Below are 288,358 nucleotides of genomic sequence, written 5' to 3'. Positions count from 1 at the left end.
TATGTGAATCTTTGAATAGTGTGGGCCAGTAGTAACCTGCGCATAAGATTTTATGAGCAGTAGCGTCTCCAGCGTAGTGTCCGCCTACTAGCCCATCATGGAGTTCCTGCAAGACTTTTTCAGCTTCAGATTTTTCAAGACATCTAAGGAGAACATAATCAGAAATTATTCTAAAAAGAACATCATTCACAAGCTAATATTATTTGGCTTTCAACCTTAAAGCTCTTTTCTTTGTATGATCGAGGTTTGAAGGAGCATATCCATTCTTTAGATAATAAATGATATCAGCGTATAATGACTCAACATCGTTTAGGCTTACCTCGTACATTTGTATCTCTGCAGATGGAATTTCGAACATCAGCGATGCTCCGGCCAGCATTTTGCAAAAGCCTTGACCTTTTACAATACTTGCTGGTTTGATTTCTACGTCATATTCCTATAAGGCAGTAACCCAATTGGCTCTTTTCTCTCCCACATCCTTCTGTATTAGAATATTTCTTACCGCTGGAAATGGTACTATGATTTTTGTATGTGTTTTGAGTAGAAAAGGTTTGAAATATTTAATTGCTTTGAAAACAGCATAAGCTTGTTTCTCCACATCTGAATAATTTAACTCAGCCCCTTGTAAATTGGAGCTGAAAAAAGCAATTGAGGCTTCTGCCTTTTCTTGATTTACTTGAGTATCGCAGCATATGACCTATCAGAGGAAAATGTATATAAAATAAAAGGATCGGAAAAATTTGGAGTTGCTAAAGATGGAGCATTAATGATTGCTTGTTTGATCAGATTGAATGCCTCATGTTCATCTTGGCCCCATTTAAAGTTTGAGTTCTTTTTAATCATTGCTTGTAAATGAGACACAATTCTTGAAAAATCTATAACAAATCTCTTTACAAAATTAATCTGGCCAAAAAAAGATTGCATGGCTTTCTTGTTGTGAGGTAGGGGTACAGTAGAAATCTCTTTGATTCTGTCAGAATCAATGTGAATTCCAAATTTTGACACTATGAATCCGAGAAGTTTTCCTTCACTTAATGCGAAAAAAGATTTTTTCGGGTTAAGTGAAATTCCATACCTTTGACAACGTTGGAAGATTTGTTTTAAATCTCTAAGATGATTGTTTCGTTTCTTGGAATATACAGTTATATCATCCAAATAGATTACCACTGATTTATTAACTAACCCTTTGAATGCGATGTCCATGGCTCTCTGAAATGTGGCACTAGCATTAATCAGACCAAATGGCATCTTTTGATATGCGTATGTGCCCCATTTAGTTCTGAATGTGTTTTTTAATTGATCATCGGGATGTACCAACACTTGATTGTATCTTGAGAATCCATCCAAGAAGGACATCAATTCTGAGCTCGCGACCGCCTGCAGTATTTGTTCCATGGGAGGCAAAGGAAAATTGTCCTTTTGGCAGGCTTTGTTAAGATTTCGAAATTCAATGCAAATTCTAATGTCTCCGTTTTTCTTTCTAACAGGGACCATATTGGAAACCCATTTGGAATGTCGAACGGGAAAAAATAGCTTGGCTTTCAATAAATTATTGAGTTCAGATTTGATCTGGTTTTCTAGATTGGGATGGATTTTTCTCAACTTTTGTTGGATAGGTTTTTCATTGCTATCATTGGAATAGTATGTTGGATGATATATGTGTCATACGTTTTGAGTTCATCGTAATTCCAAGCAAAGACACTTTTGTATTGTCTCAAGAGACGAATATACGCTAATTTTTCTTCAGGAGCTAGACCAAGGCCTAGATTGATATTCTGTGGTTTGGTATCAGTTCCTAGATTTACTAATTCATAATTCAAGGTTGAACTTTGGAGTATTGAATTAGTAGATCTTTTAAACCGATCTTTCAAATCATAAAGATCTTCTAATTTGACTACTGACTTAGGTATGGCATTGTTAATGCTATCCTGTTGCAGTTGTTAGTCATGTTGGTCTTCGTCAATTATTTGATTGGTGTAGGATCCTTCAGATGTGAGGAAACTCACAATATCAGGATCGTCATTGAAAATCCTCCAATTGGTAATGTTATCAGGAATAGATGTTCTAAAAATTAATTAAATTGAAAATCGATCAGGGCTAAAATCTTCTGAAGGAATGAGCTTGGAAGCTACATTAGCTAGGAGGTCTGCACTAGCATTCTGGAGTCTGGGAATTGATGAGATATTAAATGCTATAAAGTGTTCAGTCAGATCTTGGACTAAAGATTGGTAATGTTTTAAATGACCTGATAAACAATGTATAGTATTACGTACCTGTCTTATTACAATTTCAGAATCTCTGAAAACTTGAAGATATTGGACGTCTAATCCAATTGCTTTGTACAACCCTTGGACTAAAGCCTCGTATTCTGCTGCATTGTTGGTGCAATCAAATTCGAGTCTGCAAGGTAGCATAGTCTTATCTCCCTCTGGACTTATTAACACGCATCCTGCTCCTACTCCTTCGTTAGACTTAGAACTGTCAAAAAATAATTTCCAAACTAAAGATTTATTTACAAGATTATCTAAAAAATTAATACATTTAGAACTATCTGTTTGAGAGAAATTTTCTATTTGAGATAAAACAAAATGTTCTAAGTAAGGTGAGGTATGAGCATTAAAATTTCCTAGGAAAGAATCTACTGAATAGTTGTTCATATTGCATTTTTTTAGTTAATGAATTTAATTAAAAGGGCAAAAAATGACATAATTACTTTGAAAAGAAATTTTAGCCTTTAGTTTGTGTATACTTCTAAGAATATTCTAGAATATTCTATGGAGGATAAATTCTCACCATTCACCTAATACTTATTGATAATTAAATTAAAATTGTGGAAGCCTTTGTTAGAGGCATAATAAAATTTGGCATATAATTAGTATAGTTATATAAATTAAATGGTTGGTAAAAGCCTATAGACATCAATTCATGATAAACATCAAGACACTTACCTCATTATATAGGATTTAAAAGATCATAAAAATTAACTAAATTATACTATTATTTTAAATTATTATAATATTATTTACAAAAGAACTAAGAATTTTAAATTATTATTACTATACTTTAATTATTTATTTTAGTTCATGAAATGAATAGTGGTTTGTTGAAACAAATGGATTTATCACATTTTTAGGATTACCTTAAAAAATAAATGGAAAAATTGATGGATCAAAGGATAGATTCCATGAAGAAAGTTCATGAATCAAAATATGGATAAATGATGCAACAATTACAAAATTCCATCATACATACCCTAGATGAGAGATTCCTTACCAAACATATCAAGACCTAAGGAAAGCATGAAGATGTGGAGGAAATAAAGATTGACTCATAGAATCATGATTATTCATTCCTCCAAGATTAAGATTATAAGGGCTTCCAGTTAGCACCAAGGAACTACTTCACTCTGAAGATTGATATGAGGAAGTTTGATAGTAAATGTCATATAATATGGATATCCAGAGTGAATCAACACTTTGATTTACAATAAGTGTCAACCATTCAAAAGGTAACTATTCCATTTTTGTATTTAGAAAAATGATCATTTTGTATTGTATCAATGGTTGTGAAGGATATAAATATTATATTGACTCTTGATCTATTTTTATGGATGAATGGTGCATTATGGGGATATTAAAAGCAATACATTCTTTAGTCAATTTATAAATCTTCAACAAAAAAGTCCAATTGTAGAGCAAATTCAATAATTCCAAAAATTGGGTCTAGGGATAAACGACATCCAAAAGATAAACTATTGGATCTTTTTTTGGGAACTTTAAAGAAAGGAATCCAACATGAAGTGCATCTCTTTAAACCCAAATCCATAGAACATGCTTTTAGCCTAGCAAGGAAAGTTGAAAGTAAAAATATGGCTACTAAAAGAGTCATCACTTGCAAATATAAAGATAATCATTCTCCCTGTCCTAACATCACTCAACCAACAAGGTTGACACCTCGTCAAATGGATAAAAGAATAGAAAATGATCCGGACTTAAACAGGAACGCAACAAATTACAGAGATAACCATAAACACTTATATGTAGTGGAAATAATACTTCATTTCGTTAATGTAAAATACTGAAATATGCTTACAAACAGTAATGGAAATAAACCAGCTAGGGCGATGGTAGCTTATCTCTGAGAAGAGATGTGTGGTGGCTACATGCCTCTGAACTATGTTACAATGAGGCTCAAAGGCCTATTTATTGTTGAGAAACAATGGAAAACCCTTAACATTCCAAAACCTAACCTGAGAAGATGAAACGCCAAACTGTGGGCCCCGTTTGGGTAAATCGGTACATCAACTTCCTGGGGTCATAACTTTGGCATACGATCTCTATTTGATGCGTACAATAGCTCGTTAGAAAGATCTATCCGAGCACTACCACTTTGGGGAGGGAAATATCATTCTAAGGACCCATGTTGCCCCATATTTCCCAAAAAACGTCGTTTAGGGCCTCAAAACGGCTCTGGAAGTCCAGGACCCGAAAAAAATAAAAATAAAAAATAAAAATAAAAAAAATAAAAAATAAAAAATAAAAAATAAAACAAAACAAAAAATAAAAAATAAAAAATAAAAAATAAAACAAAACAAAAAACAAAAAACAAAAACAAAAACAAACAAACAAACAAACAAAACAACAAAACAAAACAAGACAAAAAAAAAAAAACAAAACAAAACAAAACAAAATAAAACAACAAACACAAACAAACAAAACAAAACAAAACAAAACAAAACAAAAAAACAAAAAAAAAAAACAAAAAAACAAAAAAAACAAAAACAAAAACAAAAAACAAAAACAAAAACAAAAAACAAAAAACAAAAAACAAAAAACAAAACAAAACAAAAAAACAAAATACAAAACCAAAAAAAAAAAAAAAAAAAAAAAACAACAACAACAACAACAACAAAAACAAACAAACAAAAAACAAAAACAAAAACAAAAAAAAAAACTGCTAAAACTAGTAAGTTGTGCGACAATTAAGGAAACTGAAAATGCTAAGAGAAACAATGGTGGGGGTCCAGGTGGACTTGGCAGGTTGCCACCAATATCCACCTGGATCATTCCTCCCCCCTTCGGAAGCAATGGTCCCCATTGTGTTGAGTTCCTCCATGAGATGAGGAAACTTTTGCTGAACTTGGTCCCTGGTGAGCCACTTGCTCTGGTGAAGGAGTTGGCCTGCTTTGACAACTCTATACAGTTGGATATTTTGTTGGCGAGTGTTCTTGATTTGTGTGTCCATGATCCGATCAGTTGCAGCTTGTTCCATGCTATCTGGATTTAATTCTGTGGGTGTGAGCTATTCTGCAATGTCGGATGTGTCTAGCAATGGTGGAAAGTATGGCCGAAGGCGGTCCACATTGAACACTGGGTGCAGGCAAAGGAATGGAGGAATGCTGAGCTCAAATGCATTGTCTCCCATAGCCTTAGTAATGGTGTAAGGACCATACCAGATTGGTCTCAGTTTCCGATAGGCTCCAGTAAGGCATTCCTTTTGTAAATGCAACCAGACTTTGTCGCCCACCTGAAACTTGTGTGGCACCCGATGTTGATCATGTCACTGCTTGTACTTGGCATTTGATTTCTCCAAAATGTCATGGACCTGCCGGCGAATATGCTGGATGTGCTCAATGAAGCTGGTTGCCTTGTCTGTTTCGGACTGGACATGAGCCGAATCTGTGTGAGTAGCTGCAAGTGGCATGGCCCCGTCAATGGGGCATAGTGGTTGGAATCCCAAGCCCACCTGAAAAGGGCTGTGGCCAGTCGAGCTATGAAGAGATCGGTTGTAGCTGTGCTGAACATAGGGGAGGCTCTCGTCCCATGTGCGTGGATGCTTTGAGTTGTACATGCGCAGAATGTGTACAATCATCCTATTGACAACCTCTGTCTGGCCATCAGTTTGAGGATGGAAAGTTGTGGACTTAGTGAGTTTGGTGTCCAGCATTGACCAGAGACTGGACCAAAATGTACTGAGGAACCAACTATCCCGATCTGAGATGATAGACTATGGGATCCCAAAGTGCACCCACACTAGTTCAAAGAAGAGTTTAACGGTGGCCTCTATTGTGATATTCTTCTTGCAGGCCGCCATAATGGCCATCTTCGAGAACCTGTTGACGACCACAAAAACATAGTCATTTCCATGCTTAGTGGAAGGAAGGCCTGACATCTAATCCATGGAGATGGATTCCCAAGGTCGACTAGGGGTAGGCAGCGGGGTATAGAGGCCTTGCTTCTTGATGGTCGGTTTGGCAATAGCATAGGCAGTACATGATCTAATGTACTTCCCGACATCCTGTCGAAGATTCAGCCAATAGAAATATTTTTGCAGTACTGCCACCATTTTCTCAACCCCGAAATGCCCAGCAGCCCAACTGTAGTGTGCTTCCCAAATCATCTTGGCACGCTCGCTTGAAGGAACACAAAGGTGACCCAGGTGGCATAACAGGGCATCCTGGAGGTGAAAATCTAGAACATACCGACCCTCTAAGAGTGTCTGGTATGTGTGGCTGAATTCTAGGTCGCTTTTGTAGAGAAGTGGCCAATCAGAAGTCTCGTGCCCACAAGAGTTGAGCACGGTGGTTAACGCCATGATCGGTGGTCGACTGAGGCAATTTGCAACATTATTGGTGCTACTCTTGTTATACTTGATATTCAAATGGAACTGTTGCAGGTATGTAGACCACTTTTGATGGCAATCATTCTACAATTTCCCTTGGGTCTGTATGAACTACAGGGGTCGGTGGTCTGTGTGGATGACCGTTTCCTTCCCCAAAATATAATGCTTCCATTGTTGGCAAGCCTGCACAATGGAATACATCTCTTTATCATAAGTGGGATACTTCCGGACTGTGTCTGAAAGTGTTTCACTGTGATATGCCACTGGATGCCCGTGTTGAGTAAGGACTGCCCCAATAGCATAGTCAGAGGCGTCTGTCTTGACCTCAAATGGTTGTTGTAAATCTGGTAACGCGAGCACTGGTGCTGTGCAGAGGCGATCTTTCAACTCTATGAATTCCTTCTGTTGAGATTTAGACCAAAAGAATTTTTCTTTCGCTCCTCCCTCGGTGACTTGACTCAAGGGCCAAGTGATATGAGAAAACCCCAACATGAACCTGCGGTAGAAGTTGGCAAGACCTAGAAAGCTGTGGAGCTCTGTTAGAGTGGTTGGAGATGGCCAATCCCGAATGACTTGGATCTTGGCTGGATCTACATGCACCCCCTGTTCATCAATAATGTATCCCAGATACTGAACCTGGGTCATGCCAAAAGTGCATTTCTCCAAATTAGCACATAGCTTGTGTTGTTGCAGTGTTTGGAGAACCTGTCGGATGTGGTGGAGGTGCTCTTCCCAACTTTGGCTAAAGATCAAAATGTCATCCAAGTATACCACTACAAATGAGTTGGTGAATGGCCGCAAGATGTCATTCATTAGCCTCATGAAGGTTGCAGGAGCATTCTTCAATCGGAAATGCATAACCAACCATTCGAAAAGGCCCTCCTTGGCTTTGAAGGCAGTCTTCCACACATCAGAGGGTTCGATTGGTACCTGGTGATATCCTGACTTCAGATCGATCTTGCTGAAATATTTTTTCCCCTTTAATTGGTCCAGGAGGTCATCAATCCGCAGGATCGGGTACCTATTATGGACAGTGATCTTGTTCAGTGCCCGATAGTCAATACAGAGTCTCCAAGTCCCATCCTTCTTCTGTACCAACACGATCAGGCTCCCACAAGGCGAAGAACTTGGACGGATGTGACCTTTCTATAGCAGCTCTTGAATCTGCCTCTTGATTCATTCTCCAGAATGGAGCGCCGATAAATTGGTCCATTGGCTAGCGGCGCACCTGGGGTTAGATCGATGGAGTGCTTAACCTGATAGTGTAGAGGAACCCCTGCAGGGGAGGTGAAGATGTCCTCGTACTCCTCCACGACCTTGTCCATCTATAGTTGTCGTGCGGAGGGGCCCTGTCTGGAGGCTATGGCCACCATCTTCTTCTTTCCTTGAGGGCGTATCATCAAGAAAACAAATTTCCCAGTTTTGGAAATGATCTTACTGCATTGTTTTGCAGTAATCAAAGAGATGGCAGTAGGTGGTGCTACCTCTGGTATCCTATACAACTTATTTCCCAATGTAATAATAACAGCACGGCGCCTTCATTCATACACAGCATGTCACTTCCACAAGTATGGTTGTCCTAATAATACATCACAAACTTCAAGGGGAGCAATGTCACACAATACCTCATCCGTGAAGGGCTTGATGTTGTATGGAAGGTGACACTGCTGTCTCACACGAAGATCCCGTCCTTGGTGAAGCCACCCGATAGTGTATGGTTGTGGATGTGTTGTGGTCGGTAAGCCCAACCGCTTCACGACCTCTGCCGAAATCAGGTTCTTTTGGCTCCCGCTATCGATAATGAACTGTAGTGGGGAGCCCTTTACCCACATTTGGGAGTGCAAGAGACGCTCCTCCTCCTCTAGATCTTCAGGTTCATTTTTCTGGATCTTGGCAGTAGCAACAATGGTGTTGGGATCCGCATCAATGATCTGCTTCTCTTTGTCATTCCCCTTGTCGGGTTCTAACTCATAGTCGAAACATGCATCTGATTCTGAAACCTTTAGCTCAGCCACCAGTGACTTCTTGGCCCAACACTCACTTGTGTTGTGAGTGGAGCTCTTATGGAACTCACACCATTTTCCCATGTCCTTTTTCTGCTTCGCAGCGTTGTTCTTTGCTTGCAACTTTGGCGGGTTGTCTTGGGCTGCCCCGCCTTGGCTTTGTCCTTTGTTCTGTGGTTTAGGGGCACCTTTCCCTTACTTCAGATTCACAGATCCAAAGTCTCGCTTCTTTTGTTTAAACTTCTGCTCGACCTTGACAGCATATCGGTATGTTGTGTCGAGCGAGGAGATGTTCAGGAATTTTATTTCTTCCTAGATGTACTTGTGCAGGCAGCCGCAGTATTTGAGTATCAAATGTTGTTCTGAATCCTTGATACCCAACTTTGTGCGAAGGGTATGGAAAAGATTGGTGAACTCCGGAACGTCTTGGTCCCTTCCCTGCTGCAGCATGGTCCACTTTATGTATTCATCCTCATAGCTTCCGACAGGGTAGTACTGCTCCTTGATGGCATCTTAGAATGAATTCTAGGTGGGTGCGGCTGAAAATAGTGAGCCAGTATTTTCATCCTTCTGCTCGCAGTAGGTTTCCCACCAGTCCTTGACGTGGGGGGCTGCTTTGAGAAGAGCGAAAACAATCTTTTCCCGATTCAAAAATTCATGAACAGAAAAATAACCCTCTAGCAAATTTAACCATTTATCTACGGCATCTGCATTTCTCTGACCCTCGAATGTGGGGATTGCAAAATTAACTTGTACCTTAAAGGGCGTGGCGTTTCTAGAGTAGTTGCTGGAAGCCGATGCATCGCTTCTGGGTAGCCGCTAAAGGATCTGGGCAAAGTTGTCCATCATCACATTTCGTTGTCGCTCAAGGGCTTCTTCGAGCAAGATTTTGATAGGATCTCCTACCCCCTCATCTTTCTTCTCATCCGCCATGGGAGGCCGTCGGGATTTTTGAGGCTGGTCTTGCAAAGGTTCGACCAGTTCAAGCCCTAACTCCTTATATCCCGACCTCGTTGGGGACATGCAAAGAAAAACAGAGAAAAAGCAGACCGCTCTGATACCACTGATCCGGACTTAAACAGGGACGCAACAAATTACAGAGATAACCATAAACACATATATGTAGCAGAAATAATACTTCATTTCATTAATGTAAAATACTGAAATATGCTTACAAACAGTAATGGAAATAAACCAGCTAGGGCGATGGTAGCTTATCTCTGAGAAGAGATGTGTGGTGGCTACATGCCTCTAAACTATGTTACAATGAGGCTCGAAGCCCTATTTATTGTTGAGAAACAATGGAAAACCCTTAACATTCCAAAACCTAACCCTAGAAGATGAAACGCCAAACTGTGGGCCCTGTTTGGGTAAATTGGTACATCAACTTCCCGGGGTCGTAACTTTGGCATACGATCTTCGTTTGACGTGTACAATAGCTCGTTAAAAAGATCTATTCGAGCACTACCACTTTGGGAAGGGCAACATAGGCCATGGACCCCAATTTCTCAAAAAACGTCGTTTAGGGCCTCAAAACGGCTCCGGAAGTTCAGGACCTAAAAAAAAAAACAACAACAACAACTGTAAATTGTACTACAATTAAGGAAACTAAAAATGCTGAGAGAAACAATGGTGGGGGTCCAGGTGGCCACGAATATCCACCTGGATCAGAAAATGACTATGTTTCAATTGTGACAAGTACAATAAGGTGCATAAATGTTGTGAGTAGAAAATTATTCTACACAGATTTTCAGGAGAAAGAAAATTACAATTTGGAACCATCACAATATCTATAGATAAAAGAGACTACTCCAAAAATATCTTCTCATGCATTGACTGACATCAATACTCGACTAAACCTTAGGATAAAATGGTATATCTAAAATGAGAACGTAACAATTTTGATTGATTCAGGTAGTACCCATAACTTCATCAATTACAAATTAGAAAAACTTCTCAATTGCTTTGTAATTCTAGCACCAATGACTTAAGTAATGATTGTATATGGAGGTACCATTAATTATTTGGGAAATTACCATAGTATTAAACTCAATATGGGGGAATATTTATTGGATATTCCCATGATTGCAATACAAATGGGTAGTGATTATGTTGTATCAGGGGTCCAAAGGTTACACTCATTGTAAATAGTGGCCCTTAATATTCACGCTTTTTAGATGAGATTTCCCATGAACAAAATTGAGATTAGAGATATCTAATGGAAACCCTCTAAAGTGATAATATCTAAAGACATTGAAAAAAAATACTCAAAAAGGAACACCATGGCATAATTGCATAATTGTGCTTACTAGATGTCAAAGCATCTATATCCTTTGCTTGTATGGATATCCGAAAACTTATCAAAATCATTTCAGGACATTTGGAGACACGCCTAAGGGTATTCCACATGTCTATGTTATTTAAGTGCAACCAAGAAGTATACTACCTAAAACTAGGCCTTACAGGTATCCATATGCATAATATTATGAGATTAAGTGTTTGATTCAAGAAATGTTAGAGGCTGACATCATTCAACCTAGCCAAAGTTATTTCACTTCACCAATAGTGATGGATACAAAAAATGATGATTCATGGCATATGTGTTTATATTTATGACAAATCAACAAAATGAAAATCAAAGATAAGTTTCATATCCGTATCATTAATGAATTATTAGATGAATCACATGGAACAACTTTCTTTTCTAAGTTAGGTCTCCATTTCAGATATCATCAAATCAGAAGGACACAAAATACATTCCCAAAACATCCTTTAGGACACATGAAGATCATTATGAGTTTCTATTTATGCCATTTGGACTAACTAAATCACTTTCAACATTTCAAAGCTTAATGAATTATATTTTCAAATCCTTTCTCAGAAAATGTGTGTTAGTATTTTTTGATAGAATTATCTTCAAAAGGGTGTGTACAACATGTTGCCAAGATCTTAAAACTATTGGAAGAGAAACAACTATATGAAAAACCTTCCAAGTATGTTTTTTGGTTCAGGAAGTGGAATATTTGGGTCATGGTATGATGGAATGGTCATCCCTAAAACTTTGAACAAACTTACAGGATTTTTAGGGTTAACAAGATAGTACCACAAGTGTGTCAAGAATTATGGTCATATAGAAACACCTCTAACAACATTATTAAAGAATGCAACATTGTCTTGGTATCAAGAAGCAACCAAATCCTTGAAAATTTTAAGGAGACTATGTCTACGACCCTTGTCCTAGCCACATCTAACTTCACAAAAAGATTTATTATGGAGTGTGATGCCTCAAGCCATGGCATTGATGCGGTTTTAATGCAAGAAGGAAGGTACCTTGTCTTTGAAAGAAATCAACATAAAGGAAATAACTTACTCAAACCTATGTATGAAAAAGAAGTATGGGTCATACTACATCCAATTAAAAAATGATTCCCTTACCTTATAGGATGAAACTTCAAAGTAAAATCAAATCATGGTAATTTGAAGTACTTCTTGGATCAATGATTATCTTTGGAAGAACAACAAAAATGTTAGGTTATGACTTTGAAATTATATACCAAAAAGGAAAGCATAATATTGTGGAAGATGCACTTTCAAGGAAAGAATAAGAAATAGAGGGTTTACTTTGTGCTATTTTTGTTTCGCAAATTGATTTGATGGAAGAAAGGTAAAGTGGAAGTAGGTTTAGAAAGTATCCAAGACCATTCAACAAATATAAGAGGACCCAAGTGCTATAGATAAATTTATGTGGAAGAATGATATATTGTGGTTTAAATATCATCTATATTTATGTAAGAATGACCAAATCAAACAAAAGGTACTTTTGGAATTGCACACTTCCTCTATAGGAGGAAATTTAGGATTTTTGAAAATTACTACGGGAGCAAGAATGAATTTTTTGGAGAAGGCCTTAAAACTGATATTGAAAATTTTATGGCTGAATATGTGGTCTTCCAATAGAATAAGAGAGAGACAATCAAGATGATAGGCCTCCTACAACCACTAGTTATACTAATTCAATGTTGTGAAGAAGTTTCAGTGGAATTTATTAAAAGTTTATTCAAATATGAAGGAAATAATGACATCTAGATAATTGTAGATTCACTGATAATGTACGTCCATTTTTGTTATATTTCTCATCCTTTTAAAGAAATTACATTAACAATAGCATTCATTTGGAAATCAAAAGTTATATGAAATTCCCAAGATTATTGTAAGATAACAAAGATCCATATTCATTGGAAATTTTTGGTCCGAATTATTTTATTATTCAAATACTCAATTGGCTCACAACTCATCTTACCATCCTCAATATTATGGGAAAATTGGGATTGTGAATAAATGCTTAGAAGGATATCTTTGTTGCTTTAGATATGATTAAAAAACAATGAGTCAAGTGGTTTCCCCTAACAGGATGGTGGTAAAACATGTCGTTCCATACTTCATAAAAAATGTACCCATTTATTACACTATGGATATCATCCTCCATCCATCACGTCACCCATTAGGGGAATTTTGAAGTCGAAAATAGGCTACAAAATGAAAAATGTTTAACAAAATTAACTTTAAAAGAATCAATAAGATTCATGATGATGATCTCATCTTTGGGGGTAATTATTTTTGGAGGGAAAAGAAGAAAACTATTTTTTTAATTGTATCTTTGACTTAGCTCCATATAGGTTTACTCAAATTTCAAGTATGGGCACTCGTTGAACGCAAAATTAAACTCTACATACTTTCTCAACCTTCTTGCTTCTATTAGACAATTTATTTCTATTTGTGAGGTATTTTTTAGTTCTTCTTTTACTATTGCAAGTGTGTCCTCATCTTTCTATTCTTTTATACCAACAATTATAAGATTCAAGGCTCTTGTATTATGCTTATGATCCAACTCAATTAGCTAGTTCATTTCCTCCTTGATGGGTTTGATGTCTAATTTAAGTTCCATACTACTAAGGGCCAAATTGTTATTTAAATTTTCTTTTAACTTTTTAATCTCATCTCTTGAGGTGCAATGATTGTTTCTAATTTTCCATTTCTTGTAGTTTATATTCCATAAAGACTTTTTTGGGTGAATTCACTTGGCCTTCTCTTGCTAGGTTGAGGTTTTGGCATATGTTGTGAAGTATTCATAATTAAAAAAATAAAAAAGAATAAACAAAATAAATAAACAAAACTTATGCACTTAGGTTATGAGTGGCCAAGTATATTATCGTAGAATATATTCCCAAAAAGTTATTGTAGGTATACTGTTGCAAAGTTAATTATGGTGTAATGCTATAGACCATGAAGTATATACCTGACTAGATAAATGTTCATGACACCGCAATATTCGCCGTAGATAAAATAATTCATGGAGAGATCCTATGTAGAATGTATGCTAGGAGAATCAACACAATTGTTCGCCACATATAAAATCAATTCATCGTAGGATGTATGCCTAAAAATATTCACAAATATATGTTTGTGTGTGTGTGTGTGTGCACTTTGAGGAAAATATCCATAAATATTTACTACAAATAAAATTAATAAAATATTATAATTCATGCACCCTTCACATATTGTAAAGTAATCTCCTCCCACAAATTTGATGTTGTCATTATTTACATTTAATTTCATTTTATTTTACATTTTTGTAGATTGTTGTCTTGTTGGCAATTCTTTTGTTTAACATTATCAATACAATGAAATATTGATATGCATTCGTGTAAATCTACATCAAGATACTCAAAATTTAAAATCAACAATTTTTTCTAAAATCAACTTATTTATTTATCTATTTCACCAAGTAACAAAATCAATATACGCAAACATTTAATATTCCTTTGATCTTTCCATATTATTTTTGAGTGAAAATATTTGTTTTCAAAGGAAAAATGTAATTTTATCCAACCTGAGAACAATGAACAAAATTACATTATGCATATGCTGATAAGAATTCGGTCATGCTAGCCTATGATTGATGCACAAATAAGAGGAACAAACTATTAAAAAAAACTATGGCTAAGTGTGATAAAAGGCACTTGCCTACCTATTTCTACCTTTCCTTTTCTCAACTTTTCACCAAACTCCTTGGATGGAAGCGAAAGTTACAATTGCCAAATGATTGTCATCTGCCTTCATGGGGACTTCTTTATCTGAGTCTGAGCTCTCAGATACATAGGATCTTTTTACACCTTCCACCTTTGTTTTAGTGGGTGTTTCCTCTTTCTCTTGCACTGCAATCTCTTCTTTTTTAGTACTTCTTTGGCTTTGAACCATTGTTCCTGCCTTCTCTTCCCCTCTTTCCATGATGTGCCTTGTTGTTTTTTAACCTCTATGTTTATATGATTCTTCTTTGTTTCATCGTCCTCTTCTTCTGGGAGGTGTACATATGAACTCTACCATCACTTTGGCTTTTAAGGCTATCTTTTTCCTTTATGGAGCTTTATTTGCTTGTGGACACGTGTTTTGTAAATGTCATGATTGAAAACAAATACGACTCATGGATGTTGTGTTCTCAAAATCTCATGGTTGGGTCCAATAAGAACTATTATGAATGAGGTGAATATGATCAGGTAAACCTTTGCTAAGATAGGCCTCTACATAGATTTTGGCAAAGGTGAAAATTCATTTTTAAGGTCTTTCCAGATCCATCTTTATGAATATTTCCAATGCATTTTCAATTCCCTATAATACTTGGTGGTGCCAAAAAGGAAGAGAGAGGTTATGCAACCTCACCCAAATCAACATTTTGGAGATCACCATTGTGTTGGCATCGAAGCTTGGAAACCATGGAGTTATAAAAAGACATGCTCTGCCCCAAAACCATGGCCCCTCATTTAAAGCGAAATCAAAGGCCTTCTTTGTATCAAATTGTGCAATAAAAAATCCCTTCGGGCATAAATGAATATTGTAGTTGGTAGTCCAAGTGGAGAATACCCACTGATGTAGATCCTCCAATTGGGCCAGGACCCATTGAATCTAAAAATAAAATCTCAATATTGGAGGACCTTGAATAGTTCATTAACCTTTGATAGATTGACTGCCATAGTTGGAACATGTTCCATCTATTCAACAATATAAGTGCTTGGGATATTTTGGATTCACATAGATGAACTATGTATCTTCCCATTCGCTGTGTCATGGTAAGATCGAATTCCATTGGGGATTTTTTATTAAATTGCCTCCTTATATGATGCTAATCCACTGGGGTTTCTGAAACTTTGCACTCCACCTCGCAGTGTCAGATTTAAAATATATCTTCGATAGGTAATTAATTTAATTATGAACAAATTTCGAATTGGTATTATTATGTTTCCTTTTATGAATCTTTCCTTGTGCGGAGCTTTTATTGTGTGGAGGATGAGCAATGTGTGTGAGAATGGGGGTGAAAAGGGAAAATTAGATTTAATTGTGCGGAATGAAGATTGTGCACAAAATGAGATATGTGCGAGAGAATGAAGGTGAAAAGGTGTTAATTTTTCTTAGGGTAATATTGTTATTTGATTTAGGTAATTTCATTTCATAAGTTTATTCATTTAATTCACCCTATAGCATCATAACATTATTCAGCAACATATGAAACTATACAAAAAGAACAATATCATCATGAATGTAGCATAACATAAAGGAACAATAGAAGAAAATCATTCACACATAGAGATTCCATGATTGGTCGGAGACCAGGGAAAAACCCCACAAGGGGGAAAACTCTTTCAAATTCTTCTTCTTATTAGATTATCATAAAATGTTCAAAAAAGAGATAGTACAATGATCCATATATTGAACTACAAAAATTATCCAACAAAATTAACTAAACAATATCCAAGAGATGAACCCAGCAATACTAACAATCAAAACCCTGATTTAGAAGCTTGTGGTCAACTTTCAATATTTGCAGTCAACTATCGAACTTTGTGTTCAACTGATAAAATGAAACCCTATTTTCCAACCGCATGGAGAAAGTGTACGTGCGTGCGACTGAAACCCTTCAATCGCATGGATAAGTTTGTGTTCCTGTGGTTGCAACCAAAAATTCCTTATGGAAACCCTACGACTGCAAATCAAAACCCCAGATCACATGTGCGAGCTTCAGACCCTGCAATTTCAGACCTATACGAACCAATCTTAGCGAACCAAACCTATGTGAGCCAAAACATAGAAATAAGAATGATTGATGATATCCAAATGAGGGTCACTTGAATAGTATTTACAGCCATCCAAGAGTGTCCAATTTCCTTTCGAGTTGACCTGTCCTTTTTGTGCACATGGGGGCTTTCCATATTAAAATATATTTTTCCTAAATTCTTCCAAGGGATAGTAGAGGTCTTCCTTGATTAAGAATATTGTCCAAACGAGGAATTTGTCCCTGAGCTACCAAAATTAAGAAGAGGTTTTGCGAGAGTGCAAAAAAATCATTGTTCTTTGCACTTTTGCATGTCTTCGTAAAGATAGGTAATAACACAGTAGCGGGGACCGACATTTTTTATAGGTGTGAAAATGAAAAAAAGTATTTTCGTAATTTTTGTGATTAAAAAACTTGTTTATGATTATTGTGCGAAAAATTTGTCATTGTGCGGAGTGCGGAGGTCCACATAATGAAAGCTTGAAAGTTTCCTCCACACAATGGACTTCCTATTTACACAAAGATAACCATAAACAAATCTTTCATTGTGCACATAACACAACCTTTAATCAATTGATTAAAAAAGTCTTTAGCGTAGAAGAAGTTGATTCTGCTAGAGTGCATAAAAATCACTATTCTCCACACTTTCGCATTCGATTTCCAATAGGTGAGAGTTTCTTACAGAATTATTTCATTGTGGGAGAGATTTCATTATACATATTTCCTGTATTATCACTTTGTTGTTTCACAATAACCATTAGCGTGCGTTGTTAAAAATTCTGGTGTGTTGATATTGTCAAAAATCCATAGAAACAGAACATATGTATGGATTTTACGTGACATTTCTTCGGTTAGTGCTCTCATCGTGAGATCAAGATAGTAGGTGTTGGTGCAATTATTTTGTATAGTTTGATTTTGAGCTCTTTTCCATTGAAAACTTTTGCAAATGAAACATTACTATTTCATTTTAAATAACATAGAAACTATTAATCACCAATAAGTTTCAATTTCATAAAACTTACTTGCATTCAATTAATACGATGAATCATTGACCAAATTTTTCATCTTTTCAATTATAATATTATGTGCCGAAAATATGGGCATATGGTATCATCATTAACAAGTTGATAAAAGTGTTCATTTTGTTGTTGAACAAGATTTCTGGTGAATTCGCAATGCATCATTTGCCCATATTGTCAACGCAGAAAATTATGATCGAATAGGACCTCCTGATAATCACAGAGCTTCTCTTCAAAGCCATCTGGTCTGATTGGATCATAACCACTCCTTTAAATTGTGTCTGTATTCGTAGCGTTGATCTATCTAGATGATCATTACATTGGCTTTATTATTAGTACTTGTAGATCCAAATCGATACACGTGTGGAAAGTGTGTGAAATATGTTTCAATTCAATTCGAAAATGATAGAATACATGTGTCACCTCTGAAATTGATACCAATTCCTGCTAGCACAACGCTTTTTCAGTCATATCATCTCGATACCCAATGACTCGAAATGGATGTTCGCATGTTTTTTTGTTGTTGTTGGCATGTGATTCAGGAATAATGTTGGTTGCTTTCTTTCAATTCAATTGTCATTAATAAAAAAAATTGTGGTAATTCCTTTGTGCTCGAACACAGTTTTGCCTATGCTTTTAACCAAATAAAATTTATTTACGTCATCAATATTGCATCGAAATAAATGGGACGATTAAAAATATGGATAACAACCTATCTAGATAACAATCTATCTAGGGACATGTTGTAAATTTGTCATTGTGTTCTCTTTCCTATTAACATATTGATTCATTTGTTTTGTAGTATCGACACTTCAGTTATCCTTTTTTCTTATGCTAGACTGTGCAAATGAAAAATAAATGTATTAGCAATATGTGTCCCTTCTGCACCTACGTTCTCCCACACATACTCCATCTTTGGCACATTCTTCATTACGCATAATAAAAAAAAATCTTAGCTCTGTATTAGTTGAGAGCGCAACCTTTGGTTAATTAATTAGTTATGTGCAATTGTTCTTCCGTGTAGCTATATCTACAAAAAGTTATAAATGGAAAAGAGTTTAAAAATTAAATAAAGAAATGATTTCCCTAGTGTGTAAAGGTCCTATGTCTCCGTACAATGATTAACAAATGCTTGTGCATACAACTTTCACTTTGTCAGAGAAAAAACTGTGGTCGTTTGTAGGGAAAAATTTAGGGGCTAATATTTGCAAGTGGGCTAATTTTCCATGCTTTTTCCAAAAAAAAGATTCGTTAATTTTCATTTTTTCTAAAAATTATTCGCCCAAATTTTATAGTATAAAATTGTTTTACCTTAAAAATCGCCAAAATTTTATATAGAGACTATATAAAATTATTAGAAATTTGAATACTTTTACAAAAACATTGACAAACATTTTACAAATTGCATATTATGTACTAGTGAGATTCGCCAAGGTTTCTAAACTTTAAAATAAATTTCCATCCTTAAAATTTTCCTTGGTCGTTTGAATGTTGGTTGTTTTTCAGATTCATGATTTATTGGAAAATACATCCTTGATTTTCAATTGAGCTTAAACGCCATATCCAATATGTATTATCTTTCGTTGTTTTATGTTCAACATTTAGTGATTTTCATACGATATTTAGAGATGCCATCCAAACCCAACTGAAAGTTTAAGGCGTGTTCATCTATGTGTTGGCGTCCTGCACAGAGGAACACCAACTTTGGAGATAAAAGCTCATGTAAAGAAATAGAATCTCAAAGTAAAATTCTGTAATGAATAGAATATATATAAATAATGTAAAATAATGTAAATGATAATAAGCATAAATAATTATTAGTTAATTAGTAATTAGGTTGAAGAGGCATGTATAAATGAGACATGACTCTTCGTGAAGAGACACTTCCCTAATATAAAAGCAAGCCTCTCGTTCTCATTGTAATTGATCATCATTCTTATTCTTATTCTTATTCACACATTTAATATAATATTTGTATCCTCATGGATATCTTTATATTCCAAGTCTTCTAGAGTAATTAATTTGTATAAGGAACTTTGTTCGCTTCATTTGGTATCAGAGTTGTTCGATCCTCTGGCAAGCTCAACCGCTGCACAAGAGCCTCGTTCTCCGATCCAGGCCTTTGGCCATCAACATTCCGTCAACCTTGTTGCCGTATGATTGAAGCATTTCACTCAAAAATTGGGAGTTTCTCCTCTTTTAGCTATCAGGCCTTTGGCCATAAAAAAATAGTCCAAAGAAAATAGATTATACATTCGAAAACAAATTATAAAAAATAAAAAAAAAAATAAATATTATTAAAATATTATATAAAAACATATTATATTAAGAAAATATTTTTAAAAAATAAAAAGAATATATATATATAGAGAGAGAGAGAGAGGAGGAGGAAGTAAAATTATAAAAGAAACAAAAACAACAAGCAAAAAAAAAACTTACCTATGACTGCCTCTGAGTGTAGCTCGTTGAGTCGTCGCTTCCGTCAATTGCCATTGCCACATTTTCATAGCTGCCAACAACTCAGACTAGTCGCTTTCTCCACCGCTATCTTGTCGACTTCTCGTCCACGGCAGAGCCCCATAGTCAACGGACCAATTGCAGTCCAGGCACCATCGTCCAGTTGTACAGTTCCATTCAGTCCACGACCATACTCCGCTGCTAATCCATTCCACTTCCATGTTGCCGTCCCACACCCTTGGCTACCCCGTATTACCGCGACATCTGCTCTCGTGCTCGACAACCCAACGCCATCTACACCGGGCTTCTTACTCGGCAAGAAGTCGCAGCTCTCAATAACCCAACCCCACACCGCACACTCTCGATGCTCCCTTCCACCCGCTGCTTCCCCTTCTCCCCATGCTACTACCTTTGCTCCTCTATTCCATGACATCTAATTCCAATAGTGCATCTTAACCCCGTGGCCTTCTTACAGTCATTCGTCACGTCCTTCCATTAATCGTACGATTTCTTAAATTAATGTATGTAATTTAAAATATATATATAATTATATTATATAGTTATATATATAAATATAAATATATTATATAGATTTTATATAATTATAGTTTTATAATATATATAAATTATAATTATATATTAAAAAATTATTATTAAAAAAAAATTAAGTCATATATATATAAGGGGGAAATATTTGGAAAAATATATATATACAAAAGGTATTTATTTAAAAAAAAAAAAAAAAAAAAAAAAAAATGATTTAAAAAGTATTTAATATTTAAGAAGAAAAATGGAGACTAGTAATGAAAGGTTTCTTGAAACCTTTGGTAAATGTGTTGATACATTATTTAAAATCAAAGGATCGCTCGCAGGAAGAGATATCATAATCTCTATCAGTGTTGCTGAAACAAGTAATTATATTAGTCCTAAATGTGCTAACCAATTGGTGATTCCTGAATCAAATATAGTTGAAACAAATATTTTTGGCACATGTAACAAACAATACGACATAAGCAATTTACACCTAGGTATTGGAGATTATACTTTTACCTCACAATTCACCGTGAAAACATTATGTTTTAACGATAGTGACATTGTTTTGGGATCACCATGGATGGAAACTCTAGGTTCCTTTATTCTAAATACTAAGAAAAAGTTTTTAACATTTACTTACAAGAAGAAGAAAACAACGCTCCAAGATGTTACAATGAAACCTAATTCAGTAGCACCAGAAGATATCTCAGATATTTCAAAAGTAATGTCTCAAGAAGGTAAAAAGGTATTACAAAATATGCAAAAAGAAATTGACAAAATCAATGTTGACAAAATGAAGAAGTTTCTCGATTTAAAAACCATAGCGAAAAATTATTGTCGCAAATTAAGAAACTTAAGAAGGATAAGAAGTCATTAGAAAACAAGGTAAAACAACTTATCAAGAAAGAAGCATCAAATGTAGAAATTCAATATTGAAAACTAGGAAAGTGTGTTTATGCATTTATTTATATTCAATATTTCCTAGTTTTCATGAGATATTTAGAGATGTCATTAAAGCACAGTTGAAAGTCAAAGATGTGCTTTTATGGGATGCTAAATTTGGAGATAAAATCTCGCGTAAAGAAATAAAATCTCAAATAATACTTGCATCTTTTAAATGCATTGTGCAAAGAGTAATTTTCTAGCCATTTATGTTATGTACTTAAAATTACTCGCTTATCAACGATGTTCTCAATGTTGTTTAACTCTATATTTCTCTCTTTCGTGTATAATTACCATGTGTAACTATTTTTCATGCGACACATGTTAGACAAGATATATCATGTAAACATATCTATGTTGAATCACAAAAACGTAGGAAATTAAATAAATATGAAACTGTGTGATACATTGTATGGAGTGATTGATATTGCGTAGCTTTGATTGTTTAAAAATCAGTATAATGCAGAAGGAAAGTGTGTCGAAGAACTGTGCGGGGGCGGGGGGGAGTGAATGCAAAGGTGTGTAACTTTTCCACACAAATATTGTGTTTATTATTGTGCATACTCATTATCCAATGCAAATCATAAATCTAAAGTTCTAAGTTATATGAAGCTTTTATGATCATGCATGTTTTTTGGCATGCATATTGGAATAGGTCATAGTTCTCAAGGGGCTCGTTATGAATGTTTTTTCTCATAGTTGTCGGAATCGATAGTCTATTCTGAGAACCATGTGTTTTTTCATTAGTGTACGAATCATAGATCAAAAGGACTAAATTTTATAAATCTCTTGTGACGTAATTTAATAAGAAACGTGTCGGTATTTTCATTGGCTAGGTGTTGATCATGCATTCTTTTTGGCATGCATATTTCCAATGCATATTGGTATAGTTAATAGTTCTAAGCGGGGGCTCATTACGAATGGTTTTTCCCATAGTTGTTGGAATCAAACTCTCTTCTGAGAACTGTGTATTTTGCTTGTTAGCATAAGAATTATGCATAATATTTGTTTTTGAAAACAGATACAGATTTTACGATATCCATATCAGGTACATTGTTGTTAATTTTTTTTGTGATTCTATGTCTCGTTCATACACAAGAGTTTTACGCAAATTGGTTGTATCTATATCATTTTTCTCGTTTTCCTGTACATTGTTTACGTTGTTCTTATCGTTGAGTAATAGCTCATAGTGAATTTAATTTTTTTTTAAGCATGATTGTTAAAGCATTAATGAACAAGTGTGTTTGAAGCGTGATTGCTAAAGAACCAATGGAGAATAATTTGTTTACTATAAAAAGAAATGGTACATATGAAATACTAAGGCAATATAATCTATTTTGTTTAAACAATTTTGCATATGTTGTGGGATATTGCTTGTTCAATACTATGCGAACTCTATTGCTTTTTAGATACACATCAAGAGAGTTGCATGAAGGAACAAAAGAACATTTCAGGAATTGTTTACATGAACGGAAGGTCGAAGCCATATTATCTTGTGAATGTGATTTAAATATAGATGCATTAATGCAAATGCATGGTATAAATAACCCAAATGTTTACTTGAAAAGAATAACAAAATCAGCTTCAAATATTATCGTTGAGGAAGAACGAAGACTTTTGGGAGACATATTTGATATACATTGGTTATCGAACTGGCCAAAAATTCCCATAAGGCTTTGGTCAAAGAAAATAATGAAAAATTATTTGCATTTTAATTCAAATTTGTGTGAAGAAAGTTATGACATATTGTTCCATGATGAAAATTCAATTATTGTACATTTCGAACAACTTTTGTGCAAGAAAAAAAGTTCAATAGGAATTGATCATGAACCTATAATAAATATAACAACATATGAACAAATAGAACATGGATGGATGTAGATAGAAAAAAGAATAGGTAGACATATGTTTAAGAGATTTTACGGGTTCAATAGTATATACGGTAAAATTTGTTTTGAAACAATATGTCAATTGATGGAGAATGAATATGATGTTCCCTAATTACGATGCGTAATTGCATAGAATTTTTGCAATGCAATCATGCATAATGATTCATTTACATTAGAATGCATATAAAAATACATGAATGAACATGCAATTAAGAAAACTCTTGGAATAGTAGATTGGTAAGGATACATTATACAATTAGCAATACCATCTGAAAAAGGGAAAATAGATGGCAACATTTTTCTTTATGATTGGATACAGTATATCTTGAACATAACGATATAATGCATATGGTCCGCTGAGACTCTAACTATTGTGTCTAAATTTAGTGGGTGCAGGAAAGAGACAATGATATTCCATGTTAACCAATTTACTACAAGTATAGGTCACTTGCATTTTGTACCTATCAAAGAGACAGTACAACCAAAAAAACATTTCACATCCTATTGTAACAATTAACGAAGAGAAATGTATATAAGAATTGAATAAAAAACATAGTAGCGTTAATACAAATGAATTCGAAAACATGAACGAGAATGAAAATGGCATAGAAATTAACATAGATTTTATTCATGCGAACAAGAGATCACGTCTATCAATGCATTGAGTCCAAAAAGACATAAGAAACAAGGACGTTTTCGAAGAAAGTGTTCTTAGAAAACTATGAAAGCCATTAAATTGTAGCTCTAAGAACATAGACATTGATGAAGATACTATGAAACTTAATGAAAATCTTGTTAATGTAAGCAAGAGGCAATGTTCTTTGTTGCATGAACTCAAAAAATACAAAAGAATTTTTTTTTTATTGAAACAAGTCAAGTTAAAAGACGATTCAAACGGTGAAATTCAATATAGAATAGCATATCTACTAATGAACATAAAAAATCGTTACAGATGTTTGATTATACATATGGAACAACGGTTGAACAACAGTATTTTAAGAAAATACAAGATGTTCCAATTTATGACCATGCAATATGCATTCAAACTTGGTTTAAAATAGATGTTGTCATAGAAAAAAAAATCAACAACGCGTCCAAAATTAAGTGCATAAGAAAAAAATGCAGAAAGGCATTAGACAATGATAAAGTTATCAAATTTGCAGTTGTAGAGTGAATTAGTCGTAATAGAAAAATTTCCATAGTGAAATAAATTTATGAATTGAAGGAGAGACTAATATCATTACGATTACCATTTTTGCAAATACGGAAACTTGGACAACGTTTTAGAAAACCACAATTGGCATTGACTGGTGGACTAATCAATGTACCTACTGAAATATCTTGAATTCAAATTGCACTGCATCATGACATAATTAATCCAGTACTATGGTCATGGCGATTAAAATACGTTTAGTGTTTAAAAGCATATTTGTTGTTGGGCAAATACGTGTTCATAAAGTCATGAAGGCATTGAGATGATTGTGTAAAAATCCACTCTATATACTAGAGAATGTCAGGATAATGAAAATTGGAAACAAGTATTTGATCAAAACAAAGATGCATGTGCATGTGAGACAGAGACAATACATAAATCAATGATGAAAATGATTATTGTGATCAAGAGTCGATAACAAAAACACTATTATGTGGATTTAACGATTCATACAGTATTTATGATCTTCGTAATAATAAAATAAACATTTCTCCAGGTGAACATTATAGGCCTTTGGCATATTCAGAGATAATTATTTGGAATGGATGAGATTTCCCACTATGTTTTACAGAAAAAACGATTAACCAATGTTATGAGAAACTTTACATATCACGATATTGTTCGGTGGGAAGTTTTGCACCAAGATCATGATTTTTCATATCATATAACGAATTTGTTTTGCAAAATAGTGTGAATTATCCTCAAGCAAGTATGAAATTGTATTTGGATTCGTATAAGGACAGCTAAAAGGAAAAAAAAACGCATAGCTAAATACGTTTAAAAAAAGGCAAATTTGAAATGCATTCTTGCATCAAACATTACCTGTATGATCTTAGACGAATACAGACATTGCTGGACTATTTTTCACATTGTTAAAATGCATTGAGTACCCATTCAAAGTTGGTTTTCCCATTTAGGTTTCTAGGGTAAACATGTTTCCTTACGTGATGGAATATTTTGAATGTCATTGTGTTAATGGTTGCACTTGAGTAATTGGTAACCCATCTATGTTAAAATTATGTGTGTGGAATGTTATATTATTTTGGTCAATTGGATGTGATGGTGTGTGTGTGTTAATGGTGGAAATTGAGAAAAACCAATTATATTTCTATTAATTGGTTCAAAATAAAATAGTTTTCCATTATTAGTTGGTGAATTCCAACAATGTTGAGGTACCTTACCATCTAATTTACCTTAAGATGTGAGATCTATGGTTGCCATTAAGTGAATCTCACAATGTAATAATTGTGGTTCTATATTAAATTTCATGAATAGGAAATAATACATCATCAAAGGGATTCCAAAATGTTTTCACTTTAAGGCATACCTCCTGATTGATAATGCCCATCTATTGTTTTTCTTGTTGATTGAAGCTAGAACACAAAATATATATGGTTGACACTAAGGACTCTTTACAAAGGCCTTGTTTTTAACAAGTGGATTTTTTGATTGTTTTCTCTTAGGCTAATGAGCATATTCCTTTAGCTGAAGTGTCAAAATTTTTGGCTTCAATTCCATAATGAACAAAAGATGTGTGGAATTCTTTGTATAATAAGTGGGGAAGTTTTGCTACCTGACATGAATTCTCGAAGGCCATGAAACCAACTAACATAGGATCCTCTCACATGTAGGTTTTAACCCCGTACAGAAATTACCTGCATACGAATTATAAAACACAGAAAATAAACAATGTGAGAGCATAACACATAAAACACATATACACAAAGATTTTCCCCTGGATCCCAAAACCGGGACTACCAGCTTGATTTTTCATTATATTCCTTTCAATGTTACAATACATATTTATACATGCCGAAGCATCCAATACCATGGACCGAAAAACCATCGCGTCCAATACCATGGACCGAGAAACCATCGCGTCCAATATCATGGACCGAAAACCATCGCGTCCAAAAAACATGTGCGAAAATCATGCACAAAACCATAGGTGGGTCCGCCCAACCTAACATAGGGTCCAAAACCAAAAATTTCCAGGGCGCTGCCCCAGACCCCATAAAGTGGGTTACGGGTACCCTTCAAACCCCCTGTGACCTCCCCCCCTCTAACCCTTGGTTAACTACGTGGGCTAGTCATGGAAAGAATATAACACAACCCAACATTCTCCCACTTGTTGTTTTCTTTCCACAGGGGGCCACAAGAGAGTTTAGTCATTTTTCCAACCCTGAAACACCCATTGTTTCTCTACACCAAGAGAACTTCTCAAAGCTCACAGATTTTGTCAATGCATCTGCAGTATTATTCAAAGTGTCCACCTTTACCAGCAACACCTTTTTGTCTTCTATCATATCCCTCACAAAGTGATACTGAACATCAATGTGCTTTGTCATTGAATGATATGCAGGGTTCTTTGCCAAGAAAATTGCACTTTGGTTGTCACAGTCTATCCTTATAGCTTCCTGTACTAACCCCATACTTGAACACAATCTCTGCAACCAAACTGCTTCCTTGCTTGCATGAGTGGCTACCATGTATTCTGCCTCTATAGTTGATAATGCCACTGCAAATTGTTTCTTACTCATCCAACTGACTGCACCTCCAAATAGGGTAAACACATACCCACTTGTAGATCTTCTCTGATCCAGATCTCCAGCCCAGTCTGCATCAAAAAAGCCATGAATATCCAACACTCTATCCAATCATGGTCTTCCTTGGTAGCACAAACCATAATCACTAGTGCCACACAAATACCTAAAAACCCGCTTCACTGTTGTCCAGTGCTCCTTCCCTGGTTTTTACATAAACCTACTCAATACTCCCACTGCATGTGCAATGTCTAGTCTAGTACAGACCATTGCATACATCAGGCTACCGGCTGCACTTGCATATGGAACACGATACATGTCCTCTTCCTCTTCTTGTGTCTTGGGACACTGTTCAGTGGATAACCTCACACCTACAAGAATAGGAACCTTCACCGGTTTACTATCCTGCATATTAAACCTCTGCAGTATTGTCTCGACATACTTCCTCTAGTTTAACCAGAGCTTCCTCTTTGTACGATCTCTTTTAATTTCCATGCCCAAAATATAGTTTGCAGCACCAAGATTTTTCATGTCGAATTTGGGGGACAATTGGGTCTTCAAATCCTGGATAATTTCTTTGTCATTTCCAACTAGCAACATATCATCCACATACAAGACCAAATAAATAACACGGTCACCAATTAATTTAAAATACACATAGTGATCTGCTTTGCTTTTGGTGAAGCCAAGTCCCTGTATAAATGTATCAAATTTATGATACCACATCCTTGGTGATTGTTTTAACCCATACAAAGACTTCTTTAACTTGCATACCAGTTCTTTCTTACCCTTCACCGCAAAGCCTTCAGGTTGCTTCATGTAGATCTCCTCTTCTAGATCCCCGTGAAGAAATGTTGTCTTCACATCCATCTATTCTACCTCAAAATCAAAAGCAGCAGCAACAGATAAAAGTAATCTAATAGAATTTACCTTGGCAACAGGAGAAAAAAATATCACCAAAATCAATTCCCGGCACCTAGGAATAACCTTTTGCTACCAACCAAGCTTTGTATTTCTCCACTTTTCCTTTTGCATTTGCCTTCTTTTTGAACACCCATTTGCTGCCAATGGTTTTCCTTCCAGCTGATAACTCCATCAGATCCCAAGCCTCATTTTTGTGCAAAGATGCCATTTCATCAACCATGGTCTCTTTCCAGAGTTTTCCATCCTCTGAATCCACTGCTTCCTTCACAATTCTGGGATCATCATCAGTAACAAACAAAGCAAAATTTGAACAGAAAGCAGATGGACTATACCTTTCTGACTGCCTTCTTTCTCGAATTGATCTTCTCACAGCGGGAGTTTGTGGCTCTTCATCTTCTGATTCCTCCTCTGCTGTAGATTCTGATTCTTCCTCCTTTAGCTCAAACTCTATCTTCTTAGGTTCCTTTGGTTGGACTTCATGTTTAATAACATCTTTCACTCTCTGAACACCACATCTTGGTTGTACACAACCTTCCTTGTTACTGGGTTCCAAAGCTTATAACCCTTTAAACCATCCTTATACCCAATAAAGATACACTTTTCAGATTTACTATCCAACTTGGTTCGTTTCTCCTTTGGAACATGTACATATGCATCACATCCAAATACCCTTAGATGTGAAAGAAAGGTTTCTTACCAGTCCATACCTCTTGTGGAGTCTTATCCTCCAACGCTGATGAAGGTGCCTTGTTGACCAGTAACATGCAGTATCCACCGCCTCTGCCTAGAATTCTTGTCCTAACCTGGCACCACTGAGCATGCTTCTTTCCCTTTCCATCAACATCTTGTTCATTCTTTCTGCAACTCCATTTTGCTAAGGTGTATATGGAGTAGTCTTCTGTCGTGTTGTACCACACTTCTTGCAGAATTCTTCAAATTCCTTACTACAAAACTCTCCACGATTTTCTGTCCTCAGCACCTTTATCTTCTTCTTTGTCTGGTTTTCCACTAGAGCCTTAAATTCTTTAAACCTATCAAAGACTTTAGATTTCTTCTTAAGGAAATATATCCATGTATTCATTGATAAGTCATCTATTGATACATAGTACACAGACTTACCCAGTGATGGAACCTTCACAAGTCCAAACACATCACTGTGCACAAGCTATAGTATATGTTTCGCCCTCTTACCACCAGAGGGGAAACTCACCCGATTCTGCTTCCCGTATACACAATTTTCACAGAAATCAAAATCTAGAGAGCTATTACTCATACCTTCTACCATACCTTTACCATGAAGTATTCGAAGGCCCTTCTCTCCAATATGTCCAAGCCTTTGATGCCACAACATGGTCTTCTCTCCAAAGACCACTAGATTTTCTGCTCCACTTTTAGGAACCACAGAACTGTTGCATCCATCAATAACAGTGCTACCTTGCAGCTTTTACAGAGTTCCAATCCAAATTCCCTGCATCAATACCAGTGCTCCCCAAACCATTTTGTAGGTATCCTTCTTGAACACTGTTTTTACACCTGCATCATCCAGCTTGCTTACAAAAATCAAATTTCTGGCCAATGCAGGAATATGCAGGAAGTGTTCTAACCCTTCCACCTTGCAACTTCAACTTTACTTTTCTGCGACCAATGATTCTAGCCTTCCTATCATTCCCTAAGAAGACATCACCACCATCATATTTCTCATACTCGCAGAACCACTCTCTATGGGGAGTGAAGTGAAAGGATGCACCTGAGTCAATCAACCATGCCTCATGATCTACATGTGTACTTGAATAAGCCAAGTACACATCCCCACCTTCATCTGAGGTGGTTTTTGCTTCTGCAAAAGGAGCATCATCAAATCCCTTTCCTTTATCAGGAGCTTTAGATTTACAGTCCCTTTTGTAGTGCCCTTCCTTTTCGCATTTCCAGCACACCACCTTTACATGTTTTCCTGGAGATTTAGATCTCCCTCTAGATTTAGATCTCCCACTCAATGACTTATTTTTGTTTCTGTTCTGGGACCATCCTTGTACAGACAAGGCATCACCATTTTGGCTCTCCAGATTTTTCTGTCTCATCTCCTCCATCCGCAAGGATGAGACTATTTCATCAAACTGCAAGGCAATTGCATTGCTACCTATTGCAATAACCAGACTATCCCACGAATCTAGTAGAGAACACAACAAACTAATGCACTTATCTTCATTTGAAATTTTAATATCAACAGATGCTAACTGACTTACCACAGTATTAAATGCATTCAGATGCTTTGTCACTGAGTCTTCATCTTTCATCCTCAAGTTATATAGTTTTTTTCGAAGGAACAGTTTATTCACCAAAGACTTAGATTGGTACAAAGTCCCTAACTTGTCCCACAAAGCCTTCGTCATAGCTTCCCCTGATACATTCAGCAATATTGAATCTGAGACACACAATTGTATTGTGCTCTTTGCCTTCCGATCCAACTTCTTCCATTTTTCATCAGACACTCCCGTTGGTTTAGTACCCGGATCTACCGCAATCCACTGATATTTATCCACCAACAGATCCTCCATCTTGAGTTTCCACAACTCAAAACTCTGACCATTAAATTTCTCGATCTCTATCTTTCCACCGCTCACCATCTTCTTTCACCACCAGAATCGATCTCACAGATCTCCCACTGAACAGGGTCTACCACAGGCCCGAGCGAAACCCCTAAGCAACAAAGGCGTCCCCTTGAAGCCAAAACTGCTCTGATACCAAATGTAGGTTTTAACCCCGTATAGAAATTACCTGCATACGAATTCTAAAAGACAGAAAATAAACAATGCGAGAGCATAAAACATAAAACACATATACACAGAGATTTTTCCCTGGATCCCAAAACCAGGACTACCAGCTTGATTTTTCATTATATTCCTTTCAATGTTACAATACATATTTATACATGTTGAAGCATCCAATACCATGGACCGAAAAACCATCACGTCTAATACCATGGACCGAAAACTATCACGTCCAAAAAACATGTGTGAAAATCATGCACAAAACCATAAGTGGGTTCGCCCAACCTAACATAGGGTCCAAAACCAAAATTTTCTGGGGCGCTGCCCCGAACCCCATAAAGTGGGGTTACGAGTACCCCTCAAACCCCCTGTGACCTCCCCCCCTCTAACTCCCAGTTAACTACGTGGGCTAGTCATGGAAACAATATAACACAACCCAACATCACACCTAGTGAAGGATAGTGAACTAAGAGGTTTGTATAGGAGCTTGTATTCCAACTTTTATCAAGGATAGAGGTCTAGTAGCTTTTGGAAAATAAAGTTATATATATAAGATCGAGAGATAAATTTTCTAAATGATATTTGTTGGTGAAGCAAGTTGGCTATAATTCCCTCCTTTACATTTGTATAGGCATACCTACCCTAGCATTGAAATCTCATTGGAATAGTAGAATCGTTGATCTCAATTTCATTTGAAAGAATATATCCCTTTTTTAATTAGACCCATTTCCAATTTAGGGATGTTTTTTTGGTCTATATAAGTGTGGGTAAAGGTCAATGCAACCATAATATTTTTAACTGGGTTAGCCTAAGTTATTGCTTCACAATGCTGATAGTTATGGACTAAAAGGTCCAATCTATTGAACTAGGAAACATCTCTAAAAGAAAATAATTTTAAAAGCATATAGTCTCATGAGGGCTACCTTGATAGCTCACAACACTAGCATTTTTGGAACTTAGGTTTTTGCTAGTCCTCTTCTATTTCATTTGCTATTTAGAGACTTTTAATTTCATAAACATAATATGTATCACAAAGCAATATGTTTGAAGGGACATTCCAAACAATTTTGATCACCTCACTTTGCTTGTTTGATTAATTTGCACATGTGAGTTTGAGTTTCATCTTTCAGATCCATCACATTAAGAATTTTGTTGGCACAACAAAATTCTTAATGTGATGGATCTGAAAGATGAAACTCAAATTATTTCTCATCAGAGAATCCTTAGTTCTGAAATTAATTTATAGTTGATATATATATATATATATATATATATATATATATATATATATATATATATATATATATATATATATATATATATATATATATATATATATATATATATATATATATATACGTGATGTGCGCCAATAGGCCCAATTTGTTGCATAAACACATTAAGACCATGTTATTGAGGCAATTACACAATGGCTAGAATGTAGGAGATAAATTCATAAAATCTCTTAAGGAAATTCAATTTGCAACAATTGTGGTCACCACCAAATTTACGCTATAGTCTAAACAGATTGCTTTTTTGCCCTAAAAATTATTGAAAATTCCAGCAATGTTTTGATCAATTCCGACAGGGATTTTTGTAAATCTGGGTTAAAGTTATTAAACTTCAAGATTTAGGGTGCCCCAGAGGTTTTTGATGGTGTTGAATCCATTGCCACCTTCAAAAAGATTTAAACACTACTTCTGCAAGATTTGTTGAAATTTTTTGCCCAAATTCTGGCCAAAAGTGGTCGTCTGGGCAATTCCTCCTCCTTGGTAGACTTGTCCCAAATTTACATGCAGTGTTCTGTAAGCAAATTTGTTATTGATTTGTTGGGGAAATCCTATATCTTTGTCTCGAAAAGAAGAGAGGGTTTTCTCTAGTATACATTATTACTCCCACACAATGTCATATCCTATGCATAGGAATTGAACATCATTTTTTAGTCTCGTGTGAATGTAATGTTCAATATCGGGACTAAAAAAGGAGACAACGATTGTACATATCCCCACTTCTCAATCTAAAACTTACCATCCAATTCTAACATATATGTGCCTATCAATGTAAATGTAAATACATAGTCAAAGACTATCGGGTCATTGAACAAGGCATTGTTAGCAATGTGAAACTATTAATGATAATCAAAAGAAGCTAGGTATTAAATCAAAGAAAGTTGATAAACACTGTTAATAATAATAAGAAAAAGCTAGGTATAAAATCAAAGAAAGTTGATAAACACATAACTACATTAGTGATGATTAAATGTAAATTTTCTCATAAATTATTTATTTAAATTAATAACAAACATTTTTAAATAAATATTTATTAATATTTACATCATTTTTTTTATATATCTAAATAAATGAATAACATTTTTAAGGAGAGGATAATTAGTATTTAGCGATTAAAAATTAATGTTAATATCAACTATCATGTTACCATTAATATGATTTTAATAATATGATATTGGTTTAAATTACTAAAAAATTATTTTTAGAAAAATTATTAATATTAATATAAATATGAAAATAATAAATAAAAATTCTAAAATTCTAAATAAAATTATCTCTTCGACTCGTAAAAAAAATAATGTATCATAATTTAAATTTTTTATTTATATATAAATAAAAATTAAAAAATCATGAAAGTTTTTAATTAAGTTATTTAAATATTGTGATTTAATTTTTAAAATAAAATATGGATTTTTTAAATATCAAATAATTGTGTTTATAATAAAAAATTATGTATTTAATTTTGATGTTATAGTTAGTTAAAAAATGTTTCTTCCCATGTAAGAAAATAAGTTAATAATTTGATTTTTGATAAGAGAAAAAGTTTATTGTAATATGTTAATGATTTAAGATTTAGAAATATTTGGTACTATTCAAAGTGTACTGAAATAACACGCCTAAGTATTTTGTAGGAGTTAAGTTCTATCTTTTCATGTGATTTTTTTAAATGATGATAAATCAATCGACATTCATAAATAACAGTTAATAATAAATATATTTTATACCAATTAATCACTCAATTATAATAATTTTTACAATTTCTATATACATTTTTACATTTCTCTCTTTATATAATTAGTATTTTATAATGTCAAAGCATAGGTATCAATTTCTAATTGAATAGATATTCATGATTAATTGATATTGTTTTTTTTTTGGGATTGCACGAGGTGAAATTAAAATTCTATTGATATATGAAGTTACATGTCTAAATAGTCATTACATGTCTTCATGTGCCATTAGGGAAACTAGACTAGTGGTAGTGCATCAAGCTCTTAATTTTCAGAGTTTAAGAACTAAAATTAAAATCAAAATATGCAAAGGTTTGTTCCCAAAAATAATAACTTCTAACAAACTAGCATGTCTAGGATGATAAGGCTGAGATAGGAGAAAAACTACTAAAATAGGAGAACAACAAGAAAAACAGAGATTGTATTGGTTCCACCTCAATCGAATGTTTTCCTTCTTGAGTGAATCTCCATGGATGTGGTGGGGACCCAAAAATGCCTCAATTCTTTCCATTTTATGGTCCATGTCTTTCATTTGAAGTTGTAACTCATCCAATTGGAGTAAGATCTCGTTTTTTGCATCATGGCAATCAAAGAAAGAAAGAAAGAAATTATTTTAACGTCCACGAGGCTAAAGATAGCCTATGGGACAGATTGCTTCTTCATATGCTTGATGTATTCGGCCCTTTTCTGTGAAGCTTCAAAATAAATGCTCCCAGCTTCTCGACAAACCCCTCGCTAAATAGATTATCCCGAGAGCTAGCTGGCAACATATTTGCCTAACTTTCCATGTTGTCTTTGAAGGCCTCACATTCTAAAATGAAATTTTTTTAAGTTTCCACTTTTCCAAAAGAACAAGAAATGCACACTCTTTCCTCCCACACTTCCTTTGGCCTTTACCAGCACCCTGTTTCACAACGGAGTTGATGAGAATTAGTCCTTAACTGAGCAATAAGAATGTTGGCTCTCCAAGAGATATTGGCCTCTATGTATGCTTTTGGTTGATGGCTATGAGTGGGATTAAACACTTCAATATAGTAATTTTTCTTCTTCCTGGCTCCTTATGCCAAGTACGCTTGTGGAACTTTTCCATAACAAAAGCTTTTATCTCTTTGATGTTTATGGGACACGCGTTTAAGCAAATACCCCATTTACTAAACCATTTGTTATTTTGTTGCATCCAATTTTTTTGCTCTTGCACAATCTATCATTAAATACAACCTTAGACCATCTACCCTCTTCCATTTTCTCAAAAAAAATTAAATACCTTATGACTCGCACCATAGAAATTGCTTCAATAGGAGGAGTCCTTGTTTCTAAGTAAAGACTTCATTTTCCAATATGGATCTATCATGTTTGATTTTTCCTCCCATAAGTATTTTCAGTGTCTTTGATCCTCATAGAGACTTCAACTATGATTTTAGTTTTGAAAGAAACCCTCATTCTCTAAGAAATTCTTATATGACCTCCTCCAATTTGCATTGGATATTGGGCAGAGTGTGTTCATGAAGTTGGTACACAAATGATTTTGCCCAAAAGCAAGCCCTCAAGCCTCATAATAGGTTGTACCATGTTTGCAATGAACGTGTTGACCAATCATTACTACATTTGGTGGTGTAGACTGGAGATTGAACTGAATAGAACTAGCGAGGGTGGGTTGCGCAGTGGCTCTAGGAACTAGTAGAGAACAATTAAACTTCATCCACTTCCCAACCCCCGTCAGGAGATTTTCACATTAATATCATCAAGCCACTGGCGAGGCAAGAAAGACATAAACAATAGCTTTTCTCATTGACAAAGGGAACGTCTGGGAAGGAAACAACTTGACAAGTTTGCAAAGCAATGAATTTCTACCAAAGACTTCCCCATGGTAACCCATCTCTTTGAGCAGCTCCAAAAGCAAGAGGCATGTCTCCATTAAAACGACAATCAAACTTAAATTTGACAGCATCATTCTTCCATGCGGGATCAGACTCCCACATTCTGAAATCATACAATGCAGTCGAACAGGGTGGTGTCGCAGCTTAATGGAGTTATGAGCCATCATTATATGCATTTGAGATTTAATACATGCCTTCACTACTCAAAAAAGGAAACAGCATGGTGTGTCCCTTCCTATAATTACTCATTGAGATGGTTAAAATGCCCCTCCCACTTCATGTTAATGTTTATTCATATTGTTAATATTTTATAATATGATATCAAAGCATGATATATATTTAAATGAAAAACATCATAGTTGCATTTTAACAAGTTTGGTTATTAAAAAATTGATTTAATATTATTAAATTTTAACTTAAAAAAAATGATTTTATATTAAACAAAATCTTTCGATAGAAATCACATAATAAAAATTTTGACCAACCATTTTGTACCAACCAGTATAATTATCAAAACCAGATTTGACATTATTAAAAGTTTAAATTATTTTATAAAATTGAAAATTCAAACATAAGTTGAAAAAAAAAACAAACGAAACAAAACACATAGTTTTTGAAAAGAGCCCACAAAGGATATAATCTAGGCCCATTTGACGAATGCATGAATACAAAACGCATTCCGCAGAAGACCGATAGAGGTATTTCTTGTTCCATAATTTTGAAATTGAGGTCCGGTTACTGTGTTATCATGCCAATTCTGAAATCCACTTTAATAATGCATTAAAACTAAATTATTTCAATAAAAAAATTAATAATTATTTGAATAAAGGGTTAATAATTAAGAGTGGGGTTATTGATTAAATTAAGAGGTAACTCATTTACCTGGTTAATAAGAGATCTTATTCATTTTACCTATTAATGTTCAAATTTATATATCACTCTTTTATATTATATTTAAAGGGTATGTTTCCATATTTTTCATTTATTTTTATTTTCTTTTAACTGTGTTCAGAACATTGAGCAAGGTTATTTTACTGAATTGGAAATGAATTAGTATATATATATATATATATATATATTTTTTTTTGTTATATATATATATATTATTATTAATATTTTTTAAAATGTTATATCAAATTCAGTTTAAATATTGAAAGAATTACAAATCTTTTTCATACCTTGAATTAGAAAGCGCTTCTAAAAATTATGTCAGACTTTTTCTCTGTAGATATTTGATGTTAAAATCTTTAATTCAACATGCATGCTGAAATATTTGATGTATAATCCATATTAAACTTTTATTTATTATTAGTGTTTTTTTTAACCTATAAACTTCCTTTTAAGATTGAAATAAATTACATATCTCATTAGTAATGAGAAGTGAAAATATAAGAAATTTTTTAAAATTTTTTAATGATGAAAATATTTTAATTTTTATTTTAAAATAGATATTGAAATATTTTGCTTATAATTGATAGTAAAATATTTTTTGTTATTAAAAATATTTTTGTCTTAATTTTTACATGTAAACTGAACATAAAATGAATGAATTAAACATGTTGTAATATCAATAATATTATTTTCTATCAACTCTATATTTGGTAGTGAATAAAGTACATAACTCTCATACTAAAAAAATTATTTTATTTATTTATTTAGACTTTTAATTACCTTATTTCTTTATGTAAAGTTGATGCAAAATTGAAGTGGAAATCAAAATTTCCATATTAATTTTTGGGTTATTACTATTTTTAATTTTTTAATTTAAATATTATTTTATTGTTTTTAAATATAACGATATGTAACAACATCTCTCGGGAGAGGAAGTGAGTTCCTCTTTTTTCTCCGGCAGTTTTCTTTTCAAAGCTTCAATTATTGTAAAAAGAACCCTTATCTTATCCTTATGTGGTTATAAAAAAAAAATCAGGTTTTTTATTTGACATTAATATAATTTATGGATTTTCTACACATACTAATATAGATTTTTTAGATTTAAGTTAACCTAATATAAATATTCCCTTGTGTAACTCACCAAAAGAGGTCTTACAAGTTAATACAAAACATTGCAATATTGTCTTCTTCTATGTGGTGTTTATGTATAATTAAAATGTAATAATATAAGCATAATTATTAAATATTGATATAAATTGAGATTATAGAAAGAAAGAAAAAAGGTACAATAATAAAATGTCTACATCATCCATATAATGAAAACAAAATGTATCGAGGAAAACTCAATATGGGACAGCTCAACTATAACATATAACATGAGGACTGCCTTCTTCTTTATTTTTTTCAAATACAAAATAAAAATTCAAAGAATGATCTATTACCCCTTAAGGGGTAATTACCTTAGAGGCACCCTCACTTGGGTGTATTTTTGTTGTTCCATGAGCCCTCTTTTTCACTCCCAAAACTTCGACAATTCTCTTATTTTTTTCCTTTAGAGACAATATTTTGCTAGCTTAGTTGTGGTATATTAGATACTCCACCCTCACCCCTCAAATTCGTAGATGGACTTATGGATGGTACAACTTAGTTACAACATATTTTATTTCGATATTCCATGTTTTCTCAGACTCTCCAAACCTAGACAAATTTCTCATTTTCTCCTTCAAATATAGTGTTGTGCTACCTCAATTGTGGTATATCAAATACTCCACCCTCGCCCCTTAGATTTATAAATGCACTTATGGATGGTACAACTTAGTTACAACATATTATATTTTGATATTCCATGTATTAATGTTCTTAGTTGGATGTGGTGATATAACTTCTTAATCTTGTTGTGAAAATGGTAAACTATAATGAAATATAATAACACTTCAATTATAGTTTTATTCTTTGCCTCATCGTACCATGGGAGGTACATGGTTTTTCTTATTTCTTGTGTCACCTTGTATTATGAAGAAACTAGTTAACATAGAATCTTACACATCCCAACCATGCTTAACACCTTCCACTATACTCCTTCACTACATTCTATCCATAAAAAGACTTTCCCTCTTTCATGTTGACTTGTCAAATATCATTAAAAAGGTCTAAATGAAGAAAATCCTAAGTCATTAAAGCTAAAAAGACTAAAAATATGGAGAGAAAATAAAGTTAAAAACTAGTAAAATGTAAAGCTTGAGTGAATGGCACCTTTATTATGGGATTGTTCCCCCTAGTCCTATGGTTATTTATGAATATCTAAAGAACAAGGGACTTGTTCAATGAAAATAACATTTAAAGAGAAAATCAAAAGGAAGATTAAGAAACAATGTGCAGGAAAGGGAGCTCAATGCTAAACTCCCTCTTTAAAGGCTTATGTGTACAAAACTCCTAGCTCTTGAAATCTAGATGATCAAATATAAGACCTACACATCATTACATGGCTTTGAAAGGTCATGACATAAAGTTTTCTATTTCCCTTTCATAATTCTCCATAGTATCATTGACCTTATACTTATAGACCTAGAAATACACTCTGTTTTGGGATTTGACACATGTATAAGGGTTAATTGTTGTTAACCCATGGTAAAACTTAAATAAATTTAAAAATTAACTTTTGTTACATTGTGTTTGAAGATATCACTAAGGGGTATACTACCTAATGGCACATAGAGAAGTTGGACCTACCACAAATAGATGTATTTCATTGGGATTCAAATATCATGCATTGGGATCTATGACATTGCATTGGGATTTGTGTGCCTATATTTATCCATATCCATAAATATTGAGATTTGTGCCATTTTTCTTTTGATTTGTGTACCTCATTGAGATATGTGTCACTGCAATGGCATCCATGAAATTCATTAGTAGATGATGGGGACACCACTTCATAACAGATGTCACATGGACCATTTAGATATGGACCATCATAACAGATGTCGCATGCCACATGCATGATTATTCCCTCCTTGGACCACGCATGAGAGTTTGTTGAGGCATTTGAGGACTCTAAGGAGGTGGTTGCATAAGTTCATAGGTTGTTATGATGGTTATAGATAAAATGGTAGTTAATAATCCTCTTTTGACTAAGGAGCACCCTAGTTGAGAAGCCACACATGCCATCTCAGATTGGAATTTTCCTTTAATGTCTCACACATGTTGAGTTGACATCATGCATTTAGAAGCGGTTATTTCTTATTTTTTCCTTTTCTTCATTGTTGGGAGTTGGTTGGATGGGTGCCCTATTCTTTGGCCTCTTGGTTGACCATGTCTTCACTTATTTTAAGGGACCTCGGCCACTTTTGAGGGAGACAAACTTAATTTAGCCTCTCTAGGCTCATATGTGTGAGTTTTTGTTACATATTTAACAATACTTGTCGAGTTCTCATGTGCTGGAGGTTGATGAGGGTCATTTGTTCCCACTTGATGTATTTTTTCCATTGTTTTGACTTGGGCCAATGGTTTTTTCCCACAATTTGAGTTAAGAACATCGCATTACACCATCTATTGTGAAGGAGAAAAAGTTGTAGGATGAAATATTTTCTTAAAGTGCCAAAACTTCGGCAAATATTAGTAGTGTTTAATGTGCAAATTGTAAACTTTTGCTGATATTTTTATAAAGACATTCAAACTTCTAATGATTTGATATTAATCTCTTTAAAGTTTTGGCAATTTTTAAGATATAGTTATTTCATCCTAAGTATAGCTTGAGTGGGCCGTATGGTTAAGAGCATCTTCTTCCTCATAAGATGTCATTGATTCAAAACTAGAGAGGGGTAGAGTTTGTACATGTTGATAAATTAATAATGGCCCCTTGTGATACAATTGGAGCGATAGGTGTCCCCATTGAGTGGTACCTAGTGTTTATGAACATCTTGGCCCTTGCCAAGTCACAAGTTACTGGTAATACTAGCTTGCGAGTTGTGGGTACTAGCTCTGCCCAATTTTTGTTCTAAAATAAATGAATAAATTATCCTAAAATTTTTGGGTGAATTGTTTTTAGAGAAAATGGAATTTAGAAACTCTTTTTTTTTTATAAAAACATGGAAAATTAATCCTCAATGATTCAGACTTCAACTCCCTGGTCAGAGGTCGTTGGGTTAATATGGAGCTTCCCAATTTTGATTCTCATATGGATTCCTTTGCTTTCAATCTAAACTCACTTAAGAAGTGTGTAATTAAATGGAAAAAGGACTGAAAAAGAAAATTGAATTTTTAGCTTTCTGAGATTGAACAGGAATATGACTTTTCTAGCCATTCTTTCCTCAGTAATTGTTTTCCCAAGGAGATCAAAGCCCATCTATGCAATTTCCAATCAAATAAGCTTGCTATCTTAAAGTTGAATGAAGAATCCTGGAGAATTAAGATTAGGGCCAATTGTATTGCCTAAAGCGACGACAATACTAAATTCTTTCACAAATACGCTTCCATTAGGAAAGTAAATAACTCTATCTAGGAGTTGAAGAGGTCAGATTGGATTCTAAACTTTGTTGATGGTTCTCTTTCGATTGTTCGTTCTCTTGTCTAGAGACGCCCTATGTCATCCTTTCCCTGGTTATTTGAGTGGTTAGCTTGGAGGGTAGGCAATGGTCATGAGATTTGTTTGGGTAAGGATATGTTTTTGGGTGGTGATGCTCATTGCTTTTTGTCTACTCCTTGTTGTTCGTTCTGGCCCAAGCCTTTAGTTCTTTCCCCTTTGAAGTGTCCAGGGGCCATTGGATCTCTTCGACCGATCTTCAGCTTCAAGGTCCCTTCGCTTATGAGTGGGACAACTTTCTAAACATGATGTCCAATAGTGGTATTGGTCTTTCAAATGTTGAAGATCAATTGTTGTGGACATGAGACAATAAATTTGGTAAGGTGGAACCTAAAGTAGCCTATATGGTTATCTCTACATTATCATATGTTGAAGGAGCATGTCAGTGGCCCTCAATAATCTGGCATTAGGTGCTTCCAACCAAGCTTAAAACTTTTTCTTGGCTAGCCCTGGAAAATAAATTGTTAACACAAGAGAATCTACAAAAAAGAGGTTTTCAAGGGCCTAGCTTGTGTGTTTTATGTGGGGAAGAAATTGAAACTTCACTCCATTTGTTCCTCAAATGTAGTTTTGCTAGAGACCTCTAGATAGATGTCCTTGAAGTTTTTGGTGTTAATGTTTCTTTTTCTTTGATTCCTTTGAGGAATGTCTTTGGTACTAGTATAACAGATGCAGGAGGCTTCATACTCTTCCCATCTATATATTGTGGTCCTTATGGGGCCTTAGGAACAAAAATATATTTGAAAAATCGTATCAAATTTTGTCTCGAGCTACTTCCAAGGTGGTTTCTTACTTCCGGGAATTCCCTCCCAAAGTCAAAAGCCATAGAACTAGAAAAGTAATCTATCCACACCTAAAAGAGGATTTCCCAACAGTTTTTTGATGGAGCTTGTTAGTTGGGTAATTGTGGGGGAGGTTTTATTCTTATGTCAAATCATAATCACTTTCTGAAATTTGGTTTGGGTGTTGGGAAGGCCTTGAATACAAAGGCTCAATTGTTGGTTGTGTGGGTTGTTCTTCTTGTTGTCAGGTCTCTAAATATCTCGAATTTGGTGGTTGGTGGGGATTCCAAGTGTGTTATTGATTGGCTTAACAAAAAGGCAGATTTACAGGTTTTGAATTTAAGTTATTGGAAGGCTAAGGTTGAGGGCCTTCTCAAGGAATTTCAATCCCTCTCCTTTTCTCATGTGCACAAGGAATTTAACCATCAGGTGGATGTCATGTCTAAAAAAGGTTTATTGTTACTCGCAGGTTCTCTTCAGCTTCAAGAATGGAAAGAGGGTCAATTCCTATATTTAGGTGCTATCCAAATTTTCTGAGCTTCTCAATAAGTTGCTCTTGGGGGTCCTTTTGCTTAGTTATCACAGTTGTTTTGAAGTTTATGTATCTTATGTTCATCTGTTATTTTTCTGTTTTTCTCCTCATCCATGTCGGTCTGACGTAAAGGACTACTCCTTTGAAGGTATGACTATGTATTTCATGTATCCAGTCATTCCAAAGTTGGTTTTGAATCCTTTGTTTTTTAGTGTCAACTGTAAATCTGGACTTTGTAAGTATCTTTGATTTCAATTTGGAATATCAAGATACCATTTTGAAGAAAAAAAAAGGAAGAGACTGCTCTCACTTTTATTTGTTGGAGACTAATGAGAAAACTTGCTTAAAGAAATCTTGTGTATCTATCATTCTCGAAGTGATGATTAGATATTTTTCAAAGGTTAGGCTAGAAGAATTTCCAAGTTTGTTGGAGAACAAAACTACAACAAGGTCAAAGAATGACAGCTTGCTCCACTTGGAAGGGTAACTCAAGGTATAGTTAACTTGGCTCCCCCCTTTGACCATTGAAGAATCATTTCATTACATTGAGGTATGATGTCTTAGGGCTTTTCCATTTTTCTTTAGCCAACTTTTGAGATCACCTTTCGTGTGCTTGGAGAGGATTCCGAGAGGGCCAATCCATGCATCCTTGAAGAAAACCTAATGGCCCTAGACAATGCCTGAGAAATAGTCCTTCTTGTTGCACTCAACATTGCCTTTTCTTGAACCCTAAATCTCATTGTGTAATGACCCCATAACCCTCTCTAGGCACTAGTCTATTATCTTCTTCAATTAAAATAACTGCCCAAAACTCTGTATCTTTCATATTATTTTTGCTTTGTTTTACATTCTAATTTATTTTTTATTCTATCACATTAACTATATCTCTACTTGACTTGGATCCAACCTATACTAACTATATAATTTTCTTGATTAGTATAAGCTAAGGCATAGAATGTATTTATTTTGCTAATTTTTTAAAATCTATTCTAAATAACAATATATTTTCTCTTTGATTGATCTAAATTAAGACACGGATTTTATTTTACTAAATTGTTTAGAACCTACCCTAAATAGCCAATAACTTAAGCATTTGATTTCATAATATTTTTAAAAATTTATGCTCAGAAAACCTATGAGAAAATGGTGATCTTGCTCTCATTTAACGTCCATCTACAATTATTTATGCCCAAGTTGAGATGCCTTCATGATCTACACTAGCAAGGATGGCTGATGTATCATATTGTGATCATATTACGATATTGTGATAGTGCCTTTTCCATTGTTTTCCACAAATTTTCCCAAAGTAGCTACTTTGTTTACTCAAGATCTAAAACTATTGATCGATGACCCATTATACATGTCTAAAACACTCATAACATTAATATTAGTCTAGAGCTTCATCAAAATATGATCTTTTCACATTCATTTTTACCTCACTTTATTCTCCAAGACTAAGTCCCACTTAACCCTTTTATTATTTTCTCTAACATATTCATCCACCAAATTTGGGCCAATATTGTTAACTTTCCATGAAACTAACCCTACTTATCCTGCGACAATCTTAACTCAAATAATCTTGCTTTATATGACCTAATCATCTTAGCTCTTCTCACTAAGATGATTTTGACTCTAATGTATTCATCCACCAAAATTGGGCTAACATTGTTAACCTTCCATGAAATGGTACTTTCTCATCCAACAACGGTCTTATCTCAAATTGGCTTGCTTGATATGACCCAATCATCTCAGTTCTTCTTATTAAGATGATATGGAAAACTTGCACCAATTCTCATGGAAGCCTTAATTGTCTACCACATGTGGTACCACGGCATCAGGTATAACAATCTTCTCTAACCAATTTCTTAATAACTCAAAGCATATTTTTGTCAAGACAATTCAATGGCACAATTCTAACAAAACTCTTTGCATGCACAAAATATGCTATGTTGAAGTCATTTCTAGAAAAAGGTTAGGTTGTGAACAAAAGGGATGCTCATCAATATTCCCAATAGACTTTTTACATTTATAGCCATATGACAACACTTGTTCCATTGTGGAAATAATTCCATGACTTGTGTTATAGTGCTTCCTAATGTTGGATTTTAAGCACAATTAGAGGATCTAAGTGTAAAAAATATACTAGACTAGCTACTTGCAAGAAGTAAGAAGAGAGAATAAAGTTGATGAGAATTTGACTAATGAACCAAGGAGACAATTCGAATAACACATAAAATCCAAGGATGTGTTATTGTTGAACATGAATACAAGTCTATATATACTCTCCAAGAATACAACCAATTTGAATTAGGTTGAGGTCCCATGTGCATCCCCTTAGTATAACTCAAAAGCACTTTCCCTAGTTGGCAAATAAGTCAAAATTAGAGTGGGAGACGTAAAATTAGCAAAATATCCTAAAATTGAGTGAACTAACTAGTTAAAACTACAAAATAGGACTAAAAGTCAACTATGAAGGGGAGGAGAGAGAAAAATGGTGGTTAGCTTCTACAAAGTAGGGAGGAAGTGTGTACTCACTCTAGGAAGGCATATGCATGAGGTAGTATGAAATAATGAAGTGGAATTATTTATCAACATTCAACTAGAGTCTAATCAGTGCCACGTGTTATCCTAAGTGGCACCCTCTACTAAAAATAGGCCTATGAAAAATAGAAAACCCTAAAAATAGAAAAAAATTCAAATGATAGGGAATTCCTAGTAGTGAATGACAAGTGGTCATATGTGCCCCTAGTAATGTATGTAATAGGGTCTAATTATGTCCAAGGTGTAGGTATTGATGAACTATTGTGTATAATGTGCCCCAACACCCCTCCACCAACTTGAAAGCCCATAGGGAGTATGCTAGTGAATGATTCCCAAATTCTCAGCGATGTTGGGTACTCACTCATGTATAACAAAAAACAATCAACGAGTCCCAAAAAAAATCAGTCATGTTAGGAACTCATGAAACAACTTATGCAAGTGACAATATGAGAAGAGTGAGGCAAAGAGGGAAAAACCAATGGAAATAAAACCCCCCTACAAAATACAATTCATATTATGTCAACTAAGCAGTTGTTATGAAGAAGGATGGTGTTTCTGATCAACACCATCATGAATATTTCTTTGGATCTACCAAATACCATCATATGAGAATCCTTTTGATGTTGGTTGAGCCTTGTACTTGTTAGCAATAGTAATGAGAGCTCGTGGATACCAAACACTTGAAAACTAGTTCCTTGTGACTTGGTAGTTTCACCCACTAGTTGACTAGATGACTATGATTAGTTTATAAGTCAATGGAAGTATATCGCTTCATTTAAGGAACACGTTGGAAAAGATATAAAATCCAAGGTTGAAGCATTGTAGTAAAGGATTTTCTTTCCCATAGGCCCCCTTTCCCATTCACAGTTATGTTGGACCATGACATATTATACTCCCATCATTAATTTTTCAATAACCCGAGTTCATTATGGCAAGTTTGTCAAATGATCCATAAAAATATATTTGTACGATCTATTGGTCTATCCATTCACCAATCACACCTTGATCTTGAACTCCACACTAGCATATTTCCATCATTTACATATGAGATCATTGACTTAATCTCAAGTGACTTGATTCTAATTGTTATAACTACACATTTATAGTTTATGTATAATCTGATTTAATACATTCCAAGCATTAAGACATAGTGGTTGATGATGAGGTCTTTTATTAGAGAGTACTATGGTCTAATAATGTTAGAGCATGATGGGACTATTAACTGTAAATGCATACGCATTTTCAAGAAATCTGGCCAGCCTTTTCACTGTGGATAATACAATTTGTGGAGCAGTATTCAATACATAATTAGGTTAGGGAGAGCACACTCCGCCAACTTTTTTATTTCTTTCTGCTATTGCAATAAGTATAGGGTGGTTGAGCGGAGAGACTCATTCTACAGCCCAGTATGATGTGTAACGTTGTTGTTCGTCCCCCAAAATAAAAATTATAAAAAATCTAAATAAATAAACAATAATAATAATAACTAAACAAAACATTTAATTTATATTGGCTCATAAAAAATTTACACCCGAAGAAATTAGATCTCTCAACTCATATTAAATCTATATTTAAAAAAAAAAAATCCTGATTTTACGTCAGAATTAAAAAAAGTTGATGTGGCAGGATTCTCTCCTATGCCCTGCAACAATTTGAGTTAGGTATCAGTCTGTAGGCCGTCAATGGATTCATTTTGAACATATTCGAGTCATTTAAATTCAGTTTGCAGCCTGTGTTAGCAAATTTTACCCCCACCGTTGACATAATTGTGCTACACATCCAGTAGTACTGTAGTTCTCGTCCAGTCTTCTATTTCGGGGCCAGAAAAGAGTTGTCTGACCTCTCATTGAGCACTCGAACTATGCCTTAAAATTGCATCAGCCATGAATACATTGAAGAATAAGACCATATTGTTGGCAATTGATATAATACTCCAGCGGATGTTACAGGATGTAAGGGGTGCTTCACGACTGTGGGAACACTCTAGCTTCAGAGCAGAGAGGGTTGATGTCAGAAAAATGATGGGAGGCACAGAGACTAGATACCTTCCAAATAAAGAATAACTTTGCACAGGCAGACCAATATAAACAATTGGAGCCGACCTTAAGATCTTCAAGGTCCTTTTTATGTGAAATTCTCAAACCGAGTTTCACTTATAGTCAACCTTTGTGAGTTTCAATTATAATTTGTGAACTTACTTCAAGTATTGTAAGGGCCAAGACCACCACGCTTTGTTCGAGTTATCTGTGTGGCTTGTGAAAGGAGGTGGCTCACAAAATTTCCTTGCCGTGTAGAATGGTATGTCCACATTTCAAGCACCTTGAAGACTTGGCAGAGTGTATTGGGCTGACCTTTGTCGCGGGGGCTAAGTTCCCATTGGGAGATATTTTGTGTTTTTTTTTATCAGAATCGCATGTAGGTAGTCTCAACAGGTGTACATAGAGACCCTGGAAATGGACCCGAGGACTTGCAGGGAACTTTGGATTATCTTGTGTTATTGTGGGGTAATGTGGAAGAGTTCGATGTTTTTATGAGCATTTCTTTTTATTTTAAAAATATTTTACTTAGGTTTATGTGATTACATTCAATTGGGTTGGGTTATTTTATTAAGGAGAATTATCATAGAGAATGAGTATTTACTTTGAAATCTTTACTTAGAGTATTTAGCATTTATTTTCGTAGTTTTCATATTTGCTTTGAAAGGGTATTATCTTGTGGTTGTTATTGAAGATTTATTTTTTGAAGGTCCACATGGTTATATGTGGAGGGCACCTACAATTTAGTTTGTATGACTTGTGGAATAAGTGACCTTCAAAAGGCCTTTGGAGGTTAGGTGATATATTATAACACTCCTTGTCCCCTCATTTGTGAAGATTGGTCGCTCTTTGAGGGATTAACCACTGGACTGGTGGGCAATTAACTTCACACATAGCCATTGGACCATCTTGTGTTATTGTGGGGTAATGTGGAAGAGTTTGGTGCTTTTACGAGCATTTCCTTTGATTTTAAAAATCTTTTATGTAGGTTTATGTGATTACATTGGGAGGAAGAATTGGGCTATTTGATTAAGGATAATTACCATGGAGAATGAATATCTATTTTGAAATCCTTACGTAGAGTACTTAGCATTTATTTTCATAGTTTTAATATTTGCTTTGAAAGGGTATTATCTTGTGGTTTTTATTGAAGATTTACGTGTTGAAGGTCCACATGGCTATGGGTGGAGGGCACCTTCAATTTAGTTTGCATGACTTGTGGAATAGTTGATATTCAAAAGGCCTTTGGAGTTTAGGTGTTATATTATAACACCCCTTGTCCCCTCATTTGCGGATATTGGTTGCTCTTTGAGGGATTGTGCACCCTTTCTTTGGGGTGGTTTTGACCTAGGTTTTGTAAATGTGGTATGAAAAAGCACACATTTGATGTAATTTGGATTAATTAATTAGTGAAGAAGGCATTTTTTCCTGAAGCATTAAAAATACTAGCTTGTTGGCTTGAATGTAAAAATACATAAGAGGTGTGTATATATATATATACAAGTGATCTGAATGTTACAATGAGGCCATGCTTTTATACCTCGGCAGGTGACCTTTCATGATTAGGCATATCTTTTAGACATGCCTTTTCACTTAACAAATGACTATTTTAGATAATCATTATTATTTACATTTATTTATATTTATTTTATTTTATGTAATTTATATTCGTAACATTGCCTCTTTCTTCAAAAGCTTTGTCCTCAAAGCTTGTTGATTAAAAGACTTGATCTCTTATCAACTTCATCGAAATCATTATCTTGATCTAGATCGTCCTCATTCACATCAAGATCAGATTTATCTAAATCCTCATCTTGATCTGTATAAGCTTCATTGGAATCATCATCTAGATCATTTTCCTTGTTATCGATTTCCTTTCAACATGCTTTAACTTATGCACGTGATTTTTATAATCACTGAAATACTTCTTAAATTTTATTAAACTGCTCAACGTAATTAGGATGTGAACGTAACGGCACATTATGTGGCGAAAAACGTTCAAAGACCCACATGATTATATTGTGTGACATGACTCTGATACCACTGAAGCATAGAAAATGCTAGCTTGTTGGTTTGAATGTAAAAATACACAAGCGGTATATATATATATATATATATATATATATATATATATATATATATATATATACAAGTGATCTGAATGTTACAATGAGGCCCTGCTTTTATACCTCAGCAGGTGACCTTTCATGATTAGGCATGTCTTTTAGACATGCCTTTTCACTTAACTAATGACTATTTTAGATAATCATTATTATTTACATTTATTTACATTTATTTTATTTTATGTAATTTATATTCATAACATTCCCCTCCATAGACTATATTAGGGAATTCCAATCTAGAAAATTAATATTTTATTATGAGGAAAGTTGAGCACCTCCTATATAAACATAGGTGCATTTCCTCTCATTTTGGCATGATTGGATTTGGGGTTCAAACCCCTTAGGAGGTTTGAAATTTCTACAATTTTTTTGTCTTATAGGCTATGAATGTATAAGTTGAGTTACTTTTCTTGGCTAGAATTGTGATGTCAGGAGGTTTGAAATTTCTGCAATTTTTTTGTCTTATAATTTGCTATGATTGTATAAGTTGAGTTACTTTTCTTGGCTAGAATTGTGATGTCATGTGATCTATTTCCATGGATGCTAATGGTGGGTCTTGGATGATGCATGGTGAAATAAGTTAGTTTATTTGTTTTATCTTGATATTATGTTCCATATGATCAATGCTTATGTGCTAAGTTAGTTTCATAAGATAAATGTTTATTTGTTTAATTGTTCCTTGTTGAAGTAAACTTTTTTCCCATTTTTTATTTCCCTTAATCATCCAAGAAAATTGAGACCGTAGATCTCAAACTCTAGGATAAGCTAGACCCTAGATCTTAAGCCCTAAGATAAGTTAGTTTATTTTCTCTAGATTGTTTGAATCGAATTGTCATTACAAATAAACGTTAGAATTATTTGATTCCTTAAGTCCATATATATATATATATATATATATATATATATATATATATATATATATCCTAATTTTCTTTAAAGATCTTGAAGTTGTTTTGTTAGGGTTCCTTTCCATGGCCATCCAATAATCACTTGATTGTATGTTTGGGAGCCTATTTTAGCTTCTATTGGTTGATCCAACCATTTGTATTGAGTCATAGGAAACTTTGAACTCAAATCTTGGAATTACCAATCCCTAAGAATAATATACCAAGTAGAACCCCCTTTGAGTCGAAGGAGTGACTAGCCATAAGTGAGAAGTGGGTTGGTGAGGTGACAATGCCCCCTTTAAGTTGCAGTGGTTTTCAACTTGAGCTTTCGAACTTTATCTCGAGAAGTGATTGATTTTGTTATAACACCCATTAAGAGAAGAATGTTCAATATGGAAACATGGACAGTTCCACTTTTTAAAGAACACCATACTTCGGAGAAATGTTGGAGAAGCACATCGAACCCTAAATAGCATGGGATAGCTTTGATTTATGCATAGAGGTTTGGAGTTGACTCAAGGGTGCCTTGAGTACAACAGTGTTCTTGCAAGAACCACTAGCCTACTAGACTACATGGCTTAGAATGAGTGATGGAGTTTGTGTAGGTTTGGGATGGAGAGGTGTGAATACTCCAGAAGCGAGGAAACCATCTTGGATCTCATATTGTGCACGACATCACCTTGGAGAATGACATGTGTACCCTTGAAGTGGAGCACTTCAGTTATGTAGGCATGCATTAACTTATTATCAATGGCTTGTAGGGGCTTGAGCCAACATTGTATCATTGGCCTTGTTTGTTGTTGAAATTGTCCTATTTTAACCCCAAATTACCTTACCCTAGCCATTGTTTTACAACCTGGATAAGGCCTCTCTACATGCATTTTTGGTTTCTCTTAATGATTTTTGGGAAAATGGATATGTATGCTTATCTTAATTAAAAGGTTAAATAGGTATGTGTCTTTTCCATGTAACTTATTGTTACATTACCTTATGGCTTGACAATGTATGATCACTAATTCGATGTCAAAATTGGTTGTTGTACAGGATCCTGATATTCCTGCACTAGATATGGATGGAAGATTGATTTGAGAATATTAACTTATATTCCATCGTAGCTATTAGAGGAAATGGCGCGTACCTACTTCAAAATACTTGTTCTCATTTCCCTGTAGAGGATTTGGAGCGTTCAAGGGTTCCTAAAGATAGGGATCGGTTACCAACAATTGCATCTTTTTTTGTTATTTTCTCAACACAGGGGAGATTCGATGTGATTTGTATAAATCAAAGCTCGATTAGAATGTAGGGTAGCGATACTGTGGCGAACTTTTGGCCTTTGTATTTTGAGAACTTGTATTGTCACAATCCCTCTGGGAGTTGGATCTATTGCTATATATCATGTACTGAACATATACTTTTATCATTTTAATAAAGGAGGGAAAATGTCAGGTTCATGCATCTATTTTGTCTATTTCTTGTGATGTTAACCTTGCTCTCATAGATTAATCGTTTTCCTTAAAAAAGGAAACAATGGGCCCAACCAACCCAACCCGTTCTCACATTGCTATTATATTGTGTGTTAAGTACAAGAAGTGATTGGTGTGAAGGTTGCTTATGAATGATGTGTGTGAATGATTGAATGATCTCTTGTGTATTTCTTTTCCTTTGCAGCAGTGTTCTCAGATCTGAGGTTTTGTGTGCTAAAGTGTGTTTCTTTATTTTACATTGAAAGCATTTCTTTATGTTCATTTTTTTAAGCACAACAAGAATTTTGGTTTGGGAAGTTTTCCTTTAAATCACCTTTCAGTTAAGGATAAGGGTTTACAAGATTTCATTTGTTTTGACCTTGATTAATTAGCATAGATCTCGTTTGAAATTCATTTATTTGCAATAAGCGGGGAAGAACCCCTCATTCTGATTAACGCATATTGTAACTGTGTAAGGAAGTTGATTTCTTTGTAGAAATTGTTAGATTTAAAACATATTCCTGGTCTCGTTAATCATTTGTTTATTTAAAGTCTCTAAGTATAGGAACCGAATATCGTTATCATTCAGATCGAAGATCACAAGTTGACCTTTCTGTCTGAATCAATTTCCTTTGCAAACATAGGAGTTTACTTGAGACACAATGTCAAATAGCTGAGAGGAGGATATAAGTAAACTATATTTGTAAGGTGATTTCTTTATTCAAGCACGGGAGTTTAATATTCTCATTGAGTTTGATAAAATTTCCATTTGACTTCGCAATTTATATTTTGAACAAGCATGTGACGGTTAGGGAAGTTTTATCTTGACTTGAATTAAAGCTTCCTTTTCGTACCTTTTGATTTCGGGCTTGATATCACAATATTTTTGTTGGTTAAGGAATAGAAGATTGTCGAGTGCAGAAATAGATTCATTCTAGTACAGGAACAGAGTTATTATAATACAGAAATGAATTTGATCTATTTTCCTAGTACAGGAATTGAAGTACAGGAATAGATTTACTTTAAGAATCTTTCAAGTTTTGCAATTGATTTGTTTTGAGTTGATTGAGTGGCATGAATTTTGAGTTCATTGATTTTTGAAGAATTTTTCCAGCAAAGTCTTTGATTGCTATTTTCTGAGTGAGAGTCCAGTTTCCAGAGTGGTGTGGTGTCATTGTGTTTACAAGTGTAGGAAAAGGATTAGAAGGCTTTCTTTAAAGTTTGTTCCTTCAAAACCTGAATGGTTTAATTGCAGGGATAGAAGTAGGGCTTACAGAAGTAAACCTAGAATATTTGGCATTACCTGTGCTATGCCTCGAAGCTTACATAGCCCTAGTTTGACAATTAAGTGTTGAGGAATTGAATTTCAATTCTGGCACCCAACATTTTGGCATCGTTGTCATGGAGGCATTGAAAATAATTCCGGTAAAACTTTGTTATTATTTTTTCTACAGTAGAGGTAAGTCTGCTTTATTTTTTCAAGTGCAGTTTGCTTCTATTGCTTGAAGGAATTTCGTTGGAATTGATTTGTGTGTTGTAGACATATTTTTTTAACTAGCTACAACATTTGATTTGATTTGTTCCAGTAAGATTTTTTCCAGTTCTGTCAATTATTTCTGGTTTGATTTCTTTTAAAATGTATGACTAGGAGAGGTAAGGGTCTGAAGCCCAAGAAGGGAAGAGAAAATATTGATAAATCAGAAAAGAAAAAAAAATTCTCATGCTGGGCCTTCTGTTGGGGGTAGGAATTCTAAGCAGACACAAACCCATCACACAAGTACCATTCATCTGGAATCTGGGGACAGTAGTTCAAGAATCTCACAATTGTTTGAAGGGAAGAAGGAGACTATTTGGGCTAAAAGGATAAACTTGAACCACAATCAACCTTCACAGTCTGTGGAAAGTGGTATGTTTAAAGGAGAAGAAATGGAAGATAATGAAGATGTGCATGCTGAAGGGATGGGTGAGAACCAGCCTACGAAGGAGCATTCTAATTTTAGGTTTCTGATTGTGAATCCACATGTAGTGGTTCAAATGAAGAACATCCCACCATTTGTTCTTCCACATTTTCATGGTAAAGTGCATGAAGATGTTGATTCCTTTCTTTTTGAATTTGATACATTGTGTAGGAGCTATGATTACCCTTCGGATGCCCAGGAGCTAAAACTTTTCCCTACAACTCTCAAGGATTTAGCTTTGCACTTGTTCATGGGGCTGGGGGGGAATATTATAGCCTCTTGGGAACAAATGAAGAGGGTGTTCTTAAATAAATATCAGGAATATTGGAAGACAAGAGAAATGTAGGGAAGGTGAGACCTTAGAGGATTATTTGGTGAGATTCTTATATATCCTTGAAAGGTCGAAACATAAATTTGATCTAGATTCTAAACACTATTAGAACCTCGTTTCTGTGAGGGCTTACAGATGATTCTAGAAATCATTTGAATTTGTTAGGACAAGGAGATATTGCTCAAAAAACTTTTGATCAAATTTTTGACCTATGCAGGAAGTTCTCACGAAACCAATCTAGATCTAGTAAGGGAATCAGGAGAAATTCTAGAAATAGCAGATTTGGATCTACATATGCTATGATAATTGGTATGGAAAATAAAATGGATAATATGAAAACTGAAATTATGAATGTTTTTAGTAAACATATATATTCTTTAACATTTCAGCAGAAATTAGTCGAAGAACAAGAAACATTATCATTTATTATCAATCCCAAAGGGTTAGCTAAGTTGGTGGAGTTCCCATTGCGAAGTACCTTTCCAGTTGGAAGGTCACGGGGTCAAATCTCCTCAATGCCCTTGGGGTTAGTCCCTGCTTACTTGGCTGATGGGTAGATCCCTTCGGGTTGATTTGCCTAGATTTTTCCCATGGATGTAGTGGCCACCCAGTGTTTGTGAACCACCCTCAAAAAAATTTATCCATTTATTATCCAAAATGTAGAAAAAAAACATCTTTTACTTGAGTGTCCTTTAGATGTTAAAATTCCTAATAGTTGTGTAATATGTGTAGGGAAACATCCTACCGAAGAATGCCCATCCATACCAAAATTAAAAGCAGCATTTGAGGGACAGAATTCGGTACTTGAGTCATTGCACACTATGGGAGCACTGAAATCATAGCCATAGGTAAGTACAAGTATGATTTCTGAACCTGCATCATATTTTTATGGTTATAAACACATTATTCTTATCAAAACACGAACTACCCTTAGTCTTGGCAGCATGGGTATCATTCTCAGTATGGGAAGTCTCCTCCTCCTTGGAAACAGGGATGGAGGGGATCACTACATTCTCATTATTCCTATCACATGATTACACAGTCATATCCCATGTCATATGAACCTTATCCTATGGCATAACCCACATTACCAGCGGCATTGCCTCAGCAGACTTAGTCTATGCCACCACTGCCATTACCACTGCCTTTTCGAACACCTCGATTTCCCGCACATCTAGTGCCTAACCCAAACAATAAAGCAATGCAAATGATTCATTCTATCGAACCACTTCCTTTCCCTATTTATGAAACCATGTCAGTTGGTGTCAATGACCTCCAGCTGAGATCGAGAAGGGAAATAAACTCAAAAAACAAAAACAACCTACGGTGACCATTGAGGAGGAAACTCCTAATCTTTCAAACAACGATGTCATTGTTCAGTCTATTCCCACACACTCATAACCTATACCTTCTTCTTTAAACCAACCTCCCTTTCCAAAGGAATTGGTTATGGAGAAAATTGACCCCACTCCTGAGTATAACCTGGCTTCCGAGTGGAGGAATCTTTGTATAAAGGTCCCTCTCTTGCAAGTTATAAAAGAGATTCCTATATGTACTAAGATTGTTAAGGAAATCTATCTTAAAGAATCAAAGAGGAAGAGAGCGTAACCTCACACTATCCAATTTGTTGGAAGAGAAATTGAGTTAATGACAAGATGTGCTCAAGTGGAGAAATATATTGATCCTGGAAACCCAGTGGTCTCTATTTAGATAGGTGATATCCTTGTTCCCAATGTGTTAATAAATATTGGAGCAACTATCAATGTCATGACTAAGCAAACCATGGAACAACTTCAATTGACTCACATTCATCCTACCCCCATTGTGCTCGAACTTATTGATAGATCTAAAATCAAGCCATAGGTTGTGTTAGATGATGTAGTTGTCTCGATCGATTCATGGGAGTACCCCGAAAATTTTATTATGTTACAACCAAAGAATGCTGTTGGGGGGCACCCTTTGATCTTGGGACCACCATGGCTTTCCACAACACATGCCTATATAGGATGTCGCTCAAGTGACATGTATATTTCCCATGGGGATGCTAGGAAAAAGGTCACCTTGTACCCACATGTTAGATCTATTAAAGAGATTTGAGATACCTTGTGGTTGGATTATGATAGTAGTGATGAGGAGACTCGTTCCCTTTGTTTGATTCATCAATATACCAAGTCGACTAAGGACGGTGTGATCCGAGATTTTCTGGACAACTTAGACATTATGCAAAATTTTGAATCACTTCATCATACATTTAGTGCAAGTTTCCAAGAAAATTGTGATCCCCAATCCTCACCTTCAGCATTACAGATCCTAGTAGCCACCACAAGTGTTCTCGAGCCTGACATCATTCTTGTTGATATTAGCCCAGAAAAATTTGTAGACATTAGTTCAGACTTGGACCCATCGCAGCAAGAGCATATTATGAGCTTGTTACGAGATCATCTTGATGCCTTTCCATGGAGTTACGAAGACATGAAGGATATTCCCCCTTAAACCTGTACTCATAATATCTATATTCAGGAGGGTGCCCAACTTGTCCGACAACCCCAAAGGCGTATAAACACTGCACTAAGATAAATTGTTAAAGAAGAATTGCAAAAACTCTCAGATGTTGACAGTTAGTGGGTCTCTCCATTGGTAATAGTATCAAAAAAGGATGGGAGATGGTGTATTTTTATTGACTATATAGAATTAAATAAATCCACTTTCAAGGATTACTTTCTACTTCCCTTCAATGATCAAGTGCTAGATACCCTTGCAGGTAAAAAGTAATTTTCATTTTTAGATGTCTTTAGTGGGTATAACCAAATACAAATCTTACCTGAGGATAAGGACATTCGTTTATCGAGTGCTTCCTTTTGGAATTTGTAATGCTCCTTCCACCTTTCAAAGGGAAATCTTGGCTATTTTTTTCACCTCGAGTGTGTAGAATTTTACATGGATGATTTTTGAGTATTTGGTAATTCTTTCCCAGAAACCCTTCAAAATTTAAATAAATTGCTCAATAGGTGTCAAGAGGCCTACCTCGCTTTGAGTGATAATAAATTTAGATTGATGTAAAATTCAGGGGTGGTCCTTGGCCATCTTATTTCTGATAAGTGTATCCAGGTAGATCCATCTAAATAGAAGTTATTACACACCTTCCTGCACCAAAAACACAAATGGAAGTGAGAGGATTCCTTCGGTGTTCAGGTTATTAACGAAGATTCATTGAATTTTTTTCTAGGATAACTGCCCCTCTTTTTCAATTATTAGCTAAGGATAGTGATTTCTCTTGGATTGAGGCTTTCCATTGAGAATTTGGAGGAAAAATTAGTACAGGCACCAGTCTTGAGGGGACCTAATTGGTCCCTTCCATTCCATATTTCCTCATATGCCTCAGATATTTCCATTGGTGCAGCTTTAGGATAGGAAGAAAATCAGCAATCCTATGTTATTTACTTCATTAGTAAAAACTTGTCATCTATTGAACTTAACTATATAGTAACTGAGAAAGAGTTTCTAGCTGTAATTTTTGCTATTAATAAATTTATACACTATATTACAAGTTATAAAGTATTTATACATACAGATCATTATGCCATAAAATATTTGATGAATAAACCCTTAACTAGCGGTAGGATAACTAGGTGGTTGCTTTTACTACAGGAATTCAATGTTACTATAATCGATAGGCCAGGAAAATCAAATGTAGTAGTTGATTACCTTTCTAGATTAGATAATCTTGGCCAAGCAGTTCCTGTAGATGACTCATTTCCCAATGAACATATTTTTTCTATTTCAACAAACTCTCCATGGTTTGTTGACATAGCTAATTATCTTGTCACATGAAAAAAAACACCATGCCTATCCGCTCGAGAGAGGCGGAAGATCATTCAAAAACGTGCTTCATATTTCTGGATCCAAGGAAACCTCTTCTATATTGTACCTAACCTCATTATCTGTAGATGTGTAAGAGAAGAGGAAGTGTTTGATATCTTGAGAGTTTCCCATGATGAGACTTGTGGAGGCCATTTTGCTGATAAGAGAACAACATATAAAATTCTCCACATTGGCTACTTTTGGCCTTCCTTGTTTAGGGATGCCAAACAGTATGTTAAGCATTGTGATAGTTGTCAATGAATAGGCCAACCTAGTCAAGTCGATGAGATGCCTTTGTGTCCTCAAGTCATGTTAGAGCCCTTTGAAAAATGAGCCATTGACTTTTTAGGAACCATAGCCCCAACATCCTTAAACAAAAGACATATCTTGGTTTGCACAGGTTTTGTAACAAAATGGGTAGAAGCTAGAGTTGTTCTTTTTTCTATTGAAAAGGTTGTTGTTTATTTTTGATTTAATGAAATTTTTACTCGAATTGTTGCTCCAAGAGAAATTGTTATTGGTAATGGACCTCAGTTTTTTTCTAATCTAGTAAAAGGAATTATAGGTCAATACAGGGTTCTGCAAAGGAAATCGACACCATATCATCCGCACACAAACGGCCAGGTAGAATCTACAAACAAGGTGATCGAGTCCATTCTTACCAAAACAATGAATCTTCATAAACACGATTGGGCAAATAGATTACCGAAAGCATTATGGGCTTACAAAACTACCTGGAGGAATAGCACGGGTCATACACCTTATGAGCTGGTGTATGGGAAGCAGGTCTTGTTGCCAATCGAGTTCCAGATTAAAACCTTTAGAACTGTAGTCCAGCTGGGTTTGGATCTCTCAAAAGCACAACAACAACGTCTTTTGCAATTGAATGAACTTGATGAAATAAGAAGAGATGTTGTTCAACAAACTATCTTGATGCAGCAACAATGTAGCAAATGGCATGATAGGTTAATCAAGAAGAAGCAACTCCAGCCAGGTAACTGGGTACTCCTTTATGATTCAAAGTTTAAAAATTTTAAGGGGAAACTTTGTACATGTTGGTTGGGGCCATATGAAGTAGTTAAAGTTTTCGAGAATGGAGCGGTGGAAATTAAGACCATTGATGGACGGGAAGTTGTTTTCTTGGTGAATGGGCATAGACTCAAAATATATTTTCATCCCACCACTAAAGAGGATTTCATACAAGTAAAGAAAAAATCAGATTTTAAGATGGTAGGTGGGGATACCAACCTACAATGAGTCATTTTTTATTTACTCTTTTTCTAATAAAAAAAACATAAATTAATTAATTAATTGAAAAAAGGTAAAGGTAAAAATAGATGACTATGAAAATCATCTTGTTGGTGCAATCATGTAAGGGTCTGGTCGAAAACCAGCTTGTTGGCAGGCAGATTCTTTTTGGAAATAAAAGGGGAGGCTACTTGGATTTTGATATGGCTAACTTGTCTCTAAGAAGAAGTAGGTTTCTATAGGGACTTCTGGTGGCAATATAAAGACAAGAAGAAGCTCAACCCTTACCAAGTTTAGGGAAAATAGCATGACAAATTTTATGCAAGTAGCATAAGACTTCCACTGCAGTTAATTCATCCAAGTCACAGCATTATTTGACGAAGACATTTACTATCTAAGGTGAATACTTTGTCCTTCCTCTTGTCCCTTTTTTGAATTTTCCCACTATTTCATATTTTTTTCCTTAGGTTGAATGCCCCTCCTATTCTTAACAGAATTTCTTATCCCAATTTATATTTTTCCCTCTTACCCCTAAAAATTGTTTCCCTCATCCCTTTTTCCTATATCCCTCTATGGATCAACCCACCTTATTCTAAGTGTCCCTTGCGATTTTCCTTCCCTTTCTTTATAATATCCCTGTCTCGCTTCTCTTTTTCCCTCATATTTTGCAAGTTCTGATGGTTTTTGAAAAGCCTTATTCAAGACTGAAAACATGGTGACACCTGAACCTGGCAATCGATTTGTATGCAATCTAGCCTAGTCTTTTTAAGAGGCAATGTGATTGGTTACTTCAGAACAGGAATCCCTTTTGTACAGTACGGGAACCCTCTTGTACAGTACAGGAACCCTCTTGTACAGTGCAGGAACCCTCTTGTATAATGTAAGAATCCCTTTGTTACAGTACAAGAATCCCTTTGTTTCATTGCAGGAATCTTGTTACAGTGCGGAAATTTTTTTATCATAATTTTATTACAAGCACAGGAATTTGTTGTAAATTGATTTCAAATTTTTTGTTTGATTCTTTTAAAGAAGTATAATAGTCGTGTATAAAAACAATGGCCTTTGTACCTATATTTGCATAAGTGACATTATTGTTAAGCCTAAAAGGAAATGATTGATTAAAGTGTAGGAATTAATGTAGATCTAGGCGGCCTTATCATAACAAGCAACTACCATTCCCATAAAATGTCATGATGAGGGTCGAATGTGTGCATGAAGGTCATTTCATTCCTTATCATTATATCTGAATCTATGCCATCAGTAAGTTGGTTTCTCCTCTTCCACGTGTCATCTGACCACTTTCTACCATCCATTCCTTAAAATTGTAACCGATATAAATCGACACTCCCAATCATCATTGCCTTACCTGTTTTAAAAAATCATGCCAAATCTATTGTCCTCTTAACTGAATTTTGTACTCAAAGGGCAGCAGTTTCTTTGATGGGAAATGAAAGTTAAAATGAGATGATGTCAGTCTGTGAAGTGGATGGTGAATCGGCACACATTTTAAATGAACATCCAATATAGGAATCGTGTGTGGCATTAAAAAAAAAAACATTCCTACACTTCCCAAGTTTTGAATGTTGATATCATGAGAATTCACGGATGATGATTCTTTAAAAAAAAATTGAAGTTTTGAACAGGTTGGAGGACTGTAGGTTGCGACAATATCTTAGATGTTATGGCATAGGTTTGAATTGAACCATGGTATGTCAAAGAGATGGAGAGAACGATGGAGAATGAAGGTAGTTTACCTATTTTGCAAGAGGTCAGTTTTATCTACTTTCTGTATAAGTTCGATGGCTATGATTCTGCCATCGCCCAGGACTTTGCACGAAGTTTTGATGGGCAAACAACCATTGTAGGCCTGTTGAAATTTGAAGTGACAGAACAACTTATTTCAAAGGCCATCAAGATGCCTGTTGTTGGAAAATGTAACTAGGTTTAGTCTTCATTAAATGTATTTGAGTCATCTTGTAATGTACTTGTCAAAAGAAAAAGAAAACTATTATTATTATTATTATGACTTATTAAATCATGGGATTTATGCTTGGGTCATCATGGTTTAGGTCAAAGTCCCCATTGAGAACTTCTAGGATTTATTCTAAGTCAATAGAGTCATTGTACTTTTAAATAGAACCTTCTTGGACTTTTCAATCATGTAAAAAGGTTAAGTATTGAGTCAAATATAACTTATGTATCCTCCACATCAAGTCGGCCTAGAAGAGATCAAGTTGGCCTAAGGATATCAATTCGACCTCCCTTGAAGCCTATAAATAGAATCAAGTTGAATTCATTTGGAGAAAATTCATCTCAAGAAAGTTAGATATCTCTAAGGAAGCCGGGAAGTGAGAAGTATGAAGCCCGAAAGCCAAAGGAAGTGCAAGTTGAGTGGAGTCTAAGGAGAAGAAGAAAAATGAAATTATGGTGCCTCTCTCTCTATATTTCGTGCCCTAGATTGGGAGATCAAAGTCTTCCAAGTTTTTTTGATGTTGGAAGTTGCCTGATGCCGGAAGCTGACACATAGTCGAAGTTGTTGGAAAAGAGGTCGAACATCTAGAAGGCTGACTTGGTGTGGAGGGAAGGTTTGGTCTTTGTCTAGGGTGAAGATTCTCAAAGAATACTATTGAAAGGAAGAGAATTTTGATTGGGTTTTCCCCTCGAGGGGGGTTTTCCACTGGCATAGTGCCTACATCTAGTGTCCATTATTTTATGTTTATTTCTTTGGTAATTTATTGATGAACTAAAAGAAAGAAGATATAAAGAATCGTACTAAAAAATCAAGAAGATCACAAGTAATTATCAAGAATAATAAAAATGTTCTGCGTTTCTGATTTTCTAACATGGTATCAGAGCTTTGGTGAAGAAAGAAAAAAAAGGTAGTCTCAAGCACTTGATTAGGGAACTATTCAAAAGGATTATCTAAGGGAAGGAGTCTACTATATTTAATGAAGATGTCTATCACAATCAAGGGAGAGAACAAACTTGAAAGAGCCTCAAACTATAGGTCCTGGAAGAAGAGGATTGACCTCAGCCTTGAAAAGAACAAGGTACTAGACTTGGTCAAAGAAAAATTAAAGAAGCCTACAAAAGACTCCAATGATGTTGACAAAGTGAAATTCAAGGAACTAGAATCGGTGGCCATGACTCTAATGGTAGAAGAAATAAAGGACAACCTTGTCCTATTCATAGCTAACATCAATCATGCTCAAGAAATGTACGAAGCCTTGTCAAAGTTATTCGCTATTCAGAACATTGGTCAAGTAACAAGTTTGAAGAATGAGCTAAGGACCACAAATATGACTAAAGAGGACACAGCGGCCTCCTTCTTTGTGAAGATAGCGAGAATCAGGGATGACCTTTTGGCCATTGATGAAATTATTCCAGACAAAGAACTTGTGATCACTACTCTATTAGGATTTCCACCTACTTGGGGTGCATTTGCTACAGGTCTTTACAGTTGGAAGGAAGCTCCCACGCTTGAAGAACTATGCACTGCCTTCAGTCAAGAATAATTGAGGATCTCTCTACTTACCAATCTTGAAGGAGTATCAAATTCCTACATTTCTCAACATAAAGGAAAGAAATTGAAAGGACCAAGGAAGAAAGTTGACATGTCCAAGGTAGAATTTTATCAATGTCATAAGAAGGGTCACTAAGAGAGTGATTGTCCCAAAAATCCAAGAAACAAGAAGAGAGAAATAGATAAAGCCAACATTTTTGAAGAAGGAGACCCAAAGAAAGTGAAACTCGAAGAATCTGATATAAGGGACTTACATTATTAAGTCCTTTTCTTTTAGTCTTAGATATTCTATTTTTTGTATTTTTGATATTTAGAATTTATAAGTTTTAACATGTTTTTGGAAAAGACATTTTCTTGTGTAAGTTTATAGGTATCCCTCAAGCTGTGGAGGGAGCCCCCAACAACTCCCAAAGATAAGTATCTCATTTCCTTCCAGTTTTTGGTTTCATGTACTCATTTAGTTTTGATTATATTAAATATTAATCACCATTCTCTCTCTATTGTCTTTATTAGGTAGACAGTTGTTATATCCTCAAGGAGTATAGAAGAAAGCCACTCAAGATAAGGTTTGTCAAGAAACAAAGGTATGCCTTAAACTACAAAAACATTGACTTGTTTAGTAAATGTTTATTCATTTGACAATCTGTTACTAACATTGTTGTGTCTAGCTATTATATTGAATCGTATGTATTATTATTTTTGGGTGATTCATCACTTGATAAATCTACCCCACTCCTATTCTTAACTGAATTTGTAGAACCTTAGACAAATTCTCTATAAAACACTAACCTAAGGGTATGCTAATGTGAATGTCTGAAACCATAAACTACTTAGGGATATTATGAAATGTTGTTTGAAGTTCTTGTTGATGATTGGGATTTCGGTATGATCATGAAATCTTAACTTGTTAGGTTTGAATGATGTTTTGTCTGAGATCTTGAACAGTTGAAGTTTTTAGAATAGTAGGGTTTTCTCTATTAATGAAACCCTATATCTTTAGGGTTTGGTTGGGCCTATAAGCTAAAACCTTTATTATGAATGCAAGATCCTAGGAATGAAACCCTAGGTATGTATAGATATGTCCTTTTGGTTGAAACCCTAGTTTGGTCTAGGTCAGCCTAATGTATTAATGGTGTTTGACATATGATATGCTTATGCATGATCATAAATTCATAGATACATGTTTTGACCTAGTTATTGATGGTCATAATTCTTAGGATTTAATATAAGTCCTTGTCTAAAATTCTAGGATGTTATTTGGAAATCTAGGGTGTTGCAGTGAAACCCTAGTAGTAGTTAAATTCTCTAGTATGTGTGATATAACAATCTGAGATCTATTTATATAATGATTGTTGAGATTCTAAAAATGAAATTCTAGGGTTTTGGAGTTAAACCTTAGTAGAAATGAAAATCTCTGATGTATAATGACAATATGATGATTTGAGATTTGTGTAAGATTTTTTAAATCTGAGTTTTGGTTGGGATTGATATTTGATTGAAAATATAGGGTTTTCAACTAACCCTGGTAGAAGCTGGTCATGTTGATGACTAAGTTGTGATTGGTTACTCTTGTATGAAATCTAGGATTTGTATGAAATCTAGGATTTGTATGAAACCCTAGTGAAAAGTCTAACATATGAATTCTAAAAGTTTTAAGATGCCTTGTAGATCTATATTTGTTTGAATTGTTTCTAGAGTTTGCTATATGTTGCAGTAGGGTATGTTACACATTTGAAAGAAACATTGAAACCCTAAATATAATGAAAGGTGTTATGAAGTAGTCTAGGGTTTATGACAAAGTCCCTAGCAAGATGTTGAAGAGTATATGTCTCTTGTTTGTAATTAAGCTTGGGCATCTAATATGTATAAGGTTGAAATGCTTCCGTAATTTTGATATGACTAACTTCATGCTTCTGTAGTTTTGGTTGTACTTTCTATCTAAGTTGTGCAGGTACACAAACTTCAAATATGGTGAAGATGTTCGTTGATGTGATAAGCATGAAGGGGATGATGATAACTCTAATGAAATGGTTGGAAGCCACGAAATATTCTCCGGTGATGAAAAGAAGAAGTTGATCTCCCTAAGGAAGCTTGAATAAAAGATATCTCCCTAAGATTAAGAGGGAGTCTTGATAAATAGATGCTCCCTAGTTGAGAGAGAGGACATAGCTTGGTTTTTATTGAAGAATGACTTACGGAGGATATGTTGTTGCATGGGAAGTAGGAAAGGGAAATGTATGATTGAGGAATCTTCTGTCAAAGATTCGGTTGATAGTTTTACTATGAAAAGTTGAGAAGTAGCATCAAGTTGTCTGGAAGACCCCGAAGGTTTGTATTTGATTATGTACATATAAAAGTATAATATTGATTAGGGTTGTGCTTATACAGGTGAATCTCTCAAAGTTTTGATAGCATGTTGGTTACCAATCAGTTTGATTGGGAGAGATTAATCACCCTTGATCTGTTGGATCAAGGAGTGTTGAGGCTTTGTGAGTGAATCATTTCTTGGGAGGACATCTGGCTGGCACTTTGTGTTGATGTCTAGGTCCCGAAGTTGGAAAAGGTGGTGTTGATTATAGAGATTTGTATTGGATACACACCTGGATCTTTGGGTTGGTGGTTAGAAAGTAACCCTGAGGGTACTTAGAGGGGCTGAAAACTTGAGTCCACCTTATTCCCACTTGGATAGATTGCCTTGGTTAGGAATCTAGTCTGCGGCATTGCGGTGGCTAAATTGTTGAGATATCAATGGATAGATTGCCCTAGTTAGGAATCTAGTCCATGACATTGCGATGCCTAAAGTTCTTCATGGTTCATATAGTTGAGAACTTCCTTGTACTTGTATATCATGAATACCTCCCTAGTTAAGAGGAAGTGTTGGAAAATGTAACTAGGTTTGGTCTTTATTAAATGTATTTGAGTCATCTTGTAATGTACTTGTCAAAAGAATAAAGAAAAGAATTGTTGTTATTGTTATTATGACTTATTAAAGCATGGGTTTCATGCTTGGGTCATCATGTTTTAGGTCAAAGTCGTCATTAAGGACTTCTAGGATTTATTCTAAGTCAATGGAGTCATTGTACTTTTAAAGAGACCCTTCAGGGGCTTTTGAATCATGTAAAAAGGTTAAGTATTGAGTCAATATAATTTAGGTATCCTCCACATCAAATCGTCCTAAGGACACCAATTCAACCTCCCTTGAATCCTATCAATAGAAGCAATTCGAATTAATTTGGAGCAACTTCATCTCAAGCAAGTTAGATATCTCTAAGGAAGCTAGGAAGTGTGAAGTATGAAGTCGGGAAGCCAAAGGAAGTGCAAGTTGGGTGGAGTCTAAGGAAAAGAAGAAAAAGAAAATTTTGGTGCCTCTCTCTGTTTCGTGCCATATATTGGGAGATCGAAGTCTTCCAAGTTTTTTTGATGTTGGAAGCTGCTTGATGTCAAAAACTGCTACATAGTCAAAGTTGTTGGAAAAGAGGTTGAAGATTGGAAGGCTTACTTAGTGTGGAGGGAAGGTTTGGTCTTTGTCTAGGGTGAAGAGTCTCAAAGAATACTATTGAAAAAAAGAGAATTTTGACTGGGTTTTCCCCTCGAGGGGGGTTTTTCCCTGGGATAGTGCCTACATCTAGTGTCCATTGGTTTATGTGCTATTGATTTGGTAATTGCTTGATGAACTAAAATAAATAAGATATAAAAAATTGGAATAAAAAATCAAGAAGATCACAAGTAGTTATCAAGAATAAAAAAATATTTTTTCCTTTCCGATTTTCTAAGACTGTGTCAGTTCGAATTGAACCTTGGTTTCTTTGATGGGCAATGTAAAGTTCAAATTAGATGATGTCAATCTGTGAACTGGTGGTGAATCGACACATATTTTGAATGAATACCCAGTATAGGAATCGTGTGGAATTAAAAAAGAATCATTCCTGCACTTCCCAAGTTTCGAATGTTGATATCATGAGAGTCACGGATGATGATTCTTTAACAAGCAAACAAAAAAATGAAGTTTTGAACAGGTTGGAGGATTGTAGGTTGTGACAATATCTTAGATGTTATGGTGCCAATTCGAATTGAACCTTGGTATGTCAAAGAGACAAAGGGAACGGTGGAATATGAAGGTAGTTTACCTATTTTGTAGGAAGTTGGTTTTCTTTGCTTTCTGTATAATTTTGATGGCTATGATTCCGCCATCGCCTAGGACTTTGCATGAAGTTTTGATGGAAAAATAGCCATTGTAGGCCCGTTGAAATTTGAAGTGACAGAACATCTTATTTCGTACGCCACCAAGATGCTTTCTATTGGGGAGCAATGGTTCATGAAAGGCAATAAGGAGAAAGGTGCATGGCGTAAGTTCCTGATGAAGCATGATTGTCTAGTTGATTGGAAGATAGGTGTGTAGAGAAGCGAGATCATTGAGAAGTGGCAACACCTGCTATACATCCTATAGAAGTTCCTTAATTGTGAAGATATTCCTTAACCTACATGTACCACATTCAACTTTTGATGCACTTCGAATTTGGAAAGTTAATTAATTTTCCCTATTTCCTATTAAAAAGTTTAGATAAAATGTCTAGAAGTGTGCAGAAGAGCTGAGAGGATCAAGTGAGTTTTAAACTCTTCCATTATGGATTGATAAAAATCATGGTTAATAAAGAGCTAGAAAACATGGAATCTACTTGGGAGGAGTTTTTGAAGTCATACCAGAGTGGAAGTGCTATGAAGACTACTCATAGTAAGAACTAGCAAGGGAAGAAGCATAAGAAAAATACAAAATCCAAAGATGTCTAGTATCTGAAAAGGAAACAACGACAAGGATGTGATCGTGATAAGAAACTCAAGACTACTAAACCCCAGTCAACAGAGCAAAAGGTAAAGAAGAGTGTGAAGGTTAAGGTTGTGGTGCCAGAAACACCCCGAAGATTCACACGAGGATTATTGAAAGGTTATCGTGCTTCTTCTAGCAAGAAGATATCTAAACTAGCTACTTTATCTGAGGCTGAGGTCATTTTGTTGAATTGTGTAGCTTGGAAGGTACTCCAAGCCCGAATGTTCAGCGTTTGGAGGGAAAAGCACCACAAGGGAAGCTTGTGGGCTTGGAACCCAAGTATGGGGTTTTGGCACCCATCGATATTTGGGACAAAACATTGATGTATTTACAACGTGTGATGGATGAGGATGATAGTGCTTGGAAAGCAGATTCCAACGCAATGAAAATTGTCTGAATTTGAGTTGTCGTTAGAGAGATATGCATTTTTGAAGTTGACAAATTAATTTGGTTGTCAAGTACGCTGACTTGATGTAAACACAATCCAAAAGAAGTGTCACTTCAAATGTGACGTTTTGGAGCCCTTGTATTTGGCATAAATATAAGGTGATGTGAGTGTTATTTCACTCCTCCAAAAGAGAAATACAAGGCAACGTGGAAGGAGATAATTCTCTGATTTGGTCGCAACAAGGAAAGGGACAAACCAGCGAAGGAAAAGACTATTTTACAGTCATCATGTGGAGGCCAAGTTGTTATTTGGAGGGTCAAGGAACCTCCCTAGAGGGCCGAGAAAGAAGAGGTATGTCCTGGGATGTTTGTGAAGGTTTTGGTGGCTGGAATTACCTCTATTTGAGCAGTCTAAGCTACAGGTTTATTTGCAGGAAGGCCTAGCCCTAAACAGAGGGTTGTTGGGTGAGTATTGGGATGGTTTTAGCCCTATAATCTGGTGTTTGACAGTAGCAAGGAAGGGAGACTATGTTGTTGTTGTAGGAGGCTTGTTGAGGGTAATTAATGCGCTAACAAGTGGTCGTTGGAAGCCCTAACCAGGCAGTCTCATCATAGCAGTTCACTAGTGTTTGGAACAACAATCAAAAGGTGTGTTTAACTGAGTGTTGCCTTGTATTAGATCCTAGTATTGGATCAATTTGGATGGGATACTTGTTGCGGCCTATTGGAGCCGATTGGAGGACATTTTGAGGTGGTGTAATGTCTTCCTAAGAGTAGATTTAGCAGTGAAGTATTGGGTATCATAGAGCTGGTTGGAGGGCAGTGCGTTGATAACCAAAGGTAGCCCTATACGAGTTATCTTGAAGGACGAAGAGGAGTTGAAGGTTGGGTGAAGATAGGTGTCGAAGTGCAACACTTTGATGGACGAAAGTTGTTGCTAGCATGGCAAATTAGGGCTCGGGAATTGGCAAACCCAGAGAGAAGTTGATGATCCTGTGTTCATTGTAGAAAATGTGACTTGTAGCATTGATAGGAGGCAATCCTCTTGGAGTCTTGATGTGTAGATGCCTTGATGGACTAAGGCACTACTGGTGAGCAGTATAGGTGCGACAGACCGACAGGACAAGATATGACATAGAAGTGTTGCAACCAAGTTTTTCATTGTATCTTGTAACCATAGACTGTTGTATTTATCAGATTTGGATTAATATAACAAAGATTGGTGATTGTACATTATTGTACAATTTTGTTCAAAACCGTGTATCATTGTGCGTATTGATTTACTACTTTATATTTCTGTTGTGCAAAGTAATTTATTGCTGAGATTCTTGGTTTGGTAGCATCAGTTATTTTAAGACTCTAACCTAGACCGAAGGTCATGGAAACTCAACATGGTATCGGAGCGTGTCTGAGCTACTTTGAAAGTGAGTAAATCAGAGTTTTGCCCAGCGAGGTACAATGTGAGAGGGAGTTAGTCACATTGTGAGTGAAGGGTTCACTACAATGTCGAAGTTGCAAGCAGGTATTTGATATGAGGACAGATTGGACGGGTTGTCCAACTATAATACATGGAAGGAAAGGATCAAGTTGATCTTGCAAGTCAACAGGATCTGGGATTTTGCTGAGAAGGAGATCAAGAAGCCAACCTGACCCTAAGGATCTCGAAATATGGGAAGATTTGGATGCGAGGATGACATTGATCATCCTAGATGGTGTGAGGGATGCCCTAATACCTCATTTGTCAGGGAAGAACACTGCACATAATATCTCGGTGTCTCTTCAGAATTTGTTCCAGAATAAGAACAAGAACTGGGTATTGGTATTGGAGGATAAGTTGAAGTCCACCAAGATGTTAAAGGGTGAAAGTGTGACCTCGTATCTAACGAGATTGTCCTAGGTCAAGGATAAGCTTGTTGCCATCTGTGTGACTACCTCATATGGAGATATGGTAAGGATTTCCTTGAAAGGGTTCACCGGAGAAGGGAAGCCCTTCATCAAAGGGATCGTTGCCAAGGAGAAGTTGTCAGACTGGGATAGGCTATGGGATGACTTCATTCAGGAAGATTTTTGAGACAAGGATCTTCAGCCGAAGCATAAAGCTTCAGATGATGACGTGGCACTTGCATCATGAATGAAGGGTAAGCACAAGAAGGACTTGAGTAAAGTCAAGTGTTTCAACTGTGGTGAGATGGGTAACTTTTTGTCAAGATGTCTGACGAAGAAGAAGGGAAATTATGAGAAGAAGAAAGGAAAGCAAGCCTCTAGTGTTGTCGTTTCAGCAGAGATGGATGATCTCTCCAAGAGATTGGAGGAGGGGGACTTTTCTATGATATCTCATTTCTCACAGAGTACTACCACTGAGGATGGATGGTACGTGCACAGTGGTGCGACAAAGCATATGACAGGGTCATATGATGTTTTTGAGACTCTAGCTGGATGGGACTCGAAGTTGCACATGACGTTAGGTGATAAGAGTCAGTTGGAGATCTGACGATCGGGTGTTGTGCCATTCAGGATGGAGATAGGGCGTATGATGCAGGTCCAGGATGTATTGTTTGTACCAGGACTTAGATATAGTGTGATTTCCATCTCGACGATCGAGAGGAAAGGGTTTGAGTTCTTGTTCCAGGATGGGAAGGCAAGACTCGGGCTCAAAGGTTCTAAGTCCAATGGGATTGTACTTGAAGTTAGAGAGCATGGTCTCTACAGGTTGGCGGGCAACCCTATGGATCATGGAAAGAAGCGGGTGGAGCAGGTGCAGGTTCCAGAGAAGCAGGTGCAGGTGCAGGCTTCAAAGGAGAAGGCACAGATTCCCGAAAAGAAGGTACACTTTTCCGAGAAGGTCCAAATTCCAGAGATTCAGAAGGAGTCTAGTTCAAAAGGGAGCTTGCAGATTCAAAGGGAGACTCTGCAACCCAAGAAGAGTGCGTGGTTAGTGGTGAGAAAGGGTGCTCTTACAACTACCAAGAAGGAATCATGGAAAGAGTGGAAGACATTACACGATAAGAAGAAGAAGCAGGTTGCTTCCAACAGTGGCAATGACACTTCCGAGGAGGGCATAGTTCACTGTACAGGGATTGTTGCGATTGTGAGTGCTAGGAGTTCGGCAAGTGTTGTAAGAAGTGATGATGATGATGAGATACTTCCTAGTCTTGGAAGTACCTCCCTCGCTAAGAGGGAATGTTGAATTGTGTATCTTGGGAGGTACTCCAAGCTCGAGGGTTCAAGGTTTGGAGGGAAAAGCACCACAATGGCAGCTTGTGGGCTTCGAACCCAAGTATGAGGTTTTGGCACCCATCGAGTTTGGGACAAAACATTGATAGATTGAAGACATGTGATGGATGAGGATGATAGTGCTTGGAAAGACGATTCCAACGCAATGAAAATCATCTGAATTTGAGTTGTCGTTGGAGAGATAAATTTTTGAAGTTGACAAATTAATTTGGTTGTCAAGTAGGCCGACTTCATGTAAACACAATCCAAAAGAAGTGTCACTTCAAATGTGACGTTTTGGAGCCCTTGTATTTGGTATAAATATAAGGTGATGTGAGTTTTATTTCACTCATCCAAAAGAGAAATACAAGGCAATGTAGAAGGAGATAACTCTCTGATTTGGCCGCAGCAAGGAAAGGGACAGACCAGCAAAGGAAAGGATTGTTTTATGGTCATCATGTGGAGGCCAAGTTGTTGTTTTGAGGGCCAAGGAGCCTCCCTAGAGAGCCAAGGAAGAGGAGGTATGTTTTGGGCTGCTTGTGAAGGTTTTGGTGGCTGGAATTACCTCTGTTTGGGTAGCGTAAGCTACAAGTCTGTGTGCAGGAAGGCCTAGCCCTAAACAGAGTGTTGTTGGGTGAGTATTGGGTTGGTTTTAGCCCTATAATCTAGTGTTTGACAGCAACAAGGAAGGGAGACTATGTCGCAGTTGTAGGAGGCTTGTTGAGGGTGATTTAGTGGGCTGACAAGTGGTTGTTGGAAGCCCTAACCAGGCAGCCTCATCACAACAGTTCACTAGTGTTTGGAACAACAGTCAAAAGGTGTGTTTGACTAAGTTTTTCCTTGTATTGGATCCTAGTATTGGATCAGTTTGGATGGGATACTTTTTGCAACCTATTGGAGCCAATTGGAGGACATTCTGAGGTGGTGTAATGTCTTCCCAGGAGCGGATTCAGCGGTGAAGTATTGGATGTCATAGAGATGGTTAGAGGGCAGCGTGTTGATAACACAAAGTAGCCCTACACGAGCTATCTTGAAGGACGAAGACCAACTGAAGGTTGGGTGAAGATAGGTGCCGAAGTGCAACACTTTGATGGACGAAAGTTGTTGCTAGCATGGCAAATTGGAGCTCGGGAATTGACCAACCCAAAGAGCAGTTAATGAGCATGTGTTCATTATAGCAAACGTGACTTGACGTAGTGATAGGAGGCAACCCTCTTGGAGTCTTGATGTGTAGATGCCTTGATGGACTAAGGCACTACTAGTGAGCAGTATGGGTGTGATGGACCAGCAGAACAAGATACAACATAGAAGTGTTGCAACGAAGTTTGTCAGTGTATCTTGTAACCATAGATTGTTGTATTTATTAGATTTGGATTAATATACTGAAAATTGGTGATTGTACATTATTGTACAATTTTGTTTATAACTATGTACCATTGTGCGTATTGATTTACTGCTTTATATCTCCGTTGTGCAAAGTAGTTTATGGTTGAGATTCTGGGTTTGGCGGTGTCAGTGATTTTAAGACTCTAACCTAGACCCAAGGTCGTGGAAATTTAACACATTGAAGACTCGGAGTCTTCTCAAAGAGACTGTGCTTTCATTGAAAACCATCCATTCGACATCCCTGTGGAAAATATGTATGTCGAAGATATTTTTTCTCTTCTGGAAGGAATAGCAGCAATGGGCACCTTAGTTACAATTCGAGAATATAAGTAAGACGAAGATGATGTTCCTCGAGAATCCTTGATAAAGAGGGCTAAGAAACAGAAGGTGACCCACGGGCAAGAGGTTGAACAAGAAGGAACTCAAGAGCAAAAGAAGGAAGAAAGGCATGAGGATGATGTTCCTCTTACATTTGTGATAGAAGAAGTGAAGATGCAAGAAAAAGAAAAAGGAAAGGAGGAATTAAAAGACTCTACCCCTGAGAGGAAGGTGAGTAAGATTCGAAAGTTGAAACAACAGGTTTATGAGCTTGAAGTTTTGAATGGGTGTATAAAAGATCAAAACACGGTGTTAAAGACTAGGAATGGAGAGTTGTTAGCAACAATGTTTGAATTGAAGAGACAGGTGAGGAAGTGGAGGTTCCACGCAACTCACTTAAGAGTTCATGTTAAGAAGTTGGTAAAGCGCATGAAAAAGGCTCGAGTGAAGAAAGTCAAAGCAAAAGGTTCAAGGATTAATATTCAAATTCAAAAATGAGGAGGAATATTTTCACTTTTTGTTTTTTTGTAGAGGTTAGTGGTTGTGTGAGGACACACAACAAGATGAGGTTGGGGGATGTTGGTTGTTGAAATTGTCCTATTTTTACCCCAAATTACCTTACCCCAGCCACTATTTTACAACCTAGATAAGGCCTCTCTACATGCATTCTTGGTTTCCCTTAATGACTTTTTGGGAAAATGGATATTTATGCTCATCTTAATTAAAAGGTTAAATAGGTCTATGTTTTTTTCCATGTAACTTATCGTTACATTACCTTATGGCTTGGCAATGTATGATCACTAATTTGAAGTCAAAAGTGGTTGTGGTACAGGATCCTGATATTCCTGCACTTACTTTGGTTCCTGCACTAGATATGGATGGTTGATTGATTCGAGAAGATTAACTTAGAGTCCATCGTAGTTGTTAGAGGAAATGGCATGCACCTACTTCAGAAGACTTGTTCTCATTTTCCTATAGAGGGTTTGGAGCGGTCAAGGGTTATTGAAGATAGGGATCAGTTACTAACAGTTGCATATTTTTTTGTTATTTACTCGACAAGACCGAGAGCCGATGTGATATGTATAAATTAAAGTTTGATCGGAAGGTAGGGTAGCAACACTGTGGGAAACTTTTGGCTTTTGTATTTTGAGAACTTGCATTGCCACAATCCCTCTGGGAGTTGGATCTGTCGCTATATATCATGTACTGAACAAAGACTTTTATCATTTTAATAAAGGAGGGCAAAGGTCATGTTTGTGCATCTATTTTGTCTATTTCCTGTGATGTTAACTCTGCTCTCATAGATTAAATGTTTTCCTTAAAAAGGGAAACGCGTTGGTTGGCTAGGGCCTCGCCAACCCAACTCATTCTCCCATTGCTATTATATTGTGTTAAGTACAGGAAGTGATTGGTGTGGAGGTTGCTTATGAATGATGTGTGCAAGTGATTGAATGAGCTCTTGTGTATTTTTTTGCCTTTGCAACAGCGTTCCCAGATTTAAGGTTTTGTGTATTGAAGTGTGTTTCTTTTTTTTTCATTGAAAGCATTTTTTTATGTTCATTTTTTTAAGCACAATAAGCATTTTGGTCTGGAAAGTTTTCCTTTAAATCCCCTTTCAGTTAGGGATAAAGGTTTGCAGGATTTCATCTATTTTGACCTTGCTTAATGATTAGCATAGATCTTGTTTAAAAAATCATTTATTTGTCGTACGCAAGGAAGAAACCCTTGTTCTTATGAATGCATATTGTAATTGTGTAAGGAAGTTGATTTCTTTGTGCAAATTGTCAAATCTAAATCGTATTCCTAGTCTCATTAATCATTTGTTTATTTAAAATCTCAGAGTACAAGAACTGAATATCGTTATCATTCAGGTCAAAGATCTCAAGTTGAACGTTTCTGTCTAAATCAATTTCCTTTGCAAACATAAGAGTTTACTTGAGACACAATGTCAAATAGTTCAGAAGGGGAATATAACTAAAATATATTTGTAAGGTGATTTCTTTATTCAAGCACAGGAGTTTAATATTCGCATTGAGGTTTGATAAAATTTCCATTTGACTTCGCAATCTATATTTTGAAGAAGCATGTGATGGTTTGGGAATTTTTATCTTGACTTGAATTAAAGCTTCCTTTTAGCACCTCTTGATTTTGGGCTTGATATCATAATATTTTTGTTGCTCAAGGAATAGAAGATTGTCGAGTGCAAAAATAGATTCGTTTCAGTACAGGAAAAAGGTCATTCTAGTGCAAGAACAAAATCATTCTAGTACAAGAACAGAGTTGTTTTAGTATAGGAAGAGAGTTGTTCTAGTACATGAACAGATTTATTATAATACAAAAATGAATTTACTCTGTTTTCCTAGTACAGAAATAGATTTACTTTAAAAATCTTGAGTTTTGCAATTGATTCTTTTACTTGATTGAGTGGCATGAATTTTGAGTTCATTGATTTTTGAAGTAATTTTCCAACAAAGTCATTGATTGTTATTTTTTGAGTGAGAGTCAAGTTTCCAAAGTGGTGTGGTGTCATTGTGTTTACAAGTGCAGGAAAAGGATTAGAAGGTTTTCTTTAAAGTTTGTTCCTTCAAAATATGAATGGTTTAATCACAGGGATAGAAGTAGGGAAGCATCAAAGAGTCAAAGTCAAAAAGTGCCGACTCAAATTGATTCTAAATGTTTGAATAAATAACTATTCAATCACCTTCTTAATCTAAAATATGAATGTTAGATGGGTTTAGCTTGGGTGATTTGGACAAATGTTGTTATCCTCCCCACTCGTGATCAATTCATACATATGACATGTTGAGCTCATAATGAGTATTTCTTACAATGGATTTGGACCTTCGTGTTTCAGCAATCCCTCGAGGACCAAAACATGTATATTCCTTAGATGGAAATTAATGATACTTTATCATGGAAAAACCTACAAAACACACTGAGCAGGCAATATCATTAAATTTTAACATAATCATGCAAATAATGTCATTAAGTTTTAACATAATCACCAAAACAAGAAGTATGAGTAAGAAAAATTGATATAGAAATAATCTGTTGTCTTATAGATCCTTCATGAACTGTATTGCAAAAGGTAAATGGTTACACTTAAATTTCCTAAAACTAAACTGCATTTTGCTCATGTCAAAAGACCAATAATCAAATGTCACTTGGCTATGTTTTAAATTGCTCAAACTTCTCTGAAACTAACAAGAATAAACATTGCAAATATACAATATAGTATAGCCTGTTATCCTTACAACCAACAATAAATCTTTATGATATATTCTAAATTTTTAAATATTTTTTTATATTTATTATTATTGTTACTACCACCATCCCCAACATTTCCTAAAAAATTTGGGAATATGTTCTAACCATCACAAAAAAACATTGCCCATCCCATCTATCCATATCCTGAAAACTAGTACAACATAGGTTTTCAATCAATCTGCTCAACACTAGTGGAAAAAGAGGCATCATCTAATGCAGAGCAGTTAGCATAACCCTCAATATATGAGTACTGAGCTTCCATGACTAGTCTCACTCATATTTTAACAAGGTCACTGCATATATAGTTTATCCCTGTCAAGTGAGTTAGACATGTAAAGTCAAATTGATCAACATTGACTATACAGCTCAAGGATGTCTAGCTTCTTGTGAAAACCCTCTGATCAACATTGACTATACAGCTTAAGGATGTCTAGCTTCTTGTGAAAACCCTCGGGTCAACCAAAGGAGATAGAAAAGAATATCAAATATCACTAGGTTCCTCTTCATTTGGAATGAAATAGAAGCCACACATCCTCAATATATAAAATGTGAATTACTAGTCCCTGTCTCACCAGGGTCTATAGCACTTGCCTCGCGATCAAATTCCCTCAACTCTCGATTAGTTTGCTGAGTTTTTGTGACCTTTTTTATAAGCAATGTTGACCTGAAAATTCATCAATGTATAAGCCAAAAACATATTATGTATTACTTAAAATAATATGTTTCCCGTTTCTAAAGACTTCGAATATAATCGTTTTTTCATAGCATACGCATATAAAAGCATTTGTTTAAACTCTCCTTCAGTCAATTTAGCGAAAGGGTTTTTGTCAAACTTAATTTTAAAAAGTTTGTTAGACGTTACTGACAAAATTAACAGAAAAAAGTAGGCTAGCAGTAGAGAAAAATCAAAATCGAAATTTACAAGGATAACTCAAAATGAATTTCCACTTCTACATGAGATGGGCATGCTACATATAATCATTAATGTTGTTACATATCTATAATAAAATAAAAAGTAGGCACAAGAATCATTCAAAAGGCTAAGAAAACTTCTTAAAATAAAGACCAAATGATATGAAATGAAATGCCAAATTATATGAAATGAAATGCCCTTTGTGAAGAGAATAGAGAAATATGGATTTCAAAATTGTTGCAGTATCAACAGTTTACTATCTAGACAATGGTAATCTCCAAATCAACATCTTGACTATAATATACTCTTTAGAACTTTCTGCTTGAATTTTTCAACTGCTGACAACAAAAAAAAAATAACGTCCCTAGAATGATAACCTCAACCTTCAATATTCTTGGCCTGAATTACAAAGAAATAACAATCTGTATACTAAACTATGCTTCAACTTTTCAGGACATTAATATCTGAATCAGGAGCTATCTTGTTCAGACAGTTGTCTGACAATCAGTGCAGAGTCGGAGTGCTCTCGAAAAGTAAGAACTTACGGAATTGTTCTATTTCACCTTACTAACATCAAGCATCAACTCTAAAATCGTGGCGCTGGCAAATAACAAAGGAAAACAACTTAGAACCCATATTGATGACCACTTCTTATATAATAATATACTTCTTATATAATAATATATCAAATACACAATAAAAGACGGCACTCTATTCAAGAAAAAATTAAATTCAAAAAGTTTGAGCAGATTCACACCGCCTCCAATGGTTGCTTCTGGCAAACGTTCAATAGAGTACTTGTGTTGGGTAATGTACATAATAGGTACACCAGGAATCTGCTCCAAAACACATGCATTAACTTTAATATATCATGCACTACGTGGATATATACAAGTAACTTGTCTTCTCTAAGTTCGAAAAGTTACCTTCCTAATTCGACGCTTTAAATCCCGATCACATGTAGCTACAATATAGCATTTATGCTTTTGCAAAAGAAAAACAGAAGTCATGAGTGCAATTAGCTGACATAATGATTAATTATAAAATTACCAATAAGCCTACTTCACTGACAAGAGCGTAAAATCAGCAGAAGCAAGAAAACTGGCAAGTACTTTAAAAAGAATTTCACCTGCGTAACACGTTCTACAATGCAGTCATCTGCATAAGTGCCTCCATGTGTGCAAGGCAATCTTTCAAACCGAGGATCCTTCGCAATTCTTTATCATTCAACATTTAGTAGCTATTATAGTTTTAAATATCTATCATATTTGATATGTAAATTTGTACCTTAAAGCGAAGCTGGCAAAATGTATAAGAAAGTTCTTTTAATATAACTGTCATTTCAAAACAGATATATTGGTCTAAACGGGAAAAATTAAAGGATAAGGTTGTTGACTATATTGGGAAAGTGCATGTGCTCTGCAAGGTAACCTAATCATAGTAGCCAATATCATGCTAGATCGTAGAGTACACGATGGTTGACAAGTACAAACCTTTAAATAGGGAAATATGTAGATCCTGTCTATGTAAACAGATTAAGATATACCTTAAAGCAACACGATACTTCTGTCCCAGCTTTTCAAGTTCAGCCATCACACAGTCTGTGATACAGGGAGTACCTAATTATACAAGATAGCAGTATCTTAGGCAACATGTTTCAAACAGCATCATCAGCAACATGCTTCAAAAAGCACAAATCACTTCTTTATCTGTGCATCTGTGATACAAGTACCTAATTATATAAAAAGGCAGTATCTTAAGCAACATGTTTGCAACAGTATCATCAGCAACAAGCTTCAAACACACAAAGCACCTCCCTAACTGTGCACCAGTTTATCAAATCAAAGTATACAAGGCTGACAACACCCTTAATGCAGCAACCAAGTTTTCCAAAACGTCCAACAACAAAATTAACAATTGAAATAAGTGAAACATGAAAATATGAGCACTCTTGCAGAATATTACATGCATAACTTCACAGATAAGTGCTAGTCCAGTAAACATATCTCCAATATAGTCTCGTAGCCCAATCAAACATGAGACAGTATAGTGAACTCACATTTTGCATATAGGCAGTCCATCATTGCTTTCTCCAAGTCGAGCTTCATATCAGAAGTACCACAAATCACACAACATCCCAGAAAATTAATGTCACTTTCAAAAAGTAATTCACACAAATCAAGCATGCAAATAACCGGAGACATTTTTAAGTAAGAAAGCAAAAGGGCATATTTAAAGAAAGCAAAAAATATTCAAGATTATATTACAAAAGCGCCAGCTGCAAATAACATTTTGTTTCCATAGTGACTTCATATACTACTTAGTAAGTAGTATACTGCTCAGTAGTTTTTGTTTCCTTACTTAAAAAGGAAGCCCGTCAATCCTACATACCTGATTTTATCTTCAAAAATCAAACTAGTATAATAATCTTGGAGCACAGAATAAAAAGAAAAATATTCCTGATGATAAATAGCTTTCAAATATGCTGCTTAACTTTTGGCAAGATAAATAAAGACTCTTAAGAGATTTAAGAGCCAATGGAAACCCCAAGGCAGGAGGCAAGAATTTAAACATTGACAGAGCCTCTAACAATAAACTAGATAAATGGATGTGGCAGTCATAAAAACTTTGTTGAAATTGGCAACTAGGGGCAAACATCACTTGGACAGCTCTTATGAGACAGCTGATATTTTTCTTGGATTCCTCTTTCCAAGACATGTAGGATTGATCTAAAAATCATCCCATTCTGACATGTACAAATGAAGTTCTGAATTTATTTTGATTATGGACAAATTGTCAAGGTCGGTCAGCCATCAGATTAGCCTCCTCCAGCCTTCAACGTCGCATATAAATACAAGGTGCCTCCTCCTCATTTTGGTATCTCATTTCATTCATCTTTCTCTCTCTCATCTTGATTGGGTATGGATTTCTGGGCCTCTCCCTCTCCACATGTGCGAAAGGAAGACTCTCTTTTCTAGCTGCTGCATTGACCAGATTTGACTGAAATTTCAAGAGGCCGAAATTTCAGGAAGCTGACTTTGACCAGCGTTGACCCTGTATGACTTTGGTTTTGTGAGGGAGACTTCTGTTTGGGCAGGCCATTGTTCTGGGCACAATTTTGACCCCTGTGTTGACCAGCATTGACTGCCCTAATTCAGGTTGTTGCGTTGGCTTTTGTTGACCAGATTTGACTAGTTATTTTCGGACTGTTTTGAGCTGCATTATCTTGCTATTGGAGGCTGAGTTGACCAAGGTTGACCAATCTATTTTGGAGGCCAATTTCAGCCCTGTTGACCAACGTTGACTTTCTGGTTAGGGCTTTCTGTTTCTGCTGTTTTGACTTATGAGTTTGGGCAAGTGAATATGTAAATTGTACTCTCTCTCTCTGCTGAACTTTTGAAGAATTATAAGAATAATTGATCAAGGGTTTCCCCACATTGAGGTTTGTCCTTGGCTGGTGCCATATCTTGTGTCCTCTTGTGTTGGTTTGTCTTCTACTATTATTGTTTATGTTCTATCTGTGTTTTACTATCATGTTGATGTAATTGCATCATTGCTATACTGGATACCATATTGGGCTAATAAAGAAAATTGAAGTAAAATTGCTCTAAGCATAGAACATACCATTGTTATCCTAAAATTAACATGGTATCATAGCTGAGGTGAAGACAAAGCCCAAGCAAGAGTGAAGAGCAATCACTAAGAGGAGAAATCATTGATCAAGAACAAGTCTCAATGGCCTCCACATCCTAATTCAAGTCTGCGGATAAGCTTCATGATAAGTCTAATTATCATGCATGGAAGATGTCTCTTGATTTGACTTTAGAAGAGCAAGATGTCATGGATTATGTGCAGGGAAAGATTCCGGAACCTCCTTCAAATGCACCGACTGCTGATAAGACAAAGTACAAGAAGGGTGAAGTCAAAGCCAAGAAGATCATCAGGGACTCTATTCATAAGCACTTAGTTGCTTACATCTCGACGATGGAAGACAAAGGATTCAAGGTGGTATTCATCAATGGAAAGGTGCATGTGTGGAAAAGAAATTTCAAAGAAGCATTTACTCTTGGATTCAGGGTTGACAGTTTATATCAAGTTGGAGGAAGTCCACTAGGAGCCATGTCTTGCGACACATCTCTTCAATCCGAACTATGGCACTGGAGGTTTGCTCATCTTCACTATAAGGCTCTACCCGATGCAAGGAAGATGGTTACAGGTATGCCCGAATTCAAAATAGAGCATGAAGGTGTATGTCAAGGATGTGTCGAGGGAAAACATACAAGGGGACCATTCCCCTCAAGTGATAGCAAGACCACAGACATTTTGCAATTGGTTCATTCTGATCTATCTGGTATGTTTCCTGTGACATCATTAGGAGGATATTTATATTATGTTGTCTTTGTGGATGACTTCTCTCACAAAACTTGGATATATTTCTTGAAGAAGAAGGACGAAATATTCTCATGGTTTCGTGCCTTCAAAGCCTTGGTGGAAAATCAAACAGGGAAGAAGATCAAGATATTGAGGACCGATAATGGAACCGAGTATGAGTCAAATGAATTCAATGACTATTGCAGGGAAGTTGGCATTAAGAGGGAGACTACTACTGCATATACTCCTGAGCAAAATGGTGTTGCTGAAAGGAAGAATTGTTCCATTATAGAAGCCACTCGTGCCATGCTTCATGATCAAGGACTTCCAAAGATCCTATGGGGAGAAGCTGCCAATACTACTATGTACGTTCAAAATCGATGCTCTCATCAAGCATTGGACTCCAAAACTCTCGAAGAAGTTTTCACCGGTAAAAAACCTGATGCTTCTCATTTTAAAATTTTGGTAGCCTCGTATACTTTCATGTGCCGAAAGAAAAGAGAATTAAATTGGAGGCATCTGAGAAGAAAGGAACTTTTGTGGGCTACAGTGAAACTTCTAAGGCATATTGAATCTATGTGCTTGGTCAAAGAGAAGTAGAGTTGAGTCATGATGTCACCTTCGATGAGGATGCTGCCCTAAGGAAGATTAGCAGCATTCCTATTCCAAGGAAGGACAAAGACGCAGATGCAGGAGATCATGGAGATTCGCAGGATGAGCCGATGCCCGATGTTGAAGAACCGATGGATCCCATTGATCCTCCTCCTCATGAGCACTCCTTCCTTCAAAAGGAGACCCTCGTGGCTGAGGGAAACTCTCGAAGATGCCGAGAGACATGTTGCACCAAGGGGGACATTTCATGAAAGCAAGAAGCCTAATAGGTACCAAGGGTACTTAACTGCTATGAGCACCATTATTCAGTCCAAACCATGTTCATTCGAAGAAGTTGTGAAACAAGAAGTATGGAAGGATGCTATGAACGAAGAGTACGAGTCAATTATGAAGAATGATGTATGGGATGTGGTCCCTAGACCCTAGGACAAATCTGTTGTCACCTCTAAATGGCTCTACAAGATCAAACATGGTGTTGATCGAAGTACTGAGAAGTTCAAGGCCAAATTTGTTGCTCGAGGCTTCTCTCAAAAGGAAGGTGTAGATTATGATGAGATATTTGCACCCATTGCTCGCTACACCACCATCCATTCGATTATAGCCCTTGTTGCCTCGCAAGGATGGAATCTACACCAGATGTCAAGACTGCCTTCTTGCATGGTTCACTTAAGGAGGAACTCTATGTGGCATAACCTGAGGAGTTTGAAGTTCAAGATCGTCAGACACATGTATGCAGGTTGAAGAAAGCCCTCTATTGGTTGAAGTAAGAACCCTGGGCTTGGTATGAGAGGATCGATACCTATCTGATGAAGTCGAGATTTACAAGAAGTGAAGCTGATCTGAACCTTTACTTTAAGGTTGAGAATTATAGACCTCTCATCTTGGTACTCTATGTGGACGATCTCTTTCTGACAGGTGCAAACCCTCTTATTCATCAATGTAAGAGAGAGTTGGCTTCCAAATTTGATATGAAGGACCTAGGACTGATGCATTACTTCCTAGGGTTGGAGGTGTGGCAAAAGCCAGAGGAGATTTTCCTTTCTCAAGGAAAATATGTTGTGAAGCTACTTGAAAGATTTGGGATGGTGGACTGCAAGTCCGTGACTACTCCGATGGAACTTAACTTCAAGAAGTTATGCGGAAGTGCTGTCGGGCCCAATTTGGGAAATCCTTCTTAGTATCGTCAACTCATAGGGGCCACTCATAGGGGCCTTGATGTTCTTGGTGAACTCTCGTCTAGGCATATGTTTTGCAGTGAACACATTGAGTCAATTTATGGTCGTCAAGCCTCGTCACATACATTGGATTGCTGCCAAGAATCTCTTGAGATATCTCCGAGCACAATCACTTATGGATTGAGATACACTGCCCGGGAATGTGAGGCTCCATCGTTACTCTGATGCAGACTAGGTTGGCAGCGTGGTGGATCGCAAAAGCACATCAAGATGTTGCTTCTCTCTAGGTTTTGTTTCAATATCATGGATGAGCAGGAAGCAGAAGTCAGTTGCTTTAAGCACCATTGAGGCTAAATACATTGCTGCTAGTTTGGCCTCCTGTGAAGCTGTCTGGTTGAGGAAGCTCTTTAGTGAGCTATTTGGACATGCGTTGGATACTACTATGATCTTTTGTGACAACCGAAGTGGGATTACTCTTTCTAAGAATCATGTGTTTCATGATCGCTCCAAGCATATTGAAATCAGGTACCACTTTATCTGGGATATGGTACAGCGGGGAGCAATAAGGCTCCATCATATTGGGATTGATGAGAAGGTCGCTGATATTCTTACGAAGCCCCTCAAGAAGGTCAAATTCTTAACCTTCCGTGAACGACTTGGAGTCGTGGAGAGACCCTCTTATGAGGGTCTTGTATGAGATGGATAGTGAGCTCTGGGAGCTTCGGGGGGCTTGAGCTACTTCTTGGAGCGATGAGCGGCCATAGAGTGACTCACCCTCCCCTAGTGGTGTGTTGTGTACAATGTGAATGGTTCACCTTCTCCTGTCATACCCCATGGTGGCATATGCATAGGCAGAGTGGTTCACCCTCCCCCATGGCATATGAGCAGGATGAATGGCTCACCTTCTCTTGTCAGTACATCCTACCCATGCAGTTTGGGACACATGGGAAGTACCCCTCATCTGGCCAATGAGTAGGGAAATGAGGATAGGGACAATAGTACTACCGATGGGTGCATCATGTACTACCGTACTCCCTATGCTAGGATGTTGATATTGGTATGGGATCAATGGAAACTGACTCTGGGTCAGTTAAGAGTGGTATGACACACTCTGTTGTTGGAGACTGACTTCGGGTCAGTGGAGAATAGTATGATACATTCTCGATCATTTCTTCTTCCTTCATGGTTCAGCAAAGCAGAGCAGTGCAGTGATAGGGATGGTACGGATTGTCAGACAGTTTGGCAAGTGATGTTCTCCCTAGTTGAGAGGGAGTGTTAAAATTGGCAACTAGGGCCAAACATCGCTTTGGACAGCTCTTATGAGGAAGTTGATATTTTTCTTGGATTCCTCTTTCTGAGAGGTGTAGGATTGATCTAAAGATCATCCCATTCTGACATGTACAAATGAAGTTATGAATTTATTTTGGTTATGGACAAATTGTCAAGGTCAGCCAGCAATCAAATTAGCCTCCTCTAGCCTTCAACGTTGCATATAAATACAATGTGCCTCCTCCTCATTTTGGTATCTCATCTCATTCATCTTTCTCTCTCTCATCTTGATTGGGTACAGATTTTTGAGCCTCTCTCTCTCCACACGAGCAAAAGGAAGATTGTCTTTTCTAGCTGCTGCGTTGACCAGATTTGACCGAAATTTCAAGACACTGACTTTGACCAGTGTTGACCCTGCTTGACTTTGGTTTCATGAAGGAGACTTCTGTTTGGGCAGGCCGTTGTTCTAGGCACAAGTTTGACACGTGTTGATCAGCGTTGACTGCCCTAATTCAGGTTGCTGCGTTGACTTTTGTTGACCAAATTTGACTAGTTATTTTCGGACTGTTTTGGGCTGCATTATCTTGCTATTGGAGGCCAATTTCAGCCCTGTTGACCAGCATTGACTTTCTGGTTAGGGCTTTCTGTTTCTGGCATCTGCTGTTTTCACTGATCAGTTTGGGCAAGTGAGTATTGTAAATTGTACTCTCTCTGTCTGCTGAACTTTTGAAGAATTATAAGAATTGATCAAAGGTTTCCCCACATTGGGGTTTGTCCCTGGCTGGTGCCATATCTTGTGTCCTCTTATGTTGGCTTGTCTTCTACTATTATTGTTTATGTTCTATCTGCATTTTACTATCATGTTGATGTGATTGGTATACTGGATATCATATTGGGTTAATAAAGAAAATTGAAGTAAAATTGCTCTAAGCATAGAACATACCATTGTTATCCTAAAATTAACAAACTTGGAAGTTACTGAAATGCTCTATTAACCTGGCTGAGGTGGAAGGGATCCTGATGGAAGCAGAATGATTGTGACACTCAACCAAGACTCGCAAACCTTGCCAAGTTTGGCCAAGTCGTTTCTGAAATGAGTACTCAGCTAAAACTCTTCCTGAAACTTGCCAGAAATAAACAACTCTGGAAACTTAATACGATTGGATAAAACTCACCCAAAACTTGGCAAAACTTGGGCAACACTGTCATTATTATTTTTTGTTCACAAAATTTCCTGTGTTTTGAGTTTTTTAATTGCTGAGTTTTCATAGCCTTGAACTGAGTTTTGTGAAGTCATTAGGTTTTTCCAAGCCCTGTCGAATTTCTGCCACATCCAAATCTAGCATCTTTGGGAATTAGGATAGCAGTTGATCAAGGCCTTCAAAGACTGGAGATCAAGGGACTCACAGTTAATTATGGATCAGATGGCACAAGATAGAAAGGAGCCTGAGAACTGGGATCTAAAACCCAGAATTCAGGAGAAAGGAAGTAATAAAAATAATTCAGAGAATATATTGCAACCATTCCTTAAGAAAAGAAATAAAATGGAAAACGGACATAAGATTAGCAATAAGCCTGTCCTTAGGTCTAGAGAAATGTAATCAGATAGATCTTATTGCAGAAAATAATGCCATGGAAATGCTACTTCGGAACTTCCAACTCATAATAATTGAAAACTTAAACCTTCCAAAATAGTAAATAATAGAGAAGAAACTAGTTCCACTCAAGATGGATTTGCCACTGTCACTGGTGGCATTGATGAAATAATAATTCATGCATAAGCACTGAGCAGACAAGAGGCACAAGGTGGAAGAGATGAGGTAAGCACAGGGAAATTAAATTGAGGGCAGCTTGAAGAAAGCATGGTGAGTAATCCAAGATGAAAAGAAAGCAGTGACAGTATGAGATTATAGAAATAGTGGAGAAGGATGAGATTAGGCTCCGAAGGGCAACTAGATAGTCGAGAAAAGAAGACAATAGTGGAAGAAAGGAACAAGAAGCAAAACTCAAGGAGGATAGTTTGGAGGGAAGTGCATCAGACAGGAGGAAGACACAAAGTAGTGCCAGAACAAGATTACAGTAATGGTAAATAGGGCATGAGACTGGCTGCAAAGGGCATCTAAATAGGCGAGAAATGAAGATGATAGGGGAAGAAAGGAACAGCAAGCACAACTCAAGGAGAGTAGTTAGGAGGTAAGTGCATCAGACAGGAAGAAGTCACTATTCTGTTGAGAGCAGCTAGAAGGAAGGCAATGAGAGTAAGAGAAGCAGTTTCTGACGGAGGCAACAACAAAATACTTTGAAAATGGACTAAGAAAGGAGGGGAGACTGTGAAGATGGGAGAGGAAAAAGAGCATTAAACCAAAAACTGGCTACAGGACCCCAGAGAAACAAGAGGAAGAAGGAACATCTACATCTTGGCTACAAAGATCACTTACATTCACATTATTCTGTTGAAAACGCTTTTCATATGTATATTTAGTACCGAAACTGCCTTGGAGAGAAATGCAATAGTATGAAGATAGATGTTAGGCTATTCCAGTTAACTGTATAGATGTAGATAATAATGTTTAACGAAATAAGTTGTAAAAGTCATGCAGTACATGTGACTGGGACTTATCCCTATGGAATTTTTTTAACAACAGCAAGGTAGAGTTAATTGTCAGTGAAATTTTCAGCCTCGGCCTCATTTAACAAAACCCTTTTAAACTACCCATAAGAAAGAAATAGAAAAATACAACTATGTAGAGTCAAAATAATAACTTACTGACAGTAATTACTAATTACAATTATCTTTTCTCATTCCGTTTACAATAGTACTATTGCTACCATCTCATATTGATTGTCTCAAGTTTGATTTGAAGGAAAAACTGTTGGATTATTAACACTACAATACTATAGCTTAACATAATAACCTAACAATACAACAAAGTGACTTTTATAAAAAGATATTAATCATAATATACCATCAGTTGAGAATAGTTAGGTGAGGAAGGTACGATAAACCACCTCATGAATGAAAACATGAGAGGATCTTCAGCATTGTACGCAATGACTCCTTTCAATAGAATATGATATATTTTACAACCTCCCATGTATTCTGTATTCATTTTTTAATCCCTGCAGTTTATCGTTAAAACTCCAGCATGGTATCTTTGCACAACCTATGAAACTGTAAAGAGATAAGTTCGTACATTGTGAGGAGATCAATTTATGTATGTGGAAAAAGGTTGGAAATGTGGAATAAAAAAATTGCAAAGGAAAATAAATATTTTTGAATATTTATAAAGTTGAGACTTCATAAATGGTTTTGATGTTTTATAAAAAAAGCAAGCATGATATGAGTAGTTTCAAAGAAAAACTAAAAAAGACTCAGACAAAAGAATCGTCTACAGGGCATGCTTAAACAGCCAAAAGAATACCTAGGCCATCAATTGCAGTTGAAAAGCCAACCATCACAAAAGATTGGGCCAATGTCCACACATGAGAAGAACAAAGGTGCAAATGTCATTCCTTGAGTGTGTGACAAATACCATCATTGTCGAACAGCAGAATATCGGTTTTTATCAGAAAGGAAGACATGTTAATGTGAAGTTGTTAAGTAGGGTTTCAAACCAAGCCATCTGCTGATAAGTTTTTCTGTGCATACTGAATTTACGTGCTATCCCTTTTGACTTTAAACAGTTTCTGTGAGTGAAAACATTGGTTTGGCTAAGTCATGAACTGAGCATGTAAATTCCTTTTAGTGGTGAAAAATAGTTACTTACTTCCATCTTCTCCACATTCTGAATTCCCCAGTGAAATGTGGAATGCAAGATTTTCACCTCATCTTCTCATTCCGCACACAATGTGAAATGTAGGAGTCTTTCCCTGATTTCCCATTTCGCGTCTCACCAGTGAAATGTGGAATGTGAGAGTCTCACCTCATCTTCTCATTCTGCACACAATGTGAAATGTAGGTCTTTCCCCGATTTCCCATTTTGTGTCTCGTTCCTCATCTTACCACATTCTGCAGGAAGTCATATCACTCCACACCTTCCTACACCCCCCCCCAATCCTCTATCCCCTCATCACCTTTCCAATGTGAGATGCAGAGACTTTGTATCTCCCCATTTCAATCTTCCACCTTGCACATTCCACATGCCTCATATCACCATTTGCCTCCAAACTTGCCGCCACCTTGCAATGTGCCCATGCATTTAACCCTCGCTCATGTCGTAGTAAACCCCACCAATATATGGCACATCCTATTCAATATTGATGCCATCCACAGAAGATCGCCCTTTATGATCATCATGAGTGTACTTCAAAGGTTATCAAGAGTCATCCAAAACTCAACCATGCCTTGTCAATATTCTATTCAGAGATTGTGCACGAGGAAGGGCAAGAGATTAAGATGGCACCCAAGAAGAAGTTTGAGCGTTATTGTGGGGATCCTCTCAACCCTTTAGCACTGGTCTGTGTTAGTTTTGTAGCATCGGATGTGTTCTAGCCATGAAAGTTGGTGGAGAGGCTAGAATACATGAGATCTCCAAGACCCAGAAATCTTTTCTAGAAATTCTACCTAGAAGTGACTTAATTAGATTATTAACCAAATTTTTAATGTTTCCTAAGTATAAACTTAGGAAAATTGGTTAATTAATCAGTATTAATTAAGTCAAGGTGAGAATCATGTAGAAACTCACACGGATTGATTCCAAGATGATCCTAGCTATCGATTAAGTTTCAATCTTGGTCGTTGGTGCTCCAACAGTGGATTATAAGAGTAAGTCGATGGGCACTTGGAGAACACACTTGAGATCACCAGAAATTTGATTTCCTTGGCAAATCGATTTCCAGAGTAGCAGTAGTCAGCTGTTGGAGAGCCAAAGATCAAAGCAGTGAGTGAGGGGCAGGGACAGTGAGTCCAGAGGAAGTTTTCCAAATTCGGAGAGGCAGCAGCAAGAGGGCCGAGTTATTTCCAGTGAAATGGTGCAAAGGACTGCGAATTGCTTCAGATTGGTAGTTCGATTTACTGGAGAGAAATTCGTTCTCAACTCCAGATATCGGGCAGAGGTTCCAAAGTGTCGGAGAGGCGATTTCCTCAGCAAAGGCAGGCAAAACGACTTCATCGAAGACTAGTTGGAGGCTTGACGTCAAAGAGACTGCGCAAAGCAGCACAGAGGCTTCAAGAGACCGAGTTTTCTAAAGGCAGGTTGTGTCAAGATTGCTTGTGGAGGAAGGGTAATTCCCTTCAATAATTTTTGCCCAGATATTCTTGTTGTTTGGATTGCTAGTTGGGCATCCATAGATGTACTCAAATTTTCACTACTACATAATAAAATAAAACCCTCATTTGTTGCACCAGTTTTCCCACATTGGGTTTTTCCAGGGACTTTTGTCCAAAAACAACGGTGTTATTTTTGTGTGTGCTAGTATTTTCTCAGTTCCAACGCTATTTATCTTCCGCAATTTTATTTGTGAAGGTTGCAGTGTGTTTATTTCGATGTTGTTGTAGCAATAAACTAAATAATTAATTTATGAGTTAGGAGAAATAATACTAGTTGCTGCAATAGGATTCCGTATTGGAATTTTCACAGTCTGCAACTTACAAATAGCATGTTGAAAATGAAAAGTAGAAGATAAATAATATTTAGACATCAGAGTTGGCCAAAGCATGATGCCAGAATGCATCCTGGAAGTATTTGATATACAAAAAATTACTCAGTTGTATTCTAGGCAATTTGACTTGAAGAAAGGGCTAATAAATTTGAAGTAAATCAACAGTGCCCAAGTATCTTGAGGCTGATGCCTTTCTGGATATTTATAAGGACGGCGTCCCTATTTAGAAGACATGATTGGTACACCCAACTGACAAGAAAGGTACCACATACCACAATGAAATTGAGGAGCTCTTAGAACCATGCCAAGACTTTGAATGGTTGTTTGCTCATGTGGTCGACCAAGAAATGACCTCACAGGGGCCACATATGTTTTGCATGGCATATACTAGCAATTGCCCTTAAAGGTACAAAGGTAAACCGAAGGAATAAAAGAACTGGGAAAATCATTCGGTCGCGTACAAAGCCTATCAAGCACTGAATATTACAGACAACCAACTATTTGGAAGCCTTCCTCCAGATCTTTGCAAGAACAAAAAGCTTCAGATCATCAACATTTTCAACAAGTATCTCACCGGAAAATTACCTTAAAGCCTAGGAACTTGCATGAGTTTAAACAGAGTTAGGCTGGAAGGCATTAAATTTAATGGCTCGGTGTCGAGTTTGTTCTAGGGACTTCCTCTTGTCTCACTGCTAGAGCTAATGAACAATAATTTTGAAGGACTTATCGCTCCCGACATCACCAATGTCAAAAATCTCTCACAACTCATCATAAACGACAATAAATGTACGGGAAGCCTCCCTACAAAAATCGGCAAACTTCAAAGCCTTGGCCAGATAATCGGCAGCAATAATATTAAAAATGTTTTTTTATACCTTTTACTTAGAAAAATGAAGTAGATATTTGAAAGGGCAAACTTCAAAGCCTCGGCCAAACGACAACAATAATATTAAAAATATTTTTGTTTTACTTTTTACTTTAAAAAATGAAGTAGATATTTGAAAGGAACTTACTCAAAAGATACATCATAACAGATTAAAAAATAATACACTTAAAATATAAATTGTTAAAAGTAGATTCAACATCAAAGTTCACCTTTCAAAAATAATTTAAAAAAATAAATCCAAGTAAATACATTAAATTATGATTCAAATCAATCAATATAAATTCAACGCACAATATGAATTAGCAGTTTAAACAAGCAATGATTTCACTCGGAGAAGAATGCTTTTCCTGTTGGTGAATTTTTTTGGAAATCCAGGGTACAGCTGTCATGTTTCAAAATTTTAGGTGTTCCATGGTTTTTGAGGGTGTTAAATCCATTTCCACCATTAAAAAAATGATTCAAACACTCTCAATTTCAGATTTCTTGAAAAAAAAATTGCCAAATTACCAAGAGAAAATCAATGTGCGCAATCGCCTACTTAGACAAGTCCATATGAATTATTATCGTTATTTCTTTTTATATCTAAATATTTTAAATTTTAATATCTTCTATAACTTTTAAATTGATTTTTATTGACTTTTTTTTGTAAGCTTGGTAGGACTACATCATCATGTCCATCTTCTCACCCCGATCAGGGGGGTAGCAAAAAATTTCCAAGACTTCCAGTTCAATGAGACTTCATTTCCACGGCCATTGCCAATTGAGCTACCCCAAGCAAACAACTTTTAAATTGATTTATCTTAATAAAAAAATACATTTTTATTTAAATATTTAAATTATATTTTTTACTTGTATTTTATAAAATTAGGAAAAACACAATTTCCTATAACTTATTTCAAGGAAGACAATAATATAATTATTGTTTTATTTGTAATTTTTAGAAAATGTGATTTTTGTAACTGATATCAAGAAGGGTATACAATTAATTTAGGAAAATGGGAATGAAAGATGTTAAAATGATTTCAAGAAAGGTAAAAAATTATTTGACCACAATAGGAACGGAAAATGTTAAAACGATTTCAAGAGAGGTAAACAAGTCATTTTACCAAAGTAGGAACGAAAACTGTTAAAACGAAAATATCTCTGCCAACCATGTTGTAAAATGTAACTAGGTTCAGTCTTCATAATGTCAAGTAATTATGATCTTTGTAATTGATGAAAAGAAGAGAATAAAATTATTTTTGTAATGCCTTGCTTCATGGGTTTCATGAGCAAGAGATTTTATTTGTTAGTGGCTCCCATTGAGAGCCTTAGGATTTATCTTTGAGTCAAAGAGTCAATGTCATGTATAAAGAAGCCTTTCTTGGACATGTGTCAATTGTATATAAGTCTATATAGCCCTCCAACGACAAGCACATAGTACCCTCTTCCTATGTCGGCCTCAAGATGTATAAAGGAACTCATGTCGCCTCACATTAACGAGACACACCCATTTGAATGTTCATGTCGGCTAAATTATATGGACGAACTACTATATATATGAGGCTAGGCTCTTCGAATTAGTACAGTTCAGACTTTGCATATCTCTGAGATTTTCGGTGGAGAAGGCAAAAAGAAGTTCGGATAGGATTTGGATGGGTACAATAAATAGTTTGGATATAATCACAATCAAGGGAATTCAGATACCTTTGTATTTCGAATGGATGAGCACAATAACAAGTTCGGATCTCCTTGATCAACAGCCCGGATGGAATGCAGAAGACTGTCTCAGTAAAAGGATTTGATGTTAGGTTATGGTTTGTTCTATGCTTATAATAGTTTACTTATCATTCTTATTATTATCCACAGATTAGCAATCACATGTACATAAAGTAAAGTGCAGGTAAAACATTAAACGATCAACAGAAAACAAGCCAAGACAAGAGACACAAGATGTGGCGGCTAGCCAGGTGTTAAAATTGGCAACCAGGGCAAAACTTCATGTGGGTCATCTTGTTCATGGCTAATAATATTTTTATTAGATTCCTCTCGTCGAGAGGTGTAGGATTGATATAAAGATCATCCAATTCTGATAAGTATTCATGGAGATATGAATTTATTTTGATTATGGAATTATTATCAAGCCGACCTACAACTCATGTAGGCTCAGAAGCCCAACAGTCGCATCTATTCACCCACCAACGTTGTGTATAAATATAAGAGGACTTTTCCTCATTTGGACTCACTCATCTCATCACATCTCTCTCTCTCTACTGCGCAGATATGAGTCTCTTCTCTACTGCGCTGAAATGGGTCTCTCTCTCACACATGTGAAGCCGGAAGCTGTTCAATTTGAAGCTGCAACTGCAAAAGTAAAGATTGACTTGCGTGGCCTAGAAGATCTCCTCTTTGGAACTGCGTTGTAGGTTCATCTAAACCTCCTTTGAAAGCCGCAACTTTTAGTGGTGGAATGAAGTCAATCCGACGAACGGTTTGCAAGATATCGACTACCCTAGTTTGAAGCCGGAAACTGCTGAAACTGAAGCTGCAACTGCAGAAGTAAAGATTGACTTGCGTGGCCTAGAATATCTCCTCATCTGAATTGCGCTGTAGGTTTATCTGAACCTCCTCTGGAAGCCGAAACTTTTGGTGGTGGAATGAAATCAATCTGACGGTCGGTTTGTGAGATATGATCTGCCCTAGTTTGATAATGAAGCCGCTAATGTTGATGCTATTGATCTAGGGTTTGCTACTGCTGATACGAATCAGATTTATTGTACTATTTCTCTCTGCTGAATTATTGAAGATAAAAGAAGATTTGATCAAAGGGTTTCCCCACACATTGTGGGGTTTGTCCCTGGCTAGCCGCCACATCTTGTGTCTCTTGTCTTGGCTTGTTTTCTGTCGATCGTTTAATGTTCTATCTGCACTTTACTTTATGTATATGTGATTGCTAATCTGTGGAACATAATAAGAAAAAGAAGTAAACTGTTATAAGCATAGAACATACCATAACTTAACACTGGGGACAAACCCCAAAGTGGGGAAAACCTTTGATCAAATCTTCATTTATCTTCAATAATCCAGCAAAGAGAAATAGTACATAAATCAGATTTACATTAGCAGCAGCAAACCCTAGATCAGTCCCAAACTAGGGCAAACAATATCTCGCAAACCGACCGTCGGATCGGCTTGATTCCACCACCAAAAAATGTGGCCTTCAGAGGAGATCCAGATGGACCTACAGCGCAGTTCTGAGGAGGGAGTCTTCTGGTCAACGCTGGTCAAACTTTGGTTCTGCAGTTGCTGCCCCAAAACTGCGTCCTTCCTTCCACATGTGTGAGAGAGAGTCTCTTTTCTGCGCAGTAGAGAAGAGCCTCTTTTCTGCGCAGGAGAGAGAGAGATGTGATGAGATGAGTGAGTGCAAATGAGGAAAAGTCCTCCTGTATTTATACACAACTGTTGATGTTTGAATAGATGCGACTGTTGGGCTTCTGAGCCTACATGAGTTGTAGCTCGTCTTGATAATTATTCCATAATCAAATAAATTCATATCTCCATAAATACTTATCGGAATCGGATGATCTTTAGATCAATCCTACACCTCTCGACGAGAGGAATCTAATAAAAATATTATCAGCCATGAATAAGATGACCCACATGGAGTTTGGCCCTAGTTGCCAATTTTAACACTCCCTCTCAACTAGGGAGAACTCCATCTGCAATCTGTCTGTCGGTCGCTACTATTCATCCATCAAATGCACTGCCCTATACAGCTTGACCCCTGCTCTGCTCTGCTCTATCTTGCCTGCTCTGCTCTACTCTATCCTGCCTACTCTGCTCTGCTCTATCCTGCCTGCTCTGCTCTGTTCTGTTCTGCCCTGTTCTGATCTGCTCTGCTCTGCTCTGTTCTGCTCTGCTCTGCTTTGTCCGAATTATGAAGAGGAAGAAATGATCGAGGATGTATCATACTGACTCAAAGTCAGTCTCAGAGTATGTACCACTGGTCCCAGACCAATCTCAACCGACTCAAAGTCAGCGTCATAGTGGGTACAACTCCTACCACTGGTCCCAGACCAGTATCATCCTCCACTGACTCAAAGTCAGTCTCAGAGTGCATACCACTGGTCCCAGACTAGTCTCAACCGACCCGAAGTCAGCATCATAGTATGTACCACTCCTACCACTGGTCCCAGACCAGTCCTTCACTAACCCAAAGTCAGTCTCAGAGTATGTACCACTGGTCCCAGACTAGTATCATTGATCCCAGATCAATGAAGGTCATCCTAGCATAGGGAGTACGGTAGATACAGTGATGCGTCCATCGGTACTATTATGGTCCCCATCCTCATTTCCCTGCTCATTGATCAGATGAGAGGTACTTCCCATGAGTCCCAGACTGCATGGGTAGGATGCCTTGACAGGAGAACTTAATCAATCTTGTCCTCACAGGAGAACTAATCATCCTGCTACATAAACGCCATGGAAAACACATCATCCAGGCCTCACAGGAGAACTAATCATCTTGCTACATCGTTGTCATGGAGAACACATCATCCAGACCTCACAGGAGAACCAATCATCCTGCTACATAGTCGCCACGGGGTGTACATGTATACCACCAAGGGATGGTGAATCACCCTGTGGTCATATGCCGCTCCAAGAAGTACCCTGCACCCCCCGAAGCTCCCAGAGCTCAATGCATCATACAGGACCCTCATCGGAGGGTCTTTGAACGACACCAAGTCGTTCTCGGAAAGTCAAAAATTTGACCTTTCCTAGGGGCTTTGTCAGAATGTCGGCGACCTGTTCATTTGTACCAATATGTTGGAGCCTTATAGCTCCCTACTGCACCATATCTCGAATATAGTGATACTTGATATTGATATGCTTGGAGCGATCATGAAATACAGGATTCTCTGATAAACGAATCCCACTCTGGTTATCACATAGGATCACGGTGGTATCCAATGTAAATCCAAATAGCTCACTGAAGAGCTTTCGCAACCAGACTGCCTCACAGGAGGCCATGCTAGCAGCAATATACTCTGCTTCGGCGGTGCTCAAAGCCACCGACTTCTGCTTCCTGCTCATCCAGGATATCGAAGCAAATCCCAAGGAGAAACAACACTCGAAAGTGCTCTTACGGTCCTCCACATTGCCTACCCAATCAGCATCAGTGTATCCAAGTAGTCTCACATCTCCGACAGTGTATTTTAACCCATATGTAATTGTGCCACGAAGATATCTTAACAGATTCTTGGCACCAATCCAATGTATGTGGTGAGGTTCAACCATATGTTGACTCAACGTGTTCACTGCGAAGCATATATCTGGACAGGAGTTCACTAAGAACATTAATGCTCCGACGAGTTGCCGATACTTGGTAGCATTTCGTAAAACAGGTCCAACAGCACTACCGCTTAACTTCTTGAAATCAAGCTCCATCAGGGTAGTTACAGGCTTGCAGTTTACCATACCAAATCTTTCCAATATCTTCACCACATATTTTCCTTGAGATAGGAAAATTTCGCTTGGCTTTTGCCAAACTTCAAGTCCTAGGAAATAGTGCATCAGTCCTAGATCCTTCATTTCAAATTCAGAAGCCAACTCCCTCTTACATTAGTGAATAAGAGGGTCTGCACCTGTTAGGAAGAGGTCATCCACATACAACACTAGTATGAGATGTTTGTCATCTTCAACCTTAAAGTAAAGGTTAGGATTGGCTTCACTCCTAGTGAATCCCAACTTCATCAAGTAGCTATCAATCCTCTCATACCATGCTCGAGCTGCTTGCTTCAGCCCGTAGAAAGCTTTCTTCAACCTGCAAATATGAGATTTTTGATCATAAATCTCAAATCCTTCGGGTTGCTCCACGTAGACCTCTTCTTTGATTGAACCATGCAAGAATGCGGTCTTGACATCCATCTGATGTAGGTTCCATCTTTGTGAAGCCACAAGGGCTATGATTGAGCGGATGGTCGTATATCTGGCAACAGGTGCAAATATCTCATCATAGTCTATACCTTCCCTCTGGGAGAAACCACGAGCAACAAAACGAGCCTTATACTTTTCCGTACTTCCATCTGCTGCATGATTTATCTTGTAAAGCCATTTAGAAGTGACAACTGTCTTGTCCTGGGGTCTGGAAACTACTTTCCAGACATCATTCTTCATAATAGACTCATTATCTTTGGTCATAGCATCCTTCCATACTTGATGCTTAAAGACATCTGAGAATGATGAAGGCTCATTTTGTATGATGGTGCTCATGATGGTCAGGTATCCTTGATACCTGTTAGGTTTCTTACTTTCACGAAAGGTTCCTTGGGGTGCAGCGTGTCCTTCAGCATCATCAAGTAGCCTCTTCCTAGAAGAGGAAGGCTCAGGTGGATAAATAGGATCCATGGGTTCCTCCACATCAGGCATTGTTACATCATTTTCCCATAGAGACTTCAGAAGCCTTTGATCATGGAGCATGGCACAGACAGCTTCCACAATTGTACGGTTCTTCCTTTCTGCCACACCATTCTGCTCAGGAGTATGTGATGTAGTAGTCTCCCTCTTAATACCAGCCTCAAATATGCCTGAGTGAACCAACTGTAATATATCGGAGGTCTTGCTTTGGCTTGAGGGGAATGGTCCCCTTTTGAGCTTTCCTTTGGCACATCCTGGACATACACCTTCTTTCTCTACTCGGAATTCGGGCATCCCTGTCACCATTTGTCTTACATTGGGTAGAGCTTTATAATGAAGGTGGGCAAACCTCCGATGCCAAAGTTCAGACTGAAGAGATGTGTCACAAGACATGACACCCAGCGGACTTCCACCGACCTAATATAATGAATAAACTCGAAACCCAAGAGTAAAGGCATTTTTTACATTTCTTTTCATACACGTACCTTGCCATTGCTAAAGGTTAACTTGTAGCCTTTGTCTTCCATTGCCGAGATGGACACCAGGTTCTTTTCGAGGTCAGGTACATATAATACATCCTGTAAGTGGATTGTATTACCTTGATTCAACTTGAGAGAGACATTGCCTACACCTTTCACAAGATATTTCATATTATCTCCAAGGACAATTTCCAGGTTAGTTTCTTTCTCTATCAGATTATGGAGAACATCTTTGTAACCAGTGAAGTGCCTTGAGGCACCACTATCAATGAGCCAAATTCCCATTGAGTCCGAAGGAGCAGAGGTAGATAAAGCAGCTGGTAGATAATATTCATCCTGCTTATTTTCAACAATGTTGGATTCATACCTGGAATTTCTAGCTTTCTTGAATGATTGTTCGTTTCCTTGACTTCCAACACTCCTTTTACCTTTGTTATTGAATTTGCCATTCCTTTGATTGCTATGAGAGAGATTTTGATCATCGTCTCGGTGTGAGTCCTTTCTATCAGGGCACTCCCTTACATAGTGACCTACTTAATCACAAATGTAACATCGTCCTTTTCTTCCAACCTTAGGTCCAACCTTTCTTTTTTATTTAGTCCCGGAAGTATTTCTTTTCTTAGCATGAGAAGAAAAGGCAGCAGGAAGACCTTTAGGCATGGTCATTTCTTGCTCTTCTACCCTTGTTTCTTCTTGGATGCATCTAGCCATTAATTCCTCAAAACCAGGAATTACATTATTGTTCAGAAGAGTAGTCCTGAACACGTACCATTCGGATGGTAATCCTCCAAGAGTCGTGAGTGCCATTTCCCTATCAGTAATAGTCTCCCCAATAGATAGGAGATCGTTCCTAATCTCGATGATTCTTAAGAAGTATGCTTGCATACTCTCATGTTTACCCTTCTTAATTTCCTTCAGCTTATTTCTAAGAAACAAAACTTCATTTGCATCATTAACTTTAAATAAACTCACCAGTCTATCGTATATTTCCTTGGAGGTGTTCAGGTCAGAGATGTAGGCCACCAAGTGCTTGTCAATAGAGTCCCAGATGATCTTCTTTGCTTTGACTTCTCCGGTTTTCCATTTGTTCCTGGCAGTAGCGGATGCATTTGATGGAGGCTCAACAATATTGCCACTCACATGATCCAACACTCTTGATCTTCTAGGGTTAGATCGATAGAAATCTTCCATCCGTGATAGTCAGCTTTCTCACGGAGCTTGTCCTCGGCAGGAAAGAGTGATGAGGACCCCATAGTTCTTTTAGGATAGCCTTGCCAATCTTCTCTTCGGTGATTGCTCTTGCTCTTGCTCGGGCTTTGTCTTCACCTCAGCTCTGATACCATGTTAGATTATGGTATGTTCTTTCTTATTATTATCCACAGATTAGCAATCACATGTACATAGAGTAAAGCGCAGATAGAACATTAAACAATCGACAGAAAACAAGCCAAGACAAGAGACACAAGATGTGGCGGCTAGCCAGGGACAAACCCCAATGTGGGGAAACCCTTTGATCAAATCTTCCTTTATCTTCAATAATCCAGCAGAGAGAAATAGTACATAAATCAGATTTACATTAGCAGCAACAAACCCTAGATCAGTCCCAAACTAGGGCAAACAATATCTCGCAAACCGACCGTCGGATCGGCTTGATTCCACCATCAAAAAATGTGGCCTTCATAGGAGATCCAGATGGACCTATAGCGCAATTCTGAGGGAGCCTTCTGGTCAACGCTGGTCAAACTTTGGTTCTGTAGTTGCTGCCCCAAAACTGCATCCTTCCTTCCACATGTGTGAGAGAGAGTCTCTTTTCTACGCAGTAGAGAAGAGCCTCTTTTCTGCGCAGGAGAGAGAGAGAGAGATGTGATGAGATGAGTGAGTGCAAATGAGGAAAAGTCCTCCTGTATTTATACACAACTGTTGATGTTTGAATAGATGCGACTGTTGGGCTTCTGAGCCTACATGAGTTGTAGGTCGGCTTGATAATTATTCCATAATCAAAATAAATTCATATCTCAATAAATACTCATCGGAACCGGATGATCTTTAAATCAACCCTACACCTCTCGATGAGATGAATCTAAAAAAATATTATCAGCCATGAATAAGATGACCCACATGGAGTTTGGCCCTAGTTGCCAATTTTAACATTTGATCAAAGGTACAAGATAACAGAAACAAGCCTACCTTACAGTGAAGTGTACCTCTGTCTCAGTGTCACATCAAAGTGCAGTAAGGCATCATTGATGACATAATAGTTCATTGTAACTACAGTTTGTTGATGATACTATTGTCGTAAGGTATCATCTCTATGATAAGGGCTCGTGAAGGAAGCAGTGTTGTCAAGGCAGTGATGAAGATCTCAATATCAAGGCAATAATGAAGATCTCGGTGGAAGAGGAGTCAAGAAGAGGATTGACTAGAGAACTTGTGTCTTGGTCTTGGTATTCGTCAATTGGAACCTCTATAAGAAGAATTTGCGCGGTTTTTCCTCTCAAGGAGTGAGAGCTTTTGGCCCTGGCTCATAGCCTACATGTTGTGTCTCTTGTCTATTTATGTTCATGCATTGGTTACTGTTTGATAAGAAAGAACACTAATAATCTAACAAGAAGAAGATCCTAATCTAAAGAAGTAAAAAGCATTCACAAGCAGTCACTAATAGAAGAGAAATCACCTAATGCTAATGCCCTAGATTTCTCAACACACCATACCAGTAATTAATTACTCAAATAAGAATCTTGCGATAATTGAAAAAATTTTAAAACGCTTTTAATTTATCTTTGCATTTTATCCAAAACAGAGTCAGCATCATAGGAAGAGAATTGAAAATTTGTCATCATTTTTATATTTGTCGATAATCAGATGGAAGCTCTGGAACTCGTATTCGTGACCATACATGTTAGCAGCCACCGAAGCATACGATTTCAAAATGTTTCTCGCCCTGGACCCTAGTCTTGTTTGAAGTTGGTTGACATTCAGGACCACCCTTTCGCTGCTCCCAAACCCTAGTGAGAAAAGATTAATTATAATTCTCTGAGCAATCATAACCCCATGGTCTACGATTCCAATTATTGGTTCTACCCCATGACCCCAAGCGTTAAATCTCGACTTCTTTTTTAAATGTTGAAAATTAATCGTTGTTCTTGGCTTCTCTGAACCGAATGCAGTGGTTGTCTTTTGACCATAGAAATGGACAGACCCTTAGGAAAATCAGTGGAGATTTATTAAATAATAATTAAATATCAGTTTGAATAAACATCTAGAATTGGCGTGAGAGAAAGTGAACGTATAATGTATTTGTATTTAATTTGTAGAAATTTGGTGAAATATAAGTTATAATTTTGTTCACAAAACTTTATAAATGTTAGAGCTTTTGTTATCATATCGATGGTAATTTTAATCAGAAACGAATTAAGGTATGATATCTGGTAATTTTGTAAAACTTATTCAGGTTCAAAAAATTGTAAAAATTGTATGATAGATAAATAGAATAGTGCACGAGGAGGTCCCTTGTTTTTTTTTGCCCAAAAACAAGCAATTTCTTATGAAAATTCAAATGTGTCGCGTCTCTAACAACCTTTGTGTGACAGAGTTAATGCGTCATTGAGCTTGTGTAGTGTGGCACATATACCTGCATGGTTTACAGGTGGCTCTTACAAAATGCTATGGATGGTTCGACTAGATGGAAACTAGGGCACAACAATCTCTTAGTTCAGTCCTAACCCATGGTGGATGGCAGCCCAAATCCAACAAACATGTTCAACAGAGCTTTGTTCCATAAGCACGACCTTCATAGTATGATTGTTATTCTATCTAGTTCCTGTTACCCACCACCAGTGGGTGACACCCATAGGAAAAAATTTCTCCTATATCATCTTCAGCTGGTAGCCCCTTGCAGCCCCCAGATAGCTCAATGTGCCACCATCTCTGCCACATATTGCAGCCTCACAACACCCATCTAGGCCCCGTCTCTGATGAAGTGGTACCTGATCTCTACGTGTTTGGACCTAACATGGAACACTAGTATCCTCTCGAAGATACTTGAGCACATGCCTTGTTGCCACCCAATGAACCCTCCATGGATCCACCATTAACTGACTGAGTGTGTTCTTGGCAAAACATATATTTGGCCTCGTGTTGATTAGATACAACAAGGACCCTATCAACTGCTTGTACAATGTTCAGCTGTGTTGAGAAATAAAGGGCAATTTAGATATTTGATTTCTCTTATCTGTGATAACTGCTTGTGATACTATTTCTTTAGATTCTGCTTCTTATTGATTACACGAATTATTATCATCAACCAGCTACCAAAACAAGAAGATCAAAATGCACAAGTACACAAGATATTGGCACCAAGCCAGGGCAAAAACCTCTCCTAAACTTGAGAGGAAAAACCCTTTGAACTCTTTCTTATAGAATCTTTATTGAGAAATTACATGACCCAAACATTGACTCAGAAATGCCTTCAACATCAAATGACAATACCTCAAACATGTACCCAAACAGTTTGTCTCTTTCTGCAGTTCTGGACAATATGCTAGGTCTGTAACAAAAATATGACAGTCAGCAAATATAGTCTAGGACAGGCTCATCTAGCCTTCTCTTATCCTCGCACTTCATGTAAACCCTTCATCATCATGTCTGCAGCAATCTGATCTGGTCTATGGCTTCATGTTTTATGAGTATATCACTGGCTTGTAGGTCCATTCTAGCCGCAGTTGGAAGGTAGAAGCCATTGCCAAAAAGATCAAAGGAAACTTTATGCTGCCCATTGTCATCAATTCCCGTTGCACAATATCTTAATATGTATATCTGGAGCTTCTTCTACAATCATTTTTCATTTTGCTTAGTTTTAAAATAGGAGGTATTAGTCAGGAAAAATATTAGCTAAAATTTTCTGTTTTCTGATATTTGTATATTTGTACTTAAACCAGGTGTTCACAGGTCACTCAGGGTTTAGTGTCAGAAGCTGTGGTGCTTTGTGTGGTGTTTGAAGGTCTTTTGGGTCCTTTTCTAGAGCATCTCGGGTGTGTCCCAGGAAAGTAACCACATTTGTGCACAGGAAGCTCAGTTGCTCACACCCAGCCAAACATGTGTGAACCAAAATAATGAGACTGTTCCTGTTGAATTTCTTTTACCTATGCTACATTTTTATCTCCTGTATAGAAATAACAGGAAGTGTATTCTAAGCCTGCTTAAACACAGGTGGTTCAGCTAGAAGGTCCAGATCAATGCTGAAATTCAGAACGTTGAACAGATTTACTAATACTGACAGTTCATAAATCTAATAAAAATCATTACAAATTCCTGAAATTTGTTTCAAAGAATAAAGAGTGCAATTTAAATAGTCAGATATCTGGCAACTACAAAAGGGTATAAGTGTCTACATTAATCTACAAGAGTTGATTTCGTGCACCTTATTTTGGATCGAGAAGTTGATGAAATTGGTATCAACCAAAACAAGATACGGCGGCCCCAATGCGGTGTTGTATTTGAAGAAGAGTGCTGAAGAAACATTGGGTCTGGACCAAAAAAAATATGCAATTTCAATACACCATAAAGACAAGTCAAAGTTGTAACATACAAGCAAAACAATCATCTACAAAAGTACTATCTAGATTCTAAAGTAAAATTCATTCTACATGTCACAAAATTCAAGCATCAAATAAGATGCACGTATGAATGTCAGAAACATTTGGTCAGATATATTTTTCATTTAACTGGATTGTTTATGGTGCTACGTATGTTGGATAAAGAGTTTTCACTTGCCATTGATGTCATATACCTAGAAACCCTAACCCTTACCCTTAATCCTAAAACCTAACCCGTGTTCTATCCTAATCCCTACCCTTGTTAAGAAACCTTAACCCTTTTCCTAATTTGAAGAAACCCTAACCCCTTGGGAACAATTTCCTAACTCAGATTATTAATCCATTAATCCTAAGATTCCTAAATTCCATTATTCCCTAATTTATTCATTACAACCTATTCCTATTCCTGATGAAAAAACCTAATCCCTGTTTCTATTCATATTACCCTATCCCTATTTACTCAATACAACCCTAATCCTATCCTATCCAAAACACTCTTATTAATTAAACCTAACTATTCCCTAGTTCCTATATAAAATTTTAACTCACCTCTCCTCCTCGTTGACAGCCAAAAACATGATAATATATGAAAATTCCTCATTGAATAGGTCAGCTTCAAACTATAGGTCGGGTCTCCTACAACTTGTGACGTCTTTTCCTCATCAAATCATATAAAAAGAAAGAGATTCATTTCAGTTTGGGACAGATCTCAGTGATTAATCAATAGAAGGAGAAACAAAAGAAGTTCACAGCTCGTGAACTTAAAAAGATAGAGATCGGAAGGAAGGAGGAGTTAAAAACGCTATTGTGGAGAAATTCAGACTGATTCGTGAGATTGCAGTGAACTAAGAAAGCAGATTTAAAGATTGATATTTCGTGAAGACTTTCACTGAAGCTTTGAAGACTCTGCAGACTCCTGTTGCGGACAGGTTGTCAACTTCTCTTACAGACTATTACGAACTGCTGTGAACCTTCTTTATCGACTTTTCTTAAGGATTGTTGCGAATTCTTTCTTGCACTGTTATCCATTGCGAAAGGAACTAAGTTATGCCTGAGTAAGGGGTTAATTTGACAGTCACATTCATCATTCTTCACTTTTGGGCAGTGTGCTAGCTGGTCAATTAAATTGGGTATCATTTTAGTGCTGGGTGCTTGTTTATAACTTTATATACATATCAGCATTATTGGGAGAAGCTACTGTCACTTCATTATTGATCTTCTACTGTTCTAAGTATTCTATTTTGGGATCGGTGAAGACTTATGATGCAGCCACATTATAAGAATTAGTTTAGTTGAAGAATTGTTCTATTTAGGAAGTCGTAGGGTTGGAGCCCTGAAATTTCTTTTTGGTTTTGGGATTGGTGTCCTTAGGGTTGGAGCCCTAAAACAATTTTTACAAGTGTAGAAATGATTTTCTTCAGCATGGTGTAAATTTGCGTTGAAGATATACAATCATTGTGGTAAAAATGAAATGATTTTGTTGTTTACTTTTCAACTTTAGGAATAGATGATGTGGGAGCATTAAATCCATTAATGATCAGTAAATAGCAAATATAATTGTAATTAAACACAATGACAACTTCCCAAAAAAATTGTGGCACACAGATTCTAGGTTCCTATTTTTTCCTATTGTAAAATAAGATATTGAAGAGTCCAATAACATTTATAATATATATTATGCCCATGGCACGTAGAATAGTAGAATAGTCAGTGATGGAGTGTACTGTTAAGGCACTCCCTTGTGTGAAGGTTGCCAGTTCAAAACCCCCTGGCTCTAGCTAACAAAAATGTTAGCATTCAAACCTGACTGGAAACCTTGATGTACAGACCTCTTCAATGCAAAGCTTAAAGATGGTACTTGAGAAAATCAGGAAGCCTGAGGACTATCCATATGCAAGAGATACAAATCACTAATAGTCACAACCAATGTTGCACGAAGCGGGAGCGAAGCGGAAGCGTTTTTTGGAAGCGGGGACGCCGAAGCGTCATTTTCCAAAAATCTAGGAAGCGAAGCGTCCGCGGAAGCGTCTGCTATATATATATATATATATATATTTTTATATTTTTTGCATTTATACTCGAAACAAACATCCCAAATACCAAATTAATTGTAGAAGACATGAAAACATGCATATTTTTGCATAAATCAAGATAGATATGGCATCCATGATTCCATTGTAGTTACTAGTATGTACAACAATCATCTATATTCTAGCTATTACAAACATACATCAAATTTTTAAGCATATTATAAAACATAAAACATTTAAGCATATTATAAAACATAAAACATAGAGCATATTATGATTTATCTAGCAAGTGAGCAACTGTCAACATTTGTCATGTCCAAAATTCAAATAATAATGTTTACAAAATATGTCACTTGGTCACCGCCAAGCCAAAAAGGTTCAAAATTCAAATTCACAAGTCTACAAGTCTAATGAGTAATCTATGACAAAAAGTAGTAGATTGTGAATATATCTACTAATCTCTCCTCCTTCCACCACGAATAGAACGTGGTGGCGGGCCTCCACGTGGTGGCAATGAAGAAGATGGTGCCTGTGGAAGTCGTGGCACTGAAACTGATGAAGAAGAACCCCCTGCTGTTGGTGTTGAACCATGGAACCTAGGAACCAAGGGACCAGATGGGGGTGGGGGTGGGCGTGGGGGTGGTGGCATATCAACACGGTCATCATCATCCTAGAATCGCTCAAAAAATTCATGCAAAAAAAAACACTAGTTAACAAAAAAATTAAAAAACATGAATTAGAGAAATGCTTTATAAGGGAAAATTGGAAAATTCATACCACAATGGACATACCTGGATAAGAGCATCCTCTAACTGCTCTAGTCGCAACACTCCATCCTCCAAATTGGGCTCCTCTGGATTCTTGTCCCAAATCAACAAGTCTTTATTAGACTTCGCATCTTCACAGTAATGGGACAACAATCGCAAGTTGTAATGAACATAAACCAAGCTCTCTGCCCGGTCTAAACTCAACCTGTTCCTTTTAACACTGTGGATGAAAGAATAAGAGCTCCAACACCTCTCTGCAAAAGAAGTGTTTACCACCTGTGATAGCACCCGCAATGCCAAACTCTGTAGAAGTGGAGTACCCCCTCCATGCATGTTCCACCACTCAAGAGCAGAAAAAGTCTCTCGATCTTTAATTGCATGCATGCTCCCAAATGGACCAGTGTTGAGCGTATAGTTGCTCACCTGTCTCCGTTCCAATGCAGCCTCCTCCTCATCAGGGATTAATTTACTCAATGCAGCCATATATTTTTGGTGAACCTCTTGATCTTGGTGTGGTTTTCTCCTGCTTCCCCCCCCAGGTGCTGGTGTTGAAAGCCATGATGGATGATAGTATTTAGGTGTCAAAACATATGCTAATGCATGCAATGGAATATTTAGCATTTCCCATCGGTTTTGCACCTCTACACGAATATAATTGTACAAGTTGATATCTCTAGGCTCAACAATGTCTTTAATCTGCCCCAACATGCTATCCATTTGCTCATACACCTCCCCAATTACTGGTCGATCTGAATCTGCAAACTTGATCATGTAATAAATTGGTTTGGTGAATTGCAAAACATATTTAACCTGTCCCCAAAAGTAACTGTCAAGAACAGTGTCCTTGACTGCATTAGCACCATCTATGTCAGTGTTAATTTCATCCCATGTTTCAGCACACACCAGATTAGTTAAAGCTTGTCTCACCTTCACTAGCCGCCTAAAGGTGAGGTAATAACTAGCAAATCTTGTCTTTGCAATTTTAAGCAATTGCAACTTGGAGTAAGTGCCATAGAAGTAGTTTACCCTTGTATGCCCTGTGATGAATTTAATGAGCTGCTTCCCTCTCCTGTAAACCTCAGCAATCCACCCACATTCTTTGTGTTTCACAATATCATGCATCAAAAGGTTCAATGTGTGAACCAGGCACCCAGACCAAAAGATGTGTGGATGAGTACGCTCAATAATTTTTCCTGCTGCCTTACAATTTGCTGCATTATCTGTGATCACTTGAACCACATTATTCGGACCAACATCTTTGATTGATTTCAATAGGAGATCTGCAATGTTTTGTGCAGATGCAGTGATGGAGGAGGAGTCATGACATGCAATAAATACTGCACCACTAGAAGAAACACCAAGAACATTTATCAAATGTTGGTTTCTAATATTTGTCCACCCATCTGATACAATGGATACCCCAGAATCTACCCACTCATTTGTAAAACGTGTCAAAGCTCTTTGAACCTTAGCTTTTTCTCTTTCTAATAACACTGTTCTAGCTTTCTCATAGTTGGGGCGCCTTGTATCCTTTTGGGGCTTCATTGATGGCCTTTACCATTTCATGCCAATAGGGAGAGCGAAGCACATTGAATGGTACACCGCAAGCACAAAGAAAACGGACTATCTTTCCATCCACATCATCCCTCCCAGCATTACTGTCAAGACAAGTATGGCAAAGAATATCCTTTCAGTAGCAAGAGGTAATAATGGAAGAATAACACATCAGACTGACAACTATAACACGGCACAAAAATACGACAAATGAAATTGTTCATCACAAAAGATATAGAAAAAATATACTTTTCAACTTTAGCGACAGATGACGTGGGAGTATTAAACACATTACAATTGAAAGATCAGCAAATAGCAAATTTAATTGTAATTCTGCATAATGACAACTTTCCAAAAAAATTGTGGGAAAGCAGATTCTGTGTTCCTATTTTTTGTTATTGCAAATGAAGATATTGAAGAGTCAATATTTATATTATTACCAATTAAGGCAAATTTCAGAGGTTGCAAACCCGACTGAAAACTTTGATGGAGAGCCCTCTTCAGTGCAAAGCTTGAAGAGAGTACTCGAGAAAATCGGGAAGCTTGAGGACCATTCATATTTCAAGAGATACAAATGACTGATGGTCACAACTTTAATTTATCGAAGGGTAAGGGTGACTGTCAAGACAACTATGGAAAAGCACATTCTTCCAGTAGCAAGAGGTGACTATGAAGAAAAACACATAGGACCGACAACTGTAACATGGCACAAAAATAGGATAAATGAAACTGTTCATCAGAGAAGACAACAAAAAATATATAAAAAAAGGTAGAAGCAGCCTTTGATTATCAATGAAAACATATGATGGAATCATGCAACAACTCAAACAAGTCATAAACACAAACAAGGAAACAAAGCATTATAAGCACACCAATGCCACCAAACCACTAAATATCATGGAACAACTGAGGAAACCTCTTCACTGCAGATTCAAAAAGCACTATGATTTCACTTGATCCAACATTATCTTCTCCAGATTGTCTGAAAGTCCATAAAAATTGGATAACTTCATCACATAAGAGCCATTTCAGACAGAGATTTAGAGCCTAAGAATTGACACAATCAACCTAAGAATCATTTTACTGAAGAGGACCAGATATGTGTTAAGTATTGTCTTACCATCAAAGGGTTTTAAGCACTCTTTTGTAAACCATTTGCTGCTTTATCTTACTGACTAGGATTTGTCATTGTGCATGTTATACCATTAAAAGCCACTCGAAATCAGCCTGCTCCCGGCCGACCACTCTGGAAGTCTTTTTCTCAAGATTGATTTTGACAGAGCATCTGATAGGATTGCTTGATCTTTTACTACAGAACTATTTCCATGCCTTGGGTTTGGTGTTAAGAGTGCTCCATGGTTATTACACTGTTCTCTCATGCTTCTTCCTTTGTCTTGGTTAATGGATTGCTAAGAGATGGGTGTCCTTTAGACCATTACTTGTAAGTATTGCTCGCTGATGCTTTGGGGTACTTACGGGAGGCTGCTAGGATTCAGGGGAATTGCTCTGCCAGGTAGGTCAAAGATCGTGAATAATCACTTTGCTATCGATTTCCTTATCTCAGTCCCGGCTGACCAGGTTTTGGTGGACTCAGCTAGAGAATATCTTGATGTGTTTTGTGCAGCTTCACTTGCATTAGTGAGTAAACAGAAGACTGATTGATGACTTATTGTTTTAGACAACCCCCCAGCTTGGATTCCAGGTGCTTGGAATTTTATTTGTCCTTGGGTTTCTATCCATTATCTGAGGATTCTTTCACCAGTTGCTATGTGGGGCTGGTGTCTTCAGAAGTTACAGGTTAAGATCCAATATTGGCAATTTAAGGATCTTCCTTTTACAGGTAAGCTAACAGTCACCTCTAGGATTTTAAAACCCTCACTTAGTAATTACGTTTCCAGTTGGCTCTCTAGTCGGGCTCAGCTCCGTAAATTGCAAAATATTTTGAGGCCACGAGGGTCGACAATGGTTCCACAGGAAATTTGTTTTGCCTACAGTGATTATTTGTGGGGTCAGACAACAAAATCCTAAAGCAAAGTGCAATGTGAGATGTTTGGAGAGTTCATCTCCTTGGTGGAGATTTTACTGAGGTAGAGGATTTTCCCAGCTCAGCATATATATTGGGATCATGGCTGTTTTGTTTATGTGACACTGTTTCCTTTCCCCACTTGTCTCAAATTTAAGGCTCCTCCTAAAATGTATGTAGTCAGAGAAATCTGTTGCTTTATATGTGATTTGGAACTTCTCAGGCAGTAGATGTAGTTGGGACTTGGCTCTGCACCCAATTTGGAGCTGGGAGAATCATGGTCAATGTATAGCTGAAATCCCTAATTATCAAACCCACGGGTTAATCAAGAAAGGCAATTTTTTGGAAGGACATACAAGATTCTATCAATAAGTCATGGGTGGATTAGAGGTTGAAACTTGATAGCCCATCAGAAGGCTCTTCTTACTTCAGACAGAGTGGCTACTCAAGGAATTCAGAGATTGATCCCTTAGAAGAATTTATTTAAAGATGAACATCCTAATGCCAAATGTTCAATTTGGAGGATACAAGATATCATCATTTTGTTTATCTTATAAATTACAAGATTTTGCATGTTCATCATTTATCAAGGCCTTCCAACAAAATCTCGTTTGGAATAAAGGAGCCTCATGGATGACAGATGTCCGATCTGTGGTAAAAGAGTCTCTTAAGCATATATTATGGGAATGTTTGATAGCTAGAAACTTAGAAAGCGCTGGCAGAAGGTGCAGACGCAATTTATCGCTATCTTTCAGGAGGTTAATCATTGGAGGGTTGCTCTGTTGGGCAACTCTCAGCAATTAATTCTCTTAGCATTCATGAGCCTTTTGAATTGTCTCAGAGCCACTTCCTTGTTCTCTATTAGGAAATTAAGCTGTAAGTCTATCTTTAATAATGAGCTTAATTTTGTCTCGTCATTCATAGAGTTTGAGAGAAGAAGTTGGCTCTCAGATTCAGGCCAAGCAGCCACTCCTCACCAAGGATGCCAAGGATATTGATGTTTTTGCTTATTGTGATTTGATTATAGCTTTAGTAGTGCTGATGAAGAGGTTTTGATTTGGTTCTTTGCTCCTTGTGTATTCTTTTCATCTCTGTATATATTCTTTTATCTCTGTCAATACTTTTCTTTGTGTATTCTTTTGCTCTCTGTAAATATTCTTTTTCCAATATTCTGTATATATTCTATGTTAATATGAAAAGTATTTATCACAAAAAATAGCCACTCAATCTTGCCTTGTACAACATATCATTCAATTTTTACCATATTTTCAACTCTTCACCTATAACTTCGCTTTATTATCTGTTCTCGAAGATGTCTTCCTACCTAAAGCACTTTTTGAAGCTGCGTGAGGACCTTATCATCCACCCCCCCTATACACGCAAACATTGGATGCACTCGCTCAGGAACCCTTTAGGACAACTCCGAGTAGGCTCCCATCAACTCCGAATGCAAACAGATCACCATATACCACAATCTGATAGGATCTGCCATGTGTGCCACCTTCAAGAGCTGGAAATGGGGATGCACCTCTTTTTTCGGTGTACCTTGTGCTATGAGATCAATGGACACTATCACTACCACTATAGGCACAGGGGGCTCCCACTCTACTTTCTTCCAGTACCAAGAACAAAGATGCTTAGCTCTCTTCATTGAGGGAGATCTTCAGCCAAAGATCTCAGCTCCTGCATGCCATGTCCCGCCCTGGGATGATTAGACCAATTACCTCATACTTCCCTGTTGATCCATTAGATAGAAGCAACAAAAGTCAAGCAGAGTTCCAAAGTACACCAGACAGAAGGATGGTGAGACCTCAGGTTTCCCCTCAGCCTCCCTCTCTAGGAGTCCACCTGATCTAATCAAGAGCAGTTCAAAGTTTAGTGCATTGTATTCATACTAGCTGTACTCTTCAGTCTCATTGACCTACTTTTGTGGTCACATGTTGGACATTAATAAAATTATCTTATCTTATCTCATTATCAAGGCCATAATATCCAGTTACTTCCAGCCCCATATATGCTTAAGCATCACATCCTTCACTTGCAATAGTCATATGAATAAAGTGTGACCAAAAAAGGCCCTATTCTTCCATGGATCTAATAAAAGTTATTGCAATACAACAACTTGTCGAATCTGTTAAACACACATGGGCAACAACAGAATCTGAAGGATTAACATGGGCAGCAACAGAGTCTGAAGGATAAAACATGAGAGTATGATTTTATTAACAAAACATATACATTTATAGTACATGGTTTGACCGTTGGGTTTCACATCCCAAGGTCTCTTGGACTTCCTTTTGTCTATTCGGCTTCCACACTAACCCATTGAGGATTAGGTGTCCAACATTCCCCCTTAATCCGAAGGGTTATGTATGAGTCCAAAAAGAGAGTTGTGATACAAAATGTGAAAAAAATGCATGGCAGCACTAGGCTGAATGTGCTCTCTGAAATGTTGGGTTAAAGGGCGGTGGTTTAAGGATGACCACCAACACTGGAATGCTTGGTGCAATTCCTAGAACTCTTCCAAAACTAGCGAGAAGCTGAAGTCTTCTGCTAGAGGAAGTGCTCCTATTGTTTTGAAGAGGGAAACCTTCAACCATGAAAGGGAGGTCTCACCCCGCATAAAAGGGAGAACTTCAACCTGAAAAGGGAAGTCTCAACCTGTGATGGTTTAAGGATGACCAACAACTCTAGAATGCTTAATGCAATTCCTGGAACTCTTCCAAAACTGGCAAGAAGCTGAAGTCTTCTGCTAGAGGAAGTGTTCCCAATTCTATTTCTGGAATTCTTCCGAAACTGGCAAGAAGGTGAAGTCTTCTGCTAGAGGAAGTGTCCCAGATTACCAACCGAAGGCATGCTCAGGGGCATCTTTGTCTCTGGTTACAACTCTGAAACTAGTGTGACAGGTTGTGGCTCAGGCTCGCTTGATGTGGCTTTGAAGCTTGTAGATGACCATCATTTCCCCCCCTGTCAGATACAAGGTGAGATGATGGAGAAAACTCAACTGCAAGACTGTTCAATACTCTAGAACAAGTCCTGACATGTGATTGGAATATCTTCTTGGCTATTGATGCCCATTGCGAAGAAGTGATCCATCCAAGATGAATCTTTGTTCTTGCAGGATGTTTGTTTCTGAAGCATCTGTGTGAAGAATGGGCAGTTTTATGACAGTTCTTACATGGATGAAGATCAAAACAATGATCTTTCAGATGGCCAACTCGGTCACAGTGTTGGCATTTCACAATCTGTTGTTGTTGTTGTGGAAGAGGAGCAGAATCTGGAACAGCTGGATGTGAACTGTCATGAAGGAATCCAGCACTCTGAAATTGAATGGGCTTTGAATAGTCTGGAATATGAAAGGACACATCCTTGTCATATCCAAGACCAGTTCTGTGTTTGTTATGGACAAGCTCTTCCCAAGGTCTGATGATGGGCTTGGGAAGTGCAAGTTGAGTTTCTGCATTTGCATGTACAACTGCTACTGGATCTGAATGAACTTCAACAATATTGTCTTGCTGTTTATGGGAGTTTGTTTCATTGTTCTAAACAGAAACAGGTTCAGAATGACTCCTCTGTTTTAATTCTTCTTGATGTAGCTGAGATTTGAGCTACAAAAAATCAATTTTCTCTTGTGCATTTTGTAAACAAACCTAAATGTCTATGAGAGAAACTTTGTTGACTTTTAATGTATCATGAGTAGTAGACAATATCAGAGTTTTGAGGAACTCTAATACTTCATTGATTCTAGCCATTTTCTCCAATTTTACACTTTAAACCAACTATGAACCAATATCACTACAAGGTATTCTCAAAATTTGTTCTCCCAGAAAACTACAACAATCAAGTGATATTATTCCTTGAGGAATGAACCAAAAGCAAGATTTTAACTCTACAATTATTCTCCAAATCCACACACAATGATGGTTGGTTGCACTCATATACAAGGAAAGTATATTGTGCATTCCCAAACAATGAGATTCAAATGCTATGTCAGGCCAGGCAGTAACTCTCCAAAGGCAGAAAAAACTTATTCGTATTTTGTTCCATAGGTAACCCATTGTTATATACAATAAGGAGTGATTGTTCAGTTCATCTCCCGATGACTGTTCACCTTCCCAATTTATTTATTTACATAAAATTCCCAATCATGAAGATTAGGTGTCAACATGCCCCCCCTTAATCTGAAGGGATGTTGGTGAGTCCAAGCATCATTCTGAATCGTTCAAGCTTTTCCCTTCCAAGTGCTTTGGTGAAGATGTCTGCAATTTGCTCATTTGTGGAACAATGACGAAGATGGATTGTTTTGGCCTCAACATGATGTCGAATCAGATGATATTTAGTATTGATATGCTTTGTTCGATCATGGAACTTTGGGTTCTTGGCCAACTTTATTGCAGAGGTGTTATCAATCATGAGTGGAGTTGATTGTACTTGTTTTACCTGCAAATCTTCAAGAATTTTCCTGAGCCACACAATTTCTTTCGTTGCTTCAACTGTTGCCACGTATTCTGCTTCTGTTGTGGAATCTGCTGGAACTAATTGTTTGCGTGATCTCCAGGAGACAGCTCCTGATCCAAGACTCATAGCATATCCTGAAGTAGATACCCCAGTTTCTTTGTCTCCATCGAAGTCTGAATCAGAGTATCCAATCAAGCTGAAGTCGTCCACCTGTGTATACTTGATTCCAAGGTCTTGAGTTCCCTTCAGTACCTTAGAACTCTTTTTGCAGCAGACCAATGTCCCTCACAAGGCTTTTGCATGAACCTGGAGAGGATTCCAACAGTAAATGAAATGTCTGGTCTGGTAGTAGTGAGGTAGATGAGACTTCCTACAAGCTGTCTATACTTTGTTGCATCCTCAAATTCCTTTCCTTCAATAGATGTGAGCTTTAAGTTTTGTTCCATTGGAGTAGAAAGAGGATTGCATTCTGTCATGCCAAATCTGTTTAACAAATCTCCAATGTATTTCTTTTGAGAAAGTAATATGGCTTTTGGATGTTGGGTTACTTCAATGCCAAGATAATAATGAACATAGCCCAAATCAGTCATTTCAAAACTTTTCCCCAATTCCTTCTTTATGGATGCAATGTAGCTTTCATTGTTCCCTGTCATTAAAAGATCATCTACATATACCACAAGATACACAATTGTTTTGCCAACTTTCTTGACAAACAAAGTTGCATCATCAAGATCAAAATGATTGAAGTTGAGTTTCAGAAGATGCTCAGTTAGTTTTTCATACCAGGCTCGCGGTGCTTGTTTGAGGCCATACAAGGACTTCACAAGTTTGCATACTTTATGTTCATGTCCTTTCACAGCAAATCCTTCAGGCTGGGACATAAAAACATTCTCTTTTAGATCTCCATTCAAGAATGCAGTTTTTACATCCATTTGATGGACTTTCCAACCGTTCTGAGCTGCTAGTGCAAAGAGTGTCCAGATGGTGGCCCATTTTGCTATGGGGGCAAAAGTTTCCTCATAATCGACCCCTTCCTTCTGTGCAAAACCTTTTGCCACAAGCCTAGCTTTGTGCTTGTCAAGTGAGCCATCAGCTTTGTACTTGTTCTTGTAGACCCACTTGCAGCCAATTGGTTTGGTTCCAAATGGAGGATCAACCAGCTTCCAAGTGCCATTCTTTATGAGGGCATCATACTCCTTTTGCATCGCTTCTTTCCATGCATCATGAGAAGCAGCTTCTTTGAAGGAAGTTGGTTCAAAATCTGTAGACAAGTTCAATTCACAATCATAAGTAACATCCATATCAACAGGTGAATTAGAGTCATCTACATCACCTCCATTTTGTCGGTTTGAATTTCTGGTTCCTGTTTTTCCAATTTCATCAGGATGAACACTTTCAAGTGTCTTTGTCAGCCACTTTGGGGGACCTTTCTGAGATGGTCCAGGCTGCTCTGTTGATTGAGTTGGGACTGAATCAAGATTGAGTCTCCCAATTCTATCAATTACATCACTTAAAGCATCATCCATTGTTGGAGTTTCATGCAGGGGAGATTGTTCTTCAGAAGAAGATTCCACATGTTGATCTAGTATAGGAATCCCCCCTTCAAGATGTGGAATCTGATTATCAAATTCTTGAAATGATTTCGTTTTTGCGAATCTATCCAAGCGATCAAGTTGCCGCTCAACAACATTGTCAGATTTGGATGATTCAAGAAAAATGACATCTCTAGATACAACAAACTTTTTATTTACTTCATCATAAAGGCGGTATGCTTTAGATGTGTTTGAATACCCCAGGAAGATACACTTACGACTTCTAGCACCAAGTTTGTTTCTATGTACCTTTGGTATCAAAGCATAACAGGTGGAACCAAAGATCCTAAGATGTTTTACCGAAGGAACATGTCCATACCACAATTCACAAGGAGTCTTGTTTCTGATAGCATTAGATGGACATCTATTCTTTATATATGCAGCACATAGAACAGCATCAGCCCAAAACATTATCTTTACATTTTTTAAGAAAAGCATGGATCGTACCATATTCAAGATTGTTCTATTCATTCTTTCAGCTACACCATTCTGTTGGGGATTATAAGGCACAGTTGTTTGATGTTTGATCCCATGTTGGCGAAGATAGTGTTCAAATTCATTTGATGTATATTCTTTTCCATTATCAGTGCGAATAGACCCAATATGAGATTGTGCATCATTTTCAATCCATTTATGAAAATTCTTGAATGTTTGAAAAGCATCAGATTTGTTCTTCAATAAATAAACCCAACACATTCTGGTGTAATCATCAATAAATGTCATGATATATTTATTTCCATTTGCAGAAGGAACAGGCATTGGACCACATAAATCTGAATGAATGAGTTCAAGCTTCCTATGTGCTCTTGAATGTGAATCATGAAAAGACTGTTTGCTATGTTTTCCTAGAATGCAAGCATCACATTGCTTATGTTTCCTAGGAATTGTAGGCAAACCAGCAACACCATTTTTCTTCAATAAGTGGAGACTATCATAGTTTAAATGTCCAAATCTAGCATGCCATAATAAACTTGATGGAAGTGTACCTTCTTCATGATGAGAAATATATGAGAAATGTTGTGCATGAGCAGAGGTTCCTTGCAGTTTGAGAAGTCTTTCTTCTTCTATTCCCCTCATGACAAGTGAGTGGTCAGATGCTTTTCTTACCTCAAGCTTGCCATCAAACATATGAATGGAGTGACCTTGCTGGCGGATGTGGACCAAGGACAGCAAGTTTCTCTTGAGTTGTGGGAGATATAGAACATGATCCAGAAGAAAGTCTGGAAGACCAGGCAGTTTAAGCCTGATTGTGCCAAGCCCTGATGGCTTGATTTTTTACTGATCTGCAAAGTATACTGCTCCATCAACATTGTCAGTGAAATCTTCAAAAAAATCTTTTCTATGAGTCATATGACAGGTTGCTCCTGAATCAAGAAACCAATCATTTTCCGAAGAAGCAAGTGAAGCATTAAACAAATCTTCATTTACTCCAATGTTACATTGTGCCTCAATATAGTGAGCGGATTCAGGTGCTTTACCTTTGTCTGTATCATCAGTTTTACCTTTCTGTTGGTTTCTTTTCTGCTCAATTTTGTCCCATGGTAGCTTGCATGTAGAAGCATCATGTGATCCATTTCGTTTGCAGCAAATGCAATGCAGATCTGCCTTTTCTCCTTGAGAATGTCTGCCCCCCCTGCCTCTGAAGTATCTTCCTCTTCCTCTTCGTCCACCTCTTCCTCTTGTAGAATCTTGAGCAGGATGCTTTTCTTTATGAGCAAGGCACACAGTCTCTTCAGAAGATTCAGGAGCTGTCTTCTTTCCAAAGGCTTTCTCTCTTTCAGCAAACTTTTTCACAAGAGAGTCAAAGGTTATATCTTTAAGATTTCCATTTGCTTGTAAAGACTCAAGATAATTGGAGTAGGTAGGATAGAGTGCCTTGAGAAAAGCAATAAGAGGGATATCCAGCTCAACCTTAGTGGATTTAATATCATGCATTATAGACTTTACTTCAGATGCAAGAGCAAGAGGATCATTATTTTTCAGTTCAAGAGTGAAGAGTTTAATCATGAGCTGAACAACTTCAAGTGCAGAATGTGAGTCATAGAGTTCTTTCAGCTTTTGTAAAGCTTCAAAGGCAGTTGAATATGATGAAATATGGCGACTTACTTCTTCATTTACAGATGCTGCGATTAATGCATAGGCTTTGTTGTTCTTGTTTTCCCAAATGACGAGCTCTTTGTCTGATGTAGGCTGCACTGGGTCATTGTCTCCTCTGACACACACTCCTTTCCACAACTCATTGAAGATGAGGGTGCGTTTTATCATCCGGGACCATTTAGGATAGTTCTCCTTGCCAGTGAGAACTATTCCTACCATAGAGATGATTGAATGCATTCTGTAAAAAATACTTCTGCTGATAAAAAAAAATACTTCTGCTGATATACAGTGAAATTGTATTCAAAAGGGCAAAAAGATTTCAAATACTTTTATGTATTGTTTCTTCAAATCCCTCCAAGGATCCTCATATAATATATCCACCATATTCCATATCTACAAACTATTCAATATATATATATGCTGGTCAATATATATATCATTCAAGCCACAGTTCAATGGGACAGCGTTAATATTCAAACAGCGTCCAAAACGCATTCAAAACTCAAACGCTGGTCAATATATATATCATTCAAGCCAGCAGTGGAGCCCCAGCCTCGGCCATTCAAAGGTAAAAGAAGTTTTCTGCAAAAGCTGATAGTGTTACTTCTTAAAGAATTTTACAGTCTTCGCATTAATTCCAATCGCCACAAGAATACAGACGGTTACTTTCAGTTATTTCACAAAGCAACACTCTGTACAGACATTCTTAGAAACGAAAAAATGTACAGGAGCCCCAGCCTCGGCCCCGCTTATTCAAGAGGCGCAGAAAATCGTTTACTATATATGCAGCTGATAGTAAAAACTTCCTTTTACAATTTTGAAAAAAAAAAACCAAAATCGATGTTGCAATTATCGACTGCAGCTCCTAGAGAGTTTATGTCCAGAATAACCAAGATGGAGCGGCCTTGAAACTCTTTAGAAAAATGCAAAGGACGGACATGAAACCAAACCAGTATACCTTTGCCAGTATATTAAGTGCATGTGCGTCAATAGCAACTCTGGAAGAAGGCCGGCAAACGCATGCAAATGTCATCAAGACGGGATATGAAGGGTATAACTCTGTGCTGTCTGGCCTTGTTAACATGTATGGAAAATGCAGGAACATAGAGAATGCACAGAAAGTATTTGAGAAAATGAGCGAGCATTGTTTAGTCTCCTGGACTGCTATGATCACAGGCTATGAACAAAATGATTACGGCGAGGACGCCTTCAGGCCACGGTTTATGCACAATATACAGTCCACAGTTTATGGTTTATGCACATTAATACATCTAATACAGTCCTGCGTGGAGGCACCATTTATGCACATTGAAATACCATCGGCTTCAAATCTTCAAAGGACCATGCATCAGTGCAATTAAATATCGGGCACCTGGACGAGAACGGGATATACACGGGCCAGTTCACGACCTTTGCTCTCTCCGGCTTTGTACGAGCACTGGGGGAATCCTCATTCAGAGTGGCGAAAACAAAAAAATGTTTGTCACAACAGTGAGGTATTTTGCAAAGAAACTGAAGCTCACGGCCCTCTTACCATTACAGGCACCAATGCATACCATGTCAGGCCATGGACAGAGGCAGAGCAGCGCTATGTCTGGTCAGGCAATGGACAGAGGCAGAGCAGCGCTCAGGACAGAGGCAGTGGCAAACTATTTCAGGACAGAGGCAGTGGCAGAGATGAAGAGAGTTACAACTATTTTTAGAACTGGCTCTGATACCATGTCAGGCCAGGCAGTAACTCTCCAAAGGCAGAAAAAACTGATTCGTATTTTATTCCATAGGTAACCCATTGTTATATACAATAGGGAGTGATTGTTCAGTTCATCTCTTGATGACTGCTCACCTTCCCAATTTATTTATTTACATAAAATTCCCAATCATGAAGATTAGGTGTCAACATGCTACAACAAATAAAATACTTGTTTCTCCATTATGAATACTCAGAAATATATATCAGCAAGGATGCAAACTTTACACAGTCATCTATTCAAGAAATACAGTGCACAAATTGAAAAGGAACCTGACCCAGCCACTTGTATAACAAATTCAACTTCTAGAGAGTCTGCTACAGCCCTAGGATTGCCTGCTATGCCAAGGGAATGATAGTAAACTTCATAAAATTGTCCACTGTTAAATCTGCACCAGAACTTGATAAATTTCGTCCCACTGATATAATAGCAATCAGCAGCCCATTTATCTAAGAATTATCTTCATGAAAAATTATCCCCGCATTAGAGTTGAACTCGCCCCCCCCCCCCCCTTTTTTAAGAATACAATCTAGGTGCAAGAGGAAGTAAGACCCTGCTATTCTTTTCACAGCCGCCAAAGTTCCAGCTCGAGGGGACTTTTCTGGAATCGCAGCTATGGCAACTTCTCTGGAATCACAACTTAAAGCTATTGCCTCCACCCATGTGCAAGTTGAGGATTTGAAAAAGAGGCCTTTCACGCGGCCATCAATTCTTTTCGATCCCACTGAAGCAGCAGACGTTCGTTTGGAAAGCGTTTATGATATTGCTCTCAGAGGGCTTGATGAACTCTCCACAATTGAGATCCTTTGCTACATTTAAGAAGACTTTGTTCAATTCAAAAAGCCTACAGATAGACCAGGAGCTTCAGAATAGAGAATACAATGCAAAACTAGATAAATCTATTGCCACATTCTTGCATTTACTATCTGGATATCTGCTTCTTGCACATTCTCACAAGACGTTGGAGTACTTGATTCGGCGATACAAGATATATGCATACAATGTAGATGATGTGATACTGATGAAACAAGCTTATTTGTATCAATTTAGGGTTTTTGCATTGTTGAAGCTAGTCTGAAAATGCCTGGTCCAGACTTCAAAGCCGACAAAGAGTTCTGCAAAGACTTCTTGAAGAATTTTGTAGCGGAGAATGGAGTTACGAAGTACATGGATCTGCTGCAAGATGTTGCAAATAGGAAAATCCATTCTGTTGATATTGAACTCGATGACATCAGCAGCTACAAGGGGTTGGATGAGGAGTTCTTGGATAGAGTAAGAACAAATACTCATCGGTACGTCGGCATTTTTGCGGAAGCAATAGATGAATTGTTGCCCGAACCCACTGAAGTTATTGCAAGGGACGACGATTATGATATTCTAATGAGACAGAGATTGTAAGAAGCGGGTGAAAATGCAGACAATGTAGACCCTTTTCAAAAGATGCCACCAGAGATCAAGTGTTTCTTTGAAGTTCATATTAACGGCTTTGCAAAACAGAAGGCTTTCACACTGAGGGAAGTGAAGGCCTGCCACATCGGACAACTTGTCAAAGTTGTTGGTATTGTTACTCGTTGTTCAGATGTCAAGCCATTGATGCAGGTCGCTGTCTACACTTGTGAGGAATGCGGATTTGAAATATATCAACAAGTCACATCTCGTAGTTTCATGCCACTTTTTGAATGCCCATCAAATCGTTGTAGGACAAATAATGCAAAGGGCAACCTCATTCTACAACTGAGAGCCTCGAAGTTCTTGAAGTTTCAAGAGGCTAAAATTCAGGAGCTGTCAGAGCATGTGCCCAAAGGGCATATACCTAGATCAATGACAGTACACATAAGAGGAGAACTTACGAGGAAGGTTGGGCCGGGTGACCTAGTGCAAATCTCTAGAATATTTCTTCCTATTCCTTATACAGGATTTCGAGTGATGCGAGCAGGATTGGTGGACTTGGTAGCAATGTTCCATTGCTCTCTCTGTTTGCAGCAAGCTCCATACGCTGCTCTCTGCTGTCCAGTTTTGAATGCCCGGAGAATAGCAAGACAATCCAGTCTTCAACGCTAATTCCAATGCACCAACTGAGCTATGAAATGTTGTCAGCATATGAACGAATGCAGGTTGAAGCTGGTCTGAAAATGCCTGGTCCACTTGCCATGGCGGATAGGAACGTTATATCAGGCTATAATAAAGTGCAGCGTCAAGTGAAGGATTAATAGCTGTCAGGATTCACTCTCAGGTAAATGTAACGTTTTTGCAGGAAGGACACTGTAGAAGGCAGGCTATAATAAGGTGCAGCCACAGGTGAATGATTAATAGCTGTCAGGATTAGTTCTCAAGTAAATGTAACGTTTTTGCAAGAAGATTGTATGGAGAGAGCCCAACTCAAAAATAGATGACAAAGCATCCAGAATGTCAGATCAACAGGACAGTGCAGCGTTCAGCATGGTATGCACACAGTGTGAGAATTATGTTATTCACCAGTCAACCGGAGAAATCACAAAACTCAGTTCAAGATGCTCGCTCGCTCAGAAACGCTTTTCCAAATATGCATAGAGAGACCACAAAACAAGTGGCTCAAATATGAGATTGAGCAGGTTAGGAAGGTACCCGCTCTGATACCATGTTAAACACACATGGGCAGCAACAGAATCTGAAGGATAAAACATGAGAGTACGATTTTATTAACAAAACATATACATTTATAGTACATGGTTTGACCGTTGGGTTTCACATCCCAAGGTCTCTTGGACTTCCTTTTGTCTATTCGGCTTCCACACTAACACATTGAGGATTAGGTGTCCAACAGAATCTATATATGTTATATGTATATCATGGGAATTAAATATCATGTTGAAAACCCAATTTTTGTATCGCTCCACCGCCAAAATTTTGTGTTATCCTTGAATTTCAACCTGATAAGATAATCATTTCCACTATTTGTCAGGATAAACATAGTTACCAAATTCTCCTTAAGGCTCCCCACATCCGCATCAGACTCCTCAAAGAATCTCAGATCCATATCAGATTCTTGGGGTTTTTTGTGTATATTTTAGATCAGATCTGTTTCTTATTAATTTTTCAGTGTTCTATGCTTAGCACCATCACTTAAAAATTCTTCTTCAATTAGCAATTATTTCATTCAATATATTCAATCTTCCAGTGATAGTAAGCAATTGTAGATAGAACAATAATCCAATTACACAATAGAAGACAGCCAAGAACAAGCAAGAGAGACACAAGATTTGGTCAAAGACCAAGGGAAAACCCCACAAGGGAACAAAACCTTTCCAAATTCTTCTTTTATTAGATTGTTATCAAATGTTCAGCAGAGAGACAATGTTTCAATTCATTAACAATGAGTCAAAGTCAAACCTTTGACTATCCAAAAATCAACCAACCAATATCCAATCAAAGATGAGCCCAAAAGTCAAATCTGGTCAACAAACCAAATTTGCAATTCCGGTCGAAGTCAACAGCAGGAGCAGCAGTCCTAACCAGTCAACAGTCAACAGTCAAACCACCTCCAAATCAGCTTGGTCAACAGTCAAAAGATGTGGCCTTATTTTCTGGTCAAAGTTTGGTCAAAACAGTCAACAAAAACCCCCCAGAAATCGGTCAAAATCAACTTATTGACCTGCAGAAACCCTAGGTGCAGACCTACAGTCAAAGTGCCCAGAAAAATTCAGTCAAACTGTCCCTGAATTCAGCCGCCCAAAACAGATCAGCAATTCGATCAAACAGGTTCAAAATCTCCATGGTCAACGCTGGTCAAACAGTCCCCAAACAGAAGTCAACACACCAAAACAGAAAAAGCTTCCTTCACTTTGCACATGTGAAGTCAACCCTGTAATTTCAGATGTAGTACAAACCAATCAAGAGAAGAGAGGTGTGTGAAGATACTCCAAAGTGATGTGACATGAGGTCTATTCATAAGTGACTCAAGGGGTCGAATTAGCTTGCCCAGGGCGACTTGTACTTTTGTGCTAATGTGGTTTTCACCTTAAAAATAATATTTTTCCTTGACCAAATTAAATTCCTCCAAGGACTAGTAGGGGCTTCTCTAGATGAGGAAAGCTTCCCAATTGAGAGAATTTGTCCCTGAGCTGCCAAATTAACATTTCTGGTATAAAAGGATACAGATCCCAGTGACAGAATCATGGCAGATTTACCGCTCTAGCTGCATGTTTTGAACAATTTTAATCTTTTACCATCATTGTCTCCAGGAACATTCAGCACACACTTTACATAAAAAATTAATAATTATTTGCTAACTTGGTCAAAATTTGAGTGCGTTTTTACCAAAAGCCCAACTCAAGCACTTTAAAGTTGGCATTAAATTAGTTGTGATCATCATGTTTATATCAATGTTGTATTTTAAAAAAATTTACAGTGATTTGCAGCTCTCATCTAAAACGTTAAGTTCATGCAATGTGTCTCTATGTATTCAATAGCTCTCTCTTTGTATTTAGCTATTGTTACTCATGACTTTTGACAGTTTTTTAATCTAAATTAGAAGTGTTCACACTGCAGAGTTTTCCACTGTTAGTAGGTTTTGACTCTCAGAATTGCTTTTACTTCCTCTCACTTTCCTCCATCTTGGCTCATACTATTTTGGTGTTATAGCCTGGATATTTGATAATGTTGTATGCTTAGCAATTGCAGCCATTAAATCTTCAGCAAATTTGGTGGTTTTGTCTCATTCTGAAATTGGCAATACAGGTATGAAAGCTAACCAGTTAATATGCTTTAATTCATATTTCATCCTTTTTTAAAATAAAAGTTAAATTGTATATATATTAGGTTTAGGGTTCTGATTCCCTGATCCCTAATTTCCAGACAAATGCTTTGCCCACACCGGATTATTTTTTGTTGATTCCAACTGCACCCATGGTTCATGTAACTTTAAAAATAAACAATAGTTTTTGCATCTACAAAGCCCACTATAATGATACACTTGAGCGTAAGACATTACCCACTACAGCCAACAAAACATTTGCTGAAGCCTGATGAGATCCCTGTTTGCCATAATTTATTCAACAAAAGAATCTCATTTTCCAAGGCTTTTGACATTAAAGGCATGACCTGTAACAGTGTCTTGAACAACATATAGTTGCATTTGCCACAAAAAATGCTTAATGAGAAAAAGTTACTGCCATTACCTTAAACGGTATTGTTAGCTTAAAAATAGCCTAAAGTGTTCCGAAGTACAAGAGCTGTAAATGACAATAAAATAGTGAAAAGAACAAGAGCTCAATAATCCCTAAGAGGCCTCAGGACCTGTGTCAACAACAGCACCAATAGTAAAAATAAATGCAGAGGGGGAGGAGGAGGATGGAGACGAAAGGTCCTTCTCCTTATCAAACACTGTGAAAATGCTAACCTTGATGATGTTGTCTGGACATTGGAGAGTGCCCAAGGCTGAGTGGGGCCAGCTATACAATCATAGGAGAAGCTATGGAGCAATAGGACATGTCTCTCCTAACATCTAAGGCTGAGGGGATGAATCTTATCATGGAGATCTAGCTTCCCTGGCTGCTCAAGTTGACCCAAAAGGTCATACTCCATAGTGAATGGGTCCTGCTATGAGATCTCATAGAGGTGATGTATCTACTAGCTATGCAAGAGTAGGCCCACGGTTTTACAAACTGACCACCATCCAACTCAAGTTGTATATGGGAATCAGCGTCCTAATTAGTGCTTTCACAAGTGGAGATAAGCTGAAAAAAAGAAGTAATGAGCCTAATAGAACCAGCCTGCAAAGACCCCGCAAAAGGTCACAAGGGAACCAATCAAGTCCCAAAATCTCATAATATCTCTGGCAAATTGAAGATAAAGTGGTCCTCACATTATGGCACAGTCACCAAGAATGTGGTATCAAAAATTTGACATATTTATATGGGGACTTGGCTTCACCAGAAGCAACGCAGATCACTGTGTGTATTTTAAATTAATTGGTGACCGTGTTATTTATCTGGTCTTGTATGTGGATGATATGTTGCTAGTTGGAAATGATCAAGAAATTATCTATGATTTGAAGACCCATTTGTCCTCCAAATTCGACATAAAAGATCTTGGTGTTGCAAACTATATTTTGGGCATGAAAATTAAAAAAAATCGGAAAAAGAAGAAGATCTGGTTAAACCAGAGGAAGTATGTCAAAACAATATTGCAGAGGTTTAATATGCAGGATAGTAAATCGGTGAAGGTTCCTATCCCTGTAGGTGTAAAGTTATCTGTTGAACAGTGTTCCAAGACACAAGAAGAGGAAGAGGACATGTCTCATGTTCCATATGCAAGTGCAGTCGGTAGCCTGATGTATGCGATGGTCTGTACTTAGACCAGAGATTGCACATGCAGTGGAAGTATTGAGCAGGTTTATGGCAAAACAAGGAAGGAGCACTAGACAACAGTGAAGCAGGTTCCAGGTATTTGCCTAGCACTAGTGATTGTAGTTTGTGCTACCAAGGAAGACTAGGATTGGACAGAGTGTGCATATTCGTGGCTTTGTTGATGCAGACTGGGCTGAAAATCTGAATCAGAGAAGATCTACAAGTGGGTATGTGTTTAACCTATTTGGAGGTGCAGTTAGTTGGATGAATAAGAAACAATCTGTAGTGGCACTATCAACTATAGAGGCAGAATACATGGCAGCCACTCAAAACTTGAGATGTGGTGGCATCTCAATTGTAGGTAATGTCAGCAAACACACGACTAGATAAGCAAGATCCTAAGGCCATCAACACAATGGCACCAAATGTAATAGAGACAAACAATAACACCACCCAATAGCTGCAAGAAATGCTCATGATAAAAGGCCATCTTGAACCTGGAATCTAAAGAAAGAAGACCCAAGTGCCCTGTTACCCACCACATGTGGACAGTATGCATAGGAGAAAAAATTTCTCCTAGATAACTTGATGTGCCATTATCTCCACCACCTAAGCCAGCCATGCGGTCCCTTGCCCATTTGTTATGATTGTATGTTTGAAGGTGGGCCTCCCAACCCTGAACGTATGGGTTTTCATTGGTATAGTTGAGTATTTCTCCTTACTTTTCATGGACACTTTTGGGCATGGATTGGTGGGGGGATTCAGCAGAAAGAGTGGGCTAGGTCTATACTCTTGTCTCCTCAGCTCGATTTGGTGGTTACCCTTGTAGCATAGTCCCGTGGGATCTCCTTTATTGGCCATTAGCTTTAGGGTTGACACTACTTGTGAAATCCTTATTTTGGTTGCATGGTCCTGCTTCCCGACACCATATACATCACTCCCTTCTGCTCATTCTAACCCCCTTTGTCATTTTTCCCATCTGGGTCCACATCTGTCCACTGGATCCACATAGGGTTAGCCTCCCCTTCCCCTTGTCCACATCTGGGGTCGAACCCAGAATGATGCCCTGGAGGTTGATGCAGCGAAAAAGAAAAGAAAAAACATCATTTGGCACTCTCAACAAGAAATGTACCACAAAACGCAAAAGATGGTTGGGACATACAAATTTAGCACGTGGGCAAAAGCTAAACATGAACTCTACACCTTATTTATGGCCATCACCATGGTTCCTATGGGCCCTAAATGAGACCCCTCCATCATTAAGGAACCCATGATTGTCCCAACCCCTGGTGGGCAAAGAAATGCCCCACCTCAAAAAGGGGTGCCTACTGCTACATCCTACACATCATGCTCTCATACCCTAGAGGCTTGAGCAGTTATGAAGAAAAATCAATCAAGGTAAAAGGCATATGAAGAAAAGGTGGTAAAACAAAGGTCGGGGTGACTCATGAACCATGATTTGCTCTCTCCTACACTCATATACCCAAGTGTTGGCTTCCTTTATTCTAGCTACCCTTGTACCATGGCATGTGGCTATGGAGCTTGGAGACACTTGTACATGCCAAAGCCCACTATGGAAGAGCATGCCACCATGAAGTGCCCCATTGATTCCATGACTTGTAAGCTCTTTTACTTGATTATACTAATAATTTGTTGTATTGGAGGGCAAGGGGATGCATTGGATCTTATGCAATATTACAGATGGGTCTCCATTTGGGGCTTGGTCTCCCTATATGGGGTCCTAGCCCTCCAGAGGGCCACATTGGCACTTGTAGGGTAAGCGTTGAGAGCAATGGACCTCCACCATAGCAAATAGTACTTCATGGATCACCAACACCACTCATTGATTGCTCGTGTTCCACCTTTTGGACGAGGATGATGCACTTGGTTCACCATGCCCAGTCGGCTCCACACTTGCACCATACACTTGGCAGATGTTCCAAGGTCCAGATGAGGATGTGTCTCACTGCAGGAGATAAAGGGAGGGCTTATGCCATTATCCTAGCCCTTACAGATAGTTTACTGGCATTTTCGATCCACTTGGAGACCCATGAGGTTGTCGTTGTGCCCCCACACCCACTTGGGAGCACCACAATGACTTGTTTCGAAAACAAGGGGCCAACCCCTTGTCCACTATGTTTAGAGTCCATTCTTTCACCATGGTACACTTTGGACTTCATTAGGCCTTCTCAATGGCCCAACGACTCATTAGTTTGATTATTCTTCCCTCTTGGGAGACTTGTTTTTGTGTTACTGAGCTATCTTAGTGGGCTTGTCAACTAAGGGATGTTATTATTGCACATTATTTTACTATTTGGGGCTTAATTAGGCCAAATAGGCAAATCAAACTCATTAGAGATGGTATAAATTGATAAGAGGTGATTCATTTCTTTCATCATCACTTGGATTTGGGTTTAGTAGCTACTTGGAGAATTTCTCATTCCCTTTTTTGAGGACGAGTTTGGTTTCATGGATGAATTTTGATGTTTTGACTCTATCTTCTTGGTCTTGGAGCTTCATTATTGGCATAATTTGATGATTAGATTTACTCAGTGTACATGTAAGTGATATTTTTCATGTTTATTCTTGTTATTTACTATCACCTAAATGTTACTGGGATTTTCGCTATATAGGTCTGAAATTCACTGCTACTCTATGTGAAATGGTGGAAATTTCGGTATTTTGAAATGTTGCATAAATTGCATGTGTCATGTATGCTTAGTCACCAGATTCGACGAATTTCAACGATTAAATTCGAAATTCGGCGAATTTTAATGAGAAACGAATATATTCGTTCGAGTTCGCCGAATTTTATGGCGAACTCGAATTTCAAGCCGAATTCGAATTTTTCTCGAACAAAATCGTTTGACGTTCGATTAAATTCGCCTGACGTTCGATTAAATTCGTTTTTTTTTGCGCGCGTTTTAGGCTTTAGGCTGCGGGTTTTATTGCTCGCCGGTTTCATTGTTGCATTGTTTGGTTGTGCGAAGGGCGAAGGGTTTCATTTCATTGCGCGATCCAGACTCCATACTCACCAGTCACAGCAAACGACTCTACACTCTACAGCTGCAGCCTGCTCCGGTTTCATAACTTTCATTTCAGTGACCAGTCCACTACCAGTCTGCCCGACGCGTCTCGACTCTCAGCTGCCGACGCGTATCACTGTGAAGTTCACAAGGCCTCAGCGTTCACGGTTCAGGTAGGAGTTCAAACTTTATGGCGAACTGTACACTGAAGTCTGACTGTGTATATATATTAATATAAATAAACCGAGACAGAGTATACTGTATGACTGAGGTTCACCGTTCTTCGTATCCGAAGTCCTTTTTCCCACAAAAAATCACAGAGAAACCCGAGATTATGTGTCAGTGTCACTGTGCAGCGTGCTTGCCCGAGATTTCAGAGATCTTAAGCGACGATGTTAGTCTAGAAGAATGTCTCTGGCCTTCTTCCCTTTGCTCAGTGCTAGTATCTCAGCCATTAAGTCTGAAACTTGACCTCTGCTTGGGCAAAACAAACACTGAGGAATAACGAGAATTTGTGGCACCTGGAAGATAATTTCGGATCTGAGATCAATGCTGGGATATCAGTCCTTAAGACAGTGAATTTCGGCCCTCTAAATGTGATGAATTTGACCTCCTTATTTCTAATCAAAATCAACCCCAACTGCTGAAGGAAATCGACCTACACTTTGGCACAAAAATTTCTGGAAATGCTCCAATAATTCAGTCTCCCTTTCTTTGGTTGAATCATGTTACTGTGCTGACTCATCATGTCGAATGTAGGGGGCTTAAACTTTTAGTTTTAACTTATGGTTTGTGCTATAATGCTATTTGTCTTCCACATCATGATTTAGTTACAAACTTACATGGTGAAGGCAATTGATCTCCTGAAAATGCCAGGATATAAGTTCAGACTGTGGAGAAGCTTTCATTATATTTCTTCAACACCTCCGCATTCTGGCATGTCCCTACTTTACACAGTAAAAGTTTCTTTCTTCCACACCTTAGAGCGAAATTGATTATGGCCCAACCAGTTACTAACTTACTGCATGATGCATCCAAATTCCAATTGCCAGTAAAACTGTAAATTAAAAGAATATTTATGTATAAATGTAATAAAATTATAAAACAACAGTTTGAACCATTATTGCGTTAGTGACATGTTAAAACCAATTGTTAGATCATATAACTTATAAGTTATAATGTGCATGAACTGCACTTCAAAAATCAGCCATATAGTGGGCCGTGGCTTGGTCCAAAAAACCTGTCTGGAAAAAATGACTGTTAAGTCCTGTGAGCAACCATTCATAACTGTTCAAAAAATAAAATACATCCGAATAAAACTGGTATATATAAATAGTATCCATCCATAGTACATGCCAATAAAGAAAAAAGTGCTGATAAGAACATTTAGCAGTATAACTGTGCCATCAAAACAGCAGCCAATATAACACCTGTTCAGGAATCAAGGTTCTGTGTGTACGCCAGCCTGTAACAAATGTTGGACTTGGAATTTGCCCAGAAAACAATTCACTGCATTATATTTACATAGATCTATATATTCGTGTAATAGCTACAGCCTACAGGCCTGTGAGCCTAAATCTTGAAACATACTGATACATATGCATAAATATGTGTGCAAACTGTTTTGAATCACTTTTCCTTTTTCTAAATTCTAACTAACGAAAATGTAATTTCAAAAAAAATTGCAAACATTTCAGACATTGCAGTGCCAGACATTTCAAACTTCCAAATTCCAATGGCACCCCCAAAATCAACTGCTATAGCTTGGAATTTTGTCCAAAAAGATAGTTTTAATCTTTCATGTCAGTTGTGTGGACATAATTTCACTAGCACTTTGACTAGAGCAGTGGATCACCTTCTCGGTATTAGCAATGGAAGTGGAGGTGGTGTTGAAGCATGCACTAAGATCACCGATGAACAAAAAGCCACAGTGAAGAAAGACCATTCCAATTCACAGATGCAAAAGCAGAAAAGGGTAAATAAGAGGCAGCGAATTGAGAGGGAGATTGCCATGTCTTCCTTCAACACCATTAATTCAGTTTCAAACATTGGTGGATCAAGTTCTACAGCTACTCAAGCAAAAACAGGTGGACCGAAAACATTAAATCAATTCTGGAAACCTGTTGAGAAACAGGAAGTTGATGATGTTGTTGCTGAGTATTTTTATGCATGTGCCATGTGCAATTCCCTTTAATGTGGCGAGGAGTCCATATTTTAAAAATGTAATTAAAAAGGCCATTGATTTTGGGAAGGGCTATGTTCCTCCTGGATCTAAAGCTTTAAGGACAACTTTGCTAAAGAGAGCGAAAGACAGAGTGACAGGAAAGTTGGTTGATATTAAAGAGTCTTGGAAGCTTACAGGATGCACAATTTTGAGTGATGGTTGGTTAGATTTGTGTCATCGCCCATTGATCAATGTGCTTGTTTATTGTCCTCAAGGGGTACTTTTCTTGAAGGCAATGAATGCAATGGATCGAGTGAAGACATCAAAATTTATTTTTGGAATTTTGGATGAAGCAATTCAAGAGGTTGGGGTGGAAAATGTTGTCCATGTTGTTACAGATAATGCATCAAATTGTGTTGGTGCAGGGAAGCTGATTATGGAAAAATATAATCAGATTTATTGGACCCCTTGTGCAGCTCATTGCTTGGATTTAATGTTGCATGACTTAGCCAAATTTCCTTGGGTCAATGAAACAATCCGAAGAGCCAAAACAATTTCAAACTTCATCATCAACCATCGTCTCACTTTGAGCATATACAGGAAGAATGCATCAAAAGAGTTGTTGAGGCCTTGTGATACAAGGTTTGCCACTTTTTATATTACTCTGAAAAGAGTTGTTGAGAAAAAAGCGAGCCTAAGAGCTGTTTTTTGCAACACTGAGTGGAAGAGATCTACCCTCTCAAAAGAAACTAAGGGGAAAAATGTTGAACAAATAGTTCTCAATAATGGATTTTGGGAAAATGCAAACAAGGTTTTAAAAATTTGTGGCCCAATTGTTAATGTGCTCCGCATGGTTGATGGTGACAAACCTTGTATGGTTTTGTTTATGAAAGCCTTGATCGTTGCAAAGAGGCCATTGCAACTGCTTTTAATAATGTGGAAGCTGATTACAACGAGATATGGGATTTAATTGATCATAGATGGAAGATGAAGCATAGTCCATTACACGCAGCAGCATGCTATTTGGACCCTAGATTGTTTGGGTTACCAAGACATAGGGATGAAGAAATCATGAATGGACTTATCCAGTCTATTGAGAAGCTAAATCCAGATCCAGAGATTGCAGGTTTGATCAGAAATCAGTTGAGAGCATACAGGTTAGAAGAAGGATTATTTGGAACAAAATCAGCAAAGTATGATAGGAGCAGAGGTGATCCAGCACTATGGTGGGAATTTTATGGTTCAGGGGCACCAGAATTGCAAAATTTTGCAATTCGTATCTTAAGCCAAGGAACAAGTGCATCAGCATGTGAAAGGAATTGGAGTTCCTTTGACCACATTCATTCCAAAAAAAGAAATAGATTGTCATCTGGAAGATTAGAAGATCTTGTTTATGTTCGTAGTAACTTGCAGTTGGCATTGAAGAATGTGGCTAAAGAGTCATCCAATTCTTCTACTCCGTGGATCGATCCTGTTCCAAATGCAACAATGGATGATGCTGATTTGTACATTGATAGTGACATAAACACTGACAGGGAATTCACTGATGAATCTGGTGCTGAAGCATCTAGCGGATTCGCATCTCATATTGCTCTTGATGACATAGAACTTTTTGATATAACAAGTGGGCAACAGGAACATCAAGAATAAAACTTGTGTTCCTGTTTTAGATTTCTAGTTTAGTTTTTGCATGAACAATTTTCTAAAACTGCCAAGCTACTTTAAAGTTTAAACTTTAAACCGTCTTTTGCATGTGAAATAGAGTTACCTTTATGCAGTTCTGTTTGGTTTTTTCTGCTTCTGATTTTGCTGCTATCAAGCTATTTCACTGCTTTATTTTTCATGTCAGCACAAAAGCTTTTTCTTGGGAAATGCACAGTGAGGAAAGCATACATCTGTCAGACGGTTTTGTATCTTATAAATTATAATGCAGAGTTTTTCATTGAACTGCCAAAAGAATATCTATTTGTATGTGTTAGTGGATGTATCATGTGTCATATTTAAACCAATATAAGTGAATTTTTTTGGCCTTTGCTGTCTTGTACTTGTTCCAGCATAAGAACAATAACTCCATCTTTAGTCAACAGGGGTTTGAAAGGACAATGAAAATGCTTTAAAACTGTTTTTGTATATTTTTTATGCCAATCTATCTTTAAAAGATTGAAGTGCTTTTGATAAATAAATTGCTTTCTTTGAGCGATCTTTCATACTCGAATTTCAGACTTTCAGTTTTGTCTCTATCAAAATTCTTTTGGTTGTATGTCTGATTTATCATTTTCTTTTATGTGGTCATAAATTGTAAGAAATGTCCCAAAGTCACAATTATTTTGAAGATTCACAAGGCAAGAATTTACACAACTGCAAATTTAGGAGCATAAGCCCATGCAGCAGATCCAGAAATTTTGAATTTGACTTTAAATTGATTATATATATATATATATATATATATATATATATATATATTTTCAATTTCTATATGTCGAATTTTATCGACAAAATTTTAGTTGCCGAACTTTATTCGAATTTCATGGTCGCTGAACTCGAACTCGAACTCGAACCTGGTGACTAAGCATGTATGAATGGGTGAATGTTCCTAAAGGTTATCTTTCTTGAAAACACCTTGACAAGTCATCAATTATTGCATATCGAAGTATCAAATCTTCTGGCAGTTGCTTTCATGCCCTAATTGCCATGCGAAGTTGTCTAGAGATCTCCTTGATTGGGTATAGTCTCTCCAAATCACAATTTCACCTTGACTCCATCTCTCCCAAAGGCAAGGCATTGATGTTGGGTTGTGTTATATTCTTTCCACGACTAGCCCACGTAGTTAACCGGGGGGTTAGAAGGGGGGGCGGAGCCCCCCCTTCGTTGCGCTGACTGCGTAGCGGGGGGAGTCACAGGGGGTTTGAGGGGTGCAGATAACCCCACTCTATGGGGTCTAGGGCAGCCCCCGAGAAAATTTTGGTTTTGGACCCTATATTAGGTTCGGCGGACCTACCTATGGTTTTGTGCATGTTTTTCACACATGGTTTTGGACGCAATGGTTTTCGGTCCATGGTTTTGGACGCGATGGTTTTCGGTCCATGGTTTTGGACGCGATGGTTTTCGGTCCATGGTATTGGATGCTTCGGCATGTATAAATATGTATTGTAACATTGAAAGGAACATAATGAAAAATCAAGTTGGTAGTCCCGATTTTGGGATCCAGTGGAAAATCTCTGTGTATATGTGTTTTATGTGTTATGCTCTCGCACTGTTTATTTTCTTTGTTTTAGAAGTCGTATGCAAGTAATTTTTGTACAGGGTTAAAACCTACACTTGGTATCAAAGTTGCTTTGGCTTCAAGGGGACGCCTTTGTTGCTGAGGGGTTTCACTCTGGCCTGTGGTAGACCCTGTTCAGTGGGAGATCTGCGGGATCGATTCTGGTCGTGAAAGAAGATGGCAAGCAGGGTAAAATAGAGATCGAGAAATTTAATGGTCAGAGTTTTGAGTTAAGGAAACTCAAGATGGAGGATTTGTTGGTGGATAAAGATCAGTGGATCACAGTAGATCTGGGTACTAAACCAATGGGATTGTCCGATGAAGAATGGAAGAAGTTGGATCGGAAGGCTAAGAGCACAATACGTTTGTGTGTCTCGGATTCAGTATTGCTAAATGTATCAGGGGAAGTTACGACGAAGGCTTTGTGGGACAAGTTAGGGACTTTGTACCAATCTAAGTCTCTGGTGAATAAACTGTTCCTACGAAAAAAGTTGTATAACCTAAGGATGAAAGATGGAGACTCGGCAACAGAACATCTGAACGCATTTAATATTGTGGTAAGTCAATTATTATTTGTTAATATTAATATTTCAAATGAAGATAAGTGCATCAGTTTGTTGTGTTCTCTACCAGATTCGTGGGATAGTCTGGTCATTGCAATACGTAGCAATGCAACTGCCTTGCAGTTTGATAAATAGTCTCATCCTTGCTGACGGAGGAGATGAGACGGAAAAATATGGAGAGCCAAAATGGTGATGCCTTGTCTGTACGAGAACGGTCCCAGAACAGAAACAAAAATAAGTCATCGAGTGGGAGATCTAAATCTAGAGGTAGGTCTAAATCTCCCAGAAAACCTGTAAAGGTGGTGTGCTGGAAATGCGGAAAGGAATGGCACTACAAAAGGGGCTGTAAATCTAAAGCTTTTGATAAAGGAAAGGGATCTGATGATCCTCCTTCTGCAAAGGCGAAAACCACCTCAAATGAAGGTGGCGATGTGTACTTGGCTTCTTCAAGTACACATGTAGATCATGAGGCATGGTTGATTGACTCAGGTGCATCCTTTCACTTCACTCCCCATAGAGAGTGGTTCTGCGGGTATGAGAAATATGATGGTGGTGATGTCTTCTTGGGGGATGACAGGAAGGTTAGAATCATTGGTCGCGGAAAAGTAAAGTTGAAGTTGCAAGGTGGAAGGGTTAGAATACTTCCGATTGTTCTACATATTCTTGCATTAGCCAGAAATCTGATTTTTGTATGCAAGCTAGATGATCCAGGTGTAAAAACAGTCTTCGAGAAGGATACCTGCAAAATGGTTCGGGAAGCACTGGTATTAATGCGGGGAGTTCGGATTGGAACTCGATACAAGCTGCAAGGTAGCACTGTTATTGATGGGTGCAACAGTTCTGTGGTTCCTGAAAGTGGAGTAGAAAATCTAGTGGTCACTGGAGAGAAGACCATGCTGTGGCATCAAAGGCTTGGACATATTGGAGAGAAGGGCTTTCGAATACTTCATGGTAAAGGTATGGTAGAAAGTATGAGTAATAGCTCTCTAGATTTTGATTTCTGTGAAAATTGTGTATATGGGAAGCAGAATCAGGTGAATTTCCCCTCTGGTGGTAAGAGGGCGAAACAGATATTAGAACTTGTGCACAGTGATGTGTTTGGACCTGTGAAGGTTCCATCATTGGGTAAGTCTGTGTACTATGTATCATTCATAGATGACATCTCAAGGAATACATGGATATATTTCCTTAAGAAGAAATCTGGAGTCTTTGACAGGTTTAAAGAATTTAAGGCTCTAGTGGAAAACCAGACAGAGAAGAAGATAAAGGTACTGAGAACAGATAACAGTGGAGAGTTTTGCAATAAGGAATTTGAAGAATTATGTAAGAAGTGTGGTATAGCACGGCAGAAGACTACTCCATATACACCTCAGCGAAATGGAGTTGCTAAAAGAATGAACAAGACGTCGATGAAAAGGGCAAGAAGCATGCTCAATGGTGCCGAGTTAGGACAGGAATTCTAGGCAAAGGCGGTGAAGACAGCATGTTACCTGGTCAATAGATCACCTTCATCAGCGTTGGACGATAAGACTCCACAAGAGGTATGGACTGGTAAGAAACCCTCTCTTTCACATCTAAGGGTATTTGGATGTGATGCATATGTACATGTTCCAAAGGAGAAACAAACCAAGTTGGATAGTAAATCTAAAAAATGCATCTTTATTGGGTATAAATATGGTTTAAAGGGTTATAAGTTTTGGAACCCAGAAACAAAGAAGGTTGTGTACAGTCGAGATGTGGTGTTCAGAGAGGTGAAAGATGTTATTAAACATGAAGTCCAACCAAAGGAACCTGAGAAGATAGAGTTTGAGCTAAAGGAGGAAGAATCGGACTCTACAGCAGAGGAGGAATTAGAAGATGAAGAGCCACAAATTCCAGGTGTGAGAAGATCAGTTCGAGAAAGAAGGTAGCCAGAAAGGTATAGTCCATCTGCGTTCTGTTCAAACTTTGCTTTATCTATTACTGATGATGATCCAAGAACTGTGAAGGAAGCAGTAGATTCAGAGGATGGAAAACTCTGGAAAGAGGCCATGGTTGATGAAATGGCATCTTTGCACAAAAATGAGGCTTGGGATCTGGTGGAGTTGCCGGCTGGAAGGAAACCCATTGGCAGCAAATGGGTGTTCAAGAAGAAGACAAATGCAAAAGGAAAGGTGGAGAAATACAAAGCTCAGTTGGTAGCAAAAGGTTATTCCCAGGTGTCGGGAATTGATTTTGGTGATATTTTTTCTCCTGTGGCCAAGGTAGCTTCTATTAGATTACTTCTATCTGTTGCTGCTGCTTTTGATTTTGAGGTAGAACAGATGGATATGAAGACAACATTTCTTCACGGGGATCTGGAAGAGGAGATCTACATGAAGTAACATGAAGGTTTTGCAGTGAAGGGTAAGAAAGAACTGGTATGCAAGTTAAAGAAGTCTCTGTATGGGTTAAAACAGTCACCAAGAATGTGGTATCAAAAATTTGACACATTTATACGGGGACTTGGCTTCACCAGAAGCAACGCAGATCACTGTGTGTATTTTAAATTAATTGGTGACCGTGTTATTTATCTGGTCTTGTATGTGGATGATATGTTGCTGGTTGGAAATGATCAAGAAATTATCTATGATTTGAAGACCCATTTGTCCTCCAAATTCGACATAAAAGATCTTGGTGTTGCAAACTATATTTTGGGCATGAAAATTAAAAAAAATCGGAAAAAGAAGAAGATCTGGTTAAACCAGAGGAAGTATGTCAAGACAATATTGCAGAGGTTTAATATGCAGGATAGTAAATCGGTGAAGGTTCCTATCCTTGTAGGTGTAAAGTTATCTGTTGAACAGTGTTCCAAGACACAAGAAGAGGAAGAGGACATGTCTCATGTTCCATATGCAAGTGCAGTCGGTAGCCTGATGTATGCGATGGTCTGTACTTAGACCAGAGATTGCACATGCAGTGGAAGTATTGAGCAGGTTTATGGCAAAACCAAGGAAGGAGCACTAGACAACAGTGAAGCAGGTTCCAGGTATTTGCCTAGCACTAGTGATTGTGGTTTGTGCTACCAGGGAAGACTAGGATTGGACAGAGTGTGGATATTCGTGGCTTTGTTGATGCGGACTGGGCTGAAAATCTGAATCAGAGAAGATCTACAAGTGGGTATGTGTTTAACCTATTTGGAGGTGCAGTTAGTTGGATGAATAAGAAACAATCTGTAGTGGCACTATCAACTATAGAGGCAGAATACATGGCAGCCACTCATGGGGTTAGTACAGGGAGCTATAAGGATAGACTGTGACAGCCAAAGTGAAATTTTCTTGGCAAAGAACCCTGCATATCATTCAAAGACAAAGCACATTGATGTTCAGCATCACTTTGTGAGGGATATGATAGAAGACAAAAAGGTGTTGCTGGTAAAGGTGGACACTTTGAAGAATACTGCAGAGGCACTAACAAAATCTGTGAGCTCTGAGAAGTTCTCTTGGTGTAGAGAAACAATGGGCATTGCAGGGCTGGATAAATGACTAAGCTCTCTTGTGGCCCCCTATGGAAAGAAAACAACAAGTGGGAGAATGTTGGGTTGTGTTATATTCTTTCCACGACTAGCCCACGTAGTTAACCGGGGGGTTAGAAGAGGGCGGAGCTCCCCTTCGTTGCGCCGATTGCATAGCAGGGGAGTCACAGGGGGTTTGAGGGGTGCAGCTAACCCCACTCTATGGGGTCTGGGGCAACGCCCCGGAAAATTTTGGTTTTGGACCCTATATTAGGTTGGGCTGACCTACCTATGGTTTTGTGCATGTTTTTCGCACATGGTTTTGGACGCAATGGTTTTCAGTCCATGGTTTTGGACGCGATGGTTTTCGCTCCATGGTATTGGATGCTTCGGCATGTATAAATATGTATTGTAACATTGAAAGGAACATAATGAAAAATCAAGCTGGTAGTCCCGGTTTTGGGATCCAGGGAAAAATCTCTGTGTATATGTGTTTTATGTGTTATGCTCTTGCATTGTTTATTTTCCGTGTTTTAGAATTCGTATGCAGGTAATTTCTGTACAGGGTTAAAACCTACAATTGATCCAACCATTGGTGGTCACTTAAAAGAATATTTTTCTCGCCTCCTCCTCCTTCTCTAGGCCTACCCTATAGGTCTCCTAGGGCATCAATAGAATTCCATTCTAGCCATCCAATCACCTCAATCTTTGGTCCACTACTACGCTGGCGTTTTGTCTAGAGGTCCTCCAAGTTTGACGCAAATCTGACAGTGGAATCTCGAGATATAACAAGCCCTAGCTGCAAGACCAATTCTTGCCCTAGATTGACTTGGGTTAGTGTCCTCATTAGGATCATTGCATACAAATCTCAAAAGAAAAGTAGTCATTTGATCATATTCCCTACCCTAATTAGGTCAAGCACCTCATTGGATGATCAACTCCACACCCTTGACCTAGTTTTGGCTATGTGTGGACTCGCAACTTTGTAAGCTCAACTCCACAACGATTACATAGGAGCCTCCTATCCTCAAAGATTCCTTGGTCTAGGAAGCCCTTTGTTAAGGCATATCTCCCAAACCTTGGCCCAGAGTTCCTCTTAGCCCTTCGTAGAGAGCCCATCACCTTGCTTTCAAAGCAAGCAAGCTATCTAATTGAGCCTCTCTTGTGAATACGCATTAGGAATCACTCCTTATCGTCTTATTGATCCATTCATCTAGTGATTCCCCTTATACTGGATCTCCACCCATCAGTGAAAGTTCGTAAAGAGCAGGGAACCTTAGCTTAGGTGACAATGGGCTATCGCTATGTTGTTGCCCCTTGACCTAGTAGTTGTTATATAGGATCCCCTCCTAGTCCGAGCGGTAACATTTTGGCGCCATTGTCGGGGAGGAAGTTGGTCTACCTCCCTAATGAATCATTGAGGAATTGATTCCTAAACGACAATACAGATATTCCTTTGGTGACTCTAGTACACCCCTCAAGAGAATGAAAGACCCAATGTTATTAGAACCGAACCAGTCATCGAACCGGAAAACCTTGTGGACCGAGAACCAAGAAGCAGGCTCTAAAAGGCCTTTATAGTCCAAAATAACATGATAGATCATAGTATTATACTACAACCTACAATACTACATGCTACAAATACAACAAATCAATTGGGCAAATCGTCAATCATCATCAGAATCATCATCCAATTCCTGATCATCCTCCTCATCCTCATTTGAAGAATGAGTAGCATCCAAGTCTCCAATGGGATTATGGCTTGATTACCTAGCCCTGAAGCTGCTACTAGTGCTTCTGATATATCTGCCTCTGCATCTTGTGGAGGTGGGTCCAAGTCCAACCAAGAAAGGTCTTCATTGTCAAATGTTGGTGCTTGACTCCCCACAACCCATTCTGATGTTGGATCAAAGTCACCCAAGACAATGTTGCTTGATTCAGGGATTGTATTCAGCAATTGGTTGCGCCTCCAGCTAAAGTTGTATTGAACAAAAACCATGTCATTTAACCGCTTTCTCTCCAAACGGTTCCTCTTCTTAGTGTGTATACGCTCAAAGACACTCTCCAATAGCTCTCCAAGACTCGAATAAGCTCTTCAAATCTGCAAAAAATCTCCCTTAAAACAACTTAGTAAAAAACCCTTTGAATTCTCCTCACCGAACTCAACTCAAGAATTGCAAGAGACTCGAATGAATAGTGTGAGTGAAATAGAGGGGGTGGGGGTGTTTAAATACCTTTAGGAGGGGCTAGAGTAGCATTAGAAACTAGGAAAAATAAAAATAAAAAATAAAAAACGTTTTTTATGCCTAGGACGTGCGGCCGTGGGCTTTGTGAACCGATGGAACAAGTCTCCGAACCAGTCTGGACCGGTTCGGTGATGAAACCAGCGGGTTCGGTACCGAACCGATCTTTTTCGGTTAGGATTGGTTTTGCCCTTAAACCGGTCAGATCGGCCAGTTCCAATAACACTAGAAAGACCCAATCAATGAGCAACACTTTGATAGGGATGATCATAGAATAACCAAACCTGATAATAATTAAGATTGGGAAGGGCCTATCTAGAGAAGAAAGGGATGAACTTGAAAAATTGCTAAGGGAATTCAAGGATGTGTTTGCTTGGTCCTACGATGATCTTAAAGTATATAGCCTCGAAATTATACAACACACCATCCCTCTGAAGGAAGAAGCGAAACCTGCAAGGCCAAAGTTTAGGTGAATGAATCCCAAGCTTGCCACGTTGGTTAAGGAAGAGCTCCAAAAAATGGTTGATGATCGAATTATTGCTCCCATATGGCATTCATCTTGGAATTCCAACCCTGTGATCACCCGCAAAAAGACTGGGAACATTAGGATGTGCATTAATTTTCAGTATCTTAACCAAGTGTGCCTAAAGGATAATTACCCATTACCCAACATGGAGAATCTATTACAAAGAATAATCGGGTCGTAGATGATATCATTTTTGGATGGGTTTTCTAGATACAATCAAGTCATTGTGAAAAAGGAAGATCGTTTGAAAACTGCCTTCACCACACCATGGGGAACTTACATGTATCTCAAGATGCCCTTTGGTTTACTCAATGTCGGGTCCACTTTTCAAAGGGCCATGGATTTCGCTTTCAGGGACCTCATTGGGAAGATCATGGAAATATACCAAGATGATTTAACCATTGCTTCCAAAGAAAGAAAAGACCATTGCAAACACTTGAGGAAAGTATTCGAGAAGTGTAGACAATACAACATATCCCTCAATCCAAAAAATTCTGTCTTTGGTGTCGACAAAGGTAAATTGCTTGGGCATGTGGTATCTAAAGACGGGATCAACATCGACCCTGAAAGGATCCAGGTAATCAAAGATATCCCTCCCCTAAAAGACCAAGGTGCCCTAAGGTCATTCTTTGGCAAAATCAATTTTGTAAGAAGATTCATACCAAATTTTGTTGAGATCATAAAGCCCATAAAGTAAACGACCTCTTGAAGAAAGATACCCCTTCCACATGGGACCATAAGAAGAATAGCGCTTTCGAAGAAATCAAAGAAAGAATCGCTTTTGCTCCTATCCTTGCCAGCCCTCATTAAACCAATGATTTCATCATTTATTCATTTGCCTCTAAAGATACTATCGTCGGCATACTCATGCAAAATGATGACGAAGAAAGAGAGAGACCCATAGCTTTCATGAGTAAGCCGCTTCTAGATGTTGAGACAAGATCACAATCACTGAAAAGCAACCTTATGCCCTTGTCAAATCTCTCAAGCATTTTAGGGCATATGTGGGCTACAACAAAATATATGTATATGTCCCCTACCTCGCTGTAAGAGATATGTTGTCACAAACCGATTGCCTTGGATCTAGAGGGAAGTGGGTAGACAAAATCCAAGAATATGACCTTGATATCCATCCTAAGAAGATTGTCAAAGGTCAAGGATTGGTTGAGATGTTGACTGAAAATAATAATCAAGCATTTAAAGAAGGGGAAGAAGAGCAAAATATGTGCCACTTTAGTCGAACTTGAAGGAGACGATTGGTATAAGAACATCATCTACTATTTACGCAACTTGTTGACTCCTCCTCACCTAACTGATCACAAAAGACGAGCCATGACATTGAAGGCATCTAAGTTCTTCTTGACCCAAGATGGCCTTGGTGGGATGAGTCTCGAAGGAGTGATCCTTCGATGTGTTAATAAGGAAGAATCTAAAAAATTAATGAAATAATTCCAGGATTTTGTGGACGACATTACATTGCTGGTATTGAAATATGTAACTAGGTTTCATCTTCATAATGACAGATGTAACAATGATTTTATGTATTTAATGAAAAGAGAAAAATAAATTTATTATTGTAAGTCTTGAGGCACGGGTTTCATGCTCAAGAAAATTTATTTTATAGGTCAAGCACCAATTGAGTGCTTCTAGGTTTGTCATAAAGTCATTGAGTCATTGGCATGTATGAATAATCCATTTGGGCATGTTTACATATTGTAAAAAGAATTTATTTGAGTCAAAGTCAAGTCAAAGAACCCTCCAAGAACAAGTCATGTTGCAATGTTCAAGTCGACTTGCACTTAAGAACAAGTCGACCTAAGACAGTGATAAGTCGGTCTAATATCAAGTGACTGGGAGCATATATATATAGGACTCGGCCTCACTCGTCACAACATTGATCAGGCATTGAAGTGAAGAAAAGAAGTGTGAATAAGAAGGAATAAGAAGTCTCTTAGATAGCGAAGAAAAGGTGAAGGAAAACCGAGAAGTTTGGATATGTTTTGGGCTAAAATATCTCACATGTGCGAGGAAAAATTAGGGCTCTCACTGTTGCAGGGAGACTGAATATTACAGTCACTCTAGCGGTCCAAACTTGGGTTCCAAAGTGATCATTTTGAAGGTTGAGTTGCTGAAGAAGAAGTATCTCACCAAGTGAAGAAGAAAAGAGGACTATTTCTCCATGTTCTTGGTCACACGTGCAGCCTAGGGTTTCTGCAGTTAGGTCGAATTGCAAGTCCGAAATGGAGGTCGAAGGAGAAGTTGTTGCTACTAGAAGGCTAGTTTTGCTGAGGTTGATTCTGTGAATGAAAAACTCATCAAGAAAAGGCATTGACTTGTTCTTGGAGGGGTCTTGAACAAGGGTCTAGGTCTTGGAATTAATCAATTGAAGATTCTATAAGAAGAAGATTTCTCATGGGTTTTCCTCTCAAATTGGAGAGGTTTTGGCCTTGGCTAATCGCCTATATCTTGTGTCCTTTGTCTTATTGTTTTTTATGGTTTGGTGGTTGTTTGATCAAGAGAATAATAATAATAATCAAATGAAAGAAGTTAAACGAAAAAAGTACAAATACACCACAAACAGTTTTCAAAGAAAGAAAGACTTCTCAACATGGTATCAGAGCTAAGGTGACAAGTCAAGGAAAGGCAGCATTAGTAAAGGACACTCAAGGATTGAAAAACTAAAAGAAGAATCAAAGAAAGGACAAGACATCAAGGAGAACATCAAATACTTAAGAAGAGCTACTCAAGGGTCGAGTTTAAAGACATCTCCAAGCAGACTAGATCTATTATAGAGGCAGTGAAGAAGTCTAACCATCACCAGCTTTTGAAACACGAATTCACTACAAGGTGGAACAAAAGTTTGGGCTATATTCCATAAAGGCATGCATACATATAGGTATGTTCACCTAGGAGAATGAAGACCTAATCCAGTTTGGGCTATATTCCATAAAGGCATGCATACATATAGGTATGTTCACCTAGGAGAATGAAGACCTAATCCTTCTGCGTTAAAAATGTCAAAATCTATTGACAAAGAAAATGAGCTTCTACGCATCATAGAAGGACTATTTTCATCATTCTGAGAAGTCAAATCTACAGTAGCAACTACAGAGCCGAGACTTTGAAGTAAGTACAATTGTTTTCCTCATTCAAGAGCTGAAGTCTCCTAGCAAAAAGTGATAAAGAAAATTCTAAAAGGAAGCACAGTCAGAATTTGTTCCTAAAGATCAGATCCTCTTTCGGGAATAGATAAGATCCCTCCATCTCAAGGATCCCCTCCTAGAACCCCTACTAGTTTGAGCGATAACATTCCCTAATAAATTTCATCCTTGGTTTCCTATTTGATCCTTCCTTTTGTGGGAAGGAGATGATAGGGGGCATCCAAATAGTATTTGAAAGGAGGGAGATGATGTACAAATATGTCAATAGATTGAATGCGTGAGGTGGCCTCAAAGAATAAGCCCTATCTACACTTGGAAATCCCAAGGGAGGACACCCCCTCATAGGAGCAAAGAGTAAGATAAGTGATATTTGACAAATCCAAGAGAAAAATCCCCCAATGTCAAGATCCTATGCAAAAAAAGACGAGCCTAAAAATGTTCTTCAGTCATTATTAATGAGCCTTGTTACCCACCAACAGTGGGCGACCACATAGGAGAATTTTTTCTCCCATCATCTCTTCCAGCCGACCAGCCAGCAGCCACTAGTAGCCGATGACAATGTGCCATTCATATCTCCGCCACCTACATCAGTCATATGTTTCCTTGCCTATTTGGTAAAAGCATATGTTTGAAGGTGGGCTCTGATCAAAATGTATTTTATTCATTTTACAATCAGGTGCTTATGCTTTTTTGTATTTTTGGGCATTTGACATGGATTATGGGATAACCTAGAAGGAAAAGAGGTTTTGATCGTGATGTTGTTTCCACACCTTAAATGGGGGGTTAATCTTTCATCCTAGTCCAGTGGGACCTCCCCTAATGGCCCAATGGTATAGGAGGGGCACTACTTAGGAAACCCTGATTGAGATAGCATAGTCCCATCTCTCCCTATTCCGTACTTACCGCTTTTCATCTTACATTACAAGCCCTATATTCCACCCGCCTTCTTCGGTTTCCACTGACCATTGATTCTCTAGGATCTAGCACCATACATCCTTATACATGAGTAGGGCCCGAAACTTTGCCCTAGGAGGTTGATGCAACCAAAAGAACAGGTAAAAACATATGATGGCCACAAGAAAAAACAAACAAAGTCAAAATGCAAGGGAAGGCCGAGAAAAATGCATTAACACGTGGGCAAAAGCCTAGTCAAGCTACGAGCAATAATATAAATAAAAATTAGGAAAAACTAAAAGGCACACAATAGGGGTGGAAAACAAAAAGCCAAGTTGGTAACTCATGCGTCCGCGATTGCTCCATCCCCACATCTATACACTCAGGATGAGGATCCCATCATAGTTGGTCCCTTTGACCATGGCACTTGGCCATGAAGTCTTCTCCCCTTTGTTCCATCATTATTCACATGACACCTATCAATTGAAGGGTGGACCAAGGACATGTCACTTCCCCTTGGGGGTTGGAAACACCTAATAGGGTGGTCTATTAGCCACTCCTACCTAGGGAGGTAACACCATTACGAGTTCAAAGCCTTAATTTTGGAAGGGAAACCTTATTTGAAGTGTCAAATTGCCCATTACTTTCAAGCTTGGTTCACTTAGATGCAAAATGATTAAATGTACCTAATGATGTAGTTGCTAGCACTGGATATTGTGTGTAATTGTCAAGTGATTCCACAACCATGGCTTTGGCAATGACCCAAGTCTTTCAAAGAAGCATATTGACACCCACAGGTGGAGAATTGAGAGCCATGGGACTCCAAGTAGCAACATAGCATCATACATACCCATGGGCATCTCCAGCACCTACAACGTTCTAGCACTTTTCCCTGCATTGATGACTTTTACGGGATGATACACTTGGACCCAACCTACCCCCAACTAGCTTAGCACTCTTACGCGAGGGCAATTGATCCAGGGCCCATAGGGGGATGGTCTCACACCTTGAGACATGAGAGGGCTAGCACCACATTGAAAGCCCCCCATGTTGGAGCAGAGACAAGCATTTTGACCACCTAGAGACCCATGAGACCACTTTTTGTGCCCCAAGATGAAAATTGGGGTCCACAGAGGAGCATTGACAGAGACCTAGTACCCAACCCTTAGGAAGTGATTTTAGAGGGCTTCTACTCACACTTGGCACCAAGAAGCCTCAACGCTAGCCCTGGAAGAACTCACGCATGCAGGACATCATCATTCTCTCACCTACAGTTCACATGTGTGGGCTAGAGTTGATTTTATTCATTGCCTACTAGGTCATCTTGTGACCTAGCTTGTGAGTAGCACATTATTTTCTGGTTTTGAGGGGCATTAGGCTAAAATTAAAAGTCAAACTCCTTATATAAGTAGAGGAGACATTCATTCTTGTAAATCATCATCACAACTTGGGATTTTCGGCCCTCTAGTAAAATTGGCCTCCTTCTTTCTTGTGGAGAACTTGGATCTCTGAATGCACTTTGATATTTGGAGTTGAATTATTCGTCTTTGGAGTTATTCTTTGGATCAATGGATGAATTCTCTTTGCATGTTTATTGTTGAATATCTATTTTCTTATATGTCTAATGTATGGAATAATGTTGAATCTAAGTGTCGTTATTCTGCCCTAAATTTATTGAAAATTTATTGAATGTTATCTAGATGATTTATTGCATGCATTACTCATACATACATGTGAATGAATGTCTTGGGGTGAACTTTAACTAGCTCTCCTATGAAAATTCCATTATCCTTTGCATAGGTAAATGCTTGAATTTTTGTTGCTAGGGCATCAAGAGTTCAGCCTCCTTAGCAACTATTTGGCTATCGTATCACATCATAGACTCCATACTCCTAAGGGACAAGGCACTGGCCTTATTTTTTTGGTGATCAATCTTATTTTTATCCACAAATTCTTCTTCTCTAAATTCAACCCCTTCAAGGCCAAGCTTAATAACTAAGGCTTAGTGCAAATCCCTAGGCAAGGTACATTTATGGGATTGGAGAGCCTAAACATCAGGAGAACTGCATTTTCCATAAAATATATCCTTTTGGTGGGCATCCAGTTCAATTTTGTCCATAATTCTCTTTGCCCTAGTTGTTTGCCCTAAGGTTAAACCCTAGTCTAGTCGTGCTTCAACTTCGGGGCTTCAACTTCATGAGCCTTGATCTTGTTGATATTCATTATTTGAAACCCTTTCTCCTTGCCTTGACCTTTAGCCAGCCAAACACTAAACTTACCAATCAAGCCTTGGGTCTTGTGCCACATCTAATAGGCCTCTATCAAGAGAGTGAATTGCTTCCTATTGGAGCCTTGAGCCTAAATTGTACCTTCCTTGAAGAAAGCCTCCTTAAGTTACCTTGTACCCTAACTCTAGAATACCTATTAGGTGACCTTCTCACATATCGGGACTCCTCCCATCAATGAAAATCCGTAAATAGCAGGGTTTTTTTATTATGGTCATTGTGGGCCATCACCCCATTGTTGTCACTTGGTCTAGTGATAGCCTTATAGGGTGACCCTCTCCAAGGCCTGTTAGATTTTGCGGCAATATTTTTGCAATAGTTACTGGGAGAGAAGTGAGTCTACCTTCCATAAGCATCTAGCTTATTTGAAGAGGTGACTTCTATGACAACAAGATAGATCCTCTTCTGGCAACTCATAAATCAATTGGTTTCAAATCTCCAAAGAGTCCTCCTAAAAGAACCACAACTCCAAGAACTAGAGCTACTACTAGGAGGGGTGTTGAGGTTAGCACCTCCCCTATTAGGCAACCAACACCCACAACTAGGCAACACTTCGCTAACAATCCTCCTCCTCCAACCATGAATAGGCCTTGGGAGTTTGCATCCTTCAAGCTTCTAAACATTAGTAGATTTCCTAATGCTCATCATCCTATGCCTCATAAGTACCATGAATGGATACCTAAATTCAATGGCAATGATCTCACCAACGTGGAAAGACATGTTCACAACTTCTATAGGGCAGAGAGTCCTAAGCGTATTGACCATGAAGATGTCGTTATGATGCTCTTTGCCCTATCATTAGGTGGTGATGCTAGGGACTAGTATTTTAGCTTGCCTTGGAAGAATCACTAATTGGGAAGCCAAGAAGATAGTGATGGTGATTGTGTTGAAAAATCTAGTGCATAGCAATTAGGTGATTTCTCTTCTTTAGATAATTGTTTGTGAGTGTTTTTACTTCTTAGATTAGGATCTTCTTTTACTTAGATTATTATACTGCTCTTCTTCCTCAAACAGTTACCAATGCATAAACCATAAAGAGCCAAGAGGCACAGAATATAGGCGATCAGCCAGGGCCAAAACCTCTCCCAGTTGAGAGGAAAACCCAAACAAAATTTTCTTCTTATAGAGACTTCAATTGACGAATACCAAGACCAAGACCCTTGACCTATTTGCCTCTCCAAGACCAAGACACAAAGCTTTCTTGATGAGATCCTTCTTGCTTGAGTCAACAATAGTCAAACCTTTGCTTCTCCCTCCTTCTCGGCTACCCTTCAAAATTAGGCTTCCTTTTCTCTGCTTCAGATTTGCAACCTTTTCGGCCCTAATTCAAAAACCCTAACTCATGTAATTTGACCAACTTTGATCCTTGTTTTTCCTTGGTCTAGAGGGAGACTTCTTCTCCTTGAACTCAGCTTGAGTATCACCTTGAATTTCTCCTTGATTTGACCTCTAGGTATGAATGTGATACTTCGGCTCTTTCTGCAATTTGGAGAGCAAAGATTCTTCGCATGTGTGGAGGATTTCAGCCCTAAAATAAATCCAAATATCTTTGCTCCTTCCTTCCTTCTCTTCACTGGCTATAAAACTATCTTCTTTGACCTTTTCACACTTCTTATTGCAGATCTTTTCTTGACCAAAAATATTGTTTCTGAAATAACACCGAGTTGCCTATTTATAGTGGTTTCCCATGAAAATAAGCCGAAATGACATGTATGTGAGCTGACATGTCCTTTTGACGTAGATCTTTTTTTCCATTCTGAAGTCGACTTGAAGGAGATGCTTTAGCTTGGTGTTGTAGGGCCTTTTTATCCTTTTAATGACTCATACAAATATGTAACATGCCCAAGAAGGGTCCTTCATACATCACATTGACTCAATTTGACTTTATGACCAATCATAAGGGCTCACAATGAGAGCTTACTTAAAATAAAATTCCTTGCTCATGAAACCCATGACACAAGCATTACAATAATAATTTTATTTTCATCAATTACATAAAATCATATTTACACGTCATTATGAAGACCAAACATAGTTACACTTTTCAACACTCCCTCTTAACTAGGGAGGTATTCATAGTGGTATTTGGACATTCTCAATCTGAAGAATTCTCATAAGAAGAGCTGGATTGGTAACCCATCTATATAGCATCATATCAACCAGCGTTGTCACATAGCAAGGCCTTGACTAACAGCTCTATCTCTCCATAGGTTCTGAGCTCAATGTTGGCAAGACCAATGATGTATAGACACCCTAATCATTGTCTCTCTCGGAACATACACCACCCGGGTTCTCAGGGTGTGTTCCATCAGCACTATTCTTATCTTGGATTCCCAGCCCTCAAAGAATATCGGTCCTCTACGACTACTCTTATCTGGGATGCCCTAACTCATCCTCAAAGAGCATCAAATGTCAGATGTTTACCCAATCCTTCATTATGTCTTCCCAAGTGAAGACAAGAATGATGTGTCTATCTCTCCCACAACTTAGGGAGGACATACCCATTCCACTGAAGGAATGTACCTATTCCTATAAAGGAATGTACCCAAGCTCCCTCTTAAATATGGACTTGACCAAGCTCCCTCTTAACCAAGGACTTGCTTCCAACAGGTATTCAGGTGGAGATCATGGGACAACCAACTGCTTGTAGAACTCTTTCCTTGATTTCATGAATTTCTTCTTTATCATAGAGTCTACATCTTTTGGGAATTCTTCATAGGGCACAGACCATAATCATCCATGAGTCAATCATGTCATCATTCCTTTCATTGGAAAGTGATCCATCAGTCCATATATGGCCTTCCTTCATGCCATGTTGCCTTCTCCATGCCATGTTTCTTGAAGGAAATTCCTTCCTGCTACATGCTCAACAGTGGTGGAAGACATCCATAGCTCTTTCCTCAGCAACCCTCCATAAGGCCATCCAGATATTTGCTCTAAAAATAAGGAATGAACACTTAAATCAAAATTACGTTTGTGATGGTCTTTCATCATGACACCTTCTAGTTTGCATCAACATCCTGCATACATATTGACACATCTCCAAAAGATATATATTGTCAAGGGTCTCTTTCTTTTCCAAACTTCATCAAGGTTTTCATATCTTTCATGGAGATATCTTAGTCAAATCTCTTAGTCCTTGGATGTTGATTGCCTTCTTCATGATTGCATAGTCCAGGATCTCTTCCTTTCTTTCTTCACACATTTCCTTCCAAGAACTTTCAATCAGAGTTCCTCCAATTTCTTTCAACCACCTCAACTTTTATATGAGGACATATTATGTTGATTTCATAGTTAATGTGTGACTCATGCCTTCCGGCATTCTTTCAGAGGAGGAGACCCTTTCTTTGATCATGCTCTCAAGATAGAGCTTTTACCCATGATACCTGCAACCATATGACATGACTCTAAAATATTGAATAGAAGCATACATACCTCATTTTTCTTTAGGTCATCTGGACTTCCTTCGTCAACTTCCTTGATTGAAAGAACTCCAATCCCTTGATTTGATTTATCTCTCTTGTCATCATACCATCATCCCATGGATTCCACAAGTTGGAATTCCTGATGAAACACTTGCTTCCCCTCTAGATCAGTGAACCTTCTAATGAAGATTCCATCGGAGAATTTTGAGGATCTTGAGTATCCCCATCCGGGAGATGTTTCCTTTTGATGTATGATGAACCTCTGTCCTGGATGACTTTTTCCCTTTTCTCATAAGTACCACTTATGCTTTTAATGAGGTTACTATTAGAGAATCTAGGGCAAAGTAGTGTTGTGGTGATTCTCCAAGACTTGATAACAATTTGTGAAGTCTTTTTACTTTTTCTTAGTTAGCTTATACTTCTTCTTGTTCTTATTAGTGCATATGTGAGTGCTTCATCAAACTGCTACCAAAACAAAATAACAAGAATACAATTTTGGCTCTCTGCCAGCAACAAACCCTCTCCACTCTTGAGAGGGAAACCCTTTGTAAGTTTTCTCTTATTGAAGCTTCTTATTTGAACAATTGCCAAACCCTAGACTCTTAACTAGGATATCCTCCAAGCATGAGTCAAACCCTTGTTCTTTCTGCACTGTCACTTCTGGCACATCATCAGGCACTTCGTCTTCCAGCACTTTCTCTTCTAGGATAGAAAACCCTAGAATATTAGGGCTCCTTTACTTCGCTACAAAGAGGACCTCCTTTGCTGACCTTGGGATACCTTGTATGCCTAACTACACATCTGAATTAGGCCTCTTATGCTGCTGCTCTAAACTGTTGTCAAGTCCTTACTGCACCTCGCACATGTGACTATTTCTAGCCCTAGAAACAGTCCTATTCTTCCTTGTTTTTGTCTCTTCTTCCTTCGTTTATGAGGTTGCCTTCAATGTTATAGTATGAGGCCTTTGTAGGCCTAATTACTAGCCCAAACTATAAAGTATATACTACTGCAACCTTGTTGCTGATCTGGCCACAGACCTGTCCCTTCTCTCTTCGCACAAGTGGCTGTAGCTGCCCCTTATCTTTGTTGTTTCTCCTTGTTTCTTCGCTGCCCTAACAACTTCTTATTTCGGCTTTCTTCCACCCTTACTCGGTTGTCCTTCTCCCTTCTTGTCACCTCCTTGATTGCGGATTTGGGAGCTTGTTGTGTGTATCCAAATGAGGAGTGGACAGCCTCTATTTATAGAGGTCTATCCCTCCTCCTTTAGGCCGACTTGTAGTTGCATTATATTTCAACATTTATTCATCATTTTTGTTGCTTGTAGACTTTTTTGCTGCTAGGAGAGGATTTGACTTGCCTTGGAGGTATTCCCATGACCTTATCTGACATCATACATGATGTAACATGCCCTCAAAGGGTCTCATCATAATTACATTTTGACTTTGACTCCCTAAAGGCACTTCAAAATGTGCTTGACCTATTTTCAATGAGCAAGAAACTCATTGACAAAAAATATCAAAATAAATTCTTTTTTCTTGAATAATTACAAATATCAATGTTACATATATGAAGACCGAACCTAGTTACATCTTCTCCAACGCTCCCTCTTAACTAGGGAGGTATTCATACAGCATTACAAGGTGTTTGGCAATTTTCAATCTTAAAGAATTCACATAAGAATACAGCACTCCATCTGTTATAGCATCATATCCATCAGCATTGTCATAGTGCAAGGCCTTGACTAACAGCTCCATCTCTTCACAAGACCATGAGCCACAATGCTGGCGAGACCAATGATTTATAGACACCTCCATCATTGTCTCTCAAGGTACATACCCACCCGGGTGTTCTCGAGTATGACCTTTTAGGACTATTCTTATCTTGGGTTCCTAGCGCTCAAATAATATCGGTCCTCTTGCCTACTCTTGTCTTGGATGCCCTACACATCCTCAAAGAGTATCGGATGCCAGATGATTACCTAATCCTCCCATTCTTTCTTCCCAAGTGAAGACAAGAATTTTGTGTCTATCTTGTGTCTACATTTCCATTCATGGCCTTCATCTAGACGTACTGTTAGTCCTGCATGACCCATGACATGGAAAACACAATAGTCACTCCTTTATAATCAGGGGTGATTCAAAACTCCCTCTTGATCAGGGGCTTGTCAAAGCTCCCTCTTAACTGGGGACTCTTTCCTTCATCAGTAGCTTCTTCTTCATGGGTCCTTCAGCTGCATGATCTCCTTCCTTTCTTGATGTCATGAAGTCTTTGATCGAACTTCTTCTCGCTAGGGCACCATCCATCCATCACTTTCCTTCTTTGTTAATCATGGCATTGCTTCGTGGAAAGTGACTATAAGGTTCTTCTAGTCATCTTGGCTACTCCTTTGTCATCTTGTCCATGCTTTGAAATGCTCTCCTCATGGATGCTCCATCATACTTGCTAGGTTATTTGCTTTGACCTGGTAGCCCATCATGACTTCATCCTGATATTTCTTCAACATTGTTTTTCCTTTTGTTGGATGGCTTCTTCATCACAACTTCTTCATAGAGTAGAATCAGTTATCTGCACCTCTTATATCTCCAAGGTCTTCATGGGTGTCAAGGGTCCTTTCTTCCTTCATCAGAGTTATTCTGCCTTCTTTTGGGAGATATCTTTCAAGGCATTTTGTCAGATAGTGATCCTCGGTGATCATGATGTTCTTTCACATGCTTGATCTCTTTCTTTATTTGCTTCTTCTCAGATAGATTGGTCAACCACCTAATGCTTCTTGTGGAAGCATTCCTTCATCCCTTGCTTTCTGGACTTGTTAGCATTTCTTCTTTGCTTCTTAGTCAACAATCTTATGCTCCTTATGTGAGCATGTTCTTTTGTTGACCTTCATTGCATCGTGGTACATGCCTTCGAGCATGTTCTTGGTGAAAGAGATCCTTTCATGCTTGATCATGTTATAGAACTATACCCATAACTCAATAATATACAAATGATGACATGACTTAAACTTTGATGCATACATACCTCATCTTGATCCTCCTTGATCATTCTTTGGTGTAGCCCTTCTTGCTTCATCTTAGCCTGCTTGCATATCATCCCTTTTCTTGAATCCCATGAGTGGGATTCCCAATGAGACATCTGCCTTGGTTCACGAACCTTCTCTTGAAGATTCCATCATAGGATTTTAAAGATCCTCGCCTTGCAAATGTTTCCTACCTTTGATGATTTAGGTCTTCTAAGATTCTTGTCATGATCAAGTTTTCTTCCATCATATATGAGGTCCTATTCTAGGTATGCTCCTTCTACATGAATATCTTTGAGCTATATTTGCCATGCTCCTATATTCTAGAAGATATTTCTACTTATGCATTTTTGTTCTTCTCATAAATGCTACATCTACATGAGTGTCTAGAACTCCATGTACATCATGCTGCTAGATTCTAGAGGTAATTCTAGCCATGCAATTTAATTTATTCCTATATGCTCCTATTCTACTCAAAACTTTGAAAGAAGTCTAGAAGGAAATAGTTTGACCTAGTCATAGTAGAGATCCAGAGGATCTTCCTTCTTTTGCTTCTTTCCTTCCTCTTCCACCTCTTGAGTTATATGAGCTTCTTCTCTCTTTCTCTTGTTGTTGTTGTCCTTCTTAAGCTTGGGACAATTCCTTTTGTAGTGTCCATATTCTTGGCATCCAAAACATTGGATCTTGGACATGTCTTTGTTGTTTGTTCTTCGTGGACCAAACTTGCCAAATTTACCCTTTCTTTTGGCCATGGTAGCAAATGCTTGCTCCTTTGATCCCACATCTTCTTTCGCCTTAAGTCTAGTCTCCTCTGTTCTGCATAGAGACCACATATCACTGAGAGTGGTTGCTTCCTTCTTGGCATAAATGCTTGATGTGAAGTTTCCCCACTCCTCAGGTAGAGCATTGAGTACAACAGTTGTCATCTCTCTGTCAGACATGACTTCCCCAAGCTCTTGAAGTTGATCTCTCATCTCAAAGATTTTCATGAAGTAGGGAGCTATTCCTTCCTTTGTTATCTTCATCTTGTATAATTCATTCCTCAGAGATAATACTTCTCCGGTGGTGGATACCGCGAATAGCTCTACTAGCTTATCATAAATTTCTTTTGATGTCTCAAACTTGGAGACATGGGGAATGAGAGAGTCCTTAATTGGTTCTATCGGAATCCTTTGAGCTCTTGTCTCATTCTTATTGTACTTGGCTAAGGCTTGATTCTGTTCCTTAGCAGGGGCAGTGATGTTCCCCTTGACATATTCTAGGAGCTCATTCTCCTTGAGAAGTAGATCAATCCTCTTCTTCCATGCAAGAAAGTTATTGGTGCCTACCAATTTATCGCTTTCCTTGCAAAAAGACAATGATGTATATTCAGAAGGGGACATGTACTTGATAGATTTTAAGATTTGATGGATTTGCTTCCTCCTTGAAAGATTGATGGCTTGTCTTTCCTTGGATCTTAGTGTCCTTCAAGTTGTCTTCTCCAAGTGGACTTGCTTGGTGATGAGGTGTGCTTGAAGACTTGTAGCTTGATGTAGATCTGCTTCTTTTATATAAGGCTCTCCTTCCAGCTTTGTAGCCCTCCTTGATGAATGATGCATTGTAGACCCTTCTTGTCCTTGAAGTGGTTGAGACTTCTAGGCTTGATGCTTCAACTTTGTAGATGCTTGAGTGTTCTTGAGTTGCCCTTTCCTTGATGTGTCACCTATCACTCTGATACCCTATTAGAGAATCTAGGGAAAATTAGTGTTGTGGTGATTCTCTGAGACTTGATAACAATTTGTGAAGTCTTTTTACTTTTTCTTAGTTAGCTTATACTTCTTCTTGTTCTTATTAGTGCATATGTGTGTGCTTCATCAAACTGCTACCAAAACAAAATAACAAAAATGCAAATTTGGCTCTCTACCAGGGACAAACCCTCTCCACTCTTGAGAGGGAAGCCCTTAGTAATTTTTCTCTTATTGAAGCTTCTTATTTGAACAATTGCCAAACCCTAAACCCTTGACTAGGATATCCTCCAAGCATGAGTCAAATCCTTCCTCTTCCTGAACTGTCACTTCCGGCACATCTTCCGGCACTTCGTCTTCCAACACTTTGTCTTCTAGGATAAAAAAAACCCTTGAATATTAGGGCTCCATCGAAAAAACTTAATTAGAATGTGAAAAGTTTCCATATCATGCATAGAGGAATTGACGCCATTACAATGGCAAACCGTCAAGAAAAGTGGCAACTGACACATTCTTAAGCTATAAGTGATATTCTGATGCCCTATAAATGCACACATTTTGTTGTTTTTTTAGATTTTACATCCCAAGAAAAATGAAGTTTAACGGTAGTATATTTGGATTTTTTTTGTAAAATCTCTAGAACATAAGTTATAAAATGCAAATTAATATTGGTAAAATTGATATTTTTTTGAACTTCTGAACAGGTATTTCAAACTTCTAGAATGTTCAAAAAGTATATAATGAGTTATACGAAAGTTTGCACACTTGTATGTTTAGCCCTGCTAAGAAAATGAAACTACGGAAACATAGAAGAGTGAAAATGCTTACACATTTCTAGGCAGCTTCTGCTTCTCCGCATCCTTCTTGTTTGGATTAAGCACCTCTTCCTTGTATCTTTGTCAATCAATAAAATTTAGCTCAGAAAAAAAATAGCAAATATATAAGTATGAGATTATAAAAAGAGGAGCTCCTAAACTTCAAAGTTGATTTACAAACACTAAACTTCAATTAAAAGCAATATGATTAAAATAAATCCAAAAATTGATGTCTAAAATGTTCTGCAACTGCTTACTTCCGGATTGCTTTGGCACTGATAATACTTTTCATCTTGGCAAACTTAGGAGTCTTCTTTGATTTCCCCATGTTTGATGGTGAACCCTGGTATGAAAATAACTCTGATTCAAATCTTTGAATATCTGAAAATTAATTTTATCAATAAATAAATAAAATCAATGTCATTTTATTAAAATAAGTCTACATTGAAAGAATACAAACAGGAGGACGCTATTTGCTATGCCTTGGCACTAATTGGTACTTACAAGGTAAATATAGATTATCAAATTTTGCAAGCCACACAAGGGCATAACATCAAGCCAATGAATACCAGCAAAGTCTGCATATCATTACTAATGATACAAAAATTATAACTGCAGATGCTTCAACCTACTTGCCACAAGAAAATTTAGGATTCTAGGAGGGAAAGCGGCCCTTCAAAAGTATAGCTGCTAGCAGTGCTGATCTATTAAAAAAAGGATGGAAAAACAAAAAGCAAAAAAAATTATCAGTTGTTTTCAGGGTCAATAGTCATCAGTCTGATAAAGAACACCTACAGTCCCCTATGAGAGGAGGGGACTCCCCTGTAGACTGGGGACCACCTTTTCATAAAATTGCAGGAGATGGATGGATCACATCCCCTACAGAATCTAGTTAATTGAAAGCTCATAATCAGCCTTTCAAATTCTTTGGTTGAGAAGAGGGAAAAACCTTGATATTCATCCAATTGTTTTTGGTGAATTTCCAAGTGTTGATCATTGGCCCAGCCACTAACAACCATGTTGAAGCCCACCAGAAGTAGGTTTGACTATCTCTTAGCATTTATGATCGAGCATAGTCCCTTGTGGTTCCCAAACTGTGGTTTATGTTATTTTGGACTTGTGTTGTACCAACTCTATGTACTCTGGTGTTTTGGCCGGAGCCAGCGTGCACAATTGAGTTTGTTAATGTTTTCTATGGCTGCATGTACACCCTGTCCTTTTATTCAACCCTAAACTGGCCAAGTGTCCAAATTACTTTACTCATGAGGTAAATTTCCCTCTCTCAGTAAGGTTCCTTGTTTGATTTTTATTTGTTTTCAGGCTGTCTTTTAACTATCTGCCTATAATTTTTTGTTTTTGTGGATCACAGTGAACCTCCAATATGATACAAAGTCAAACAGCACTTGAATAAATTTGCGGACTTGTGTAATGATTGTGACTGTTGTCCTAATAGGGATAAATAGATTTGTTTCTAGATATGTTATGGCCCTCAGATGTTAGATGGTTCTCCGGTGTGCATGTCAAACAGTTATCGTGTTTTCATGAATCCCACTACAAGTAGTTGTTTGTTTTGCAAAGAACCTTGAATTTTGAATAACATATATAATAAATTGGTTATGTTGCTCCTGCAGTTCCATACTAGATTGTATCAGATAGTCTCAAAAGCTAGCATGGAAAAGCAGGTGCAGAGGTCACACAATCAAGTCACAGAATGTGTGAAATTTGGGTTCTACAATATCATTATCATATTGTTGTAATGCATAGGCTAGGTGTCAAGCATGCAAAAGATGTCTAAAATGAAAAGTCATCTTTAGGTGCTTGCTCATGAGGAGTAAGTGATTATTATGGTTTCTTTACTAAGTCTAAATTACGAAAAGCAAATTAATTAATTTAATTTATTAATGTTGGCTATTGAACTAAGTTTCTAAGCATAAATAATTTAAATATTTAGCAATCTAGATCTGAACCCAAGTTAGGCTTAGGATTTAATCTTAGCCATCCATCACCGACAAGATCTAGGGTTTGAGATCCAGATCAATAAGGAATTATAAAAGAAGCCTAAGGAAGAGGAACAAGACACATTGAATCATTGGGAGAGCAATATACGCAAGTGTGAGTGAGAGACTCAAAACTGAAGAGAAGATGAAAAGTGTGCAGCAAGGAGATTTCAGCAAGAAAAATTCAAGGGCTGAGATCTTGGAGAGACAGGAGGCTTGATTCCAGTGGATGCTTGCTCAGGGAGGCATACGGCCAAGGAGAGAGAACCCAATTTCCCTAGTGCACATAGAACCTTACAGGTGGAAAATAATGGAAATGTAACTAGTTTTGGCCTTCATAATTGTTATTGTACTCATTTCAATATGTATCTTATGTAACAAATAAAAGAAGAAAAAAAAAAGTTATTATTTTAAAGCATGGGTTTCATGTTCTTTATTGATAGTCTTATAGGTAAAAGCATGTTCTTCATGCTTCTAGGGTTTGTTAGGTCATAGGATTTATTGTCATGAGTCAAGGGAGTCAACATCATGTTTATAAGACCATTCCAGGCAAGATGTAACTTGAAAAAGAATTTATTTTGTGTCTAGAAAGTCCTGGAAGCCTCCAAAGTACAAGTTGGCCTAGAGGGAGTCAACATCATGTTTATAAGACCCTTCCGGGCAAGATGTAACTTGAAAAAGGATTTATTTTGTGTCTAGAACGCCCTGGAAACCTCCAAAGTACAAGCCAGCCCTGGCAACTACAAGTCGGCCTAAAGGAGGAAATTCGACCCCTTGGAAAGGCTATATAAAGGAGCAGATTCGACCTCATTTGGCACTCACTCACTCACAAGTTCAATCTCAAGAAAGGAAGTTTGATCTGTAGCTGGGAAGCAAGAAGACAAGAATAGTGAAGGTCTAGAAGAAGAAAAGAAGGAAGAAAACTTGTTTTTGGGCTCTATCTCTCTCACACGTGCAAAGAATTAGAGTTTCTGCAACTTCTATGAAGGCCAAAATTGCAGGTCCGAGTTGCAGTATCAAGTTGTTGGAACAAGAAATACTCTGTTTTGACTTCGTTGACCTTAGGAAGATCTATCTTGCTCAGAGAAGGATCTCTTGAAGAAGCTGAAATTAGGGTTTTTGTAGCAGCTATGAAGTTGCAGGACGAAGTTGCAGGGTTGAAGTTGTGGTCAAAGTTGCAGATTGATGCATGACTGAGTTGTGGTGATCTGTGATTCTATTGGAAGGGCTGACTTGGTACTTGGAGGAGGACTTGGTCTAGGGTTCAGGTCTTTGTTGTCTCATTTGAAGCAGATTCTATAAGAAGAGATGAGTTTTTTTTGGGTTTTCCCCTTGGAAGGGTTTTGACCTGACTTGGAGACTAATATTTGTGTCCACTGTCTTTACTGTTTGGTCTTGATATTTGTTTAATGAAAAGATCTAATAAAGAAACACAAGAAGATAAATAAGATTCACAAGCAAGTATTAAGGAATAAGGAAAATCTGAATTAATAGCTGCCAGATTGAAATTTTCCAACGGAAAAGAGAAGGCCAAAATGCAAGAGAAAAAGCTGAATTTTCCAGGGACCGAAAATATCCAAGAGCAGAATTTTCCCAGCAGGCCAAAATTTCCAGGAGATGTTATTTCCAAATTTTAAATTGCTGTGTTTTCTGTGCATTCTCTTAGAATCAGTTTTGTTTGTATAGGAGCCCTAATTTTCCTGAGTAATAGAAAAATAAAGGAGAACTTGTTGAGCAAATTTTTGCTGTTATTGACTGATTTTCTGGTTTTAATTCCGCTGCAAAATTGTGAAGTTAAAATACCAGTTTATTTATTTTCAGCAGTTTTCAGAATAGATTTTTACTAGGTAAGTATTTTCTGGGTATAAAATAAATTGCTGGAAAAATTAAATCATATCTGGTATTAAAGATTTACAATTGTCAGTGTTGTTTATCCAAGAACTTGTGCTTCATTCCTTTGGGTACAGTTCTAGACACCAATGGTGCAGATTCAAGTAACTGGCTCAGACAGTTTATGAAGCTTCTCTCAATATTATTCCTAAGCTTCACTATTCACTGAAACTTAAAGCATTGTAATATCAGTAATTTGAAGGTGCAGACCAATGGAGATGATTGGGGAAAAGAAGGTGCAAGCTTAAGGCCCATCATCCATTGGGGTCCATTCCATTTGACAGACTGCTGGACTTTAATAACTGTGCTTTAGCCCTAGTTACCAGAAACGTGACATTAGGGAACCCATCAGAAACACTGTTTCTAACAAGGAACTAGCCAAATGCCCAATAACATTGGCAGAAGATGCAGAGCAGTGGAGACGATTGTGGAAAAGAAGGTGCAAGCTTAAGGCCCATCAGCAATCAGGGTCCATTCCGTTGCACAGACTGCTGGACTTTAATAACTGTGCTTTAGCCCTAGTTACCAGAAATGTGACATTAGGGAACCCATCAGAAACACTGTTTCTAACAAGTAACTAGCCAAATGCCCAACAACATTGGCAGCAACCTGTTGAGTTAACCTTTAATGCTGCCTGGTAGGATATATATATATATATATATATATATATACATGAAAAAAAGAGTAATATTTTTTATTTCAAAAAGAAAAGTGATATTACATTTTGAGAGTCTAGAAGAACACAACCCTGAAGTGTGCAAACCCACACTACTCTAACCAAAAGAGCTAAAGACCAAATCAAGTGTGAGATTTATAACTTATCTCATGACAGCTTTTACATCCATTCATGAAGTCATAATTAATATACTGTTGAGCTGGGTACACCCTAAGCAATACCAAAACAGCTTCTCCTTTCAAGGAACATAAACCATATAGATTCTAGAATCATATCTGCAATTAAAGCAGGATGACCATTGAAAATATCATCACACATCATTATGTCAACTAGAAAAATACTGTTTAGCAGGTAAAATTTGCAAATCTCATCACACTATTCTCAGTAGCTTCAGAAAGAACTCTTTGACCAGTGATTGATTGTTTAGATAGTTCATCTGCCAGCACATTTTATTCTCCGTATATGTCTCTACAGTTGAAGGAATTATACCAGGATGACAGCTCCCTTGGTCAACAAGATGTGCCAATCCAATACCTCTGCTTCTGAAACTTCCATTGATCCACCCTACTATATGCCTTGAGTCTCCAAAGATTTGAAATTCTTTGATTCCTCTATCATGTGCCAATCCCATCAGATTAAGACAGACTTCAACTCTGCCAAGTTCTTACTGCCCCTGCCCAATCCACATCTTAAAGAAATCCAATGACTGGCTGATAGGAAAGGAAGAACCCCTGCTCCATTCTGCACTGGATCCCCCATCGAGATCCCATGACAACAAGTTAAAACCCTGCAGTGTTAAAATTGGTAACTAGGGCCAAATTCCACCTTAGGACAGCTCATATGATGGAGATGATTATTGCATTGGATTCCTCTTTTCAAGAGGTCCAATTTTCATATAAAGATCATCTCATTCTGACAAGCAGAAGTGGAATTTTGAATTTATTCTCTCTCATGCACAAATTGTCAAGGTCGGCCTCAATAAAATGTAGGATCAAGAAGCCCAATAGATGTGTCTCCACCAATGTGGAAAAAGTCGAAGTCGGGATTAATTCGGCAAGGGTCCAAAAGTTGAAAAACTCGGCAAAGTCGGGAGTTTTTCGAAAAAGTCGGCAAAAAGTCGGCAAAATTAAAAAAATACAAAAATATTCATTTTTAAAAAAATCCGGACTTTTTCAATAAAATCCCGACTTTTTCAATAAAATCCCGATTTTTTCAAAGAAAAAAAAATCATTAAAGAAACTACCACGATTTTTTGGAAAAAGTCCCGATTTAATCCCGACTTTTTCGATTTAATCCCGATTTTTTCGTTTCTTAAAAAGTCGGCAAAAAATCGGCCGATTTAATCCTTTTCTTGAAAAAATCGCGTTTTGGGGAATAAATCCCGATTTTATCGGGACTTTTTCCACACTGGTCTCCACACCCTCAACGAATTGTATAAAGAGGAGTGACCTCTCTCCTCATTTGGACATCACTCATCACATCATTTCATCTCTCTCTTCTCTTATTTGGTTTGTACAGCTTGGGGGCAGTCTCTCTCTTCTTCGCACGTGTGGCAAGAGGCCGAATTTTTCTGGGACAGAACACACTGAATTTCAGAGAAACAGACCGGCGTTGACCAGGGCTGATTTGACCAAGTTTGACTTTGATCTTCAGGGCAAAATTCCAATTTCTCTAGGCCGAGTTGCTGGGCACAGATTTCAAGGTGTTTTGGGCAGGTTGACTTCAGCGTTGACCACAGAAATTACAATAATGTTTCTCTCTCCTTTGACTGGGTTTGACCAAACTGTTTTGCGCTGACTTTGATTCTCCTTGAAGGCCGAATTAGTCTGTTGTTGACCAAGTTGCTTGGAGGACATTTTGATGCTGATTTGACCAACATTGACTTTCAGGTTAGAGCTGCAGTTGACTGTTGTTGACTGCTGATTTTGAAAGGGCTGTTTTGATTATGTATTGGGCAAGTAAATTTAATCTATGTACTCTCTCTCTCTGCTGCACTATTGAATAATAATAAGAAGATTTGATCAAAGGGTTTTCCCCACATTGGGGTTTTTCCCTAGCATCTGTCAAATCTTGTATCCTCTTGTCTTGGTTTGCCTTCTGCACATGTTTTTATGTTCTATCTGCATTTTCTATCAATGTGTTTAAGTTAATGTGATTGCTACTATTGAAAATTGTCATTGTGCTGATAAGGAACATTGAAGTAAATTGTGCTAAAGCATATAACATACCATTGTTATCTAAAATTAACATGGTATCAGAGCTTGGGTGAAGACAAAGCCCAAGCAAGAGTGAGGAAAAGCGATCACTAAGAGAAGTTGTTGCACAAGAACTTGGAACTAGTCATAATGACAACTACATCCAAAATCAAATCTGAGGACAAGCTTAAGTACAAATCCGACTATCATGCATGTAAGATGTCTCTAGAGTTGACTTTGGAAGAAAATGAAACCATGGACTATGTCAAAGGAAGAGTAGTGGAGCCTCCTTCAAATGCATCCGCCGTTGCACAAAGAAAGTACAAGAAAGGTAAGGTTAAAGCTAAGAAAATTATTGTTGATTTACCTTCTCTTGTTGACACCCCGACACACATCCTACCCATAGAGTCCGAGACTCATGGAAAGTACCTCTCATCTGTCCAATGAGTTGGAAAAGATGGTTAGGGACCATAGCACTACCGATGGAAGCATCATGTATTGTCGTACTCCCTATGACTAGGACGCATGGTGTTCAACAACTTGATCTGGAATCAAGGGCTTACTTTTCTCAGTGGAGAGTGGTATGATTTTATGACTCACTCCCGATCACTCCTTCTTCATTATTACTTCATGGTTCAGCAGAGCAGAGCAGAGCAGTGATGACAAGGATGGTACATGATGACAAGATGGCATGGTAATGATAGATAGATTGGCAAGTGGAATTCTCCCTAGTTAAGAGGAAGTGTTAAAATTGGCAACTACGGTCAAATTCTACCTTAGAACAACTCATATGATGGAGAAGATTATTGCACTAGATTCCTCTTTTCGAGAGGTCGAATTTTGATATAAAGATCATCTCATTCTAACAAGCAGAAGAGAAATTTTGAATTTATTCTCTCTCATGCACAAATTGTCAAGGTCAACCTCAGTCAAATATAGGCTCAAGAAGCCCAATAGATGTGTCTCCACACCCTCAATGAATCGTATAAATAGGAGTGACCTCTCTCCTCATTTGGACATCACTCATCACATCATTTCATCTCTCTCTCTTCTCTTGTTTGGTTTGTACAGCTTGGGGGCAATCTCTCTCTTCTTCGCACATGTGGCAAGAGGCCGAATTTTTCTGGGACAGAACAGCATTGACCAGGGTTGATTTGACATAGTTTGACTTCGATCTTCAGGGCAGAATTCTGATTTCTCTAGATTGAGTTGTTGATGACAGATTTCGAGGTGTTTTGGGCCAATTGACTTCAACGTTGACTGCAGAAATTACAACATTGTTTCTCTCTCCTTTGACTGGGTTTGACTGAATTGTTTTGGGTTGACTTTGACTCTCTTTCAAGGCCGAATTACTCTGTTGTTGACCGAGCCGCTTGGAAGAGATTTTGATGCTGATTTGACTAGCGTTGACTTTCTGGTTAGGGCAGCGTGCAGTGGACTGTTGATTTTGACAAGGTTGTTTTCATCTATGCACTGTCTCTCTCTCTGTCTGCTAAACTATTGAATAATAATATGAAGACTTGATCAAAGGGTTTTCCCCACATTGGGGTTTTTCCCTGGCATCCGCCAAATCTTGTGTCCTCTTGTCTTGGCTTGTCTTTTGCACATGTTTTTATGTTCTATCTGCATTTACTATCAATGTGTTTAAGTTAATGTGATTGCTACTATTGAAAATTGTCATTAGGTTGATAAGGAACATTGAAGTAAATTGTGCTAAAGCATAATAGAACATACCATTGTTATCTAAAATTAACATGCGGCCTTGATTTGTCAATGTCCAATACCCCAAATCTGCCAAGGTATCTTTGTCTTCGAAGGTTTGTTCAACCAATCATATGTGAACTAAATTTGTAAAACATTTGAAGAGGGGTAACGGTCTCACACTTCCATGCTAACCATAAGGCCCCACATACAGTGCACTTACAGTTGATCCTTTAACTAAGCTTTTGTGCGTCCAGGACTTCACAACCTAGCACATCATCTACACTCACTCAAGGGGTTTTGAACCAATGTCTCCAATCATTCAAGGGGTTTTGCACTGAAGTCTCTAGTCACTCGAGAGGTTTTGAACCTAGGTCTCAACATTCATACAAGACTAATCACCTTGCTACGTGCCACTAAACCATGTTCCTGTGGGTGATTGGTATATATTTTGGTATAGAAAGATGGAACAAGAGTGAATGAGAAATCATACATTGACATCTGGATTAAAAAATAAGTACCTAGAGGATTGAATGGAGCAAAAGTAAGTAGAATAATGGCATATTAGGGTTTTATAGGCTCTAGGAGATGTGGAAGAACTCGTCAACTACACCAAAGATCCATAACAGGCTTTACGGTCTTCCCAGATGGGGTTTCCAAGGCCTCTAAAGTGGAGGTTACACCTAGTACTAGTAAAGTTTCTTCCATAGGGGAGCACAACACAAGTGGGTTAAAAAGTGCCCAAATCTTTAGATCCCTATGAAAAAGTGGGTTTCAATGGAATATCTGACAAGACTACAAATGCATCAAGTCCTTGCAATAATCATTTTTTGTCACCAAAATAGGGAAGAACATCTTTTGAATGTGGAAATGACCCTTCATTAACTCTCCCCCAATGTCCACAAACAAAGCTTTCAGGTATTGAGTTAATAAAAGAAAAAATCTCAAGCACGGTGCTTTTTGTCTTACTGTGAAAAGAGAGATATAGTGCAAAGCCTCATCCATCCAATAGTTCCTGATGTGAAATGTTTTGCATGAGAAAGTGACTTAGTCTTTGGAAGAGGGGGAAGTCAATGAAGTAGGGATCCAAGGTGGTGAGAACCTTAAGGCTAAGCTAGTTAGAGGAGGAATAAAGGTGCTAAGGTATGTAAAAAGTGTTAGGGTCGAATGAGGCTAGTGCTCAGAGGACATGATGTCTTAGGTGGTGGAACTATGAACCAAAATTTTGACGAGTAACTTCTTTAGGAGATTTATCCCAAAGAAGAATTTGGGAATATGAATTAATATTCACTGGAATGATTTCCTGAGTTATTCGCCAAGCTTCCATGGCTAGATTTCCACTCCAAATCCAATGCAAATGTATGCAAAGAAGAACAAGAAAGGTCGTTTTGGCAGTCTACATACTCGTTGTTAAAGAGATGACCTACAAAATACAACCCAAAAATCTAAGAGAGTTATCAAACACTTGTTATTGGTCAAGCTTCTTGGTTTAGCACTTGAGTTATGGTTGCTCGAAGAGTTGAAGGCTATCAAGGACTACCTTGGTCGTTGTGTAGAGATGGATGATAACTTTATGCATTCAACAGGGCTAGCAATAGCACACATCTTGGTGGAATCACACCTGCAAGAAGAATTATCAAAGTCTGTCAACATTGAGATTGGTAATGGCATTTACTCTCAAAGTTTCAATTACGTGGGGATCCATTTCCATTGTGTGAGATTTCACACATATGGGCACATGATTAAGGACTACAATATGAAATTTCATGGTAGTGGATGGAGGAAACAAATTGGCAAAGAGAGGGGTTGGTAAAAGTGAAGGCTCCAAACCCAATGCTAGTCAAAGTCTTGAGTAGGTCAATCTCTCAATCGAAGCCTGAGGAACTATTGAATGATTATCAAGTTGACAGTGAAGTTAGTGCCCTGATCAGGGTGGTCATTGTCGATGCTAAAGGAAAAGTTAAAGATCTCAATTAAACATCAAATACTTTCTCTCGGATAGACACAAGAACCAAGCTCTTACATTAAAGGTAAGACTATGGATAGGTCTCCTTCTCCTTCAAAACCTTCTTTTGGATATCAGTTGTTCTCTCTTAAATTTGGGGTCGAGGATTATTGGATTTTTAACCCAACCTTATTGCAAATGAGAGGAAGCAACCTATGACCAAGGGCCAAGGGGCACTACTTAAAGGTGGGCTTAAGCTATAAGAAAAACCCCATTAGAGAGGAGGGAACCCTGTCTTCCAAAGCAGAGGAGTCCAAGGGAGTAATTGAAAACTCCCTTTCAAACTCTGACAACAAACTCCCTGAATCAACCCCCTTTAGATATCGTTTGAGATTTAGGCAAGGCTTTAAACCTATGGATGCTAGAGTGGTGTAAGGGGGCCTCGAGAGTGACAGGGGGAAGGATGGATCTCTCTCTATGGGAGGGAGGAAATCGCTTATTTCTCTAGCTCAAGATCATGTTTTTAGGGAGGTAAAAAGCTAGGAAGAAAAAAACCCTTTTCAAGGTCCCTAGAGCAAGGTATGCCCCTAGCAAGGGTTTGCAATGATAGTTATGTCCCTTGATGTAAGAGGCTTGTGCAAGGACTCTAAGAAGCTTACCTTGAGAATATTGGTGGATATCCATAAGCATTATATGTTGATGATTCAAGAAACCCTAGGAGTTGGTAATAGGTTGATCCACAAGCTATTTGTAGAAATTTTGAATGTTGTAGCCCCTACCCAGTTTTAAGTTTTTGCATAAGGTTTAATGCCCAAACCCAACATGACATATAGCTGATATAAATGTTAAACTTTCATTCGACTTAAAAACACAAGACTGCTCTACTATATCTTTTCGTTCTAGCTAATATGAAGGTAAAGACAAGCGCACATAATTTTTACACGTTGATTTTGGTCTAATGACCCCGGAAAAACCCACAAGGGGAAAACCAATGAAAGGAGGAATTTATTGCTTCTAATCTACTGAGAAATTTACACAACAAATGACATTTTAAGGTACTTATCTCCCCTTAAATGTTGTTCCAACTTCCTTGGAGTTTGTGTCAAGGATTCAACTCTAAATCTGGAAGTTCGAGCCACAATTTCAGATCTCCAACACTACAAACAATGTCATATCAATGCTCAAAAATTGACTTAGGTTCAAAAGAATCTTCTCTAGCTAGCAGCATTAAATCTGGTGCAAAACAGTCCCTTGAATATGCCTCGAACTATGTTAAAGTCTATTGACATACCTCCTAGAAATACGGCCCAGTTCACTATGATATTACCAGAAAAGAGAGCTTCGAATAGCTCTTATCCTCCACAAAATTTATGCTGAAAATCTCACTCAGCTCACCTTCAAAACAACGCAGACTTTCACCTTGAATCTCGGCCTGCTATCTCTTCTAGAAAATCTTGATTTGCATGCCTATATATTCTTCAGCTAGAAACTCGGGTTTGGATTCCTTGTTTTCTCCTCCTTAGCTCTACAAACACGACCTCCTCTCAAGCTCTTCTTCTCCTCTTCTCAAATCCTCATGAGAAATGAATTGGAGTAAACTTTCCTTTTTCCCTTTTTCTCTTCTCAAAAGAAGAGAACCCTAACCCTTGAAATCTAATGGTTGAGATTAAATCTCAGCTCATTAGATCAAGGGTGGAGATCATTCCCTCCCTTGACCCCTCTCTGATGTGGTCCACATCAATTAATGAGACTCCTAGTCACTTTTGATGTTTTTGTCACATGTGCACTTTTTCTCTCACAAAGTCACTTTTAAAATATAAAAGTCACTTTTGTATTAAAAGGTGTAGTTTGTAATTTTCTCATAAAGTTACTTTATAACACTAGTGACATTAATAAATTTGAGTACATGGTACATAACCCATAAAAAGTAACTTTGCTCCATGACATTAATATAACTTATACTATCGATAGACAAAAAGTTATTAATGTGTCTTCCTAGGCCAAAAGGATAAATGCACGAAGAAACACCCCCTTGGTACCCTTATTTTCAACACTCCCTCTTACCGAGGAAGGTGTTTCTCACCACTCCCATCTCGTCTCTAAAATATATATGTTTGCCCCTTGGCAATGACTTAGTGAGAATATATGCTACCTGTTCTATGAAATTGTAGCAAGAAAAGCCTTCATTTGACTTGTGCAAATTTGAATTTAAACATCAACAGGATGACTTGAGTTGTAGTTAGCAAGAGTGACATGGCCAAGTCACTTAGTTAAGTCATTCAATTCAAGTTTGTGGGCTAAAAGTAGAGTTGTGCATGAGTTGATTGCTATGATCTAGCAATCTAGTGGAATTATAGTTAGCGAAACTTAGTTATCTGAGCTCCAGTCATGAATAGAGTTAGTATGAGTTCAATTGAGTAGTTGTAATTGTTGTTAACTCATTGATCTCTTAGCTAACTAGTCAATTTACTAAAAATAGCTCTAGTCATGCATGCAATTCAATTGCCTAGTTGAGTGGAGGGAAAAGGCATAATTGTATTTATTGTTATATACTAGTGAGTGTATAGAGTTTGCATTGAGCAGGTGAGGCTTTCCTCTTGGGAATTGTGCAAGCAACTAGGGGTTTTTTCCTATTATTTAGAAGCCAATTTCCTCAAGAATTGCACAAGGAAATAGGAGGAACAAGTGGCCAGGAATTGGCTAAGACTCAGCAAGAGATCAGTCTTGCCTTGCAGGTTAAGATTAAGGGATTGAAGATGTCATTGTAATAGATCCATATTCTCTTTTGATTTAATACAAAATAGAGGAGGGGGTTTTCCTAGATGGGTTTTAAGTTTAGTTATGTTCTATGCTAGAGCAATTTATTTAAAATTTCACAGTTAGCAATCACATCAGCATTAAGATAAACTGCAGATAGAACATAAATATAAATCGCAGAGGACATGCCAAGACAAGAGGACACAAGATGTGGCACTAGCCAGGGACAAACCCCACAATGTGTGGGGAAACCCTTGATCAATTCTTCTATTATGTTCTTCAAAGTTCACCAGAGAAAGTGAGAGAGATAATACATTTACATCAGAAGTCAATGCTTTGACTTATATAGATCTGAGCATATAGATCATCTCCTATAATGATGATACATGAGATCAGTTGAAGACATTCTGCTTCAACTGATTCTCCTAGGTGACGTCTTCACCTATCCATTTCGTTCATCTATTGCACCTTACTGTATAGCACTATCATGCTACATCATGTTGCTCATGATCACTGTGTTGCCCATACATCAAGTTGTCCATGGCCTCATACTTCATGTTGCCCATGTGTCGTGCTGCTTCATGATTTCATCATATTGCCCATACTTATGATTACATTTATCATGATACTGTCCATGCTCCATGTATCATACATCATGCTGCTCATAAGGTTGCCCATGCTATCCTTCTGTTGCTTCATTATGGAGTTCATACACATATCAGCCTTAGCTGCTTGCTATGGCTTGCAGCCTAGCAAAGCAGCTAGGCTATGGTTCCACGCAATACTTCACGCAGTCCCATTATTTCCGTATAGGGTTTGCTCAAGGATATGATTGTCTATATGACTGTATTCCATACATTGAACTGGACAGCGTATTCAGCGTGTTTCTTCTTACCTTGCTGCCTTGACTGCGTTTCATCACTTGTGACTGCGTTCCATATATTGGACTGGTCAGCGTATTCCTGTGTTCCTTCATTCCCATATTACATATTATATGACTGCGTGATATATTATATGATTGCCCAGCGTGTATATATATAATGCCCAGCATATATATAATGCCCAGCATATATATATAATGCCCAGAGTATGTACAACCATGACTGCATTTACCTTTACAACGTGTAAGTCTCCAGCGCTGACTGCGTATATATTTCTGAGTGCCCAGTGTGTATATATATAATGCCCACCGTATATATATAATGCCCAAAGTATGTACAACCATGACCGCGTTTACCTTTACAGCGTGTAAGTCTCTAGCGTTGACTGCATATATATTTCTGATCTGCGTGTAGTCTCCTTTCATGACTGCGTTTTAAATTTCATTCCTTACTGCAGCTAGGGTTTGACAGCATTAGGATGACAGCAGCATTTGGGCCTCCATCTTGAGCGTAGATGACTGCATGTAACAGGTTTCACAATGCGTGTTAGGATGGCTCCCTCTCCTTTGCGTGAACAGGATTGTGTTGTAGATGCGTTCAGGAAGCCTCCTTGACTTGCGTAGATGAGGGTTGCTGATTGACTTATATGTTGCCTTGACTGCGTTCAATACGCTTTGATCCTTACCTTGTTGTGGCTTCATAACTGCGAATAGATCAATAACTTTAGGGCTTGAACTCTGTGTATAGAAGCTCCTTGACTGGACAGCGTACTGTGTTTAGGGCTTGAGCTCTGCGTATAGAACCTTCTTGTTTGGACAATGTTGAGACTTCCTCAATTAGTTGCGTTTTATGTGTCTCCATGATCTGCGTGATAGGTTTTCATGACTGCATTGGTAGGGCATCATCTTAGGGCCAATGCGTGTTTCTCTTGGTGTCTCACTCCTTCTCCAAAAACCCGAGACGTGGAGAGGAGGAGATCACTCAAGAATTGTGTTCAAATGATATCAAATCCTCTTCTATTTATACCAAAAACGCATATGATGAATAGACATGACGTTTGGGCTTCTAGAGCCTACATAAGAGTTGGTCGGCTTGATAATAATTACATAAACAAAATAAATTTATATCTCCATAAATACTTATCGGAATCGGATGATCTTTGGATCAATCCTACACCTCTTGACGAGAGGGTTCCAATAAAAATATCGGTTGCCATAAATAAGTCGACCCACATGGAGTTTGGCCCTAGTTTCCAATTTAACACTCCCTCTCAACTAGGGAGAACTCCATTCGTTGATCCATAAGTCCGACTGTACTATCTCTGCCATCAGTGCCCTGCACTGCTCTGTCTAGCTCTGTTGTCTCAGCTGGCTCTGCTCAGCTCTGCTGGCTCTGTTTAGCTTTGCTGGCTCTGCACAGCTCTGCTGTCTCTGCTTTGCTCTTCTCAGCTCAGCTCTGCTCTGCTGGCTTTGCTCTACTCTGCTCAGCTCTGGTGGCTCTATTCAGCGTTGTTGGCTCTGCTCTGCTCTGCTGAACTATGAAGAAGAAGAATTGATCAAGAATGTCTCATACCATTCTCCATTGACCCAAAGTCAGTCTCAGAGTGCATACCACTGCTCCCAGACCAGTCTCAACCGACCCAAAGTCAGCGTCATAGTGGGTACCACTCCTACCACTGGTCCCAGACCAGTATCGCAGTCTCAAAGAGTGTACCACTGGTCCCAGACCAGTCTCAGCCGACCCGAAGTCAGCGTCATAGTATGTACCTCTCACTAGTCCCAGACTAGTACTGCACTGACACGAAGTCAATCTCAGAGTATGTACCACTGGTCCCAGACCAGTCTCAACCGACCCGAAGTCAGTGTCATAGTATGGTACAACTCCTACCACTGGTCCCAGACCAGTATCATTGATCCCAGATCAATGGAGGTCATTCTAGCGTAGGGAGTACGGTAGATACAACGATGCATCCATTGGTACTACTATGGTCCCTAACTTCATTTCCCTGCTCATTGATCAAATGAGAGGTACTTCCCATGAGTCCCAGATTGCATGGGTAAGATGCCTCGACAAGAGAACTAATCAATCCTGTCCTCACAGGAGAACACATCAATCCTGCTACAATTGCCATGGAGAACACATCAATCCAAGCCTCGCAGGAGAACTAATCATCCTGCTACACAGGAGAGCGAATCATCCTGTTCCACAAGAGAGCAAATCATCTTGTCCCAGTGTGCACCACCAGGGGAGGGTGAGTCACCCTGTGGTCATACGTTGCTCCAATAAGAACTGCAAGCCCCCAGACCTCCCAGAGCTCAAGGTATGCAATATGCAGGACCCTTGTACAAGGGTCTCTTGACGACTCCAAGTCGTTCGGGAAAATCATAGATTTGATCTTTCCTCGGGGCTTTGTCAAAATGTCAGCGACCTGTACATCAATCTCAATGCAATGGAGCCTCCTTGCTCATCGACTTACCATATCCCAGATAAGGCAGTATCTGATGTCTATCTGCTGGAGCAATCGTCGAATATGGGATTCCTCAATAATCGAATCCCACCTCTGGTTGTCACAGAGAATCACAGTGGTATTCATCATGTGTACAAACAGCTCACTAAAGAGCTTCCCCAACCAGGCAGCTTCATACGAGATCATACTCGTAGATATGTATCCGATCTTGGCGGTGCTTATAACAGTCAACTTCTGCTTCCTGCTCATCCATGATATCGAAGCAGAATCCAAAGAGAAACAGCACTAAGAAGTGCTCCAGTGATCCTCCACATTGTCTGCCCAATCAGCATTCGAATAATCATGTGGTTTCATATTTCCCGCAGTGTATCTCAATCCATGAGAGATTGTGCCCTGAAGATATCTCCGAAGATTCTTGGCTACAGACCTCGGGTGCTATGTGTCAATGGACATGGTCCCCAGTGGACTTCCTGTAACTTAATACATCCCTGAACTCAAAACATCTTAGAAAAATCACGTACCTTTCATTAACGAATGCCACCTTTAGATCTGAACTTCCCAATGAAGTGATCTTTAGATGGGCCATCAAAAACTTCCGCTACGCCATTCTGATAATATGCTTTGCTTCGACTTCACCCTAAGTGAATTGTGAAGAACCCATTGATCCTTTTGTCTTTTCCCAACTGTCTTTGGTGATTGCTCTTTCACTCTTGCTTGGGCATTGTCTTCACCTCAGCTCTGATACCATGTTAAGTTTAGGTATGTTCTATGCTAGAGCAATTTATTTAAAATTTCATAGTTAGCAATCACATTAGCATTAAGATAAACTGCAAATAGAACATAAATATAAATCACAGAAGGCATGCCAAGACAAGAGGACACAAGATGTGGCGCTAGCCAGGGACAAACCCCACAATGTGTGGGGAAACCCTTGATCAATTCTTCTATTATGTTCTTCAAAGTTCACCAGAGGAAGTGAGAGAGATAATACATTTACATCAGCAGTCAATACTTTGACTTATCTAGATCTGAGCATAGATCATCACCTATAATGATGATACATGAGATCAGTTGAAGACATTCTGCTTCAACTGATTCTCCTAGGTGACATCTTCACCTATCCATTTCGTTCATCTGCTGCACCTTACTATGTAGCACCATCATGCTGCATCATGCTACTCATGATCATTGTGTTGCCCATACATCAAGTTGTCCATGACCTCATACTTCATGCTGCCCATGTGTCGTGCTGCTTCATGATTTCATCATACTGCCCATACTTATGATTACATTTATCATGATACTATCCATGCTCCATGTATCATACATCATGCTGCTCATAAGGCTGCCCATGCTATCCTTCTGTTGCTTCATTATGGAGTTCATACACATATCAGCCTTAGCTACTTGATATGGCTTACAACTAGGCTATGGTTCCACGCAATCCCATTATTTCCGTATAGGGTTTGCTGTGGGATATGACTGTCTATATAATTGTATTCCATACATTGAACTAGACAGCGTATTCAGCGTGTTTCTTCTTACCTTGCTGTCTTGACTACATTCCATATATTGCACTGGTCGGCGTATTCCTGTGTTCCTTCATTCCCATATTACATATTATATGACTGCGTGATATATTATATGACTGCCCAGCGTGTGTATATATATAATGCCCAGCATATATATATAATGCCCAGAGTATGTACAACCATGACTGCATTTACCTTTACAGCATGTAAGTCTCCAGCGTTGACTATGTATATATTTCTGAGTGCCCAGCGTGTATATATATAATGCCCAGCGTATATATATAATGCCCAAAGTATGTACAACCATGATTGCATTTACCTTTACAGCATGTAAGTCTCCAGCGTTGACTACATATATATTTCTGAGTGCCCAGCGTGTATATATATAATGCCCAGCGTATATATATAATGCCCAAAGTATGTACAACCATGACTGGGTTTACCTTTACAACGTGTAAGTCTCCAGCGTTGACTGCGTATATATTTCTGATCTACGTGTAGTCTCCTTTCATGGTTGCATTTTAAATTTCATTCCTTACTGTGGCTAGGGTTTGACAGCGTTAGGATGACAGCAGCGCTTGGGCCTCCATCTTGAGCGTATGCAACTGCGTGTAGCAGGTTTCACAATGTGTGTTAGGATGGCTCCCTGTCTCCTTTGCATGAACAGGATTGTGTTGTAGATGTGTTCAAGAAGCCTCCTTGACTTGCATAGATGAGGGTTGCTGATTGACTTATATGCTGCCTTGACTGCGTTCAATACACTTTGATCCTTACCTTGTTGCGGCTTCATAACTGTGAATAGATCAATAACTTTAGGGCTTGAACTCTGTGTATAGAAGCTCCTTGACTGGACAGCGTACTATGTTTAGGGCTTGAGCTCTGCGTATAGAACCTTCTTGTCTGGACAGCGTTGAGACTTCCTCAATTAGCTACATTTTATGTGTCTCCATGATCTGCATGATAGGTTTTCATGACTACGTTGGTAGGGCATCATCTTAGGGCCAATGCGTGTTTCTCTTGGTGTCTCACTCCTCCAAAAACTCAAGAATTGTGTTCAAATGACATCAAATCCTGTTCTATTTATACCAAAAACGTATATGATGAATAGACATGACGTTTGGGCTTCTAGAGCCTACATAAGAGTTGGTCGGCTTGATAATAATTACATAAACAAAATAAATTTATATCTCCATAAATACTTATCGGAATCGGATGATCTTTGGATCAATCCTACACCTCTCGACGAGAGGGTTCCAATAAAAATATCAGCTGCCATAAACAAGCCGACCCACATGGAGTTTGGCCCTAGTTGCCAATTTAACAAAAGTAGAGTTGTGCATGAGTTGATTGCTATGATCTACAATCTAGTGGAATTATAGTTAGTGAAACTTAGTTATCTGAGCTCCAATCATGAATAGAGTTACTATGAATTCAATTGAGTAGTTGTAATTGTTGTTAACTCATTGATCTCTTAGCTAACTAGTCAATTTACTAAAAATAGCTCTAGTCATGCATGCAATTCAAATTGCCTAGTTGAGTGGAGGGAAAAGGCATAATTGTATTTATTGTTATATACTAGTGAGTGTATAGAGTTTGCATTGAGCAGGTGAAGCTTTCCTCTTGGGAATTGCGCAAGCAACTAGGGGTTTTTTCCTATTATTTAGGAGCCAATTTCCTCAGGAATTGCACAAGGAAATAGGAGGAGCAGGTGGCCAGGAATTGGCTAAGACTCAGCCAGAGATCAGTATTGCGTTGCAGGTTAAGATTCAAGGATTGAAGATGTCATTGTAATAGATCCATATTCTCTTTTGATTTAATACAAAATAGAGGGGGTTTTCCTAGTTGGGTTCCCCAGTGAAAACTGTGCTAATTGTGATTGAATGGTTGCATGTTATTGCATGTGTTTTTATTGTATGTTTTCCCTTCCGCAAATTGACTAGAAGAAATTTGTGTCTATTGTTTTTAGTCTGAATTCATTGGCAGCTGCAAATTTGGAGATATTTCTACACGTTCATCAATGGATATATACTAAAGCTTCACTGCTCCCCTTTGAACCCAGTCTCTAGTAAAGTGGTACTTGATCTCAATATACTTTGACCGATCATGAAATACTGGATTCTCAAAGAGTTTGATGCAACTTTGATTGTCACACTATATCGTAGTTGGTCTCAGCCTCTGACCAAATAACCCATGTCGCATCTTCGAAGCCAAAGTGCTTCGCAACTAGCCTGACTACTTGCCATATACTCTGCCTCTACGCTGCTTAATGCCCCGACCTCTGTTTCCTGTTGAACCATAATATCACTACTGAGCCCAACGAGAAACAACATCCAAAAGTACTCTTCTTGTCACTAGCATTGCCAACCCAATCCGAGTTTGTGCAACCAATCAATCTAACTCCATTACACCTGACATAGTCCAAACCATAGTCCATTGTGCCCTATATATAGCTCAACACATGTTTCATAGCGACCCAGTGCACTCTCTTGGGCTCCATCATAAATTGACTCGAAGTGTTGACTGAAAATCAGATATCCAGTTTAGTGTTGACCAGATACATCAAAGAACCAATCAACTGACGATACAAGGTGGGTTCACCCACTCAGAATCTGAAGCAAGCAGCATCTTCCAGTTGGTGATCATATGATTACCCATAGGCATGCAACCCTCCATACAAAATCTCCTCAAAATATCACCTGCATACCTGCCCTAGCCCACAAAGATATTCCCATTCTCCTACCAAACCTCCAACCCCAAAAAGTAATGCATCAATCCCAAATCAGTCATATCAAACTATTAAGGAAGGTCCCTCTTGCAGTGGTTGATGAGTTTGTCCTCTCCTATAATAAACAAGTCATTCATGATGAACCAAAATGAGTCCATTGTCACCAACCATAATGAAATAGAGGTTCGGATATGCATCACTCTTCTAGAAACCCATCTACTGCAAGTAGGCATCTATCTGCTCATACCATGCCCTCGGCGCCTGCTTCAGTCCATATAAGGCTTTCTTAAGCCTACGCACATGAGACTCCCTCCCATGCACCTCAATGCCATGTGGTTGCTCAATGTACACCTCCTCATGTATAACCCCATTGAAAAAAGCCAGTCTTCACGTCCATCTAGTGAATCCTCCAACCATCTCAGCTGTTATAGATATCACTAATCTAATGGAATTATAACAAACAACTGGTGCAAAGGTCTCCTCCTAGTCAACTCCCTCTACCTATGAGAACCCTTGTGCCACAAAACGAGCTTTGAACTTCTCCATGCTGCCATCCACAACATGTTTGACCTTGTAGAGCCACTTGGAAGTCACCACCGACTTCCCCTCAGAACTCGGCACTACCTCCCACACATCATTCTCCATTATGGAGGCATACTCCTCCACCATGGCATCCCCATACTCCTCCACCATGGCATCCCTCCAGATCTGTTAACTAGCGGCCTCCTCATAGCTAGTTGGCTTTGTCTCCACAACATTCGCCACATAGCCACCCAACCTCTCTGGTGGTCTGCTCTCCCCCACTGACCACTTGTGTTTCCCCACTACCTCTTGTGCGTCCTTCAGGGTCTCACGAAGCCATCTTGGCTTCCTCTTCCTTGTAGTAGCCTCCTCAATTGGTATGGAAAAATCTTTAACTATAACCTCTCCTCCTGATGAGGAAGCCCCTCTTGTGGTTAGTGGTGAACCTAGACTCTGAGATCCTACACCTGGTGATACCAAACTCTGTGATCCTGTCACCCCTAAAGTAGGTGATTTTCCTGACCCTAGTGTACCACCTAAAGATATTGATACTTGTGTTGTGGCCCCCTACTGAGGAGCCTGCTGCTCTACCTGATCAACCTCCTGAGACCCCTCAAGGTCCTCTCCTCAAATCTCACATCCCGCCTCAGGACAACTTTCCTCTGCATAGTAATGTATATACAATAGGCCCTGTTAGTCACACTGTAACCCACAAGGATACCCTTCTCTGCAGTGGGTTCCAGTTTCGTCCTCTTCTCCTCATGGACATGTGAAACACATGAGTTCTCCAAAACTCAAAAATCGTTTCTGAAAATTCCACCTAGAGATAGCTCAATTAAATTAATTGACCATCATTTAAATGTTTGCTAAGTCTAACTTAGGAAAATTGGTTAATTAATAGTAATTAATTGAGAAAGATGAGAATTCTCTAGAAACTCACACAGATCGACTTAGAGATGATCTCATCCATCGATTAAGTTTTAATCTTGGTCGTTGGAATCCCGGATGGAGATTATAAGAGAAGGTTGTGGGTAGAAGGAGGATATAACAATTGTAGATACTCAGTGATCAAGGCAAATGGATTTCCCAGTTGCAGGTGATTCAGCAGTGAGATCGAGCCAGTGATCGAGTCGCAAGTGTTAGAGGGGCAATATAGCAGTATTGCGAAGGAGTTTCCAGTTCCAGAGAGGCAGTGAGAGGAGGTCGTATTATTTCTCCAGGAGGTTGTGTAAAGCCTCAATTGAGCAATTCAATTCAACCAAAATTGAGGTCGATTCATCGTCCAGTGGCCCAGGAAAATTTCCAGTAGGCTGGGAAAATCACTTCCAGAGGCAGCAACAAGTAGAATGTCATCTTCAGAGGCAATTTCCAGCTAGTGCGTGTAGGTCTGCACAGAGGGGCCTGCGCAATGGTTTGGAGAGCCAATATCTGAGGCTCAGTTTGTTGCAGGATCGCTTAAGGAGGAGGGTAAATTCCCTCAGATATTTTCACTAGTATTTCTCTCAGGTAGAAACGCCAGTTCAGCGTCATTTTATTATACTCGGAATTTTTGTTGCTGCATAATAATAAAACCCTTACTTGTTGCACCGGTTTTCCCGCATTGGGTTTTTCCGAGGTCAATTGTCCAAATTTGTTGCTGCATAATAATAAAACCCTCAACTGTTGCACCGGTTTTCCCGCATTGGGTTTTTCTGAGGTCAATTGTCCAGACATAATTGTGTTATTTTTTTATGGTGAAGAAATTGCAATGTGAATAATTCGTTATTTAGCCGTAAACAAAATAAACTGCATAATTAATTTATCAGTTAGAAGAATTAATTCCAATTGTTGCATTTCAAGCGAATTTTCACATGGTATCAGAGCATATTTGACAAACAGGAAGCTCAGAAGTGGAATAGGAAAATTTTTGCTTTTCAGAGGGGCAGCAAGCCAAAATTTTCAGGGGTTGCACAATGCCTAGACAGGTAGTGCGAATTGCTAGGCAAGGGTTCGATTTCACAGTTTCAAGGCGCAGGAAAATTCAATTTGTCCATAATAGTGATTCCAAAACGCAGAGGGAGCAGCAGCTTAGTATTTTAGCTAAGCAGATTTCTTGTCTGGGCACAGAGGGTTTGTAGCAGATTGAGTGTCGGGGGAAGAGAAATTGCACACAGAGGGAGAATTTCCTCAGAGGGTTTCCAGTTTCAACCTTGAAGGAAATCCGAGAATTTCCAGTTGCAGAAGGCAGTGCAACTTTGTCAGACTAGCCAGTTTGAGTCGCTGAGATTGTAGTTCGTGGGCCAGTTTCTGGAAAAGGACATTCAGAGAGGCTGAGCAAGTAGTCCAAGAAAGCAGCCGAAGGCAGAGAGGAAGACAGTAACAGTTTTGCACATTCTAGAAGGGAATGCAATTTGAAGAGTAGGTAGCCAAGCAAGAAGGAGGAGACTTCTGTTTATTTCTCCAATTATTTGAGTTTCACAGATTTGCAACTTTCCAGTGACGACCATACAAGATTGCCATAGGAGGTCATGCAAGTTAGCCAGAATGCAAATCTGGGCAGCAGATCGACTTCCAATGGCCAGAGACAGATGTCAAAGGAAGTTCAAGATGTCTAGGGCAAGTTGCAAAAGGAAGAAGAGTCCCAACCAGGGACAAGGCTCAAAAGGAGATAGTGGGGCACCAGATCCAGGTGGAGTACTATGAGACTCCAGTGTGACAGATGGGCAAGGTCCAGCGTAGTTGTAAGTGTAACAAGGTGATCAATCAGATCAATTCCGGTTTGTTGCAGCAGGACCATCACCTTTGCTACAGGGGCCCACAGTATCATAGTAGCAGGTTACAGTGTCAACAGAGCTAGTTGCAGTCAGTACACATGAGACAGTTGTAGAGCTAGTTGCAGAGACACAAGCAGTGTGAAGATGTCTAGGGCAAGTTGCAAAAGGAAGAAGAGTCCCAACCAGGGACAAGGCTCAAAAGGAGATAGTGGGGCACCAAATCTAGGTGGAGTAGTATGAGACTCCAGTGTGACAGATGGGCAGGGTCCAGCGTAGTTGTAAGTGTAACAAGGAGATCAATTAGATCAATTCTAGTTTGTTGCAGCGGGACCATCACCTTTGCTATAGGGGCCCACAGTATCATAGTAGCAGGTTACAGAGTCAACAGAGCTAGTTGCAGTCAGTACACATGAGACAGTTGTAGAGCTAGTTGCAGAGACACAAGCAGTGTGAAGTGCCCAGTTGAAATATGCAGGTACAATTCCAACCAGAAGATTCCCAACGCAGAGCTAGGCAGTCCAAGTTCCGGTGCAAGAGGACAATGCAAGTTGCTAGGAGGGAACAAAGAGATTTCCCACAACGAGATCGAAACTCAGAGAGAGTCTAGCTTCAGAGGGAGCAACCCTATGGAAGTTAGTGCTTCATGATCTGGGGAGATCAGACTCATTATTGCAGCAGTTGCAACAACAATGCAGAGATAGCAGTGGCAGGGTCTATTGAGGTGAGCATCGGATGGTGTTTCCTCGTGGATCAATACCCTTGCTATAGGGACCCACAGTATTCAGTAGCAGATGGATTAGTGTCAATTGGTGCAATCAGTTCTAACTGAAAATTACAATCATATGCTATGTGGCGCGAAGCAGTGTTGATCGCAGTGCAAGAGGCACAGTGCAGAGTCAATAGCAGTGCAAATTTCCCAGTGGATAGTGCATAGGCTGGTAGCAGTTAGAGACTCAAGAGACAGTTGCAGGCTTGCAGCACAGAGACATAGTTGATTCAGTATTTTGGATGCTTCTCAGTTGCAACAGCAGCAGCAACAAAGTTGGCAGCAATACAAGTTGTAGAGTGCAGTGTCAGAAGCAACACAGATGCAACATGGTTCAACTACAGTCAATGGGAGATGAATCAGAGTTAGTGCAGTGGTTGGTGGACAATGGCAGACAGCTACAGTTGTCAAACATCAACAGCGTGTATAGAGGATGTTATGGAGACAGAATTGGAGAACACCTTCTTCGCTAAGAGGGAGTGTTAATTTTTGTAGCATCGGATGGTGTTCTAGTCTCGAAACTTTATGGAGAGGCTAAAACACATGAGTTCTCCAAAACCTAGAAATCGTTTATAGAAATTCCACCTAGAGACCATCATTTAAATTTTTCCAAAGTCTAACTTAGAAGAATTGGTTAATTAATAGTAATTAATTGACAATGGTGAGAATTCTCTAGAAACTCACACAGATCGACTTAGAGATGATCTTAGCCATCGATTAAGTTTTAATCTTGGTTGTTGGAGTCCCAGTTGGAGATTATAAGAGGAGGTCGATAGGAAGATGGAGGATACACCAGTTGCAGATACTCATTAATCAAGGTAGTTGGATTTCCCAGTTGCAGGTGATTCAGCAATGAGATCAAGTTAGTGATCGAGTAGCAGGTAGTAGAGAGGAAGTATAGCAGTATCCCGGAGGAGTTTCTAGTTTCGGAGAGGCAGTGAGAGGAGGCCGTATTATTTCTCCAAGAGGTTGCATAGAGCAAGTGAGGTCAATTTAACTTCTAGTGGACGAGAAATTTCCAGTAGGCTAGGAGAATCACTTCCAAAGGCAGCAACAAGTAGGCCGTCATCTTCAAAAAATAGTTTTCAACTAGTGCGTGTAGGCCTGCGCAGAGGGACCTTCGCAAGGGTTTGGAGAGCCAGTATCTGAAGCTCAGTTTGTTGTGGGATCACTTGAGGAGGGTAAATTCCCTCACAAATATTTTCACCAGTATTTCTCTGGGATAGAAACGCCAGTTCGGCGTCAATTTATTGTACGCACATTTTTTGTTGCTGTATAGGATTTTTCCAGGGACAATTGTCCAAAACTAATTGTCATTTTTATATGTGTGCTAGCATTCTCAGTTCCTATTTTTGCTTCTGCAGTATTTTTTATGGTGAAGAAATTGCAGTGTGAATAATTCAATATTTTGTCGTAAACAAAATAAACTGCATAATTAATTTATCAGTTAGAAGAATTATTTTAAGTTGTTGCATTTCAACCGAATTTTCAGAACAACCTTCAAGACATATCATCCAAGATGTCTCTCATGGAAACTCTTGTTCAATTGACAATTCTATAAGGTTCTGAGGTTTGGGGACTGTTACCCATCCATTTGGGCAACTTCTGTTCAACTTGCTAGCCAACAGCCTTATGTAATCTACACATAGCTAGGCCCAAAGGCCCTCCATCTATATCAGCCAGTGCTTTGTGGCATCTAGCTTACCTTTTAGAAGAAAGTGGGTCATCCATTATAGGGTACATTAACCATGTTTGTAATCAAGTACTTTCATTTAATGTTCCAATGTACATCAATATGAATCACATGTTGAATTGGATGTGTTAGTATCCTATAGTCATAGTAATCACTATCAGTTTGGTTTTTCTATGTATTTAGGTCAATTTGTGAAGTTTAGTCATGATTTTATAAAGATCAAGTCTAAAACGTCATTTGGAGAAATAAGTGGTGTTTGGTCATGAGTGTCTTGTCATGAGTGAGGTGTCATGAGTCAGTTGTCATGTTATTTACAAGATCATACCTCATCATCGCAAGTGGTGTTGCGTTTTTGAAAGTGGGGCATCATTGTAACTAAAGAAGACTTTAGACCATGTGGAGGATTAAAAGGACATGCTTGGCTTTCAGAAAAATCCACCAAGTTCATTCTTCACCTTTTCAGACACTCCAGACATCAACCAGAAGTTTGTTGCACTATTGACAAAGCATTAGGGTTAGGGTTTTTGGTCTAGAGATGAATGTTTTTGCATTTTTAGCGAAAGGAGGCTTGAAAGGGGTGTGTGTTATCACTAATATAGTGTCAGCATCATCACCAACATGTGCAACTTGTTCAGAGACCCCATTGTTGCTTAAACCATGAAAAATAGATGGTGTTGCACACAGGGGCTGCGCATGCACACAGTCAACATATTTTCACCATATCTCTTAAACCCTGTACCCGTTTACCATGAAATTTGTACAGTAGATGCATGGGGATAAGATGAATAAACCCACTTAATTTCAGGTTAAAATGATTCACGTTTTTGAGAAACGAACCACCATCATCTACAACCATTTTTTGATTATCTCAAGATCCGTGAGTCAAATTTGTCTAAAATGTTTTGTGGAGAGGAGGTATGATGATAGTAACTTGTTGTAAAAAATTCAGCTCCATCCAGCTTACCGTTTAGGAAATATTCAAGAAATATAGCTGTTGCGCACAAGGTGAGCAACGATATTATGGTTTCTTGAAAAGGGAATTTTTGGAAAAAAAAATGGTACTTACAGGGCATGGATACCTTCATTATAGTCAGCAGAGCATCAACTAGGAGTTTTTGATCAAAGTGCAGCCATCTATGCGGTCAGAGAAGGAATAGTCAAGGGTTGTGCACAGATACAGTCAACTTTTTTGGACCAAATTTTTACCTCAGTGTTGGCAAATGAAAGTTTAAATCATGTCATTATTTATGTTTTATCATGTAAAAATTTCTCTCATGATGTTTTGTACAAGTTCGATGTATTAAATGTGTAGGCAGGATTGTAATTAGTGGGTCAAAGATAGTTTCCTAGTTTCCATAAAGTGGTTTTCCTTTTGCTATTTTTATGTAATTAGTTACATCTATTAGGGGAATGGGTGGATTTCGACCCCCTTAGACTTAGGAACAGTATTTTGTATATAGTGCATGATCTTGAATGTAGAAAGGGTTGATAGTGGAGTAAAAAGAAGATCTTTGAGATTGTAAGTTGTGGAGTTTCAATACAAGTAATCAATTCAGCAATACAAAGACAGTTTTGTTTTAGGATTCTTGTGTCAGACAAATGGTGATGTTTCTCTCTTTGTAAATTTGTCTTTCCTTTCAATTTTTACATGGAGCCCAACAGACATGTCTCTTCACCCTCAACATTGTGTATAAATAGAAGAGGCATTTTCCTCATTTGGACACACCTTAACACACATCATTCTCTCTCTTCATCTGATTGGGTCGTACAAATCACAGGCAGCCTGTTCATCTCCACATGTGCGAAGGTTTGACTAGGCATTTCTGTTCTCTGCATTGACCAAGTTGTAGCCAACTTTGACGAGTGTTATTGACTGGGCATTTCTGTTCTCTGCATTGACCGAGTTGCAGCCAACTTTGACCAGTGTTAACCGAGCATTGTTTGACTTCATTTAACTGCGATTTTAGTGGGAGAATCTCTGTTTGAGCAGGCCGCATATTCTGGGACAAATGCTGAGATTTTCTGGGCAGGTTGACCAGCGTTGACTGTAGCAACTTTGACCACAACGTTGACCTGTGTTGGACCGAATATTCCAAGACTGTTTTGGGATGCTTCTGTTTGTCTTTGGAGGCCGAGTTGACAGGGTTTCACCGAGCTAAATTGGAGGATTTTTTCTGCTGGTTTGACCAGTGTTGACTTTCTGGTTAGGGCATCTTGTTGACTACCGTTTGACTGGATTGTTTTGACAGTGATTGGGCAAGTAAATTTTGTATGATGTACTCTCTCTCTCTCTCTCTCTCTCTCTCTCTCTTTGTGCTGAACTTTTGAATAATAATAAGAAGATTTGATCAAAGGGTTTTCCCCACATTGGGGATTTTCCCTGGAATCCGCCAAATATTGTGTCCTCTGGTCTTGGTTTGTCTTTTGCTTATTGTTTATGTTCTATCTGCATTTACTATCAATGTTTATGTGATTGTTAATCTGGAAATTGATATTGGGCTAGTAAGAAAAATTGCAGTAAGTTGTTCTAAAGCATAGAACATACCATTGTTATCTAAAATTAACAGACCTCTAATGACGTCACCAAACCAAATCCCTTATCAACAAGCAAATGAGATCAACAACACATCAGCATCAAGTTACAGCAGCTTGATAACAACATAGTAGACAATCTAGATCTTCCCCCTTGAGGCATTTTCATATCTAGAGTTTTCTTCATTCTACCTTGGATGTTAGGAGAGGTGAATCTAGTGGACCATGAACCAGTCCCTAGATCCTTTCCCTTTGAGATCTCCTTCCCACTACAACCACTAACACCTGGATTTGAGGGTTTTCCAATGTTTTTGCGTATAGACCTCATGTTTTTACTTTACTTCTTACTCTTTATATAGGAGACATTTTATTACTCCTACTTTGTATTAACATCATTGTAACCAGCAATACCATTGACCTACTTTTGTGGTCATTTGTTGGACATTAATATAATTATCTTGTCTTATGTAAAAAATTGGATACTCAAGAAGGAATTAAAATCTGTAAGAGCCATGGCCATCGTGACCTTATGGGGACTATGACTTGCAAGGAATTCTGAGCTTTTCTAGGCAAAGCTTATCCTACTGTTTCAGCGCACTTTGCAAGCTAGATTGATATGTCAAAGCTTCTCCTGCTCTACACAGCCTGTACATGACATGATTCTAGTTCATCCTCCAATTCAAAAGTCTATAGGTGGGGCTATTTTAATCAGGCTGGACAAGCATAAAATGTTGTGAGTGGAGTAGGAGACCTACTATTTTTTATTGATTCTCATCTTTTGAGATTTAAATTTCATTCAGGGAACAGGAAATTGGGAGAAACTCGTTTTCTTACTATGTTGCTAGATGAGAGCATGCAGGCCTCAGAAATACACGGATTCTATTTTGAAGACAAATCTGCAAACAATATGTAGTATGAATGCTAAAAATGGCATATACCGAGTGTTCACTTTTTATCTCTAATAAAAAGTAATGGTTTTTTTCTGAGGGGAAAAAGAAAGATGGAGCATATCCTCATGAACCTAAGTTACCAGAAACAAGAAACAGAGAATGAAATAAGAAATGGTATGAGAAATGCAATTCGAAGGTTTTGCATATAATAAATGTATATACTCTGTCAAGTGGTTGTAGCTCAAGTGGTAGGGAGGAGCCACTATTATCTTCCCCACCCGGGTTCCAATCCCACTAATACTGACATGCTTGCTCCTTGGGAGTTTTTCTACATGAAAGAAAACCAGCTCACCTAGACAAGGCTGGGTTTTTCATGGATGTAGCTAGTATCGATATTCGCTACAGTGAACCACATGCAAAAAACAAAAAAACAAACAAAACATATATACTCTATAAAAAAAAAAATATTCATATCTAACATTGTATACACTGTATATACCAAATATAACCAAACAAAGGAGGTTCGACGGAAGAATGCATATTGTAAGTAATGCAATTTGAACATTAAATGAATCGATCTAAAGATAAGTAAATGCTCTGGCTTTGGCAATAATGCTCTATCACTGTGAATTTCTCCCTAAACCAACACTAAAGACTAAGATAGTAGTGGTCCACTAATCTTAGAGTATATGGAAAAACTTTGATTCTACTCAAACCTAGTTGGGGAGATTGAGCTTGATAGCCCAAAGCATCGACAAGAGAAAAGATGATGTAATAGAGAGTATTCGTTGCTTGAATGATCAATCAGAGGGTTCTACCTCCTAATACCATCTGATTGGGGAGATTGTGTTTGATACTTGAAAGTAAGAGATCACCACAGAGAATAGAGAATATGATGTAGTAGAAAGTATTTGCTGCTTGAATCAAACAGTCCTACCTCTTATGGATATTAGCTGCTTCTACCTCGTGCACCTCCCTTTTTTTAGTAAGAAAAAACAGTTGTATTAATATAGTGAAACAAAAATACAGTGCATATGTTCGATCTGATGTATCCATCATGATCATTGTTTATGTAAAATAAATTGGAGTCATTAGCAACCCAAGTATTTGTCATCTACATATTACATTCATAGTTGTCAGCATCAACAAAATGTCAACCCGACATATGTTGTGTCATTCTATACCCATCCTAGAGCATCCTTGTACAAGATTATTTGCACCACATTGGCAGAAAAGAAAAACAGCTTCTGCATGTCATTAGACGGGTAAACATATCCTGTGCATTCAAGAAAGCTTGCAATATATCATCCTGTAAGTATTCACAAAATCCCAACAAGTATACAAAAAAAAAACAACATAAAATGTATGATTGATTCCTTGCATTAGAAGTTGATTTATCCGGGCAAAGGAAGCAAACCAGCATCCACTCTGTGTTCATCCGTCATGATCTCAATGCCGTCTAGTTCATCCAGTAAGCCCCTCTTTGACATACAATCTGCATTTTGGTTTTGTTCTAGTCCTATGTGTTGTAGAGTTGTGTCCTTTAAAGTATGCCAAAAGTGCTCTATTTGGCATAGCCATCCATTCAACATAGGCTGTCTAATTTTGATTTTACCATGAACGTGCTCAATAGTGGTCCTCGAGTCTCCATATATATGAATACTCGGAATGTTGAGGAAAGTAATGAACCATAATAATCCCCATAAGGCAATCACTTCTGCCTTCATGTTTGAGCCTCTACCAGCTCCCCAGTGCACCCAATAATCCTGTACCTCTGAAAGTTTGATCCAAAATCCACAACCACATATGCCTCTTTGTTCCACCCCGTCAAAAAAACTAACTGAATATGTAATCTCAGGACCATAGCTCTTCTCTGCCTTTTTCTTTTTACCGCTATCCTACAAAACTGCCAATCATATACCATTGTTTAATATTGTCCAGCATCTGTATAATATCCCCCAAGGCATTTTCAAAAATATTTCTGTTGCGTTTGTTCCATATCTCCCAGAAAATAGCAAGGGGGATCGTACGCTAAGCTGGTTTTTTATTGCTCCACCAAATCAAACAGTCCTCAATATTATCAAAACGTATGTAAGGGAAACCCACATACGCAACAATATGTTCCTAAATCATTTTGGCGACAAGACAGGTTAGGAACATATGTGTATTATCTTCGTCGACATTTCTACAAAGTACATAATATGTTGGCCCCTGCCAATTCCTTTTTTGTAGGTTTCCCCATATAAGATTCTTATTATGCCATACAAGCCAAATAAAAGCAGTCATTTTGATAGGCATCTTGGTTTTCCAAAAATTGTAGAATCAACATACCTCAATAGATTGTGTCTCTTGTCTGCAAAGGGCATTATATGCATCCACCACCATCACTCCTCTAGCCTTCGTCTTCCCATTCCATGTAATTTGATCACCCTTTGCAATCCCAATGAAGACCAGTCAATTTCATAATCTGCTTGACATGTTCCCATTCTTGTGCCAGTCGTTCCATCAGTCCTAGATCTCTAGCATTTTTCCAAATTGGTATATGACCATATCATTCTTGTATCACTTGATTGCAGAAAAAAATACCCCTCCTGTTTAGTTTCTGTATCAGCTCCATGGAGGGCATATCATGTGTATTGATACCCATAATATGATCCAGTCCCATAATAATATGGTGTCCCGTTCCCAAACACCAACACAAGCTCCTTAAGAAAATGGTCTTAATTTTACATAAACTTCACCAAATAGTCAAGCCCACAGAGACCCCGATATTACCACTGCGCATCCACACAGTAAAAGGTTTGTTCTTTAAGTATTTTTTCCTGACAATACAACCCCATATGCCAGCGCCGAATATTGCCCTCCACAACGTTTTCATCAGAAGAGCCCATCCAAATAGCTTCAGGTTTAATATACCCCAACCACCCATGCGCTTAGGCAAGGTAATCAGCTCCAGTCTGGCCAAATGGTATTTGTGGGAGCGCGTCGTCCCCGACCAAATAAACTGCACCATGAGACACAATTTAGTTTCTGTAGAATAGCTTTAGGTAGTTGGTATAAATGAGCCCACTATACTCCTAATTGAGTAATAACCAGTGTTGTTAAAATCGCGATTTTATCGTAAAAGCGCGATTTTTTCATTTAGCCGATTCAAATCGCGATTTTTTACATAAAAATCGCCACCTTTTTTTTATAACGATTTTTATCGAAAAAATCGCGATTTTTTCAATAAAAATCGTGGAGGGCGCGGGCAGCGGGGTTTTATATGGGAAAATCGATTTTTTTTTAATTCATTCAGCAGTCCGCGCGGAGGAGGAGGAGAAGAAGTGAGGGAGAGGGTTGCCGTCGGTTGTGGGAGCGAATCGAAGCGATTTTAGGAGGAATCCAAGCCAAGATCGCCAATTTGTCCATAAACCAGGTATGTAGATTAATTTTTTTTTGTTTTGGTTCTATAAAAACTTTGTTTTTCATTGTTTTTAAAGAATTTTTGGAAATTTTTCATTGATTTGGGATGGGTTATTTGTTATGACTATGAGAACCAATTTTTTATTTTTATTTTCTCATTTTCTTTAAACATTGTTTATTTTTTTTTATTTTTCATTGTTTTTTGGCATTTGGTTGGGTAACTTGGGTTTAGAAATTGGGATTTTGGAAATAATTAGCTTGTAATTTTGCAAATGCTAAATTGTAATTTGTATTTACTATTATCATTTATGTAATCCTAAATTCCTATTTCCTAATCCTTATTTTTCCATAGGTTTGCAAATTCAAAATTCAAAAACAAACATGCCAAGGAAATTGGATCCTTTCTGGGAATATGGTGACCCTAAAACTCCGAATGATAGACAAAACTTGTATTGCAAGTTGTGTGGAAAGGAAATATTCGGGGGGGTGTACAGGTTGAAGTTCCACCTTGCACAAATCCCTGGACGTGATGTGGGGCCCTGTCTAAAGACAAATGCTGAAATTATCCAAAAAGCCATGAGAGCATTGGGAGAATTAGAGCACACTAGAGACGCCAAAGAAGAACTCAAAAGGCAACTAAAAAGGTCAGCTGAAGGAAGTGGGCCAAGTGGCACAAGTTCTACTGCAGCGTCAGTCAATCCGGTAGCTGCATCATCATATTTTGTTCCTCGAACCACACCTGGTTCACAACCAACTATTGGTTCAATGCTAAAAAGAACTGAAAAAGAAAAAGCTGACAAGTTGATGACAAAATTTCTCCTCTGGAGTGATATTCCTTTCAGCATTATAAGGAATAATCCATTTTTCCAACCTACTGTTGATGCTATTGCCAGTGTTGGCCCGGGTACAAACTCCCTTCTCTTCATGATTTCAGAGGCCGGCTTCTTCAAGATGAAAAGCGTGACTGCACCCAAAGATTGGAGGATTTTAGGGCATCATGGGCACAAACAGGATGCACTGTTATGTCAGATGGTTGGACTGACCAAAAGGGGAGAACCCTTATAAACTTCTTGGTTAGTTGTCCCTTGGGGACTATGTTTATCAAATCTGTTGATGCAACTCATCAAATCAAAGATGCAAAAACTTTATGTGATTTGCTGGATGTGTTTATTTTGGAGGTGGGTGCAGAAAATGTTGTCCAAGTCATAACGGACAATGCTGCAAATTATGTTGCTGCTGGTAGAATGCTTATGGACAGGCATCCTACTTTATTTTGGACACCTTGTGCTGCCCATTGTATTGATTTGATGTTAGAGGACATTGGGAAAATTCCCTTTGTCAAAGAGGTTGTTGACTCATCAAAAAACATCACAAAATTTATTTACAATCACACATCTGTGCTTAGCTTGATGAGAAAATGCACCAACAACAAAGAGTTGGTGCGCCCCGCCATTACACGGTTTGCGACGAGTTTCATATCTCTTCAATCCCTCTTGAATTCTATGTGGGATTTGAAGAGAATGTTTCTTTCAGAGGAGTGGCGTGCTTCGTCAATGAGCCGCAAACCAGAAGGAGAGGCCGTCTGCAGACTAGTTTCATACCAGGAAGACTTCTGGGCGGGAGTGCAGGAGGTGTGCGCTGTTACAGAACCTTTGGTAAAGGTTCTTCGGTTGGTTGATGCTGAGAAGCCCGCAATGGGCTATTTGTATGAAGCCATGGATAGGGCCAAAGAAGCCATTCGGTCCTACTATGATGACAAGGGAGATGATGGGTTCCAGAGACAACTCCTTCTATGGAACGTCATTGATGAGCGATGGAACAACACACTCCATCGTCCCATTCATGCTGCTGGCCTTTTCCTGAACCCTGCATTTTCTTATGCATGTGGGTTTAATTTTGATGTTGAGGTCGTGGAAGGATTATTAACCTGTGTCCAGAAGATGGTGAGAACTCCAGAAGAACGTATGGAGGTCTCTAGACAAATTGAGCAATATAAGTTGTCAGCTGGCACATTTGGCTTTGAGATGGCTGTCATTGATAGGACGGTTAAAATGCCAGGTATTTTTTAGTTTGTAGTATGTACTTTGTAACTTTGTTTCAAATTTCATTGTTTCTTCAAATTCCATTTTTTTCTTATGTTTATTTAAAATTTTCTTTGTAATTTTGTTGTAGACGCATGGTGGAAGATGTATGGTGGCAGAGTACCCCTTTTGCAAAATCTTGCCGTGCGCATCCTCAGCCAAACATGCAGCTCCTCGGGATGTGAGCGCAATTGGAGTGTATTTGAAAAAATACACAACAAGAAGCGCAATAGGTTAACACTTAAACATTTAAAATATTGCAAATTTCCAAATAAATTTTTGAATTCATTAAAGTTTTAAACAATATTTTTTTTATAATATTAATTATTAATTTATTATTTCATGAACTTTGTACAGGTTGGAGTCCCATAGACTTAATGACATGGTCTATGTCTACTACAATCTTCGATTGTGGGTGAAACAACTAGAGAAGACACCTGATACGGAAGCCATCTCATTGGATGGGATTGACACCACTGCTGAATGGAGGGTTGAGACCGAGAGGCCTCTCATGGATCCCACTGAGGATTGGTTAGTGCAGGATGAGGGGGAGGAGGAGGGGGAGGAGGAGCAGGAGCAGGAGCAGGAGGAGCAGGAGTTGGAGGAGCAGGAGGAGGAGGTGACACCGCCTACCCGGGCTACCCGGGCTACCACTACCACCAGTAGAGGACGTGGTCTCCGTCCACCTCAGCCTCCTGTAGCTGCTACTACTAGTTCTTCAGCTTCTAGAGCACGTCAGACTCCACTGCCATTTCCACCACCACAGGCACCAGCTTCTACATCTAGAGGGAAAGAGAAAGTTGTGCCATTTTCTCGCAAGAGGGGCAGAGGAAATCAATAGGATTAGACTTTCATTTTATTGTATATGACATTATGACATGATGAGATACATTATCATATTTTTTGTTGATATTTTGAGGCTGAGTTGGACTTGGGACTCAGGACTTACTATTCAGGACATGATTCAATGTTATGTGTGATTTTAGCGCTAGAAATGATATTAAACATCTTATATATTAGTTTTTTTATCATATTTATGTGTCAATGTATTTATTTTATGTTGTAGATGGTTTAGATATTAAAAAAATTGAAAAAAAATGAATATTTTTGTGCCAAACGATTTTTTCCCGCTTTTTTCCGATTTTTTCCCGATTTTAACGATTTTCTCCGCTTTTTTCCCGGCGCCGATTAAATCCCGATCGCGATGTGTGCAACACTGGTAATAACAGCTTGTGTGAGTGTAATTCGTCCTCCCAGGGAGGCATCTAAATTCCCAGCTTGCAATCCTTTTATAGAATTTATCTATCAGCCACATCCAGTCCTGATTTCAATATCTACCAGGTTTGATATGAAAACCCAAATATTTTATACCACCTTCCAGAGCGACAACCTCAATCCCAAATAGATTTTGTATAAATGCAATGTCATCCATGTTGCAGGAGCCATATAAAATGGAAGATTTGAGTACATTCATAATGAGCCCCGATGCCCTCTCAAATCTTTTAAAGATTTGTGATAGTACATACCAATCGGCACGCTTAATCAAACCCATGATCAATACGTCATCCACAAAGAAGCTGTGAGATTTTGATATCCCTGCCCAAACTCAGTGCCCCGAAATCTTCATTCTCAACCGCCTTTTTAATCTTCAAGCTAAGGTTGTCCATCGCCAATATGAACAACAGTGGTGAGAGGGAGCACCCCTACCTAAGCCCTCTCCCAACACCAAAGAATCTAGTTGGGTATCCATTGATCACAACAGCGTATTGGACATTTGTGACACACGCCATTATCCACTCTGTGCCTTTGCTCTGTATTCCTATTTTATGGAGGATCATCCTCAAATACCCCCAGTCGAGGCAATCATATGCCTTCTGAAGGTCCACTTTCATGATGGTTGCATTTGATTTTTTCCATTTATAGAATGTATGCATTCCAGTGCGATTGCCACTGCATCGTGAATTTGTCGATCTTGTAAAAAACCATATTGTTCAAGAGAAATGTGCTTCGATAGTATATCCTTTATCCTATTGGCAATCGTTTCTGATACAATCTTATATATAAGGTTACATAAAGAAATGGACCGATAATCGGATAAATAAACTGATTTGTCCTTCTTTGGAATCAGAGCTATGTATGTAGAGTTGATGTGTGGATGAATATAGCCACTATCTCGCGATTCCTGTACCATATTTACCAAATCTCCCTTGAAGATGTCGAAGAAATGAGAGAATAGTTCAACGTCCAGCCGTCTGAGCCAGGACTCTTATCACACTTCATGGTTTTTAGAACCCCCCAAATTTCTTCCTCCGAAACCTCCTTGCATAAGTTGTTGTTTTCTTCCTCCTTGAACATATGCAAGTACTCCTCTATCCCCCAAATTTGGTCTTTTGCGTTCTCATGTTCCCTACAGCTATAGGCCTTCTCAAAATGCAGGATCACCTCTCTACAAATCCCCTGTTGTGTCTATGGTTATTGCCCACTTCATCGACAATTTCCCATATATAATTGATTTTCCTTCTATGGTTAGCAAATCTATGGAAGATTTTCGTGTTTTTGTCGCCTTCTTGTATCCATATAGCCCTGCTCTTAAGGCGCCATGTCGCCTCCCTGTGCTGTAAGATCTGCTTCCTCTTCTATTCTAGTAAGTGTATTTTATCCCAAACCACCCAGGATAGATGTTGTGTTAACAGCTGAGGTCGAAGAGATGAGAGAACCTCTGATATCTCAATCAATTCAATTTTCTGTAATGTGATTTGTTTGCGCTCCCAGCTTTTAACCCCCTGTTTTAGGGCACAGAGATTTTGCAGCATACGAATCATATGGGAAGAGGACGTTGATGTGTTCCTTTTGCAATGTTCCCTGACCAACTTGTCAAATTCAGGGTCTGCCAACCATACCCAATTGAATTTGAAAGGCATTCTGATGCGAACATCCCCTCGGCACCAACCAAGAGTAATAGGTTGGTCATCAGATATAAAATTGTCGACAAATGTCCGATTGGACAAAACCAAGCCTCTCGACAACTTGTTCCTGGAGCAAAAATCGACCCAGTCTTTTGGCAACATAGCCGTTGCCCGATCTCCCATTGTCCCAGGTCAGCCCAAGCTTACAAGGACGAATATCAATGAAATTATAATCGATAATGATATCTTTTATCTGGGCAAATACCGGGTCTGCTCTTCCATTACCTCCCCAGACCTCACCCACACCAGTTGTACAGTTCATATCCCCCGCCATAATCAGAGAGGATAATTCAAATATCTGAGTATCCTCTAGCTTCTTCCAGAATAAGCCTCTATCCCTATATGGAGCATAGATGTTCAAAATGTGAATCCGACCAGGCAAACCTCTAATATTACCCGCCAAGAGGATACCAGCAAAGCATGAATAGGCCTTCATCTTGACCCGTCGAGGGTCCCATAATGCAACAAGTACCCCAGACAGGTCGTCCGCATCAAAAGCCACCATATACCAGTCATGTAACTTTTTCCTAAAAAAATTATAACCTCGCTTGTTGAATGCATAGTCTCTTGCAGTAGAATAATGAAAAGATGGGTCGAAAAGAAAAGCTCTCTTAAGGCCAAATACTTGTGGGACGGGCCTAATCCCCAGATGGTCATTGACAGGATGTAGTTCATGGGATACAATTATGGTCTGCTTTGCTCTAAGGACCCGTGGAGAGGATGAAGACGCAATGGGGACATCTATCAAAGAACGAGAATCGAAGGATTCAAAAGGGATATTCCGGGGTCATCCCCAGAAATGTCAACTGTCTCTGTTATTCTTTCGTCAAACCGCAATATTTTTGGCCGATGTCGAGCTAATGATAGGGGATGTGGATCCAAATGGCTTGTGAATGGTGAGAGTGTGCAAGTCCAAAGTCTTCCACTGCAAAAGAAACTCTAGGTCACTATCGACTGAGTTGGTGGGCGAGGCAACAGGTGAAATGGGAGAGATGGGTCGATCAATGCAAGGTGGAACCGTGATGGGAGTAGGGTAACGTTTAGGGGAGGGGATATAGGTAATGTGGGACGTGGAAGGTAACGCGAAAGGTAGACTATGAGCTGGCAAAGTGGAGGTATGGGGAGACTCGGGGTGAGATATAAGGGGAATGTTATTCAACAAAGGCGTGGAGCTCATCCCCATTTCCAAAGAGTCGGAGTCCTCTGATGTCCAAGAGGAAGATTGGACCAAAACCGGCACAGACTTAGCGCAAATTAACGGAGAAGAATGCCCAGCAAGAGTAGTAGTAGTGATATGTGAAATACTTGTGTGACGCGTAGCCATTTCCGGAATAGGAGTCCTGTCACAGCCAACTTTCTGGGAGTCCAGCATACCGCCACCTTTGAATAGTTCATCACCTCTCCTTCTTATGTGGTACATGCGCTTTCCACACCTTTTGCGCAAACATGTGCCATAAAGTGGCCCGTGTGGTGGCATATAAGACACCGGAAAGGAATGCCCCAAAAGTCCAGTCGTTGTTGTAATTGTGCGTCCTCCCACTTAATCTCAATATGATCCGGAAAGCTACCACAGTAGTCTTTCTCAATCAATATCCAAGCAATTCGCTTATCTTTGGCCCCCAAACACTGTGGATCAACGTATACACATCAACCAATAGCATTACCAATATCCATCAGAACTTGCATAGTCCAAAATTAATAGGTAAGCCTGGAAATTTTACCCAGATAAGCTTGTTTTTAGGCGTCTCCTTCAGGGGATTAAATCCCACGTACCATGCAATGCTAAGAAGCTGCGCCCCTTTATCCACGGAAATTTTTTTAATTACCTGCAAATCCTCTTCATTGAGAAAGTGGAAGCTGTACCAACCCCCCATCAATCTCACCACCGTTGGCATGTACCCCAACAATGATTTCCACTTTGAAGCTATCCAATCCCGCATCTCTCCCTCACTTGGATCAGAGAAATACCATTTACCCACCAGCGCCCTTTTCCTCATACTGGAAACTCTGTCAATAAGCACATCGTAACCAAAACATAGCATAGGGGGCGGGGTGGCAATATCAATGGAACGTTGTTTGTTCTTGCTACGTCGAGATGACCAGCCTCCCAACCTTGCACTTGTACACCAGTTGTTGCATGCTCACCACCTGGCCTCCCCAAAGGAGTCATTTCCGGGCACCGTGAGTGCGGCTGTGCTAGCCCACCCACCCATTCAGATCCCATGCCTTGTGGATACTTGGACTCAGCCTCCAACGTGGCCCTGATGAAAGCTTCTTGTGCCGACGTGTCTGATTCGAAAGGGTCCATCCAGAATGAGTGTTCAATAAGATGTCAGGTCCGGCACAACTATTATCATAAATAGCAATTAAGAACCGGCATGTATGGTCATAAATAGCAATAAAGGATCTTCAGGTAGTAAGGACACTTAAACTGGCAAAACCAACAACGGATCCCAAAAGAGAATGTTTTGGGATTACAACAGTGTCCAGAAAATCTACTGTATCATAGATAAAATGCCCGCAATACAAAAACCGAGGTACGACGCCGACCCATTGTACCCCAATAGAGTAAACCAAATCAGAAAGGTTATTTAAAAGAAAGTATATAACACCTGCAGCTGCACCACGTATTCAATTTGAAATCATGCCCGGGACAGTTTTGTCAGCAGAACAGAATTGTGATGCAGACCCAAGTCAAATCACTTAAAGCTTCCCCCTACCAATAGAAATTTAAACAAGAAAAACCAGTGGATCAGTCAGGCCAGTCTTCTGAGAAAAAATACCGCCTGTAAAACCATTGAAACTATTCAGAGAATTAGGAGCCGATGTTATCAGGTCCAACTGAAGTTGGGGAATTAGATTGATGTCTGAAACAATTTCCAGTAACTCTAATCCTGTTAAAACCAAACGAGCATGGGCATCCGGTTGTATCAGCATTCTGTCATTAAAAAGTTGATGTCATATGCATTCCTCGCAGCAGCAGCAACAGCATCCCCACATAAACCACCACCTGTTACATACACAGAAACCAAACTCCTTGCAGAATCTAGTAATAATGAAAGAGTCTGTCCACCTATTCCAGAGAGACTAGTAATTAACCTCCTGCTGTGTAATATGAGGCCAGTTCAGTGAAAAGAGGTCATTCCAATTTGGCATCAGTCCGCCAATGTCCATCCGGAAAGTGGGTTTTAATGATGCAGAAAATAATGTAGGATGCAATAAGAAAAATCATTAGAATCTGGGAAGATTCAGATAAAACGAGGGATATAATATGCTCCAGAAAGGTGCCTGGCATATTAGCAATCCCAAAAAAATCAGATAAAACGAGGGATATAATATGCTCCAGAAAGGTGCCTGGCATATTAGCAATCCCAAAAAAACCGGAGAATGTAGACCCTGTATCCACTAAGTCGATAAAAAGACCGGTAATAACAAGTAAAACAATAAAAAATATACCAAGCAAGTCAGGGAGCTAGATTAATGCACCATCTGTGACAGACAGGAATACATCTGTGCCCAGGTAGACCAAAATAAACAGAAAAGCACACCTCACTGTCCAACGCCACTGCGCTCGCCAATCATCCCCTGGTTGCTCTGAGCTTGCTTGCCTCTGTTATTTTTCTCATTTGCCTTGCAATCAACCACCGCCGCCTTTAATCTTCGCATAGCTCTCTCCACCTCTTCCTAGTTCCTCCTGAAATCCTTTACCGTGGAAGGAGGCATCGTTGCAATCTCCTCCCACTCTGAATACCCCTTTAACTCCCGATCGTAAATAAAATTAGGCTCTTCATGAGTGGAACGATGCGAATGAAAACAAAAATAGCACACACCAGTTCACTAACCAGTTCAAAAATTGAACTAATCCATACTAACCAGTTCACAAATTGAACCTCTTGCAATTGCCCTGAAATTGGAACCAGTCGCACCATATATTTAACTTTATCTACATGAATAGCTAAATACTGTGCAGTTCAATTTCCACTGATGTAGGCCAAAACGGGTCAGAAATAAAGCATACTCCACCGTTTGATAGAGGATCCGTTAAACAACATCCTGATACCATATAAATGTTTCCAGATAACATTTACCTGTAACAAAGTACAAAAATAAACCAAGTATGCAAACCAAGTTACGGCAGAATGAAGCAAATAGATTTTAAAAAGCCACATCATAATGCAATCTACACGTGGGGCAAATACATGTCGAAACTCTGTTTTCTCACAAGAGACGTTGGCATCAATAGAGCCATTGGGACTGCAATAATGCAATTACAAAATGAATGTAGCAAATTTTCAGTAAAAAGACAAGACTTCGAGGGAAACAATATCTAAAGCAGGCTTTGAGACAGACGATTCAAAATGAAAATATGGGCCACAAACTTACCAGGAAATCGGAGCAGCAACCGAGTAATGTCGAGCCCCCACTCACAGCTGAACTAAACTATGCAAATTGAATTCTGGACGACTCTCCTCTACAATGGGATTTACCTCCGTCAATCTCCTCAACTGACCCGCTTCAATCACTTTGACGATTTTATCGCTATTCACCAAAGCCGCTAATCGAAAACTTAGTCTGATGGGGGCGTCCGCGGAAGCAAAACGTCCACTACACACTGAAAAGTTTTTTAATAGTTTCAGAGTAAAGAACCATTAAATTTGAAACTAAAAACTAAAACCTAGCATAAAACAAACTTCTTAATCATGCATTCGTTTGCTTTGGTCAATAGCGGGGAAGCATTTTTTTCTTCAATGAGGGAAAACAGTACCATTGCTATTCCATTAAGTACATACAGCAAAAACAGGACAGAAATTGACCTCAAGAACTTCACAAACAGGAAACTTCAGAAAAAACCAGCCAAGTCCCTGTGGAACCAACAAAAAGTATTTACTTCTAAAAAACTGACAGTACAAAAAATTCAAACGATACCTAATGCATATTACATACATGAAAAGATCCAAACAAAAAAATTCTGAAAAACTGAAAAGAAACGGTACGTGTGTCTGAGGAGGAGATACAAAAGAACCAGTCTTGTTGCCGGAGCAGGAGCGCATATATAGATATATATGGGGGCGGTCTTGTTCTCTCTTGAAAGGGTAGTTTTGCTGTTAGTCTAGAACCGCCGTTGCCCTCTCTCCGCCGTCACTTCTCGCGGTTTATTAAAAATAATTTTCAATTAAGAACCAAAACCATTAAAAACTTAAATGTAAATTCTTTCCATCCAAAACTTTTATTCAATTTAAATCAACCAAGCATCAACTTTGCAATAAAAAACTTATTCAATTTATTTTATGTACTCATTATTTCAATTAAAAACTTAAACCTAAATTCTTTCCATTCAAACTTTTTATCCAATTTTAAATCAACTTTGCGGGAAAAAAAAACAAAATTAATTAAAATAAAATATTTATAAAAAAGTCACTCAAATTTTTGATTATATATAAAGTTAAATTTAATAATTCATTTAAAATGAGTATTAAAATTTTGATTTAATAATTCATTTAAAATGAGTATTAAAATTTTGATTATATGTAAATATATTGAATGTAATTTAATGATTTATTTAAAACACAAATTTTTTATTATATATAAATGTAAATTTAATAATTTATTTAAAATGAGTATTAAAATTTTGATTATATATAAATATATTGAATATAATTTAATGATTTATTTAAAGTTTTTATTCAAGGTAGAAATTATGTTCTAGAAAAAATTACATAAAACATTATAATTTGTATTGGTCAATGCTAAATTAATGATAGTTAATATGTGAATCAAATCTTATTGTCTTGCTTTGGAAGAAACTAATATTGAGATCTACAAATTTACGATTTTATTCCTACATAAATAATGGTGGGAAGTAACTCTCGATGAATATATTTATTTACATTTTATTCCTATCTTTTTAATGCAATGACTTGCTTAAGTTATGTTATTAACCTAAGCATGAACTCTTTTTAAAGATTTCAATTTTATGCCTCACTAGACTCACTAGAATGTGGACCAAACTAAAAACCCATGATTAGAGAGTGGACAACTTAAAATGAACCAAACTGAAAACCCATGGTTACCTCATACTATAATTTAAATTAAATGGTACTAACCAACTATTTATTGAAACCAAGTGTCATTAAACATATGATAAAACCCATGAAATTTATTGGACCATATTGGAAAATTATGATCTTCTTCAACGAAATAGTAAACAATTTTGTAGTTATTGAATTGAGACTTCTGTGATCCATATCAATTTTTTGAAGAATTCTTCGGCGAAAATCACATGGAGAAAATTGTAATACAAAATTAAAATTGTAGAAAATATTTATTATTTCAAAGACATTAGAGAAAGTTATGGGAATATGTTAGCATCAGTTTCTTGGCATTGTCTTTTCAGCAAGGGGATTGTTGGAAGGTTGGGTCAGCTCATCATCAATTTGAATAAGAAAAGGATTGAATTGCAAAAGGCAAAAAGCAAGGAACTGATTGTCCCATAAACTATATTTAGTCTCGTGGACATTGAAATATCATTTCATATGTGCATAGGGCAAGAGGAATACATGTACCGGAATAACATTTTTATGATAGCTAACATATCAGATATCATTTTTTGGGATTCAACTGCATTAAGTAAGTCATTCATCTATTACCATTTCCATGAGAGGTAGTCGTAACTGGCTAATTTCTCATGATTTTTTAATAGTCCACTTAGCACTCATTGCATCGAGTGATGCTCACAGGGGTGAAGAAGTGGGATTTTTTTCCTTTATATCCATTGCATTACATCTTTCCTAGTTGTAACTTTGTGGGAGAGAAATATCTAAGCATCTCAAAATAAACAATAAATCCAAATTCCACAAACAACAGCTAATCATTTAGAATTACAGATTCAAAAATATTAATATTAATATCCTGGAAAATATTCAACTTAATCAAAAGAGGCATAAAGAATGAGTCATTTAAATCAGATTTAAACAAAGCCAAAATTATAGAATTCAACATCATCACAACAAATACTATGTCACTTATATTTGAATTTGTTATTACCGCCACCCAATTTTGAAATAAACGTGAAAGAAAAAGGAGAATATTACTTGTTTAATTTGTTTTCATGTCAAAGTGTCAATTTAGCTCCAATTTCCATTACCTCCTCATTTTAATTCACTACCCTCCAATAGATTTTTATCGAGCCATGCCATGATCTTGGATATGAAATCAAGAAGATAAAAACTAAAAATCAAAATCGGGTGCACCATTGCATAAATATACAATTCAATTTGTAACATCCCCTTGCTACTTTTCCACTTTATTGTAAATAACTATAATTATTTTGTTATAATGGTTGAGATCTTGGGACACATATTCCATGGCTAAGGAAGGTAATTGCTTCGGACTTACAAGAAGTTTGGGTTGGTTAAATGGTAGCCATGGGCGACTGCCAAGTGTGCTCAAATGGGTGGTCCTTACAAATTTACCAGCAAGAAAATAAGGACAGGGAGCATGCTTCTTTGCAACAGCATGCAAGCAAGAAAGAACAAAAAGTTACAAGAGAGGAATGGGCACACTGTTAAGGAGTCAATTCATGGCTAAGAGCACGTATAGGTGAGTCAACCCATCTATTGTAACAAGAATTAACAAAACAAAAAATCAAGGAGATCGTGGGAGACAAGGAGGCAAGTGACACAATTTAACTGGCCTAAGAAATTCTAGCCATGCAAGCAAAAACAAATTGGGAGACACGATGGAGAGCAGGAGCAATTCGAAAAACAGAAGATACGTTAAAGGAAGGACAGGGAGAAGGCAATTGGTACTGGAAAAAGGAGAGCATGAAAGGGATTAGAGAGATACTTAAAAAAGGACCCATCGAGGGAAGTTCTAAAGGAAGCTAAGGGAGCAGCTCGCAAGAAGCAGGTCCTGGGTTGCTACAGCACAAAGAAGGAAGAATGTTGCAGGGATTCAGATAATAGGCAAGAGGGAAAGCGCAAATAAAAGGAGAAATCTCCTAGAAAAACAATCAAAGGTTGGAGACCTCTAGAGTCCCTGTGTTCAATTCACTACATTGTTTAGTTGGTGGGTGGAGGTAGTTGGGCGTCTGGAATCCCTATTTCAACTAGAAACATTGGTTTCATCCCTGGAGCAACCTCCTCGAGCTCTAGAATCTAGCTTAGGGGTGACAGCTGCAAGAAATATTTGGTTATAGCTTATCTATGGTTGGGTGGAAAATTACAATCCTAGACCCAATTATCAGCTTATAACTTAAAATAAGTATCTATCATGGTTAGCTTGTGCAATTAATTTATTTCTTGTAAATTGTTGAGTTAATTTCATACAAGTTGAATGTATGAAGCTAGGTTTCTTATATATTTGATTATTGATGTCCTGATAGTTTTCAGATTGATGATAAAGTGCAGTGGATTTCATGATTACATTGTTGTGTTAATAATAAGACTCAAAGATGTGTAGTACAATAATCCCCATGCATGGTTTGTTTATGGTTTTGGTTGTTCTCAGTACAAGGACATAAGTATGGAAGATGTTCACCATCACGATGTTATGTCATTGATCTTATGCAAGGTAAGAAATGTTCATAATCACATGTGTTTGGAATCTGCATGTAATTGTGTATAGACCATATGTTGGGTTCATTCATATTCAAAAGGGATAATAACATTTGTTATTAGTGTTGTAATTATGAATAACTAACAATGCACGTATATGTGTCCTAGGAAGTAATTTGACTACATTGACAAGTTTAATGATGTGAATGTTTGGTTATGTAATGTAGTCATTAAATAACTTTAGACATTTAGGGATACCAATTCCCAATAACAGTCTAATGAATAATTGTGTTATGTTAACATGAGTGTATTTGGTGGAATGGTTAATTTATGAGTTGAACCATGCATAAGGCTAGGCTTAGTTGTGTGCTTGTGGTTGGAAGAACTACCAACATTCAGTCAAGGGTTTAATAATCAAAACCATGGATTAATAACATTTGCTATATATGTATGTATGTATGTATTCGTCGGGGCACTAGCCTTAGGGATTGACCATGTGGTGTGCATGTAATATAATGAATATGTAGGTAGACCTAAATCTATATGGATCAGGGCCTCAGAGAGGCCACTATGGGAGCAACTATATATATCTAAATATGACGTAATGAAATATCGTGTCGTGACTTAGTGGTTGATAACTTGAAGATATCCCTAGGTCACATGGTAGAGCATGTGACTCGTGGGAGGGCTAGGGTTTAAGGCACATGCAATATGGATGCCAAGTCGGAACCCTGCTGAAGGTCAAATTAGGGTCGAAGCCACTAAGACCTTTAGGAAGGAGACTCGAGCCTTAATGGGTCATATGGCTAAGTATTTGAACCAAATACTAGAATCTTGGTGTTGATCAATGGCTATGATGAGTGACAATCAAATGGTCTAGGTTCTAACGCGAACCCCCCACCCGACAATGTCAACAGAGGGGGTGGGGCGGGGTCTGCACTAAACCTATGTTGACATATCTCTGAGGGTGATGTCACAAAATGGAGGGCCATTGGATTTGGATACTAGAATTATGCCCTGGGAATGTGAACGCGTTCCCCTCCCTTGTGACGTGACAAAGGGGAGGGGTCCACATTTTATATTATAAGTTGATCTACTAGGCCCATTACCACTATGGGATTGATCAGGTAGGCCCTCGTTTAAATTAATATTACAAATAAATATCTCTTATCGGAATGATAGGTGGGGGGAGTCTACATTGGATCTTTGCCATTGGTTGACAAGGTGGTCATCGCCATTATGTTTGGTGCTAAGATGTGGCAGGAGGAGGGACCCCTGGACCCCTTATATATACATATATATATATATATATATATATATATATATACATAGTCGTCATGTGGATCTACCAACAAAGGATTCCAATCCACATGGCACACCTCATGTGCATGACTTGTAGGTTGAGTGTGAGTTGGCATGCCACTATGTGATTACATATATACACATGTCTAGCTATGGTACAAGCCACGTGAGTAGGGGGTGATGTGACATGCCATAAGCCTGTAATTTAAAGCCATTGCAATGACGTGGCAGTGGGGCAAAATGCCATGTAAGCACCACGTGCGTGCAATGTGGTAAGCGAAGGCTTAAGTGTTTATTAATTAAAACTTTGGGAAGCCATAAATTTTGATTCCAAAAGCCAATTGAGGTCAAATTTTATATCATTGAAATCATCTTGACGAGATGAACATGATGGTGCCATCTATGTGGGGCTTTGAAGAGTTTGAAAAAGGTCAAATTTTTAGACCCCATTTCCATAATAGAACATCAGGAGTCATGTCAACCTTGTAACCACTTCTTTTGGGTTAGGGTGGTAAGGGGGTGTGTTATAGAGTGGTATCAGAGCAAAGGTTTCAATTGTAGACCTTTGGGAATAAATTGGTGCCCTAATACAAAATTAACAAAGTAGTAGGTGTTAGCATTAGACATAGCATTGGCCTTTTGGATAAGTGAAGCCCTCATTCTTAGTGTGTTGACTAAATGTGAATGTAGATGTATGTACTTATGACACTAATTAAGGATATTTCATGTTGATTTAATGATGCTTTTAGCTCTTTTTTTATGAATGCATTGACATTGCATATGTATACTACTCGTGTCTTGAAGGTTTGGACAACTTATTGTTGTGCCATATTCTTTAAACTCTTGTGGGGGTACTTGTAGTATTTTGTTCATGATTGATTATAGCGCACTCACACTACTGGTTAAGTGGTGTATTCTCTGCCACTTGGGATGAACATGTTGGTAAATGTTCATATGACATGAGGGATTTGGGAAATCCCTGTGTGGCTTATATTGCATAGCACACACACATTTATCAACCATGATACCAACAAACATATACACTAGCATTTGCACCAAGAGGTGCAAAGACAGGCCATTAGTGTTTTGGGTTTGAGGATAGCGGATCTGATGATTGTGTCCAAAAGGTGCACCTTGGACAAGAAATCTTGGAAATGTAACTGGAAGCATTATTTATTGGGTCGACAAGGAAGTCATATGCGTTGTTAAGTCGGGGTTGGAGATTGAAGAACGTATTGAGGAGGGGAATTAGATTTAGGAAATGGCCCAAATAGAGGCCTATATAGTCCGGTTACTTGTAGATCGATTTATATTGCCAGGCAACAACTACCAAAGTTGAAAACCTGAATTTAAGAGAGTTGCCTTAAGGAAAAGGAGAAACCATGTGAAAAGATGAACATAGATTCAATTAGATAGAGGGCTCCATGGTACCATCTATCCAAAAGCATCTTTGGTCCATGAAAAACACCTTTTCGAAATTTTGAGGTGCAAATTTTGACATGTGAGCCATACATGACAATATCCAAAATAAAAGCAATTTTTTAGGCCTGCATGAAACCCAGTGTAGACCTCAATATGTCATCGATATAATTTTCATCTATCATCTTCAATTTCAATGACTTAATTTCGTGATGGATATTAGTCAAGCATTAGTCAATGCAATAATAAGTCTAAAGCGCATCCATTGTCAATTATCAGTCAGTGGAATAATAAGTCTAAAGTGCATCAGATTCCCTACAGTAAAATGGTAATGTTGCAACAAATTCATACAAACTGTTATAGATTTTGTATGAGCAAGAGAAGTAGGCATGACCCATTGTGAAAGAAAGGAATTAGATGAGCTATGGTGGAGATAAGTTCCTTATAAAACAGGTGTTATACGTCCAATTTAAAAGAAACAAAAATTGCACTCTCTTATGAAATTCTTTCTTTCTCTTGTGAAAGGGACAATGGTATTGCTAATCATTCCAGGAAGAGCCAACATAAAGAAATATGGGATTGGCTTATTTGTGCCATCAAATATTAGGAAATTGTTTTTTGGGCACTGAAAAATGAAGCAGCAAAGAACGTGTTTCTGCAAATGAGAAACAGGAAATGGGTTTCATGAAATGATAAAATGGAAATAGTAGGAAACAAGTTGATCTCATCCATTGAATTGCATTTGTGAGCTTTCTATTTATCTTGCTTGTGAATGCATATCTAAAGTTTCGATGGGTATTTCCATACTTGAAGTTTTTAATGGAAGGAAATTCTCTTATTGCAAATTTGTGTATCATGTGGATGTAAATTTACAATAATCACTTGTATGTAAGTTTTGGTTTTTTATTTTAGTTCCTTTTCCATGGTTTGAATTTGAAATGGTTTAGACAATCTAATGCCTTCATTATCCAATGAATGTACATTCACTAAAAATTGTAAATGCTTTAGTGTTACTGAAGATAAAATTTCCACTTTACAATGTAATAGTTTTTAAGGTGGTAATGTTGGGTTTACTATGCAAATTTTAACCACATTATAAAGACCCTTCTACACATCAACCATGAGTTTGTCATGCATGACCTATCAAGTGCTATAACAAGCTAATTCTGATTCTTTCAACTCCCAACAAGAGCATAGATGTGGAACTATAGTGGGGTGTTGGTCCACAATGACACCACAACAACCTAATCCTAAAGAATCCATTACATTTAGTGCAAGGGTTGTTCCTGTGTTGTCCAACAACAACAAGGGTCTCGTTAGCCCTCGTTTGACAAGGTGCCATGTTGTTTGCATAGACATTCTAAGGGACTACAATTTTGAAGAATTTGCAAAGGGAAGCAAGGCCTACTTATCTTAGATCATTAGTGTACACTAATAGATCATCTTCATCTGTTTGTGGTACATTCTCTTGGATTTATGAAGGTCAGCTAAAACTCATTTGGGATTTGTTGTATTGAACCTAAAATGAATGTATGAGTTATCATATGAATAGTGCTATCATCTTCCAAGAGACTAGTGTACCTCTAGATATTCCAACTTTGTAGATGTTTGTTGGACATTGGATAAACCAACGCTCCCCGTGTGTTTCACGACATGGACTAACCGCCTCTCATGGATCCTTATCTCTAGCAATGCAATCATTGACTAATACCTGCGGGTTTTGGTCTAACGACAATCGTGATTCCCAACAATGTTTTCTTTTAGTTTCAAAGTAATGAAGTTGGGTGTGCTTTTTAGTCTCTTGCTTCTACTATTTATAACTTGAAAATGTATTTGTTCCTTATTATTGTATATTTGTTTCTATGTTTTCCTAGAAACAAAGGTGTGACATGATTGGTTTTGTAAAATATTATCCAATGTGTATTTGTGACTGTTGAAATCATAGGTCCACAGTTCAAAGACCTGAGCATATTGAATACCTTGTACATTTTAGATTTCCATTAACATTTAAAATATTTTCTCACCTTGAACTTGATAAGTTCACATAAGCACAGATAGAAAGCCATTTTTATCATATGTGTGCTATAAGCATCTAATGGAATATGTCTCTGTAAGTTGAATCTTCAACACATGGTTATGGCTTTTGCATAGTAGTTATCCACACTAATTGATTTGTTATTTGAAGGTTTTTATTTTTTATTTTATCATTTACTTTGTTAATATTCTGGGGATTGGAGCCTTAGGCTTTATCATTCTAGAGAAAAATCAATATATGCATAGTTTGGATGAAATTCTAGAATTTGATGACCAAGAGTAAATCTCATATCTCTGAACAAACTGAAAATCTTCATAGCATATTGTCACATTCAATAATGTAGCAAGATGTTGCTAGGAAAAACGTGATATTATTCACTGAAATTAGGCAAACGTAACAGAGATTCTTTGGAGGAACTAGAGAGTAGGCTCATGAAGTCTTCAGAAGGACAATAGCCAAAAGTCCTACATTACATTGGGTCATGGGTGTCTATAAATTAATAAATACATGTCTGACTTTGTTAATTATATAACAACCAACTTGGGTGGCATTTTGAATCCTTATGGGGCTGGGAAAAGGCTATATTTGTGTTGTCTTTAGCTCTGAAGAACCAACACATGGAGTTCTACTTAATGGCACTTGGATTTTTGTAGGTGGTGCTACTTTTTTCCAATGCTAGTGCAATGATTTTTGCTAGAATATGCATCACAACATTTCACACTTGCTAGGACATTTCCACATAATGGTGCAGATATAGATAAAATCAAATCCATATGTTGGCTATTGGTGGGGGATAATTGACAGGTTTGGTCTATGCGACCTAGTTCTTTTGTGTGCATTGCAACAAGTCTCTCACACAATTTACCATCATAAATTCAATTACATCTACTAGGGTTAGTACATGTTCAAATGTGATTTACCTTAATCTTTTGAATCCTTGTTTCCCTATTATTTGCCTAGTCATCTCATCAAAGATTGTTCATTGATGTAGACTGCATGCCAAATAAGCCACAAGGTTTCCTTAACAACAATGCATGAAGTTCACAACTGACAACTTCTCTATTCAGCTCTAGCCTTAGCATAGTCAACATAGGGACGATGGGTGGACCATGATTGGGTGAAGGAAAAGTAAACAGAGCCAATCCTATGGGGAAGTCAATGGGTTGCTATGCTTGAAACCTAGAAGCCAGATAAAGTATGGTCTTTGGTTCAACACCAAACTCACAACCCACATAACAAAGTCACTCTTCTTCCCTATAATCATAGTAGGTTGACAAACTCAAATGATGTTTCTCCCACAATGGAACTTGAACATGCACTCTTGTAACTACATGAAATTTTGCAAAACTAGATCTTTGCTTGCAATCTATACACATTTCATCCATTTCCTCCTCTAGCAATGTTCAGGGTGCCTTAGGGAATACAAGGAGTGGACACATTTGCAATCTATTTTAAGCATTGAGCGTGATGTTTTATTCTTACAATAAATTGAGATTTTTGGTTTTAGTCTTTGGTCACTAATAGAGTTGTTGGCAGGGGGAGCATTGAGGAATTTTCTGTAAGATTAGTCATGGACAAGGAGATGTGTAGTGTGGCCTTGGCTCTCTAGATGCCCTTTCCTATTCTAGATAATGGCTGGAATTTCTTGATAATGCAATTGATGAGATTCAAGTGGTGCAACTTTTGTCATTATGGACAAAATTCAGAACCTTGGGCCTAACAATCCAACTCATCTTTTCTAAGATAATGGAGGTGAAATAGATCCTCAATGCAACAATGTACGAGAATCCCATGTGATTAGGTGTTGATGTCTTTGTCTTCAATTGCTTTTCTCATGGCATCCTTCCTACATAGAGTATTGAGCTCCTTTCTTACATATTTTTTAAGCAGATGCAGTAAAAGGTAGGATTGTTGTAGAACTATTTCAAACTTGTTCTGATGTCCCGAACCAAATCAGAACTGGGCTAAAAATGATCAGAAGTGCAACCCAACTCTGAAATATAATGCCTCAAGAAATGGAGATGATTTGGAGAAGAATAAAGGTTATGTATATGTGCGTAGCTGTGGATTAGAGTTATGTTGGGGTTGACCTAAAATATGAGCTTGGATTCACTTTCCCAACTTGCCTATTGATTGCCTTAATTGATCTGCTATGGTTGTCCTCTATTGTATCTCAATATTGACACTGAAAAATTATAGTTTATTACAATATTTTAATAGTTATTAAATTTTAATTTCATAAACGTGTGTGTATATCATATAAATATAGTAATAACAAATGATATATATTATAAAAACAATATAGATATAGATATATATATATATATATATATATATATATATATATATATATATATATATATATATATATATAATGTTCAAATATACATGTCACATGAGGACTGTAAGCCTCTGTCTGAAAGAATAGCTAAGAGGCGAGAAATAACAATGAAATGACTGAGAATCGAATCAGATACAACAAAGGAACATGTAACAACACCAAAATGAACTTGCACATGGTATTTAATTGAAATGAATTAAAAACCAGTTAGAGAGAAACAAGTATAGCACCTACAACTTTCAATACATGATGCGTAGATGCCTTATCATTCAATAATTAACCTTTAATTTCTATATCATAAAGACAGTATATAAGTTCTTCTAAAGGCTTAACACTAATAGTAGGTTTGATCAAATTGAAAGAAGTTATGACTTCATATTCAAATTAACAAAAGGAAGCATTATGAATTTATAATATTAAACAGCTGATAAAAGTGTTTGCTTTAGTTTCTGATATATTTCTTTGACGGGTACTCAAAGAGAGGAAGAGGTGCAAACAAAATTGCATCAATATTGGTGAGGGAAGAGCTGCAAACAAAATTGCATCAATGTTGGTGAGGGAAGAGCTGCAAACAAAAGTGCAATATTTTGTGTTCATTGCTATCAAAATTTTGATGGAACGAAGCTCACGCCCTTTTCTGGTTTTTATATTAGATTTGAAGCAATGGTATTGGATGAGCAACTATTCACATATGCAATGCAATCAACGACAATGGCAACAACAATTTGTATCTACGATGATATTAAGATGAGAGCTGTGAGACTTCCAATCCAACCAAAACATTCTTACAATATCTTTCATGAATATGTATAATGCATTGCAGGAAGGCCTTTAACTTATTGAGAAGGTCAATAGTTGGTTGTAGACGATGGAGAAGGAAGATCGGGCGTGGAAGGTGTCTGGCCTTTATGTCAAAAAGATAAATTTGTTGGGCATGTATCTCTTTACAATATCTATGTAGGAGGGACATGTACTCATTATTCATCTTGATAGTCTGAAAGAGGGGGGAAACAAGATTTGTTGAATTAGTTGAATGGCATAAGTGGAAATCATAATTTTTCTAGTATAATTAAAGGAAAGTGTAAAACATTGATGAAATGTAAAAAGTACTACAAGGATAGCAAGTTGTGGAGGAGGAGGATTTTATTTATTTGAGAAAGGAAAAATATATTGAAAATGCAAGTGAGATTTGTAGCAATTATTTGTAAAATAAAGAAAGTATGTTTCCTCACACTAAAATGGAAGTATAGAGGTGATGAAGTAGCATAGATGGTGGATGGACAGAAAAGCGAGAACCATGCTAAGGAGCACGAGGGGAAATTGTGTTGAAACTATAGTTATTGAAAGGGAATCAGAAAGCACTGGATGCAACAATCACATTATAGATGGTTGTAAAGACTGATGTTAACATGGACTCCCCTTGTTGCCTACATTTGACGTAAGCATTGCCTTTCATCCGGGAGTAGCGATTGAAGGAAAACAATGGAGAGATGTGAAGGTCAACAAAGTTTTTAACACTGGAGATGGCAATGAATGTTAATCCTTGTCGGTTTGTGTTGTCAATGACCACTATCACCTTTGGTGATGTCATTCCCTGTGATTTATGTATTGTCAAGCCCCATGCCATTTGAAGAGGAATTTGCCTATGATAACCTTGCGTGATTGGGGGGAGTGGAACATACATTGGGTTGAAGGCATCCCATAGTGGGCCTTTGTATTGGAAGAAGTCGACAACAACAAATGATGGAAACTGAGGGGGTTTTGATCCAGGTGCATGGAAAATTGAAACAATTTTTCCAAGCACTCCATTGACAAGACCTGCTTCAACCCACAACTTGCATGTGATGAAAACCTGGTGTTCATTGCAAATAAGAACTTTTGCATCCAACTGTTCATCTTCTTCTTGGGTACCAACAGGATGGTAATTCCTTTTCTCTGCATAACATTATGTAATTGGGATGTTTTGGTTTTTTTAGCATATGTTTGTTATGCAATGTGACAATTAGGTTGGTTGGAAATAGGTGAATTGCATTGTCAAATTCCTGCTACTCATCCATCGACAAAAAGGAAATTTTCCTTGACATGAGAAGGCTCCAATCCTTCATAGTAGGTGTTGCATTCCTAAGATTCACAAGCAGCTGTCGGAATGCATCTTGAGCAAGGTTGGCCCCCTGTTGACAAAAGATGGTAGATAGTGTGATGACCGTGTCAAAGCTACAAAAGGGCATTGCCGCATAAAGTGACATACATGGGGATATCCTTTACAGGAGGTAGTTTCCCAATACCACCAATGAGGATGATAGACCGATTGCCGAAAGGCATATTTTGATATGAAGGGAATATCTCTCTTAAGTGATCGCCTATGCTTGAAAGAAGTTTAGGCCCATTAAATCTCATCTCATCAATTAAAATGTATTTGACATGAGGGAGTTGCTCTTGGATATGTAGAAGTGGTCGACCCTTAAGAGGATGCATTGAAACTAAAGGAATGCGGATGGTAGAATGGATTTTAAGTGCATTTAAGTTAAATGTTGCAACACATGTTGGAGCGAGTAGGAGAAATGGGTTTGAATTGCGAGTAGATTTAGCAAGGAATGTATCTTTTAGGCAATCAATTAAGTAAGAATTTCACGTTCCAGTAGTATCTTAGATGATAATTCTAATTGGAGAAATGGAGTAAGTGGTCGTGAAATGGGCGAGGACAATGTTGAAAGCAACTTGTTGGGTGGGCAACAACAAGTCAAGGGAGTGGGGAACTGGAGAGGGGGTAGAATGGATTTTGGTGGATGAGCGACTAAACTTTGTGAAATTTATGGTTGTCTCTTGCAAAGTGGAATGGATAGTAGCATGGGCCCAATTGTGGTTTGAGTTAAATTCGTAATGGCCAAGCATGTTAATTTCATCAACTTCCATGTTGTTCCCAATGTGTAGTTGACAAAGGAATTGCCATTCATCCATGTCTATGGAATAAGGGGGGTGGGGCATAGCATTAGTGGAGTTATCATCAGAGCAAGGGGAGAGAGGGTATTCAGGGGCACGATGAAGATGCCATGCAACATATGCATTTTTTTCCCAATGTGAAATTATTTCTTCATCAGTGGAACCAAAGTTCAATGGGAGTGTGTGAAAAGGGAAGTATATAAGTAGTTCACTCCAACAGAAAGAAGCATAGCATGCATCAGTAGGAGAAGGGATGGAGTATAGTGGGGCAAGACATGAAAAATATTGGAAGGGTTTATGTGTTTCCATTGGTTTTGTTTTCGGCGAGCAAAAATGGACCAGGAACGTGCAACTTCAAGAAGAGGTAGTGCTTCAAGCGAAGGAGGTCTATCCATATATGCTCCAATGAAGGGTGTTGTTGGGAAGGGAGAACCTTGAGCATGAGAAACATATCTAAAAACAATTCACTAACATTGAGGGAAGCAAATGAATGACTACAAAGTGAAAGGGGAAGTTTTTGCAGCATGTGGCATGTCTCCTGCGCGCCAATGTACTATCAACAACTATTTTCGTTAAGATTTTTCAGACAACATTAACAACAGCTGCTTCGGGGTGGACATTCTGAGAGAGACGTGACAAGATTTGGTGATAGATTTTCGATTTTTTCTCTACTTTCACCGCACATTTCGAGATGTATTTGAGAACAACATATCGAGACAAAATCGGTTGACAGTTGATGTTTCTCTCCATATGGACATCATGTCGGAGTTTTCAATGTTTAATCTGTTGTCATTACGAGCTAAGACATATTTCTTTCATCCATTATCATCAATAATCAAAGAAGATGTGGGATGCAAATCCCATGGAGTGCCATAGTGACAAGTAAGAGTCAGAATTTTTTTGTGAACACAAGAAGAGGGGTGCCATTTGGTATGTCGTTGAACATAATTAACAAACTCTTCATAGTCATGAATGCGATAGGATGCAAATATTGATGGTGATGGGAGGATGCATGGGTCATGCTCTATAGAACAGTGTACATAAGGTTCCTGTTGCTGAGAAGGCCGAGGGTTACAAGAATAAATGTGCCAATCAAAATAAGCCTTTGATTTGTCAACTACGACTTGGTCATGCCAATTGAGGTTGTCCATATCACGTGCATTTTCCAGCCAGAGGAAACCATGTATGTGTGCAGGGTCCCTATTTTGCTACTCATATCTGCAAAGATGAGAAAGGATAAATTGTGAGGCGAGTGTATATGTAGAATTAAAAACAAAGAGGAGAAGGATGGTTAGATGAAGACCTGCACCAATAGTCTGTTGCATGGAAACCTTTTTGCAAGACCTCTTCGAAGAATATTGTGAATCGAAAATGAATGTACTGTGATGTAAGATGTAGATTCTTCATTATATTGTGGAATCTCCATCGACACAACTCAGATGAATCCGGGGGAGGGGGGGTAGGCATGATCATGTGCAGGTCATGCCATTTGGTGTCAGTTGCATTAAGGGTGAAGAAGAAAGTAGGACTACCTATTTGTGTTATCATATTAGTGAGTTCTCCTCTACACTTTTTCCAGAAAGAGTGTGTCCCCCTAAGGCCCGACTCGAAGTGCATAATCTGGTAAGGAAGCATTTAATCAAGCATGTCATGGAGGTGTGCGTGAAGGTCTATAAAGGTCATTGGCAAGGCATCTTCAAGGTTTCTTTTCACAAAAACGACAGCAATTGCATGGTTGCGTTCTCGCAGCATAAAGTTGTACAAGTAATATCAAAATCTTAGATGTTGGCCAAAATGGTTATCATGGTAGTGCATGAGGTGCAAATCATATTCTTGCATTTCAACTTTTCTAAGGCGTGGTTGAGCGATCATGGCAACCCCTATGGGGAAGAGTGTGGAGAAGTTCATAACAAAGAGGCCTTCCATGTTATATTCATTGATAGCGGAGAGGGAAACCGTGGGCCAGGCAATCGAAGTGGTTGAATTGGGATGGGAAGAGTGTAGGTAGTTGCATATTTCTTCAATTTCAGTATTGGAACTTGGAGTGTTGATACAAATGTAACACCCTCCTCCCACATCTACCCAAGCAACTGGTCAACCGAGGTAAACATGCAACGAGAGGCCACTATGATATGATTCGACCTCTTAAGTCATGTTAAGGAAGTAGAATCGACGAATACACACCATACATACCTTCAACATCAACATTAGGACCCTCACGAACCAACACAACCTTTATGCCAACCAACCCTGGGTCCTACTAACATTTTGGACCACTTGACCCCCAAATGCTCCCATACTATAGGCCTACCAATGTTCAGGAAGCTCTGGACGCTCTCATGACAAGGCATGCCAATGTCGATGAACTATTTTTCTCAGTGTTGTGCTAGTGTCCCCGGGATTTGAGCCACTTTTTAAGGCCTAGAGCCCAGGTCAGTGCCTAGAATTGGATGACACCTTTAGAACAGTAAGATAAAAAGGATATGACAGTACAAATGCAATTACTTGAATAAGACCTTGACTGGACCCCTACTAGCCATGACAGGCATTTCGCAAAATATATCACGAATATATAATCTACAGGTGTAAATAACATATCTGAGCATAGGGGTATCATACTTATATTAGATTCACTAAGAATCATTGATGCCTCAACACATCAACTTCCATTTCATCCATTAGGTAATAGATACATTGTTCATTCGTTTACCAATGAAAATATAACGAGAGCCATACATAGCTTCTATCATAATATATATATATATATATATATATATATATATATATATAACATAATAGCTGGAGAAATACCAATGAAATCATAGTCATATAAACCACATATATGCAGTATAATACTCAAAGAAAAATAAGGAGAAATAACCTCATGTTGATGATGAAAAATCCAAACCTAGGATGGGACTTCCATGTTCCACCCGACCGTAGAAGGTTTGAGACAAGTCTCTCTTCAACCATTCACCTCATGCCATATTCCAAGCATGAATGTGGGATCTCATAGAGCACATCAATCTACAACCATCCATGGCTTCCAGAGAACATCCACCTCAACCCAACAAACAATGATTCCACCTCACAGTTAGACATCACAAAACCATGATTAGATCAGTCTCTATCCAAGCCTTTTAGGGCTCTAGAGCGTTTGTTCCAACCAAGGCTCCAGGACTAGTAACTCAACCCACAGCTTTTACCGGGCTCGAGATCGTTTGTCCAACCAAGGCTTAGGACTAGTAACTCAACCCACCAAGGGCTCTAGATCATTTGCCCAACCAAGTCTACGGGACTAGTAACTCAACCCAAGATTTTACAAGGCTCCAGAGCGTTTGTCGAACCAAGGCTCCAGGAACTAGTAACTCAACCCAAGCTAAGGGAACATGAAAACCAACCAAAACAAAATAATGAAATAAACCCACAATATCCATGGCTATCCAAGAAATGGCAAGGCTAGGCAAACGCCAGGCATGACCATGTGTAGGTCATGCCATTAGGTGTCAGTTTCACTAAGGGTCAAGAAGAAAGTAGGACTACTTATTTGTGTGATCATATTAGTGAGTTCACCTCTGCACTTGTTGCAGAAAGAGTGTGTCCCCCTAAGGCTTGACCCGAAGTGCATAATCTAGTAAGGAATCATTGAATCAATCATGTCATGGAGGTGTGCACGAAGGTCTGCAGTGGTCATTGGCAAAGCATATTCAAGGTTTATTTTCACAAAACAGGTAGCAGTTACTTGGCTGCGATGTCACAACATAAGGTTGAACAGCTAATGTCGAAATTTTAGATGCTAGCCAAAATGGTTATCATAGTAGTGCATGAGGTGCAAATCATATTCTTGCATTTTAACTTTTCTAATGCATGGTTGAGCGATCATGGAAACCCATGTGGGGAAGAGTGCGGGGAAGGTCATAGCAAAGAGGCCTTCGATGGTATATTCATTGATAGCGGAGAGGGAAACAATGGTCCAGACAATCGAAGTGGTGGAATTGGGATGGGAAGAGTGTAGGTAGTTGCATATTTCTTCAATTTCAGTATGGGAATTTGGGAGTGTTGATACAAATGTAACACCCTCCTCCCACATCTACTCAAGCAACCGCCTGTCAGGGTAAACATGCAACAAGAGGCCACTATGATATGACTCGACCTCTTAAGTCATGTTAAGGAAGTGGAACCGGTAGAAACACACAATACAAACCTTCAACATCCACATTCGAACCCTTAGGAACTAACCCAACCTTTCTACCAACCAGCCCCTAGGTCCCACTGACATTTTGGACCACTTGATCCCGAGACGCTCCCATGCTATAAGCCTGCTAGCGTCCAAGAGGCTCTGGATGCTCTCATGACAAAGCATGCTAGAGTCCATGGACTATTTTGCTTAGTGTTATGCCAGCGTCCCCTGGATTTGAGCCACTTTTTCAAGCCCAAAGCCCAAGTCATTGCCCAGAATTGAATGACGCCTTCAGAATAGTAAGATAACAAGGAAATGACAGTACAAATGAAATTACTTGAATAAGACCTTGACTGGACCCCTACTAGCCATGACAGGAATTTCGTCAAACATATCACAAATATATAATCTACAGGTGTAAATAACAGATTTGAGCATAGGGGTCTCATACTTATATGAGATTCGCTAAGAAGCATTGATGCCTCAACACACCAACTACCATTTCATCCATTAGGTCATAGATACATTGTTCATTCATTTACCAGTAAAAAAATGATGAGATTCATACATATCTTCTGTCATAAAACATATATATAACCAACATAATAGCAACATAAATACCAATGAAATCACAGCCATATAAACCAAATATATCCAGCATAATACCCATAGAAAATCAAGGAGAAATAACCTCATGTTGATGATGCAGAATCCAAACTTGGGTTGGGACTTCCATATTCCACCCGACCATAGAATGGTTGAGCTAAATCTCTATTTAGCTATTCACCCCCGTGCCATATTCCAAGCATGAATGTGGGATATCATAGAACACATCAATCTATAACCATCCACCTCAATCCATCAAATAGTGATTCCACCTCACGGTCGGACATCACAAAACCATCATCAGATCGGTCTCTATCCAAGCATTCCAGGGCTCTAGAGCGTTTGTTCCAACCAAGGCTCCATGACTAGTAACTTAGCCCACAACTTTTACCGGGTTCTAGAGCGTTTTTCCAACCAAGGCTCCAGGACTAGTAACTCAACCCACCAAGGGATCCAGAGTGTTTTTCCAACCAAGTATACGTTACCAGTAACTCAACCCAAGTTGTTATAGGGCTCCAAAGCGTTTTTCCAACCAAGGCTCCAGGAGATAGTAACTCAACCCAAGCTAAGGAAACATAAGAACCAACCAAAACAAAATAATGAAATAGAGCCACAATCTCCATGGTTATCTAGGAAATGGCAAGGGTAGGAAAATCCATTGTCAATCCCGTCCATCCTCCATGCCAATGACAGATCATAACCAACAAAACACATGCATATGACATGCATGCAAAAACTAGTGAGGAAAACATACATGCAACTCGATACCTGCAAGAAAAACCCACTGTAGTTGTTGATCCTGATGTCCTCTTATGCTTTCCTACTCTTCCTTTGCCTTCTTGCTCCAAAAATCCAAGTATGTCACACTCTCCAATAGTGCTCTAAGAAACTCTAAGTATCCAAGACTATGAGAAAGAGAGAATAGAGAGAGAGAGCACCATAACTGAACTAACCAAGATTTACACCGACCAAGCCTGCCCACTGATCCTTAGAAGCCTTTTTATCAATGAAGCCTTTATTTTCTTCAATTTCCATTATTTTCCTTCATTTTCCTCCTCACATGCAACCTGTGACCTTTCACCTTCCTTTTCTCCTAATTTCCTTTATTTTCATAAATAAAATGCCAAATAATGCCTCATGCCTTTCCAAAGTCTTTGCCAAATTATTTAACCATAATAAACCTTAATGAACACCCACTAGGATGTTTTTCCCAACATTCATCTTGGAATACATTTCCCATCAATTGTGGTCTTATATTTTTTACATCAATTTTTAATGAGGGTTGTTACAGAACCCTCCCGCTTGGGGGAACATCGTCCTTAGTGTTCAATGGCACCTATAACCAACAAGACTGCTGAAAACAAAACATACTGCCCATGGAGATTTATAACATAGCTCGTTATGGTATTTACAATAATAACCACATATACACACATACACATTTGCTTTGCCCAAAAAATAATAATAATGTCTATGGAGCTTTATAAATCCAGCTCGATACAATATTTACAATGATATACACATATGCACATTTTCTCATCCAACAAATAAAATGATATGATGTCTGCATTCGTAACAAGGGAATCTAGAGGCTCACACCTCCACCCTCAAAGTAATACCAGGATTCACCTCCATCCTAGGAAGTTTAGAATCCACTATCAAAGTCAAATTTGCATCCAATGTCTAGTGCTATCATCCTATGCCACTTATCCTGTCAGTGAACAATTATTAGCTCATTGTTCCAGGGCACACTCCCAATGTGCATATGATTCCATCTAGAAATGTTAATGACCAAAATAAATCCATCCTCGACCTTCCCTTCTTTGCTACACAGCCCCTCGGGCACTCGGTCACCCTTTCCGTGCAGTCACTCACCTTCCAAGTTCCATTGGCACCCCCATCCCAGGAAATCCATCCCTTGGCAAGGCTTCCTCGCATCGGAAGACACAACAACCAAGGCATATCCCTGCCTTAAAACCATCATACCAGTCATAGCATGCTCATGGAAATCAATGGAATCTATTGGGTACAAATGTCCCACAATGTCCCTGCTCCTGAATGCTTTACCATCACATTGCTGCATTTTCCAATTCCTTTTGTTGTTGTTGCTAACTCTTGTAGTCAATTTCAACCACACAACTAAGTATTTCTGTGCTTCCTATACCAAGCACATAGCTTCCATTAGAGTTAAAATAAATTGAAATAACTTTAAATCATACCTCATTGGTAGCTCGCCAATAAGGTACACTTGCAATCTTGTTTACTTCTGGTCAAAACAAGTCAAACTAGCATCTTTGGCCAAATCATCATGTACATCAGGTTAGCTCAAAACACAACTATCATAAATCAAAATCATAAATCACATGTAACCATCATAAAATAGAATCATAGGTCACATGTAATCATCATAGACCAAAATCATAAATCACATGTATAATAAAGCTGAAATAAAATATCGATGCTTATCCTTCATCTATCCTTACGTCTACCTTTGTTCTTTCTGTACACACAACGGATCGGTTGCCACACCCAACAAACACCCAGTGCCTTTTTCTTTCTACAATCATGTACACATACATAATGTACATCACAACACATACAGCGACACACAACATGCGACACCACACAATACCTACACCTACACCCGACGTACAACACAATACATACATATGTCATGATACCACGACTACACAATGCACACACATAATACGGCACACCCGCAACAAAACATGTACGACATGTGCATAATACCACATGTGCACCAATACCATATGTACAACATGTACACAGTACCACCTGTACACAGCACCACCTGCACAACATGTGCACAACATCACATGTACACGGTACCACCTACATAATGCGTACACAATGCCACATGTACATCGTACCACCTGTACAACGTGTACATAACACCAGACGTACACAACGCCAAATGCAAGACTTGTACTCAACACCACATGTATACAACACTATATGCACAACATGTACATGGCACCACTTTGCACACAACGCCAAATGTACAACATGTATAGGGCACCACATGTTTGTGACACCACTTGTACAATCATGCACACAACACCATATGTACATAGCACCACTTGTATAACATGCACACAACACCATATGTACATAGCATCATATGTACACAACACCACATATCCAACATGCGCACAACACCATATGCACATAACACCGCATATCCATCGTGTGCACAGTACAATATATACACAACATCGTGTATCCAACATCTACATAGCACCATCTATACCCAACACTGCATATGCAACATTCACACAACACTATATGTACCACCGTGTACATAATCATTGCATAAACAACATGTACACACACTATATATACACAAAACCACATGTGCACAACATCACAAATGTAACATGTACAACATATACAACACATGCACAACAATAGTACCACACATCCAAAACCACACTGTCTCTACCAAGAAAACTTGCTTTCGTTGTCTTATCCATGCTTGTTCCAGAATGCCGCAAACCACAATGCTTTTATTTCGCTGATGTATCCCTCGGCCTATCCTCTCCATAACATAAACATAAGCATAATACAAGCATACAATATCAATTCATATCCACATGATATTGACCTCATAAATTTGTCATGACTACTTTTCCCACTTGATTCCTCATAGACCAAGAACCTCTTCATGTCATTCACCTGCGTATGCAATCATTCCTTCACAAGAATGATTCTTAACGAGCCTTTCAAACATCAACATTTTTTACATACATATATACACATATAAATATTAGCATTAAACAATCATGATCCATGATGACCCTGTCAGACATGACATACATACACACATACATACATACACACATACACACACATATAGACATCAGCATAATCATGATCACCATAATTACTAGATATCATAAAGTCAAGGTTAAGAGAACTACCCTTATGTGTGCAACACATGCGCAACATTGAGAACAACAGTTCCCAACATAGCCAAGACATATGATGCCTTAGAGCCATTTAATTCACCTTTCCTATTACATTCCTCATGACTATACTGCCATTGTCCACTTACACCAATGGACCAAACCAATTGTTGAAGCCCTGAAAATCGGGTCTACAACAAGGGGGATACCCACCCAGTCCAGACCTTGGTTAGTAGCTCCTTTTCCGTTTGGTATAGTGGGTTCGACTGGGGATATGGGACCAGTTTCCCAATATATGTGTGTGTGTGTTGAGAATTGATATTTCTTTCCTAATGATTCCTAAGTAAAATGCTTTTTATTCTAAATCTAATCTAACAACATGCAATTGTATTCTAATAAACATAAATATCTAATTCTAAACTAACCCGGGTTGTAATATTTCCGTTATGAGATTTAAAATGATTTCAAATAACAGTTGGTAATAAAGATCATTCAACTGTTATGAGAAAAGAATTCAATAAAGATAAACCATTTCATATAAAAAGTTAGACAAAACAGTTGTGAAAAACATATCGCATAATAAGCTAATCATATACTAAGCATAAATAAATAACTATCACCGTATAATAGTGCCAAATGATAACTCAAGCATTTAAGCATTCATATATAAATAACTGAACATGAATATCACCATAACACATAAGCATAAACAATTAAGAGATAAAATTACCATTTATAACTAGTTATACTCATGAGCTCCAACAATAATGATCTATCTCTTCTTAATCCAACATCCACTAAGAGTACAAAAGTGCAACATCAGTAGTAGATATTAAACGCAGATATCAATAAATCATGTTCCATTCATTCATCAAAACCTCCTCGGAGGGTGCAAAAGTGCATGTTTTGAGGACAAGTTTTTGATAAATTTCTGGACCCTTCTCTAAATGCATGAGAAGGGTTTAAATACTACTAACTAGTTCTAAAAAATAATTTATTACAAAAATGTAGGATTCGGTTGAAATGACCGTCCTCATTTCAGGCAAAAATAAAGCAAAATTAAAACTAAAACCGAATCTAAAACTAAAACTAATAACTAACTATCTATCTATCTGTTCCTTGAAGTAGCAAGCATTCAGCATTTGCTTGAGTAGAGTTGGTTGGCCGACTTCCGACTTTAGCTGTCCTGCGAAAACGAAATCGGTAAGAGTTGGCGCCATCTTCTCAGCAGAATTGATGATACATTTGAGAGTCATGCACTCGCTGTGTGGTTTTACCAAGTATGTCCAGTAAGAATCTCAATTCAACTTGGTTAACCTTTGGATTGACTCTGCCCTTTCTTGAGCCTTTTGTCTCCATCTTGTTTGTAGATGTTATACATTTGGTAGATATTTACATACTATTTGAAGATAAATACCACTGGTTTTGAGTTCTAGTTTTACCTTCCGTCTTTAGCACTTTTTTCCTACAAATTTTCGAGCTTACAGGTGACTAAGCAATTTGAGGCTTTCCATCTTGAGGGGTTTTTCCTGGCAATGCGGCGCTAATCGCGCATCGGAAACTGCCTCCGTTTCACGATCCGGGCTTCCCTGATGTGATTTTTGCCTCTTGTTCGCTTTTTGTTAGAGGATATAAAGCTTAAATTTTGTGGAAAGAATGACTTATACGTTCTTGGTTCTGAGTTTTGAATTGTCTGTTTGTGATATCAACACTATCTAGTATCCATTTAACCATGTCCGTGTACGGGAGAATTTTGGGCCTTGCCGCTATCCTATGCAAGAATGAACATGCTAGATCTGTAATAGATGCCTCAGAAGACCCGTGTGAGCCTGCAGTAGCCATAACCTCCATTACCTTGGGATCTTCTTCCTCAAGTAAACTATACATGCCTTCCCAAGTAGTAATACCAACATCTTTGTTACAGGTGGTGTCTGTGTACAAGGGAGTCATCTCTTTATCTTCAGAACTGGGAGCTTTACCCTTCTTTCCCATAATATCTTGAACTCTGCTCTGTATACTTCTCTGCTCTTCGCTCCTGCAGTTTACAAATGAGGTGAGAACGATGATAAGAAAAAGGTGACGGGAAAGCTTTAAATGCGTAAAACATATAAAATATACCACCTTACGTGAACTGGCTCCTTGATAAGATCAAAACCATATTTTATTAATGATTTCCAACTAACTCATTAATTAACATAAATGCGCATAACTGGGCCTCGGTTTTATGAAAAAAACTTTCTCGAACAACGGGCCCTGCAGATCTGCGATAAGGTGATTTTGCGATTTGCTTCACAATATCGCAATTCCATTGCGTGTGGTAATCATCCGTCAATGTGTTTTCTACGAAATGTGATTTGCGAGATGCACCATCACATATCGGCGGTTTAAGGCATTTCAGCGTAAGTGATGTTTGAGGCATGCGATGCGATGAGGATCTTATGATCCGTGATTTCGCATCGCAATTTCACATTTTTAGAATTCCGCTTGTAGGAAGGCATCCATTACCCTTTTTGCAATGCGATGCGTTTTAAGGAGAGATTTTATTCTAACTTATCATAAAACTTAAGTCTTTTTAGATTTTTTGAGGGTATTCTCCTAAGTTTATGATAGTAAGTTTTAATGAAAAAAGGAAATACAAGCATTAATTGATTTTTAAAATTTTTTGAATAAGGGTCCCCACTTATTTAGTATTAGTGATAAAACTAAATAAGAAGGGGGGTTGTTGCTGGCCACAACACCAATACAACCGATTGTCATATTATTACCTTCTGTTGCCCTTATACATGCACCGATTTAATCTTAGTCTTACATTGCTTGTCGGATTTCATTCATTTCTCCCCAAGCTCCACTAAATTTCCTCCTTCCCCAACCAATTCCCAAGACTCTCAAAACAACAAAGGCAAGACTAAGAAGCACCGAAAAAAAACCATGGAAAACCAACAACAATACGACACCACAAACAAAGTGGCATGGCCATGCACAAGACACAAACAATACCACAAATCAAGCACAAGAAAGTGACAAAAGACCAAAAGCACAAGACTAACAACAAACACCATGACTCAATCCCCATGGTTCCTAAGTAAAGCTCAACCTGAGCCTTCTTCAAGATTTCATGGAAACCTCTCTTTGCTATGCAATCCCCTGCATCATATTACCATGAACGCATATATGTCAGTGCACAAATAAACATAACAACATACTAGTTACCTTACTTTGTTGTGCCAAGCACATTGCCTTGTAATTGAACATGTCCATGCCATCTCTCAAGGGGCTCCAATTCCCTTGACGAATCCATCCATAACTGGAAACTAGCTGATATACTTGTCAAATACATGTTCATGACTATAACACATATCCACATAATGCCAGGCAAAATCAAGGTTAAGAAGACTTCCTTTATGCAAAGCACTCATTCATTTGGAAATAGTGTTTCCAAACATAGCCAAAGGAATTCTTGCCCAATTCCTTTCTTCTACCTTTTTACTTTGTTGGAATCGAGGCTTACTATGTACTATCACATCACCCAATTGTTAGTTATATAAACACATCAATTGTTACATTGTCACACTAATACCAAGCATGTTTCCTGCAACTGTTTACACATGTTCTAAATATCAAGACTATCATATCTTTCAATTTGAAATCAACCTTTACCAAGACTAACAATCATGTCACAATCCATAGTCAATTCATAGTCTTTAGGCATAATGTTACAATTGTCACCTACTACACTCAAGTACATATCAATTGTCTTAACACATATGTATTACTACAATCACCTTAAAACAAGATCATTGGAACACATACTCATATTATGCAATTCATCAAACATTCAACCAACTTGAAAACATACCATGTTAAATAAATCAACTAGACGACATAATAGACACCAAACACTCAAACACCAAATAGATGTCATAATCAAACAATTAAGCACAAAGTAGACAACATAAGCAAGTTCATACCTTAGTGTATCTCAAGGGAGGAAATATTGTCTACACAATCAATCTAGATTAGCACGATATAACTTCACAACATATCAACTCAACCACAAATAAGGTCATGATATCCATAATAGTCACTAGCTGACATGTTCACACCATAAACTCATAAACAATTTTCATTCATGCATAACAATCACATATGCACTGTCAGTCTTATCACAACATCTTAACTCATACATGAATGTCATAACCCTAACCATTTGCATAGACCAATCCAACTGAGTATGAAACATATAACATCAAGATCTTAACATAAAAACCCTAATCATAAAGTTACTAGCACATAAAAACAACAACATGTAACCTAATCATCAAACTAACTATCATATAACAACAACAAGTTGACCTATAACATACTCCTCATAGAACATAATAATCAAGTTATCTAACATAAAACAACAATAGCAATGCATACAACCATGAGTTACTATCATTCATGACTATCCGACACATGTTCAAATGACTAGACTAAACAACTAACATCTATCATGTATGTAACCATAACATCATAAGAATGAAAGACATACACATAACCATAATGCATATAACAATCCTTAACCTACATACCTGCATGCCCAACATACAAACCTATATGATGACATGATCTTGCCTCAACGTTCATTGCTGCAACTTCACTTGATGATTTGCATCTCCTACTCTATCTCAGCCAACACATTAGCATCATAATGTACCAATACCATCATGATGACCTAATTGCATACAATGGCCTTATGCACAACAACCTTCACCATGACAATGCACGCATAACAATATATAGACATTGACATGCATAACAAATACATCTACAACCATACACTCATGATGACACATCCCACAACAACACCACCAACCTTCACATGGAAACATCAATACAACCATGATCAACACCATGCAAATGCAACAAGCACATGGACTACAAGCATAAGTAACACATATGCAAATGACATGAATGCATGACCAACACACAAGCCATCCAGTCTGAGGGGTGAATCATGCTCTGATACCACTATGTAACACCCTCCTCCCACATCTACCCAAGCAACCGGCCAATTGGGGTAACCATGCGACGAGAGGCCACTATGATATGATTCAACCTCCTAAGTCATGTTAAGGAAGTGGAATTGACAGAAACACACCATACAAACCTTCAACATCAACATTAGGACCCTCAAGAACCAACCCAACCTTTCTTCCAACCAACCCTTGGGTCCCATTGATATTTTGTACAACTTAACCCCCGGACGCTCCGATGCTATAGGCATGCCAGCGTCTAAGAGGCTCTGGACGCTCTCATGGCAAGGCATGCCAACGTCCATGGACTATTTTGCTCAGTGTTGTGCCAGTGTCCCCTAGATTTGAGCCACTTTTTCAAGCCCAAAGCCCAGGTCACTGCCCAGAATTGGATGACACCTTCAGAACAGTAAGATAACAAGGAAATGGCTGTACAAATGAAATTACTTGAATAAGACCTTGACTGGACCCCTACTAGCCCTGACAGGTATTTCATCAAACATATCACAAATATATAATCTATAGGTGTAAATAACAGATCTGAGCATAGGGGTCTCATACTTATCTGAGATTCGTTAAGAAGCATTGATGCCTCAACACACCAACAACCATTTCATCCATTAGGTCATAGATACATTATTCATTCGTTTACCAGTAAAAATATGATGAGAGCCTTACGTATATCCTGTCATAAAACATATAAATAACCGGCATAATAGCAACAGAAATACCAAAGAAACCACAACCATGTAAACCACATATATCCAGTATAGTACTATTAGAAAAGCAAGGAGAAATAACCTCATGTTGATGATGCAAAATCCAAACCCGGGATGGGACTTCCATGTTCCACCTAACCATAGAATGGCTGAGCCAAATCTCTCTTTAGCCATTCACCCCCGTGCCATATTCCAAGCATGAATGTGGAATATCATAGAACACATCAATCTAGAACCATCCAGGGCTTGTAGAGGCCATCCACCTCAACCCATCAAACAGTGATTCCACATCACGGCCAGACATCACAAAACCATCTTCAGATTGGTCTCTATCCAAGCATTCCAGGGCTCCAGAGCGTTTGTTCCAACCAAGGGTCCAAGACTAGTAACTCAACCCACAACTTTTACTAGGCTCTAGAGCGTTTGTCCAACCAAGACTCCAGGACTAGTAACATGACCCACCAAGGGCTCTAGAGCATTTTTCCAACCAAGGCTATGGGACTAGTAACACGTCCCACCAAGGGCTCTAGAGTGTTTTTCCAACCAAGGCTATGGGACTAGTAACTCAACCCAAGCTGTTACAAGGCTCAAGAGTGTTTGTCCAACCAAGGCTCCATGAACTAGTAACTCAACCCAAGCTAAGGAAACACGAGAACCAACCAAAACAAAACGATGAAAAAAATGCACAATCTCCATGCCTATCCAAGAAATGGCAAGGCTAGGCAATGCCACTATCAATCTTGGCTATCCTCCATGCCAATGACAGATCATAACCAACAAACCACATGCATATGCCATGCATGCCAAAACTAGTGAGGAAAACATACATGCAACTCGGTACCTACAAGAAAAACCCGTTGTAGCTGCTGATATTGATGTTGTCTTGTGATTTCCTACTCTTCCTTTGCCTTCTTGCTCCAAAAATCCAAGTATGCCACATGTTGAAGGAAATGTAACTAGGTTTGGTCTTCATAAATGTACTTTTGATATTTGTACTTATTCAAGAAAATAAATATTATTTTTATAATATATATCATTGAGTTTCTTGCTCATTGAAATAGGTCTAGCACATGTTAAGTGTTATAGGTGAGTCAAATAGTCAAAAGGAAATGTTGAAGGCCTTAAGGGCATGTTACATCATGTATGATTATGTGTTAGGGTCAATAGAATACCTCAAAGCAAAGTCAAGTATACTACTGGCAAAGACACCATCAAAAGAAACTATGGCACCATTAAAAACACCTATTGCAACAAAGGAAGACAAGTTGGCCTCAAAGCAACAAGTCGGCCTAAAGGAGGGACAATCCTCTATGTATAGAGGTTGTCCACTCATCTAAATATAACACATTCATAACCTCTGAAATCAATGAAGGTGGAAGGCAAGCAAAGGGTAATAAGAAGACAAGTAAAGGGTCTCCAAGGTAGCGAAGAAAGGAGGAAGTAAAACCGAAGTCTTAAAGGGTTCTTACAGTTACATGTACGAATAAAGGAAACCCTACTTGCGGCCAAAACAACACCACTATAATAGTCATATAATTTCTTTGGTTGCGCTAGATCATTAGGCATATGAGGTCTCTCTCTCAAGCGTGGAAGAAGGCTATACAAGAAAATCTAGAAGGAGAAGTCTAACATAATTTTTGTGAGGGTACTCCCTCACACGTGTGAAGAACTAGGGCTACATTATCGTTGCTCTGAAGTTTGCAATTTTTGTGAAAGAGAAGAAGGCTCGGTTGGGAGGCAACAAGATCATCTCCTTAAGTTTGAAAGGCTCCATCACTAGCAAGGGAAGAAAAGATCAAGGGTCACTCTAAAGTATACAATCAAAGGTCTCTACAGTTACCAGAAGAAGTGTCGAAGGAAGAAAGACTAAGTGTTAGAAGGAGGAGGACGAAGTGCTGCAAGAAGAAGTAATCTTGAAAGGGCTTTACTTGTGCTTGGAGGATATCCTTGTCAAGGGTCTAGGGTTTGGCATTAGTCAATAAGAATCTTCAATAAGATAAACTTGTCAAAGGGTTTTCCTCTCAAGAGAAGAGAGGTTTTGGCAGAGATCCAACATCTTGTGTTCTTGTTTTTATGTTTTGATAGCAGTTTGATGAAGTACACACACATGCATTAATAATAAGAAGAATAAGATTAAGCTAACAAGAAAAAGTAAAAATACTCCACAAATTGTTATCAAGTCAAGAAGAATCACACTACACCTAATTGCCCTTGATTCTTCAACATGAAATCAGAGCTAAGGTGACACATCAAGGAAAGGGCAACTCAAGAACACTCATCAAGGAAAGGCATCTACAAGGTTGAAGCATCAAGCCAAATCTACTCAAAGAAAAGAAGGCGTACCTTCTATCATTCATCAATTAAGACTACATAGCAAGAAGAAGAGCCTTACACAAAGGCACCAACAAAGAAGAGCAAATAAAAAAGGGACCTACATCATCTACAAGTTACCAAGCAAACATCAAGTCAAGTCAAGTCCACTTGGAGAAGGCAACTTCAAGAACATCAAGATCCTAGGAAGGCAAGCCATCAAGTCTTTAAGGAGTAAGAAAACCCATTACATCTTAAAATCTATCAAGTAAGTATATGTCCGCTTCTGAATTTACATCAATGTCTTTTTGCAAGGAAATCAAGGTACCAATAACTTTCTTGCATGGAATAAAAGGATTGATTTACTTGTCAAGGAGAAGTAACTCCTAGAATATGTCAAAGGAAATATCGCTATCCCTGCTAAGGAACAAACTCAAGGCTTAGCCAAGTACAATAAGGACGAGACAAGAGCTCAAAGTATTCTAATAGAATCCATCAAAGACTCTCTCATTCCCTATGTTTCCATTTGAGACATCAAAAGAAATTTATGATAAGCTAGTAGACCTATTCTCGGTGTCCACAGTCGGAGAAGTGATATCTCTAAGGAATGAATTGTACAAGGCGAAGATATCAAAGGAAGGAATAAATCCCCACTTCATAAATATCTCTAAGATGAGAGATCAACTTCAAGAGCTTGGGGAAGTAATGTCTGACAGAGAAATGACAATTGTAATACTCAATGCTCTACCTAAGGATTGGGGCAACTCCACATCTAGCATATATGCCAAGAAGGAAGCTATCACACTAAGTGAAATGTGGTCTCTATGCAAAACAGAGGAAACCAAACTCAAAGCAAAGGAAGATGGGCGATAAAAGGAGCAAGCATTTGCTACCATGGCCAATAGAAAGGGAAAATTTGGCAAATTTGGTCCATGAAGAACAAACAAAAAAGACATGTCCAAAATCCAATGTTATGGATGCCAAGAATATGGACACTACAAAAGGAATTGCCCTAAGCTTAAGAAGGAAATCAACAACAAAAGAAACAAGGAAGAAGCTCACATGACTCAAGAAGTGAAAGAAGAAGAAAAAAAGCAAAAGAAGGAAGATCCTCCAGATCTCTACTATGACTAAGTCAAACTCTTTACTTCAAGTCTTATTTCAAGGTTTTGAGTAGTATATGAGCATAAAATAAAAATTGCATGGTTAGAAACACCTTCTAGAATATAGAAGCATGAAGTTAATAGAGTTCTAGATACTCATGAAGAAGTAGCATTGATAATGAGAACAAAATGCATGGTTAGAAATTTCTTCTAGAATATAAGAGCATTATAGATATAGATCAAGATATTCATGTAGAAAGAGCATACATAGTGTAGGACCTCATCCACGATGAAAGAAAATTGATCATGATTAAGAATCTTAGAAGACCTCCATCATCAGAAGAAAAGAATCATTTTCAAGGCAAGGGTCTTTAAGATCCTATGATGGAATCTTTAAAAGAAGGTTCATGAACCAAAGCAGATGTCTCATTGGGAATCCCATTCATGAGATTCAAGAAAAGGTTGATATGCAAGCAAGCTAAGATGAAGCAAGAAGGGCCACACTAAGGACAACCAAATGAAGCTAAGATGATCAAAGGAGAATCAAGATGAGGTATGTATGCATCAAAGTTAAGTCATGTTATCATTTGTATATTATTGAGTCATGGGAATAGTTCTATAACATGATCAAGTACAAACGAATCTCTTTCAGCAAGGACATGCTCAAAGGCATGTACTACAATGCAATGAAGGTCAACAAAAGAATATGCTCACATAAGGAGTATAAGATTGCTAACTAAGAAGTAAGAAGAAATGTTGATTAGTTCTAGAAGCAAGCAATGAAGAAGTACTCTCAAGGAGCATAATATGGTTGACCAATTTATCCAAAGAGAAGCAAATAAAGAAAGAGATCAAGTAAGTGAAGAACACCATGATCACTGAGAATCACTATCTGACAAGATACTTTGAAGATATCTCCCGAAAGAAGGCAGGACAACTTTGACAAAGGAAGGAAGGACCCTTGACACTTATGGAGGCCTTGGAGATATGAAAGATGCAGATAACTGATTCTACTCTATGAAGATGTCACGATGAAGAAGCAATCTAGCAAAAGAAAAAGCAATGTTGAAGCAATATCAGGATGAAGTCATGATGGGCTACTAGGTCGAAGCATGTAAACAAGCAAGTATGACAAAGCATCCATTCTGAAGCATGGACATATGACAAAGGAGTAGCCAGATGATAAGAAAACCTTATTTATGACAAGAAAGCCAATTTCCATGAAGGAAGCAATGACATGACAAACTAGGAAGGAAAGTGATCGATGGATGGTGCCCTACCTATAAGAAGTTCGAACAAAGGCTTCATGACATCAAAGAAAGGAAGGAGATCAAGAGGTTGAAGGACCCATGAAGAAGAAGTTGTTTATGAATGAAAGAGTCTCGAGTTAAGAGGGAGCTTTGACTGGTCCCCGATCAAGAGGGATTTTTGGATCACCCCTGATTACAAAGGAGTGAAAATTGTGTTTTTCCATGTCATGTGTCGTGCACTAGACCAACACTAACAACCGTAAGCCTAGATGAAGGCCATGAATGGAAATGTAGACACAAGATAGACACAACATTCTTGTCTTCACTTGGGAAGAAAGAATGGGAGGATTGGGTAATCACCTGGCATTTGATACTCTTTGAGGATGTGTAGGCATCCAAGACAAGAGTAGGCAAGAAGATCGATATTATTTGAGGGATGGGAACCCAAGACAAGAATACTCCTAGAAGGTCATACTCAATGAACACTCGGGTGGGTATTTATCTTGAGAGACAATGACTAAGGTGTTTATAAGTCATTGATCTTGCCAACATTGTGCTTTGATCTATTGAGAGACAAAGCTGACAATCAAGGCCTTGTTGTGGAAACAATGTTGGTTATTATGATGCTATAATAGATGGATTGCAAATCCGGTTTTTCTTATGTGAATTCTTCAAGATTGATAATAGCCAAACACATTGTAATGTTATATGAATACCTCCCTAGTTAAGAGGGAATGTTGAAGGAAATGTAACTAGGTTTGGTCTTCATAAATGTACTTTTGATATTTGTACTTATTCAAGAAAAAGATATTAATTTTATAATATATATCAATGACTTTCTTGTTCATTGAAATAGGTCTAGCACATGTTAAGTGTTATAGGTGAGTCAAATAGTCAAAAGGAAATGTTGAAGGCCGTAAGGGCATGTTACACCATGTATGATTATGTGTTAGGGTCAAGAGAATACCTCCAAGCAAAGTCAAGTCTTCTCCTAGCAAAGACGCCATCAAAAGAAGCTATGGCACTATTAAAAGCATCTATTGCAGCAAAGGAAGACAAGTTGAACTCAAAGTAGCAAGTCGGCCTAAAGGAGGTACAATCCTCTATATATAGAGGTTGTGCACTCCTCTAAAGATAATGCATTCATAACCTATGAAATCAATGAAGGTGGAAGGCAAGCAATGGGTAATAATAAGACAAGTAAAGGGTCTCCAAGGCAACGAAGAAAGGAGGAAGTAAAACTGAAGTATTAAAGGGTTGTTACAGTCACACGTCCGAAGAAGGGAAGCCCTACCTACGGTTAGAACAACACCACTATAACAGTCATATAATTTCTTTGGTTGGGCTAGATCCTTAGGCCTATAAGGTCTCTCTCTTAAGCGTGGAAGAAGGCTATACAAGCGAAGCTAGAAGGAGAATTCTAAAATAATTCTTGTGAGGGTATTCCCTCACACGTGTGAAGAACGAGGGTTGCATTACTCTTGCTCTAAAGTCTGCAATATTTGTGAAAGAGAAGAAGGCTCGGTTGGGAGGCAAAAAGATCACCTCCTTAAGTTTGAAAGGCTCCATCACTAATAGGGGAAGAAAATATCAAGGGTCACTCTAAAGTATACAATCAAAGGTCTCTACAATTGCCAAAAGAAGTGCTGAAGGAAGAAATACTAAGTGCTAGAAGGAGGAGAATGAAGTGCTGCAAGAAGAAGTAATCTTAAAAGGGCTTGAATTGTGCTTGGAGGATATTCTTGTCAAGGGTCTAGGGTTTGGCATTAGTCAATAAGAAGCTTCAATAAGAGAAAGTTACAAAAGGGATTTCCTCTCAAGAGAAGAGAGGTTTTGGCCCTGGTAGAGAGCCAACGTCTTGTGTTCTTGTTTTTATGTTTTGATAGCAGTTTGATGAAGTACACACATGCATTAATAATAAGAAGAAGAAGATTAAGCTAACAAGGAAAGGTAAAAATACTCCACGAATTGTTATCAAGTCAAGAAGAATCACACTACACCTAATTGCCCTTGATTCTTCAACACCATACTCTCCAAGAGTGCTCCAAGAAACTTTAAGTATCCAAGAGTATGAGAGATAGAGAATACAGGGAGAGAGCTCCACAAGTGAACTGACTAAGATTTACACTGGCTAAGCCTTCCCACTGATCCTCGTAAGCCTTTTTATCAATGAGGCCTCTATTTTCTTCAATTTCCATTATTTTCCTTCATTTTCCTCCTCACATGCAACATGTGACCTTTCACCTTCCTTTTCTGCTAATTTCCTTTATTTTTATAAATAAAATGCCAAATAATGCCTCATGCCTTTCCAAAGCCTTTGCCAATGCCTTTGCCAAATTCCTTAGCCATAATAAACTGAATGAACACACACTAGGATGTTTTTCCCAACATTGAGCTTGGAATGCGTGTCCCCTCAATCGTGGTCTCATCTTTTTTACATCGATTTTTAACTAGGGTTGTTACAACAAAGGAGGATGGCTGGAGGTTTTTTGGGGTGGTGGTGTAGGAATGTCATGATCCAAGGCAGGAAGGGCAAGTCCTAGGTCAGGAGAGGAGGGGGTGATTTTACGGAGGAGAGAATAGATATCAATAGGGTGAGTCGCCAAGGCAGACACTACAGCTTGGTCCACATGGACATATTTGTAATAGGGATCATGTGCTAGGTTGTACTCCAAAGATGCAACAACATGTGTTCTGTTTACAATGAAATCATATGCTTTGTGGTTATAGCCATGTCTAGTAACAACTACGATGTCCAATTTAGAAGGTAAACGTGGCAAGTTGATGGCAATAGCAGTTATGTCCTAGGGGAAATAAATAATATGACCAATGTACTTGTACTGCCCACCTTGTGCATGGGTGACTTGCAAGAATGGGTTAACTCGCACTAGCATTTCCTCTATTTGGGTTAGAGAAACAATGACAGATGGTTGGTTTTTGGGGTCCATGTTGTTTGTAAGGGAGAAGTTGTGGGTGGAATTTGTAGTTTCACATCAGAAACAACAAATGTTACCATGCAAGAACCTTGTTTTCATACTTGGGTATGATTCCTTGCATATGGAGTAGACATGTAAGGGAGAGAGGTTATCTATCCTTTCACGGAATCAGTTGTGTGCATGGCTAAGGGTGGTGTTGAATAGATTTTGGGGATGGGAAGGTGAAGCAACATGGGTCGATGGTGCGGTGTGTGAGGTATATGGGAAAGCAATGACATTGAATGGAGAAAGGCGAAGGGAAAGAACGTAACTAAAGATCAATTATAATTTTGTTTTCTTTTCTTTTCTTTTTGCAATTTGTGAGAAAGTGTATACATCCACATATTAGTTCTTTTTCTTTTGTTTTTTGCAAATTGTGAAAGAGTGTGTACATCCAAATATTAGTTGTGCGACTGGAAGACACATATAAGGTAGGAAGTATAAAGATGCAACATGCAACATAACTAAAGATCAATTAGATTTAAGCTAAAGAAGCAACAACCTTTTCTAACAAGTCAGTGATTGTTTTTAATTGCACAACACATACTTTAAAAGCTCATAAGGAAAGCAAGAAGAGCTATGCTTGAGAGTACTTTGAACAATAGAGCAAGGAGGAAGCTATTCATGCAATAGGGAAGGGGATAAATGAAATAATGGGAGTGGGAATTTTAAAAAGCATGAACACAAATATACTACCTTGTTTAGAGCGAAGAACAAAATATCATATATATTATATTTAAAGGTAAAATATGCATCATTATTTAAAGGTAAAATTTGCAACATGTAACACGTGTCGATACATAGAGGAGAGAAGTAGAATGATGAAGTGAACATATAACATCATGTGTGAACGGAAGAAGAGGGCGGTAGGGGAAAAAATGAGAATGAATTGAGAAAAATATAGAAGATTGTGTGGTCTAAAATGCAGATGTAAATTAGAGTTTAATTTAATGTCAACCCGGGAAGGTAAACTTAGAAGTGCTTATCTAAAATATATAGATCTAGAAAGATTCCTAATTTGTCCAAGATCTTAAAGTCCCCTTACAAGAACATATTCATTAAGATCTCTTTCAATAACTAATCAAACTTAGATCTAACAATTGTTTGAGATCTATGATTCTCTTACAAGAACATATTCTACAAGATCTCTTCCAACATTAGAACATCTAATAAGAAATTAAAAGCTGAAATGAAATAAACCTAGATCTAATAATTGTATGAGATCTTACAGTTCTCTTACAAGAACACCTTCAAATAAGATTCTTCCAATATTAGAACATTTAACAAAACTTGAAAGCTAAAATCAAACAAAAACATAAAATAAATTATAAACAAATAAGCATGCAAGTGAGGCCATGGGGGCCCTCCATAACTCCACCAGCACACCACTTCAATGGAGACTCAGATGTAGAAGCAAAATTGAAGTATGATCCTTTATTTCAAAATCTCCATTGCAAACCAACTCTAAGATTACAACTCTAAGCTTCTAAGACTACATATTCGAAAATTCTAAGATTACAAAAACTTCCAGATTACAAATGGAGGAGATTGTACTCCTATTTATACAATGGGATGAGTAACAAACTCATAATGATCATCCACTAATCTCTCTTTAGTTCCATAAATTTCGCAACCATTTTTAACTACTTTCCCATTATTACAAAATATGATCCCACAAATCTCTCAAGCATTTTTAACTACTTTCCCATTATTAAAAAATATGATCCCTTTGAATCCTCCATAAATCTCTCACATATCTTGGATAAGATATGCCAACCAAATCCTCCATGATCTTCTCCTTAGGAATTGGATAAGATATGCCAACCAAATCCTCCATGATTTTCTCCTTAGGAATAGGATAAGATATGCCAACCAAATTCTCCATGATTTTCTCCTTAGGAATAGGCTTGCATAATTATCTCCTTAATATGGTGGAGGAGAAATTAATTCTTCACATATTTCCTACACATCACAAAACTCACATATTCTTGAGATATATATAAAAATATGTATATTTTCTAATATTTAATCATAAATTCACTTGTAATACAAAAATGAATAAAATGGAAGATAAGAAGGTGAAACCCAAATGTATTTATGAAAATGATATGATAAAAGGTTAGTGGGATGATGAAATGTAAGGAATAGTGAAGAAAAAGGTGGATGAAAATATGGCATTTCTGTGTCCCAACAAAGATGTTGTCAACATTTCAGTTTTACAAGGGGGAAGAAGAGGGAGGCTCAAAGGCGACGAACAACTGAAGCACCAAACATTTTCTTCATATCTTCGAGGACAAGGCGACATGCATAGCCATAGGTGACTTCCTCTGAATTGACCAAGACAACCTTCAAGTGGTTGAAACCATTGAAGCTATCTGTTTTTTACAGATAATGTTAAGAGGAAATGACTGCAGAAAACCCTTGAACAAATATCATGGATAGCATCAGGATCAATGTAGAGTATGAACAAGTCCTTCGCTGGGACACCCATGAGTTTAGTTGCAGCATCATTAAAAGTTGTGACACTTTTTAGTAGCCCTGCGAGGTCATGCATTTCAAGTTTTAGCACATAGCAGTATTCACACTCCGGGAAATCCCCTCCACATTTTGGGCAGTGCCACATTCCATTTGAGGGGTGGACAACCCTTTTCATGCATTGCATTCCATCAAATGAGAGAGGGGATGCAAGGAAGTAGAAATATTGCATGTCAATAGAGGTGATGGTTGCACAAACATAGAACCATGTTTCTTTTTCGACGGGGTGCAAGTCTATGAGGTTGGAAACTATACGTTGTGGGTGGGATTGCTTGAAAACATGAAGAACTTTCTATTTAATGATGGTGAATAAATCAAGTAGTCCTTTTCATGAAACCATGATTGGAGTTGGTGAGCCTCTGGAATGTCTGGATTCAGTAGGAGGTTGCTGGTGGAAATGGTCCCTATAGTCCTTCCATTAAATTCAGTTATGCGGCCCCCTTTGATTGCAAGCACGGGCGATGCACCTAAACATTGGAGTGCAACAAGTTCCTTGCCTATAGAGTGGCAATGTTTGCCCCATAAGGTGATGTCGATGCCATAAACAGACATGTCCTTCAAGTTGAGAGTTTTTCTAGGTGTTTCAACCCATCTATTCAACGAATGGTGGAGGTTGGGGAAGTGGATCTCACCACCCCAATGATGTCCACAATTGAGCTGAGATCTGCAAATATGATTTCACTTACAAATTTGAAATGGAAATAGTGGAAAGGCACAGTTGGAGCATCATCCAAGAAAGGTTCGACAATGGAAGCTGCAAAGAGGAAGACTTGCCATTTGTTATTTAGATTGTTGTAATTTGTGTTTACTGGTTTGATTGTCCCATTCGAAACAATGTAAACCTGCCCAATTTAGACAAAGGCATGTATGGAATTTGCTAAATCACCAAAGGCGGAGAGATGGATTGCATCATTGGCACAATCAACAAGGTCAAAGCCAAATACCTTTCTGAAGGCAATAAAATTGTTGTACAAGCGAAGGGTTGTTTTTGCAAGCACCCTACCCAGGATTGACCAATATTTATGGTAGGGGATGAGCGCCATGAACGACATGGTAGTAGGTGCAACATAAGACAAGTGAGTTGATGCTAAAGTGGAACCCTCAGTTGAAGTGGGAGTATGCGAGGAGGGGTCTTATGATGTCAAAGAACCCGATTGGAATGTGGATGACTGTAAAATTTGAAGAAGGTTCGGGTCCCCAATCAAAGTTGCATGACATGGAAAAACTTTGAGTTCAAGTATTTTTATAGTCCTTAAAAGAAGGAAAGAAAGAGGAAAGTAATGGGGCATTAGTTGGAATATAAGTGGGGGAGGGAGGGAAGGAAAAAAAACATAAATGATGGGGTGAAGAGTGTAAATATACACATAGTTTTGCAAAAGTGTGCAAGTGGCTTTTTTTGAGAATGATAATTGACCCCAGCTACAGGTCACCTAAGGGGACATGGGTATTGTAAGTAGACGAAATCAAAGTTTTATGTTGGGAGGCACCATCGGAGAGGGAAATGCAGTAGCGTTGGAATGATGTCTTCGTCAAAGGAACAAGGTCGAGTTCAACTATTTAAAGTGATGGATGGATCACTGTAGAGGAAGCTAGCAACAAAGTGATGGCATTCTTTGTCAAGGTGATCATAAAAGGCGAAAACCCGCGAAATGGAAGCATGAGAGGCCAAGAGCAATGCAAAAGTTTGCAAAAGAGCATGACTGATAATTCCATATGGGTTAACAAGTTGGTTGATTATTCAAGGTTTCCACAAGCATGTATTTCGAAATCAATATGCCTTAATTACATGATTCGTACAAATTATGTAAAACGAAAAGGCTATGGTTAAAATGGAGGGGATTATTAGAAAACATGCTTTTTTCCCATGGAAAAATTGTAATCTTTCATTAGTTTTGAAAAATTACATATAGTATATGCTTGACAGCATATGCATCACTTGTATTTTGTCATATATGTCATAAATACCAACAAAACCCCTTTCTGTGAATGGTTGTAACAAACAAAAATTCACCACGCAAGGTGATAGCCAGATTGAGTCTATTTATATATGTTCAGAAACTATGTTCTAAAATATATACACCAAGCAGGGTGATCTCATAAATAAAAACTATGATATATACAACATCATGTATAACGAGAAAAAACATCAAAAATTAGGTTCCATCAACCTGATGATATATCTGATCTATGTATGGTCTGTGATAATATTGGTACTGTGTAGTACCCTTGTGCTCATGAATTATCCATTGTCCTCTGGGAAGTAGCGTGGCCTCCTTAGAAAGGCCGTCAACGCTGTCGTTATGTTCCCTGTAAATATGATGACAAATAATGGATCCTTAAGAAGCATAATGTTCCCTCAACCTTTAGACCTCTTAACACCATTCGTAAGTCCCTCAGATCAATGAAGGATCCTATTGACCCTAAAGACATGAAAGGGGTTTATATTATTCCTTGTTCTTGTGGGACCCCCTATATTGGTGAGACTGGTCGCTCCATTAATCAAAGGATTAGTGAGCATGCAGCTGACCTTAAGCATAATAGAACCAAGTCTTCTGCTTTAGCAGAGCATGTTGAGAAAACCAATCATCATGTCTGTATTGAGGAGGCTAGTGTTATTGCTAAAGTGTCACAATTCCATCACTAGAAATTTAGCGAAGCCCTTGAGATTGAAAAAAAGGTTGAACAATCTCAATAGAGAAGATGGTTGGAAGATCAGTAGTTGCTGGGTCCCAGCCCTCTCCTCCTAGTCGTTTCTTTCCATTCTCTCCCTCCCTTTGTATAGCTTGATCTTGTTGTCTTTTTAGTATTTTTCCTCTTGTTTCCTGTTTCTGGTGACCTTGTTTCTTTGAGGTATGGTTGATATAGTTGGAGGTATTGTAGTGACGCTTAATTTATGCTTTTTGTTTTTTGCTAATAATAAAAGAAAATAATCTTGAAAATAATCTATGATAATATACTAATTTTAACCCTTAAATTAACTATTAATTTAATTTTAAAATTTTAAAATATTCTCTCTAACCCTTAAATTACTATAATATTTATATATTTATTTTTATAAATAACTTTTAATTTAGAATTAATTTTATTTGATTTATTTTAATATATGAAATATTCCCTTTAACGTATATTTTAATAAAATATAATAGGTATATATTTAATAACTTTTATATCTAACTATTAATTACTTAAATATTTATATAGTTAATATCTTTGATAACCATCTATTAAATTAAATTAATTTATTTTATAGTTTATTTATTTTAATATTTATTTATTTAATATCTTTTATACATAACTATTAATTTAAAATTAATTAATTAATTTTAATATATATAAATATATAAAATATCCCCTTTAACTTATATTTTAATAAAAGAATAAAACTAACTATATATTGCTCTATTATGTATAATAAATTTTATATCCAACTATTAATTACTTTGATATCTTTATAGATAATATCTTTGATAACTATCTATTAATTTAAAATTAATTTATTTTATAATTTATTTATTCTAATATATATTTATAATTATAAATTCATAAAATGGTCCATTTGCTTTTATTTTAATAAGAAGATAACTAACTGTAGTAACTTTTTTAATTAAATATAGGTTTTACCCCTAATCTTGGTCCAAACCTACCATTTCCTGGTCAAATTTAGCTGTTGTCAATATAGCCGTTACCTGATCAAGTGATTCAGCCGTTGGTGTTTCTGCTCTATCTATTTAATATGCAAAGTGAGATCTGTTCATTCAACTTGTCCTGACGATGAACCACACTTGTTGGTCCGAAACTTGTCGACAAAAGAATCCTAATGTGATTTTTGCCAAAGAATCTTCTCTTGAAAAATAATGGAGTTAAATTGTGATTTGAAATATTCACTTCATCTATAATGTTTGTAAGTGTGTGTGCATGGCATCTTGTGATATTGTTGAACCAATTTATAATAGTTTTGGAATCTCCAAAGATCTAAATATTTCTGCAATCATGGCTAAGAGAAAAATGTAATAGATGGCGAAGGGTGATTAATTCAGCAAAATTATTCGTTCCTTCACCCAGTCCCAGTTTGACTCTGTAGTAATGATGATCAGTGAGGTAAAGAAGGAAGCCACCCCCACACCCATGTTATTGGGCTGCGCATCGAAGAAAGCCCATGGAGTGGAATGGTTAATCAGATCGGGAGCTAGAGGTCTGCGAGGTCAAGGCGCTGTATATTTGGGTAGCTCGAGATATGAGGAAACAATTTTTGCTGTAATGCACTGCCACCTGATAGCACAATCCTCAAAAATCATTTTGTTTCGTGCCAACCAAATAGCCCAACAGATAATCAAGGGAAGGCAGAGTAAGTTTGATCCCGCATGCGTGCTGTGCCAAGCTTTCCATGCTAACAAGATGTTATCCCCTTCCCATCTGCCAGAAAAACGGATCTCAGCTGCTACAGATCTCCAAAGATTTTTTGTTATTTCGCAATTAAGGAAAAGGTGCTCAGTCGATTCAGAGGCTTGCTTACACAGGATACACCAGTGTGGTCCATGAAAGGATCTGTGGGTAAGGGAGTCCCCTGTGGGAACTTTGTTGCTAAGAATACACCAGAAGAAAAGTCTGGTTCTGGGAGGGGATTTTAGTTTCCAGATGATCTGCCACCAGCTTTGCAAGTGCTCTGGTTTTTTGTTTTGTAGCAGACTCAGGTAACCATCCTTGGGTGAGTAGGATCCGTTTTCTGCCATGCACCACATGAGTTCATCCGAACCCTCCTTAATTCAGATATGAGACTCAATCAATGCAGAAGTATAATTGTTCCATGAATGATGCCAGTGAGGTGGAATGTTGAGCTGAAATGTTGATTTCCATGCTTGTGCGAAGATAGTGGAATTTCCCTGATCTGCTATTTGAGCAATCACACTGATGTCACTCTGATTTAAGTGGAGGATGAGCTCTCTTGGAAGTTGGTAGCGACCACCTCCCCCTGTCCAGGGGTCCAAACCAATGCGCACTTTTGTGCCATCATTTATCCTCCATGCCAGATGATTTCGAATGAGAGGGAGGGAGTGGAGCAGTGCTTTCCAGACTGAAGAAATGCCTATCCTTGTCCATTGAGGCAACCTTATCTAGTCCATGATTTGGAGGGGCCAAATATATTTATGATAAGAGACAGTTGTCCATAGATTCTGTTTGATGAGGAGGGTCCAACCCATTTTTGCAGCCAAGGCTTGTGCAAAAAGGGTTAAGTCTTTGAGTCCCCATCCTCCCCATTTCTTGGGCAATGCGATCTTGTTCCAACTAACCCATGCGAATGTTCTCTTGTCCTGACAACCATTCCACAGATATCTGCTGCAAATCTGTTGGAGACGAGCAAGTGTTCTTCTGGGAATCCATGCTAATGCCATCCAAAATACAGGGGTAGCTTCTAAGACAGATTTGATAAGCACAAGTCTTCTAGCTCTGGACAAGAAGCGATGGCACCAATTTGTTAGCCTTTTCTCTAATTTGATTACCAACCAAATCCAATCTGCAATCTTTTGGCTCAAGGCTTGATCCAGAAGCCTAAATATTTGAAACCCTGATCAAGAGGACGGGTACAGTAAGGGAAATGTTGTAGTGCAAATCTGGATTCCTGGATGGATGTATGAGCCAGAGTGATGGTAGATTTTGCATGATTTGCCAGCATACCAGTGACCCTAGAGAAGATGGATAGAATCTTGTCAAAGGCTATCGAGTCTCAAATGCTACCGTCCAGAAATATCAGAACATCATCCACAAAAAGGAGATGTGTGAGATAGCACTGATCATTAATTTTCAGGCCAAACATTCTGCCACTTCGCTTTTCATGATCTATTAACCGACTGAGACCTTCCATGATAATGAGGAAGAGAAGAGGGGATAGTGGGCATCCTTGTCTGAGTCCTCTTTCAGCATGGAAGAATGGTGAGGCAGAGCCATTTATAAGGACACTGAAGGATGGAGTGGAGATGCAAGACATGATCCAGGTGGTGAATAGGTGCGGGAATCCCAGGTGGATGAGAAGCATTTTGATATAAAGCCAGCTAACCCGATCAAAGGCTTTTGCCAGATCAATCTTAAGAATGATGCCCTTTAACTTTCTGGATCTAATTGAGTGAATAGCTTCTTGTGCAGTGCCAATGGCCTCATGGATCTGACGGTCTTCAAGAAAGGCAAACTGTTCAGGTAAGATGTGATGAGAGAGAATGGGTCTCATTCGATTTGCTATGATCTTGGATATAATTTTGTAGAGGCAGTTACAGAGGGAGATGGGACGGAAGTCATTGAAGGATGATGGGGAATCTATCTTGGGGATGAGGGCAATGAAAGTGGAATTAATGGCATTGTACAGTTTGCCTGTAGTCCTGCACTCCTCCACAACTTGGAGTAGGTCATGTCCCAAAAGATCGTAGAAAGCCAGATAGAACTCAATAGTCCACCCATCTGGTCCTGGACTTTTGTCTTTTTTGAACCACTTAAGAGTCCCCTCAAGTTTGGCGAGCAATACAGGTGAATTGAGATCTTGCGCTTCCTCCTCCCCTACAAATCTAGGGAAATAGCCAGCCACTTGAATGATATCAACTAGGTTGGTCTCTTGAGGAGTTTTGTATAGATTCCAAAAGTGTGAGGTGCCTAAAAGAGATAGCTTTTTAAAAGTGTCAGCCATACCTCCATCTGGAAGAGGCATTTTCTAGATTGTATTAGCTATCTTTCTTCCTTTTGCATAGTTCTGAAAAAACTTTGTGTTATCATCGCCAGCCTGTAGCCAGATTGCCCTACTCTTCAGTCTCCATGTTTCTTCTCTTTCCTTCAAAATCTTATCTCTCTATTTTTCGAGCTCAATAAGATGTGATTTCTCATTTGCAGATGCAAATCCCTTGTTGTTGTCATCCATAAGCCCATTCAATTCAGATTCAATAGCTGATAGGGTCTGGTCATCCTTCAATTTTTTCTCCTTTGCCCAGGTGATGGATAAATGTTTAAGCTGAGTCAGGTTGTGGCAGAAACCTTCAGCCGATGTTCTATGACTCGATATGGGATGAGATTTCCAATAGTCCGAGACCAACTTGATATATCCCAGATCTTGAAGCCATACATGATTGAATTTGAAAGGAGACTTTGGTTTGGCTTCAGGTCCAAGGATCTCCAAATAAATAGGCGAGTGGTCTGATATACCTCCGGTCCCGACCCATTGTCTATATCTATTGAGCTGCTGAAGCAAAGGCACCTTAATCAGGAAACGATCAAGCCTTCTAGCTAGAGCTGCATCCCCAACTCTTCGGTTCCTCCATGTGGGCAAGGGCTTGATCATGGGGACATCGGTGAGATTGTGCAGATCCAGTGTGTCCCTAAAGAAATCAGACAAGGGGTCTACTTGAGCTTGGGATCCCCAGGATTCCCAAAAACCTAAGGAGAAGTTTAGATCACCCCCAATGATCATCTGATCAACAACAATGACTTCAAGATTAAGGAAACGCTGCCAGAATTCTTCTCTCCTCTGACAAGGTCCATACACATTGATGACTCTGATGTTCATGCCCAAGTCGGCAGAAAAAATGTCCATTCCACATCAAGAGAGAAGAAAAGCCAACCAGGTTTTATTGCTTCTAGGGTTCGATTGATGGACTCGACATTCCCCAAGGTTTCTTGCAGCATGATAATATCCATAGGCTCGATATCAAATAACCTACGCAGGGCTAGTTTTTTGGAGGCACTAGCCATGCCTCTGCAATTGAAAGAGAGGCATTTCATGGTGGAACCCTCCCTGGGGTATTCATAGCTCTAAGAACCCCTTCAAGAGTGGATTGTTTGCCAGTGACTACTTCTGCCTCGACCTTCTGTATGGCTTTTGAAAGGTTTGATTTACGACCCTGAGTCGATTGAATGATCGGACCAGGGAAGGTGAGACCTAGCCCAGTGGGATTGAGGGTTTCCGGGATGAAACGGGATCAAAGGTTGTATGAATGGGGCATAGCAACTCGATCCATGACCGATGACAGGGGGGAGGGTGGAGGGGAAGGAAAAGATGGAGAGGTGGTGGAGATGCTGGGAGGAGGCGAGGAGATTGCACAGGGAATGGAGGGAGACATGAACAAAGTGGATGAAGTATCTAATGATGCACTACAAGCAAAAGAGACTGAAGATACATTTGAGATAGGGAGGGAATAGGGAGTAGTACCCGCTTTTCTTGCGGCCTCAGCGGCAATAGCTCTGGCACAGGTCATTAGAGGTGATGGAGTTCTGTGGTGCTCATCCACTGCTTTGGAGGACTCCCCCCAATCATGTGCGCTGTAGGCTGATACTAGAGTGCTGGCCTGATTTGTTGCTGATTTGCATTTTTTAGTAGAAGGTGTGCTCAAGGGGTCAGCTGATTTCATGAGCAAAGGACATTCCTTGTAGATATGCACTACCTTGTGGCATCTCCTGCAACGAAAAGGAATCCCCTTGTAGTCTAGGATCTGGACTCTAGTGTAATGCCTCCATTTTAGTGTAATTTTCTCTTCTAGGCCCTCCCGCGTATCCAAATATACCAGGATTCGAGCTAAGGTTCTATTCTTGGACTGCACATAGGTCTTATCGTAGTCCAAGTATGTGCCAAGGGCATTCCTGATCCTTACAAAAACTACTTCAGACCAATATTGTAGAGGTAGACCTGGTAATCGAACCCAGATGGGTCTGGCGCCTATTTGCTCCCTTTCTAGGTCGAATAATGGACTCCAATGCTTGAGGAGGACCGACGCCATCTCAATGTGCCAGTATTTCGCAAGAACTAGCTCTGTGTAGTCCGCCTTAGAGAAATGCAGCGCAAACCATCCCCTTGGTAGATTCTGAACCTCCGGTAACTCTTTGAGTGTACTGCCCCAAATTTCCTTGACCCAGTTTGTTAATCTTTCCGCTGTGTAAGCCCTTCCTCTGACATGCCCGACCAAAACTGTGTTGGCCTTATTCACAACCTCTCCCATCAGAATGTCCTCTCCAAATGTGATTGTGAGATCCTTTGAGGTGGTTTTCACACACTTTACCTTCTGCTTCCCTGTCCGTGGAGCTGATGGATGTCCTTGCAACAGATCTGTGGATAAATCGCCCTCTTGATTCTGTTGTGCCACTGCTTTGACCATAATTACGAGGTTTTCAAAGATTCCTAAGGGAAGAGTGCTAGGGTTTGGTGGAATTTGGGTGTCTGGACAAGATGGGTGCGGTTGAATGCTCAAAGGGCACGGATCGAAGGATGGCGATGGAGGAGTGACGACAGTGAGCAAATTTAGGGTCCTGGGTGAAAGCGGAGGGCAGTTAAGGCCCGGGGAATCGGTAGAGAGTGAGCCAAATTGTAAGGTGGATGCAGTATGGCCACGCAGAGAGATAACCAGAGTGGTGCTAAGGTAAACCGAAACCGAGGGCGGGAGCGATATAGAGCTAGAAGGGTTAGGGTTAGGGCTTGGAAAATTGACTGCCCTTGATACGGGTACAGGGAGTAATCTACCACATCGAAATCCATGCTATCCATGTTGATGCCCGGAACCGCCACCGAGACCGCTGGAGAGACAGTTGACCGAGACACAAGGAGCTGGATGGCGATTGTTGTTGGGAGGTTATGAAATATGTTAGCTGCAGTAAAACCTTGGTTACCTGAAACCTTTACAAGAAAGACAGTGCGCATGCCTCTTTCCATCCTGCGGCCACGTCAGAGCCATCTCATATGTGTTCCGCCATATATATCTATTAGAAAACAATGTTAGTGTAATGTGATTCACAAATATGATGCAATGAATAAAATAGGAAGATGATGCAAAGAATAAAATAAAAAAGACAAGTACATACATGAAGACAACCAACCATTCAATTGTTGAATGGGTTAACCACTATGGGTAATATGTAGGTGTGGCCAACATCATAACATATAATTTAAAAGGAAACCCAAAATAAATGTGATAGAAAGAATACAATTAGAAAGACAATGTACACATCATGACAGGCAACAACTTAGATAACCACCATGGATATTATCCAATTGTAACTGCCATTACAATCGATACAAGAAAACCCATTTATATGGGATATACATGATAAAACCATAACATCTATTGTTCTAAACAACACAAGTAACATATATTAGTATGTTGTTTTGGGAAATACAATATCCATCAAGGGCCAAAGTGTGTGTCGTGCCATTGGTTGTAATTTTGAGGGCCAACTGCTTTAATTCCTCTTAGTGGAAACTAGATTTTTTTTTCTTCTTTTCCAAGAAAATGAGTATCTTATCTTGGAAAGTCAATATTCCTTGAATATGTTTGCATTTCCATTATTTCATAATAGATATTAATGTGTTGTTATTCCATGTTTAATAGGTAAATGTTTGATCTTGTTTGTGTTAACTCATTGAATATCAAATTCCCTAACTATTTGTAAGTTGTGGTGGTTAGAGTGACATTGATTGACAATGGTCATGGGAGAAAACGAGGATTACTGGCTTGTTTCCTGGTTAAAGGAGACTTGTTTCATTTTATAATCTTTTAGTTTTTAAGTTAGCATTTTCATATGAGAATGGAAAAATATACTTGCGAAACACAAGTCTCATACATTTAGAGGATGAACATTCCCTCTATCTCCTTGGATACAAAGTGGGAAATTAAAGAGACTATTCTCTTTGGGAAGAAATGGACAAAATGAGGTACAATAGTATATTTTATGCTTATGCATTAGAGAAAAATCTTGAACTTTTTCCTTACGGGTATGAGACAAACATTGGAGAAAGAGGGTTAAATTTGAGTTGTGAACAAAAGCAATAAATACAAATTGTTCATGATTTATGTTAAGAAGTAGACATTTATATTTTTGATGATCGTTTTGGTGTTGTGGATGCACATACTAGAAAACATACTTTTCAAGTATGTTTCTCTTATCCTTTACACATTGTGGGTTTCTTTAATTGTTTTGATGAAATGATGAAGCTCTACAGTAGCACTTTGCAATGCATTGTTCAATTTGGATAATATACATTGTTGGTTGTGCTATTGCAAATCCATGCCTATAAACATCTAAGAAATTGGACTTGCTTATTATAAGAATGCATACTTGGTATTCTAGTTTCGAATATTATAGGCTATGTAGCTCATCAAGTGTGGTTTTCACCTGTAGATGACATCATTCTGGCATGTTTGAATTTCTTTCATCTTGTTCTAGCGATATTAAAATTTTCAATGTAACTGATAAAGAGACAATGGTTTAGTGTTCATTTATTGAGGGGCATAAATAAGGGATGCATATTTTGTTGATTTACAAGACTTCATATATAATGCGAGATGGTGAAATTATCCAAGTCAACAGATACAATGACAACTTATAAGGAACAAATTCCGTTGAATTGGTTGGTGCACATCAAAAGCTTTGAAAGTTTTTTTCGCTACTGAGAAATATGGATTTCACAAATCATAGATATTTGTCAAATGCCCATGTCCTGGAAATTCAACTATAGTGAATAATGTTACTTCCAGTGAGTCACTAAAGCAAAGTGAAGAATGTTCCGCCTATCTCCTTGGATACAAAGTGGGAAAATTAAAGATACTATTCTCTTTGGGAAGCAAATGGAAAAAAATAAGGTATGATAGTAGACTTTTGGCGTGTGAATTAGAGGAAAATATTGAACTTTTTCCTTATGGGGATGAGGCAGACATTGGAGAAAAATGATTAAATTTGAGTTGTGAATGGAAGGCGTGAATACAAATTGTTCATGATTAATGCTAAGATGTAGACATTTATATTTTTTATGATTGTTTTGGTGTTGTGGATGCATATACTAGAAAACATATTTTCAAAGTATGTTTCTCTTATCCTTCATACATTGTACTTTTATTGAGTTAATTAGTTTTAATGTTTTTATGAAATGATGAAACTCCACAGTAGCACTTTGCAATGATTGTTCAAGTTGGATAATATACATTACTGGTTGTGCTACTGCAAATCAATGTCTATAACATATAAGAAATCGGACTTGCTTCTTATAATAAAGCATATTTGGTATTCTAGTTTCCAATATTATAGTCTACACAACCCATCAAGTGGGGTTTTCACCTATAGCTGACATCATTCTGCCACATTTGAATTTCCTTCATCTTGTTCTAGCGAGATTAAAATTTTCAATGTAACTGCTAAAGAGACAATGGGTTTAGTGATCATTTATTGAGAGGTGAAAATAAGGGATCCATATTTTGTTGATTTACAAGATATTCTTCATAGACAATGCGAGATGGTGAAATTATCTAAGCGAGCAGATACAATGAAAACTTATAATTAGGGACAAATTCTGTTGAATTGGTTGGTGCACATAAAAAATCTTTGATTGCTATTTTTTCCATAGAGAAGTATGAATTGCACAAAACAAAGATATTTGTCAAAATATCATGTCCTCGGAAATACAACTATAGTGAAGATGTTACTTCAAGTGAGTCACTAAAGGAATGTGATATCCGTAATTAAATAGATGTAGAGGAAGATAGTGAACCAAAAAACCACAAAGCAATAATGGATAAAGAGAATAAAAAATTTCAACATGCACAAGAGGAAGAAAGAGAGAGAGGTAGGGTAAACATACGAGTACAATGGTCCAGTATTACACTATTGTTGCATACAATGGTACTTTGATACGTACAATATTAATGCACCAAATATTATTTCAGCTACTTCAAATAAATAGTAACTATTAGATTGCATTGGAAATCCTTACAAAATAAGGGAGATTCCCTATACTGTCGTTCTCATTCTAGTTTATGTTGCTTTGACATTAAGCAGCGTACTATGTGCTCTTGTGAGTTCTATGCTTCTTTCACTAGCGGGACTTAATATTGCCAATCAACTATTCAACAGTGATTAAAAATATTGAAAATCGATGGAACAAGAAAATTTATATCCAAGGAAAAGGAGTCTACCCCATAAAAATTCCTGAACGAATCTAAAAAATAGTGTCCACAAGTACGTAAGTGAAAAAAAACTCATAAGTGAGACACATTTTTTCTTGGGCTCTCCATTGACCTTTTCATCAAATCCTTCTCTAATATTTATAATAGACATGATTTTGTTCAAATTTCCCTTATAAACTATATGCCATTTCCATTTAATGACACAAAACTTGTCCTTGCTTTGTTGTCTTCAAGATTATTAATCTCATCAATACATAAAAGTGTGATAAAAGCACCATTATATACACCCACAGAACTCAAAGACCCATTACTAAGTAAAAACCTTCAAATACAATGAAACAAAGCAAAAGCAACATCCATTGACATTGTCAAAGGTTTAGTTCTGATGTTGTTTAGGGCAACACATAACATCCATAAGCTTTGCAAACTAAATTGAATAGAGCAACATGATTGTGGGGTTAAATGGAATTCATACTCGCTGCAATGATGCATTTCAAAGGTCAGATACAGAAAGAGAAACGAGGATTTCGACAAGCAATGTTCTCCATCTATATTCATTCTATTTTCCTAAATGTATTCACAAGATTGTTGTTTGTAACAGTTCTGGAGAAATAGAGGACAACAATGATTAAGGGGAAATAGGTAGCCACATTTGGTTCTCATTTATTTTTCCAAAAATGAATCGAAGCATATGAAAATGCAAAGATGGGACTACTAAAAATAAAGCGGCTTTTAAGCTAAAGTGTGGAATTAAAAGATGACAAAAAGGACCATGTGCCCCATTGCATGAGGGCCAACTGCCCCACAACTCGGTCTTCACAACATAGCTGCAAGTCTTGAACCACACCACCCAATGATCTACACTAACTTATTTGTCGATCTATCATGCTTGGTTACATGGGGGCAAATGACTATATTGCGAGTATTATTTGTGTCAAATTTGACTGATTGATGATGATTTTCTAAACAGCTTCTTTCCTAGTTGATAGTTGCTTTCTGAATCCTTGAAGGCGATGCTTTCCCCACCATTTTCCACCACTGACAACGGTTTCATTGAGCTAAGTGCATCTCAGAAGGTTTTAGGATTGATCGGAACCACCCAACCTGGTACTTGAATATCAAAATCTTATAATGAAGCCTATAAAATCTTATATATGTGTGTGTGTGTGTGTGTGTGTGTGTAGAGGTGGTTCACAGGTGGCCGCTACATCCACGGAAAATCTGGGCAGATCAACCCCAAAGGGAATCTTTTAAAGCCCTTCGGCCGACTAGCATGGCCTAACCCCAAGGGTGTCGAGGAGAATTGACCCTGTGACCTCCTGATCGACGAGGTACTTAACAACGGGGACTCAACCAGTTGAGCTAACCCTTGGGGCTTCTTTTATATATATATATATATATGCATGCTCTTGAACTTTAAAACCAGACTAATTACATCAATAGGCACATTTATGCTCACTGGGATGTGAGGATCCCATGATGTGTTTATTATGTGGCAAAAAGGGCCTTGATGGAGAGTGACCATTTCTATATGTTGATTCTAATCATTATGGTTTTCCTTGTGAATGGTTGTCATAAATGGTTAATACCTTCTTTGTTCAAGGAATGGTGTGTAGTATTCGGTAATGGCCGGTTGAAGCCTGTAAAGGTTGTTATTTCAGCATAAGATAGAGCATCCATGTTCAATTAATGCTTGTGTTACAAAATTGTATCAATTCTTGTTTGTGTTAGATCTCGGAGATAAAGAACTTGGGACTTTATTTGAGAGTGATCGGTTTTAATGTTTTGCTTATTTGTATAAGTAGGTGTTGGTTGTAGTACCATAGTTGTTGGTTTCACGCCTATTGCTTGCTAGTGCAAGTGGGTGTTGGATGAAACATCATATTGAATGGTTATGTATGGATCATATATTTGCATGCATATCTATGATACATTTTCAACTATGAAATTATAAATGGCTTTTTAATTGACCTATTTGAGATTGCAAATTCCATGAATGTTGGCCTTAGTAAAGAGGTTAAATTTAATGGATATTTTTGGCCTTAACAAGAAAGCTTATGTGTAAAATTGAGAAATGTGACGACTAATTAAATTGACGATGTGTGAATAGCTACAGAGTAACATGCCCGGTGTGAGAAAAACAAGGTAACAATTGAAGTTATTACTTCATTCTATTTTAAACTAACAATTGTGTGTGTGTGTATATTTGATATATACGTTAATATGATAAATATTTGAACTTGAAAACCATATTGATGTATATGTTAGTTGGTATCATGGATGAGAAACGTGATGACCAATTAAATTGGTGATTTTTGAATAGTTGCACGATAACATGCCCGGTGTGAGCATAACAAGGTAACAATTGAAGTTATTACTTCATTATATTTTAAACTAATAGTTTTGCGTGTGTGTGACAACAAACATGATAAGATAAGATAATACAGGATGAGAAAGCTCAGTGGAAGTAGGGAGAAAAAGAGCATGGACAATAGAGTCCATCGTAGGCAGGAGAGAAGAACTTCCAGTGGGAGAATAAAAACTTTCATGAGCTTGTAGGTCGAATTGGAGAGTTGCAAGGAAGAAAATAAAATACACCTTAAGAGGAAAAAGGAGCTGGCAAGGTTGAACACAGTATTGAAACATAATATGTCATGCATACATGTCATCACTGTAACCACCTCCTTTGGGTTAGGGTGGAAGGAGGTGTGTTATAGAGTGGTATCAGAGCAAAGGTTTCAACTGTAGATCCATGGGAATAAATTGGTGCCCTAATACAAGATTAACATAGTAGTAAGTGCTAGCGTTGGACATAGAATTTGCATTTGGAATAAGTGGAACCCTAGCTCCAAGTGTACTGACTAAATGTCAATGTAGCTGTACGTCACTTATAACACTGATTGAGGAAATTGCATGTACTTTTAATGATACTTTTAGCTTCTTGTTTTGATGAATGCATTGATAGTGCATGTGTGTACTACTTGTGTCTTGAAGGTTTGGACAACTTATTGTTGTGCCATATTCTTTAAACTCTTATGGAGGTACCGTAGGATTTTATTTATGATTAACTACAGTGCACTGATACTACTAGTTAAGTGGTGTATTCTCTCCCACTTGGGATGAACATGTTGTTAAATGTTCATATGGCACGAGGGATTTGGGAAATCCCTGTGTGGCTTATATATATATGTAGATAGAGAGAGAGAGATTTATACACATTTATCAACCATGATACCAACAAACATATACATTAGTTTAGTTTTAAAGTTCAAGAGTGTACATATGTGTGTGTGTGTACATTTATGCTGATTAGGATGTGAGGATCCCATGGTTTGTATATTATCCAGCAAAAAGGGCCTCGGTGGAGGGTGACCATTTCTATATGTTGATTCTAGTTATTATGGTTTTCCTTATGAATTCTTGTCATAAGTGGTTAATACCTTCTTTGTTTAAGGAATGGTGTGTAGCATTCAGTAAAGGCTAGTTGAAGCATGTAATGGTTGTTATTTGAACATGAGACAGAGCATCCATGCTCAATTCTTGCTTGAGTTACAAAATGGTATCAATTCTTGCTTGTGTTAGATCTTTTTTTTTTAGACAAAGTTCGGTTGCTATATATTAAGAGCTGAAAAAAGAGTAAGATCTCCATGAGTACAATATTTGGATATCACGGATTAGAGGAATTACAAAACGGGTCCATTCCTTGATCCTTGTTCTAGTCGTTCTACCTCTGAAACTACCTAAACTACTATAAATTCTAACATATTGCAAAGACCAAAGTTTACAGCTACATAACATATTTAGTCTATTTCTATGTGGCGTCCCTATTCTCTCCTGAAGATTTGTGATTTCCCATGCTTTGAGGCATTTTTCTGATTGCAAATCTGACCAGGATCCTACCCAAATTACCTTTCCTGACGCCGGCACAGATTACTTGTTTCATCTCACTGATTCTGTCAGCGGAAGATCGCTTGCTGTTGACTAGATATGTAAGAGTCATGGTAACGGTTGGAAAGTCACGCTGGAATTACAGCTCAGATTGCCAATGGGCCTTTCGCATGCTTTGCTGGCATGCTCATCCGCTTTCTTGTTCAAACTACGGAGGATGTGGTAATAGTTAACCTCTTCCATTGTCTCGTGGAGGATTTGATTTCGTTGGTTGATCTGCTGGAGAAGTATATTTGGTGTACGCTGCCAGTGTGCCATAAGCCGAATGATTATTGAAGAGTCCCCGAACACCTTTGCCTTTTTTATCCCCAGTTTGATTAATTGGGTGAGACCCTGGAACAGGGCTAGTCCTTCAGCTCTGTTGTTAGAGTTCTCTCCAAGTCCCCACTCACAATGGAGGATGCAGTCTCCATTAGCATTGCAAATAAGGCCCCCTGCACCGGCCAGACCCGGATTCGACTTAGATGCGCCATCAAAAAATAAACAGAAGGTGTTGCAGTTGCTCAACCAGTTAGTGAATTCCTTTTCTTTTAGTCGAAGTTTCCATGCGCTTTTCCCTTCTTTTGCCTTTTTCCCCCTCCTACTGATTTCCTGAGCACTGGATTTGTTCTCCAGAACATAGCTGAGTAGATTTCGCTCCTCTATACTGTAGTTTGCTGCATCGACCTTGCCGGTGGTATGATTTGTAATTGACTCTAGGGCCAACATTTTGGCTTTGTGGCAAATTTTCCTGGTATTGGAGCCTTTATCTTGAAAAACCTTACCGTTTCGTGCTAACCAGATGTGCCATAGAAGTGTGAGTGGTATGGTATTCCATACTCTTTGAACCAGTTTACTTCTTTTCTCTTTCCAAGGGCAGTCCTTCCTCCATTTATATATCGTTTCTGCTATGGTGGTTTGAGGCTCCCAGGGTGTTTCTCCCATTGAAGCCATTTTCTTCCAGCATTCACCTGCCACCGGGCACTCTATAAATAAATGCTGCATCGTTTCCTCTGATCTGCAACAGTTTGGGCATCTGGATGGGCCCATTATGCCTCTTTTTCTTAGATTTTCCGCTGTTAGTGTTTTACCTTTCAGAAGAATCCAAATGAAGAACTTTACCTTGGGGGGCGCCTCTGCTCTCCATACTATTTTCCAGTGGTTCCAGAGTTCCGGTTGATATGTGTTGTCACAGAGGTATTGATGTCCAGCTTTTACTGTGTATTGTGTTCCAGTTAGATCCCATCGATACCCATCCAATATGCCTTCTTGAACAGGGGCTTTGCTGTGGAGGAGCTTCTTTAGGGCGTTGAGGCTGGATTCTAACACATTGGGGGGGTCCGGAAATTTCCAGCCTGTCCAGGCATGAGTGTGAGGGTCCCAACTTGAGATTTGAGATAAGTGGAGAAGTCCTTTATCGTTGAGCCAGTTTATGACCGGGATTGCCTCTGCATTTGATCCCATAGGTTGCTGCCCTAGGATTTTATCTATAGAGAAATTGATACTGTTTCCCCCGCCAGGGACCTTGGAGATATTTTGTTGCATAAATGGAATAGCCTTCTTGCAGAGTTGCCAGATTTTTGTACAATCTCTATTAGGAATATTGGACTCCAAAAGCTGCTGCCTTGTACAGTTTAAGTATTTTACCTCCAAAACCTTCTTCCACCACACTGTAGGCCCTGTGATCAATCTCCATACAATTTTTGCTCCAAGGGCCAAGTTTAGAAGCTTTGGGGATCTAATGCCTAGTCCTCCTTTTTCCTGAGATTGGATTATATTTTTCCAGCTTACTAGATTAAATTTATTTTTATCCGTTTTCCCTCCTTGCCAAAGGAAATGTCTAAGCACTCTTTCCATTTTCTGATGGAAAACAGTTGGAGCTTGATATAAAGAAAAATGATATATGGGGAGAGAGGCAATACCTGATTTTAGAAGGATCAATCTTCCTACTGGGTTCAACCACATTGTGCCCCACTGCTGTACTTTCCTCTTGATTTTGTCAAGGATCTCATTCCAGGTCTCAGCTTTCAAGGGCCCCAAACTTACTGGCATTCCTAAGTAGGAGAAATGGTTCCAGACTAGGCTGCAGGAGACTCCAAATATGCTTGCAATACTGTGGATAGTATGATTTGCTGTGTTCCATCCATAAATACAGCTTTTTAGCTGGTTGACTTTCCCTCCAGAGTATTCCATGAATTGATCCAAGAGCTTCTTAAATCGCCTTGCTATTGTGGTGGATGCTCCTCCTATAAGCAGAGTATCATCCGCAAACTGAGAATGATTAATGTTCTTTGTTCCATTTTCGATCTTTATGCCAGTAATTAGCCCAACTCTCCGGTTATAGTCTAAGGCATGACTGAATGATTCAGCCATGAGGATGAACAAATAGGGAGAAAGTGGGCAACCTTGTCTGAGACCACGGGATGATTGGAAAGCTGCACATGGTCTCCCATTAACCAAGGGGGAGATCCAAGGCCCAGTAATGCAGGCTGCAATCATAGTGATGAAGGAAGGATCAAACCCCATTTTGTGGAGAACAGTAAACAGTTAGGAGTGTCTTACTCTATCAAAAGCATTCGCGAGATCCAGCTTTAATACGAATCCTTTTTCTTTCCTGGTTAAACTCGAGTGGATGGCCTCTTGAACAAGGAGAATAGAATCAGTGATGTGCCTGTTAGGGAGAAAACCCCCTTGGTTTTCAGAAATCAAGGAGGGAAGAAGAGGCTTAAGCCTGGTTGCTAATATTTTTGAGATAATTTTGTAGGTTGAGTTGCATAACGAGATTGGCCGGAATCTCGAAAAAGAGGAAGGGCGATTTTCTTTTGGTATCAGAGCAAGATAAGTAGAATTAGTGAATCCCCCCATTTTACCTTTTTTCATCACCCAATGAATCATCTTTAGAAGATCTTTTTTTATCATTGACCAATATTCCCGAAAGAAGCAAATGGGGAATCCATCCGATCCTGGAGCCTTGTCACGATGCAAACTCCAAATAGTTGTTTTGATTTCCTCTTCTTCTACTTCTTTCCTAAGATTGTTATTCATTTCTTGTGTGACCCCTTTAGGCAGATATTGGAGCATGCTTGAGTAATCTTCTGCATCTTTGTCTTCAGTCAGTAGTTTACCAAAATGCTTGGTGGCTGCTTCCTTTATAGCTTCCTGTGCGCTATATCGGTTTCCTTCATTGTCCATTATCGTGCTCACTGTGTTTCTAAGCTTTCGGACAGTGGCTTGTTTATGGAAATATGCTGTGTTTTTATCTCCTTCCTGCAACCAGAGTTGCCTAGATTTCAGTCTCCATTTTATCTCTTCCTCCCTGTGGATTTGGTTTAACTGTGCATATAAACTGCCTTCTTGTTCTTTGTTATGCTGAGTTAGCCCTTGCGCTTCAATTTTCTGCTGCACATCTTCTAGATCTTGTTTAACTTTCTTTTTGTTCAATTCAGGCTCTTGATAGTTGTTCCTTGCCCAGTCCTTTAAGGCCTGCTTTACTCTTTTAAGTTTTGTTTCCCAGATATAACTTGGAGACCCCTCTACATGTCGGATCCATGTCGTTTGCACCACTTCTTTTGCAGCTGGTATCCGGTTCCATATGGAGCTATATTTGAAGGGTATGGGCCCAAGAGGGCAGTGGCTTTGAAGAGTTAAAGTTATCGGATAGTGATCAGAAGCCGACATATTGAGGATATTTGAGTAGCCTGTTGAGAAGGTAGAGAGGTATGCTATGCTGATAAGAAATCTATCAAGCCGTTCCATTATGTTGTTGGCACCGATTCTTCTATTGCTCCAGGTATACCTACGGTTTTTGGGTATGACATCCACTAAATCTTGCTCCTGTATAATGGTCTCCAAACGGCCTCTGGAGGGATCTGGTATAAAATTACCTCCTCTTTTTTCATTAGCATGCAGAACTAGATTAAAATCTCCTGCTACAATGATATTGGAATTCTGATCCCCCTCTATACTTGCTTTCAGAGTGTCCCAGCATATCTCTTTTTCTCTATATTGATTTGGAGCATAAACGTTATAAACCGTTACTGATTGGTCTCCGGTTCTATTTTCAAGTGCAGTTCGGATCCAGTTCTGGTGAACATTGGTAGAATTGCACATCCATTTGTTGCTGTCCCATAGGGTTACAATGCCGCCTGAGGCTCCTCTTGCCTCACTTGTGCTTCCAAGGAAATGTTTCTGTTGGCTAATTATTCTATTCATCTCACACTGATCTTGCTTTGTTTCCTGTATAAGCATGATTTCTGGTTTCTCACTGTGGATTAAATCCTTGAGGGCAGCTAACTTGGAGGGGTGCCCTAATCCCCTGCTGTTCCAAGATAGGATTTTCATCATGATATACTGGATATATGGAGAGGTGCTCGCCTCTCATGGCCTTTGTTGCTGGTTTCTTTTTCCAGATGCCCAAGAATAAAGGTTTCTATTGGAGTTTGAGTGCCCAATGCTATGTCTTTTTGAGCGCTTTCGTCCCTCTGTTGTTTAGCTGATTTTCTTCCAGGTCCTTGCTTTTTAGGAGCATCACTGGGCGCTCCATGATCCTTTGAGGAGCTCCTGGTAATTCTCGATGAAGGAGGTTCAGATGGGGGTTGCAAGGGGAGAGGAGGAGATTGGTGGGGAGGAGGATCGGCGGAAGGGAGATCAGGGCCAGATTCTGCCTCAGAGAGGATCGCAAAGGGGTTGGAAGAGGGGGGAAGAGGCGGATCGGGGATCAAAGGGGATGGGGAGGGAGGGCGCAGATTGGAGGGTCCAGGGACAGCAGGATCCATAACAGATTTGAGGGGAGGAGATGTTTTTTTCTTCTTAAGAGATTCCCAGTGACCATCTTGCTCATCATTATCTGCATTGACAATTTTTGTACATCTATTTGCAAAGTGTCCGTATTCGTGGCATACCTTGCATTTAAAGGGTATCTGCTCGTAGTCTAGTTGCTGGATATGGCTCCAATCATCCACTTTCAGCTTTATCGCTTCTGGTAATCCTCGACCTAGATCAACTTCCACACAGATCCTTGCGCATGCCTGCATGTTGTCTTTGGGTTCGCTGCGATCTATGTATTTTCCCACCGCATTCCCTATTGCCTTAACTGAATCATCCCCCCAGCAGTGAAGGGGAAGGTGTGGCAGGCGAACCCATACTGGAACAGCACTCGGAATATCCAGTTCTGGATCGAAGTCTGGGGTCCATTTGTTGAGGTAGAGACCCCTGGAGTCCATAAAATATGGTCCGTTCCTGAATATCAGATCTTTGTCCTCCTTTGTCTCAAAATGAAATGTAAAATATCCTCTGCCACAGAATCTGATGGATATTTTACCCTGAATCTTGTCCGACCAGTTTCGTTCGACCCACCTTTGAACTGTTCTGGGCGATGGCCAAAGTCCTGTAAATTGCCCTATTAATCCTTTCTCAGCCAGGGAAAGGGCTGCCATGCGTGGGATAGCAGGCGGTAGCTGAACTTCTTGCAATATGTCAAGCTTCTTTACAAATTTTGTTGCTGCTGGTCTGGGTCGCTGCGGAGGGAGGGAACTCACAAGGTTGGAGAAGGCCCGTTGCTGATCCGGATCCTCGCAGGGTGGATCCGGAGGATCCATGCTGAAGTGCGATCGCAGGCTCGGAGGCGCAGTCGCAGGCTCGAAGCGCTCAGTTTGTGTTAGATCTTGGAGATAAAGAACTTGGGACTTTATTTGAGAGTGATGGGTTTTGATGTTTTGCGTGTTTGTATAAGTAGGTGTTGGTTGTAATACCATAGTTGTTGGTTGCATACCTATTGCTTGCTAGTGCAAGTGGGTGTTGGATGCAACACCGTAGTTGAATGATTATGTATGGATTATATATATGCATGCATTTTCAAGTATGAAATTATAAATGGCTTTTTAACTGACCTATTTGAGATTGCAAATGCCATGAATGTTGGCCTTGGTAAAGAGGTTGAATTTAATGGATATTATTGGCCTTAACAAGAAAGCTAATGTGTAAAATTGATAATGTTGGCTAATAAAGAAGTCTTAGCTTTTAAATCCCACGAGTTGAGTTTTAAATTTTTAAGAACTTGGTAATGACGATTGATTATAATCTCTCTCTCTCTCTCTCTCTTTATATATATATATATATATATAGATGTGTGCGTGTGTGTGTGTGTCACACACACACATATATAAATGTTGATAAGATAAAACATTTGACCTTTAAAACAAGGTTGATGTATATGTTTATTGGTATCACAAATGATAAATGTGATGAATAATAAAATTGACAATGTGTGAATAGCTATAGTGTAACATGCCCTGTGTGAGTAGGACAAGGTAACAATTAAAGTTATTACCTAATTCTATTTTAAACTAATAATTGTGTGTGTGTGTGTGACAACACAAGATAAGATAAGATAATACAAGATAAGAAAGCTTGGTGGCAGCAGGGAGAAAAATGGCATGGAAAATAGAGTCCATTGTAGACAGGAGAGAAGAGTTTCTATTGGGAGAAAAAAAACGTTCATGAGCTTGTAGGGTGAACAGGAGAGCTACAAGGAAAAAAATAGAATACTCCTTAAGAGGGAAAAGGAGCTGGAAAGGTTGGACACAATACTGATACATAATTTTTCATGCATACAAGGGCTATTGCAACATGCATCAACCTCTCAAGATGTGGATAAGAGCCATGCCAATAAAGCCATAAAAGGGCCTCATAGGGTTGAAAAAGAAAAGAAACAATTTTCCTATTGGTATTGTGGAGGGGAGTGTTGAAATTCAAATACATGCTAGAATTTCTAAACTTGATAATTACTTGTGAATAATATATATGACTCCTTTTAATATTTTCTTCTTTTAGTTATGTCATTAAGCAATTATACATTTAGAATATAGAGATTACAATGCACAAGAGACACCATGAATTAGGCAGAGGCCAGGAAAAAACCCATAAGGAGAAAACCCACCAATCCTTTCCTTATAAAATCTTCATCAATAAGAGAAATCCAAGTCATAAATAAACTAACCAAAATCCCAAGTGCCAAGTCAACCCTCCATGAAACAATAGCCTTCAATAAGTCTATCACAAATCTATGCAAGATATGCCACATGTATGTCCTTAATATTATTTGGAAATTTTTCATGGCTTGCCTTAGAAACTTTACATAACTGCCTCCGAAAATGTCCTTCAGAAATAGTGTATTAATTACCTTAGACATGCTCTACAAACTGCCTCAAAGATGCTCTACGAACTACTTCAAAGATTCTTGTGTACTTCAAATTTATTAGTCCTCATGTAGCTCGTATTCCACATATAAAATAGCTTGAATTTCCTTCCATAGATAAGACCTGAATTGCTTGCTAAATGGTGGAGATTATATTCCGATAAATAGTTGTTTCCATGCCTGAAAAGATGCCTCTAAAGGTTGAGCCGACTTGGTTAACTTGGGGACACAAAAGTAATCTTTAAAAACCTATTTTTCTTGTTCCTTTTAAATGTCCAAATAAGACATGATCAATTTTTTTGTTAACTCAAATAAATTAATTTCGACTCCTTTCCAAAATCATAGTGATAGATATACATTATGGAGACCGAACCTAGTTACAATTTCAACACTCCCTATTAACTAGAGAGTTATTCATAATGACTTATTGGGATATTCTCAAGTTGAAGTATTCATATAAAAAAGGATCCAAATTTATAACCATCGTCATAAACATCATCATGACCAACATTGTCATATTATCAAGGCCTTGACAAGTAAGCTCTATCTCTCCATTAGATCAGAGCATAATGTTGGGATACATTCAATAGGACACCACACAACCGACTCTCTGAGGCACATACACCACCTAGGTTCACAAAAGTATATCCTCCATGTGACCATTTCCTAATCTAATGTCATAATAGTCGACACAAGGAAATGTTTCCACCAGACCATTGTTATATCAGGTTAATATACTTGACTTATGTGGTTAGTCCTAATTGGTTACAAGACATGATTTAAGAATGTCAATCCATGATGCTTATCCAATCTATCATTCTCCCTATTTGTGTTTATGTACATGACAAATGACAGTTAGTCCTGACCATAGTACATGACACATGGAGAACTAGATGTCTATCCTCACTCCCTCTCATCCTGGGAGGAGTAATCCACAAGCCCAAGTTTTTCTTGGAAGTGATCATACTTCCCTTACATCAACTACTTGTTCATGTGTGGAGATATGTTGCAGGCTTCTTGGCTCTTATCTGCACCATACTTCTGAATCATAAAGCACTTTGACCTTCCATGAAAAACCAAGTTCTCTAACAATCTTTATAAAGTATCACAGTGGAATCCAACACATTATCAAACAATCCATCAAACATTTTCCAGAGTCAAACTGCTTCACAACTAACTACACAAACTATCATATCTTCCTCCTCAGTACTTAGTGCAATAGAATCTTGTTTCATGTTCTTCCAAGAAATCAGAGCAAATCTTAAGTAGAAATAGCCATCAATACTATTTTTTCATCATCAACACTACCAGCCTCAAGTCTCAAGTAATAGTGTATCAATCTAAGATTATTCATCAAGTTCTGCTCCTGACTCCCTCTAAAGCAACATCTTTTCCTTTGGCTTAAGAGTTCTTCTATCATTGAAAAAAGAAATCTTTAAGTGTAACCAGCCCACCCCATATTTACTAACGTTAACATGATCACTAGGGTAAACATGAAGATGAGACTTAATATGCGAGACCCAATTGCCAAGATGCACTTATGGAAAATTGGGTCCATATGTCCAGAACTAATTGCAACCACCCAGTGACACATGATCACACTGTTATCAACCAAACTTGACCCAACATTATTTATTTTCAATTTCGTCTCCTTAAATTTAACAAAACTTTATATTTTTGGCAGTTTTCTCAGGTTCTAAACTTCTGAGGCCATTTTGAGGGCCTAAATGACATTTTCAGGGAAAATGGAGAGATAAAAATATTGCAATACCAATTTCTTTGATTATTTTCGGCCTCCTCATGGAGATCTTCAAAACGAGGCATTATGATAGTCAAACAAAGATCATATGAAGAAGTTATGACCCTAGGAAGTTGGAGGTCTGAATTACTCATTTATACAAACATTTTGTGTATATAGTACATGTAGGTTATAAATACCTATCTGTTAATTAATTCAATAAGCTCACTAGGGAGCCATAATTGACACAATGACAAAGCTAAACGTTCAATCTCAACTCAGAACTTGACCCAAATTGACCAGAACATACTAGGCATTTCATTAAACACATTGTGAACATGTAATCTACAGGTCATAAATGCATATTTGAACATAGGGGTTTGATACTTATATGAGAATCACCAAGAAGGTCTAATTCCCTCTCATAATGGTTGCAATAACATCTATTGGGTCATGCATTCAATAACCATTCATTTACCAATCAAAACATGTTAAGAACCATAACTAGAATCTGCCATGAAACCATGCTTATAACCAACATATAACCAGAATCATAACAATGACAAAATAACCATCAAATACACGTAATAAAAAGTATAAATACTCATGAGATACAAGAGGATAAGAGCTCTAATCAAGTTATGCAAGTCGAACCAAGTAAGGGACTTCCACGTATGATCCAGGTGGCTCCAGACACATGTAGAAGTCCAAGAGGACCTAGAAAGGGTCAAAATTCGAAGTGGTCATATTGCTACCAAACTAGCACTAGATCGAAGTGCTCGTCACCCTGATTCCAACGATGTGAATGACACTAAAATCCGAGCTCGTATGAGGGAGAAAGGGCCATTCAAAGTTTTGGTCAAAGTTGGGTTGTGGGCCAAGTTTAAGTTTTCTACAAATTGACCATCAACCGACATGGGAACTTAGCTCTCGAGAGCGGACGAAATTGTTGCCTCTTTAATTTGTCTAATATCCCTTATATTAGACAAATTAAAAAAATGTGATTATTGTTACAAAAATAAAAATAAAAAAATTTAATTAGGTGGCGGGTCATGACCCCCAACACCCCCATTGGACCAACCATAACATTAAAACAAAATGTTAATTAAAAAAAGGCTGACGGGCCGTGAATCTCGCCGGCCCAACAACATTTAAAAAACAAATTAATGGGCCAACGGCCATGACCCCGCTGGACCCTCTAACTACCCAAAACCAACGTATATATATAACATGGAGTGTTGGGCGGGCCACCTCTGGTGGACCTGGCCCACACCCACCTCCGCTTACTATGTGTTGAACCGAGGGTGGCGAGGCTTGAACGTGCTCGGCTGGTGTGGCCGAGCCACCTCCCGGGCACCCTCACACCCCGTCGCATTCAAATATAACACAAATAGTCAACATTTAAACGGTCACCTAAACGTGCCCGAAAAAAAATCCGCGCCAAAAACAATGCATATAATTTTGGAGGGGTCGAGATTTGTTCCCCCGACCTCCACGCTCCTAATTTATCCACCTAACTGATGTGTCACAACATCCTTGTTGTAATTTCTGCGCATGTTCATATATTTAACCCTTCAACTTCATTTTGAATGAGTAGTGTAGAACACACAAAAGAGAATGGAACGGAGGCTGAACGGAATGGTGGAACCATGAGCCACACCAGAGATGGAACCATGACGCAGTCCCAGGAGGCAAAAATTATGGCACGCTTTTCGAGACAATTATTTTTGCAGAGAATCTTAAAGATTCCTTGGGAGGTAAAAATTCATTTTATCAAAATGTAATCAAGTTTACAGTCATTTTTCTTCATATTTTAGTAGGTAATGCAATGGCGAGGTCGGATTTGCAGATTCCCAGCGGAGGTTAATCTTTGAGAATCTTGAGGGAATCTTCCAGATTCCTTGGAGGCTGAAATTCGCCAGAGTCAGAATGCAACCAACTTTATACTCATTCTTCTCAGAATTTCGCAAGGATCTCAATGGTGAGATCAGTTTTCTGAATTGAGTTGTAGATCTCTAGTGAGCCCAAGGAGGGAATCTTTTGAGAATCGCAAGGGAATCTAAAAGATTCCTGCAGGCCCAGATTTTTCCAGTGTCAGAATTCAGAAATGGACAGTCGATTTTACACTGCTCGATGACACAAATTTAGTGGTGTAGTCAGTTTTTGCATCTGAGCCTTCTATTTTTTCTCCATTTTCCAGATTGGAGTGATGGTGTTAGATTTCAAAGTGTGGACAGTCGATCTTATGCCATGCGACGCCACAATTTAGATGGTGCATTCAGATCCAGTAGTTGAGTATTCTATTCTTCAGCCAGTAGCAGAGTTGAGGTATATGAAGTGTTGTTGTCATGTACTTCTTTGACCATTTGGTGTAAGATGTATTATGTTGTTGTCAATTCCTGCTTGATGTATGAGGAAAAATATTTGTATCTATTTCATGTGAGATGTATTCATCATGGATTGTATGTATGTTTTGATTGGCATCCCTTTGTTGCCATGATGGCGGGATACTCATTGTCACTATGGATGTTTTGGTTGAGATCCCTTTGATGCCATGATGACGGGATACTCATTGTCACCATGTGTAAGTTTATGTCATGCTGATAAGAGGTCTATTATGAGTGATAGTTCCTGTAGAGGAACGTCTCGTGGAGAGACTTTACCACTCATGTAGAGGGCACATGTCCTTGTATGACAGAAAACATAGTCCATGTACATCTTCAACATTTCCAGCACTAAATGAAGCGGCCAACACCATCTTGACACCAGGCCCGGAGACGTAGTCCACATTGGACGAACTCTGTTATCAATGTCTCATGTCTATGATTTTCTGATGTCATTATGTTTGCATTTGCTTAAGCATGCATATATGTTCATTTATTCTCTTTTAAATGCAATTCTAACAACATCATGGAAGTAAAATATCTTGGTTAAATCGGGGAGTTGAGTCAACTTGGATCAATGTACCACCTGACCATAGATTGGATTGAACCAAATCTCTCTTTCAGCCAATCTTCCTATGCCATATTCCAAGCATGAATGTGGGATATCATGGAATAAACTAACCAAAACATAACTAGGGCTTCCAAAGGCCAAACCACCTCAACCCTCAACCAATGATTCCACCTCATGGTCGGACATCACTAACCATCACCAGATCGGTCTCTACCCAAGTTGTCCACGGCTCCAGAGTATTTGCTCCAACCTGGCTCTAGGACTAATAACTCAACCCACAACTTTCGTAGGGTCCCAGAGCATTTTCCCAACCAAGCTTCCGGGACTAGTAACTCAACTCACCAAGGGCTCTAGAGCGTTTGTCCAACAAAGGCTTTTAGGGCTAGTAACTCAACCCAAGTTGTTCCAGGGCTTCTGAAGTGTTTGTCCAACCAAGGCTCCAGGAACTATTAACTAAACCCACATTCATAAGGAACATGAGCACCAATAAAAAAAAAAGGGAAAACCCACAACACCATGACTATCTAAGAAATGGCAAGGCTATGCAAAACCATTGTCGATCTGGCAATCCTCCATGCCAATGATAAATCATAACCAATTAACCACATTGCATGCATATATCATGCATGCCAAAACTAGCAAGGAAATCATACAGGCAACTCAGTACCTGCAAATAAAACTCATTGTAGCTATTGATCTCGATATCCCCTTGCACTTTCTTGCTTTTACTTTGCCTTCTTTCTCTTAATCCAAAGTATGCCACAATGCTCCAAGAAACTCTAAGTGTGTAAGAGTGTGAGAGAGGGAGAATATAAGAGAGTTCCAAGCTAAAACTAACAAAAGGATGTGAATTGATCCTCATAAGCCTTTTTATCGTTGAGGCCTCTATTTTTCCTTCAATTTTCCTCTCATGTAATTTTGTGACCTTTCACCTTCATTTTCTCCTATTTGCCTTTATTTCATAAATACAATGCCAATAAATGCCTCTTTGTCTTTTCCATTTCCTTTGCCAATATCCATAGCCATAAATTAATCACAAGTGATACCCATCACTATGTTTTTTCCCAAGATTCATCTTGGAATATGTGTCCAATGACCCTAGTCTTCTTTTACCTTTATTAATTGTATTACATGGGTTTTTAACCAGGGTTGTTACAGGATCCTCCCCCTTAGGGGAACACCGTCCTCGGTCTTCAAAGATACTTATAAACCAACAAACACATGCTTCCCATGGAGCTTTATAGCACAACTCGATGCAACATTTACAGCATATCCATGTGTTGAAAACACAACCAACTTATCATGAGCACCATACCACTTATTGGAGCTTTATAACACAACTCGATGTGATATTTACAACATACATATGCATATATACATAACCAAAGCACAACATCAAAACATATATCAAAAGACATCCTCTCAACCAGTGAATAGAGAAGGATACATAACCTGCATCTGATCATCCATCTCCCATATAGCTTCATCAGGCCCAAAGTGCTTCCATTTCACTTTAACTTTCTCGATTGCTTAATTCTGGAGTATGAGCATATTTCGCTGCAAAATACATTAAGGTTTCGGCTGGAATTATCCTTCTGGTTCCACCTGCAATACAGACCAACCAATCACATGATCAACATATTTCACATACTTCTTAAGTATTGACACATGGAAAACATCATGGAATTTCGCTGTCGGAGGCAGTGCAAGTCGATAGGCTACTGGTCAAATCCTCTCAAGAATCTTGAAAGGTCCAAAATACTGAGTTGCCAGCTTGGCACATGATCTAATCCTCAAGGAGCTCTTTTTGGGCTTGATGTGCATGTACACCTATTCCCCAACTTGAAAATCCTTAAAGACCTTGTGTTTATCTGCATAACTCTTTTGTTTATCCTGTGTTGCCTTTAGATTCTTATTGATAACCTTCATTTCCTATTCCATCTCTGCCAACATGTCTGGTCCAATCAACACCTTGTTCACTGGGTCACTCCAACTGATAGTATTATTACAACACTGCCCACAAAGTGCCTCAAATAGACTCATCCTCAAAGATTCCTGATACCCATTATTATACACAAACTCCATGAGTGGAAGATACTCTTCGCACTTTCATTGTTGAGGCATGACATACATTCTCAAGACGTCCTCCAAAATCCTTTTGACCTTCTTTTTCTATCCATCTATTTGCAAATGATAAGTTGTACTGAAGGCCAACTCTGTCCCAAAACGTGAAAATAACTTTTTCCAAAACCTAGAAGTGAACTTGGCATCTCTATCTGACACAATATTCCTAGGAGTTTCATGTAACCTCACTGTATCTCTGATGAAGGCCTGTGCTACCTCACTAGCTAAATAAGTAGATTTCACTGGAATGAAGTGAGCTACCTTTATCAACATGTCAACCACAACCATAATAGAATCATGTTGATTAAATGTCCTCGACAAACCTGTAATAAAGTCCATGGAAATGACCTCCCATTTCCACTTTGGAATCAAAATTGGTTGCAGTGTTCCACATGGATCTTACACTCTGATTTTACCTACTGAAAATCTAAGCATCTCGCAACAAACTCTACCAACTCTTTCTTTAAATTCGGCCAATGTGTTATAGCTGCTACAACCACCCTCCAAAATTTTGCATAAGCTTTGATTTTAGAGCCTTCCTTCCTAGCCACAGGAGCTCATATTGCACTAATCCAGGTATTCATGCTTTGACTAAGACTTATCTATTCATTTGTTCTTGTGTTGGCTTGTTTCCATACCGAACTCGTCTTTCCAAATCACAAGTTGATCTCCCTACTTGGTCTCACAACAGTTTTGGGCTTCCCTCCAGAAATTGCGCAATCCTTGAGGGCATTCAACCTTGATGATGGGAATTGCGCATTTCAGACTAGTAGTCAACCTTGCTCATAGAAACTGCGTAGTCATGGAAGGCATCCCAACACTTAGCCCAGAAACTGCACAATCCCTCATTGAGCTCAGAAAATGCATAGTACACTGAACCAAAAAGTTACCTTGTTCCCAAAAATTGTGCAGTCTTTCCCGACAGTGTGTATGGCAAGTTTCGTCAGAAAAATAAAAACAAAAAGCAAAAAATAAAAAAGAAAAAAGCATCCCTTAAAAATAGGGATCTATTTTTAGTATCCCGAAGGAGGCACTTTTTCTATTTTGGAAACTTCTGTCAAGTGTCATTTTTTCCTTGATTTTAGGCATGCGTGTCATAAACCCTAATTTTCTCAAATCTATTTAATCAACGCCTCTAGAGCTCATTTGCACATTCGATCTTGGATCTCTAGCATTCTCGAGGAGATCAAGGAACCTTCGATGCAGTCGTCGTCGCTTTTTTGGGTGAGTTTCTCTTTCGTCATAGTTTGCTGCTTTTTCTGATGTTTTTGTCGTTTTGTTTGTGTGAGTGTTGTTTTACTTATTTATCTTCGTAGTTGGTGGAGTTCCAACTTTTTTTAACTTGTATAAGTGTTGTTTTAAGTTTTTGTTTTCCTTTCGCAAGTGTCGCATTGATTTTCTTATTTTTGCACCAATGGTCGTCGTTGTGACAACTCGTCTCACATACTTGATTTTCCTTCTGTTTGATTAGTTGTTGCACTTGATATACATGGATTTACTTATACTTAGTTAGTTTTTCACTCAACTTCACATCATCACTCACTTCTGCTCATTTTTCACACTTCCACTAGGCAGATCTGCACTTGCTTTGGCCAGATCTTTCCTTGCTTAGTTGGGCATTGTGCAATCCTAAGGATCAAGCTACAAGCTTGGCCTCTAGAACCGCGTAGTGCACAATAAAACCTAGCTCCAACTGTGCATTGCGCAGTTCCACAGGTCATCCTGTCACCTTGGCCACTAATATTGCGCAATGCGCAACCTCTCCCGGTCTCTTCGCATGTTGGGACTGTGCATTGTGCAGTCCCAAGGCTCTAGCTTCATCCTTGGTTGTTGGGACTACATAATGCATAGTTCCCACAGTAAACTAGTCTTCCTTGTTGATGAAATTGCACAATCCTTCTCTCCAGTTTCCCATCTTACTACTTGATCATTCTTTGAAGGTAGATTTGCTTAAGCTAATGTTTGCTTGCCATGAGTGTCATTTTTGTCCCACAGGTACCACACTTGTGGAGCACTTTTCTCCAATAGTCATTGTTACCATGGCACCAAAGAGATTTGCTTTGAAAGAGACCACTGAAAGCAGTACTAGGGACGTATTTGAGAAAACATCAGTAGACATTCCATTGTATGCAGATACTCAATTATTTGTAGAAAAGGGGTCAACACTAACATGACATCAAGTTAATGAAGCTATTTCAGCAAAGAGCCTTGAGGCAGATCTAGAGGACTGGAAGGTTTATCTCAGTATTTGACAGTAATGACTACACAAGGTTGCATGTAGATATTCAACCTTCCCATTTGTAGATGTCATTAGTTGGATTGTCTCACATATTGATGAGAAGAACATGACATTGAGTAGTGTCAGCGAACAAAATCTTGCTACCTTCTAGGCAAAAGATTATTAACACATGTATCACTTGCCCGAGCTAGTGAATCTCATGGACTCACTTTTTTATGCCACCCACAACTATGTGAATACGAGATACACTGTCAAAGATTGGGTGAAAGGGCCATTGGATTTTCGATAAACACCCCCCATGTATTCAAGACAAATTCCCTTAGGAAGGCCTACCAGATCTTGGTTATCTTAGCTTGCAGGATCCATGGTCAACAGAGCACAGAAACATTTCCTGAAGGGTGGGAAGTCTTATTGGACCAAGTTGTGAACAGGGGGAAGTCGTTCAACTGGTCAGATCTGTTGGCTCGATAGTTGAGGGCCCATGTAGCATAGGCTCAGAGTCCTCCCGATGGTGAGCAATCATGGTTTTATATGTCTACATATTTAATGGATGCAATTTGTGCACAAAAAAGGTTCCCTAGCATGAATTGGACATGGACACCACAAGAATCTGCCATGCATATCTATTGCAAGTTTCTTTCAGATTGCAGTGATCGAGGAGTAATGGCACAACTAACTGACCACTTCATCATCTCGTTTTACAAGCTCATATTTGAAGAAGATCCACCTTGCACGTCATGAAGAACAATGGAGGCAATAAAAAGCATCGAAAATTGGTATGCCTCACTAGGTGGCACCTTCCTTAGAGTGTTCAATGGAGAGAAGCCTCTACATGTTTTACTAGGGTATGCCACCGACAAGCTTGTCATGCAAGAAGTGTCATATCATCTCGCCACAGGGTTGTCAAAAGATTTGCACAGGAAGAAGAAAGCACCACGACGCACTCTTCCTTTACAAATTGGATTATACAAGATAAAGAACTTGAATTGTCTCGGATGCGGAGGGAAAGGAAATAATCAGGTTTGCATTCAGTACTCAAAACTTTAATCCATATGATCCCTGTGGTATTTGTAAATAACACTACGCGAGAGTTTACTTTTCGTGGATCGACAGAGCATTCCATTGGCTAGAGGAGGATACATGGAGGAATTGCTACAATGCCTCTAGATTTCGTGAGCTGATGAGTTTAGCAAGGAATTCGCAAGATACTCCACAGACGAAAACAATTTCGAAACAAACAACAACATAAGGCGATAATCCCATGCAAGATAAGGGAAAGAGGAAGATTGTTGACAGTCCAGAGGGAGAACAAATCTTCAAAGTGAAAGAAGATCCTGTTCTCATGAAAGCAACTTTAGCAACATAAGAAAAAAGGAAGCAAAGGATACAAAGAGCAGAGCGGAGGAAGAGAGAAAATCAGAGGTTACAGGAAGCATAATTGCAGCTGCAAGAGACATAGTAGAAACTGAAGAAAGAACAAGAATTGAGGAGGAGGGAACAATAAGAGAAGAAGAATCAGGAGGAAGAAGAAAGGCAAGGCACAGTGAAAGAAGAAACAACGCCAATACAGGTTGAAGAGCAGGAACATAACCAACCAACAACTGAGGAGGAAGGTGAACAGATGCAGGATCGAGAGCTTGCTTAATAGATTGAGCACTTGATTGAAGTAACGAACATGTATATGGAACATAAGCTACATAATGAAGATGCTGATCTGATGCCTATCGCACCATAGGTCACCGTTTGTTCTCCACCACCTCCATGAGAAGAGCCAACCTCGAGCGACGAAGGGGATGTTTTCCCCTTAATGATGTTCCGGTGATGGATGTGTACAATTTATCATTTGATGAGTTCCAGAAGAGGATTATCCAAGCACGGAGAAAGCATTTTATAGATGATCACACATCACCTACGTTCGTTAGAGAAAGAGTGATAGTGGCAAACACCATGAAGCATCCAAATTCCATTGCCGAAGCTAATTTTGCCTTTGCAGGAGAAATGAGATCAAACATTTAGTATTTGATGGATGAGAATGAGAAATTGGCACAAAAATTGCAGGCTTCCAGGGAAGAGGCAGAACAACTCCACGCAACAGCACAAAGTGCAGTTTCCGCACAGGTTTAATTGGAAGAGATGAGAGTAGTGATACTTGATGAAGTATCAACACTTGGAGAAACCATGTGGAAGCTCTATGAGGGGTTTGTGACTGTACGTAAAGCAGTTGTCCGTTTCCATGGTCCAAAATAGCAGAGCAAAGATTTTGTTAAAACTCTCAATAACATACAACTTCCATTACTTATGTGCAAGAGTGGACAATGTGATATAAAGGGGCATCGCTTAACTTAGTGAATAAAATGAATCCATAAGCAGAGCTGGAGAAAGCATGAGTTCAGATGTTGATTCAGAACAACAAGAAGATCACCTCATTTATTGGTAGCATTCAAGCCTCATATGTACCCTTGTTTAGTAGTTTGGATGTCTTGGCGAAAACACACCAGATCCCATTAGTCGGTTCACTCACCAAAGCCAAACCCAGGAACCAAGTCCGACAGGAGATCGAAAAGTACTTGGAGCAGCAGAGGTAGATTTCCACTAAGGAATACTTTGAGTTGAATAGACAGAACATGCAAAATTACATCGGTGCTCCTGTCCAAGTCAGAACAATGTTTCTCATGCTTCAGAATGAACTTTAAACTGGTTCCAAGACATTGTACCTGGATGGAATGGAGGTTAGAGTCCACTTCCAGTTATACACCATCACACACTTTGGGGACATCATCACACAGTATCGAGATTGGCACCAATATGTGACTAAGAAGCAACAAGTGTAGGTTGTTGAGTTAAAGTTCTTCCAAACTCAACCATCATAGTGTTGTGTCTTGTTAGGTTGTCATGTTGTCTCTACCTTATTGTGTCTTATATGGGTACAAGTGTAAAATGTAATATTATTTGTAATTATGTTGTAAGTGAAATTCCAATTGTCAATATTGGAACATGAAGAGTCATGATGTAATGTATGAGTCATTTTGTAAAGAATATGAAGAGTCATGAGGGTAGTCCAAAGGTCACAAAGGGGAGTTGAAGAGTCATCCCCTCTTGTTATAATTATAATCTCATAACTCATGTAAGGGGCTTTTGGGAGCCAAGATTTTGGCTAGGCTTAGGCTTAGAAGGAGCTTGGGAGTATTGTGAAGAACCTTGGCTTCTCCATAGCATAGAGTGAGTATACTTCTTTGGACGAGCATGTTTTCTTGACTTTGATGTTCCACTATTGGGGCTAGTGGTCCATCAATGGTGTATGCATGAATGGAACTTTCACTTATAATAAAACCAGAGTCAAGGCGACACACTTTCATGCATATGTTGAGAATATAGCAGGACTATTCTTGTTGTATTTGCAATGTATGCTATTTAAATTACGCTTATGCTTATGAACTATTTCGTTCACATTTGCATGAATCTTGTTGAATGTGTGTTGTTGTATTAATTCATCACTTTAACTTGTGGACTATTCCACATTTTATCTTGTGATGTCATTACGCTCGTGTGTTCCTTTCAAGATGCGTACTATTATAGGATTCCAAGGGGAGAATTCCTTTTCCCTTCATGTGTTTGAACCTACATGCATTGCACTTGACTTTCCATAGGGTCACACACTTGGTTTCACCCAAAGTTAGCGTACTTCACCCTGCACGTTTTCACAGTCAAGGCATAACATTACCACCCATTGTTGGGAATCCTACTCCAAACAATGTGAGGTCTAGTTGGGACTTCATATCTGGGAGATCCCCTAAATTTTGGCGAGTCCAGCACCATCAACACAATGATAGAACTGCTTAATCGTTGTCAATGTCTTCTGATATCTTGGATCACCTAAATACGATTTAACATGAAATTCCCTCAAGATAATATTATTGAGCTCACTATTTTCCAACACATAGATCCTGTCCCTAAATTTGACCAAACCATCTACCGTGAGATGATAGTCCACATCTTTTTCACCTGTACCCTGCTATTGTAACTTATGCTTAAGCTGTTGGTACCTGTCATCCTGTTGTCCTACTTACAAGATCCAATATTGTAAATCTCTCCCATATGAACTCATAACTGCCATGATATTTACTTGCACTCTTCTGCTAAGAGAATATGCAATCCTCTTCTATTTTCCCTTAATGTACTTGATCTTGAAGTTAAACTCACTAGTTGTGGCCAACAACCTAGATTTCCTAACATTCATATTAGGCTGGTCAAACAAATATCTCAATCCATTATGATCACTCATCAAGATGAACCTCCTACCAAGAAGATAATGTCTCCACATCGTCAATGCATGGATGATAGATGTCAACTCAAGATCGTGCATCACATAATTACGCTCATGCTCATTCAATTTCCTTGACTCGTAGCACACTACATGTCCTTCCTGCATTAGAACCCCACCAAGTCTTCTCTTGAAATCATTTGTACATACTAGGAACTCTTTGTCTGGATCTGCAACCTTTAGAATTGGAGCATTCGTAAGCAATTGATTCAGCTACTCAAAATTCACTGCACATTCCTCTGTCCATTCAAATTTCTTTCCTTTTTAGTGCAATGATGTAATAGGATAGGCAATCTGTGAGAATTTCTTAATGAACCTCCTATAAGAACTTGCCAACCCCATGAATGATCTGACCTCATCCACATTCCTAGGGGCTTCCCATTCCATGATAGCTCTAATCTTTTTTGGATCCATTTCTATGCCTTCCTTGGAGACAACATGTCCCAAGTAATGTACCTTTGTTTGAAAGAAGTTGAATTTACTAATATTGGCATACAACTAATGTTCTCTCAATAGTTTTAACACTGCTGCCAAATTTTATGCATGCACTTCCTCATTCTTAGAATATATCAGTGTATCATCAATGAATAAAATCACAAACTTGTCCGGATAGGCACACAACACACCATTCATCAAACACATGGAAGAAGTTGGATCATTAGTCAAGTCAAATGGAACCACAACAAACTCATAATGCCCATACCTGGTCCAAAAAGCAGTCGTGTCGATATCCTCTTCTTTGATGCATACTTGATTATAACCTGATCTCAAATCGATCTTCGAGAACACCGCTGCTCCCTTCAACTGGTCAAGCAAGTCATCAATCCTCAAAAATAGATACATGTTCTTTATGGTTACCTTGTTCAACTGCTTATAGTCAATGCATAATCCAAGAGTTACATCCTTCTTCTTCGCAAACAACACTAGTGCACCCCAAGGTGACACACTTGGCCTAATGTATCCTTTGTTCAACATTTCCTTCAACTGCAACTTCAATTCCACTAACTCTAGAGTGCTCATCCTGTAAGGTACCTTTGATGTTGGTGCTGCCCCTGGTACCAACTCAATAGAAAAGTCCACTTCCCTGTGAGGCGGCAACTTTGAAATCTTTGCTGGGAACACACCCTGAAACTATTGTAAAACTGGGTACCCCTTAAAGACTTATGCATCCTCAACATCCTTACCTTTATCACTTGAAATATGCACTACAAATAATACACACCCTTTTCTGTGACTATGCTTTGCCTGTATAGTGGTAACCATCCTAACTAATGCCACCTTCTTCTTACCCTGCAAGATTCTGTGTTCTCCATTGTCATCCAAGCACTCAATAGCCTTTTCATAACAATCAACCTTAGTCCTGTGAAGAAACAACCAATCCATAACCAGAAGCATCCTGTACGATCCCAACAGAAGCACATTTAGATGCATTGTTATAGACATACCATTCAACTCAAATGCACAAGCTCTTACCCAATGATGAACTCTTTTCTTAGTACTTGTATCCAACTGTACTAACCAAGAATATTCATGAAATTCTTTATTCACACCACACTTATCCACCAGGTCATAATTAACATAACTATAATTAGATCCAGGTCCAATGAAAATAGAAACAACTTGATCACAAAGCTTACCATCCATCTCAATAATAGATTCCTAGTGATCTGCCTCCTTATTATACAAGGCTGCATAAATCCGAGGAATACTCTATCCAACATCCCCCATTGTTTGTGCCTCATGAGCACTGTAGATCGGCGGTCTTCCACCCTAATGTTGTGAACAATCTGTCCTGCGATGATCCTTTCCACAATTCCAACACTGTAAAGGATTCTTTCCATCGCCCTTGTTCTACTCCTCAGACTAAAATCCATGTCCTATGTTAGATGCATTGAGCTTCTTGTGTGGCGCTATATTATCTTTGCTACTTGTTTCCTATAGTATTTCTCACTTATTATCCCATTTTCCCTTAGTTTTGTCATTACCTTTCCAATCCTGTTTAGATTCACACTCGCGCTTCAATTTCTCATAGCAATTCTTCAACTTTCTGATAGCTTGCTCCAACGATCTAGGCTCATAAAACTCAATCATGTCCTTGAACGCTACCGACAACCCACTGATGTATCTTTGAATCTTCGCTTTCTCCTCCTTAAGATAAGGAAAATATCTCAACAACTCCAAGAATTTGCTAGTATATTCCTCATCAGCCATAGATCCCATCTTCAACTCATAGAACTTTTGCCTGTCATCATAGTACCTTTCAGATAAATACTTATTCTTGAAAAGTATATCTAATTCACTCCAAGTCAAATCCTCTTCCCAAATGCCTTTGTCATTCTTCACATCTTCCCACCAAACGTCTTCTTTACCTTTAAGACTAAAATTAACTATTATGGCTTTCATGTTTCCTGAATAGTCATGCAATCTGAAGAATTTATTCATCCCAAGGAACCAAGATTCTGCATTTTGTGAGTTCTTCATTTTTCCGTCAAATGTAGGTGGATTTTCTTTCTTGAACTCTTATGGCAAACACTACTTCTCACTCCTCGTATACGGATGGTGACAGTGATGACCATACTGTGTCTCTAAACCAGAACTAGGATAGAACCCATGATCGCTGCCCCTTGGTGGGACAAGGTCCCCCAGGGTCGATTTTGGGGTTAAAATCCTAAGTTTGGGGCAGAAAGCCCAAGTTTTTGTATATAAAGTGTAAACTCTCCGCAATTTGTGGTCGCGGAGCGCGTAGATGTAAAGTGTCAAAAAGGGTTTCCACCCTTCTGTTATGTAAGTTGTGTTGGCTTTAGAAGATCTACCCATGGTCCGCGGACCATGGGATTGTATAAAAAGGAGAGTCTTAGAAGAGTCTAAGGCTGTTTTTGGGGAGAAGAAGTAGTAATAATGATGAATGTAATGGGCCATTAGCGAAAAGAGCGAAGAGTTTTAGAGCAGGAGAAAGGCTCTGCAGCTGTGTGCGCAGAGGCCTAGGGTAGAAGTTCGCAGCGGTGTGCGCAAGCCCCTGCAACTAAGTGCGCAAGGTAGTTAGAGTCTGTAAGAAGATCTGAAGTACTAATAAAGAAGATTACTCTGGAAATATTTGTGTTTGATCTATTTACTTTTGTTATGAATAAATGCAGTTATGTTATGTTGAATAATGGGTTTATGTTTTAATGCTATATTGATGTGTGAATCTATATGTTTTACATTGTTATTGATACGTAAGTAATAATATTTGTTTACGCGAAGAAAATATTAATACATATTGAAGTTATCAGATACTTAAGCCGATCTGGGTAAATACAGAAGTAAGAGTAATTACAAAAGCACGTAAGTGGTTGATTCACTTGGTTAGGGTCTGTGAACGACAGTTGTAGACCTTCGCGGAGGTCTAGAGGCAGATTAAGAGAAGTATATCGATAAGCGCTAAAAGGCTTATCAATGTACGCGAAGGTAGAGTTAGGGCATAAAATGACATCACTACCGGCTCTGGGTGTGGAAAATTGGTTCCAACACCCCCCCATACTGATTCAGGTGAGACTTTAGTCCGCACTCCGTGGATTGATGTCGAAAGGGCCAGTAGTGTAGGGATTTGTTTGGATAAATTAACACTGAACCTGGGTCTGGGCCCCCTAAGCCAACAAATGGTTTCGTTGCTGAGACCGAGATCTGGATAAAGAGATGTGTGACGTCGCATCACTGGAATTTGACTAAGATAGAAACTGAAGACTGGTTGGATAGAAAGATCCACAAATTCGCAGCGTAAGAAAACAGAAATCGCACTTGACAAGAGAACAATGGTTGGATAGATACCTGTACACAGTGATACATGAGATCTTCTTTTGTTCCTTCTCGGTTGAGTTATACGAGTGGATTGCTAAATTGGCAAACGACCAAGGAAGGTGGAGGCTTGACGGTCTGATAGTGTGGACCCCAGAGTTAGTGCGGAGATTGGAAGCCTCGGAAGATAAGATTGCATGCGCTGCTGATCACTGTCTTGATTGTATCATAGGAGGATTCGTGATAGAGTTCGCGGTCGATACTTCAATCAGTTACAACGAAAATACTTGGATTAAGATGCTCTTGTGTGAAAAGTGAGTTATGCGGTTACCTTGATGTTTGGAGCTACGCGAAGTGGAAAGATCTTCAGGGATAGAGGGAGAATAGGCCATGAATATAGGTCGCTAATCGAACCTCCTTTGAGTGATGACGAGGTAACAACACACGCTTCACTGCAGAGTGTTGTTCAATTAATAAGACGAGGGTTCCCGCAAATAACCCATCCACCCACCCCACCTCTGCATTCACATCCACATCCTGCACCTTCGCCCACACCGCCACCACCTTCGCCACCGTTCATTATGGTGAATGCAGTAAAGTTGCCCATTTTCAAGGGTTCAGGAAATGAGGACCCAAACCAATTTTGGTTCGTTGTGAAGGCCATATGAGAGGCTCAGGGTATAACAGATGATCAAATAAAGAAAGCAACGTTGGTCATTGCTTTACAGGAACACGCATTGACATGGTACATTAAGTACTGCAATGATAACCCGATGGCTTCTTTAGCAGATATTCAGACCGCGTTGAATAAGGAATTCAATAGGCCTAATTCTGAAGCACAATCAATTATGGGATTCAAGGAGATCATGATGAAGCCTAGCGAGACACCCTGGGATCTGGATCAGAGATTGAAATGGACGATCCGCGAAGCTAACATGAATCTTACCGATGGGAAGCACCGTGCATGGTTTGTGGCTTCACTCTTGCCTCATCTAAGGGTTGCTTTATCACAACAAAAGATTGGGACCCAGGCGGAAGCCCTTGAGATTACGATGATATTACATGAGACACCAATGCAAGATGTTAATTTGGGAGTTTAGCAGATTCACGCGTAGTTGCAGAACCTTTGCCTAGAGTTTCAAAGTCTAAAGAAGGATAGACTAGTTCTGCAAGAGGTGCGCGAAGAAGTTTGGTGCCTGAAATGCAAAATTCAGGGGCATGACAAAGATCATTGCCCAGTGTTTGCGAATTATGTTGCAGTAGGAGGGCTTATGCCTATGAGGCCAGAAGCTAAAGCAGGGCCAAGTACAAGGCCCGCGCTATGGTGTGCTATCTATCAGGTAGCTAGAAAACATGTGACAAACAATTGTCACCTGTTGCAGAAATTTGTACAGACACTACAACAACTCTTTTGCAATTTCTGTCAATCTATGGGTCATGATGAGCGTAATTTTCGTAGCTATAAGCTAATGATGGATAGAACACCCGCATATAAAGTGTAGGCAGAAACTCAGCCTCCGGATCAAGGCATTGGGGGAGTGCGAGGAGGATTTCAGGGGTGCGGGTGAGGCCGAGGTGGAGGAGGACCCGGTCGAGGTTGAGGACAGGTGATTTGCTACAACTATGGGGGACTAGGACATTACACACAAGAATGTACGAACCCGGTGTGCCTGTCATGCTGATATTGTACTTAGTTTGAACATGTGACAGAATATTGCCCTGTATTACTAGCTAAGATACACAAAAAAGGGGTGCAACCTCAACAACCTACCCAGAAGCTGTAGATGATGAGGGTTGAACCCTGAGAAGAACACCCTAATGTGAATATTGTGTTGCGAAGTGGAATGAAAACTAGCGAAGATAAGGGAAAGCGGCCTGAAGAGGGTGAATGGGTTTGCAAAGCTCCAGAGAAGGAGGTTGGCTTTGATTTGGAGCACGCGAAGGAAACCTTCATGGAAGCAAAGAAAAGCTTCGCTGAGGCTTCTACCTTAGGAAGTCAGGATAAGCAGTCTGAAGAAATGGACCCATCCATGCTTACTACATTTTTGGAGACCTGTATGAAGCTGCTACGAGATAGCAAGGCCATAAAGGGATTACAGGAGTTGATCAATAAATGTGCTGGTAATACTCCTGAGGGACCGTGCATGGTTAGGAAAATTGGTAAGCATAAGGAAAGAATAGGGCGGGAGATGAGACTCACCGCGCAAATAGGAGAATATGAAATGGACCAAGTTATTCTGGATCTAGGGTCTGACGCGAATGTTTTGCCTAAACATACACGAGAGAGAATGGGGAGACCTGCACTGTAGTGGTCTCCTATTCGATTGAGGATGGAGAATCAACAAAAGATTATCCCCATGGGAAGGTTACAGGGAGTGACAGTTGATATTGGAGGTGCAAGCGCGTTGGACGATTTTGAAGTGATAAAGATTGTGGAAGACAACAATCCCTACCTTGTGCTCCTTTGGATCGACTGGGCTATTGACATGAATGGGGTGATCAATTTGAAGAAGAGGATGATGTCATTTGAAATAAAATCCTTTGCGTAGTAGTACCATTAGACCCTGCAGAAGGACCGCGCTACACTGAACCAGTGCACGATTACGAAAGTGACGATGATTTGAAACAAATTTATAAGATAATGACGTGAGTTCAAGACTGGGTGAATCCAACAGCTGATGGATGTATTGCATGGGACCGTTAAAGCTCCTGCACATCAGATTCATACGAGGAATTGGAACACTGGCAAAATAGATTGTTCGAAGTGTCTACGCTACGATGTAACATGATGACCAAATCACTTCGATGCGTCTCATCAAAGGTAAGAATTCTGCCTTACTATGATGGTTTAACTGAAGTTGATAAATTTTTGGATGAATTTGAAAGGGAAGTGCCAGAGAAGCATTGCTTCCAAACCTTGGACTTGGCACTGCATGCTACACTTGCAAGATGGTGGGGTACGTATAAAGACAACTTCGATGGATGGCGTAGATATAGAAGGATGATGAAGGTGTGATTTGGTCACCCAAAGGTATGATTTGCAGAGAAATACGATGGAAGGAGTGATTCGCATGATCATTTAGCCAAATGGACTGATTCTTATGGAGCAGAACTGCAACCACAGTGGGTGCATCTGTTCTATCACAGCTTGGACGTAATACCTATAAATTGGTACTTGGAGATAAAGCTCTGCCATGGCACGACGACTGGGATATTTTGAGACAGGGATTCTTGATGACATTCAGCTTTGAATATGGATTTGAGTGCATTGATGAAGCACTGTAGGAGGTCAAAGCAGCGATCTTCAGAATACCGCAGGATCCCTTGGATTTGATTCAACCAGATTGGACCACCCAGCTACACCACGCATTGGAGTGCTACAATGTGACTGCTGAAGAGGAAGACGAGGATCCGAGGAACATTAATATCCTAGAAATAGAAGGACACCGTGAAGTTGAGGGGCCGCAGATAGAAAATCCAGATATCACCGCACTGTTGAAAACAAGACAAGTGAACATTGGGACAGAGGCAGAGTCGAAGTTTGCGAAGATAGGGGACTACTAGGATGATGCTATGGGGGATAAGGTCGTTGATTTGCTCTGCGAATACCAGGACTTTGCAGATATCATACACTTCCTAATGACAGGAATGGCTCTAACAAGGTATACTAGTCAACAAAAGAAGGAGCTGGTGGTGCGCGCGACAGACTTTTTTGTCATTTTAGGACATTTATATAAAATGGGCTTGAATGAAATTTTGTGACGTTATGTGCCTGAGTTTGAACGGAACAACATCCTCGTTGAAGCTCATGGAGGAGCTGTGGGAGGACATTATGCAGGAAAAGCAACAGTGCAGAAGATTTTACGCGCTAGGTTGTGGTGGCTGACACTACAAAAGGATTCCGAGGCTTATTGTAAGGCATGCGATGCATGTCAGAGGATGGGCAGGCCACCATGGAGGGATGCGCTACCTTTGAATTCGTAAGTATCGTTACAGCCATTCGAGAAATGGGCAATTGATTTTGTAGGCCCGATTTAGCCTCCAGGAAAGAAGATAAGTGTGCAGTATATCATCACCACGACATAGTATTTGACCAGATGGGCGGAGGCACAATTTGTAAAGGATTGTACAAGGGAAACAACAGTGAAGTTCCTTTTTGGATATGTGCTTACTAGGTTTGGTTTCCCAAATATTTTGATGAGCGATCGCGATACACATTTCCTTAATGAAACGATCAACGCACTGACGGAGGAATTCCAAGTTTATCATCAAAAGAGCACGCCATATCACCCACAAACTAATGGGCGGTCGAAGCATTTAATAAGATATTGGAGAACACACTGACGAAGGTTTTCAATGCACAAAAGAATGATTGGGACGTGTGCTTACCCGTGGTGCTATGGGCTTACAATACTACTTGTAAGAAGCTGACTGGACAGACACACTTCAGGCTAGTCTATGGCATAGAAGTTGTGATCCCAATGGAGTATATTGTACCTAGTCTATACATAACGGTGTTCACAGGAATGGCGGATCGAGGAGCCCTAGAAGAGAGGCTCGCGTAGCTAACATATCTTGAAGAACATAGATTTTTGGTTGGATTCCATCAACAAGTTTAGAAGGAGTGCGAAAAGGCATGGCACGATCATCACATCAAACTGCACACCTTCAAGGTAAACGATTTGGTTTTATTATATGACAACAAGTTTGATAAATTTCCAAGAAATTTTAGATGCATTGTATGGGGCCATATGTCATCAAAGAGATTACCGATGGTGGAGCAGTTCAACTAGTGAAATTGAATGGAGATCCATTTCCCGGAAAGGTAAATGGCAGCCGATTGAAGCCATACACTGGGGATTTGTCCAGATGAATATATAATGGAAGCACAATATTAGCGCTCCAGGTAGCTGAAAGGAGGCGCAGGACTATAAACTACACTGCCTGGGTTATCGAGCTGTGCGATTGGGTGACTGCGCAAGATGGAAGAATGTCACAACATCAGCCGAAGCACAACAAGAGCTGCACTATAGAAGGAGAGACCACGCAGGGTAGCCAAAAGTGACTATTATGGTTGCTGTTCATGATTTGACAGTGAGAAAATGGCTAAGAGGAGCAGTGGCGACATTTAAAGCTGAAATTAAGAGCGAGATCTTTGAAAATTTGCTACCAATCTAGCATTTATGAGCGGATTTTGGGGGGAACGGTCGTATTTGAATTCAAATTTGCCTATAAATTACAGATGGCCGCCCAACGAAAAACACTTTGCATTTTGAGAGCTTCTATGTCATGCTATCAGTTGCGCATGAATCTTGTAGTTTTTGAGGATTTGGTGGCCAGTTCAGTGTTTGACAAGTTACCTAAGGAAACCCAAGAGCTCCTTAATAGCCTCATGTCGGTGCCCGTGGAAACTGCCAGTGTTGGAGGATCTATGGCCTCTAAGGGAGCTTCCCCTGAGGTCGTAAGTGTGGAGGTGCCTGCCGTGGTACCAAAATCACCAAGGTCACCTAGGCTGAAGCCCACGTCATTAGGAGAGGATTCCAAGATAAAGAAAGATAAACAAAAGGTGACACAACTGGTGCGCGAGTCACCAAGGAAGCATCTAAGAAAAGAGAAGCCCACCATGCAAGAGAAATGCAAGGTGGTAAACCTAGAGGCCGACGAGGGCATAGAGGAAACTAATATGGGCACCGAGGACATTGATATTGAGGGAGTAGACCCTATCTCAAAGCTGCCAGAATACATCCCTCCGTGCCAGGGCAAGGTAAAGGTCCCGAAGGACCTTGATGAAGGAAAGTTTCTCCTTAACACACCCTTGCTGCTAGAAAACATAACATTTGAAGGTCCGCGCTTGGCGCACGTCCCACATATGAAATTAGAGGATTGGGACTTGGGGGACACTGAGCAGTTCCCCCACATGGCTACTGATAATTTCATGCACAGAGTATTCTACAAGGACTCAGGTGTCACCGCGCTAGAGCCGATGAAGTGGATTCGTGGGGTGGAAAAGACAAGATTGTTGAATCTGCTATGGGTGTTGCATTACCATCGCGCTCCCATAAATTTGATAGTTATCAAACAATTGTTGTGCCTGGTGCACGACAGATGCCTGTGGTTGGGAGAGAAAATCCCTATAACTGATATGCTAATCCATATGATCACCCTACTACCCCATTCAGGGCTGAATCCGGCCAAGGAATTTGGCAGAAAGACGGGTGAGTGCAACCTCGCTAAAAGGATGAAGGACAAGTTTAAGCTTGTCAAGAAGTCGCGCGGATATTCAATTTCGAGTATTATGGACCTCGCGGTGAAGGTGGCCACCTAGATCTTGGCTGGGAAGGTAATGAGGAAGTGTCGCGCAGATGAGGTGCCGACACCAGTTGTTTCATTAGCGGCCCAGTGCGCGGAGGGCGTACAATTCAATTGGGCGTGCTACCTGTGCAATGAGTTCCTCGCGAACTACAGGGAGGCATAGGACCACAACAAAACATTCCACTACTCATGGCTGTTGTTGTCGATTGTGTGGGAATTGCCAGAGGACAACTAGTTTCCTCCAATCACGACAGATCTACCAGAAGCAATGAAGTTCGCTTCACTATGGGCCACGAAGGATGTTGGACGAGTCCGAGAGAGTAAAATATTCTAGGTGCTTATGGAGTCAAGCATCCGCGCAGCCGTCAACCGCAAGACACGACTGTCACGAACTGTTTTTGAGCAGTTGTTGGGATACACAGAGTTCAAAGCGGACTTCCACCGTATCTCCATCCAAGCACGCAAGGACCCAAAAAATAAGTGGTATGATCTACCATACCTCGTGATGGACGATGCCATAGCAGCAGTCCTCAATCGTTGGCCAGCCGAGTGGCGCACAACATCAGATTTGTCTATTGGGTCTAGTAAGTCCGTGGGAAAGCAGAAGAAGGAAGAGGCCTGGTCGAAAATTCAACAGTTAGCTAAAAAGAGAAAGAAGGAGGCTGAGGAGAAGGCATGCATAGAAGTGGAGCGCGCTGCTAAGAAATGGGAGGAAGAGCGTGACTCTGACAGAACTAAGAAATCCCCTTCACCACAGACTGAAGAAGAAGAGTGATTAGAGCAGGGTGGTGGAGATCTGGAAAGCACTCCCTTCCAGGTAAAGCGGAATCGGAAGTAAGAGAAGGGGGGCCGCGCAAAAATACCAAGGCCACTAAGTCGTACCTAGACCCAATCACTTTGACAGAGGGCGACTTATATGACATTGGGGAAAAGGTAAGGGATGCGACAACGAAACTGCTGCAACAATTTGAGCAGTAGTAGAAACAAGCCTTGGTTGCCATTCAGATGGGTCTGCGCGAGCTGCAGATCCAAACTACTCAACTGCATGCAGGTGTAGGACAGAGCAGCGTGACGTCGATTATTTTGGCAATGAGGACCACTGGAGCAGTAGAGATGGTTCGCTTTTTGCATCCTCAGGTCGTTGCGCTTCCTGATGGAGCCCTAAGCACGGAGACAGATGCTGATAAGGTTTCTTTAAGGAACCTTGGTCTCAACTTGGCTGCGCTCCCAAGAGACTTCCTTCACACGCTACAAGTAGGTGTGATCGCAGAACTTAGAGCCCGAGAGAAGCACGCACTGAGCGTGAACTGCGAGCAAAAGGTTAACAACGAACAGTTGTTCGTTGAGAAAACAACAATGATAGACACCTGGAAGAAGGTCCAGGAGAAGAATGAGCGCATCGCAATGATGGTAGAAGAAGCGTGCACAACCATTCTGGAACTGCAAATCCTCGAAGATGCGCTTGTGGAGGCCAAGTTCAGAAGTTGGCTGCAGGTGTGAGTGATGATCGGACTGAGATGGTCAAGGTTCAGTTTGAGCTAAACCTCAATATTACAGAGCTTGAGTTGAGGGCACAACCTTCAACTCTGCCAGAGGTCAGAGAACAGCGTGAGGCAGCTGTCAAGAATGCAGTCACTGCAGTAGATGTCGCGGTGGCAGAATGCACTGCGCTCTTCGAGCAATCAATGGAGGTCCTCACGAGTTTGCAGGAAGATCCCAACCTACAGAGGTTGAATACTGAGGCAAGGGAATTACAGTAGCAGTACGACGAAGCCAGAGCGACGACGCGCACCATCGCCATCACACAAAGATTGGCTAAGCTGCAGGAGGCAAAGGAACTGAAAGAACATGTGGAAGCAACGCAACGAAAAGAGGCAATCCTCAAGACTAGATTGGGGCCTTGGCTAGATGAGGCCTATGTGCTCTTAGCCACCATTGGGGAGAAGTTGGCCAGCATGCAAACAACATAGCAGAAGATCTAGGCAGATAACGTAGGACCAGCAATGAAGCAACTGGTGGAACAGGTCAGGCAGGCGGCTACACAGTGTACAGTTGAAGTTGGAGTGGTGCAAGTAGAGCTGGGAGGTCTTCACAGTAAGATCTCCACGCAAATAGAGTGACTCAGGGGCGAGTCACCATATTTGTGTTGGGGGCCTGTTGGGACATGGTCCCCTAGGGTTGATTTTGGGGTTAAATGTCCAAGTTCTGGGGCAAAAAGCCCAGGTTTTTGTATGTGAAGTGTAATGTCTCCTCAATTTGTGGTCATGGAACGCGTAGATGTAAAGTGTCAAAAAGGGTTTCTGCCCTTCTGTTATGTAAGTCGTGTCGGATTTAAAAGATCTACACATGGTTCATGGACCATGGGATTGTATAAAAAGGAGAGTCTTAGAAGATTCTAAGGCAATTTTTGGGGAGAAGTGGTAATAATGATGAATGTAATGGGTCATTAGCGAAACGAGTGAAGATTTTTGAAGTAGGAGAAAGGCTCTGCAGCTGTGTGTTCAGAGGCCTAGGGTAGAAGTCCGCAACTAAGCGCGCGGTCCCCTGCAGCTGAGTGCGCAGGGTAGTTAGAGTCTGTAAGAAGATCTGAAGTACTAAAAAAGAATATAACTCTGGAAATATATGTGTTTGATCTATTTACTTTTGTTATGAATAAATGTAGTTATGTTATGCTGAATAATGGGTTTATGTTTTAATGCTATATTGATGTGTGAATCTATATGTTTTACATTGT

The 288,358-nt window shown here is 38.5% G+C and overlaps 3 protein-coding genes across 9 annotated transcripts; 1 reads left to right on the top strand and 2 right to left on the bottom strand.

Moving 5' to 3' along the window:
* Positions 1–77,137: 77,137 nt before the first annotated feature.
* LOC149189590 (uncharacterized) lies at positions 77,138–200,012 on the bottom strand. 7 transcript variants are annotated; one of them, XM_089411855.1, is made up of 14 exons: positions 199,903–200,012; positions 199,723–199,770; positions 199,292–199,520; positions 198,782–198,996; positions 198,457–198,661; positions 156,792–156,877; positions 156,548–156,613; positions 103,189–103,294; positions 79,040–79,082; positions 78,527–78,599; positions 78,110–78,197; positions 77,907–77,963; positions 77,738–77,816; positions 77,138–77,580 (listed from the first exon to the last, which is right to left on the bottom strand). In XM_089411855.1, exons 6-14 carry the CDS (start codon positions 156,860–156,862, stop codon positions 77,567–77,569), a joined length of 597 nt encoding a protein of 198 aa, XP_089267981.1. In that variant the 5' UTR covers positions 156,863–156,877; positions 198,457–198,661; positions 198,782–198,996; positions 199,292–199,520; positions 199,723–199,770; positions 199,903–200,012; the 3' UTR covers positions 77,138–77,566. The 7 variants fall into 7 exon arrangements, with proteins under 7 accessions (XP_089267981.1, XP_089267978.1, XP_089267976.1 ...); XM_089411852.1 differs by lacking the exons at positions 198,457–198,661; positions 198,782–198,996 and having other exon boundaries at positions 156,792–156,915; XM_089411850.1 differs by lacking the exons at positions 198,457–198,661; positions 198,782–198,996.
* On the top strand, positions 191,911–193,087 carry LOC149189591 (uncharacterized). The gene is made up of 2 exons (XM_089413243.1): positions 191,911–192,175; positions 192,300–193,087. Exons 1-2 carry the CDS (start codon positions 192,048–192,050, stop codon positions 192,781–192,783), a joined length of 612 nt encoding a protein of 203 aa, XP_089269369.1. The 5' UTR covers positions 191,911–192,047; the 3' UTR covers positions 192,784–193,087.
* A 46,477-nt stretch (positions 200,013–246,489) lies between the features above and the next one.
* LOC149189589 (uncharacterized) lies at positions 246,490–247,244 on the bottom strand. The gene is made up of 2 exons (XM_089410281.1): positions 246,657–247,244; positions 246,490–246,549 (listed from the first exon to the last, which is right to left on the bottom strand). The coding sequence occupies exons 1-2, from the start codon at positions 247,242–247,244 to the stop codon at positions 246,490–246,492; spliced, it is 648 nt and encodes a 215-aa protein (XP_089266407.1).
* Between the last annotated feature and the right edge of the window lie 41,114 nt (positions 247,245–288,358).

Source organism: Pinus tabuliformis, chromosome 3_1 (genome assembly GCF_031772625.1).
Source record: "Pinus tabuliformis cultivar Carrire ecotype Pingquan chromosome 3_1, CPIR1, whole genome shotgun sequence".
NCBI lineage: Eukaryota > Viridiplantae > Streptophyta > Pinopsida > Pinales > Pinaceae > Pinus > Pinus tabuliformis.
This window is presented reverse-complemented; position numbering and strand designations above follow the sequence as displayed.

Coding starts and splice junctions, on each gene's coding strand:
- LOC149189590 (XM_089411849.1), bottom strand. CDS start 107,705: ATGAAGCCCCAAAAGGATACAAGGCGCCCCAACTATGAGAAAGCTAGA. Junction 106,064..106,184: donor TAGAGGATGCTCTTATCCAG/GTATGTCCATTG, acceptor GAGCGATTCTAG/GATGATGATGACCGTGTTGA.
- LOC149189591 (XM_089413243.1), top strand. CDS start 192,048: ATGTATGGTGGCAGAGTACCCCTTTTGCAAAATCTTGCCGTGCGCATC. Junction 192,176..192,299: donor CACAACAAGAAGCGCAATAG/GTTAACACTTAA, acceptor AACTTTGTACAG/GTTGGAGTCCCATAGACTTA.
- LOC149189589 (XM_089410281.1), bottom strand. CDS start 247,244: ATGGTCAAAGCAGTGGCACAACAGAATCAAGAGGGCGATTTATCCACA. Junction 246,550..246,656: donor GAACCTTAGCTCGAATCCTG/GTATATTTGGAT, acceptor TTTTCGTTGCAG/GAGATGCCACAAGGTAGTGC.